Raw genomic sequence first — 243144 nt, forward strand, 5'->3', positions numbered from 1 at the left:
TAACAAAACATGAAAAGACAAAACACAAGAGACCACAATTTTTCCTGTGCTAACTAAATAAGCAAACAAGCAGACACAGGAATGTAAAAATTTAGAGTTGAGTTCATATTTTATTTCATATAAGTCTGCATAGGACATAGTTACCTCTGATCTACATTACTGAAAAATAACTGTACATACATCATGCTGTGATGAATGTTTGGAACCTTCTGAACAGCGGAAAGCAGCTTTATTGTTGTCATTTTTTTTTCATCATAGAGTTATTGCGCTGTGTTTCTGGGTCGTACACCAGAGAGCCAGTTAACCCTGCCTAAATGATGAAAAATCGTATTTGTGGAAAAGCGGGCTATAATGAATAGGAAGAGATGGAAAACACAGAAAAACAAACAAGTTTCACATTAAAAGAAAAAAAAAACAGTTGCCTAGAAACAACCTCTGCTAAACCTGACTCCCCTAACCACCGCCCCCACCCCCCACGACACACACACACACACGCACACACGCACACACACACACACAGAGCTATGCGCACCATGGGAGATAAGATCAGATGCTTCAAGAAAAGTTAGGGTTATTTCTCACTGTTCCTAAGCAACAAGTTTGCTGTTTTCTTGCCTTTGCCATATCTCTGTCGACTCCAGTGGAGATTAATAGCCAGAGACAGAAATTAAGTTGACCACAAAACTTTAGCAGTGTCTCAGAAGTTTCCTTCATATTTTAAAGCACAGTTAAAATTGACATCACCTGGGCTGGACGACTGGGAGTTAAAAAAGAATAGTGAGAATAGTTGTCAACACACATGCAGTAATGGCAAAAAAAGATGTGCTATTTGAGAAGCATGTATGTGCTTGCTATCATATTCCTGCACCTTGAGTGGCAGATGGATGCTCTTGTAATTACTATCCACGTATGCATATTGCATTCACATTAAAAATCAAATTAGGATCATGCTGAAAAGGACCACCAATCTGAACACCTACACCTACATGACGCCACATTCTTGCATATTTTAAAAGATGTAACAAAAGGAGTGTAATGAAAACAGATGGCAACCTATATTTGCATTGGCAGAAAATCTTTTACATTTAACCCTCACACTCCGAGGGGCTTGGTTGGCAAGGCAACAGATTCTGCAGTCTGTTTCCCATGACTGCATCTCAATAGTCCAGATCAGCCTCCTTATCCATCTTCCTTGAGAGAACACAAGCAAGACCAGGCAGGCATGCCACGTGTTGAAACCCTCAGTGCTATGCTGACAGGCAATTGGCAACCTGTTCACTCCATCCACCCACACTTCTCAAATCCATCGCCAGGATCAATTTATGGTCCTATACTCCTCAAATATTATATTTCCAAAGATGTTGTTTCCTAAACCCTTATTTGAAATAATCAGTGGAGTGAAAATAGATTTATTGAAAAGTTCTCTTGCACAAGAAATGTTTAAAAGTTTAATCACACATCATACGTGATTCTGAATTTTTCAAATAAACCAAAGGATTAAGTATTTCTTAATGGGTTGGGAAAATTCTGCTAGTTCTTCAGCAAAATAACAATTTAAAAAATCCATTGGACCACCTGAAAAATGTAATCCAAACTTGCCACAAAATTTAGAATATTGATTCAACCTATTTATTGTATGAGCTATAATATATGTATATAATTGGAAGAAATACCAAATGCCACACACAAACAGAGGGCAGTATAAATGACTGCTGCTCATTTCAATGATCTGCCAACAGGTGGTTCTTTTCCTCAATTCAGATCAACCCTGACTGCCTTACTTACAGTAGGTGGTGGACATAACACATAACCATCTACCTTTTAAAAATTATACACACTGAAATCACCAGCAGGATAGAAAAGTACAAAACTGCTAGGACTTTTCCCAGGGTATTTATTGAACCAAACAGGTCAGAAAGGTCAACACGCAAAAAAATATTCCGACAGATTCACTTGGTTGTGATTGCAAATCTTTGTGAGAGAACAAAAGTGGGTGCAGAACTTTGTAAATCTGTGCTACATGGCAAAAATTTGAAGACACTCAGCAACAGCATGCCTCGAGTTGGCACAAAGACAGTAAAAAACTCTTAAGCGGCAGACAAAAGATTTTGTGGTCTGATGAAACAAGAGCTAAACTCTCAGCTGTAATTGAAAGTGCTATGTCTGGAAGAAAGCAGGCACAGCTCATTAACCATTTAACATGATCCCCGCTGTGAGGCAATGAGGTGGCAGCATCGTGCTGGGTAGAAGCTGGTGTTGAGCAGCTGGGACTGGGACTCTTGAATAAGAGGTAAAAAAAAAAAAACTGGAATATGAGAAAAATCTTGACTGGGCCAAAAGACTTGACTGGTTTGGCATTTTGTTGCTCAACAGGATTCGAGTATGAGAGCAGCCAACTCTATGTTGCACCAGAGCATTTCAAAGTTTCACTGTTCCACTGTGTAATAGCACAGTTTTGGCACTGATTCTTATACCAAGATGCTAAATCAGTGGTGTAGTGATTTAAATGACCCAAATCAAAGGAGTAGTTCAACAAACGGATTGTTTTTATCAAAGGTCATGTTGTATGTGATGATGACAAAAATCTTGGTCTGTTTTAATTTCAGGAAGTGTCCATAACAAATAGAAAAGTCAAGATGCTGGAGTACTTCAGGAGGAACTCTACTTGTCACTGAGCGACAGGTATGGCATTTCCAGAAAGCCATCATGAAGCAGATACCATTTTGCAATGTCCGTAGCCACTTTTTAACAGTTATGTAATGACACAGACACAAGTGACAGTAATGTCAAATGTACACCTTTTTAAGATTTTACTAAAGTGTTTTCCTTTTCTTTACCAACATAAAAGCATTTTCAAAGAGGCGCCAATTACACAGCTTTGGAACAAACCAAATTAATGAGGTTTTATTCTGATCATTAGGGCAGAAACTTTTTTTTTAACCTTGATTCTCATTATATACATGCGGCAAAGGTGAAGAAAGGTTTGACACTTCTTTTGGATCTCACATGCTTGGCAGATTAATCTGCAGGCTCACATCCACAAAATGACACCAATGACGGCTGGAACAAGCTGCAGCAGAATAGTAGCTCTGCTACAGCTTGTTATAGAAAATTGACTTCAAGGAACAGAGGCTGCATCTATTTCCTAAAAGTCAATGAATAGATAAATATGGCTGCTCAACATAGGTTTTGTAGTCTGAAGAGAAACAGTATTAGTGGTTCAAAAAGAGAAAGGGGACATGAGTCATGTCAGATAAACAATGGAAAAAGTGCCTCAGTTGAAAATGTACTTGTTAAGATTCACGTCATTTTAGACCATTAAGACATGTGATGTGCTGCTGGCTATCGCAGCACCGCACCTCTGCTCTAGACGTGCTTTCAAAGGGGGGATGAGTGTATCAACAATATTACAAAGGGTAGAGTAATAGACCTGCTGCCTCACAGCAAGACTGACCTCTGCAGATGCTTTTAAAAGAGGCCTTTTCTCTGTCCATTTATTATTTTTGTCTTGCTTTCCTTATTATTGCCCCTTGTCTTTATTTATCTCTGTCTGCATCTGTTTTTTCCTCTCCCTTCCCGCTTTCTCTCCTTACAGTCCATACCATGCTGTTTCCTCCCTTTCCCTCAAGCAAATTAGTTGATTTTTCTCTGTAGTGATTCCTCCTCACCTGCGCGCAAATCGCATGCACAAGTGCAAAAACACATGAGCACAGAATAGCTTAATTAGCCTTTGTGCAGGGGGGTCCCTGATGTGTGTTTGAGTGTGTATGTTTCATCAGCTTATCTCAGGCTGTAAGACTGTGATATAACACTGTGATATCCTCTTCTATCTCCACCTCTTTAATGTACTTAAAAAAAAACAAAAAAACTTGACTGCCGAATGGAGATTTATGAGAAGGCATTTATCTCAGATGGTGCTTCCTGAGTTTTTTTGCTGCTTGTTTCCAGAAAGCCTGCATTATGCTGAAAAGATTTTACCACTGTCATAGGAAGACAGGAAAAAAAGCTATCAACTTGAAAGCAACAGCAGAGTATAATATCACCAATGTATTGTGATGACAATGAGATAATATTTCTGTTACTGCATATCGCTTCATACTTTTATATATCAAACAAGATGCATGTTTCTTGTCATCAGCTCAGGTTAGATTGAAACGAGGATTACTGTGGAAGCTGTTGGACCCATACCACCAGGAGACATGAGTAATTACACACTCCTGTGGTATGCAGCATAACCAAATGAGGAGGCGTATATTTGCCATGCTATAAATAAAATTTGATTGAGGGGATAATTATTTGGGAGAAAGTGAACAAACAGAAATACAAGTACATGCATTAAAACAGGCCTTCCACTGTATTTTCAAACTTTGAAATATTTGGAGAAGAATGTCAATCAAGTAAATTTTAATTTTACATCCTTCTTCTCTTTGTGTAACTGTCCACAGCTGGCATTATATAAAAGACTCATGTGCACAGATGGAGCTCTTTGACAGGTGGAGATGTCGGGTTTGAACAGACACAGGAGATATGGTTGAAGGAAATGCGATCCTCCTCTCTTTTTCCCTCAGTTTCAGTTCAGTAGGCTGTATATGGACATGACATTTCCATGTTGCTTTAGCAACAGAGAAAAGAAAGCATCTCCCACCCTTCTTCTCTGGGTTAAGTGTCCCTATGCTTCCCTTTTTGGTTGCACTCTATGTACATGAAAGCATGTGTGGAAAAACAGCATGTACTGGCGTATACTAACGTGTATCTGATTAAGTATCGTTTTTGTGGTTAGTACTGAAGCTATGTGGGTGGTTGTCACCAATTAAGTCTTTTTTCTTTTATTGGCTCACACTGATCATTTGCATAACAGCAAGAATGACACAATAGCAGGTCCTTTGAATCACACTCTTTAATTTTCAATCTTTCTTACATACCTTTAATCTGTAAAAGTCCATAATATATATATATATATATATATATATATATATATATATATATATATATATATATATATATATATATATATATATATTTCAAATTAAAGAATATGTAGAAAAGCACACTATGTGTATTTTTTTCAGGTGGTAAATTATTTTTAGCTGAACATTTCTTGAAATATTATCATCAGAATATTTTATATATTAAATAAATCACAACAATGGCTTTCTAATGACATCCATGTTTGCTGGCACCTGTATCCAGCTAACTGGAGGCTGATAAGTCTCCAACTGTAGTTTGTGGGAGTGCTAACAATATAAATAAACTGAGGCTCAGCGGTGTTAAGTGTGGCCTGTTATTGTCTCACCACCTTAGGTCCTCCCCCATTTCAAACACCCTCACCACTAGGTTGTCATTGTGAGCAACTTTGGGTGGGCCATGAAATATAATTGGCAGAGACAACAGGGATTCTGAACTTTTATTTGAAAGACTATTAACGGGATAGCAGGGGCCATGCTGGTCATATTTACCAAGTGTGTAGGCTTGTTTTAAGTAACAAATAACGGTTCTGTGATGGTGATTCATATACAACTAAGAACAAATTTACTGTGAATGAGTCAGTGCATATACCCAGAGTGAGAGCCAGAAATACAATCTAACAACCAAAGCCAGACAGTTGGTTAAGATTTGTCAAACACGTGTAGGTTTTTCTTGACACCATTGTTTTCCAAAGCCTTTAACCTCTGTTTACTCTTTGTGCTTCTCTTATAATAAGACAGGAGTCACATTTCTCACAGTTACATCATAAACCCTGCAACAAAACAACCACATGTGTTTTGACATGGCCTGTCAGATGTGAGAAGGTTCAAAAGGTTTTAACACTCAGCCTTTTCCACATTTAAAAAAAAAAAGACAGTAACTTTCTGTGCAATGTTTATGTGTGTCCCAATTTCAATACTTGGAAAGTACACCAGCAAGTTTGCAAGTCTTAAACCAACTTTATTGGCATCCACAGCAGGTTTGACTTGATAAGTGCACTACCTTCATTCACTAACCCCTAGCCTGCTTACTTGCTGTCAAACTTTCCCTCCTTCTTCTACACATAACTAGTTGTGCAGTTTACAGTGATGATGGTTAAGGATTTATCTCTCCAAATTCATACTAATTTTTGAAACAATGGGTGATTTCAGGCAGAGGTAGACAAAAGTGACTTCTCTTTTCTAGATGGTAATTATCTATTTAATAGCTGAAGCTAGCTTGCTGGTTGAGCAGTAGCTCCATGAATTGGTTGAAAAGCCTGTTCCCAGCTTACTTTCTTTGAAATGAGTATCCTGTAGAAGGAGTCTTAAATATGCACTCGATGGCTATGTAGTATATGCTTTCATGTTAATACACAGAAGTTAGCATCCTCACCCCGCCAGCTGATAATCTGTGCAGAGGACATGGAAACATAGATGGGTTTCCCATTTACAAACAATTGAAGATGCTCACAGCGCTGGGGTAGAAAGCACATTTCCACTAGGTCGTAGCTTATCATTTTCACTATTTACAAATAAAGCAGCTTGCTGGAGACCCATGAAATTACAATTTGGAGGTGAATTTGAATATGACACACATCCTTGCATTGCACACCTTTTTTTTAAACCGCACACCACCTTTGATAGACAACTCTGTCTGCCGACACGTTGCATTTTCCAGTGAAAACAGCAGCTATAGCAGTGATTATGCTAAGCAGGGCTATTCGCTCTACAGGTAGAGATACATGACTTGTGTGTGTCCAAAAACACCAACTGACAGCAGGGCTTAAACTTAAAAGCACAACGTTAGCATAAAAATATTGACGTCATGCTGTTTGCCTGCTGCACAAGTTGAGAGCACTGGTGCGTTCACTGTGGTCATTATATTTCTAACATTTTGAAAATCCGGCTCTTTCCTTGAAATATACCAGACACTGGATATATTCGAAAGCTGCGTTAAATTAAAATAAAATCTCATATTGAGGATGACTGCAGTATAAACAGGCAGTGTCCTGACAAACAAAACAAGATTTAATCAGTGTTATTTATCAGCCACACAGAATCATATAAACAGACTCACCTGTTTGTGGAAAATTATAAGCATGACAGTATGGCACAATTTACATCCAAAGCTGTCATTCTGTTTCTTTATCAGTTGTCACCAATTGCCAAATTGAAACTCTGAACACAGAGTTAAACACAGAGCCTTGGCAATATTTATCAATCAGCCTTAAATGCACAGTAACAGTGTGAGTTGTCTGACCTTAAAACTGACAGTTATCCCTGCAGTTTCAATTAAAACTGGCGTTTATTCATTCAATTTCAGTTAAAATTGACGTTTATTCATGTAGCTTCAATGTAAAACCATCCTCAGACTTCATAAAACCCAAAGCTCTGACCTGGAACTCGTATTGCAACAAAAAGGATAAAAAGAATGAATCCTTGAATTTTAAGTAATAAATAGTATTACAAAAAGTAATAAAGAGAGATAAGATCACACTGTGAATTGATTCACAACCCTGTTTGGCTGCTTAGTTTACACAATGGACAAGTAAGGCTCAGTTTCAATTTCTGCTTTGATGTTTGTCTTTTTAAACTGTGTTTCACTACTAATGATACAAGAGAAAAAAAAGCCTTTAAGATTAGGACTAATCAATGTGTTTGGCAAGCTTAATGCTTTCTCTGATAAGGGTGTCTGGGGTTACTGGAGTGTAGAGTTACCTAAATCCAAGAGAGATCAATGCAAAGGTCTGATAGCTCTGATAACCAGATAACCAACTTCGACAGTGAGAAAATTATACACAGTTGATGTGCAAGTCATGAACAGTCTTTTTTTTTTTTTTTTTTTTTTTTTTTTACTGTTAACAGTTGGTTAATGATGTGCTTCTTGGTAAGTAACACTTACTGTAGGTCATAAAGTAGTTAGCCAGACGTGCTAATGATTGCTGCTGATGTTAGATCATAAAAAAACAGTTTAATCCAATTGTTACACTTTTGCTCCTGTGTTCGGGGTCATAAGGCTGAATGAAGAGAAGTGGTGAAAAGTACATTTACGCCATTTACTCAATAAATACATGTGAGGTATTTGTATTTTACTTGAGTATCTCCATTTTCTGCTTCTTTATGCTTCAATACACTACATATAAGAGGGAAATGTACTTTTTACTCCACTGCTTTTATTTTACAGTTGTAGATATTCATTATTGTGGAGACCAAGATTTCACATAAAGAAACATTGGATAAGCTGCTGCATTGTATAATATTGAACAAGTGGCTCTCAGCTTGTTTGGCTTGTGAGCCCTTACAAAAAAAAAAAAAGAAAAGAAAAAAAGCAGGTGGGCCCCTTGTCACGTAAGGCTGTGCCTAGTTACGGTTGCCAAGCTATGACTGAACAATCACTGTTCAGGGAAGGGGTTTAATGAACGATCAGCTGGGAAATACCCCAGCTCGTACAAAATGAATCTACTTTTTCTTTCTTTCTTTCTTTTTTCTTTTTTACAATATTTTATGAACTAAATAAATGAAGTTCCTGACAGCAGTTTTGAATCTGATCAGCTATGAACTTGAAATTCCTAACACAAAGAGCAGCACAGTACAAATGATCTGGTATTTCAGAAAAAAAAAAGTCTCTTCTTCACCTCATCAAACTATCCTTTCAAATAATTTTGGTCATTGTTCTGTTTCTTTTTGTTGTAAAGCCATATTGTGCTGATTTTCATTGAATCCATTATGAATTATTCGGTTGGGTAGCCTAATTACTACATGTGTACAAATGAAAAAAATAACAGATTGAACAGATTGAAAATATGAATTGCCCGAAATTAAAATCCAGAATATGAATAATAGCATCTCATTACAATGTCATCTTAACCAAACAGCAACCATGGCCATGACTATTTTCTCCCACCACCAGTTATGGAGTTTAAGTGTTCTGGAGAGCAACACTGTATGTCTCCAGCCCTGCTGTTACCTTTTGCCTTTCCCTCCTTCTGTTCTGTACAATAAATACCAGCAATCATTCGCATTTACATGATGAAGCAGGGCAATGAGTCATACACATGTTGGCCTTATGAAAGATCAGTGAAAGCAGTGTTCAGGCCATAGTGAGTCCAGAGAGACTATATAAGGGAGCCTAAAGGGTCCATTTAATTCTTCCTATTAGCCGAGTACTTCACTCCCGCCATTTCCTTCTTCTCCCCTTGGGCATTGTGTTGACACTGAGCAACCAATTCAGAGACAGCAGGATGTTGTTTTTTTCTGCTGAGGAGAAAGAATTAAAAATAGATACATATACGCAAAAAAATATTTTCCAGTGAAAAACAACAGCAGAGAAACTGTGCATAGCCACAGACGACCTGCTGTTCAAAGCCAATGTGTTACCAGAGGTGTCAAAATCAAGTTACAATCCTACAGTACCGCCATTTTTCCTTGTCCTTGCCAGAATCTTTAATGTCCCTGACTAAACTCTGTGTTGTGACACATGTTTTTACTTAAATGCAATCTTCTTATTCAACATAAAGAGAAGTCAGCGTTGTTGGTTTCTTACTTACAGGAGATGATATGACTCCTGGAGGAAAGAACAGAGTGGACATCGCTGAACAGTTTTCAACAAGTACTGACATCTGTTGATTGTGGAACCAATCAAGCTTCTCTTGTCGCTGAGCCAATCAGCATCTCTCATGATTCATTCATCGATTTATTTGTATTGGTGATGAACCCAGGCTGTTGTGTTTATCTTCCTGTCAAAAATATACAGCGTACCATTTGGTCGTCCCTTCTTTTTTCTCTGTCTGTTTGAGAGACACTGTTCGTTGCCAGCATATTGTGTAAGGATTCATCATGCTGCCGTTGTTGACAGATTTGACTGTCACACACTTGTCAAAATGCCAAGCAGTCACAAGGGATGGAGAGAACACAGTCGCAAACACACACACTCACACACAAGTATAAATGCAGGGGGAGGAGATCCAAAGTAGCCAAGTAACTGAAGGATTTCATCTTGTCTGTCAAATAGAAGATCTTGATGGAAAGCAGCAAAAATCAAATAAAAATAATTTCTGACATTTAAAAAACACATTGTAAGATCATTGAGTCACATTGGAAGAAAATCTGTACGATTTTAGTAAGTCTTTTAAAAGATAAAGTACATTGTTTTCTGTGATATATGATATATACTGTGATTAATTATTTACAAAAAAGCTTCTCTTGTTATTTTTGTGTTATTTGTGTTGCTGTTACTCATAAGGTGACAGACTAATCTACATTTATTTTACCCTGTGTTATACATCTAGGTTTGTTGATGCTTACAGTTTTACTTTAATACCTGCACTGATAAGTCTAATTCAACCTAAGCTACAAAGATAAGAGCTATAATTCAGATTTGAACTGCAAAGTGCATCTCCTTCCTCTGGTTTCTCTCTCTCTCTCTCTCTCTCTCTCTCTCTCTCTCTCTCTCTTTCTCCCTCTCTCTTTCTCCCTCTCTCTCTCCCTTTCTCTCTCTCTCTTTGGGGTGGATGGGTATTTTCAGGACCCATTTAGTTCATACAATGATCTTTTTTGACGGCACTTAATAACCAAGGAAATTGCTGTTTATTTTAATGAAGAGAAATTACAGCCTGAACCTCAAAATGAATACACAACATGTTTGGAGGGTGCTCTGTGAGATTGTTGTATAGTAAGCTGAATGCTACATCGATATCAGTCGAATGCATAGAAGACTAAAGATCTTCCTCTGTCAGTTACAATATGCATCGATGAGGTCTTTAATAATTAACTTTATAGTTTTTTTAGGCAGCCAGCCCCCTTATGTGGAAATTTCTCGATAATTTTTAACCTCTTTACTATTTTTTACTTTTGTTAGGGGATGTTTGTCAGCTGTGTGCATTTTGGCATTTACTTCCTTCAATAAATTCATCTATATTTCTGCTCTGCTGTGCTGACCGAAAGTCTGCAGCTAAAAAAAACTACACATTTAAACACAGGAACCAGAAAACATCCATATCCATGATGTGTTAGTCAAATAAAATAACAGGTAATGTTAGAAAGTCCATTCATCAACTTACAGTGGCTCTTTGGTTAGGAGGGAAAAGGGCTTTGCAGGCCAAAAGGGTGGTGTTACATAACTCCTTGGGTGTGGTCAGCAGGGTGAAAGGCTGTGCAGTGCAGAGTTAGGCGTGGTGATTTTAGGTAAGGCTGGGTATTTAGAATTGTACAGCATCTCTGCCAGGTAAAAGTAATGAAAATTTTAGAAGTTTTGCTTTCTGTTTGCTTTCGTGTATATCCTTACATAACCTCTAAATGGTCAAAGAATTAACACTTGTGGCAGTTTTTCTCTCTCTTTTTTTATGAGCAATTTCATTAGAATTAGGAGAATAAGCTGTTGCTGGAAGCTGTGCCTTCAGATGATTTTAATGATTTTAAAAAGGGATGCTTTTGTGTTCATTGCTGCATAGAGAACTATGAACATCTGCTTTATGTGTTAACTGTGCTTGAGTGCCACATTAAATGAAATGACTTACTCCTTTGTGTTTTCTGTTGTTCTCGTTCCCTTCTCCTGCCGGCTATTTCTCCCGACGGTTTTACAGATGGTACAGGTCCACTCTTCACTTTGTACATACTTCATCTTGTACTGTCTTCACCCCCTCTCCATCTGTCTTGTCTTTTTTTTTTCTGTTTATCGTGTTTACTTGTTCTATGTACACTCATGGCTTCTGGTCTGTTGGCCTGTATATGTGATAATCCTCAAACAAATTTATCATCATAACTCCAAAGATCAATGCTGAGCGACACAGAGACCACTCTCTCTTTAGCTGTGTGTGCTTGGTGTTTGTTTACCTTGGTGCCCAGTGGCCCCTAACCAGATGGGTTGGTTGTCGCAGAGCCACTAAGAGGATATCAGTACAGCAGCAGGAATGAGCCCCCGTGCCAACCAACACACAGTTATCCGACAGTGTGTATTCTCTGCTCACTGAGACACTTACAAATAGGTCCACAAGCAAGATCCTCCACATGTGCAGCACAAAGTAATTTCCCATTAACTGAGGCAGAAATAAAGAAAAGCACAACACATATTAATGTCCATTTGAGAATGTAACATCAGTATATGTTATTTACTAGGTCCATTACACCAACACTGTTACACTGCTGTAAAACAAAAACATTCATGGTAATGTGGTTGTAGTTTTACATACACTGGGGCAGACACATCTATAATCAACAGTGCACAGGCATGTACTTAAAACAGCTCATAGTTTAGGCATAATTCATTACTTCTGTGAAGTGCAGTCTGGACAGATTTATTGTAAATTAACATCCATCAGGATATTCTTCATTTCTACAAACATGTTATGAATATTGTGCTGCAGCAATGGGAAGCGATTGGATTCTTTCCAAACTCAGTCTGATCCTCCTGTATCAACATGACTCAACTCACTACCATCCTCTCATCTCAGCCTTAGTGGGGGCCATGACTCACACTGAAAGCTTTTGACTTTATTATGGGCCATTATCTTATCTGCTCTTATTATATATAATATATTCTATATTATAGACCATGATTACTCTAGTCTGGCAATGTGACATTCCTAGCTTTCATCCAATCGAGGAGGAAAATGTGGTTTTCCTCTGTTTTACTTTGTAGAAACTTTTAAACCACAGATACAGGCTACAAATCAACTGAAATACATTCAATCATAATTGCATAAAATGATCATTTTTTAAAAAATGTTAAAAGGATTAATACAAACTTAGCGACCATAAAGCATTAGATAAATTGATTTATTGAAGATAAACAGAAAATGTGAAAAAATCACCACAGATATTGAAACAATTGCCAGTTATAGCTAAGAACAACAATTCACTCTCATGTTAAAAGAGTACCTCAGTGATTTAGCATTGCACTCTAATAACATTGTTGGATGCACAAAGGACAACTAAAAAAAAAGCCCCAAAATTGATGTAGCAGAGGCAGAGATATTGTGTTTTTTATTACATGCATTCTTCTTTCTTGTCAAAACCTGGCACCCACAATGCTTCGCGACAGCCAATAGCTCAGTAGGAGATTCAGGTGTGTAATGCTAGTACAGACTAATGTAGCCTCGAGCCTCTAGCCTCAAGCAGAGATGATGAGCAGGCTACAGATTTCTGGCGAGCTCACTTCTTTCGAGCTCCACGCCCTTCGGATCTTTTTCACTTGTTGTCTTCAGATCCAAACAACACTGACTCGAGTGACAACACTTGAGGACATTTATGGGATTTTTACAGACTTAGACTTTAATGTATAAAATCGTGTTCCCTTTTAAAGCTGAGATCCACCTGTGATCAAGGATGAGGAAAAAGAAAAACTCAACTCAAAAAGTCAGAATCAGTGAAACTGGTGATTTTTTTTTTTTTTTTTTTTGTTGTGTCAATCAGTTGTTCTGGGACAAGCGAAATATGGTATATGTATATGTAATTGGCTCATAAGAATCTGAAATGTAAATGTTCTAAAATAACTGACAGGAGAACAGTAGTGCCTTGGCAATAATCCCTGTGACATTTACTTTAAGTTTTCAGGTCTGTTTCTCAGAGAAAAATTCAACCACCAACGTTGGCTATGTAAGTAATGAGTTCTGAAATCAATAGGATCTTTCGCTCCCATTTTACTGTGATGTGGGATCAATTTTTGCCTATGAGGCCTATAATAATGAGAGCCAAAGAACATCCAGTGGTGAATATGCTCTAATGAAGGCAATTCTGCCGAAGTGTGTAGGTGGACTTTAACATTTCTGTCTGTTGTGTCCTGTGTCCTGTTTTTAGGCTACCTTTGTTCTAATATGACGTAACTGAGAAAATAACTGCTGTTTGACTTCAGAGATCACATGGTGAGTTCCTGGATTTATCTTTTCTTGGTTTTCATATTTCCGCCAGTAAAGTCAGAAGACGACGGGCATAGAGGTGATTCTAGGCGAGCATAATGAAATTTAAAAATGCCTAACAGCAGTGTCACTTTAAGATAATGCAGCCACAGTGCTGTTTATTGAGGCAATGTGTATTTTTAGATCTAGAACGGATCAGAGATCATAGCAACACTGTTCAACTGAGCATGTAAGTCAGATGTACTACCACAAACATGGAGACAGAGGTTTTTATTTGACTCTGTGTAGAGGAAATGTTTTGAGACATGACAAACACGATAACTGCATTAAATCAACCCAGCTGAGGAGTTAATGACCCCACCATGTGACAGTCGATATTGATATTCATAATATCAATATTAAGGACCAGAGTACACCCTTAGCCTTCAGAGCAACTTTAATTCCTCTCAGATTGTTGCCGCAAAGGTGCTGAATGTTAATTGTAGGATACTGAACCATTTCTTCAAGAAGGAACATGGTAATTTTCCTGAGGTATGAAGTGGGAGGGAAAATTCACTTCAGCCTGCTCATACAGTATCATGGCCAGCACTTTGACATCTTTGGATCAGTCTGCTCAATTAGAAACCTTTCAAGTCAAAGGGGTAAGAGGCTTCAAGAGCAGCAGCGGCAGCAAGGCAACCATGAACAAAGTGTTATAGAAACCGTCGACTATAGATTTAAATTGGCCTTTATGTCTCCAGCCATGCTAGCAGCTCTGTGAGTCTGTACTTTGCTCTAAACAAAAAGTAAAGCTGAGGATACAGAGAATGTCGCTAGTTTTGCAGGACAAAATGAAAATTTAAAGTAATTTTTTGAGACATTTTATTTAAAACATGTTCAACCTCATGCTGGTGCTAGAGGAAAAGTCATGACATCACCAAAGTCATTAATACTCATCCTCTGTGCACCAAATCTCATGGCAGTCTATCCAATAGTTGTTGAAATAATCCAATCTGGAGAAAAGTTATGGTTGGTGGCTAAAAATAATCTCTCATCTAGATCAGTGACACCTTCTAGATCAAAACGTTTAAAACCAGGGATGAAACAGCCAGCAACAGGTTGCAACAAGTAGAGGACATTTTTCCAGTAGCAGCAGAGGAGAATGACACATTTGCAGCAGAAATAGCCCACACTTCACCCTCTGTCAAACATGATTGGTGATTATTTGAATCAGCTGATGGTCAGCTGAAGTGACGTGCATGGTTATGTGTGTCGATATAGATAGTTACTGTAGGTCCTGAAGATACAGCCTACAGCAGAGACTTAATTGGAGCAAGAAATGGTGTGTTGGATCCTGTAGGTTGGGTTGGAGAGGTTGTGGGAAGACTCAGATAAGTGTGGAAGGCCTCATTATAAAGAGAAGCACACCAGCCTTGGCCCAATTAAAATTGACAGTCACTTTACCTTGCTTGCATGTCTGCATACACACATGTTCATATAGTACATGTGTACATGTGGTGGTTTGTGTACATGATGCTGCTCGTGTTAGAAATGTTTTAGAGAATATTACAAGAGGAAATAATGACATAGAAATGCATTATCATTATGTGATCAAAATTTCAGTTCTGTTAGGATTAGTTAAATTGTCTAGGCCTGGACCCAAAAGCAGGTGAAGAGAGACTTAGCAGTGGAAAAAACAGTTTATTCTCAAAGTTCAAACTAAATCAAAGAGGAGACAGAGGACAGGAGGAATTCCAGGGCGGCGTGGCGGAGACGGACGAAGCAGTGAGGTTGAGACGCTGGATGGGGAAACCGGTGGAGTCTGCAGGAGATGAGAGGACGGTGGTTAGTAGGTTCAGGTAATAATAATCCACTAGAAAATCAGGTTAAGGCTACACAAGAGCAAATCACTAGGAGCACAGAGTACTAGTCACCACGTGAGATGACGGAACGATCTGGCGAGGGTTGACAGAAAAGCTGAGCCTCTTATACTCGAGTTGGGGAAGTAGATTGCCGCCAGACTGCACACAGGTGAGAGGAATCATCCTGATGAGGATGAGGGAGGAGGGAGGAGCCGCCCTGGAATCTGCACACCCACACAGAACACACACCAACATGCCCACAGGAAGACAGAAAAGACAAAACAGCAAGCAAACCCCAGAGGCAGCGGAGCTGCCTCATGACAAGTTCATTAAATTGCAATCATCATTTTCACACATTTACACTATCACAGAATAAGGTGAGATTCATGCAGTGCAGCACTAAATAGTCAGGTATAGACTGACCATGTGGCACTGTTCAGGTCAGAGTTTAACTGAAACACATTAGCTACAGAATCTGCTTTGATATTTTCTTTATAATTTTACTGGTTTTACAGAGTTTTAATATTTTATGGTTTAAGTGAGTCTGAAAAAATCTAGAACTGAACACAACATACCTAACATCACCTGAACATATTGTGAGCAAGTGCTGATTGTTGTTTTCTAAATTAATTCTTGGCAAGTTTTCCTTCTCTGACAAGTTTTGTTTTCTTCGACACCTCTGATTTTCCAGGTTTATTACGAAAAATAATAACATTGATGGCAACCAATCATGAATACAGGTGAGGCTGACAGAAATATACCTTAGGCTGAGCAAAGCTGCATCTCTGAGGAGTTGACTCTGACAAGCTGAGTCTGAAATGTGGATACACTATTTCAATTTAGCCATAACCATAGTCTTTTCCTCTCCTCATAGACTTTTAGTGTTGTTTTTAGCGTAGTGTAATTTTATCCAGCTGGTCTGGGGGCAAAAGAGGTGAAGCATTTCTCTGTAGCAACAGTACATAGTAGACTGGTAGAATGTCTAAATGGGTAGCTCGACCAGCGGATGAATCATACCCCTAATGTACTAATCTAATGGTTCATCACTAATCTATAATTGACTACAATCTATTTTCAGAAAAATAGCATGAATGGATTCCATTTGCATAAGTAGTTTGAACCTTTAATTAGTTCTTTGTAGCACTTACAGCTGAGAGTCTTGAGTGTTCGTTTTCTAGGCTCACACACCTGCGTATGAGCCGCTCAAGCTCAATTGACTGTTGTGCATCAGTGAATTGGTATTTTCAGGTTTCTCCAGACTAGGTAAATGCTTTAGGTAAATGTTAGGAATTTAGACAGTTTTGTGGAACTAAGAACCTAATGACTAGCTGCTAATCTTTCAGCCAATATTTTCTTCCATCCTTAACCCCCCCAGCTGCTCTTTGACTAGCAGATCAGGCTGCACAGCTACCAATGATGCACTAAAGCAGTGCTTACTGTGAAACTGCCCCGGTAAAACAAGGTTAAAGAAATATACCTTGATCAAATGCCTTTCTACTGTACTGAAAATGGGAGAAAAACCTTTAAACACAAAGGGAAAGAAAATTGAAATAAAAGGGGACAATGATGTAAGATACATAGATTTATTTTTCAAGCCCAAACTGAATGGCATTAGATCACTGCTGTAATAAGCAGAAGGACAGAACATATTCATAGTTCATTTGTGCACACCAAGCCAAGCAGGTCAGACTCTAAGTGCAAGGAGAAATGAGCATGAAAATACCGGAATTTAGAGCCAGACAAAAAGTAGCCATCCCATGGGTCTTCATAACAACTGTGTCTGAAAATAAACAACAGTATTTTAATGATCCTGTCATATACAACAAAAAGCAGAAATAAACAAGTAGTGTGTTTGTGCTTTTTCTTACCAGACTTTTAGTAGGCAAATATGTGTAGAGTTTAGTGAATATGTAGATGTTGGTGGGAAAAAAAAATGAAAACATCAAATACAAATATTAGTAATGTTCAGCAAGGTGTGGGGGACTGTAAACTTGGAATGTTTTTACCATGGAGGGATCATGTTTCCAACTGGTCCAGTAAAATGGCCTCGCATTTGTTGGCCGTTTTAAAAAACCCTGCAGAACATTGACTGGTCCAAATGACTCCTACGAAATGGCTGCTCATACCATGACAGATCCACCTCCATGTTTAACACCTGGCAAAAGACACTGTGGGTTGAATGCATTTTTTATTTGGCTTGCTCCAAACAGAAACTGGTCCAGATAGAAAACAAAGACAATCCATTAGTCCATGTTACTCTTACTTTGCTCAGGGTTGTTGTTGTTGTTGTTGTTTTTGTTGTTGTTGTTATTGTTGTCTTTACGCTACATTATGCATCTTTTTAAGCAGGCCTTGAACAGAAATAAATGGAAAGAACATTTTAAGAAAATACTGTGGATATGTTCCGCTTTTCAGTGTGTCATCACCAATTTTTTTAGACTTCCCCCATTACCACATTATGTAATTTAGCAGTTTTTGTGATCAGATCTCGGTCCAGCCATGGCATATTTGAGCTGCCTTATGTTGTTTTGAAAAATGAAATAAATAGTGACTGTTGGGCCTTGTTTTACACAAGAGATGCAGCTCAAACTGATTAAAAACACAACAAACGATTTAAAATAATTGCTGTCACTTTACTGTAAGTCCCACAATTTGGCATTCATAAGTATTAGATGAACATTTACAACAACTATTACAACATCTCTAGTAAAGACACAGTTTTATATGATTACAACTGTGTTTTACAATATTGCGATTCATTATCTGTTTATACACCAGCCTCCACTAATGGGTGCCCACAGGAGGAGTTATAATTGTTCACAAATAAATTAATAAGCACTTCCATTTCCTTACAATTACACTGTGGTGAGTTTAAAATAATGAAAGGGAGAATGCAGAGATTCAAAATAACTACAGAAATGTTAAATTACATAAGCCTATGCAGTCAAAAAGGGAAAGAAGAGGGGCATTTAAAGGAACGGCAGAGGAGTATAGTAGAACTCCTAACATGATTTTCATTATCGATTAATCTGTATGAAAAAATATTCAGCACAAATTGTCTGCCTAGGTGATGTCTTCAGCTTGTTTATTTTGTCTGAGCAACAGTCCAAAACCCAAAGGTTTGCTGTCATGTAAGACAAAGAAAAACAAAAAATAATAATAATAATAATAATAAAACCCTCTCAGTTAGAGGCTGGAACAAGGAAATGTTGGAATTTTCATCTGAGAAATTGCACAAATGGTTAATCCATTATCAAAACGGTTCACTATTCATATTCTATAGATCAACTCACCCTTTAAGCAACAAGTTGTTTTGGCTTGAAATAACACATTAGAGATATAAGGACATCTTAAATCAGTGGGGTCTTTAACACCTCATTTGATTTTTTCCTCAGATAAGCAGGGAGATTGTTCCAGAGCTTGAGTCCAAAACTACAGACGGGCAGCTTCACCACAGGTCTTTGTCACAGTCTTTGGTGCAGTGAGCAGCAGAGAGTGTGTGGATCTGGGGGCTCTGTGAGGGACACATCACATCCTGGCAGTATATCAAAGCCAGTGGCATGTCCACAAGAGGATTTATGGACAAACACTGGGATTTTAAGAAACTATCCAACAACAACTCCAAGCAAGTGTAGGGATTTCAGAGCAGGCATTATGTGAGCTGTTTTGTTTGTTCCAGTTACTGCAGGCTGTAATGATTTATAGGCTTATGTGGGAGAGCTGACAACAATGCCCTGCAGTAAAGAAATATTTAATAACACAGGCATAATACTAGTTCAACTTAAAATCAGGCACTTGATTTTAAGATTGTGATCAAAGTTCTTCCCAGTTTCTTTGTCGTGGTGCGTTTATTTCATTTTGTCCTCTCTCTGTGTGGTATAAAGGAAAAGGTTTCTTTTTCATTATTACTGGTAAATGAGCTCAGATAGTGGAAGTGAGCACAGCATATTGTCCCCTTCACATCATCATCAGTTTGCCACCAGGAAGTCCAATTAAGGTGTCTGCGTGTTCGCGCCATGTATTTATTATATGTAGAGATGCACTATCTGGCAACGACACATGAGAGAATAGGTCTCACGTGAGCGCCAAATGAAATCACAGTGACGTTCTCTTTAAAAATCAATGAGGCGTGAGATGAGAAACCCACATAATTTGAGACACTTTGATGAAACAACAGCTTTTAAATGAGATTTCTTTCCCTCCCTTCCTCGTGCCTGATCGGGAAATAGTTTTATGGTAAATATCATGGGAAGGTTTCACAATCCTCTCATTGGCTCAGAAGTCAGAGACCCCATCATATAAAGCGAGAGTCCCCGATCCAGCAGCCTTTTTCCCGTTGGCAAGCGTTTTGGATCACACTTGGACTTCATCTAAGGGGAAAACACCTTTTACGCACAGAGTGAGCTTGGAGAGGTTGCAAACGACGAGCGCACGGAGGCGATCAGTTTCTCGAAGGAAAAGAGTTGTAGGCTACAGCCAACAGGTAGGTATATTTCATGTTAGATGCGCATCGCGACGGTAGTTGATGTGGCTTTGTTTAGATGGAGAAAAAAAGTTATTTGGACTCGTTTTGCGCGTTTAATTTTGAAATTTCACTGGATTATTAAAATTAAAAAGAGTTAAAGTGATTTTAATTTGAAACAATCGTAGAAGTTAGATATTTTTTTATGCTGAATTTTAATGACGTTCGTTTAAACCGTTTAGATGTTTATTAGATTTTGCGCGATCATTTTTCACGGAAATGAAGTGCTCTTTGGAGGCGCTTAGACACCATTAATGTTTGAACTGTGGAAGAAATGTATCCTATGATTCTTAACTGCAAATTAAATGTCAACTCCTTTACTTCAATGAACTGGTTCAAGGGGATGTTCTGCTATTGAGGTGTAAAAAGCAAAGGCTTATTTAGAAAAAGGTTCATGTCTTGGTATATCATTGGATGTGATGTCTCTCTTCATGCTTTTCATCCTCTTTTCTGTTCACAGAAAAACTGTGAGCTGAGGCATCTGAGTGGGCATGTGGCTACTGGAGAAGCTCCGTAGCTCTGTGGAGAGTAGTGGGACACAGTCCCAGCCCCCGCAGACAACAGAGGCCATTCCTGTCTCTGTTTATGCCAACGTTCTCACTCCAGACAAAATCCCTGATTTCTTCATTCCCCCTAAACTCATCTGTTGTCCACCAGATGAGTCTCTTCCCTCAGAGCCTCAGCTCTGCTCCACCCTGCGACCTTCCTCCTCTGATCATGCCATCTGCAGCCAGAGCCCCAGGGCTCGGAGCAGCAAGAACCCCTGCAGCCCCCGCCTCTTTTCCCGCTTGGGGGGAGACACGCGCAATCTGCAGAAGTCAGCCAACCGTCACATCATCCAAATAGAGAGCGCTGATGAGCCAGGTGCCGGATCTGTGGACAGGGTCAGCATTGAAGTCAACACTAATGCAGACCCCCAGTCACAGACTGCAATGTCTCTTCCATATGTTCCCAAAGCTCAGACCTCCTATGGCTTTTCCACCCTGGTGGAGTCTCCTCACACCCGGCGCAAGGAGAGCCTGTTCCACAGCGACCCCAGCAGTCCGCTCACCTCCCCAAACTCACAGAGGCGCTCCCAAGGGGGAACTTTACTGGCTCCAGCTGACCCCAACCCCTACCGCTACTTCAGTGGTGGAGAGAGTGACACCTGCTCCTCAGCAGAGTCATCCCCTTTTAACTCCCCTCTCCTGTCCCGCTCTGCCTCTCTCCTACGGTCCATTACCCAGGAGACACAAGCCAAGGTGAGGATTTCTGTTACTATATGTCTGAGTACAGGGATTATTTGTTAGAAAATCAAGGAAGAATGTGTTACAGAAGTGTTTCCTTGTTTGATTTACCACAAGGCTTCTTTCTGTGTGTTTACTAGCTGCTTTTTTTCTCTCCCTCTAGGTGTCTCGTGCCAAGCGCTCCCTGGCACGCCACAGTTCTCTCTCCACTGATGAATGCAGCTCAGCAGACAACAGCCCCAACATGCAGCGCCGTCGCATGCGCTGCCCTCCCTCTCCTGCCTTCCGTGGATGTAAAAGCAGTGGCATGAGGGGCACTGCAACGCACCTCCTGCAGCGCGAACATACCATCAACCTCCACAAGGGGGGGACACTGAGGCTGAGCACTCATTATGATCCAGAAGCAGCCCGGCTGAGGGTGCGTGTGCTCGCAGCTGAGGCCCTTTACGACAGGCAGACAGATCTTAAAAGCATTAACTGCTGTGTAGCACTCTACCTGAACCCCGGCAAGCAGCAGAAACAGAGGAGCACCATCATCAAGAACAGCAGGAATCCGGTATTCAACGAGGACTTTTTTTTTGACGCACTGCCCCAGGCACAAGTAAAGAGTCTGGCCATGAAGATAAAGGTAGTGAACAAAGGAACCAGTCTGAAGAGAGACGTGCTTCTAGGAGAAAGGGAGGTGCTGCTCAGTGAGCTGCTCGAAGGCCTCTAGGGAGCTCCTGTCAAGACTTAGGTGAAAAAAAAAAAAAAAACGGCAGCTCCACATCTTGAGGGGGCCCTTTCTTCTCTGGCTACCTTTTTATCCCTCTTCACACAACTGATAAATACTGGACAGGTGAAAGCATGCTGATGACAAGGGAGTTATATCTCACACACTGTGTTATGTACACCAATGGACACAAAACCAAGGTCTCGGTAGAATTTAAAGTCCCTTTTTATCAAGCTGCCATCACTAGCTTTTTTCAGAAGTCAGTCCATGTCAAACAAACCACCGTTGTTTACATACTTACCAGTAAATTAGCAGTGTGAGCAGTGGATCTGTGGTCCATGTTTGTGTATTTCTCTTTTAGTATTGAGTAACAAAAGGTGTTGCCTTCTCCGATGAACATTGTGATGTGGCACAAAATCATATCAGCTGTGATGCAATGATGTTCCTGTTTAAACTGGAGCTGTATTTTTGTAATAATGCGGTAATATTACATGTGAGTTTTTGCACGTTCCTGTGGAAATGAATAATGCCTGTGTGTACTTGAAAGACTTTATATTTGGGAATTTGATTTTAATTGCGTGGATGTAATGTTAATTTGACTCCTGTTATGTGATACGCTTTTGAACTTGACAATAAAAACACCAAACTCACACTAGTGTTTTTTGTTTTTACCCTGCAGCTTTGTCTCAGTGATTTTGTCTTCTAATAATTCCTTAGGATCAAGAGCAAGCCCTAGAAAATGATTATAAGCCCTCCTTTGCTCCCCCCAAGCTCTCCAATTTTGCATACGAGTCTAGAGGCAGGGTCCTCTGAGACAGGCACAGGCTGGGTGTCATATATGAGGCTTTTAATCCTGGTTCTCTGCACGCAATATTGTCTCTGTGTGCATTCAAACTCCCTGTTTAATTTTAAAAACACGTTTCCTATTTAGACTGTCCTCCAGCGAGTTTCAAATAGTTATTAGGGATGGCAGGAGGTAGGATAATGACTAAGTTGCTCTCCTGAAACAAATGTTGGCACACACTCTCCTACTCTAGACACAATTTATCTGTACAGTGAGGTTATATCTTGATTTATGTGTTCAATATTTTAGTTGATAAATGGATATTTGCAGTGAGGGAGTAGTAGGGAGATGTACAAGAAATAGAAAACATATCCCATAGTCGATATTAATACATTTATCAGGCACACAGGCATGGTCCTACTGACTAATACAGAAAAATTTCCAAGTGTGGATCTTATGCCTCCTCTACTGGTGAAACATCAGAATGACACTTCACTCATTTTAATTGACTGGTGACCTGCGACGGGTGTCTCCAGTCTTAGTTCTGCCCATGTACACAAGGACAGGTGCTCCTATGACCCCAAAAAGCAAATTAAAATACATTTCATTAAAAAAATGTAAACACACTGAGAACACATTTGGGCTTACAAGCCCTAGGCTGATCTGCAGCCAGCTCCATTTGCTCAGAAAGTACTGAAATAAGTCACAACAAGCACCCACATGGGACACACTCATCTGTGAGCTTAAAGAAGATTAATTTCCCACAGACTTGAGAGCATGAGATAAAAACTGGTGAAGGAAAATTAAGTAATTATTTTTGCCTCTGAAGACTTGGTGAGGCAAATTATTGAAAAGTGAAAGTCTAATAATCTTTGGATTAAGCAAACCATTAAGGAAAACATCCGCCTATAGTCATAATCAACAGACTCAAATGCAAATAAAATTGAAAGTGATTTTTTAATATGGCCTCATAGATACTTAAGGCCCCTTATAATTTCTCTGTCAGCATCTTACTCTTAGCGATGGGGCCACACATGAAAACAAAATGTTCTGCCGAAGTAGGAAAAGTTTTGGTTATTCCTCAGTAGAGATTTCTCTCTCTGTGCTGTTTTATCTGTGCTCTTCTCAGTGATTTGAAGTAGGCACACTTAGTGGGGGGGGGGGGGGGGGGGAATGCTGATATCACATATTTTTATGAACCAATCAGGATCTAGGACATTTTAGAATCAAAATCTGGTGACAGTTGGCAAGTTGTTTGCTTATGTTACCAGCACTGTCAATCAAATCTGATAAAACCACACCCTCATGGGGAACCATAGAGCAGAGTTTTTGAGCAGAGAATGTTTTCTTTTTCCAAACTTGAGCTTTGATTGTTGCATATTCAGGCATGAATGTTTGATATAATAGAAATACTACTGCTCTTGAGATCAGGCATCCTACAGATTATAGCCGTAGATGCCACCCAGATACCACCAAATTCAGTAATCCTTCACTCTCAATAATAATTACACTTATCTACATACAAAAAATATATGCTCTCAGATAAGATGTAAAGATATAAATATCACACCATCAGACTGTCAGCAAGGTAATAATTCTGACACAGTAGTTTGATATGTCCTCAATTTCCTTTGTACATGCCACCTTTTACACATTTTAATCAGTACTGTTTTTTAATAATTAATATATATCCATATATAAATAAACATTTCACAAAATGTTAATTCATTCCAGCTTCATTTTTATAGAGAGGAATGACAAATTTCTTGCTTTAGGGTGACTGCCATCACTATCTTTGCAATTCTGTCGGCAAGCAGACGTGTCATGTCATTACACCAGTATTCAAATCCCCAGAAGTGAACATATTCTATGAATGTATAAGATATTTTAGTCCTTCACTGCTCCACTCTCATCAACAGATTCAGTACACTGCACACCACACTGAATTTATGCATATAAAATCAGGTGGATGACTTTTCACACAGTGGAGGGTTCAAACGGTAAAGCCACAATCTATGTCTCCCGGTGAATGTATGGTCCTGGTGTTCCGGTACAGCATCATGCATGCCAATATTCAAGTCAGTATTCTGGCCACTGTCTTTGTGTAGAAGAATAGAGCCATGTGATCTCCTCAAGACTCTTTGATACATTCAGATCAGTCCTGTGTGCTTTCAGCTTAATTCCTAGGTACAAAAATATTCAGTAACAAACAGAGGACTGCCTAAAAATGCTGTTTTTCTATACATTATACCTATCCTGATATAAGTTTACAGTTAATCTGCCAAAGAAAATGTTACCAAGCAATATTAACAGTACTGCTGTAATGGTGTATGGTGTATGATTTTTTGTTCACTGCCTTATTGTGACACACCGCAGAAGCCTCAACCACCTACTGATGCTGGTGGCAGTGGATGATAGATGATGTTTGCTCACAATGCAGGAGGCCTCACTGCGTGCAAGATTCAGGTTACTGACATTTGACTGTTATTTTAGCTTTCCTCTGACTGTATAATTTAGACAGACTGAAACTGACGATCTGAAATAAGAGCTGGTAGGGTGTGTCAGTAGTTTTAAAAATCTGACTTTAAATATATTACAACACACACACCTCTTTGGTAATCTCTAAATAAACACAGTACTAAGCCAAATCTCTACCTTTATCATTAATATCACTAGAAATAAACACATTTGAGGAGACTTCAGCACCTCATCTCTGTGTGCAGCTCTTTCTGACAGTTTCTCAGTGTGTTTGGCAAAAGAATAAATTATGCGTTCACCATGAATGGGATAACACATCTCTATATAGAGTCAATAAAAATATTTTAAATAAATACATGTGTAATAAAACAGTTGTGTGTTGATTTCTAAGTAGCCACACGTTATTATAGGATTACATGAACATCACTTGCTTCTATCTAATGCACAGTTTTTACGTATTTACACAGTGATGGGACTCAACTTACCATTCAAACTGAGCAAAGGTATATTAGGTTTGAGAGCCGGGCACCAACTCTCTCTCTCCGCCTCCACTATCTGTGTCGGTGCCCCTTGTTGGTCCGAACAACCATAACAAACGAACCCATCAGCTGTTGTGCCGTTCAACTCACAGGCACCATGGGAAATGTAGTTTTTCATTGCAGTAAAAAGTAGCCAGCTCTTGGAACCAGGGATTCTATCAAAACTACGTCACCCACAATGCCTCGCTGAAATCGTAAACATAGACCTGTCAAACAACACACGCCATCTTGACAGCACCCTCAAAATGGCAGAAAGATGTGAGCTAGAAACCGAGTCCGGACCAAGATTCCTGCTCTCTGTTGTTTAAAACCAAACTCGCCAGTTTCTCCTGAAACGAGTGGTTATGGGGTTGGTGTCCAGCGCGGCATCACAGAGCCTGTAAAATGGACATAACGACAGCGGTTTTCAACGCGGCCAGAGATGGTAAGCTAAAACTTATCCAGAAGTTGCTGAGCAACAAAACTGCTGAGGAGCTGGAGGCTTTAGCCGAGGAGAAAACACAGGGTGGCACCCCTCTGTTGATAGCTTCTCGATACGGACATTTAGAGGTTGTAGATTACCTCCTCGAACATTGTAAAGCTAATGTCGAACTCGGGGGTTCGGTTAACTTTGACGGCGAGACCATCGAGGGGGCTCCGCCGCTGTGGGCGGCTTCGGCAGCCGGTCACCTCCCAGTGGTTAAGACGCTACTGAAACACGGTGCCTCAGTGAACAACGCAACACTAACTAACTCAACGCCGCTCCGAGCTGCCTGCTTTGACGGTCACCTGGAGATCGTCCGCTACCTGGTGGAGCACAGAGCCGACATGGAGGTCGCCAACCGCCACGGCCACACCTGCCTCATGATCTCCTGCTACAAGGGCCACAAGGAGATAGCCAAGTTCCTGCTGGACCGCGGTGCTGATGTCAACCGCAAGAGCGTGAAAGGCAACACCGCCCTCCACGACTGTGCAGAGTCAGGTAGTCTGGACATCATGAAGATGCTGCTAAAGTGCAATGCCCGCATGGAGAGAGATGGCTATGGCATGACCCCACTCCTCGCTGCAAGTGTAACAGGCCACACCAACATTGTGGAATATCTCGCCCACCAGCCCCGCACCTCTAGAGAGGAACGGGTTGATGCACTTGAACTCCTTGGGGCTACTTTTGTGGACAAAAAGCGGGATCTCTTAGGTGCGATGAGGTACTGGAGAAGGGCTATGGAGCTGAGGCAGCCAGGGGACAAAGCTGGATGCCTGGCCAAACCTCCACCTGGTCCCCCAGTCCCTGCCTATGGCTGCGCACAGGAGGTGAGCACAGCAGAGGAACTGGAAGCTTTGATCACAGACCCAGATGAAATGAGGATGCAGGCTTTGTTAGTCCGAGAGCGCATTCTGGGGCCATCCCACCCAGACACCTCTTATTACATCCGCTACAGGGGGGCGGTGTATGCTGACTCAGGCAACTTTGAGCGCTGCATCAGCCTGTGGAAATATGCTTTAGATATGCAGCAGAGCAACCTGGACCCTCTCAGTCCCATGACAGCCTCCAGTTTCCTGTCCTTTGCAGAGCTCTTCTCTTTTGTTCTTCAGGACCGGGCCAAAGGCACCTTGTCAACGCGCATCACCTTCCACGATCTGATGACTGTGCTGGGGAAAAGCGTGAGGGAGGTAGAGAGAGCTGTGGCACAGAAGGACAACCCTCCAGAGGCTCCTCAATTCACCAAGGCGCTTTCCATCATCCTCCACCTGATCTTTCTGCTGGAGAAGCTGGAGTGCAGCCCGGAGCAGGAGCACCAGAAGAAGCACACCGTGTACCGTCTGCTAAAGCTGAACCCTCGAGGCCGGAACAGCTTCACTCCTCTCCACATGGCTGTAGACAAGGAAACCACGTCTGTGGGCCGCTACCCGGTTGGCCGCTTCCCCTCCCAGGCGGTGGCAGCGCTGCTCCTAGAGTGTGGTGCAGACGTTGATTCGCGGGACTGTGAGAACAACACACCGCTGCACATCGCTGCAAGCAACGGTTGCCCTGAGATTATGGCGCTACTTATGAAGGCTGGGGCTCACTTTGATGCTACAAATGCACAGAGGAAGACAGCTTACGAGCTGTTGGATGAGCAGAGCAGCGGGCACCCGGCCCTCTACCCACTGAACTACGTCACCCTTCAGTGCCTGGCGGCGCGTGCAATTGAAAAGCACAGACTGCCCTACAGGGGACTCATCTCCGAGGAGATGGAGGCTTTCATCGAGCTGCACTGACTTCCACTGCTCCCCACGGATGAGGAACCCCTGCACTACTCTTCCTGTTGTCCCCCATGTTTTACTATGACCTGCCACATCATTCTCTTCATGTTTGTCTCTTTTTGACTCATGCTTTGCTCCTGGCCCTGCCAACCTTGTGTCAGACCAAACCATAGCAATAAGAATCCAGCCTCTGTCCTTAAATCTCTGGCTGAGATCTGGTCAGTTTTCACTTTGTTTTAACGTCAAGTCACATGGACTTTTAAATTGATTGGTGGTTTTTGTTGCTTTTTAAAGCTGGGTGTAACAACTTGATACAGGCTTGAATGCATTTTCTCCCACTAAAAAAGGAGCATGTCTGGTCCTTATGTGTGTTTGATGGTGTATGGACTGAATGAGAGATGGGTTTTAACGTTACTGACAGGAAGCATCTGATCAAACTAGCCAGATAACATGCATGAAAATGAAGAGTGAATACGATTAGCTCACTTGCAGTTTTGCATATTCATTCAGAAAGGATGTGTTTGAACTAACTCACAGCTCAAACTCGCTTGCCGGTAATTTTTGCCTGGTTCTACATATTCACCATCTGCTATGCTTCTTTGATATGAGGAAGGTGTTGAATTTACTGTGCCAAACATCAGCCATGGAGCTAAGTTCTGTTACAGACCGCAAACCGATGGCAAAATGAGAAGCTTATCTTCTAAGTTATAAGCCGAAGTAAAAACCTAAAGTGGGGACTTTCATGCAGCTCCTAGTTCCAGGAGATCAGCAACTCGAGTTCTTTGATATTTCAAACTGTGACATGATTTGACTTTTATGAGACTGAGGATGAGTGGGGAAAAAAAGCTGGTACCATAGTTTGGCTAACACTCCTCAGACTCCACACAGACATTTATATCCTATGCATTTTGTGATATTCCAATCAGAGGCAACTTTTTTCAAGCAAAAATTCACTGCATAAACAGATTTTTACATGGGATTCTACTTTACACTATTTTACATGTTTACCTTAACATGATATTGAGCCCTGTCCGGGGCTGCTTCACTGACAATGAATTTGTATCTTCTGAATTTTTGAACTATGAATGTTTTCTTAAAATTTCTGCCTATGTCCAAATGAACAGTGTCGAGCTAGAGCCTAAATTGTGCCTACATAACTGTATTTCTGGGTAATGTTAACATTAACAAAGATATTCAGTTTATTGTCAAAGAAGCAGCTTCAGAAATTGGACTTCTGTGGTGACAACAACAGAGCTTACACCCTCCTGTTTGCAGTCACCCATTTTGGACACATCTGTCCAAAATCATGTTTTAATTCTGTTTTGGAATGAATTTTCCCTTTAACCTCAGATGCAGTTCACAGAAATGGAACAGATGGCTCTCTGGCCATTCCTGCATCTTAGTCTTATTTTTAATAGTCTCTCTTTTGTTTATCTTGTGTTATCATGAATGTTTTATTTGTCTGTCTGTGCTAAGCACCACCAAGTTGAATGCACACTGAGAGGCTCTATAAATCCTAAATAGACAACTTACATTCAGGCTATGAACTGTTGCTGCCTTTGTCTTTCTCAACTGATTCTTTTAACTGATGATAACTCAAGAACAAAAGTGTGTTGGAGATACTTGAATAAAATTCAGTATCACAACAGGATCTGTGCGTGTGTGTGGGTGATCTCGGTTTTGTTGCCGCTTTTCTACTCGTACAGACTCTTACTCGGAATCGATTTTGATTTCAGAAAATAAGCTTTAAGTGTCTGAAAATTGAAAATGAATCTCTTTCTGCGCTCCGATTTGTCACTAGTTCTTTAGCTTAAGTGCTGTTGCTTACAATTGGCAGCATTTGCATTAAGAGCATCATTACACATATTTATATGGCTTGGAAGGGTTGCACTAGCAGGACATAAAGACCCAGCTACCCCCGTCACGGCAGCCAGGTCTATAAAATGATTTTATTTATAGAGTGGAATACACATTATTTCTCAGTGCACACTAAGTGTTACATTAGCACAATATTAAAAATAATCAGTGCCCACTTAATTCAGCTCTTTATACCAAACATGGGCTTTCCACTGCTGTGCTCACATAAACTCGAGGACACCGAAATAAATCATAACAGAAACTTGATCTTTCTCAGTCCTGCACTCTTAAAGTATAAATAGAGTGCAATTAACGTCACTGCTGCAGGGCAGTGGTAGAGACAGGGCACTTACCCTGCTAATTTTAGGGGTCTTTTGCCCTAGCTTCAACTCTGAAAATGGGAATACTGTAATGCTATACAGTCAGGCAGGTCACAGGGTGACTGGCAGAGACAAGACACAGACAACACAGAGTGCATTATTCAGACAGGATACAGAAACAATATGAGCTAATTACGTTTAAAGATGACAACTGCTGGATCTTCAGCCAATCCTAAAATAATAATAATTAAATGCTTTTGTTTCTATTTATTGTTTCTGTGAACGTGGCAGGAGTCGTGTTGGTAGAGTACGCTGCAAAACTGTCACAAGTGATTATGTATCCACCCTGCTAAAGAGCCTTTAAACAAAACAGTGACTACACTCAGGAGGTCTTCTGTGGTCTCTGACACCTCTGGAGGGGGAGCCTAGTGGTTGTAGTAATCATGATATTTAAACGTAAATGATTAACACTGGAATCAGGCCCTGTTATGTTAAGATATCAAAGAGAACATGTCTCATGTACTCCGTACAGGCAAGAGGTGCATCCCTTCGCTTGTAAGAATATTCTTTGTATTTTAATTCTCATAAAGTTAAAATAATTAATTGAGCGTTTCTTCTGCCAACAAAAGAGACAACAGCAGATGGAACGTGATCCTGGACTCGTGAACCTTTTGTGTTAATGTTTCCCACCTCAAGTAATTGCAACATCACATAATCGTAACTTCCCACTAGATGTCACTAGCAACAAAGAAAATCAATCAGAAAGAGGCCTTTGTCCCTTTAGGACCATGCGATAGACTCAAAAACTGTAGCTTCCAATTACCGTCAGAAGTGATGGCACTTGGTTAATTTCCCTGTCTCTTTCTCACACCCTGTCAAGCAGTCTTTGTGTCAGAGAGAGAGAGAGAGAAAGAGGGAATGAGCTGTTGAGAATTACTTTTACCAAGCCATTAGGCAGGGCTGAATATGCATTTGTAATGTATCTGGGTGAATAAAAAAAAAAAAAAACATCTTGGTAGGCAAAGTTGCTGATGCTGACTCTGTTTGCAGGGTAGCGTGAGAATCAGCAGAGAGTTCAAGTTCTGGATCATCATGCCAACCTTAAACACCACACTCCCAACACCTCAGACGTTGCCCTTGTAGCAGTTGTATTTGTCATGTTGTGTGACCCAAATATGACTGAATCTTAAAAAACAAAGTCTTTGTTAGTCCACGTAGCATCTTTTAGGATCCATGTGATGCTCTCTTGCTAACTCCAAAACATTTTGAATAGATATGCAGCCTTTATCAGTGATTTTGACCTGGTATGAGGGATTAAAATTAAAGGACAAACACAGATTTTTTTTTTTATCTGATTTTTTGAAGAAGAACCAGTTTGATACAAAAGTGCATTTGGGGCTACACATTCAGTTTGACTCATTCATGTGAATGACTGATATAGTTTAGCCTCACTCTTAGCAACAGGGTGGACGAGATATTATAAAAACTCCCATTAGATTGCACAGTACAATTCAACAGTACTAAATGCAGACAAAAATGGAACACAAAGTTGTGTTAGCACCTCTTTAAAAGCAGTTTTAATAAAAACTGAACATTGTAACCTTCATTAAAGGAGGTTTTATTGCAGGGCTGTTGTATTTGACTGTATTAGCTTAAATAGGTGAGCATAATAAACTGGCAACTGAGTGTAGGTATTATTTTGTATTATTTAACCAGTGTGGTGTTATTAATAAATTCCCATAATATCCCACAGTGAGCTGTGTTTACCCTGCAATATTTTAGAGAGTCCAGCTGCAATTTAGTGAGGGAGTTCTTCTCTGTAGGAGCTGATATGGGGGCTCTGACTCTGTATTACTGCCAACAGCTATGATTAGACACCATATTATGGGAATCTACGGGGTTTCAAGGTGCTTATCTTCATTTTAGCCCCTGGGGAGCACAGTGGAAAAATCAGTCACCAATACACAGGACCAACCTGCCTCAGCAGCCACCTCTTTTGCACCAGTCAGCGATCCAGCCAGAGCTGGAGGAGGTGGGGGAGGACGTGGGGTGGTAATGGGGGTAATAGGGGTGATGGGGGATACGGTTGCTATTGGAGATCTAGTCTGCATCACGTCATGTGTGGGGAGGTGGGGGAGGGAGAGAGCACCGGTGGGTGTTTGAGAGAGAGAGAGAGAAAGAGAGAGAAGGGGGAGGGGGAGGAGAGGACAGGAGAGGAGAGAAGAGGGAGGGAAGGAGGAGGGCATTGAGGAAGAAGGCAGGGAGTATCAATGACATCAACCAGCAGTATCTGAGGCCGACCGACCAGCAATGCTCTCCCGACAAAAGGGCTGAGGAGCAGCCGTGACCCGCTGCGCTCCTGAGAGGTCGTTCGACAGCCGGGGACGGTGGAGGAACGCCGGCGATGTGTGCATGCATCCTCCACAAAGACAGACCTTTCTCTGAGTGGAGCTCTGCTGCCACTGGATTACATTTATCCGTGCTGTCTCCGAGGAAGCTTCCAGCTGCAAATCCACCCACATGAATCTACGAGACAGAAAAGAAGACGGAGCACTTCCTACCAAGGTAACTAGCATCCTACACCCTTCTACAGTTAATGCTTGCAGCCGTGCACCCCACCCAGACTGGTTATTTTCACTTGTCGAGTAGCCTTTTGGAAACTAATGAGGTAAGAGTAGACCCCAGCCGGGGTGAAATTTCACCGTTTAGCCTTACTCAAGGGCCGGGAGTGTTCTTTGCGTTTTTTTCTTTCTTTCATCTCAGCATCACTTGAGAGTTTGTTTGAGACGTTTGGGTGAAAAGCAGACCGCGGGGTTGTGCAGATCAGGCTGGTTGGCAACAGCGCTGAGAGTGCGCGTCCCCCTTCACCCCCCTCCTTATTGTTGGCTGGGCAGCATGAGGGACCCGGGCAGACTGGCAAAGCCTTTGTTCCTCATCCACTCTCATTTAAAGTGGCTTTTTTTTTTTTTTTCCTCTGATGGCCATTTAAAGCACTCTCAAGGTAAAATGAGCCTTATGTCAAGTCAGATTTTTTTAAGTCCCAAAAAAACAGAGATAGAGCAAAAAGTATGGACAATAACATTGTTAAATAAAATGCCAATCCTCTTAAAAAAAAAAAGCACATGCATCACATAGATTTGTCAAGGATATTCAAAAAAAAAAGTCTAAGGAAGCTCTAAGTGATATTTCAGTGATGCCACAGCAAAGTACAAATCCCATTATGATAATGTGGACAATTTTGAGGAAGCAATCACAGACATATTATAAGTCCTTATGGGCTATTATAGTAATATTAGAGTCATTTCTTTTTGGTATGGACGGCACCAGGTGGCAAGACGGATGGACTTATTTAGCAAGACTGTCTTCTAGACAATAGAGTGGCGGCTGCATCTGCTACTCTCAAGCATTACTTAAAACAAGCCCATCTGCACATATAGGCAGTGTTTTGTAGTCCATAGACCTCTCATATGTCTATAATTATACGCAGTAGGATTCGCTGTTAACGCAACCACTCACGCGTATAGGCAGAGTGTAATTTAATGATACATCGATTCATCCTGACACATTTTCCGAGGGCTATTGCTTGTTTGGGATTTAATCATGTACACTCCAAATGCCTGTTTAGGTTTTCTGTATTTCAACGATGTGGCCTGTGTAAACTGGAAAATCACCCTGTCGTGGTGAATCTGAGGGAGGTCTTCCTCCTCATACACAGATGGGAAATTTTCCCTGGGGCACCGGGCATTTGCTGGTTATTGTTCCAGACCATTTCCACATCCCTAATTATTTTTAATCAGTCATTTTTACACATGGTTTCCTCTCTTTAGTAGATAGCCAGATTTTTTTTCCCCCTCTGTCTTTTCAGCTCTACTCCGTGCCAAATTGAAGAATACACAAGGCACTCCACCTTCATGAAAGGGACAGGGATCTAGATATTTACATTATTTTGACAGAGAAAAGTCATTATGTGGAAGCAGAGAAATTCAACTGGCAAATTTCCTCTGTCTGTCTCTGGGAAACAGATCAAATATTCTCCTCCATGAGCCAGGAGATGCTCGGCCCCACAGGTATTCATCTGAGCACTGTTCAGAGCAGCAGCTTATGAAATCAGTGATGGCATGTACTCCCTTAAATAGCATTTCACAGGGTTCAACCATAGGCCTCAATTGTTTCCTGCTCCATTCCAAGCAGATACCACCGTAAGATCCATCCAGACTTGAATATGCCAGATGACGTGTGCTCCCAGTGGTGCAGCTTTGGTTTCACGTCAAAGGCCTCATTGAAGTCTTATTCCCAGATTCTCACAGCAGCATTACCCTAACTGCTCCACTCTCTGCTTTCCCTCTTTGTGTAACATGTTATGCCCATCCATGGATTTTTGTCAGAATTTCTGTGAACACTCTGCATTAGCTTTGCTGCACCAGTCAGCTGGAAGAACATCAAGGCGTGCAACTTTGATGCTGGGAGCGTATCCACCTGTATTACAAGCAGACAGAAACTTTGTTGTTGTCTCGGCATTGATATTAATTGACCTTTTCAAAGCCTTCCAAACAGTGAGCTTTTGTCTGCTCCTCTTCTTTTGTTGTTTATTCAGGGACGGCTGAAAACAGTGCATACAGCATGCAGAATGAAGCCATTAGGGCATGTTTGAAATTATTGTAACTATGGTAGGAACAGTACTTTTTCTGATGTTGTTATGTATCTTTCTTGAGAACTATTTAAATATTCAAACTGATGTCAAGTAAGGAAATATTATGTATAGAGACCAAAATCACAATTTTTTTTTGTCAGCGTATGAGACCCTCTATCCTTAGACCCTAAAAGGGATAAGGAAAAAGCTCCTAAAGAAACCACAGGAAGAGCAACAGAGAAAGGATTCCTCTTCCTGGACTTTCAGGATTGCATAATAAAGTGATATGTTTTTATTTATTAATTTAACCATTGTTTAACCAGAGTGTCTCTTGAGATAATTATCTTCAGTAGGCCTGGGCAATAAATCAGCATTACTGTTTATGGGCTTTTGGCAGAAGCACATTATGATAAATGATCATACTGTTTTATTGTTTTACAAAATTCTGGGGGCCAGTGCATAATTATGAGAAAATTTTTATTTCTAAAACATAAAAAATGAGGAACTTAAGTTTTACACATGAAAAGTTTTGTCTGATGTAATACAGAGCAGAGTTCATTGCACTTTTTCAGTGCTTTTTTCTTTTCCACCTCACAGTTTTCTTTCCATTGAATTGCAATTTGTTTGGAATTGACAATGTAAAACAACAGCATTTTATTAAAAAAACAAAAACAAACACACTATATGGTCATATCTAATGATTAGAAAATAATCATCCAATTAAATATAATACAACTTTTATTGTCCTTATACTTATGAACAACAAAAGTTGTTCTTTCAAGATCTGTTTTGTTTTTTTTAAAGTATGCCATAAATAATTGTAAAAGTCATGCAAAATTATTTAAGAAATTTCTTATTAAATTATCACTCAAATCAACACCTACAGTTACGGCTCGCCCACCTTTTAGCTCTATTTCTAGTATTTTGTATGGTATTGCAGTGTCTGGTCACTATTGTTTTCCTTAGCTGGAGGCAAACTATATTAGTTACATAGATAATTTGCAAACAGGTAATTTATATGTACATAAACATGCACTGGAAACTACCTGTACCCGATAGAAACTGCCAGTGCTAAGGCCCACCTCAGTCTGTTGTTGAGGATCTTTATAGCAAGCCAGCCCCATAATTATCCTTCTTTTCAGCCAGGAGGTCATTTGCAATTATGTGTGTGTGTGTGTTCATCATGTGTCTGTGTTTCCGTGTGTGCATATGAGTGAAGGCTAAGAGATAGGTTGTGACTTGACTGATGCCCTTCTCCAGATGAATCAGAGATTCTGATGTGTCAGCAGGGATGAATAATGCACACTCCTCCACTACCTCTCTTCTCTTCCTCTCTTCTCCACCTCTTGTCTTCAGTCGTTCGCCTCTCTTTTCATCACAGCTGCCACATCTGAAGACATCTTCACCTTCCTTCTCCCCCCTCCCCCCCCCTCTCCCTCTCCTCCCTTATGCAGAAGAGGGCATCGTTTCCCCGTCGCTGTCCTCTGGTAAACCCTCTGCTTTAACAGCTAACTCATCCTCCTCCCCCTGAATGACATTTCGCCAAAGTTTTTCAGAGTCTCTCCTCAGCACGAGCTTCTGCACGTTGCATGACGAGAAACATGTTTCCTGCAGTTTTCCTCCCGCTGACACTTGCACTGAGTATGGCTAAATGTGTTGATGTACACAGCTCATTATCCAATCATGGGAGGAGGAAGTGTAGCTATTGACTGGGTTTGACAGTTACATCCCTGACTGACAGGAGTCATTAGGAGGGTAGGGCTGCCTGACAAGATGGCTGACAAAGCAGTAGACAAACTACCTAATCAGAACTTGGAGTGAAGAGTGGGCACCATCCACTTTGAAGTGTACAGTTAGCTGCCAATAAATGTTCAAACACCAGAATCTTCAATCCACCTTGCTTCTAGCGCTTGACAAGTCCTCAAGAGTATTTTCAATTCTTGGAGCGAAAGCTCCTCCTCGGTGCCTACATAGAGGGTTGGATGAATTCATTTGGGCTGGATGGGTGCCAGAATAGTATTGAGACCTTGCAAAACATGAAATAAGAATATTTTTGTTTGGCAATGCTTTATTTGTGAGATGAAGCCATATTGATACAAACACAGAAAGGAATCCTTTTATCTATGTGCCTGTTGTGTATCTTTTCTTAGTAACTTATATTATCGGTACGGAGCCATCATGCTGCTGTCAGACATTGTGTAGCAAAGGACTTAACTTACGTTTCGTAGCCTTGTGTGTGAATGTGTCTTACTTTTTAACCATGCTAGCAGCGTGGCTGTAGTGATGGTTCATACTGAAATGTTTCAACAGCTCTTGACCTGCCAAATCCTAATGACTTTGGTGATTCTCTGACTTTTCATAAAGTGCCATCGTCACATAAAATTTTCATTTTGTCCAATTCCCTGAAATATGGCTAAATAGCTACAAAACAAATTACATTTCCATCAACATAAACTGTACTTGTGTTTAATGCCAATTAGTAAATGTTAGCTTGCTAACATGCTAAAGTAAGGTGGTAAACTAAGATGGTAACCATTAATTTTGAACATGTTAGCATACTGATATTAGCGTATAGCTCAATTAAACACTTGTGCCTAAGTACAGGCTCTCCTAGATTCTCGCATTCCTCTAGACTTAGTCTTGTATTTTTTCAAGTAACTTATTGTAACGTTACAATAACTAACTGTAATTAACTTTCTTAAATTTCTAAACAAGTAGACCAGGTGTCTGTGCTACCTATCTAGAACAGCTGTGCCCTGTTGTAGTGAGCTCCACAAATCCAAGAAAAGAAAATGTTTTGGCATGCCTCCATATGGCAGTTAGTGAAAGAGCATCTTTATTGCATCAGTGAAACAGCTCTGCTCTACCAAAAGACCTTTACCATGCAGGATGGAAAAAGGATGACATCCAGGAAACTTACAGCTCAGTTTCATCATCACAACTCACAGATAGAAAACTTAAAAGCTAGAAGATTGGAGTCCCTCCGGGGTCAGCGGGAACATTCTGCAGTCAGTGATATATTTGTGTCTGTGAGTGTGTAGATGCAGGTATTGGGAGCGGTTGACACGGCTCTCGAGTACAGCCCTACATTTGTTTGTGGCATTTCATGATTACTCTGTGTCCAAAGTGCACAGGATGCCAGGTTAGATGAAGTATTTGTTTGACTGAGGTGAGAGTAATGGCTAGTCATTGGTAGAAAGCATCTGTGCGCACGCCTGTTACCCTTGAAAAGCATTTCATCTCTTCACTTACAGAGACACACGCGCCACCTGATTCTCGCAATGAGACGGAGGACAAATGCGGTTTTTCTACCCCATTACTCCTGTTTTCAATTCTATTCACAACTTTATCGTCCCTCAAGGAGAAATTCATTTGCCGTCACAAATCTCATCTCCATCAGGAAGTCATGCAATGGCTGGTTAGTGACAGAACTGCGAGGACTGGTCGACTGTGTAGCACGTAAACAGGATTTGTTCACTGGCATACAGAGCCGCAGAAATCAGTCCTGCTGTTGAATGGTGAATTCTCTAAGTCAATGGCCATGTAAGTTGTCAGTAAACATCATCCTTGGCCATATTTTTGTGCTATATACCTTAACTAAATGCCAAACAGTAACAGTGTTTAAGAGTGTGAAATGTGTGTTAATTTTCTATAGATGATCTCACTGTTGTTGCAGAACAGTGTTGCAGTTGTGAGATAATGAGCTCTCAGTGGAAGACATATCATGTGACCAAGCGAGACAGGTGATACCATGGTAGCAGAAATACACAGGAGAGAGCTGAATCCTGGGCAAACACAACAGTGTGTCTCCAGAAAATTCACAAGCACCTCCCAAAGGGACCGGAGATATTTTACATAAGCAAAGAATGAATAAAGCGTTGCTTCAAGATTACAACACACACACATTTGTAACAGTGAACGAGCAGAGCAGATCAGTGCTCGTAAAACTGTGCAGATTTGTGCCAGGCGTGTGTTAGTGTTTGTAATGTATGTTGTGTGCTCGCAGAGAACGATATTGGTTCTTTAAATCAATAAAAAGATGAATCCATTTGAAGGCCATCTATGGGGCTTACATTAATGACATCCCCACTGGATAATTGCATATGAATGATCAATCAATATGAGGTTATTAAAACAGAGCACCGTGTTTCTCCAGGCTACTGTTATCACTCTCAAGATAAGCTTATCAACAAGCCCTCCAATCTGCTTTACAGAACCTGACTTTGTCTACTGACTGATGCGTAGGTTTTTCTGAACAGCTGAAACAGGGAGAGGGAAATGGCTGGCATGTCTCATTAATGAAGCACAATTGAAATATGATGATGGCCGGGATGATGACAATGACGTCCAGGAAGATGAAGGTGTTCTCTGTTGTCAGGGAGCCTTAGTCCTGCTCCAGGAGAAGCTCACTAATTGGCTGCGGTGTGCCTTGGCTGGCAGTGTCTGTCTTGCATATGTGTGTCTAAAGATAGATAAATAGATAGATAGATAGATATGTAGATAGACAGACACAGACAGGTAAATAGATAGAGCTTTTCGCATCTTTCTCATGCTCTTATTATTTCCACATACAGTGCTATCAGCATTGCACACATTAAGAAAACTAAACCAGTGATAATTTATTCAGAATACATTTATTAACAGTCTTTTGCATTTATGTAAAGCATTAGCAATGTGGCTTAGATTTTGATCAGGGACTGGCCCTGTAATCTGATGATTTACTCAATGCTTCTTCCCTCATATGTCAGTGCTGTTTAACAATTAGGGATGTACATGCAAGTGCATAACTATATGGACAACAGTATGTATATAGAGTTCTCTCTCCCGCTAGGATAAGAGCCTGTGCCAGCCTTAGATATGCTAATTGGACAGTGAGTTGACAAGGACTCAACCATCAGCCTGCGTAATGAGCCGCTGCACACAAGATCGGCTCCCTCTGAAGAGGAAGCAACAGAGAGAGAGAGAGGTCGCTGGAAGAAATTACGAAATTTGTTTGGGTGTTTGTGAGCTCTGTGTTTTGTCGTTTCAGTTGAGTGAATGTTGTGTAGGTGTCGGAATGTGGACACGCACGCGTCTTGTTCCTCTGCTGTTGTTTTTGAGGTGAAAACCTTCACCTACCAATTGAAGCCCTATCTGCAAAATGTCCATTTTTTAATGCAAAAAAATGAAAAAAAAAAAGACAAATAATTTTTAAAAAAATACAGAAACAGACTTGTTTTAGCTGGATGACAAAGCATTTTTGGCATTACCCTGAGGGCTTTGAAAGAGGTTTATGAGCCTAAGGGGTTGAAAAATTGACTCAGCTCATGGAGGAGCAAGTAATCCTTCAACTTATTTGAAAGCATGAAAATTGTCGAAATTGAAGCTGCAAGGTTTTCACCCAACAGTGTTATACATAGATCCCATTTTAAGCCAAATTTGGGTCATATAGATCACGGGCACATTCACAGTCGCTCTGATGCCTTGACTTTCTTACCTATGTTGACAATATTTTAAAATGTACATTCAGCTGTTGTTGCAGGTGAGAAACAGGTCTCTTTGGCCCTGTGATTTCATAGTAATATTATGAAATATTTCAGAGCATGTATAGCTAACATAATATATTCCTTGAATCACTTTTTTACATTGGGAGCCTGATCTAACTGTATGAAAATAAACTTCATTTTGATAAAGTGAGCGTAAGCAGTTGGTGGGTGAAAGCAGCACCTCAGAAAACAGGTGGGTCTCCATTAGGGACTCATTAAAGGTCCATTAGTCGCAGAAATAAAGGTTAAAGAATAATGTTGTGTTATTTAATGTGATGTGAACTAATATTGAACAACATGGTTATATTTAACAGATGTGTGATGTTGTGATAGACTCTTTATCTCATTTAAAGGATTAGATTTACCAAAGCTGACTCTTCATCCCCAGCAGCACTAACTCTTAACGTCCTGTGACCAGACCAGCTCCACTTAGCCTATAAACACTTTTACTGTGTTTCCCCTGTTTTGACCCCCTCTGATAATCTGCCCTATATGTACTTTTATACCATTTGGTAATACACTTCCTGCTTAGCGGGATCCAGTCCATCTGTTGCTGGGGCTCTTCTGAGGCCGATGCGTCCATTACTGGATGCCTCATTCTAGCTGCGTTGGTTTGTCTGACCTTGGAGCCCCTTTAAGATGCGTGGGTGGACATTTGCCGCACCATTGTTGAGCTGCAGCAGCTTTGCTATGTCCTAGACATGCAGAGATTGAGGTCGAAGAGAAACTTTTTTTTTTTTTTTTTTTTTTTTAGCACATTAGGATTGGAGCGGGAGAAGGTTCCAGTCACGCTTCTCTCTCCATCCCTCCCTTTGTTCCTCATCATGAATCCATGTGTTGTCTTGGCTATGAAATTGAGTTGTGATGGAAAAAAAACTGAAGCACATCCAGAATTTTAAAATGGGGAACAGTGATCCAACAGCTGAAATAGTCATACATAATAGCCATGTCGTTGTGTAATTTTGTTGAAGTTGTAGAGTGTGAATGGCTCAAAGCTTCTTCGCTTCCTGCTTGGATTAGACAGTTAAGAAAACTGTACACTCTTACATAAGCAGAAGTTTGTTGTTCTACTATCTTTAATGTTTGGTGCACATGTCTTCTACCCTGTTAGCTGCAGGTGATCAGTTAATTAAATTGTGACCTCAAGCAAAACTCATGCTCCCTGCCAGAGAAAGCCAGTGAGAGGATGTGGGTGGATACAGTTTTTAAAGTCTGTTTCTTCATGATCCCAAGAAAGTTATTATTATCATTCAGGTATCATTTTTTCATGATAATAAGAAGATCATGCTGGTTTTCTGAAGATCACATGATAAATGGGTATAAAAGGAAACTTACCACTGGGGACACATAAGAGATTTGAAAGCCCTCACACAGAGAACGCACTCTCCACAGATGAATACCTGCTGTACAAACACTCTCATCAAAAAGACAGACAGGAAATATGCAAACATAGATCTTTTATAGTATGGAAATTAAAAATCAATTCAATTTCGGCAGATTGTCAACACAAATACAGACTTGGTGTCATCTACTGCTTACTGTAGCCCATAACACAGAACCTGGAAGACAGGATAAATATTAAAAAATGAAGGTATTGTTGTAGTTTCGCTTTACTATTCCTAACATGAAAATGAAAACAACGGTTTTTCAAATAAGCAGAAAAAATTACTGTTGTGTGAAAAAAGTCCTTCTGAGGCTAGAAACCTCTTTTTGCATGAGAGACCTGGCTAAGATGGCAGCATAAAATAGTGCAAAATACTAAAAACAGACACCGTTAAGAATGGAGTGATTTATGATATCACGAAAAACACAGTTAAAATAATTTCATTATCAATTAAGCTTTTTTTTGGGCTTAATTTATAATTTAGTGCGTAATTAGAAATTTCACCCATAATTTAGTTTAGTACTTAATAATTTAATAATGAAAAATGCGAGTCACAATTAACCAGACATCAGAATGATGTCTTAAGGTTACCTTTCTTGTCTAACCAAACACTAACACCCCCAAAAAATTAAATTTAAAGTGACATTAACAGAAAAAAAATTAAATAGTCAGGATAAACAACTGAATGGATGAAATAATATAACAGAATTCATGTCAGTGACTACATTTTGGGATGAATTATTCGATGGATGAGTACTCATTTCAGCAGCACACTGCTTGAAAAAAAAAAAAAACACATAATACATAATTACATGTATGGGTTTTCCTTCTGTGCCTACAGGTTCGGTGTGATTTTGTTTCCATGAGTCACATTTGCTCTCAGCAGTGTGATTTGAAACTCCAGTGCAAACCTTGTTTATGGCTTCATTCCAGTGATGAAAATTGTAGCTGCAGGTTGGGAACGTTATTGCTGTTTATCAGTATTTCCCATTACGTCCCACTGTTTGGACGTAGTATGGGGCATCCACGTTCTAATTTCAGCATCCTGCAGCATTAAGAGAGTCCCGCAGAGATTTAGCGGAGGCACCCAAAGTCTCCAGATTCATTTATATTCGGGGCAAAGAATCGCAGTATTTGAGTGACAGGTGTGTTTTCTTGTTAGAGAGGAGCCTCAGATATTTTATTTCCACTGCTAAAAATGTAACCAGGGCGGTGCAGCTCATGCCTGCAGTAAGCCGTGCTTCATCCTGTGCCTCTGATCCTCAGCGTGTGTGTGTATGTGTGTTCATGCATGTGTGTGTGTATCTGTATATTTGTGTGTCTGTGGGCTGTGTGTTTAAGAGAGAGAGAAAGGAAGTGTGAGAGAGTGAGTGCCAATCTCCCCCATGATGCTTTGCCATCTGTCATTTTTATGTGTGTTTGTATGTGTGTGTCTCTGTGCTTTTTTGTGCGTATGGCCCTGTGGGTGTGCATGCATTTGTGAGTGTCGTTTGCCTACAGGTTTCAGGGTCATAGGAAACATGAGGTAATATCAGCCCCATCCCCTCCTTGTATCTGACTAATACACAATTCCTACTCCAAACTTTTCCAGTCCAAGCTGGCACACAAAGCCATGTATAACTCAAGAGAAGGTTATTTTTGTGCTGAAAAAAAAATCCAAGTGTACACTATAAGTTCAGAATCACAGGTAAAAATGTGAATGTGATCCCATCATTCAACCATAAAAAGTTTTGTGGTGCATTGCACAGCCGTTGAGGTTTTTTTTCCCTCCCATCATGTTCCCCTAAAATATAATAATAATAAAAAAGAAATATTTCTCATCTTTTTTTTCTGTTGAACCGGATACCCCAATCCCAATACATGCATGCGATGCTTGCTCACAGCACTGGGTCGAAATTAAAGCTAAAGTAAATAAAAAGAGCACGAGCTTCCTATCAGGTGTGCTATCTCTCAACTAGCATGGCGCCGCAGGAAACAGATCTGGTCTTTCTATGAGCACTCCTAGCTCGTTGTCATGGAGACAGGCCTTGTGAGACCAACTCAACCCACTTGTGGCAAAAGGCATCATGGGTAAAAAAATTGGGAGTGGGGGGTGGTGGTGGACAAGGTGAGAAAAACAAAACATGTCATCTTCCGAGGGCCCCAGCGGAGCAGGGGCAGGTTGGATGCCACCTAAACAATGTTATTTCATCAGCCTGAAGGAGCACAATAACCGGTGTACATTTCACCACCTGAGCTATGGTGTCATTATCTGCTTCCCCTCAATAAATAGCACATGTATCCCCATCAATCTATCTGTCTGGCTGACCATCTGTGTTGTCACGCTGAAGAGGTAATAAGACCAACCCCTGCTGTCTTTTCTCTGGATGCTGAGCCAGATGATTAGGGAGAGCAGGTTGTGGTATCTGTGAGGGGGCTGTAGAGACTGTAGGTAGGCCTGAGTCATGAGAATATTCATGCTCACACTGCTTTCGCTTTTTTAATTCTGCTTCTCTCTGACTAGCAAACTGGATGGCTGGTCTACAGTCAACATGTCAGGAGGGGATGAGCGTTAAATGGCATTATAGCACAAGCACAGGCATGCCCAGACTGGCCTGGTGTACTGCTGTGTCTGTGTATCTGTTTTGGCTCGCTCCCTCCACATTCACAGCTGTAGGATGCTCTGAGGCCTTTTGTTTGAACTGTGTCAATGGACCAGCAGCAGCTGGAGCAGCCGGTGCAGGGCAGCTGAGGAGAGGAAGAGGATTTGGATACAAGCAGGGTTTAGAGTGTGTATAGAAAGAGGAGGAGATGATTGATAGGGTGCCACGGAGGAGATGGCATCAAGAGAGGAGAGGTTAACAAGGGAGGCGAGGAGGAAGGTGGAGAGAACAGGGGAGGAAGGAGATGAAAGGAGATGGAAGAAGAGGAGATTTCAGGAATACAAAGACTAATACAGGAGTGAGATGAGGGTAAGATTAGGGATTAGGTAGAGGGTGAGGGACTGTAGTGGAGGTAGAGCAGAGAGAGCTTTGTCAGCAGGTGGAAAACAACGGGGAGGGCTGGATAAACCGAGAATGATAGATCAGGTTAGACTGAGGTCACAGAGAGATATAAAGGCCTCGGCAAATTCAGCTCACAGGACAGAGGAAGCAGACACTGCAACATGTGAGGAGTACCTAATGTTTCATTGGCCGTGTGGCTCCACGCAGAGCAGTATCCCTAGTTAGATTAACGGTGGCAAATTGAGTTTCCGTAAGAGGAGAATTTACTTAACATGCTGCCAATGGTGCCTGAATGAGCTCTGATCTGATTTTTCTTATCACATTGTTCAATTTAAAAGGGGACGCTGAAAGCTTTTCTATTCAACGTCTATTACGCAGCGTTAGATAAGACGAGGGCAGAGCGGCGAGGAAAAGAGCCTGGATCAGATAGACAGCCATGTTTTCAGATGAGCTATTTTTAGTGTAGGAACGGGCAGACAGTAATGTGTTTGAGCAGGTCATTAGCTCAATAAGTGGTTGGAGGAGTCTTTGAATATGTAACTCACCAGAAATGCCTCTTTCATTTAGTAAAGGCGGGTAAGGGTCGGCCTAATCTCTGCTACTCCATTTCTGCCAGTGGATCGGGGATGTCAGGGTGAAAGTGTGCTTATAGGTGTTTGCGCATATTTATGTGCCGATCACAATGCGGCCTGTCACCTGTGAATACATATTGTGTCTCCCGGAGAGCATATATGTTATCCTGTAGTGGCGCCTGAAGGGAGACGTATATGTGTGTGATATATGACAGGTTAACAAAGGCTCCTCTCTCATTTGGCCTCCCCACCTGCGTTCTGACACATCGTGCGGAGGGGTGGGGGTCGGGAGAGCTCGATAGGACTGAGGAGTTATTGACTCCCAGACAGGGAGCTTCTGCACAGCTTGTCTAAATCTCTGTAAGCAGACAGAGCTGAATTATGTTCAGACTTCCAGATGTGTGTGACTGCATGTGTTTATGTGAGGAAAGAGAGCAAAATACTGATAGAGATCCCCCCAAGGCAAGGGATTAACTAGAGGGGGGGTATCTATTAAAGTAGCAGTTTCTGATACATTTGCTGTTATTGAATTTTGCTGAATTCCTACTGACCCCTCAATACATTTTGTTTTAGTGTTTTTCATTACTGGGGAACACTCTGGATGTATTATTGCATTAAAGCTTTTATGTGCCACCAGAGCAGTAAAATACTGAACGCTAAGAAGGAATTAGGCCAGAGCTAAAATGAAATTATTAGGACGTCTGAGGAATAAAAAACTCTTAAAAATGTATCATCACAGCTCATTTCACGGCTCACTAGAAAAGGAGACTTTTTAATACAGAAGCAGTACGCAGAAAACTATTTCGGTCTGTTTCTTGTCTTAGTTGTTGAGCACTGACTCTATTGTTCTGGTATTATTTCAGTCAGCGCTGGCCTGCTTGCGCTGCTAATCCCAAGTCAGAAGTGCTCTGGCTAAATCAAAAGTCCTAATCCTGCATTAGCATGAATTTGTCTTTAATTTTCTTCATGAGGATGTTTTCCCTACATCTGTATGAATTATTGTATGTTTTCCGTCTCCCCTGGTGGTGCATTGACATTTCAACAGCAGCTCTAAAAGCAGAACGATGAATCAGAGGTGGAGGAAATATGCCTTTTTCATATCAGCTGACCTTTTTTCTTTCTCTTTTTTTTTTTTTTTTTGTTATGTGCCTGCAGAGTGCCTATCCCTGTTGAGTGAAGCCCTACCCGTATCTCCGTCGTCTCCAGCAAGCCCACGGTGATGCCTGCCATGCCTCTGCCCGGGACAGGTGGAGTTCTAGCCCAGTCCAGGAGGACTATCCTGGGGCTCAGCCTGAGCCCCTCTCCCCTTTGTATGCTGCTGCCATTGATTATCCTGCTAACCAGCCCTTTGAGCAGCGTGTGTGGACCAGGTATGATCTATTTATCTATCTATCTATCTATCTATCTAGCTATCTAGCTATCTAGCTATCTAGCTATCTATATTTGTACCACATATGGCACATTATCTGTCTACCCAGCTAACTACTTGTTTGTCTTTCTTTCTGTCTCTTTCTCGGTTGAATGATTTATTATCAGCAGTAAATGTGATGTACAAAGGTGTGGATATATATATATATGTATGTGTGTGTGTGTGTGTGTGTGTGTGTGTGTGTGTGTGTGTGTGTGTGTCAGAGGAGTGGACCCAGGCCTGCCACCACATCAGCTCTGGACTGTGGCATTGTTAATGTGTTTTGATAAGCTGGCAGGTCCCCATCAGCATGTTCCTCATCATCTCCTTGATTGCAACATTTCCACAGATTTCCTGCCTCAGCCGTCCACACACAGGCACCCACACACACATGCTCAGACACACTCAGCTGTCGCATCTCTGGAAATATTTTTGAAAGCCGATACAGGCTGAGGTGGAGATAGCACGTCTCACTGTTAGGAATGAGAATTGTCTAATGTATTTTTCATTTCCCATTTATGTAACCAGTTTGAGGCCATGATCCTTTGAGAAGACTAACGTCATATTTGAAATATTTTTGTATTCAGTGAGGAGGTAGAATTACACAACTTTCAGTTGAAATGTAGGATTGAAGAGCTCTGCCTCTGGACCACCTACAGTGTATCTCTGCAGAGCAGATAGTGCTTCCTCTCCTATGTCTCTGTAGCTTCCTCAGTAAATAAAAACAGACAAAAAAAAACTAAGAAAAACATCAAACAGAGTTGCCTTTTCTTCTTTTAACAATATTTGTTGCAGAACTTATAAATTAGAGTGAGAAAGTGTAGACAAATGGTTTCAGATCTAATACAAAAACTAACTGGCAACAAGGTTCTTTATGCTTTAATCAAGAATCCACTTAAATGTCCAAATTCTTCTTCACTCAAGGTGAATACGTCCTTGTAATTTCTGCCCAAATAGAAGTTGAGCCATTTTGAATTTTTTGCAAACCATCACCGCGTTCTTCTACTGTGTCTCCTGCAAAGCTGAGAGAGCTTAATGATTTTTGCACACAGCAAACAGGAATACCCTGGGTTGCAGGTGTGTGTGGATGACACTGCTTGGCTGCTGGATAGAAATGAAGATGACTGCAAAGTCACACAGCGACAGAATTCCTAATTACCCAAAGGTATCGCAACTTATTTGTGAATAATTATCTGCACATCAGAGGGATACCATCAGGCCTAACAAGGGATATCAGTTATTCTTAAAAACAACTACATAGTTGACTTGGTTGCCACTAAATTTTTAATACCTGAGCTCTGTAGTTGTTTTTAAATCACTTTATTAGAAAGACAAAATAGATGAATAAATTTGTTAAATTGGGGATGTTATAATTAAGACTACAAATACTCATTAAAGGTGAGCTTTATACTCAGCTTTCAAACACAAACGATGGCTAAACCATGCAGGTGAAGTTTGGGATAATTTATTTCAGTTTGGTTGCATATCCCGTATCCCGATTTTATTTCTTGTTTGAGATGCCCAAAAATTATCTTCCATTTTTCTTTCTGCACTTACACAGCATAACCCAACTCTCTCCATTATCTTTGTATCACAGATTTTTTTTTTTTACTGCTCACATTTGGCTATGAGATGTAAACAGATTTGACAGCAAAGACACACAAACAGGAAAAGATGCATTATTAAAAGTGGCTTAAAGGCTTGTCAGACCACAGCTGGTTGCACTTAATACCTTTGCCATAAATAACGTCTTTTAAGTCGAAACGTGATTCAACTTTTCACCTGTAGTTACACTAATTTCACCAAAGCAGCTTTTCTAAAATGACAAATGAAGCTTGTAGTTCTTTAGTCTGACCTGACGCACACTCAGAGTTCCAAGTACTTTTCTGTCACATGGCATGCTAACTACACTGCATTACACTCTACCTGCTGGTCTGAGGCACATCTGAGCGTAGCAGTAGTCAGTCAGTCAGTCAGTCAGATGATTATAAGTTACAAAGGTGTTTCATTAAAAGCAGACCGGTGGTAGATCAGTGGTAGACCTGCCTGGTCCAGTGCAACAGAGTGTAAGCTACTGTTAAAGAGACAGAGCTCTTCACTGGTCCCTCATTTTTCAGAAAGCTTTCTAGAACTTTCCGATCGCAATAAGTTTCCGTTCAGCACAAATCCACCCTCAGTCGATGCCCTGTGGGGCTTTTCCCTGGCTTTCAGAAGAGGCTTAAGTGGTAACATTGCCAGTGGGGTCAGTTTTGCACAAGCAGTGGTGTTATGGGGCATTTGAGTGAACACAAAACATTTTGGACTCAACATGAAGCCACTAAACACCATGTTCAAGCCCTAAGAAGCACATGAAATTCATTCATAATCCCATATCCAGGACACAGAAAATGGTTTACGGCCATGATGTTTATATATATATATATATATATATATATATATATATATATATATATATATATATATATATATATATATATATATATATATATATATATATATATATTTCACATTCTCATATTGGGGGGGGGGGGGGGCAGTTTGCTCAACATGCTGTGCCTTTCTGTGAGTGTACCTGGTAGGAATAATGATCTTGAGCCGTAAAATGGTGGACACAAATTCATTCTGATTGACTATACTGTACCAGCTTTTTGCCTCTTCCTGTTGAGGATTATGACAAGCATAAAATGAAACCACTTTATTTCTGACATTCAGAGTGGGTCTTTAAGAGGCACGCCACAGTGCAGCAGGCACAGGAGCATTCTTCTGACATGGTGTTATTCCAGTTAATGTCAAGGCATAGGCACATGTTTTTTGTGGCTGTTTTCCAGTGAAGTGACCAGGAATTGAAAGATTTGTAAACAGGCTTTAGAATCTCCTAGTGATTATCTGATAGGTAGCCTTCTTTGGTTTCTGTTCTGTGTTCAGAGAAGAAGTGAATGAACACAGCAGGACCTCACCCACCCAGACATAGGGGAAGTGGGAGGGGGGATCCAGGTTGCTATGGTAAGGGTCATCCTGACTTCACCCTGATGGATAGCAGTGATTCTGTGGCTGAGGAGGAGTTAAGCTGGGCACCATGGCAACAGGCCACAGACAGATAGCAATGGGTGGGTGCATGAAGTTGTTTGATTGATCTGACTCAGCCACTGTGAAACATATAGGTCCTTTACTGTTGGCTCAATATCGGATTGGAAATTGCTATTTTCTTACAGAGGGCAGCTGCTGCACTTACATCCAGCATCATGAAAGTCGAAATTGTTCTCCTTAAATTCTCCCCCTGAGGCAAAGATGGAAATTAACACAACAAATGTTGGTATATTCGTTGTATTCAATGTTCAGATCATCATAATCTGCAAGCACAAATCCCCTATAGGTGTTAGAGAGTGCAGGCAGCAAATGACACCTCTGGTATTAATACATTTAAACCAATTATATGCTGTGAATTTGCAGCCAACACTTTTCCTACCTGTGAAACACTCATGTGTCATGACAGTCTGTGCTGCATGCAGTACGAGGGTAGCCTGCCCTGGAGGAAGCAAAGGGAGGAAGAGAGAGAGAGAGAGACGGACAGAGAGAGAGAGAAAGAGGGAGAGAGATGTTCCTCTGAAGCCCAACCCCATCTTTTATTTATGACCCACAGGAAGTCCTTCAGCATGTCCTCTAGATGATACCCAGGAAGTAAGCACAACACACAGCCATCAGAGCACAAGTCAGCCTGACCAGTCACTGACAGTAAAACGGGGCGTGGTCAGCAGGGGGTTGTTGTTACTGGTTGTGGAATCGGTTTGATGTCCTCTGGGTGTAAGGGTATCAATTTTCATGCTTGTTTTGATTTTTTTTTCTCCTTTTTTTGTCCCCCTCCCTCCCTCCTTCCCTCTCTCTGTCTCTCAGCTCCCCCAAAGTTCACCAAGATTCCCACCGACCAGATCGGAGTATCAGGGGGCGTGGCATCATTTGTGTGCCAGGCCAGTGGAAATCCCAAGCCTACTGTCTACTGGAACAAGAAGGGCAAGAAGGTCAACTCCCAGCGTATCGAGGTGGTTGTCACAGTGCACAATGGTCAACTCCTACTGTAGCAGCATGACAAATACATACATATATTTATATCCAGTAAAAAAGATATATTAAGATATGAATGTATACAGTAGTCATTTTTATGTCTAGGCTATAAATTCTGTATTCTAGATATGCTACAACCTTGTTTTTTAAAGGACTAATTTAACCTCTCTGTATGCTAAATATCAAGCTAGAGCCATGAACTTAGCTTAGCATAAAGACTAGCGGCAGGGAGAGACAACTGGCCTGGCTCTGTCCAAAGGTAAACAAAACCTCTAAAGAGCACTAATTAACGCAACATTAGATAATCAAGGTATAACTTACTAATCTTTTTTTTTTTTTTTTTTAAACTTTGGACGGAGTTCGTTCCACAGTTAATTTGGAGACATGAAAGGGATCTTTTCAGCTCTCAGCGACAAAGTGAATGAATTGAGTATATTTCCCACTAATGTTGAACAATTTCTTTAGAATATTGATTTGACAACAGCACACATTTTGAACATAAGCTGCAAGGTTCACTTAAAATTGATAAATGTATAAAATGTAGTTACTTAAGATAACAGAATTCCACAGCAACTTCCAAAATGGACATAAAAAATATGATTGCATTACGCTTTACTTTATATGGAATGTATATATCACTGTCCTAAAGCCAAATGCTATCAAGCAGGCTATTCCAGAGAGCTGTTAATTCCCACAGCTCAGTTGAAGCCTGACTGAATACTGATGCAGTAATGTGACCTAATGCTTAGAGATACTGCATTTCAACCAGAGGACCCAGATCCAACCCCCCAGTGTTGGTAAGTTTCTGCCTTGCGGAAGTGTCTTTGTGAAAGACACAGACTCCCTGTCAGCTCCAGCATCGTGTGTGCAGGTACATGTTCTGTATCTGTGCCTGACCTCTAACATTTCTGTAGAGGAGAGCAAGTGAAACAGGCATTTCCTAAGATAAGAGATCAATAAAGTATTGCTCTATAATTACTGTCATATAATTACAGTAAAAGTGACATGTGGCATGTATAGTTTGCCGTTGAAGTGGTGATCTGTGTGTTTACTCTGCTGTGACTGATGCTTATTTTCCTGTGACTGTTCAGACCATAGAGTTTGATGAGGGTGCAGGTGCTGTGCTGAGGATCCAACCGCTCAGAGCACCCCGAGATGAGAACATCTACGAGTGTGTGGCACGCAACAGTGAAGGAGAGGTGTCTGTCACTGCAAAGTTGGCTATTATCAGAGGTGAGGCACAAAATCACACACACACACACACCCTATCTCCCATCCTTTTCCACTCGATTAGTGCTTTCTCTTCACGTGTTCACTCACCTGGCTTCAGACGTCGTCCCCGGTTCCCTGGGCTGTCAGTTGTAGATGTGACATTAGAGCCGTGCCACACCCTGCCTCCACAGCAGGCTGCAGCGAACTGTTCTTTTTATAGTCCTTCTGAGTGCAACAGAGCGTGATCTGGCCACAGAGAGGGCTAGCTAGCGTGCTAGCACACGGGTATTCTACTTCCCAGCTTGCAGTAATCACTGTGCTTCCTGGCCAGAGTGAGGGTGTTAATCTAATGTACACTGTCTCCTTGGAGGGAAACGTATCTAATGTGGTGCTCCACCATGCTATGAACTAAAGTTGCAGCCTGTGGCTGCGAGCCTGGGATCTGAGCACTGGCCATTCGCCCAGCACAGCAGGAAAGGATGAAGAAATAGAGGGATGGCTGTTTGGGCTGTTACTACATGAAGAAAAATCAGGGGATTAGGTCTGGGTTTGGCAAACAACCCATTTCTGCCAGGGGAATTTGAGGAAGAAAAGAAGAGAGGGGGAAGAGGTCAAGGAGAGGTCAGAAGGGGTACAGTGGAGGGTGAGGAGGTGAGGGTAAGTTGAGTAACATAACAGGATGGTGTGAAACAACAGAGATGAAATAGGATGTCGCAGGAGTGGTGGACGGGGTGTAGAGGTGCAGGAGATGGATGAGAATTTGGCAGGGCTGTGTGGTAAGCAGAAAGCTGGTAGCCCAGGGAATAGACTCCTGTCCATCTGTTACCCAGCCCATCATCTCTGCACACACAGCCTCAATCCAAAGCACATTACCACATAAACTGCACCTCGAGGGCGAGCCTCTCATTGTGTGTGGCCGTGTGTGTCTGTTCCTGTTTGTGTAAAACTCTACTCCTACTGAGATCTGTGCACCGTGACGTTCCCTGTCCCCTCTGTGACAATAGAATGAGCCGTCTTTGAATCTTCCTAATCATCTGTGCAGTAAACACATTATTGGACTGCAATGAATGACAGCAATATTTGACCCAAAGCACCAACTACTTTCAGAGGATTACTAGCCATAATAGTTTATTTCATCTAGACGCTGGACAAGAATGCACAGAATGGCTCTGGAATTATTTTCCCCTCTGATGTATACTGGTTGGATTATATAAACTTGGCATCCATCAGATTTTTGCCATATGGTGTTTGCTGTCTCTTTAATATCTCTGGGCGTATCAGGCCTCTGTGGATAAGACTACGAAAATAAAGGAGCAAGACTGGTTTTTTTTGGATTTCATATGATCAATGTAATAAAATATCTTTCATTTTTACATATTTAATCCACTGGATTTGCCAGAAAACAGATTTTGCTATCTGGTTATGTTATCTGTGACAATATTCTCAATTGCTTTTCCAGAAAATTGACATGGATCGTGACATGACTTTTTCTTGCAATATGTATTTGATATCATGTATTTGATATATATGGGTGCTTCATCTGCTGCAGCTCTATTCCTGAAAATATATAATGCTTCCACTTGACAGTATTCTCTCAGAGATATACACCCCTGCAATCTACTATAGGCTCAGGGATATACGGTATGATGGATCATGTCATCCAAGAATGCTGTTAAGTGCAAAAAAAAAAGTCTGCAAAAATTGTGTGTGGGTCAGTCTTTTCAAAAAAGTGGTTCATCGGAGAAAAGGCCCACCAACCACTGAAGCAGAAAGGAGGCTTTCCATTACGGACCAAACCCTTCTACTGGAAGGTCTTTTCATCCCCTGATGTGTTTCATCTCATCATTTTGTATAATGGTTGACCAGCGCTAATAGCAGTGTTGTACAGTGTGAGGGGCTTGTGGTTGGCCACAGGATTCAAGCATTTGCTCCACGGGCGGCCTAATGGATGGAGTTGTGGTAGGTTATGGTCAAGGAGAGCTTTCGTTTTTTTTCCTGTGCCTTCAGACATCACCCTTACCACCCCATTACCTACTCGTCTTCCTCCTTCCTCTTTTCCTCACTATATCTTTCTGTCTGTGACTCTGGCAGCCTCCTCTTTGGCCCACAGCGATGTCCGTTTCTAATTTCTTCTCTCTTGTTTTATTCATTCTTTCATTTTCTCAGCCATCTATTTTGCCTGACCCTCACTGTCTATCCAGACTCTCTCTCTCTCTTCTCCTCCCTTTGCATTTTTACAGGCTCTACTGCTGCTCCACCCCACCTCCAAACCCATCCCATCCCCTTTCCACCCAAACTGCTCTTTTCTATGGACACTGCAGTTGTGTTGTTCCGCCTTCAGGAGATGTGAATATCTGCAGTTCTGCATGTTTGAAAAACCTCTGGTGGGCGAAAGATACTCATCACTGCAGCAGTGTGTATGTGTGTGCGTGCACAACCTTCATGTTGTGAGCGTGTGTGAATGCATGCACGTGGATTTCTTCATTTATGGGCGTGTGTGTGTGTTTGTGCATATCTGTGTATGTGTGTGTGTATGTGGCTGATTTGTGCAGAGTAATCCTGATTATACTCACCTCCCAGTGTCCCATTTTAGGAGAAAGGGAGGTGAGGTATGGGGGAGGAAGAGGGTGAGAGAGAGATGGGGGAGGAGAGATGTTCTGCCACCATGGCAAACACCCTTCATATGAACAACAGAGTCAGATCAGTGATTCCCCCAGGCGTCTGCTGCATTGGCAGGCCGGCGGCTCAAGCAGCATTTTGGTCTGGAAACTACTGAGAGTATCAACTCAGCCTGCAAGAGGATTACACTCCTTGAGTGAAGAACAGGCTCTTTCATCACATATACCCCCTCATTCTCTCTCTCTGTTTTTATTCCCTCTTTCCTTTTTTTCTGTTCCTTACAGTCTGTTCCTCATGCATGTTTGCATGTAATAGAGCGTTGTATGTGGGATTATCATGTTTTGTGTTTGTAGTCCCCAGCTGCTCAGTCTGTAAGGAGAGGCAAACCAGGGCTCAGGATTGTCGGGACTCGTGGGTTTTTAGCGGGATTGATCAACGATGCAAAGTCTGATTCTGCATTGTATTGTGATCTATTATCATAAAGGCCCATTAGCATTTAAAGTGCTCCCCTTCAGCCCTCCTGCAGTCTATAGGAGTCAGAGCATTACAGCCTCTGAAGACTACTGAGCACTGGCAGATTAATCCTGAATCAGGCTCCCTGAGATCGCCTTTCATTCAGGCTTCTTTCATGCACATGGCCATTCCCCACTGAAATGAACTGAGAGATGAATAGGCAACCTGTTTCTTAACCAGGACAAATGATGGTTTTCTGTGTGGACGGGAGTGTTTGAGCGTGTGTGAGTGCATCTGTGTTTGAGTAACTGTGCATGTGTGAGAGGGAAATACAAAGAGAGACAGGAAAAGAAAACCTGGATTCATGTTTGTTTGTTTGCATCATATGCATTATGTGTTTGACTCTGTGTGTGTGCCTTTCTGTGCTAATGTGTGTGTGTGTGTGTGTGTGTGTGTGTGTGTGTGTGTGTGTGTGTGTGTGTGTGTGTGTGTGTGTGTGTGTGTGTGTGCGCGCGCGCGCGCGCACATGCGGACGCATGAATTGCATATTTGCCCAGATCTGGTTGGCTCCACCGACTGGTTTCGGGCACCAGGCCTGATTGCCCTTCTGCAAACATAACCAGGCCAAAATGTACGCTCTCAACCTCTTGATACACACAAACACAAAGCTCCAGGGAACAATGCTGGTTGGTCCTTGCCAATGTTCCCCCAAACGCTGTTGACACACACAGTGTTTATACACACATGGTGCATTTTTCCATAGGCTGTCTTATCAATTTAACCAGGAGATGAAAAATAAGCGGTACTTTTGCGCAGCAGTGTTTGTTTTTGATAAATGATTCATTTGGTGAAAAGTGTGATCAAGGCCATGCCTGCAGTATCTATTTCAAGCAGCGGCTGACTCATCCACGAGCCTGGCTGAATACCTGTAGCCCCCTGTTTTCCTCGTCAGTGAACTGTACTTCACTGTCCAGTACTACTGTCTGTCTGCCGGTTTATCTGCATCTGCAGGACAGAGTGTGAGTCTGTTGCTATATGTTTATGTACGTTATCTATCTATCTATCTATCTATCTATCTATTTATCTATTTATCTGTCTATCTGTCTATCTGTCTGTCTGTCTGTCTGTCTGTCTGTCTGTCTGTCTATCTATCTATCTATCTATCTATAAGTGAGGGTCACCAGCTGCTACAGAGTGGCTGGTATTCTCCTTGTGTGTGTGTGTGTGTGTGTGTGTGTGTGTGTGTGTGTGTGTGTGTGTGTGTGTGTGTGTGTGTGTGTGTGTGTGTGTGTGTGTGTGTGTGTGTGTGTGCGCGTGTGTCAAGTCAAAATGTGGTCCTGGAGAGGTGGTTCTGAGTATTTGGACAGGTTTTGTCACCACAGTAACATCACAACTGTGCAAGATGCTTTCATGAAATTTTACAGGAGTGTAGCTGAGATCAAAATGACGGCCTAGTTCGAAGATAGGTGCGGTCCAAGCAAGGGCACTGGAAGTAGAGAAGGTTTTTAAATAGGCAAGGGGCCATTTAACCTCCCATTTTACACCCCTGGCCCACATTTGTAGCTAATCACTGTATTCCAGTTTCAGTCATTCCAGTCCACTCTGGGACATTAGATAAAACTAGCGCACGGTTAGGCAATATTGACTAAATCTTGCACAGTTCATCTGTTTTGCCAAAATAACTTCTGTCATGTTGTGCATTCCATTACACCATACACACCGATTTGGCATTGCGGCTGGTGTGATCCCATTGCAAGATGGTCTGTGCTGTAGAGACTTTTACTAATTTTACAAGGGCAGTTGTGTCATGTGTGTCCTCACACATTGTGTTGTTCTGCAGTACAAATAGATGAGCTTGCCAGGCTAGTGAAAGGCCACAGAAAACTAGCCTGTTGACACCTTCAGCTGTTTCCGATGGTCACATGACCTTGATATGGCTGGTTGCAGATCTGTATATGATTCTTTACGTAAATACGGAACAGGACATTGTACAGCATATTCCATTATTATATTATATTATATTATATTATATTATATTATATTATATTATATTATATTATATTATATTATATTATATTATATTCTTTCATTCTTTAAAGTAAAATAGTGCTGTGATAATTAGTTGTAAATTGAGTGTCTTAACGTTTTAAATAGGCATAACTCTAGGGATTCTATCTATGTATCTGTGTGTCTGTGTCTATGCATGTATGTATGTCTCTATCTACCTATCCATCCCCATCTCTCCTTGTTTTTCCTGCCTCCCCCTAGTGATTCAGTCCAAGGTCCACCTATACTCTATTCGCAGCTTTGATAAAGACCTGACTGGAATACAGAGCGAGACCCCCTACAAACACACATACATACACACACACACACACACACACTCTCACACAGGCACATGCTTGCACACGCCCCGAGTCCGCTGCTGTGGCGTGCTGTAATTAACAGCCAGGGAGTCTGTGTAGTGGTAGCCAGCGGGGTGATAAAAAGACCATCTGAACCCTCTCAGGAGAGGGGTGGGGTTGGGGGAGGGCAGAGAGGAGCAGATGTAGGCCTAGCGTATTCCTCTCCCCAGGGGAGCTCGCCTTCTGACCTCCCTATCGATCTCCCCCCTCTCCTTCCTTTCTCTTCTTCCCTGTTTCGTCAATGGCCGTACCACTGGCCTCCACTCAAGTGGATCATTAGCATTGATCAGTCAGGGATGGTGTGAAGGAGGAGGGAGGAGGGGAGGGGTCAAGGTGGTCCCCTCCCTCAGTTTGGGTCTCTGTCATCTGATGTCAGTAGGATGGTATGAGGTCTGATCGCTACCTGAGCTCTAACTACAGCTCTGAGACTAAACATTGCCCCCAGACTCTCCTGTGAGCTTTGATTACTCTTTTTCCCTTCGTGGCATCTCCGTCCTCCTCTTAGCCCACGTCGTCACGAGCAGCTTGACTTTCCTATCGGACGGGGTCTCTCCAAAGCTGATGACTGTGGAAAGAGAGCGATAGATCCTATCTCCACTCAGCCTCTCATCCCCATAGCAGAGTGTGTGGAAACAGATGGTACACGTCTGTCATGTGGTTAGGTAGCAGGGGGCTCAGAGGAGGAGAGGAGCTGAGGAAAAATACATAGACAGTTGACGTGGCCACGGTCTGCATCTCGGACTGTGTTTGGCTCCAGATTTGTCAGTGATGCCGGGCTCGAGCTTGCAAACTTTTAGCGGGTTCTGTTGTGCCTGACAATCATGAAGCTCCTGTGGGTTTGATTTATTAGCCAAGCAAATTGCCATCTTGGTAATTGCTTCATTGCTGTAGGAAAGTGGGATATATAATTATAGTTCCAGGTATGGGGGAGGTGTCTGTATGTATGTAGAGAGAGAGAGTGGTTAAAAGGGTAAGAAGAGCAGGAAGCAGAAGGGCTGATGGATGCTTGATTACGTGTCTGGCCATCTGGACTGTTGTCACCAAGATGCTTAATCCCATTCACCAGAGAAAGTGCATGTGAATGTGTTTGTGTGTGTGTGAAACAGAAAGCAACTGCTTTTCAGCATGCACACACCTTCTTTTTTTTTTCCTGAAAATGTGTGGACGTGTCTCCGTACATTATTCCACACATCGCACAAAATCTGTGAAGATGCTAATAAGAACATAGCTATACAGAAACAAATATGTACATGCACAGGCAACACACACACATACTCACACACACTCCTCCGCTGCCCCACAACGTAATCAGACATACCCAGACACATGCAGACACATCCCAGATCGGCCTCTCTAATCGTTGGTACATTTTAACAATTACTGCTAACAAGTCCTTATTACCCCCAGTGCCCTGCCCCTCCTCTTGATCCCAGCTTCTAATTGCTGCTGCTGTTTCTGAGTAGCTCTCTGCATAGTTATTAGACAGGAATCATTACCAGCACATAACACAGAGCCACAGCGTGGAAGAAAACCAAACACCTGTGTTTCTAGGTTAGGAATCTACTGTGTGTGCGTTTGTAGCTATGTTTATACATGTGAGTGTATGTGTCAGTGCTAACTCCTGCTGATTGGGTGGTATGTTAATGCTTCTGTAGAAAGGGCCTGTCTCACACACACACTAAAACCTAACTGTTTCTGCCCGCCTACTAGATCACCTAATGACTAGCTAGCTGTAGGAAGGACATGCTGCTTTGATGCGGAAGGATGTGGTGGCTCCAGTGTCCTCATAAGTATCTCCACTTTCAAGGGCCTCCAGATGTTAAAGGGGGTGGGAGGGTGGGTAAAGCGGCTCTTGCATCACAGTGTATGTGTGTGAGCAAGTCTTATGTGTCACTACAAAAGAAGGAAATGAAGGATTCAGTGCACGGCAGGGTTGAGCCTGGCTCGGTGCACAAAGATAAACTAGTCATTTGTATTTAGACAAGCTGTCCCCAAAAATAAGGAGCAAACACATTTGTTCATTATTGTCCTTGTGGATTTGCTCCAAAATAAAGCATGAGCAATGCCTTTCATTATCTATCTATTGTCTTCATCTTTCCAGAGGACCTGCTGCCATTCGGCTTCCCCAGTATAGACATGGGTCCCCAGCTGAAGGTGGTGGAGCGGACGAGGACGGCCACCATGCTGTGCGCTGCCAGCGGCATCCCCGACCCAGAGATCTCGTGGTTCAAAGACTTCCTGCCTGTCGACCCCAGCACCAGCCAAGGTCGCATCAAACAGCTCCGATCAGGTGAGACAGATGAGGAGTTTCAGTCTGATTATTTCATTTGCCACTAAGTAAACAAACAGTGCATCTAAAGCTTACCATCGCTATCAGGTGAAATCTCTTTTGCTCTAAATTTGGTGATTATCATGTTTTAATTATGATTGAGGGATTACATGCCCCTCTCTGAGTTTATCTACATCCTTTGGGGGTGTAAAACCTTTTTAAAGCCAATTTCATTAAAGGATAATTGTACCGTCCTTAAGCCAAGAGAGAAAAAAAATTCTGTTTTTATTAACATTGGGGAGAAAAGATTATTAAAAGATGACACTTTAAAGCCACAAATCTCTTTCCAGTGTTGATCCTGCAACTGAAAAAAAAAACCATACCAAGTCTCATTCATGCTCATTAAACGTGATTCAAAAAAGTTCGAACACAATTATAAAGTAAAACAACTTTGATATAAATACTTAATATAATAATCAATCTGCCTCAAAAGAACCATAATGCTCTTTTTCTCAGATCTCAAAATCAATAGAAACAGAGATTTTTCAGATTAGGCATTTAACTGATGCTCCTCTTATCTTTTGACCTGCCCAGACTCTTATTGTGTGACATGAGCTCAGTGTCTTAAAATGTGAACGTCAGATCACTTTGCCAGAGATGGCGAGAGGTGAAAAGGAAGGGATGCTTTTTTTTTTGTTGCTAGAGAGAGGGGGAAAAGTGTGTCTGTGCATACAGACAGATCGAGGGATGAATACAGAAGAATCACATCATGCGCTTAAGACAGTTTGTTCAGCTTTGTTTATGCTCCTCTGTATAGATGATACAGTGTCTGCTGGAGTAGGCAGACACGAATTTTCTCAGCCATTCTCACTCAGCCGTCCTCAGGGGGAATGAAAGTGATGGTGAGGCGAAACCATTTTGTTGTTGCTTCATCCATATTCTCTGTGCTCCTCCGTCCTGCCAGCTCTGATATCTCCCTGCTGTCAGCCAATATCCTTCACTGATCACCAGTGCGCTCTGTCAACCTTGTGTCTGTGTCTCCATCTGTAGAGTTTGCCATTATTCTGTTTAAACAAATTTATGATTTGCACGCTTTCAAATCGGAATATCTTCGAGAACTGACAGTTCATTAATTCCCACCCCTTAGTTACAGTTGTTATGCCTGTCAATCTTTCCATTCACGTGCCGCACATATGATTTATCACATGAAGTCCTTGGTCATTTCTGAGAGAACGGGTCTCTGAATTCACACGTTGGTAGAGAAAAGCAACTTCTCCTCTCCTCTCTAGCCATCGATTTTGCCAGCTGAAACGACAACTGTAAAAAACAGATTTCAACAACTTGCTAATTAATGCAAACACTGTCTTCAGCTGATTCAAAACCAGAAACAACTGAAAGGGTCCTAAATATGCAACTGGTGGCTACATACCATATAATATGCAAAGCTATGCATCCCAGGCAAAAAGTAAAACACAGAAGACATGGAAATAAAGGTGCTGCATTGTTTTGCATTGCAAGGTGGAGCAATTAGCCTTTGTGTTAGAATGCAGTATGAAAGAGAAGGAAAGAAACTGTTATGTAGTTCTACCAAACTCCTGTTTGAGTGTTGCTTTGAATGTTGTAATGTTGCTTTATCGTAGGTAATTTCACATTTACAAGAGGAAATTATTTTAGGATGAGGACTAGCTGATGAGTGTGGCAAACACAATGGTGTTTCAAGTGACATGTTTTACTAAAGTCACTGTAGTGTAAACTTTCCCAAATCCAACGGCTGGAGCTTTTTTTTTTTTAAACATGGTCATTAACCCTGACAAAATAATGTAACATTAGCTAATGATATGCTTTGTAAATAACACCACATTAGCGTCGCTGTAGGTAGTACGCTAGTTAGTCAGACACGCTAATATTTGCAGCTTAGACTTAAGAGCAGATGAATACACTCTTTAATTATTCCTTATGTTTTTGCCTTTGTGTTTTTGGTTTTAGGAAGGGGATAAGGATAAAACTGTTCAGGCTCTTCAGATCTTGGGTCACTCTTACTGCAGCCACATGCACACCACTTCCACAAGTGGAAAATTTCAGTGCTTGACAGGCCTGCCATTTGCAGGGAGCTGTAGCCCTCTTTCTCTGCAGAGACCAGTGTTAGATCCCACACCCCACACTCCTAGTATAATTTTCAATAACCTACTGGTGTGTAAAAATGGATATTTACCACTGTGAAATACAGACACCTAATGCGTAATTGCCTCTGTGTAAAATACTCTGCAGTGGCCGTGGGTGGAATTTGGTGTAGGACCAGCTTTGCTGCTGCATAGGTGCAGGTGAAACAATAGATACACACACATAAAAGAGGAGAAAGCAACCTGTGCGTTCTAAAGTTTTAAAGCTCTAATATGTCCGTTGCAAAACATTAGAGACATGACAGGGGGAGCAGTGTAGTGATCGCAAATCCATAATTACTATAAACACTATGCAAATGTTTTCCTATTCTCCAGTGATAATTTATGAAAATGTGTTGGTTGCCTTGGTGCTGCAGAGTAACACAGAGCTTCTGTCAAACCTCTGCATAGTTGTTGAAACAACATTTTCTGTTACTGTTTTCCCTCTTAGTAAGTCTGTTTTCATTGATGCACAGCACAGTGAATACTTATTTGTTGTGGCCCAAAAATTGTAAATTATTTACTAATCTATCATAGCACGTTTTACTTGGTCTGCTCTTTATGGCGTCACACATACATGACACTGATTCACTGGTACAGTATGTTTGTCCACATATCACATCAATGACACAGTAGCAAGACAAATGGCTTAGTGAGATTCACTGCAGGCTTTAATAGGATTTCGAATCACCAAAAGCTTCACAAAGCTGAACAACAAAATGCACTGTATAATGAACCAAACACTGCAGTGAAATGACTTGGAGGAAATCAATTACAAGTGAGCTAGGCACAAAATAGCACTGAGATGTGTTATGGATGAAACACTCCTTTAAGATCTGTTTAATGGGGGCACCTTCCAAGCAATGCCTCTGATTTAGTGGACGTCTGCCAGCTCTTGTTGGACCGCAGCCAAGGATGTGTTTTGGGCCACAAACACTGTTTTCTCTTTGTCTCTTCTTTTCTTTCTCTGTTGAGTCTTGGAAATATTTTTATGGCCCATATGGGTCGGAATGAAAAATGATATTGAGAATGATTGTGCTCAAATCCCACAAAAGATGACTCCTAGCCATTTCACAGCCCATAAGTATCCATCATCTGTGGTGTCTTCCCTCTGCAGGTGACTATCCAAACGATGGCTGTCGACAGTCATGAACTCCACGTGTATACACCTACATAGGGTGGGGTACAAACATATGGTGCAGTATCGAATTGAACTTTTCCTGACATCTTTATATCTCCACCACGGCATCCATCTATTTTTCCATGCCATCTGCTGCACCAGTTTAGATGTACGTGAGAAGAACCATGACAAGCTATACTGGGGACATGTGGGACTCAGATCTGGAGAGTTTACCCAAGCACTTAAAAACCTTCATAGACCTGTACTGTAACAGATGGCATGCAATATGGACACCGAGGTTGACTACTGGGTAATGGATGAACCTGTCTTGGCTAAGAACAGTGATGTGATCAAAGGTTGTGGTTATGGTAACGCTCACAGCTTAGGTCATTTTTATCTAAAGCAAAACAGGGAAATGATTAAAACATAAAGACTCCAGCGATTTTTTTGACTAATCAAACAAATACAGATGAATTCTGTTAAAATTTAAATGAGAATATTTTTTGACTTTATAGGCATCCCTCAGAATTAGTTATGACTGTGTTTTTTTTTCTCTTCGTTTTGTTTTTTTAATCAAAGGCAGGTTCCCTCATCAGGACTGACTCAAAGTGGACTTGTGGACTCAAGTGCATCATTAAATACCTTCTGGCCCCTATTGTTTGTTTGTTTGTTAGACAGCAGGATATCTCAAAAACAGGTTTCAGCCAAATTTGGTTGGAACATTAGGACACTGACCAAAAAAACAAATGATTAGTTTTTGGTGAAGATCCAGGTTTTTTTTTTTTGTTTTTTTTTTTTTAAAGGATTTATTAAAATGGTGAAACAGACAAATCCTTTTACACATCATGTTTTTAGACTGACAGAAAATGTGGAACTTGTCTGTGGCAAGGACAAATCTACAGAGAATCAATATAGGGTGGCAATTAACAATTATGTTCATTATTAATTAATATGCCTATTATTTTCTAAATTCATTGATTCATGGTTTGGTTTCCCTGTGTTGATATACCTCATAATTTCCAACAATTTATGTGGCGTTGTTAAACTGCTCATTTTGTCAAACCAATAGTCCAAAACTGAAATACATTCAAATTGCTCTTAGAAGAAAAGCAGCAAATACATACATTTAAGAGGTGAGAAATAATTACTTAAATGATAATAAATTTTCTTACAAGTGAATAATAGACTAGTAGCTTCAGGTCAACATCAATATACAACATCACACTTTATACTCAAAACCTAACTTCCTTTAAAAATCTTGTCATGTCTTTAATGTTTTTTATTTTAGAAATAAAAGGTTGGATTATTTCCAATGTGCAAATGAAGAAGTTTCAAACTTAGAGTTCGTTTGGTCCCAACAGTCTACTTCTAAACTTGTTAAGTTAATGTGTTGTGATAAAAATAGCTACCATCTGTCTCGATTGTTGGTAGTGTCCGGTCCCGGTTACAAGTTAATGTCTCACCTTGTGGGAGACTGGAGTCCAGGTGATCTGTTTGACCTAGAAGTTCTGGCAGAGCTATCGGGTTAGCAGTATCTGTTGTCATCTGATAGGCTGAGTCCCAGCCCAGCAGACATAATACACCATCCGCGATTTCACAGCGGTTCAATTTACTGAAGTCACATCTCATTCTGGGTCTGTCAGCAGCTTCCAGACTCACTAACAAACTGTTCTGCCTCTCCCTCTTCTCTTCTGTTATCTTTCACTTTCCCAGCTTTACTGCCTTTTGTCCTGCTTTTCCACATGGACTTTAATTATGTTTGTTCATTGCCAGTTATCTGTCTACCTTCGTGTGGTTGTGTTTGTGTGTGGTGGCCTTTTTATCTGCATATATGCAGAACACCTGTCTTTACATACAAACTCCTGTCTTTCTCCATGTATGGTAACGGCATGTTTTGCATAAAAGAAGATTTCAATTGCCAATTTCAAATTTGTGCTGATGGTTATCCACATGAGCTGTTTCCAGCTGTCAGATGAGTTCTTGTTTGCAGAACTCCACCTGTCCAGCTCCATCTCTCCTCAACTCCGTCTTTCTTCCGCTTCTCCTTCTGCCTCCACATCTTACTGGAGGAGAGGAGAGGCTTGTAGAACACATAATTTATTCCTGTTTATCTCCCAACTCTGCCCTGTACTGCGGGGAAATGAGAGATGGAAAAACAGAGAGAAAGAGGAGGGCACGAGATGTTTTCCTTTCATGTAACCACAGAAGACAGAAGCAAATGGATGACAGCCTGAGCTAGCAGGGCCTCGGCTCACTAAACACATTCAAACACAAAACATATACTTGTGCCCCGGCTCGCTGTAAATAGTCAAACTTTCCCTCCACTGAGCCTCCAAAAAACATGATGTTCAAACTTCTGCATTTACTGATCAGCTATTGTGTAATTTGGAGAATCGCACACACACACAGACCCACAAACTGTCTGTCTCTCTGGAGCCTTTTTACTGCTTAAATGACTGCGTTTTTAAGATTTAATAAGCAGAAACTTTCTCTCTATGCAGTGGTGGAAAGTAATTTGTGAGTACATTAACTCAAGTATTAGATTTAATTTGAGGTACTTCTGCTTTGCTCGAATTGAGGGCTGACACTTATTTTCATTTCTGATTAATCTGCCTGTTCAGTTTCAGATTAATCAATTTAATGTTTTGCTCTTCAAAATGTCAGAAAACAGATTGCCTGAGTTCAGGGTGACATTTTCACATGTCTCATTTTGCTTAGTCCATAGTTCAAAACCCAAAGATATTCAGTTTACAATGACTTAAACTTAATGCTTAAAATGACTAAAAAGATTAATCAGTTATCAAGGTAACAAGCTGATTATACCTAAATATCATATGAGCATTTTATTTTTAAAAATAATGCATAGGTCTACTTAACAAACAACAAATTATTTATTTATTTTGCTTTCTTCTTTCCTCTTTCTTTTTGCAAATACCTATAATAAGAATAAGTTGGCATGTGGACCAACAGTGAACAGTTTTTTTTTGTTGTTGTTGTTTTGTTTGTTTGTTTGTTTGTTTGTTTGTTTGTTTGTTTGTTTGTTTGTTTGTTTGTTTGTTTGTTTGTTTGTTTGTTTGTTTGTTTGGGGTTTTTTTGTCACCCTAGTATATTGAATAGTTCACCCAAATTACATAAACCAACACCTTATTTTCTTACTTATTTCTGGTGCTATCTTGTTATAATGGTCATCTAAAACTTTTGACTGGTGTACATCACTGGTGTACTTTTACTTGCAACAGACTATTTTTACATTTACTTGAGTAAAGTCTCTGGACACGTTTACCACTACTGTGTGTATGTGAGAAGAAATCTGTGTAAGTGCAGAGTTTACTATATCTTCTGTTTCTCTATATATCTACATACATTTCTTACAAGCCAGATGCCTTTTATCGCTCTCACAGAAGATCTGATACAAAACATGGTGCTTTGTGTCAGACTTAAACTAGCTGTGTGTGTGTGTGTGTGTGCGTGCGTGCGTGAGCATGCCTGGTTATCTTCACTCTTGTGTGTGTGTCCGTGTCCTCCTCAAAATGTGTGTCTTGTGTGTGTTTTGAGTTGTGTCTTCTTCCTCTCTGTGCAATAACAGCTGAGTGTAATCCATGGCTTTGTGCTGCCTCCTCAGGCTCCATGTCAAAGTCAGTTTCAGATGAGATGAATGTGACAGAGCAGGCTGAGAGAGCAAAAAAAAAAAAAAAAAAAAAAGACGCAGAAAAAGCACACTGCTGGTAATTCAAAAGGCTGTTGGCAAAAAAAAGCAGTAAGAATAGCACCTTGTGAAACAACAGAAGCGAAAGAATACCTGACGAGCACTGTGTGTAATTATAGCACGTTCAGGGAGACACTGTTTATCACGGTGGGATCAGGGTAGGAAGAAGAAGTAAAAGAAACAAGTTGAGGCGTTAAAGAGCATCGTCGGGTCGTTGCCGTGGGGTAAAGCCGTGTAGATGCTGCCAGTTAGCTGCCAAGATAGAAACAGGCTTTCTTCATGGCAGCAGTGAGGCTGCTGTAGGAGAGGAATCACAAGCTTGTAAAAGAGGTATACAACAAAAGGCCCTTTAAATGTCATCTAAGTTTATAAAAAGTCATTTTAAGACTTGTTTTTGACTACCAAACTTTTTTGGAAGGGATTTCTGAATTTTGACTGTGTTGCCGTTTCTGTTCACTTTTTAGGAGACTGGGGGTAGAGGGAGGGGAGTTGGGAAAACACATCTCTTTGTAAAAAAAAAAAAAAAAAAAAAAAACAACTGCCAGTGTATGAAAGCAGGGCCATTCAGAGGGTGCCTCACAGAAATAACAACAAAACTGACTTTTCTGGATGTTGCAGTAATAGAGGAGGATACCGCAGGGTCAGAATGCAACAGAAAGAGGAAAAGACCAACAGACAAATATCTCAGAATGAAAAGCGGAGGATACAGAGGAACATTTTCTACAAACTCGACTGAGCATCTTTCTCCGTCTCTCCTTCTTTTTACAGGAGCATTACAGATCGAGAACAGCGAGGAAACAGACCAAGGGAAGTACGAGTGTGTGGCCACCAACTCTCAAGGCGTGCGCTACTCCTCCCCCGCAAACCTTTATGTGCGAGGTAGGACCTGCACACAGAACACACGTGCACATGCACTCACATGCACAGAGACAACACGCAGAAATCACTACCGTTAAGGTGCTCTTGGTATTAATAAAGTTATTTCCGTAACTGTGCTCTTAAACAAGTATTACTAACCCATCCATTGTCTACAACATATGTTGACCCTGTTGTTTGGTATTTCTCACAACCACCTTTAACAAGTCCACCTTAAACCTTGGTGCGAGCTCCTACAGTAGAAGAAAACTGAACATAAACTTGGGAACACACCTCGGTTTAACTGCATGAAAACTCACTGATCTGTTTTCTAAAATGGTTTCTGTACTAGAGGCAGATTAAGAGGAAAATTTTTGCACTAAAGCTGCACAGCCCTCATTGACAATTTGAATGAAATTAGTTTAACAATCAGAATCAGGATATTATTCATTCTTAAATATGTTTACTTTAGTGGCATCTGTGCGCCCACATGATTCCTGTTTAACTGATTCTAGCCTCTGGGCTGTGGGTGATGGTGTGTCTCTGGCTTATTTGCTGAAAGACCACGACCAATGTTCAGATTTACAAGTTCTAGTTTCTATGTTGAGTGGGATATCGGAGAAGTGTGTATGCGATGTGTGAGGGTGGGTGCGGGTGTTGTGTGTGAGTTTATGTGAGTTTGTGTGTGTGCGTGCGTGCGTGCGTGCGTGTGTGGAGTGAGTGGCTTTGCGCTGGCCGTTTTTATTCTCTCTGTGTTTCCCCGTTCTCTCTCTCCCCCCTCACGTCATTGTGTTCTGCATCAACCCCCTTCCATCCCTCAGAGCTTCGAGAAGGTTGGTGTGCTCTTTCTTTTCTTTTGTTACTCCTTTGTTTCAGAAAGCTTCACTTATTGAAACAGAGAGAAACAAAAAAAAAAAAAAATTTAAAGGACACCAGAGTAGATGATTTTGTCTCCAAAATGAAGAGAGTTGATTTCTCTAAAGCTGCTACGATGATGAAGTGGTCTGCCTACGCAGCAGAGTGCATTGACTGCATTGTGAGGCCTTGTGTGCAGAACCCTTGGTATTGCCTTCACTCCCCGATCAATGTTTTCTGCATGGTATGATCTTGTTGTCATGGAGACCCAAGAATTGGAAGATTAAAAAGAGGCGATGTTTGCATGGAAGGAGTGAGAGAGAAAGAGAAAGGAGCACCGCTTGCATGTCTGTTGACTGACGGACTGACACAAGAGCATGGCACAGTGTGTGTTCACGCCTATTGATATGCTCGGATTGTGATATTATTGAACTTGCTGTCTTGTCATGTCTTGCTACTTTTTCCTTTTTATTTTTTTCTTTTATATCATCATGTGTAACATTGTGTCCCAGTTCCTATGTCATCACATCTGCTCCAATTCTGCACTTGTTGCGCTGAGTGGAAATCTTGCACTGGCAGACACGCTTGTACATGCCCTTCTGTTCTGAAGTTATATGTGCTGTGCAGGTCTGGAGGAGAAGCATCAGCTATTTAGCTGAATTCATGACATAAATTAACTCAAGATGACAAGGGAACTATAACATCACCCGCAATGTAAAGTAACTAAGTTAATTTACTCAGTTCTGAACTTAAGGGCAAATTTGACCTATTTGTGTTTTACTTGAATATTTACAGTTCATATATTTGTTCTTCTACTACACAGCCGATGGAAATTTTGTATTTTTACTCCACTGCATTTATCTGACAGCTGTAGTTACAAATGTAGATCTTTACATACAACGCATCAAAAGATCTCACAAAATATGACACGTTGTTATAGGTTAGGCTACACAACAGCGCATAACATACATAAACATGAAATAGTTAATATCACCTGAACCAACGACAAGAGTAAAATAACATGTACACATCAATGATTACCCAGTAATACCAGTAACAGCATAACACTCACAGGGCCCAGTTTTGCTGCATTGAATGCTTTTACCTTTGATACTTAAAAGCTCCCTCGCTCATTTGGATACTCTGAGAGATTTGAAATTACTGCTGCAGCCTTTCTTGTTCTGGTATGACTGACCAATAGTGATAGCTAATGTTGGCTAGAGTTGACTTTTGACTCTTGTTCTAATTATATGCTTTGTTTTAGCATTTAGCAATAGCCTGTGACTGCCACTTCAAGTTTAGTGTCACTTTAATTACATTTTTGCTAATATGCTAAGAAGGACTAGTATCAATACTTGTAATATTATCAGTGTAGGACTTCTGCTTGTAATGGCTTATTTTTTACTTTAACATATTGGCAAGAATAGAATCTGAATACTTCTTCCACCACTGCACATTCCCATATTCATACTAACACTATACCATCAGTATTTTTGCAGGTATAGCAATATGCTAACTCTGTCATATAGCCTGTGCTGTGCCTTACTTTTCCTGGCTGTCGCTACCTTCACCAAACACTCCCATACGCCTCTATTGACTGACATTTGAAATTAATCACGTCCCTTCACATTTTTAGATATCAAATAGATATTAATGATTCCCTCTTATTACAGTGGTTTATGAAAGCCGTGTCCTTGAGACAGACAGGACGGCGCTGCCTAAATGTCATCTCAGTGACGGGCCTGATCGGGTATAGCAGTGCTGAGATACAGCCGTAATCCTTATGGCTGTGCCAAGGTTTCCCCAGTCTGTAGCCTCCAGACTCCCTGCAAAGGATGGGACTAATGATAGCTCCACTAATAAAGATTGAAGCTCGTGGCTCTCACAAACTGTATAGAAAATGGAGGGGAATCATGCGGCCCGGCTCTATTAACTTTAAGCTAGGGGCTCTGTCGGCATGTGAAGGATTATCCCTTGTTATTAGCTCACTTTATTGTAAAGTACTCGGCTATGGCTCAATGGTGAATTCTTCAGTCTTTTGTCTCTGGTCCTATTATTTTTTAGAAATACTCATACTGCTCATGTTTCACATCCCTTAACTTTCATCTTGAGGCTTTACCTTCATCCTGTTGTTGCTCATATTGCCAAACTAATCCATATGCTTAATTAACTGTCTTTTTTAGTTTGTTTTGTTGCATTGATAGGTCTAAAATAACTAATAACTGACTGAATTAAACCAATACTGTTTGTCATGCTGCATTGCATCTGCTGTCTCTGTCTTATGCATGTAAGCTGTCATGGATGCGGTCTGTCTGTCTCTCTGTCTCCAGCATGCTCAGATGAGGAGATGCCTGCATAATCATGTCTGTTTCTAACAGATCTACCTGTTTTTGTCTCTTTGTCTCTTTCTTGTCTTCAACTTCTGTATCCAATTCTGGGTATCTTCCAGCTTTTATTTTGTTTTGTTTTTTTCTACAAGTATTCCAAATGCTTTTCACTTAATCTGTTATTCATGAAATGATAGTGACGTCACGGCAACTATTTCATTTTTTTTAATTTGTTGAAATCATGCAAAAATGTTAACTTCTATCCAACTGTCTCTAGATTCTTTGAGTAGGGGGATGTGGCCCATGAAGATTCCAAGTAATGATGTTACACATTAAGGAGTGGAGGTTATGCAGCAAAACAATATTTATTTTATTTTACTTTTTATTTCATATATTACATGTTAGAAGTACTGCTGAATTTGCAAACAATCTAAATGAGCCTTGCACTTTCATTGTTTTGCTAATGTAGGGTTTTACAGTAAGTTTTTTATTCTTTACTTTAAGAACATTTGTTATGTTACACATACAAGCTTCCTAGTGTTGAGTTTAGACAATGTTTCTGCTTTCTGTCTGCCTTCCCTTTCATTCTCTCCTTTCATCCAGAGATGTTTGTCCGTTACTCTCTCTGTTTCTTTCTGTTTCCTGTGTTGTGACCCTGGGGTATCCTCTTCTTCACTGTTCCTTCAACATACAATCTCTACTAGTCTTTTTTTTACTAGTTTTTTTTCTTTCTATTTTTTCTTTTGTTCTTTTTTATTTTTCTTGCTTTTAAGCACCTACTTTCTGAATGGGCCTGATTCTGGTATTTAGCCGTGTTTTTAAATAGATCCATGTGTTTTCTTCTTCCTCGCTCCTCTTTTCTTCCCCCTTTTCCCTCCTTCCCCAAAACCCTCTTCTAATCCTCTCTTTATCTCCATTTCCCTGTCTTTTCCCCTCCTGTCCCTTCCCCTTTTTTCTCTTCTTCTTCTGCATTCTGTCTGCACCCTGATGTGTAGGAGCGACAGACACATGTACATAAGTTTATTAACTTATAAACATGCACATACTACCTCACATATCTCTCTTTTTGCTCGCACTCGTTCTTTCCCGTTCTGCCTCTTTCATGCTTGGTGTTCTTTACTTAATGTGTGCAATGATCACTCTGTAATTGCCACAACACCTTATTAGAACCCTCGATCCACTCCTGTCCACATTTCCAATTCATTTGACTACACACTGTATCAGTTATGAATCTTATGTATTGTACAGTATCTTGTTGTACAATGTGGCTGTCCTTTGCTACATTGCCTGTCATTGTCTGGAAGAGAAGCAGAGCTGCCTCTCTCTCTCTCTCTCTCTCTCTCTCTCTCTCTCTCTCTGTCTTTCTCTCTGTAACACTTCCTCTATCCCTCTATCTGTCTCTCCAATGTCTCCGCTCTTGTCTTGCTTCTCTCTGTCTCCCTCTCAGCCTTCAGTTCTTCGTTCTCTTCTTTGTGTTTTCTCCACCATTTTATCCCTCTTGAGTCGCCCAGGCATGCAAGTGACCTATGAGTTCAGTCTCTCGATGCATCTCTTCCTAACATATAGTCAACCAAGCTCCGACAGATGCAATTGGAAATAACTTGCCACTTTACTTGTTCTTCTCATGGGGACACAAATAGCAGGATGGGCCTATTGATCGGCCCCATGATGCATACACTCTCTCTGTCTCTACGAAAGAAAAAAAAAAGCTCATCTGCTGCAAAAGTACCTCAAGGCACAGAAATCTCAATGATCTAAAGTTTGTCATTGACATTTCTGGTAAAGTTTAGCATGTTTAGTCATTGCTTAGGGGTGGGGGTATGATAATGATAAAATTATAATCAAAACCCTGAATCACAAAGTCTTATTTTTCTGCTTAAATGGAAGATAACCAATAAGACAAATGTTTATTTAAGAAGAGAAACTGACTATAGGTGTCATGTCCTGGTTGAAAAGATACTCAAGAGTTTGTCACTCTTATTATTTTAGGCAGCTCACTGATTGGTTGAGCTCAACACAAGATTTGTGTCTTTCTGTTGGAATCATCAGTACCATAAAGTAATTGGGACTAAACTTGAAATATCCCTTTGTAATTTTCTGTAAAAACCCTGAAGTTCATTCTCCCCCTTCCTGTTACCTCTCCTCTCTCTCTTCTCTCTCTCTTCTTCTCTTTTTGTCTTTCTTGCCCTCACTTTCTCTCTCACTCTCTACCTTGCTTTCTGCTTTGCTCTCTCTCTCTCTCTGATTCTCTCCCCCTTACTCCCTTCCCCTCCTCCTTCTCTCTCCGCCTTTCTTCTCCTCACTCCCTTCCCCACTTTTTTCCTCCCCCACCTTACCCCTCGACCCCTACCCCCCCTCCTTTTCTACCCCAACTCTCCTCCTTTCCCAGTGCGCCGTGTGCCCCCTCGGTTCTCCATCCTCCCCTCCAACCATGAGATCATGCCAGGAGGGAGCGTCAACATCACCTGTGTGGCAGTGGGTTCGCCCATGCCCTACGTCAAGTGGATGCTGGGCAGTGAGGACCTGACCCCTGAGGATGAGATGCCGATTGGCCGGAACGTGCTGGAACTCAACGGTGTCCGGGAGTCTGCGAACTACACCTGTGTGGCCATGAGTAGCCTGGGTATCATCGAGGCCACCGCTCAGGTCTTAGTCAAGAGTAAGTGATGCTTTAATAACATGATTGATCATTTTACCTCTAAGAGTAAGAAAAGGATGTGGAAAAGTGCCTCAGTTCATTCTTTATTAATGAATAGATCCAGATTTATTGGCATTCTTCTGTTGTAGGGTCAAATTGTAAATATTTATCCTCAAAATTTTAATTAAATTAGAACAGATTCAACTTTAATGTAATTGCACACATTGAGTACAAGTACAAGAATATGCAGTTTTATATTCAACTGAATGATGCAAACAATTGGGCACTGTATATAGATATTTAGATAAATAAATATACAGTGGATTTGAACAGTGGGATCATCATAGTATGAAAGGATTTTGCTGTGATAATTACAATGCAAACAAAGCAATATACAAAATTTACAGTACGACTGAATGTAGCTACTGTATATGTCATTAATCTAACTATAATACGCACAGCATGGACAGAAAGTATAATTCTCTTTATCTCCCATCTCTCTAATCCAAAGCTTTGCCAAAGCCTCCCGGCACACCCATCGTCACGGAGACCACCGCCACCAGTGTGACCATTACCTGGGACTCCGGCAACCCTGACCCTGTCTCCTACTACATCATCCAGTACCGAGCCAAAGGGCCGGACAGCAAGTACGAGACGGTGGACAGCATCACCACCACCCGATACAGCATCGGGGGACTGTATCCCAACACTGAGTATGAAATCAGAGTGTCAGCCTTCAACAGCATCGGCCAGGGCCCCCCCTCTACGCGTGTGGAGGCTCGGACAGGAGAGCAGGCCCCGGCCAGCCCTCCCCGAAACGTCCAGGCTCACATCATCTCTCAGAACACTGTGATGGTCCGTTGGGAGGAGCCAGAGGAACCCAATGGACAGGTGGGATGGGGACAGAAAAAGTTCATAATGAGTTTTCACTAGTTGAAGTAGTAAATATATATTTTCTTTAATCCGTTGGTATTCTTCTCTTCCTGCCAAACATAAAAACACTCCAAATAGGGATCTAAATATCTGCAGTAAAATCACTTGCTCTCAATGGAAAATGGAAATTTCATTTGCCCTCACTTACGACAGACTGAAAACATTTCAAAATTGCTCAAAGACCCACATGAGGTTAAAACGATAAAGGCTTTATAAAATTCACCATTGGGAGCTTTATTCCAGTATGCAGATTCATGTCCTTTGCAGGGATTCTGTCTTGCCGGAGATTTCCGTCCCGTAACTCCCTTGCTGCTTTCCCCACTCGCTAAAGAAAGAAATGGTAATTGGACTGCCCGCTCTAAGTTAAGAGCACTCCCTCTTGAGGCCTATTTCTTTTTTTTTCTAGCCTACCTAACTGTACAGTAGGTTCATAAAAGTGCAAGACTGAATTGAGAGCATATGGGGATTATAGATATTAAAGAGTAATAACAGGAGAGGTGGTAGAGGTGGAGGGTAAGGGCAATGGCATGGCAGAGGGATTACATACGCTCTGAACTTCCCATAAACAAATCCCACAGGGGAGGGTGTAATGATTATATCTTACGCATTAAAATCTGAGGACACTCAGCTTGTATTAGAACTGGTTTTGTCGACCTTTAAGTAAGGTTTGTTTATTGGGGTCAAATACTGTACATAACAGCCTCAGAGATGTGAGGACATGAATTTGTGACAGTGACCTCTGAAAAACACTGAACCAACAAATCCACAGGACCTATTAGGACTAATATAAAGCAGTAATTCATAGATGGCGACCTTGGGTGTCATAAAATCTAGTTGTGTTGAAAGAAGGTATTATGATCTGCCATGCATGCAGGACAGTCACTGATGACCTTAACATTCAGTCCCAGTCCAGAAAACTCTCTATGTCCCTCTATCTAACGGCCTTTCTTTCACTCTATGCTTCTCGGCAGGTCAAAGGCTATCGTGTGTACTACACCATGGACCCGTCCCGGCCTATGAATGAGTGGCAGATACATAACGTCCAGGACAGCGTGATCACCACCATTCAGAACCTCGTAACCTCCGAAACATACACCATCCAAGTCCTAGCCTTCACCTCTGTAGGGGACGGACCCTTCTCAGATCCCGTCCATGTTAAAGTCATGCCTGGAGGTCAGTGTGTGTGGACTGTAAATGTGTGTATATAAACATAATCATTGGTAGATGTAAATTTATCTCGCATGCCAGTGAAAAGATAACAGCTAAGTAGAGGTCCTCATTCTTTTTGATGTGTAGCAGAGTAATGGTTGTTTTTCGTGAGTCATTATTTGTGTGTATGCATGCATAAAAACTGTTCAGTATCTTATTCGAGTGGCTTATGTAAAGTTTGAAATGTAGTGCACTGTGGAATGCTTTGCAAATAAGCGTGACCTGTCACAAAATATGTCTTATTCAGAATGAATAAATTCTACCTGCTGGGACAGAAATGTGGAGACTTAAGAAAAGGAAACAGCGATTAAAAGCCAGAAATGTCCCTCGTAGCTCAGTGCTGCTCTTGTCACTGTGACAGCTGCTGTGAAGTTGCAGGTTTTATGTCATGGGAGGTACAAAGAGATGATTACTCAAAAATCTGTGATGGTATTAGTGCTTTAAATTTCTGTGTAGGTTGAGCTACTGTTACACCATGAGATGTCTCTAAAAAAAAAGTCTGCCATCTTCAAGCAGACTGAGGTCACAGTATATGTTAAGAAAAAAGAGAAGATACAAAAAAAAGAAGATGCAACGATTTGGGGGATTTAAGGGTCAACAGGTTTACATTGTGAGGCTGAGAAATGACAAGAATTAGGTGGGAAAAGTCATTTTTGATTCCAATATTTCTTTAAAGAACCTGAAAATTATGATTGGCATTAATTATTTCTTACTTGTTACAGAACACTAAGAGCCAAAGGAGGGAAAAAACACTTTTAGCAAATTAATTCTACTTGAAAACTTAGAAACAGAACTTTTTTAGGATTGTGTGGGTGTGGTTTTATCAGATTTGATAAATAGTGGCATTTCACTGGCAACATTATTTTCATTCTTCTGTTTATCATATTAATAATAAGGCACTCAATTTATATAGTGCTTTTCTAAACACAGCTTAAAAATGCTTTACAAGAAAAGTCAACAAAGCAAAACAGAAAAAGACAACAAAATTCTCTAAAGTAATGAGTCAACTAGACAGAAGAAGATTGATACTAGAAATATATTTAAAAAATTAAATGGAACGAATTGAAAATTAAAATTAAAATCACGGTGTGTGTTAAAATGGACATAGGTAAAATTACACAAAGGCATTCTGGTGAAAGTGAGCTTGAAGCAGTATCATTGCTAACTTCTCATGGGTGCATGCAAATGATTTTCATATGTAAAATAACTATCAACAATCTAACTTTAGCAAATACTGTAATAATGTGTTCATGCACTACAGGATCCTATCACGTATATAAGAAGCTGTTTAAGAGAATAGGTTTTTGGGGCCTTGGACTACTAAAAAAAAGGGACTGAGGAAAAATATTGTAGATGTCCTAACTAACTGTGTGTTGTCCTGTCCCTTTCAGTCCCAGGCCAGCCGGGGAAGTTTAAAGTCGGTAAGGTGACAGACACCAGCATAGAGCTGACCTGGGAACCTGCTTACACCAAGGAGGGAATTGTCAACTATGAGCTGCTCTACAAACCTGTCAAGTTTGGCAGTTTGGTAAGACCTCTCATACTCTTTTTATAAACCTGTCCTCTGAGTGGATTTCATAACAAGACAGGGGGATAAGAGGACAGATAAAAGAAGAAGTTTAAAAGATTAACCTCAACGTCCTGCACCACTGTCTCTGGTGGTGACAGTCTCCTCTCTCTCTCTCTCTCTCCAACTCTCCTTTAATGTTTTCTTTTTTTTTCACTCCCCTCATCCCGCCTTTCGTCCTGTCCTCTGCTCCTCTCTCTCGTAGGAGAAGCTGACCTTCGGGCCGAGGAATTCTTACACTGTGGAGGGTCTGAAAGCGAACACCGAGTACTCCTTCTCCCTGGCAGCCATCTCAAACAAAGGCATCGGTGCTTTCACTAATGAACTGGTGCAGAGGACGTCACAAGCCAGTACGTCTCAATTTGACTGGGTTGACATAGTGTACCTGCAGGCACACACACACTTTTCCCACAAATTTTAATTGCATTGTGTTTCAGTCTTGTACACAAATATGATGCAAATGTTTACATGTTACACACGCACACAGAGCTCAAAGTACAAAGTACATTGTCCTCAGCTCCTGACCTGGTAAAACCTGGGAACCATCTCCGCGTCTCTCATCTATCTTGTTTATCAACCCATCTGTCCAACCCCCCCTCCCACCCATCCATCTATGCTTGACTGTGCCTTTCTTCCTCCGCTCAGCCTCTTGCTTTCTTACACAGCCAAAACATCATGACAGATGGAGATGGAGCACCGATTAATGTTTCACTCTTCCTTTTCTTCACCCTCCTTTCACTTTTTCCACTCTATCAGTGTCTAATGTCTTTGAAAGGGTTAAACTATCTGCCACTTATTGGCTAGCAGCCAGTGGTGAGGAGCATTAAAGGATGGTGGCTGGCTTGCTATGTTGACAGGTAAGTGCCGGCCAGTCTGTATTTTATCCACGCTGAACTTGGATTCTCTCCCTTGTCTCGTTTTCTCTCTTTTTTTCTTGCACAATCGCTGATAGCCGATAAGTTCCACTGTTTGCTCTACTCTGACATATCAAGTCATTTTATATCTGTTTTCAAGAAGAAAAAACTGAAAATGCAGCGATAACAGAGAAAATGATGCAAGGAAAAGAATTAATGAAGTAGTCGTGGTCGAGAAAAAAAAAAGCCTCAAGTCCCGCAGTTCGTGGAGCTGTATCACCTCAGCGGTAAGTTTTTGTGAAATATTTATACTCACTCAACAGACACAAAGATTCATTCAGTGTATTCACAATCAGATCGTTTTTAGGACTGAGCACAAAATGCACACAGAAGCCTCGTAGCTAGTTTCACGCCTTTACTTCCAAAAAGAAAGAGGGACCAAGGTGGTACATCGGAGGAGGTGGCAAGGGGAGGGAGGAGGGGCTCAGGAAAGGGAAGGTGCCAGATAAGCAGACTATTTCATGCAGCAGAATTCATTTCCCAGGGAGGTTATGTGCGCTTTGTTATCGCCAAGCTTTGGTGCACATCTAGATTGTCCCCCGAGGCCAACAGAACAGTGGCTGTACGGCTGAGTGGATAGATACTTGAACCTGTCAGCTATGACTATTACACTCCCACACATACACACATTGCAATACACTCCTGAACTCACACACAAGCCCAGGTCCCTCAGCCGTGCTCGTCCTTGTGTGTGTTTGCTCTTTAAGGAACATTATATAGGGTGAGTGATACCTTCAGAAATCTGTGGTGGTGAAGGTGTGTGATTGTGGGTCTGTGTCTGTTTCTGTACTCATGTTTGTTACAGTAAACGTCCCAGCCTACTTCTGATTCCATTCTTGTCTACAATTCATCATTCTAGCCCACCTTTCAGTATCCGTCTGAGTGCCTTTCTCGCCCAGGCTGTTCTTTAACCTGCTTCCTAAATCCTTTTGGCACTGTGTGAGATCTGTTTTAGTTTGTCTTTCTTCCCTCTGTGAAGCCCAAGACCTTCTCCTAGTCAGCAGTGGAAAGTCTCAGACCGCTCTATTATCCTGAGGACTCAAGGATTATGCCACCATGGGGGCTGGTGTTGTGAAATGTGTATATTTGTTTGTGCTCCTGTGTAGTGAGCTGTGCATCCCTGCTTTAGAAAGAAAAGACTTTATCTCTTTTTCATTCATAAATCTGGATCCTTTCATGCCACCAGCTACAGCCAAAGGATAAAATATAATCATTGGGTATCGGATGCACATTCTCCTTGGGTATAATTAAGTTGTCCACTCAGGGTCAATACTCTTGTCTCTGGTTTATTTCATTAGGCTCTAAGCCTAACATTATGCTTTTACATTATGTGGTTGTTCCCCTTTTTGTGCCTGAGTCATGTTTGTCCTGGTGTTATCTCTTTCGGTTCAGTTTACCTTAGTCTCTTATTGTTTCCTTTTTTTATCCTTATCTCTTATCCTTTTACTTGTATTTTTCCCTTCTCTTGCTTTTTCAACCCTATTCTCTTGGGTCTCTTCCTAAACTCTTTGCCAATTGCCCTCCTTGCCCCTTGTCCAATCAGAGCCCTCAGCTGCACCCGAGGGTGTATCCTGCGAGAGTGCCAGCTCCACCTCGCTGAGAGTAAGTTGGAGGCCGCCTCCAATGGAGGGCCAGAATGGCGATTTGGCAGGTTATGAGCTCAGATACCAGAGAGTTTCTGGGGCAGGAGGCGGAGGTCAGGGCCAGGAGTTGAAGGGGCTTCCTATCCCAGCCCAGCAGGGGCAAACAGTGGTAGAGGGGCTGGAGAAATGGACTTGGTACAACATCATCATGGCAGCCTCCACTGCAGAGGGGACTGGACCCAGCAGCCCAGCTGTGCTTTGCAGAACTGATGAGGATGGTAAGAGTGAGAGCTGTAGATCAGACCTAAACGGTATTGATTGTTTAGTTGATTATTTACTGGCTAGACTGCTGGTCACTTAATTAATTCTGCATTTGTGTGTGTGTGTGTGTGTGTGTGTGTGTGTGTGTGTGTGTGTGTGTGTGTGTGTGTGTGTGTGTGTGTGTGTGTGTGTGTGTGTGTGTGTGTGTGTGTGTGTGTGTGTGCACTCAGTTCCCGGTGCAGCCCCTCGTCAGGTGGATGTCCAGCCACTCAACTCCTCAGCACTCCGAGTCACCTGGCGGCCAGTGTTGCCACGGTTACGGCAAGGTCAGATCCGAGGCTACCAGGTGCATTTCAGCCGTGCGGAGAGCGGTGAATCACGCAACCTTCCCCGCATCAAAGACCTGTTGTTGGACGAGTCTCAGGTGACATCCTCACTGAAAATTTAAATCAAATGTTCCTTTATTTTTTCCCTCTCTCCTTTGGTCCTTTGACTCAATCCTTCTCTCATCTGTCTCGGCTTCCTGCGGGGTGTGTCACGTCTGTGGGACAAGATGGAGGAGGATGACTCGACTCAATATGTGAGCGCAGACTACCCATCCTCTTCTCATTATAAATGAAGCTATTACTATTAATACATATGGCACAATGTAGTCAATATGTTACACGGAGACAGTCACAAAATCCTCATTAAGCCTGACCACCAGAAATTTGATTAGCTGCTCTTATGAAAATTTGTGGTAATTTCTCACTGATGCATGATGGTAAAGAAAGAGAGTGAAGAGATCTGTGTATTGTCTAAAATTGAGGAATGAGTTAGCAGTATTTGGTGGCGCTTTGTGTTTCCCCCCACAGGAACTGATTTTGGGAGGTCTGAAAGCAGAGACTTTGTACTCTGTCTCAGTGGCAGCGTACACCACCAAAGGGGACGGAGCGCACAGCAAAGCCAAGCTGGTGCAGACCCTGGGGATTGGTAAGCATATGCCAACTATACAATTCAGTGCGTTGTATTTAGTAACATGCTCAAGCATTGATCTTACAGTAAGCTTCACCAGGAGCCAGCAGTAAATAAACCGGCAAATCAATTCTAATTCTTCTACAAGATTTACATGAAATATGTTTTTTATATATATATTACAATTGATTTTCTGCCGCCTACTCTGTCGTTTGCAGTGCCCGGCCCTCCCTCCCTTTGGGTGCGTCCAGGATTGGGTCCATCAGTGATGGTGCGGTGGGCTCCTCCGCTGGAGTGCTCTGAGTCAGGCTCTGATAGCCGGGGGGCCCCGGTGGAAATCCAGGGCTACCGCCTACAGCTTGGCCTGAAGAATACCACTTTAGACACCACAGTGGATTTCACGAATCGGGAGAAAAACTTCACTGTCAGAAACCTCTCCCCAGGCTCCTCCTACGTCTTTGTCCTCTCCGCGAAGAGCAGAGCTGGCTATGGTGATGTAGCGCAGCAGGAAATAACAGTTCCCATGTTTCCACCCTTGGGATACCCCAAAATATTTGACTTTGTTAATGCCACTTGCTGCTCCCTCCAGTTGTCCTGGCTGCCCCTCGCCCCAGAGGAGACCAATGGTGTCATTACAGAGTACACCATAGCTTACAGAGAGGCTGCAGGCCCCAAGCCCTCTGCTGACCCTGACCCCTCTGCCTCACCAACCTTCCCTGTTCCCCCATGGCTGATCACGCTATCGGCAAGTGATACCAGCCACACCATCCTGGGCCTCAATCACAGCACAGCCTACGAGTTGCAGCTGAGAGCCCACAACAAGGCAGGGCCAGGCCCTTTCAGCCCACCTCTGGTGTACCAAACCCTGGCCTTTGAAACAGGTAGGGCTGGCCTCAGGCCTCGGGAACACCCTTCACCTTCAAAGCACTGGTTCAGCTTCACATCTCCGCTCCCCTTGCTGTGGATTTCACTCGAGAACACTAAATTAAATGAGGTCTGGGCCAGTTCTTACAGGTCAGCCTTTCACCCTTGCACTTCAGAGAAGCTGAGAACTGCAAAGTCCAGGGGACCATGACTACTCCCCCCAATCTCCTCCACTCACTCACTTATACCTTCATCACCTACCCTTCACCACAAGTGGAAGCAGGCTGAATGTTAATGGATGTTTGCTTCAAGAGCACTGCTTATCACAAACCCTCAGGTAAAAGTCAATAAAGGGCTTGGATATACAGTATCTAATACAGAAGGTAAGTGTTCAGTCTGAATTCAGGTGAAATCCAGTATCTGGTGCTGTATCTGCAGGTAAGCTTTTTTATCTGATAGACCTCCACTGCCACCTTTTTCAAAGCCTTTGCTGACATGCTGAATTCTGAGTCTAACAAACACAACCTTACACTCTGAGAATGTGGCATGTCACATTCCTGCAGCTGGTCTGTCTGTTATTTGTACTTATTACTCTTGCCATCCACTCTCCTCATCACCTGCCCATCCTCCTAACCATCATGTATTCTTCCCCCCGTAACAGATCTGACTGACGTGTCCTCCATTTTTACAGGTTTGCGGTTGGAAAGCAGAAGAGCCTGTGATGTGAATGAAATTCTTCATCATGAGTGACTGTTTTTTTTTTTTTTTTTTGCTTCTTTGTTTCCCAGATGTGCCGAGGAATTTTTCAGTCAATCTGGCCACTAAGACCAGTGTTCTTCTGACCTGGGAGTTTCCAGAGAGCAGCAATCCCTATCGCTTCACTGTATGTCCATCAACTGGTGCATGTACATGCGCTGTGGCATATCAATAATTGAGATAATGTATAACATAATGCAACATATTTAGTAGGTATTTTTAATTGCAATGCTTTGCTATTTTCTTAACTTCAGCAAAACTGTCCCATCCTGCAGGTGGAGTATAACCGGCAGAAGATGGAGGTGGATGCTCGTCTGAGAAAGGCAGTCATCCCAAACCTTCAGCCCGACACCAGCTACGACTTCAAGATTACTGCTCCTGAGGGCAACATGGGAGGCCTTCGCCACCGCATCACTGCCAAGACCTCCCCTCCAATCACCATCCGCCGCCCTGAGATTGACCACACTCGTGACACTGAGACCACCGTCACCATAATCCTGCCCTCGCTGGAGACTCGCACTCCCGTCAAGTAAGACTGAAACATGTTTTTGAAATAGTTGTCATGGTTTTCATAGACAGTTGGACCTGCTGCTCTCAGGTCAGATAATTGCAGTCTTGCTAAAGGTGTGGGGCATAATGATAACAATGCCTGACTGACAAGATGTCTAAGATACAGTCTCTAGGGTAACAAGTTGGCAAGAAATCATGAAAATAGTTTGAGACATGTTTGCTATTGTATGAGTGCAGCTGGTGTTATGTTGTTTGTCCTCCTCTGCTCCCACAGGAATGTTTATGTTGTTGTGGTTCCGCTGAGGAGAGCCCGCGGCGTCATCAGACACCTCAAGAGCCCAGATGAAATGGACCTAGAGGAGGTGAGAACCACAACAATGACAGCACCCACTGATGTCTGTGCCTGGAAGGAGGAAGGGACCTATAAACACACACACACACACACAAACACACAATCCCATCACTGAGAACTCCTGGCAGCACTTACCCTTTTTAATTCAATATCAGTGTTTAAAGATTAGTCATAGATACTGGAATGTCTCATTTTTCTTGTCTGTGTGTCTTCCCTCACTCTCTTTCTCTATTTTTCTTCTCTCAGCTGTTAAAAGACATCAGTCAAAAGCAGAGGGATTCTCGGCAGCAGAAGCAGGTGGACTTGCGCCGGGCTTACATCACAGCCCGATTCACACCTGCCACCCTACCGGCCTTCTTCACCCTGGGGGACCAGCTGGACTACGGAGGCTTTGAGAACCGAGCTCTAGAGCCAGGGCAGGAGTACGTCTTCTTCATCCTGGCTGAGCTCAACTCCACTACTGGGGTATGAAAGCCACCGTGTCACATCTCTTTCCTTTCTGCGTTTATAACTACTCCCTCTGCCTGTGTTTCTCTCCTGCAGGCTGTCACTATACATTGTAATCAATATGGCCTCTCTGCTAAAACAATAAAATTCACGTCAGTCAAAGTGTTGTAAGCAAAAGGCAATAACCTTCACCCTACTTCCATCAACACTGCTAATAAAGAGTGAGTGTACCCACTGTGGCAGTAGAAGAGATATTGCCTCGTGCACTACTGGTATATATATGTGCATAAGAATTGGAATAGACATAAATATACAGCTTGAATTAGGATAGATTTTATTTTCTATTAGATGTTTTCTTTTTATATTTATTAGGAGCATTTTTGGCCCTGGGGACGCTCTTCAAAAGTCCCTCAGAACTAATAAAAAGGCAGTTCACTTGAGTTTATTTTAATTATAAATACACCACAGACATCAATAAGGTTAGGTGCTCGCTAGATGTTGCCTGAAATGCAAAGTGAGATCAAAAATCTCATGCACATATGCACATAAAACCAGTCATGTGCAGCTTGTGCACAGTTACAGAGATGTCTGTTCAGTCTAATGAAATCCAGTGCAACAGCTCTGCTCCCTTTGCACTTGGACAGTTACATTGTGTGGACAGTGGATTTCTGTCATCATTTCTGGGGTCACGGTTTGTAGACATATTGTACTAGTGCCTAGTTCATACTAGTGCCATATGTACATGTTATTTTGTCCGTAGAGACAAAAAATACTGAAATAAATGTAAAATATTAAATCATTTTATGATCAGCCTTCACACAGTTTTCCTGACTTTGTGTTTGTGTATTTGTTTTCAGAAAATGTATGTAGCCAGCCCTTACACGGATCCAGTAATTGCCCCAGATTCAGACCCTCAGCCCCTGGACGCAGGTGATGGTCTGATTTGGGTGGTGGGACCTGTCCTGGCTGTGGTCTTCATCATCTGCATCGTCATCGCTATCCTCCTTTACAAAAAGTGAGTGGGATGAACTCCATGAAAACAAAATGTCAAATTTCTAACCATGAGACAAACACAGACTGTTGGTCAGACCAGGCAAATGCCAAAGCAGCTTTGATTATTGCTCTCAAAGGATAAGGCTGGCTTTACTCTATATTTTTCTTAATGTCAACAAATTCCATCAAAAGGGCCAGTGCGTCAGTCTGTCGTACGTTTCAACAAGTGTGTTTGGGGCTCAGAGCCACACATTCATTCTTACTGAATATGTAAATCTTTAAAAATGCCTCACAAAGGAATAGTTTCTTTTAAAAAAAAAAGGCTCAGTTATTTCTTAAAACAGCTGAGCAGTTTAGTAGTAAGGAGGAGGAGTAAAGGAGTAAATTGTGGATTTGTTGGTGACCATTTTTAGCCGTGGATTAATATATATTTGATGCTCTAGTGAGAGAGAGACTGAGTCAAAGTAAACTACAGTGCCCATGTCAGCCAGTGCAACAGTGTAGCTCAGTCATCTGTTTTTAATAGTTTTTATTAACAATGGAGCTCTATGATACATATCAGGGGTTGGCTACACAGACAATACTTGTTAGTAAAACCAGTTTACTGTTGGTTTTAAATTTTTTTAATTTGTATTTTTTTTTAGATTTGTTGACATTAAGAAAAGCTTTCTATTACCAGCCTTATTCTTTAAGGATACATTAAGTTTGTGTTTGTCATGCTTCGTGCTTACACTCTGCTCACAGCTCCAGGTGATATTTCTTGTACCAGAACTGTTTAACGTCAATCGGCAATCCTCCCACAAATGCTCAACTTTCAGTCTGATATTCATCAAATTTGTTCCAGTTTAGAAGTTTGTTCCCCCCTCAGGCAGCTATCAAACAGCCTGACCCTGCTATAGGCCTGTGATATCTGCTGCAAGCCATCAAGCTTTTGAATACTAATGCAAAATATTGATTTTGCTCTCTAACAATCTGTCTATTTCCTTCCTTTTCTTCCTCTAATTATTCCTTCCCTTGCTCTTGTTTCGCTGGAAGCAGCAAACCTGACAGGTAAGATTAAGCCAATGTCAAGCTCTTTGTTCGTTTTAACCCACAGCAATTACATGATACTGGAGAACTTGTACAAATCAGTAAAACACCATATCTGTTAATGCACTATTTACTGGAATCAAGTAGCCATGCTAATGATGTGTCATTACTGAGTCTGGTTTTCTCTCCCTGGTTGTTTGCTTGTGCTAATTGCTCTTTTGACTCATTGGTGTCTGAGCAGCAAACGCAAGGACTCTGAACCTGGAACCAAGAGCCTTTTGAGTAACGCAGAGATGATGGCCCATCACCCAACAGACCCTGTGGAGATGAGACGCATCAACTTCCAGACTCCCGGTATGAAGCGTGTACCCACACAGGCACCCAAACACACACTTTGTATCTGCATAATAAAGTATACTTCCGATTGCTCATAATTTGATAATGAAATATTCATGCGGCTAATTTTAACCTCGGTAAGATTATGCAGACAAGATTGTGAAAATACTCCTCCGCACCACAACCAACATGTACCTGGCAGCTTCCAGTCATTTCTGAGATCAAAATGGCCGCCGCCCAAGTAGTACAGTCAGTGCTTAGTCACAGATGAGTCATGACGGTGTGACAAAATCTGATCATCTCCGCTCGCCCACATTCCACATGCCACGCTGCAGATAGCACATCAGAACAAACAGATTTACAGAAATCAGCCTTATAACTCCTGAACGTTTCTCAGTCAAGTTTAATGGTCATAATGATCTATCAGAAGGTGTGCTGTCGCCATTTGTAAAGGAATTGACTCTGTTCTCGGCAGCATAACCAAGTAAAACCCCACTGTGAGGTAACTACATGGATTTTGCCGCTCCCCACCCCCCGCCGAGTAAGATCTAACAACACAGCTGCTTTGGTTGTGGCATCAGGCCAACGATGCTTCGCTTTCACTTCTCCCATTCAATTAACGGCATCCAAAAAACACATGACCTGAAGGAATTTAATCACTGTTCTCACTATATTTCTGTAGTTGCAGTTTATAGAAGCCTCCTTGTTGAAAAGGTGGCAGGATGTGTCACCTTTTCACCACTGTGGCAAGATGTGCCACAGCTAAAAGGTTTAGACTTTACTTGCCAGGATATATAAATTCAAATTATGTTTAGTTTTTTTTTTTTTATCCATGTTCCTGGGAAGCATAGTAAAACCCACAGAATAAAAGCGCTTCATCTCTTCTTTTCTATCACAAGAATTTTTTTTTACTCTCTTGTGGCAGCAACATTGAGGCTCCCTCCTCACCCACTTCTCCTGCACCCCCCTGAGATTTGTGCCTTTGAGATGCTCGGCAAAGATGAAATTTGTTTCCAACGAAACCGGCTGATCCTATCTGAGGTCACTTTGGTCGTGACAGGAGCATTTTGTCGTGATTACCTTTGGGTGCTGCAGGGCCAGGCTATAGAAGAAAATAGCTGTTGATATGAGCCCGTTTTTTGATGGCTGTAGCAGCAGAATGACTTTAATGCTTTTCATAGTTCCTCCAAGAGACATCAAGAATGCATTCTGACATTGGTGTTAAATGGATTGTGTTTATTGTATGTATAGCAATGTTACTTTGATTTATTGTTGTAGCTATTTGCCTTTTGAATGGAGAATGGATCACTATAGCTTCCACTTTCTCGCTCCAGCTGTGAAAACAAACGACTGCGGGAGGCATAGGTTGCTTCCTTTGTGTGTGTGCTAGTGGGTGTGTGTGTGTGTGTGCGTGTGTGTGTGTGTGCATGAGTGCAACCCTCCTAATTAGTGTTCTGTCTGTGTTTGTTTTCTCTGAGTGGTTGCTCCTCTGATCACATAGAAAGCAATTTATCAAAGAAAAAACAATTTACAAACAAACAAGACTCGCCTCACTTTGTCCTCACACATGGATCAAAATTGATTTTCTGCCTCAGCGTGTTCCTTAATGATATGTGATGTTCTCTGATTGTATAATTATCTTCACATCTTTGCATATGAGTGATGTCAGCCTGCAGTAATTTCAGTTATTCAGCTGAAGTCTGCTTCACCTCTGACCCCTGTTGTCACACAGGAATGATGAGCCATCCTCCCATCCCCATCAGCGAGCTGGCTGAGCACATAGACCTGCTGAAAGCTAACGACAACCTGAGACTCTCCCAGGAGTACGAGGTGAGAAATAACTTCTTATTCCATATAAATAAATAGACAACATTCTTATTGTTTAGCGATGTTAAGCCTGTTAAGGCTCTGCTTCATAAAGCAAATCGTATTTAACGTTTGTGTCTCAGTGTGCAGACTATATGTTCATGATTTATTCAGTAGTGCAGATTATTGCCATAACTTATCAACATTACAGTGCACTCTCTTTCCATTATCCTCAAATGCACTACTGAACAAGCGACGCCATATACTGCTAATGTGTATGTATTTGCTGCTTCTTCCCAGTCCATTGACCCTAGCCAGCAGTTCACCTGGGAACATTCGAACCTGGAGGTCAACAAGCCCAAGAACCGCTATGCTAACGTCATAGCATACGACCACACCAGAGTCATCCTGGCCCCCATAGAAGGTAATAGAATAGCAAGTTAAAGAAGATGTTTAGAGATTCTAACAAGAGAGGCTGAGTGTATTTGTGTTCAGGGGGGGTGAACACAAGGGGGGAGGCGGGGGATAAAGGGAGAGAGAGGGCGAGCTGCATGATGGATGAAATCTGAAATTGCAAACAGTGCTCAAGACTGCTGTGTGCAGTGGCATGAGACTGACAAACAGCGCGAGTGCATTCAAGTGCAGCCAGCACTCCTCCAGAACAAGAAGGGGGAGAATGGGTTTGATCTGGAGCTCATGAATTTACACCGACAGACTCTTGTTTGTTTGTTGTCGTCCACTAGTCATCGAGCAGCCGTCTGTTGGAAGCCGAGCTGCCAGAAACAAACAGTTCGTTAGGCTGTTTGATGTCATACATGGGGGTTAATTTATTATGTCACTTATGTAGATTGCAGTTTAGCAAGAGCCTCACAAGTGTCTCGTTTTCAGGTATCCTGGGGAGCGACTACATCAACGCCAACTACATTGATGGCTACAGGAAGCAGAATGCCTACATTGCTACCCAGGGGCCACTGGCAGAGACGTTTGGGGATTTCTGGAGGATGGTGTGGGAGCAGCGGGCCGCCTCTGTCGTCATGATGACACGCCTGGAGGAGAAGTCACGGGTAAGGAACTAGGCCTTTACCTACTGACCCATATCCACAACATTTATTATCTAGCGACCTGTTACATACCGATAAATGTTTAGCTGCAATTTGTAGTCGTTTACAACAAATTTCAGTCCAGTCTGTAAACAATATGTCTTCTGTATCTGTGTAGATAAAGTGTGATCAGTACTGGCCGAGCCGTGGCACAGAGACATACGGGATGATCCAGTTGACCCTGCTGGACACAATGGAGTTGGCCACTTTCTGCGTTCGCACCTTTTCTCTGCACAAGGTAAATTATTTCGCTCTTTTCCTCCTCACCTTTGACTCACAGCTCTGCCCTCTCCTCTATTAAATTCACAGTCACATCCACTGAAAACTGCTTTTATCTCTTGAGTTTACCAGTACAGTTCGGAACGAGGAGTAATCATGAATTTCTGCCATCTCTGAATGAGTGGTGCATGCAGACTCTCAGAGGATAATAGATTAGTCTGGGCTTCATGGAGTGTTCAAACCAGGCCAGCCTCCCTGTGTCAGGCAACAAGATTTGATCACTGTTGGAAGCAGAGCACTTTCTTATAGCACGGGGCTAATCTAGGACCGTCAGACTGGCGTGTCTCTGTGGCCTACTTAGAAACACAGAAACTAGGCCAACTGTAGCTTCCAAGTGTTGCACCACTCCTCTAAATTTTTGTTGATGTGTTGTGAAATGTTAGGAGATACGTCTTACAGTAGAGAGTAATGCACATGAAATATTCAGCAAGCTAGTATTAATCCTGTCTTTTTAGCTTATGTACAGTGTAGGAATAGTGTGTACAGTTTTTTTTCATGAATCCATTTGAACATACCATAAGAGGAAGCTAGAGATATTTATGATGAATAATCATATTAATGCAATAAGGATGAAGCTTACACATGTATATGTACATACAATGATGATTTCAGCGACAATTTTTTTTCTGCGTGTTTCTTATGTCAGAGCGGCAGCAGCGAGCGGAGAGAGGTGCGTCAGTTCCAGTTTACAGCCTGGCCAGACCACGGTGTGCCAGAGTATCCCACCCCCTTCCTCAACTTCCTGCGCAGGGTCAAAGCCTGCAACCCCCCAGACGCCGGACCCATCATTGCTCACTGCAGGTACACACACACATATGCACTCTTACACACACACACACACACACACACACACACACACACACACACACACACACACACACACACACACATTTATCTTAAGGAAATAGTTTGACGTTTGGGGAAATCTACTCATGCCCCAAGAGTTAGATGAGATGTTTAACTGTATGATGCTTAAAAAAAGACTTAGAGGATTAATCAACAATCAGAATTGCCAATGATTTTTCTATTGACTGAGGGTCAGTAGGGGCCCAACAACTGACAACAACAAATTTTGTCCCCTGGGCCCCCCAGGAGGTTCATCCTGCAATTTTTGAGGGCACCCTATAATAGCTAAAGGTATACACTCAGATTTCAGACACTCAAATTATAGTGGGTAACTAAAGTGCACTATGTCCATCCCTGGTCTCAATCTTCCCATCTAAGTGTCAACAACAAATATTCCTTTAAAGAAAACGCCAAAAAACAAAATCTTCCCTATTTGTCAACTTACAACCATCTTATTCGCCCCCCTCCCATCAGTGCTGGAGTCGGTCGCACTGGCTGTTTCATCGTCATCGATGCCATGCTGGAGCGTATTCGACATGAGCGCACCGTGGACATCTACGGTCACGTGACCCTGATGCGCTCACAGAGGAACTACATGGTGCAGACGGAGGACCAGTACAGCTTCATCCATGAGGCTCTGCTAGAGGCCGTGGCCTGCGGGAACACTGAGGTGGCCGCCAGGAGTCTTTACTCCTACATGCAGAAGCTGTCCAAGGTGGAGAGTGGAGAGCATGTCACCGGCATGGAGCTGGAGTTTAAGGTAAAGGAGAAGACTTTTTAGGGGAAAGTGTTAGAAGGCCTGGCAAATTTGATTTCTGGTGTACAAAACTACATTTTCGATTTGTGGCTCCATAAAATTTTAGTCATGGCTTTCAGTCCCTCATTACAGGCTGCACGTGTCTGTCAGTTGTGAGCAGTTGAACATGAGATTGATTTTAATTCCAAAATGTGTTTCACCTGAATAATTTTAGAGGCCTGAAGAAGTAAACCTGCTAAGAACCTGGCAAGAAGAAAGTAAAGATTAAAGAAAGTCTTTAACACTATTTAGTGTAACCGAAAAATGCTTTTTCTACTTTCCTTTCTCCCATCGTAGTATCTTTCTACATTAGCTAAACAGGCAAATATTCCTGTTCTAGGTAATCTGTAACCTTTGTAGTCACACATGCATCTTTACTCTCTCTCTCTCTCTCCAGCGACTAGCTAACACCAAAGCCCACACGTCCCGGTTTGTCACAGCCAACCTGCCTTGCAACAAATTCAAGAACCGACTGGTCAACATCATGCCCTATGAAACCACCCGCGTCTGCCTCCAGCCAATCAGAGGCCTGGAGGGCTCCGACTACATCAACGCCAGTTACATAGACGGATACAGGTGTGTTTTCCTCCACCAAACACTAATATGACCTGACCCCCTCGTCCTCATATGATGGCTTGATGAGTGAATGGATCGGATAGGTTTTCACCACAGCGCTCTCACCTGTCACGTCCTGTCAGATCTGTCATTACTGTATACATGTTCCCCCTATTTGTCCTCCCAGTGAAGGGGGACGGACGCTGAAGAGCCTCTGATGAGTCAGATATTCAGAGTGGTTGTACACACATGTTTTGACTGTTCCTCTTCTTGCCTGAAGCCTGACCCCTTTCCAGTCTGATGCTTGACAGAGGAAGAAAAAAGGAGAATGAAGGGAGGAAGGAGGTGGCTTCATAATGTGTGTGTGTGTGTGTGTGTGTGTATGTAGGCAGCAGAGAGGCTACATCGCCACCCAGGGTCCACTGGCTGAGACTACGGAGGACTTCTGGAGGATGCTGTGGGAACACAACTCCACCATAGTGGTCATGCTCACCAAACTGAGAGAAATGGGCAGGGTATGGACAAAATTTATATACATACATGTTACAGCAAATTTCAGCCATGTACACCACATCATCCATACTGCTTTTCGTGTTCTGTTCCCTCAGGAGAAGTGTCACCAGTACTGGCCTGCCGAGCGCTCAGCCAGGTACCAATACTTCGTGGTGGATCCCATGGCAGAGTACAACATGCCTCAGTACATCCTCCGGGAGTTCAAAGTTACGGATGCCAGGGTGGGTGCATGTCTGTGTTGTTTAACACAGACTGTGTTGTGTTCACCTGCTGTATGTTGTACTCAGAATGGCAGCGTAACATCACACTCCTGGACTTTTCTTCTCTATTCCCAATCCATCAGTGCTGTTAGAAGGCAGTGGCACAAAGCATGTCCTATCGACCTGTAGTGTGTGTTGGTTAGTGTGTGTTTGGTATGTGAATGTGTGTGACACAGCACTATCGACAAGCTGCCCTGGATTACTCATTCAACCATGCTGTCTCCAGATTATCTTGACAGCATGTGTGTGTGTGTGAGACCGTATGTGTGTGTGAGACTGTGTGAGTGTGTGTGCACATCTGCTCGTGCACACATGTGCCAGTCATAGATAACTCCTGTTAAGCCTGTCCTACACTGACGCCACATCGACAGATGCTCTATTGATCTCCATTAAAGGGGAGTCAGAAAGGCTGAGCAGAAGAGAAAAGATGTAATTGTGTACTGAGTGGCTGACAATAGCAGACACACTGACATTACAGCTTGAAGTTAACCACAGCCACTGATCCAGGGTCAGATAACAGTAATCATTAGAAGGAAAAAAGAATATAGCCTGGCAGAGTCTCAGTCCTCAAAATAAACATCTTGATTGTGTTGAAAAGACAACAGATACGCTTTCACATCCACTCAGCCTGGAGTTTTTCAGTAAATATTTATGTGCCATTTTCGCTCTTCCAGGATGGCCAATCACGGACAGTGCGTCAGTTCCAGTTCACTGATTGGCCAGAACAAGGTGTGCCCAAATCTGGGGAGGGTTTCATTGATTTCATTGGCCAAGTGCACAAAACCAAGGAGCAATTTGGCCAGGATGGACCAATCACCGTTCACTGCAGGTAAGCAGTGGGGTTCATCTTAGCAGATTATGGTGAAAATATTCATCATAATGTAAAAGCACATTGTAATTGCATAATTAGAGCGCCAGGCCTGTCAGGGTGTAGCACGTTGATGTCAGTGCTCTTCAGTTTAAACTATAGGAAAATGTTTTCCTTTATGCCTGTAGTGCTGGCGTGGGACGGACAGGTGTCTTCATCACTCTGAGTATTGTCCTGGAGAGGATGCGTTACGAAGGGGCAGTGGACATCTTCCAGACTGTCAAAATGCTGCGGACACAGAGACCAGCCATGGTGCAGACTGAGGTAAACACTGATTCGTTAAGCATGACAGATACAAGCAAGACCATCTCTATAGGGCTGAACCATTTTTCCAGTTACATGTACACATAATTGAACACACCAAAAATACTACATGTTCTCAGTTTAATATGCATTCTTAGATAGATAGATATTACTATTTGATCTAAATCTGCCCACATTTTCCCAAATGTTGGGTAATCAAGACATTTTTTTAAATGTGATTCAAGTCTACAAATCCAAAGTGTCCCTTACAGGTTTGTTTTCAGATGTGTAACAATGCAGTTTTTAGATAATCCAGTGCTATCTTATGAGGTTTATTTAGCTTAGCTTCTTGTTTTCATATGTATGTATTTTGTAGTTTTATTTAGCTGTGTAGGGTTTTATCAACCCACAAAGCAACATCTTATCTTTAAAGGTTATCTGAAAAATTCAGCATCATACAAATTTGAAAAGAAAGGCCTTTCTTTAAATGTGACAGCATATTAACAGTCATATATTTTAGTTATTTTTTAGACAGCATTCCCATCATGCAGTAGAGTCATGATTTCCTGTTGCATTACCATTGTCATGACACTAGCTATAAAATGAAACTGGATAGGTGAGCAGATGGCTAAATGTAGCTCATTCATGCCTGTTCATAACACTTATACATTTTTGTATCTTCTGTCTCACTCAGGACGAGTACCAGTTCTGCTACCAGGCTGCTCTGGAGTACCTGGGTAGCTTTGACCACTATGCAACGTAAGTGAAGAGACAACTATCCATCCATCTTTCTGCTTCGAGGTCCACAAACAAACCAACAAGTGAAACAAGAGAAAGACAGCCCGAAATAACGTGAACATCGAACCTTTTCCTGGAGAGAGATTCAAAGATGAATTCTACACCAACAAGGACAAAAAGCAACAACAAAAACAGCAACAAGAAATCTGTGTCTAACAGCACCCACACTCATCAGGACCTCCCCCCGAGGAGCTGGTGTGTGTGGAGACTATCCATGTGTAATCCATATACTTACCTCAGTGTTCCAGTGTGAAGGACGTATAATACATGTGTGTTGTGGTCAGCTATCTCCAATATGAACCAGTGAAATACAAATGGCTTCTGAACAGGAATTATGATACTATATGTGTATAAAATACAAAAAGATTTAAAAAAAAAAAAAAAACAAAACACAAAGAGCCTGGATATTTGCTGCACCCTAAATGGGATTTTTATCCTCAACTTTGTATCTATTGGTTTGGTGTACTAAGGGGTTACAAAGTGCAAAGGTGAACATTTCTATGTGTCTGTGAGTCATAATAGTTTAAAGCAGATGACTAGGTTATGCCTCAGCAGAACCCAGCAGAAGCCTACAGTACGGACTCACCACCCTGAGGACTGTTGGAGAAGCATGTGGATGCTCATTTACCCAACGCACAGTGCCAAGAGAAACCATGCAGCGTGAACATGAAACTGTGGCCTACAAGGAGAGATGGATCCGTCTTTCATCCAGCATAACATGAAGTCAGACTAGAGGCTGCTCTTAAACGCTGGCCAAGGATCAGTTCACACTCCCCCGGTCATGTCCTCACAGCATAACAGCTGGCCTCAGAACAGTGATTAGAGTCCATCATATCCTCAACTGGGCTGAGATTTGTAGTCCAGCGCATTCTTCATTCAACAAAGCTTGCTTGCTATTTGCTGTAGTCCTTGTTCATCCTCCAGCTCAGACCCTCTTGATGTCAGTCCCATTGTGTCAGTTCTACAGTGGCTTATTGAAAGAGATGCTAATGAAAGAATTGAGCTTCAATCCCTTTCTTTCTTGAATTGAAAACCGTTCTCAGCCCATTTCTGCAGACTTTTGTGTGTTTTTACTGTATGTCTTTGCCTTATGCTGGCTGATTTCTTGCGTTTCAACATGCTGCCTAATGCTCATGCGTCATGTGCTGAACTTTTATTGTCATACAGTATCTTAACTCGAGGATGAAAGTTGTTTCCTGACCATCTTCCTCCTCTGAAGCTTACCTACTTGAATTGCACCACTTTGGGATTAAATCACTCTGACATTTTACTATTTCAGGCAATGAAAGATAATGAGAGAAACCCAAAAAACATTCAGCACAAGTGGTTAATTGCTCACTTTCAACAGTCCTCTCTCCTTTCCCACCTCCATATAAACTCCATTAAAACTCTCTTTGTCCCCAAATTACACTGTACAGAACATCCCAACTTAACCAGTTGATGTTTTCCCCTCTAACTCCAGTACAACTTCACAAGTCCTTGATATTGATATATGTTTTCTTGATTTGACATATAATCATAATTGGTCCCCACGTGGTGATTGAAGAGCACAGCGATGTTCCAGTGTATCAGAAATCTTGGGCAATTTCACAGTTTTGTACATACAGTCTATCCACGGTACAGTCCTATACAGTACAGTTACATGTCTGAGCACAAGATATAACATGGGATTGGATGTGATGTAATTCTTATTGTCGCAAAAAAAAGCCTTATTGTTATTGTTCACTTTGTCATATTTATTTCATATGATTTTTTAAAAATATTTATTATTCTATTTTGTTACTTTTTACGTTTGTTTTTAATTTATTTATTTGGGATATTTAGCAACTATAACCAATAAGATGTTGTTTACTTGTTTCTTTGGCGAGCTAATGTTAAAGTATGATATTGTCACTGTTTTTTAATTTTCAATGGTCAGTTTTGGTGCTTTTTTATTTGCTTTATTAATATAAAGTATGCCCTCTGTGTAGGGTGCTATTTGATACTGATTACTGATGTCCGACTAGTTAACTAGAGATGTACATTAGAGGCAGACATAGTTTAAGTTTACAGTGATGCCCTTTTTATGCCCTCCCCTTCACGACCTCTATAGCAACAGCAGCGGTGTGATCCTAGCAACAGAGGTATCATCCAACCCACCGTGGTAGGTTTAAGGGCATCAGAGAAATTAGATTTATAGAGCAGACTTGTTGGTGAAAACCTGTGGCAAGCTGTTGGTATTTAGTTTGCTGGAGAGCACATGGTAGCAAGTGTATTTTTGACAGAGAATGGGTAAGAATCACCCAGCTACACACACCCTCAAAGTTATTGTTAAAAATGAAATTATTCTGATATGAACTTTATCTGTGGTCCAGAAGTCTTGATGATGTGTGACATATATGAAATATGTTATTCCTTCAATTTCTAATGATTATTGTGTCAAGAGAAATGTAAAAGGCACACACACAAACACACACACAAAACATAATATGAAATGTGTTGAGGGCCAGCTCTGATGACGCCACCCCCCTCACTTATGTACCTGTTCTTTCCTTTCAAACCATGGATGTAGATATTGTATCTTGACTTTGTATTAAAAGCAGGATGATTGGATATACAGCACAAAGAGCTGCTTGGTTCCTGTCGTTTTGTCCTTTTGTGTTATTCACTCATTGTCCACTAGATGGGACCAAAGTAAAATCCACTCCTGTCACTGCACCCAGCTTTAACTATACTCTGCACACTAAATTACATCCCCAAGATATTTGGCAATTCGATTCAAGTTGTGTCTTCTTTTCTGCAACCACTTGAAATGTTATGTTACTAAGCTGCTGTGGAGACACAAAATTATGTGGCATGAAATTCTGTTGTAACTAAAGCTGCTGCATTACAGTAATACAAGATTAAATACAGTGGCTTGGCAGTATAACACTATGTCCATCAAATTTGGGTTTGATAACATTAAACAGTGATATTTGGATGGTGCAAGGTGTACATATCAATTTGATATTCAGACACATTCATATTATTAGGAGCCAAGTTGGATGTATTTTAGAAAAATCCATGTTAATTATGACATGGATGTTGACATGAATTCTATTTATAAATCAGGTTGTGAACACAACATCTCCAAATTGGAACCAAGCCAACATTAAAACACAATTTAAAATTGCACATAAAGGATATAACTTGGGGAAAACACTGGTTTGTTTGACATTTGAGGCACTAGTTTGACCAAATAATAATAATAATAAAGAAATATTTTCATAGTTTATATGAGAAGATCAACACCACTCTCATATCTCAATGAGTTATAAACAGCAGCTAGCAGCTCCCAGTTGATGAAGTTGAAAATGAAGAAAAGAGGATAACTGCACATAGAGTGTGTAGTAAGAGAAAAAAGTTTCTAAAATAAATAAGTGAAGTGAAAACAATAGTATAATGAAAATCAAGTAAAAAATATTGCAATACCCCCCTTACAGTATACATATACACCAATATCAAACAGAACAATATAATACAAATAATAGAAAAATAGAAAAAAAAATAAGACATCTTAATATTTGCAGATATGTACATGAGGTTTGTGGTTGATGGTTTAAAAATGAAGTATACACCAAAAACCACAGCATGTCCTTTAAACATACTGGTTTTTGTAAAGAATGAATAAATAAGATGTTACTTGTTTATTAGTGAGTTTTAGAGGTGCTGGTAGGCAGATTTTGTTACCTTTGGAGACAGCCAGGCTAGCTGGTTCTCCCTGTTTCCAGTCTTTGTGCTAGGCTAAGCTAACAAGCCGCTGACAGTAGCTTCACATTAAGTGAATAATGGTATCAATCTCATCCAACTCTTGGCAAGAAACCTAATTAGCTTTGAAACTATTGTGGTCTTTCTGAACTGATGAATTTGCTCAGCTTTCTTGCATTAACATTTATTTTGTGAAATTTTGCAATCTGTTTTAAGACTGCCCTCACCGAGGGGGCAGTTGTAGGTTTCAGCAGTGAGGATCACTTCCGCGTTCAAAAAGCTGCAGTTCCTCGGAGTCAGTGTTGCAGTTTTTTCGGTAAGTAAATTTCTCACTATTTTACCTGGATGTTTGCACTAATTAGCATGCATTAGCATATTTTGCCGCTGGCTTATGACTTAATTGCCGATTTATGGTCGCTGCTGATACAGATAGAGGACCGGAGCAGCTAATGTTAGGAACGCTGCTGCGATGTGTTCCCTGCTCTCAGAGTTATTGCGGGAATACTAGGCTACAATTTTATTTCGTCTCATTTTTCTGTTTAAAAAGTCCGACATTGCAGGGACAGAGCAGCTCCGTCAGTAAGCCGCTGCTGTTGTTTGTGTGCTGTTGTAACTGTAAGGGCATAGTGGCTGGAGGCAGCGGTGAAAACCGGTAAATATTAAGTATTGCTCCGAGCTTAGTGGGCGGGTTCTCAGCCGGCTGACCCCGGCTAACCGCCTTTCCCGCAAATATGGAAAGTACACTCCCACTAAAATCCAAGATGGCGCAGCTCAAATACCCATGGTTTGGTCACAAAACGTGCAGCCACACGGTTTGTGGAACAGTTTGGACACCTCTGTCTTATACAGTCTATGGCCCTCACGCAGGCTGCACAGGAACCAGGAAAGGAAACACTACTCTCCTTTATTGAGTGAAAGATGTCAAGTCCGTCCAAACAGCTTACATTTTCCCTTTCTCTTTAACAGTAACTCAACAGTAACCCAGTAACATTCTTAACAAAACTACACTTATGATTAAGAGATGGGGAGGAATGTTGATAGTGTGTGTTTTCAGCATAGCAGGGCACACACCCATGCACAAGGAGATGCAATCACCTGCAATTCACTAATTGTGGAAGTCACACCGGATACATCTAATCTCATGCAAGATACAGAGGAGTCCTTTGCGTGTGTAAGGTTCACATGCAGCAACATCATTGTCATTGTTTCTGACTGCGATCTGTCTGCAGATACGAAGAGGTGTCGCTCTTCAAGAAATACTTACTGTGTGTTCCTTATCGCCTCAAAATCTGTCCAAGACAATTCATGAGTGGTTATTTGAATGCTTTCATGGCTCCTACCAATAATATTTCCCTCTTGAGATGTGTTGACACAATCCTGGTAACTTTATACCTTGACTTATTGTTAGACAGATATTAATTTCACCTGTATGAGGAAGCTATAGTTTTTGTGCAGGTAGCTGTTTTTGCTCTCAGTCTCACATGGTGACACTTCATTCCACACACACAAGTCACGAGCATGTTAATGTGACCTTGCTCCAAACAGACGCCTCCTGAGCACAACAGATAATGTTTATCTGAAAATGCTGCATCACTGTGTTTTGTGGTTATGCTGCACAGTATGTGCATTGTGTTAAATTAAACTCACCTATCCATCTACTTCAATAAAAAAAAAGAAAGAAAAGTAAATTCTTCTTGGGCAATTTAATTGTTTCATTGTGCAAGGTTACATCTTACATTTTGTATTTATCACCTGCAGTTCCTTACAAACTAGTTTTGTGAAGCTGAACACGAGAGCATTTCAAAAGGGCGAATAAAAATTTCCTGCACCGACCTCCGCTAGTCTCTTTTTATGTACAAGGCCCAAACACTCTTGCTCATGGACACAAAACATGCACCGAGTGTATGTGAATTATATGCTTTTCAAATGGCTGAGCTGCCTTTAAATGTTCAGAAACACACACACAAAAAAGAAAGTTATGGAAAAAAGAAGAAGATTGTAAACCTTATTGTAAAAATGTTTGAGTCACACAGTCTTATGAGTAGTTTCACAGTGTTGCATTTCTATGTTACACATTAGCAGTAGAGCTTTAAAAGATAGCACGTTTCTCTTTTCCATGGAGACATGCAAATGTGATTCAGTTTTAAACATGCTCTTACATGTTGTTACATGTGGATCCTTTAATTTTAAATCATAATACAAGGACAAAGGTGAGCATAGCACTCTGAACCGTAAACAGAGGCAGAAGTGGAGACCAGGCTGTAGGCCTTCAGCCATTTGCTGATGTCTATCTGTGCAGGCTGAGCAGGTTGCTCAGGTGTGTGTCTACATGTGTGTGTGTGTCAAAAGGTCAGGATAGGTAGTGCCAATCATAGCCACTGTTGTCATGAGAAGAAGCAGCTGTGCAGTGGTGTGGCTTTTACACCTGCCATCACTGATTGGTTTGGTCTGAGTGAAACCTCCCACCTCCCACAGCTGATTGGTTGACGTAACAATGAGAAGCCAATCCTAAAAGTAGGCTGTTACTGCCTTTGTTTCTCACGTGGCACTTGTTACTTCAGAGCTACTGCCAGGAAAAGAAACCAAAGAGTCACACACAAGCTGTTTCAAATGACTGTAAACTTAGAACTGAAGAGATCAGGACATAGACTTGTGATGTATGTGTGAAAGTGTGTGCACGTGAACGAGTTCGAAGTGTTCATTTTCCATCATGAGTCTCAAAGGCAGGAGATTCTCACTGGACAGCGCTGTGTGAGTATGAATAATTTAACAGTTTGTTTCACTTCTGTGTCTTTCTCTGTCCCTTTCACATCCTTTACAAAAAATTTTGCTGAAATTGGACACCTATACTCGTCTGACCAGCAATCCAAATAAGCATCACTTTATGCACCAGGTGTGCAGTACACTCTTGTTATGTCGCCAGTGTGTATGGCTGCTGGCTTACAAAAGTCAAACCGTTCTCCAGAGATCCCTGCTGTTGCCCAGAGACTGCAGACTAACCACAGGTCTAATGGGCTGACAGTTAGCTCAAGCAAAGGGAGAAAGCCGACACAGCTGGTGTTCTAAGAGGTTTTTCAAGGACTTTGGAGCTAGTCTAACTTTCGCTTTTACATAAAGGAACTATTCAGACTGACAGTCATTAGATTGGATTCACAAACAAAGAATAACAGCATATTTACTTCTTCTACCTATTTACTCTTCAGTCAACAACATTGTTGACACACTGCTGATGTTGCACATGAGAGGGCCTCTTTGTTGATTCTTTATGTGGGAAATTCTTTGTGTCTGTGAATGATCTGCATTCATCTGTGTGGGAAATCAGCCTTCACCTAATGCAAACAATGAAAGCAAAGATAATGAAATGTTTACCATGAGCACGTAGGAGTTTTGAGAACTCTGAAATCCAACTCATTTACTGACAGTTCCCATCAGAACTCCATTTATGTTTGTATTTTTGTATGGTGTCTTCATATCATTCTATATCTCGCCTGTGTGCGTCATATAAAAGCTAGATCATCAGCATTGACATTTATCTCCTGCTCTCTCGGGACAGCTATCTGGACGGAGCTGGAGTCCTTTCTCATCGAAGAGGAAGCGTCAAGTTCATCAGTAAGAAATCTAAACAGAGCCAGAGTCTGGACGAAGCCCGAGTGGAGATCCAGGAGTTTAATCACAGCCTCAACTCCAACGTGTCTGTCAGGTAGACTACAACACTGCACACAGTGCGGGGAGTAGGCGATGGCTTAAAATGTTAAACTCGCACCTAGACAAAGATAACATCCTTATCTCATTTTTTGTAGCAGTGTGTTTGACCTCTTTGTGTCCTCAGGGAGCAAACCATAGCAGAGGAGAGCCCTGAGCGATCACATGAACTTACCAACAATCATGTGAGTCTGCTTCAGCTCGTCCTGCTCCTCTCTGCCTGCACATTTTATCACATTTTCTTTGCAGCACAGGGAGAATTACATTCACTGTATTAAATATTTTGATAATAACAATGAATCAAATGACAGTGTGAAAGCTGTAGGGACAAACCTACAGACAGTTCTCACCTGCATCCGCAGCTCCACTTGGCTTTATAGAGCAAATTTCAGCTCATTGTTGATCTGTCCAGCTTTCTGCTTTACTGTTTTGGTTCCCTCTCACCGCTCTCATTGCGTTTTTATTCATTAACACTTCACTATTCCCCCCACAGAGCTTCCTGAAGCACAATAAAAGCTTCCACAAGCTGTTCCCAGAGATTCCTGAGGGGGAGAACCTGACACACAGTGAGTTGAGCTGAGGTCCAGAGTCAGTTACTTATTTGTTGATATTGATTATGGAAATGACATCACACTGTGTCCTTTTCTCACTTTGTCCCTGATGTCTTTGCCGTCTGATTAAGTGTTGCCTAATATTTTGTTTGCCAAGTTGTCTGCAATGAATCAGAAATGCTTCAGTAAATGATTCAGGAGGCACGGCTCTGTTGTCTAGGTGACCCTGCAGGGTTTTCCATTAGAGAAACACCAACTAATACCTTCATGTTGTATGTCTTATATTTGTGTACCTCTTTGTTGTAGCGTTCACATGCGCCTTGCAGAAGGAGGTGCTGTATCATGGAAAACTCTTTGTTTCTGAGAGCCATGTGTGTTTCCACTCATCGGTGCTGCTCAAAGACACCAAGGTAACGCATTAAGGTGAAGCCCAAATGCACACTGGTGAAATTAATTAGCGCCAAGATGTCATAACAGCCGTGGGACTACTTGGCTTTTCTCAGATTCAAAATCACATTTCAGGCCAATTAAGCTAATATGTTTTTAATTTTCTAGTAACAGTTTGGTTCAGCAGAGCAGTCTTTTGAGCTCACATGTCCCAGGAGCTGTAAAAAGGAACCGTCAATATTGACATTAACTATCCTGGGAATTCAGTTTCAACTCCAGCATTCAGGCTGTTTGCCCTAGTGTCACGGACTGACTCTGTAAAGGGGAAATTAACCTTAAGCAACCTTGATGTAGGAAGATGTACTGTGACTGTTTATGTTCTACCAAGTGTAAAGGGATTTTTTTTCTCAACACTTTGTAGGTGGTGATTCCTACATCCAGTGTCAGTGAGGTGAAGAAACATAACTCAGCTTTGTCCATGTTGTCTATTCAAACTGCTGATGGAGAGAAGGTCAGACTACGCTCTTTTTTTTTATTAAAATATAAATTTCAGTATCTTTTTTCGATTATTTTTGCATCACTTTCAGTGCAGACCACTATGTTGTCCAGACTGTAAAGCCCTAAGAGAAACACTGATCATTTTGAACTATATACACTGTTTTCATTCCATCGTTGCATTACAGATGTACAGTATAATTGCTGCTCAGTGACATTGTGAAAGCTCTTGGGGTTTCTGGCTTGGTAACACAGTGTTCATTTGTCGGGAACAAACATCCTTCTCTGATGTTGAACTCTTTATCCACAGAACTCAAAACACATCATTAATGGGATCTTTTAAAGCTCAAGATGACAGTTTTAAAGAATGGTCAGATGTTGCTGTATTTTATACATTTGTACGATGGCTCATTTAGTGCAAACCAGCTTGAACTATAAACCCTGTGGTACAGTATGTACCCTGTGGCCATCGCTTTAAGTGTTCCTATTAAATTAATTGTTAATCCGGTTTATAAACTAATTAATAGTAACAATAAAAGTTAATTCAGCTTTCAGTGTTTCCTGCCAGTCAATAAAATGAAAGGTGGGAACTGGACTGAGAAGAGGGGAAAATGTTATTCAAATTCCTGCAGTGAAACTGACAGCTTGTCAAGCTAAGACGTCAAATCAACTTCCTTTACGCTTGAGTGTACACATAGTTTGCTATGTTCCAGGTTTAACCCTTTCTCCTGCCTCTTTTTTCTCTCTTAGCACTCATTTGTGTCTTTGAGAAACCGTGAGACGTGCTACAAACTCCTCCAAAACATCTGCTCACATGTACAGGTACCAGAAATGCGCCCCCAAGATCTGAATGCACTTAAAAGCAATCCTTTCTCAGGTTTTTTTTTTTCAATCTTGTTTCTGTGTTTGTCTAAAAGCAGGGGGAAAGTCCAAGTAGCAGCCCTCACCTGTCCTCTGCAGAGAACGAAGCTGAACACGATGTGGTAGGTTTTGCTACTTATATACCTCCAAAAACTTTCAGGGATCTTGTTATAGTTGAATGAATATGAGTGCATTATGCGTAGTAACAAATGATTTAACTGTTAGCGTCCTTGTCCTTGTCTACAGCCTTCCAGTTATTCCAGTTTAGAGGACAGCATAGATCATGATGTGAGCAGACAAGACAGCAGATGTCCGTCCAGCGAAGGTGAGAGGAAGATGGAAGTAATCACTGCCTAAGCTGAAATATCGTAGCAATACCACTGAATGCAACAAGGCTGTATACATTTGTATTTTTTTTCAGGTGCCACAAGATGCAGTTCCACACGTCAAAGCAGCTTAACAGATGAAGACGACAGAGGTGTGTGTAAGCCCTCACAAACAGACACACAAGTACTGTAATAAATACTCAACTTACCCAGAAGTCATAGAGTAAAGTGTCATTGTAGATGATTTTTGTCTGTAGAGGCTGCATCATGGATTTGGAGAGTCTTTGAGAAGTTCACACCGTTCTTCTTCCTCAGTGAAATAAGGAATCTCAGCATTCTTTTCTACATCTACATGATGCTGTGAGTATTATTGTTTCTCACAGGTAGTGCTCCATCTCCAGTTGTTTTTATATAACAAAAGCTCATAGATGCGAGTACTGTACCTCACTATTTTTACTTTATTTTTTCATATTCCTGCTTCACTATAAATCGTAGATAAATACACCTATTTTTGCTGCACTACATGTATTGGACAGCTTTAGTTAATGGTGACTTTGTAGTTTAAGAGTATACATACATATAAAGCAAATGCTGACATTATAATGTGTTGTTTTAGATTATAAGTAGCTGAAGTTAACACTTGAAGGGAATAATTTTCTGCATAACAAGTTGTTTTACTTTAGATACTTGAAGACTGTAAATGCCAGACTTTTACTTCTTCCACCACTGTCCAACTACTACTTTGTTAAACCTGCTATGGGGAAATTGGTGAAAGAAGACCCAGTAGGAATGTTTAACGAGGATGTTGAAATAAAAGTGAGGGACTTCCTTGAGCTGGGACTTTCAGGCAACCATCCCCTCTGCATATGTTGCCAGGACTGACGTTCTGTATGACCTTAAGTATTCCATTAGCACAGACTGGAAGGCTCCGCAGGGGGAAGCACAACAGACCCAACATACACTTTTTTGAAATGTTTATGAAACACAAACCTAGACAGACAGTATGGTATGGTATGCTGACAGCTCTCAAGGAAAGGAAATTATCTAATCCTCAAGATGTGGTTCATCTCAATTATAGAAATGTTATCACGCAATGTTCACTCAGGCCCCACACAGATTCAGTTTCCTGATATCTCATTGTTAAGACTGAACAGTATGTACCCACTGTGACTGTGCACTCAGCTTTTGTTTGTGCTGCACAACGTACTTTCACTTTGTGAGTGAAAACTGCATTCACAACTTTGTCATGTGTGTTTGTAGAATCGTGTTGCTGCTGCTGACGTCTGGGTACATCGGGCTGAGGATCACAGCACTGGAGGAGCAGCTGAATTCTTTGGGAGCCCTGACTGAGACGTCTTTACACCACAAAGAGTGAGTAGACACACAAACATAAAAAGAACAGATGCCTGTCAACAGAAAGATGCAGAAGGAAGTCTTTTGGAGACTTATTGAGGGGGAAAAAAAGTGAGCTGTGATGACTTAAAACCGGTTTTGGTGAGTTTGAAAACAATTACTAGCAGATCAGATTAGACTGGAACAGAGTAGTTCTGCAGGTTCGCAACAGCAATGTAGACAAAAGGTAAGTGATTACATTCCGGCAGTCACACCTAGTCACACTAGTATGTTTAAAATTACACAGACAGGCGACAAATTAAAAGACAAACCAACGTAGAGTCTTAGTGAGGTGCTGGGCCGCCACATGCTGCCAGAACAGCTTCAGTGCACCTTGGCATTGATTCTGCAGAATCTCAGAATCTCTCTTGGAAGAACACCATTCTTCCAAAAGAAGCTCTTGCCCCTGCCCTGACAATGAACCCTCTGTGAAAGTCACTTAGATCTTTTCCTCTTCCCATCTTATAAATGCCACAGAGAACTGAATTTGAAACTGTATTTGTCAGCATATGCCTTTTAGAGCCTTAACTTAAATGATTTAAACTTTAATGTTACACAGATATTTTTTTTTTATCAATGACAATGAATTTAGAGTGCTTCTTTCAATCACGTAAAGGATCTGAGTAGTTCCTCCGCCTTTGTCCTCTCCTCACGCCCCTCCTCACTCTTCTTCTTTTTCAGATAACTCATATAAAGTACCACTCTATTAAGACCTACATTGAGGCCTGTCTACACAAACTCCCAAACCTATCTTAACTCTGGGTATCTGTTAATTTGACTTGTGCAAAGCAATGTGCAATAATTTGAACAGACTAGTTCCCCCACAGTAGATATTAAACTCCTGTGTTACCCCATGTCATGCATATGATGCAAGTCAGCAGCGAGATGCTTTTGGGATGTCTGAACCAGGCCACACATGGTGAACTACATGGATGACTGGCTGTGTTGGCAGAGAGGCACCAGGACAATATTTTCTGTGAGGCCTGCACTGATTCTCTGCTGAGAGATCAAAAACTGAAGTGAGGCTCTCCTGCGCTGAGCCATATGGAGGCATCCTGCTGAAGCCATGTTTATCCCTGGCAGGTGAACAGCTGAGCTCAGCTTACAGAGATTGCTGGAGTCTTGACTTGTCATTTTCTTGGATCAACACAACCTACAACAGTGAGAACACATCAGAGTCGACCTTAACAAGCAGGCAAAAGAAGCACTTTGTTGTCTGTTGATTAATTACATATATTGAATTTGAGGGTTTAATGTTGTGTAGTTTAATGCTGGAGTCCAATGTTTGAGAGAAAGATTGTTAATGACAGCAGTCAGCCAGCAGAGGGCAGTCAGCTCCATTAAACTTGATCGAAACATGAGAAAGTAAGACAGGCTTTCACTTGCACTTCAAAAGATTGAGGCACTGAAATTTCTTCACAATATAAATGTTAGAGAACATTTGCTTCTCATCTTTTGGTTTATCAATCGTTTTAATAAATGCTGGAGAACTGGTTTCATACACATTTTGACCAATTGATATCAATGCCTTTAAATCCATTTTAATGAGCAAATATTCTGTGTATACTTGAAAAGGAAGTACCTGTGAGAATATGTGATTGAATGTGAGTTCTGAGATTGCATGCAATTTAAAAAAAATACACAGGATGTGTTTAAAACTGAGTCCTCAAACTGCATTAAACTATATGTGAAAGTATTCTCCAAAACTTTGCCAGGCCTGGAAAACCCAATTTTCAAATTCCATGATTTATCCAGGATTTTTACAGCTGTATGACCCTGTACAGTATCTGCCTTGATTCCAGCCAATGGGAAGAGACTTTACATATGATTTTACGTATTAGCATTCAAAACCCTGAGTCACTGGTGTAAACATCATGTCATCCAAAGACTAAATTTTCCAGTTATGTAAATAAGAATATTGCATTTCTTTGTAGCACAGACTAAATGACCTTGTACACAGTCTTATTAACTTATGTGTTGTACAGTTATACAATGACTGTTTAAAAACAATCTTATCATTTTTTGTACATAAGTGTCTTTTTATTATTTTGTTGTCCATAAAAAGGTCAAGATTCAGTTCCATGAATTAATTTCATTACATCATATTCTCAGTTCAAAAAAGCAACATAAAATTACAAATCATAATACAAAGAATAAAATAGGTAAGTACAGTAACCATATAAACAGCCCACTAATATGGTCTAGCCCCCCCCCCCAAAACCACCCACCCGCCCTCCACTGCCCCACTCAAACTCTAGCACAAAACTCATAACAATACATCAGTTAGTATCAGCAATAAAAAAATTCAAATAGACGTCCCGTTTTTTTTGTATTTTTTTTTAAAGCGCTTCAATGTTCCAATGCCATGAGTTCAGCTTTATCCTCACACAGAATACATAATAGAGATAACGTCCCGCCCCATCAATTGCTCGGCAAAACACAATAGACATGCATACAGTTTTCACTGTTTCTCCCCCCCCCCCCACCCCCCATCAATAAACATTCAGGGCCAGATGATACAATGTACTTCAAATATAGTGGTGCATCAATAAAACCGCAAACTTCCACCCCGTTTCTTCAACCAAACCCCAATGAGTTGAAAAGTGGATCCAGTGGTTTCCCTGATAATAACGACCTGTCCAGGAAAAACTGAGGCCTACTTCTATTTCCAGAGAAAAGCAATAACTCTAATTCTTCTGACAGCTCAGATCCCTGGTTCAAGATGGTAACAGATTTCCATTATTTACATATCGGAGACACAAAGCACAGGATGAGGATGGAGAAATTCCCTGTTTGAAACGATGATAGCAAACAAGTGGTGTTTTATAACCTTTCCACTGTTTGCTAAGACCCACTTGTACTCCCAAAATGGAGTAATCAGGTCAGTGCTAGTTCAGTACATGTTCCCTTAACAAAACGCAGCTACTATCACTGAAACTGATGGGTCTCCTGTGCGGCAGACACCTTGTGTAGATCTGAAATCTGGTGCTAGCCTGTGACTATAAAACCTAATTCTTGTACTTTTTCAGGTCTACACACAGGGCCTGTTAGTACTTATTCAAACAGGATGCTAGTATCCTTAATGCTGGCCTGTAGAAGACAGTCAATAATAATGAAGAAGACACACAAAACTTACATTTTATACCCTTATTACACTTTGGATGCTTTGTACAATAGTGCTGAACTTAAGACCTGCTTTTGTCATGCTTGATCTGATATATATAAATGTGTAAATATACTGTATACTACAGTACGTGTATTATGTGTGTGTGTATGTTGTGTTTGTATGTGTGTGTGTGTGTGTGAGATGATGATGTGCAAAGGTGTGTGTGGTGGAACCTGCACCACACCAACAGTGAGAGGCTCAAATATGGCTTGTGTCAGACATGAAGCGTGCTGCCACCCATAAGAGAGCTCCTACATTTAGGGCCACAGAGGTTAAAACAGAGCTATAGTAGACATGAAGTCCCCCATCCCGGCACCGGATCTGAATCACATTGTTAGTCATAACATCAACACACATGGTCCTGAAACAAACGGTCCATGGCCCTACACTACGACAAACACGTTTGGATTAATCACATCAAGACAAAAACATTAGAAGAAAATGCGCTGAGGGTGAATGTGAACAGGAGGCCGTTCAACTCTGGTGATGAGTGCTACTGGAACGAGACTTGGAAAACAAACTGTGCTGTAAGACTACAAGTTAAGTTCATCTGTATGATTCTGATGAAGCGTGATTCGTCAAGTTTGGTGAACTGAGCAGCTCTCTGTCTTGTAATACCTTTAAAACCTCCAAATCCAGCCAGAACGTCAAACTCCAAAAGGGTCTGTTCACCAAATTATTCTACAAATTATTCACAGACATATTCAACAACCAGGCTTCAACCTTAAAAGAATAGTTTGACATTTGGGGAATATGCTTGATTAGATGAGAAGATTCATAAAACTCTCATGTCTGTATGGTGACTATGAAGCCACAGCCAGCAGCCAGTTAGCTTAGCTTAGCATTAAGACTGGAAACAGGGAGGGAGGGGGCAGCTAACCTGGCTGTGTCCAAAGGTAACAGAACACCAGTTTACCATGCCTATCAGCACCTCTGTGGTTTTATGGCAGGTTATGTGCGGTTGTTACTTCCTGGATGAGAGCGGTATAAATCTTCTCATCTAACTCTTAACAAAAAAGATAAAAACATATTCCTTTAATTCTTCCTGCTGTTCCTAAGTCAGCACAGTCTGCCCAGCCTTTAAACATCATACATCAGTAAACAGTGGCTAAATCCTTCTGTTCAGAGCACACTGATCTAAAGTGACATAAAAATTACTGAATAAACCTTCACTTTTAGTGCTGTTTCACTATTGCCTAAGAAATATCCATATAGCCACAGATGTCCTCAGTGTGGTTCTCACAGACCTGCTTTCATTTCAACCACACCATCATTCTTATTCAGAATATGTAGGACTGGGTGGGAAAAAGCAAAACAGGGAAATCAAAATCATTCCCCCGTAAGTTGCTGCTGCAATTCTGTGGACAGTAAAAGGCTAAAGCTACAGCACAGCCAGGAAATTAAATGGAAGCTGGCCATTCTGTGATCTTCTCAAAGACTCAGAGTTGAGGGAGAGGAAAGTATGAGACACCCGACAGCCATACAAGCTATGACAGTATTCCAGACTAGTCCCCATGTGTATCTGCCGTAACTGACACCAAAGGATAGAAGATGGACCCCCAAACCACACAGAAAGAGTAGGTTAGTGTTAGCTGGACAACAACTTGGGAAATGCCCTGGCAGTCAGATGGATGTCCATTAACAGGTAAACAGGGAGTGTAGGAGGATGAGGGGGGGGGGGGGGGGGGGGTAGGGCACATGCTTGACCAGTGTTTGTCCACCAGAGAGAGAACTGGTCAAGCTGTGGAGGTATTCTTCATACATACACTGGCAAAAAGAAAAAAACACTAATATTGATAAGTCTCCATAAGCCTCCTCCACTTGCAGCTGTCCAAGTCAGAATCAGGATGTCCATTTCTTTCAGCGCTGCCTCGTTCTCTCTTTCTCACGCACACAGTCACACACATGCACGCATTATTCAGCTGTCACAGGTCCATGGAGATATGAATATATGCTAAACATACACATCCACAATTCATACATTCACCAACATGTCACACTTAAAAATTAAATCTGTGTGCCTTTTTGAACAAAGCACGATCTTCTTCCTTCTTAAGCAATGTGAGTAAACACATTTTAAAGCTGCAATCCATAATTTTTCCCCACGTTTAAAACTGCCTTTGTTTCATGTCAGTTCTTGTTCTTAGCATTTTCACCACACTCCACCATACAGATGGATAGAGCTAATGACATGATTAATTAAAAAAAAAAAAAAAAAAAAAACAATATCACCTTTTAAACAGAGGAACAGAGGATAGGTTGTGTTAAAAATTAACCTTAAGGTGTGCTGTTTCGAAGACACACAGATGTGGCAAAAATCGCACACCCTTTTTAGGTATTTCTCACCCATACTTTGCAAACATGCTGACTTCCTCTTTCTCACTCAGTCTCATTCTCACACACGCGCGCACACACACACAAAGTCTCATTCATTCAAACTCAGAGAGGCTGTTTGTTTCTCAGGCATGCTGTGCAGCCAGGTCCTGGTTAATGAAGCGCCGTAGCCTCTCCAGGTACTGACTGTAAAGCTCAATGTCGTTGTGACCGGCTCCCTCCACCCAAAGGGGCTCCACAGCCTTGGGACAGCGCTCAAACAGGGCAAGACCGTGAGAGAAGTCGATCACCTCGTCCTCTGTACCGTGGATGATGAGCACCGGAGACGGGATCTTTGACACCTTCTCGATGCTGGTGGAAAAGTCAAAATAATGGAGACAATTAATTGATTCAGGCAACAGATTCAACTTTCCATCAATATTGAAGAACAATAACAAATAATGACAACATGCCTTTCAGTCAACAAGTCTGAGATGCGTTAAAGTGACACTACACGTAAAATAGTAGTATCAAATGTTTGCTCTGTTGACATGAGCTTCTTTGTTAAGTTACAATAGATGCCAATAATGATTTCATTGCTGTCCCTCCAAATGCTAATTATGTCACGAGAAATCACAGTTAAATCAAACTAAGGCTAAATACACAACACTGCATAACAATAATAGGTGGCGATAAAGTAAAATTTATGTCATCACACAAGTAAATAAATAAACGTCTTTATTTACCCCAAACCAAATTTGGGGTAAATAAATTAAATGACAGGAAAAGATCTCAGACAATAGACAAATTTCTATTGTGTCAGTCATGCTGCCCAGCTTCATTCATTTACCTGACACTTTTGTCCAAAGTGACTTACAACAAGTGTACTCAGCCTCAACTGGAATAAGAGATAGATGTGTCAAACTGCTACCATGTTGCACTATAATTCTCATGGTTATCCAAACAGAAGCTTTATATTAACAAATATCATATTCCAACCTTGGAGTATACTGTGCAACAGCAGAGGAGCTAATCATACCACAGAAATGGTTAGAGAAGTTTTAATGGATATTTTTGTACTTCTTTTTCAACAGTGATGAACTGTCACCATTTGTGTTTCCTGTTAATGACTAGAGAATAATTGATACTAAAAAAGATAAAGCTTGAGTGAAATGTCGCTTTAATCTTTTTTTAATATCATATTTAAAACATTGACAACACAGAAGATTGAAAAAAAAATGGCTACAGAATTTAATAACTCATAAAATGGTGATTAAGATGTTTTAATACTTTTTAAGGGCCTTGAGTTTTGCTAAATTGACTTATTACCTTTTAATACTTTTAAAGACCCCGTGGACACACTGATAAAACTAAAATGTAATCCCAGTTGAGAAACTTACTTGGGGAAGGCATCAAAGCAGTATGTTTTCTTGGTGTCAGGGAAAGCCACTCTCATTCCAGAGGTGAGAGGAGAGTGAAGGACCACAGCAGCACACTCAAACCGTGACGCCAAGTCTACTGTGGGCACTGTGCCGATGCTCTGTCCATATAGGATGATATTCTCGGGGCTGATGCCATACCTGAGGTCACACACATTTCCGTATATAATGTCAGAACAAGAGTTCCTTTTATTCTGTAAATACCTGTATGTCAAGTGCAAAAGGATGATATGACTGATATGTGCAAGTGTGTAAATTTCCTTGTGCAGATTAACATGGATTGGTAAGCCTGTCACGTTTCATGTTAATAATAAAACACAAAGTCTGAAAGAAAACATCATAAGAAAAGAGTGGGAAGTCTCACTTGCCAATTATAGCAAAGCAATAAACAAAGCCCCATTTCTGACAAAAATACAGCGCATTACCTCACCTGTTTCTATACTGTTTTAAGTACAGAATCAGTGACTGTGTGAATAAATTCAGATATTTTTTTTATAATATAAATTACGGCTGAACGATTTATCGTTTTCTGATCGAAACTGCGATTTCAGACAACGCGATCATGTGCTCGCCAAAGCTGCGGTTTTTTGCAGTGCTCCTGACTGACCCAGGATCTGCTGTGTCAACTATTCTACACACACACACGTGGTCTCCCTACCTGCCGAGCTCACCAATCAGAAGCGGCATGCTGCTCGTGCACAGGTCAGGCTAACGCAATCAGTATAACCTGCTCCACCTGCTGCTTCATTAGTGAGATGGCTTCAGCTGGACCAGGAGCGGAGTAACGGCATTTAATCCACAAGAAAAACAGCACGTCGCTCATTTGGGAGCATTTCGGGTTTGAGGCCGCAGAAACAGGTACTGTGCAAAACCAGTCGCGCTAAAGTTGCAACATCCAGCGGAAACACAACCAATTGATACCGACACCTGAAAAATCACCATCAGGTGTTTGCATGACGAAAAAGTTCCGGTGAAAAGGCTGAAAATGATGCTCAGGCCCGAAGAAGCGAACAGACAATTCCAGCATGTTTTACCAGCGTAACTCCGTATGATAAGAGCAACCGGGAGATAACGACTGCCGTAACACCGCACTGCCAAGGACAAGACGGATTTAAAAACCTCCTCCACACGCTGGACAGAATATATGTGATTCCCTCCAGCACCTACTCCAGCCAGGTTGCCATCCCACAGCTGTACGTGTGAGTATAAAGAAAAAGTGCTAACAGAGCTGAAAAATGCCGAGTATTATGCCACAACTACTGACATGTGGTCACGCAGAACGACCGAGCTGTATCTTAGTTTGACTGTGCATTTTGTAAATCACAACTTTGAGTTGAAAAGTCGCTGCCTGCAGACAGCATACTTTCCCACTGACCACAACAGAGAGAATAATGTGCTGGGATATTAAACGTTTTTAACTTAACACAGTTCAGGATTTTTTGCACTACTTTAAGTTAAGACAGTCAAAGATACTCTTTTAGTTCTTCACTTGTAATCACTGCCTTTGGTCAAGGACTTTATAGAATGTACCTGCATGTTTCTTGTTAACAAATACATTTGAAATCAATTCTTAACTTTAGTTTTCATTCTTGCATTAGAGTAATGGCATTTAATGTTTTAAAGGTATGATGTTGTTTTCTGTCATGTTTGTAAATGTTACTGTACATTGTGAATATTGCACTGAAACGTGATTTTGAAAAGAATAGTGAATCAAATCGTAATCACAATATCTGCCAGAAAAATCGCAATTAGATCTTTTCCTAAAATCGCTCAGCCCTAATATAAATAGTTGTTGTCCTAATTTTTCAGTGGCCTCAAATTTATTCTGTCGCTGTGTGTTAACTTTCTGACATAAGGTGCATTAACCATTACTGGCAACTGATAAACAAGAAGAGTTTTTAGTTTTCAGAATTTTAGATGATGCTGCTTCACGTAGAGCTCAGCATGCAACACCCAATCATCAGTCTCTCTGATATACAGCCATTGTTTAGCTTTGATTTGACTGGCTGATGGTCAGAGAGGGTACCATGGTCAACAGGGAATAAATTTGTATAAAACCGAGTCAACCAAATGTTATTTTCACAAAAAGTTACTGGCCAGTGATGTGAGTGACCCTCACTGATTTATCTACTAAAGACATTTTAACTGGCATTTGGTGCTTGTTGGCTGTTAATTTCGGATCCTGTGTGGACAGGAATGGAGAGTTTCTGGCAGCTTACCGGGAGCGCAGAGCGTGCCAGGCGGCATCAATGTCAGCATAAAGGTTCTTCTCAGAGGGCTTGCCAGTGCTAACACCGTAGCCTGAGTAATCATAGGAGAAGATGTTGCAGTTGATCCGTGTGCCTAAGCCAATGTAGAAGCTGCTCATTTGGCCCAGGTCTACAGCATTACCATGGGAAAACAACACTGTAAACCTGAGAGACAAAGCAGGAAGAGGGAAGAAAGAACAAGGAAGTCAGGCAGTGGGCAGAGGTCAAGCAGGAACACCGGTGAACTGGAAAGCCCAGAGTTGATGGAAAACTGTAGGATATAACTGTATGACTGAGAATAGTGTGTGTGTGTGTGTATATATATATATGTAGAGAGGCAAGCAGCCCTATTTAAAGCACAAGCAAAACACAGTCATGCAGTGCCGGGATGGGTGTGTGGCGGCATATTCAGTCTGAGCGTGTTCAGGCGTGGTGTGTGTCTCACCTGGCGTTGGGGGCACAGCGAATGTACATGCATCCAACCCTGTTCCCTCGGCTGGATCTAGTCAGGAATACATCTGTCACATCCAGTTCCCTCTGTGAATACTGGAACTCTGCTCTCTCAGTGAGATGCAGCTTCCACCTGCCTTCACTCCCACCTCCACCACCTCCTCCTCCACCGCCACCGCCGCCGCCACCACCACCTCCTCCTCCTCCTGCTCCTCCACCACCCCCACCTCCTCTGTCACCTCCGCTACCAGTGCCCAGCCGGGAACGCAGCCCTGGGGCTCCAAGAGATGGCAGAGCAGCTGCGGAGCTGGACCCAGATGCAGTTCCAGCTCCAGAACCTGGATCTGGGTCAGGGAGAAGGGCATAGGTGGGCTCTGGAGGGAGGAAAGCCAGTTTGGCTGCAATGCGACTGGGGCAAGGGGGGCAGCAGAACAGGCAGCATAGCTCTCGTATGGACAGACCGTTCATCTTCTGATAGAAAAATAAACATGGGAGACAAATTAATTAGACAAAACAGCAATAACAAAGATAAAAAGCGCTTACCACCTCTCCTAACCAGTTTTCTGGTTGGAAACCCTGCACAGAAACTCTTCTGTGAACTTACCTGGATTCAGAAATCCCTGGGTCTTGAAATGAACTGGCACACAATGGTGCCAAGGTCTTCTGGTCTAGTCACTGAGCCAGCTGGATCTTCATGTAAAAGAAAATACATTTAGGTGGATTTAATGTATTTGACAACAAACTGTATATTACAACATATATTTACAATGGCATGACTGCTTAGTTGGCCTGCTCTTTTAACATTGCATTTTCTAGAAGCTTTTGTGTGCTCATATGAAGTGACAGATAGTAAACATTAAAAAGTGCCTGATATCTTTCTTGTATTGTAAAAATGTAGAATTTGGAACAAAAAAATATCCACAATGAGCAAAAGGTAAACAGTAGCTTGGCATTACATTTATGACACGGATTCAAAGATTACACACAACACAGACTCATTGAAAGGGTCAGCTGTTTGTGTCATCATTGTACAGCTCCTGTAACCAAACAGTATTTATTATGGTAAAAATCATATACATTGTCTATGTACTGAGGCCGCTACAATTTCACGGTAAGATTAAAGCGATTCAGATGCCCTGATGAGATAATGGACACTATGGTGACTAATTACAACACCCCCTCAACACAGAGAGCGACTGCTGTGCTAATGTAGCTACATGGTTACTAACGATATTAACCTCTAATGTTAGCCAGGGATGTTGAGCATATAACGGGAGCGGTATTTTGACACAGCATACCGACAACAGGCACTGCAGAAAATCTATAAATTGCAGTGGTTAACAGACATCCACTGTGCAGATTAATGGCAGCTAACGGTCAAAATATCATCACTTATCATTAGCAATGCAACCAGCTAGCGGCGGTGGCTAGCTCGCTAACAGGATAGCCTCAAAGCTAGCTACTTACCGATTCACAGTAGGTCGGCAGGCAGGCTGGAGTGCCCCTATATGTACACAGAAGCAGCAGGAGACTTCGAAAATCCTCCTTGTGTCTTGACATGGATGTTTTTACTCTAGTGTGCTGACAGTTGTCTGTGGCTAGCTAGCTGAAATTCATGGCAACCAGATTTTTTTTTTCTACTACTGGTCCGACTAAAGCCGGAAGTGACGTCAGGGCGCATTCTCTTTTCAAAACTTTAAAAAATGTGCCAGAGACTCACATTTATATCTCACACATATACGTGGATGTCAAAATAATGGGGGAAAAAAACTATACAGTGTCATGAGGGAATTTAATTAAGCCACATTTAGGCTTCATAATATTTCACAGTTGTTATTTATTTCTCTGACTCTAGCGAAGATGGTAATAATTGTAAATTCACTTGACCTTATTTTGTCATAAACATCATACAAATAACATAGCACACTTCTTAAAATATGAGCAAAACCTAAAAGAAAAAAAGGAAAATAAAGCAACAAAAAGCAGATACTCAATACAACATATACAACATGGGAAAGTGGATTAAAATAAAATGAACTATACAGCATGTAACACAAAAAAAGGTGTTTGCGATGTATATGTTCATTACAGTCTGAATGTTTAAAAGCCTGTCGAGAGTCAGAGGTCGAACAAGGTCCTTTGCTTAAGTAAAAAATAAATAAAGGAGAAAAAAAAATACTATTACCCAATCTCAAAAATATACGTAAGCATATACTTGAGCGATGCATGTTAGTTAGCCAGTCCAGAATTATATGTAATAGTCATATAATAAATGACAGATACATTCGTATGTATGTGATTTGCAAATAGTTTGTCGTCCAATATTATTCATACACCAGTGACACAAAATTTTTCATAAAGGTAAAAACCTCTTTCTGTTTAGCATTTGATAATTTTCCTAAATGGGTGTATTTTTTGTATCTTTAAATTTAAATTGTTTTTGTATTCCGTTGTAAGAGAATAACGTAGATTAAGTCAGCTCTACTACAGACTTCTGTATTATTTTTAAAAATGTGTTACTCTCCAATGAAGCTTTGTGTTTGAGACATTAAGTGTTTGATGATGTTCAGCTTTCCTGAACAAACACAATACGTATTTCAATAGTGGCTTAATACAAAGTGTGTGTGAGTGTGAGTGTGAGTGAGTGTGTGAGAGAGAGAGAGAGAGAGAGAGAGAGAGAGGTCCACCATTCATCATTGATCCACTGCAGGACTGTGTTTCAGGGGGTGTGAATTATGGGCCCCTGCTGTCGCTGTGCCTGCTCTGCATTGGACATTTCACCTCGCCACTGTAAATTTGAAAAGGGGATTACATTTTGCTGACTACTGATTTCAAAGCCGTAGCTTGACCAAGTGCAGACAACTGGCCGGCCCCGCTGACAGAAGACTTAATACAGTCCGCAACTGCAGGATCTGGGATTTTGCAATGGTCTGAACAAGGCTGTCGGGAAGAGAAAACGTAACCTGGACCACAGAGAAACCTACCAGGTCCCTGGTCACACATTTAGACTGAGGACTGTTTCTCTCCAGGGAAAAAAAGACGTTTTGTAGTTGACTGGGCGTTTTGGACGCGCTCGGTAAACGGTGATGCTACGGCGACGCGCAGGAACCGTAGAGGGAAGACACAGGTGAGGTGCGGCTGAGGAGCTGCTGTTATTTCAGAGAGGCTTTGGATACCGAGAGCCGTGGTATCCATCACCGTTTTCTCCACAGAGAAGAAGATAAGCGACCGGAGAGGGCGAGTTGGCGACTGGCACCTGCTTCAGCCTCCCTACCTGGCCATCTGGTGCGGTGAGTGTGCCAAATGGTGGGATTGAGAGATGGTTAGGCTATGTGTGAGGGAAACAAGGAGGGGGGGTGGGTGGATGGGATGGGGTGAACAGGTATATACAGCATGTGCGCAATTTTATTACTGCCACCAAACGCGATGCTGCATTACTCCTCCGGGTTAGCCAAGAGATGTCTGTTTGGCATCGTCTGGACCTTTGTGGGCATGAACTGCTCTTTGTGTCTGCTGCAAGTTTGATGTTTTATTTGCATATCTTGTGCACATCTTTGTTACATATCACTGAATATCATTGTTCTTTCACGTGTTGCACATAATCCTACAGTGTTTATTCTGTCACGTAGGTTTGAAGTGATGTTTCAGCAAAAAAAAAGAAAAGGAGCTCACAATACTTAAAACACTGACTGCATTGCAAGGACGAGTACAAAGCCTGATTGAAATTCTTATTTAGATCACGACCCGGATCACAGGTCTCGATCTAAATGAGGCTTATTGCTTTCAAATGCTACGTTTAATTGTTCCCCTGTGTAAATTAATAACGTGTTATCAAATGTTTGGCTAAGGTTTTTTGTTAACAAGAGTAAAGGTCAGATGTGATGATTCCAAAGCCATAAAGTCAATTGATTATGTCATTACTCAGTAGAGTAAAAGGAGTGGCATGATAAATACACAGAACAGGCTATTATTGTCATGTAAAGAAAAGTCCAAATAAAGACAAAGAAATAGGTACTGGTAATTTTTTAGAAGACTTTAGAAAACTGGAGACTACTCTAATGATTTTTCTGAAATATATCCCTTGTCCAACATGTGTCCTGTACACTTACAATGACTTGCCACCTAAAGTGCCCATAACCACACTGTACACTCAACCCCTGTGGCCCAAGTTAAATGCTCACTCACTGTCGTCCAAGTTCTTACTGAGGTGATTTAGCAGTTATATGCAATTTATTGTTTACAACTTCATCCTTCACACTAAAAGCCATTGAGTTCCACAGAAGGACTATAACAGCTTCCAGCTGCTGCTGTTTATGTGTGTGTGAGTTGAAAGGCAAAAAAAGAGATGGCTGGAGACACACACACACATACACACAAACAGGAAAATAAAAAAGGAGGCTGGGGAAAGACAGACAGACAGATTGGGGGATACAAAGGATAAAGTATGGCAGATAGCAATCTGGCATGTAGGCTACAGGGGGACAGGCGGAGGATGTAAATGACAGAAAAAGAAATGATGGAGCAGAAAGCACAGAGTGAACGAGGGAGAGGGGCTGCAGACAGCAGTCTGAGCGGGTGTGAATGGTCTCCCTGTTATCCCCGCTGCCCACACAGACAGCCACACAGCAGCCGTGTGAGCAGGTGCTAACCCCACCACACAGCAACCGCAGGGAACAACAGGTGCAGCCAGTGTTTCCTTCAGCCTCCCTTTGGAAGGCAGTCTAACACCCGCCCATCCCAAACATACAGCTATACTAAAGCCTTCAAACACCAAAAACACTCACAGCTCATTCTGAAGGGAACCAAATATATACTTAAATGTACATTTAGGAAAACTGCATGCAAAGCCCCAGCTTGGTTAATTCAATTATAAAATTAATTATGCTGCAAACAAAGTTGGAACCACTTGAAGCAATACGGCAGGCTGCAGGTAAAAGCAATCTGAGAGAGATCCTGAGGGCGAGACAACTGCCCACAGGGACATTTAATGAGCTCTATTGATCACATAGGACCTTATTCAATCACACATACTAAGCCGCAAACAAAGCATCTCAAGCACGAAAAAAAAAATTAGACTGGATTGCAGCATAATACAGCCTACCCACAAAGAGAGTAAATCAACAGCAGATTAGTGTGTTGGGGTTGCTAAGGAGAATGTTTCTAGAAATGTGTAAAATGACAGTCTGAGATCTTGTGTGTGTTAAACAGAGTGAGATGAAACAGACAGAAGATATTGGAAGGAGAGAGATGTTACCTAACAGCTTCTCTGTTCCTATCGCCAAGAGAATACGTCAAGCAATCGGCGACAAATTGCCTCTCTTTACCTCTGTTACACAGAGAGGAACATTGACTGACTCAAACACTCCTGGTCCTAACTCTGCTGGGCTCTAAGCTGTCACTAAACCTGCAGTTTTCTACATCTACTTTGTATCAGACAATAGGAAAGACTTTTCTTCTCAACAAACCTGAGCTGATTTTGAACCCAGTTCACTGTTTCAATGCTACCAAGAGATTTTTATTTTTAGACATTAGCAATGTCTCTTATAATTTTTAACCTAAACTCACTTTATATTTCACTTAGTCTGGAGAACCCCCCAAACACTTCCCTGCTTATACATGAGGGAGTGTCAGTTTACTCTCTGATAGTGTTTAGATTAACTTTAATTAACTTCCAAAACTTGCTGCATCAACTCCCATTTGTCCTAACAGTAACCACCCCTATCTGCACCAGAACTCAGAGAGGATTATTCACTAATCTGATCATAAAATAAGGCAAAGCTATGACTAGTGTCAAGAGATTTGAAGAAATGCTTATTTTGCTCTAAAGCAGCCAGATACAGTATCTTATGAGGTTCGTGTTTCACACAGAGTGCAGTTTCTCTGGTGGTCGGGTTTGGTGGAATTCTTTATAAAAACAAATCAGCATTTGAAAGGGGTGTTGAAATCCACAGACACCAGGGCAATAAGATCAGAAGGACCTAGCTGGGCAGGCATCTGCTGTGTGACCTATTCCAGTGGGGTCCTCAGAGCGTGGGCCTTAGGGAGTCATTCTGCAGGATTAAGGGGGCCAGAGGGTCAGGAGTCACGCAGGCATACTTTCTCTACTTGTCAGAATCTAGCTCTTATCCCAAGACAGGTATTTAAAATAAACTTCCTCGTGCAAGGCATTCTCTGTGTTGATGTGAGAGGCTTTCAGGAGCCTAACTCGCCCTTTCAGACAACTCCTTCCAGATGTTGAAATGAAAGAAAGGATCAACATGAGAAGCACCACGCAAGCTAAGGAGGTTTACCTATAGCTGTAAGCTCTGCTGTAAATTCTCCATGGTGATATAAACTGTACACCACAAGACAAATGATGTGCAGGAGGCTGCACCATATGAATTTGGTTGCTGTATCGGCAACATCTACCGTGTAATAATGCCTTGCAGTTGTTTTCAATGTAAAAATCCCTCATATACTTCACAGCAGTCATGCCTCTTCAGGTTTATGACTCTCTGTCTTCACCAATTCCTCCCCTGAGGTGCAGACTCTTTTTCATGCATGTCTGTGCACACTGTGTGGTCTGACATGTACATGCTATGAAATGCTGACGTGTCTGTTCATTATCTAGCTTAGAGGTAGATAATCTCGTACACATGATCTGTGACGGCATGAATGTTTAGGGTACACATATTCATATTTTATTTGTGTGTATTGTTTGTTTGTGCGTGTGTGTTGCAGTGTACTGTATGTGAGGATTTTAGGAGGTATGAGATAGTTTGTCTCGCAAATGAACCCACCTCTTTGCATGCAGCTGGTCTTCCCATTTAACTGCGTGGCATTTCAGCTATGAGTGATACCACAGCAGTTTCAACTTAGACAGGTCGAGGTAGTCTAATCTCTTACCTTCTGTGAACTCATTTACATCACAAAATTGCAAAGTGAGAAAATGACCATCCACTTCATGCTTTCACTGGGGCACTCACGCACATCTACGCACGCACAAACAAAATAAGAAAATAACCATGTAACCTTTTCTCAAATGCCACCGCTGAGGCACTTGACTTTTTACATCTTTGCCCAAAATGAATGGAGGTATATATATTTTTCAGGAGCCTGGTTTATCTTCGCATATTTTGCCGCTTTTGTTGTCCAACAAATTCAGCAAGCACCTTACCCAAAGGCAGGCTTTAGTTATGGCAGCTTAGCCAGAGGGATTTGGAAGACTTTTTTTTATTGTGAGATAAAGACGCATCGGAGTCCTTTGTCTCCCAGCTACTCGAGATGGTTTTGTAGCGTGATGAAGCTTTGTTGTGGCTAATCTCTCTCTCTCCTTCATCCTGTCCTCTCCCACACCCATCCCCTCTTTGCAACAAACACAACTTTTCTCTTTTAATTACGGCTTTTCATCTGGGGCCCAGTCACAACTGAGAGGAGAGGAGCAAAGCATAGCAGAAACACAATTATACCTGCAAGGTGGGGAGAAGGCTCTCAGGGGAGGTGTCGTCTCTGCGCATGGGTGTGTATGGCGTAGGTGTGTGCGTCTGTGCATGCATGCATCATGTGCGTGCGTGTGCACGTGTCAATCCACAAGCAAGTTCTTTGGCATTTTGATATCTGTTGTGTGTAGACCACCTATTGTGAGCTGTGATCCTCTTAGCAGGCTTCTGCCAAAAGAGCTATATTTACCCTTACTGGTGATCACAGCACACTGAACAACATGACAACAATATGAGCTACCTTTCAGCCCGTACCTCCTTCAACACCGGCAGAAGAGAAGGCGCTAACAGGGTATGAGATATATGGTAATGGCTGCCACATTGAGGCATTAGTAGAGCCTATTTAGCATAGTCTCTGTTGAAGTGTAAAAATGAAAGACAGGGAAATGTTCGGCTGTGGTCAGTGATACATAGAAAGCCAACAAACCAACAAAAAAAATGATATGGCTGGTTTCAGTTCATTTTCATGAAAAGAATGCCAATTTTCAAGCAATAAGATGATTCCTCTTTGCACTACATGTTAGAAAATCACAAAGGTTACCTTAAGATATGGCTAAAAAGATGCTAATGGACTACCTGGTAGAGTACAAAGTGCACCATTAAGACTGTGACGAAACAGAAAAATAGTGGCATTAAAACTGGTCAAATTCAAAGAAACCTTTGCTGCTATTGTGTAATTAGACTGCATCTTCGTCGCCGTCATACGTACTGGTTTGTGCGTGTGTTTGACTGTGTGCTCATAGTGTGTGTCTGAGTGTGTGCACTGCATACTCATGTGCTTGCTCAGAGCTGTGCAGTGAATGTATATGTGCTTACTGCAGTCAAACTCTGGTTAGTAACGTTTGCCCTTGCTGCAGCTTTGTACAGCACCATAAATTGAGTGTGTGTGTGTGTATGTGTGTGTACGTATTGTTTTCATGTGCGTTTCTGTGCATTTCTGTCTCAGTGCCATGCCAGAAATACATGTATTACCTGTTTAATTTGGCTGTTTGTGAGGAAAGCGTTTGATTGCTTTGTACCTGCATTTCTGAGATGTGTGTTTACCCCACCGTATGTACATGTCCATTATCCGTAAGCTGATAACTCACTGCATCCATAGACTACTGTGTGTCTGACACTAGCAGCAATTTGGCTTAGGGCAGAAGGCCTGATTGGGGAAGAAGTCTGAGGGGAGATGGAGCTCTCTCTGGCTAGACTCCAGCTCTGTCCATCCTATTTTAATTACCTATGGCACTTACCCAAGGGAATATCTCTCTCTTCCTCGTCTCTGTGTCTTCTCTCCTCTCTTTTCCTTCATCTCCCTTCTCTACCATCTCCTCTTTTCATCTTCTGCTTTTGTTACTCATTCATTCTTTCTCTTCGTTTTACTTTTTCCACACATAACCTAACAGCACATGGCTGCGTCAAAGGCCTATGCAGAGGTAACCTTTGCATTAGCATATAAATGACCCTTTAGATTGAATAGCATTTTAGGATATTTAACAGCAAAAGACAGATTCCCTTAGCTCTGATTAGACCTGCGCGGAGGAGACAGGCAGCCTCTTGAGGGAATATCGCCTCCACCTCGATAAGATAAAGACTTGACACAGTGATTCCACCGTTGAAGAGAGCAGGATTGGGCCTGTCTGCATGCACATTTGCTTGTCCCTGTGCTTCTATATGACTACATGTGAACAGGTCTGTGACTCTGAATTAATATCCACATATTCATTTCTCTTCACTCCAGCCTGTTTTCTTTGACAACATGTGGTTCTACTGGTATCGCCACCTGTTATGGGACATGTATAATACAACAAATAATTATTCCCACTGCAGCCATTTGTGCCAAATGTGGAATTAACCAGCATTTACCAACGGAGCAGGTAATCTTTTTAAAAAAATAATGAATAACACGAAAATGTGAAATTAAGGAATAGGTAGACAGTTTGGGAAATATGTTCACTTGCTTTCGTTCTGAGCGTTACATGAGAAGATTGATATCACTCTCATACCTGTATGTTAGCTAGGTAGCGTGAAGCTGCAGCCAGCAGCCTGTTAGCTTAGCACAAAGACTGAAAACAAGGGAAACACCTAGCCCAGCTTTGTCAAAAGATTAAAAAATGTTCAGAGAAATACAGAGAACCTGTATTTCTTAGGCTCATTAATTAACAAATTATATTGTGGTTCAATCCGTAGAAAAACAAAGTGTGAAAATGTCAATTTACAGCTTTACATGTGGTTAGCCTTGGCCACACTATTTCTTGGCAGCGACCATTTCTCAAGCAGAGGCTCAACGAAGTCACTGCTCCCAGCCAAGAAACAGTACGGCACATAACCCCAGCACATTTTTAATAACTTGTTTTAGTCTCACTTTCTAATTTTGTTTTCTCAGCTGTCTCAATTTTGAATTAAAAACATACCGTTTCTTTAAAAAGTAATAAGGCCTTAAAAAGAAGTTAAGCAGCAAGCAGCAATCCCAAATGAAAGCTTTAAAACATCCCTGAGATACCTCTGGGTGGAGTTAGAGATGCACCTTCCATGAGAGTACTTCTAAGTAATGTATGATGCACATCTTTGTTGTTGCTATGAGAGATTTATTTTTATCCAAAGTTTGTCCAAACTTTTACTGCTATATTAATGTTATCTGGAATCAGCACTGCACCACAGTAAGAAAAACATTCTCAAGTCTCTCATGGTTACATTTTGTTCACGCCCTCTCCATTTTCAGTGAAAATCAGTTTTAAGTCTATTAATGAAGCTATAGTGCTTGCAGGGTGGAGTACTGAAGTGTGAAGGTGACCCACTTCTCCCAGTTTAGTCCGTGTCTGTGTCTCTACCCTCAGGCCATCTTGCTTTATTCCGAGCTTTAACCTGCATACTGTCCTCAAGGAGCAAGTGTGTTACAAATGAGAAGAGGGTGTAAAAGATCCTATTTCCGCCCAATCTTCATGTTGATATATATCTTTTTTACCGATTATACTTTTGAATCCACCCTTGACTTTCCCGATCCCTGATTTCCTGAACTTTACTCTGTGTGTGTGTGTGTGTGTATATATATACACACACATACTCTTCACATGCCCTTTTTTTTGTTCAAAATCAAGTTTGTAACATCACATCTAACCTTATGTCCCATAAAGTTATCTTTAATGAGTCTGAATGGTTTTATATAAACACAGAACAACAATCACCCAGCTAACTCAGTCAGACTTATAGAATCGGCTGAAACATTACATTGTTGAGGTGGGAATCCCAGGAAAAAAGGCTCAGCAGTAAGCATCTTTTCTAAGTCAATATGTAATGAATGTGTTGTTGTGTTTTTAAAGAATATTTTTACACTGTTGACCTATTGATTTCAAATAGGCTATACTGTCTTTCCAGGGTGTGGATAATGTGGAGACAAACTGCTTGCAGCTACCCCATCCCCCTCCTTGCTGAGGGAGAGGGGACCCCCACCTCCTTATATCTGTGCCCATGTATGTGTTCATGAACAATCATATGAATGTACATGGATCTGGGTTAATGCTTATGTGTATGCATCAGTGTGTGAACGCACGGGTGAGTGTGTGCACATGCATGTATGTACACACGTATGTGTGTGTGTGTTAGAGGGCGAACCCACCCTCCTCGCTTTTACATCCACTGCAATAGAACATCTCTGCCTGGCTTTGCTATTGGTTGCTACGGTAACAAAGGCACAGAGTGGAGTGGCTGCAGCAGCTAAACAGAGAGCGAGAGACAGAGGGAAAGACAGAGAAAGAGAGAGAGAGAGAGAGAAAGATTTCGCCTGTAGACCTAATCACAACGACAAATTCAACACATCAGAAAACACAGTTACAGATACAATAACGAGTGAAATGCCAACACCTCTGAAAGATGGGCTTATGATTTTACTCATCCAGTTTCTGTCACACACATGCATACACACCTATATCTAAGGATTAATTAATTGGGAGCAGCACAGGTTCTGGCTGAAGCGTCTCGACAACACTAGCTTGTGTTGTGCGGCAGTGGCATTGGGTTGGTTAGCTGTGTGTCCGTGCCTTCAGACAGACTGCTGAGGTCATTTGTAATTATGTCTCAGTGTTTTCTCTTGGTCAGTAAATGCTCCTTGGTGTGAATAGGGATGGTGCTCTTTATTGTGTCTCTGTTTAGCAGAATGAGAGTGTATTGATCTTGCTGAGCAGCTCTAATAGTTGAGATGCCTTGAGTGCAAATATGAGCATGTCCAATATATACACTAAAGGCCACTGAAGCATTTTAGGATGGGATCATGGGTAAATATTAAACAGATAATCATTCATTAGATATCTGCCACATAGCTTGTTGACACACAGGGGGTTGTATAGATATTCCCAGCATGCTGTTCACTTCCTGTCATTCCTGTCAGATCAGCTTTGTCAGGTGAGCAACAGCATACTGGAGAAAAAGACCATATGAAATGGAGCTCTGTCTCAGCCGATGAGGACAAAACATATGGACAAAGTGATAAGAGGTGAGAGCAGGTGATTATGCTTCTTCAGATGACCTGCTGATTGGTTAATGATCTGAGTGTTAGCAGGTGATTTGCTAATGGTTCGCCTGATGAGGCTAGATTACACTGTGCGGCTGTCGTCGTCATTACATGCATCCCATGATAACCGTGTCAGTGTCACACCATTTAATCCTATCTCACCAACATGATCTGACACAAATAGCATAACAGCCTTTCTTCTATCCACTCGCTCGTCTCTCTTCCCTTGATTTCCTGATACTCATTCTGTCACCAGCGCTCTGTTTTTTTTATAGCTTGATGAGCTGGAAGTCTGTAGCAGGCAATATCTCACTTCTCTTTTTTTGTCTTTTACTTAAACCATCACTGTCTTTTATCTTGTATCCTCTCTCTTCTGTCTTTTGGCTCAGCAGGGAGAACTTAAAACGCTTGATAGCCAAATGTCAAAACGCTGGCCCAAACCTCTTTTTATAGCTCGGGGCGTTAAAAATACTGCCTTTGTCATGGCACTGGCTAGCAGCAGAGCTCTAATATGCTGGCCTTGGCCCAGATCTGATGGTTTATCTTATGGATCAATAACCTTAATCAATATGCACTCTAATTAGGGGGCTTCATCAATGATTGGCTGCAGGGTTTTAGCATGTTGCATGTGCAGTTTGCTTGTGTGCTTGTGTGCGGAAGGAAGCTTTGAACAGTAGACTTTTTCTGTCTTTATTTACAGGCTTTTGGCAGATCCTCTACATGTAACAGCCATATATTGTTATTTTCAGTTTATATATAGATACATAATTTAGGGCAGTTTTTATGCAGCAAAACATTTTTATGCGATATAAAATTCATCCTATTTTGTAACATTTTCATCTGTATGTATACATATTGTCAACACAGTGCAAATATCTGTATATGAATAGACAGAATAGAAGTATCATTGTTTTAGGAATATAAGAACCATAGTGTTTGAACTTTATGAGTCAAAAATTATTAAGAAAAGTTAATATTAAGGGATTTTGACACTCCAGTTATTATTGTTTTGTTTTATTTAAGTAAGTAGCAGTTCTTTTTTTGCAAAGCAATGCAATTCATTTTGACACATTCTTTGGCACTGAAGAAAACTTTTCTTGATTCTCAGGCAATTTCTGAAGTTACATGCTGTGTCTTTGATTTCTAAGTGGATTTATAGCTGTTTTATTTGCAGTGGACATCATAGATTGAAAATGTATCCCCCACTGAATGTAAGAAAATATGTGTACCATGTCCATGTGTACAGATTTAACTGAGTTACAATTTCCAAGAAGAAGGAGTAGGATTTTTTTTGTAAGCAAACTGCGTCACTTTCATTGTGACAAAGCTTGTCCTTAACCAAATGATGGCTAATCTCACTTGAAACACGCTTTATTTAATTCCATCCATCCTTTCAGTTCCAGACAAGAAACTGAATTTCATTTTAGATTTAAGCATCAAATTTGGATCCCTCTCATGAAATGGCCATAATGAAATGAGGCTGACCCTAAACCTGACTCAATCAGTTCAACTCTAGGGAATCCCAACAGAGTCAGATGAAACAAGCCCCCCCACCCCACCCCACCCCTCAGGGCTCCTCCGATGCATCTGATGAGGAGAAGGCTTAGAGATGTCAAACCTGCAATCTCAGGGCTAGAATTTCATTTGAAGTGGCCCCCAGTGTATAGTCTGCAGCCCAAATTGCCTCTCTGATGTCTTCAAACAGCTTGTCACTCAAACTCACACACAGTCAGAAGTGTTGGCAACATAGGTGGATGTGCTTATGTATATGAGTATGTGTGTGTTACATGCGGGTGCATCTGTGTGCTTCAGTGTTCGATGTCATCACCTTAGCAACTAACACATCTACCTTTCAGCCTGGTGTTCTATCTCCAAAAACAGTCGCAGGGTTTTTTTTTTTATCCTGGAACAGACAAGCTGAGAGATAGACAGAAAGAGAAATGAAGGGAGGAGGTGGGTGATGGAGGTAGGGAGATGGAGGATGAAAGGAAATAAGCGGGGGCTGGGGGAAACGTGGAGCTTGGGTTTCAGGTTGATTTGATGGGACCAGCATTCATATAGCTCACATCTTTTTCTTCAATTTCTAACCTTTCTTTTCATTTGTGTTCCACAAAACCCGAGTACTCCATCCTTTTTGCTTTCCTCATTTGTCTTGTCTTTTCTTTCCTTCTCTTTATATCTCCTCTTCCCTTTCAAAGTATTCTCACATCAAAGAGTTCGTCCTGCCACACAGGCCGTGTAGCTGAGCCACAGGCATTCTGAGTGAATGCACAGAAAATCTTCAACATTTAAACACGTCTGATGGTGTGGCTGCAACAATTTATGTCTGGCAGTAACTTATGTGCAGCAGTGTTATTCCACCACTTTGGTTTTATAGGTGCAAGAGATGCAATAAAGCATAAGGGCTTTTTTTGACTGTTTGACCCCTATTTTTCAACCATGCTTGTAGCATGGCTGAAAAATGGCAGTGTCTGGTTTTATTTTTAAACTTTGTTTTTTGACCAAATACCTTCATAACTAATGACATTCCCATCAGCCATAGCTGTAGCTTGTGTTAAGTGCTAATTAGCAAATGTTAAAATTCGAACATACTAAATGATAAGATAAAATATGTGATGTAAATGATAAGATAAATATGGTTAACATGATACACTCCAGCCCTGTCATTGTAAGCATGTTAGCATACAGGTGTTAGCATTTAGTGCTGTCTAGCTTCACAGATCTGCTAGCTTGACTGTAGACTCTTAGTCTTGTTTTGTTCATGTGTTCGTGTACCCACATATCTCGCACAGTATGACCTTTCTGTGGCCTTTTAACCAAAATCTGCTGCCGCCCCTTTTACTTGCTCATGATTTAGGGCATTCTTGACTTCTGACCTTTAGACAGACATTGTCCAGCTTACCCAAGTCACTCCCTTCATCTCTCTTTTCTCCTCTCAGTCTCTGATCTATAAAGACCCGCTCCTTCGTCTTTTGTGGCTAATTACCAGCAATATAGCCTCCATATGTCCACATAGAAACACAATTACTGAAAGGAACATTACCACCCAAACTGGCTTTGTAATCCTGTGATGCTTTTGTCTCTCATTGTGTTATATAGCTGTGAGAATCACCACCAATTCAAACTGTTTAACAATGGAGTGACATTTGTGACAATAGATCCCAATTACACCAGTAAAGCAGGCAACAAAAAAACATAAGCACCCTGCTGAAGCCAGGTTGGTGGCAGCAGTCACTATGACCCTGTCCTCACACACGCACACACACACACACACACACACACACACTCACACGTATATATACATACACACACAAACACACACACGGAAACCTGTTGGAATTCCTCTGTGCTGAGAAATCAAAATGTCTACACACTCACATGCACCCCAGCTCATGTACACACATACACACACACACAAACAGTGCACAGCAATGAAAATTTTCTCTCCCATCTCTCTTTGTTAACAGTGCATGTGTGCTGCTGCCATGGCAACCGTGGCTCCTCCCCTCACATTTCTTCTCCTGCTGCTTCAACTGGCTGATGGCTCATTCCCAGAGGAACCCAGTCCACTGAGCTACGTCCCTGTAGAGGGTATGTGCCCTTCCCACACTGTGTGTGTGTGTGTGAGTGAGTGAGTGAGTGCGCACGTGTGCGTGCATGAGTATATGTGCAGCATTGATGAATGGCTCCGTGGGAGATGTGGAAATCAAGGGGTCAAGGGTCAGATCCGTGGTGTGGAGCTGCTTTTGTGGGTTTTGGGTTTTAGCCGTGCTAGCAGCATGGCTCTCTACCTAAAGAGAGACCACTCTGTCTCTCTATGGCAGTACAGTAGATTAATAAATATGAGAGATAAAGAAAGAAACAAAAAATAAACAGAGAATGAAAGGACGGGAGTTTTTTTTATAGATGGTGAGATGCACAGGAAGATGAAAAAATAGGGGACAGTTTAGATGGGGCATACAGAAGGCAAACGGGAAGGCTGAGGGGTGGAAGAGAGAAGGGGAGGAGACAGGTGGAGATGGATCGCTACGTCCTCTCTCCCTCCCCTGCAGTCAAGGACAATGAGACGTTTTCCCAATCTGTCTCCTGATGATGAGAGCTCCCTGTGGAGACTGTTGTCCTCCTCTTCAAAACTTTCTCATAGTCTGATACTGCCACTCTCTCTCCCCACCTCATCTGTACTCTCTCATTTATCTGACATGTAGGGAGGTGAGGGAAGAAATTACTTTTTTTTTTTGCAATGAAATAATAACAACAGTAATTACACACAGTTTTTCTCATTATGGAGCTGCATGCATGAATAGCATCAACACACTAAGAGGGCAAAAAGTGTTTCAGTCTGCTGTAACTGCTACGCCATTTGTCTCTGCCCATTATCTTTGTTTTCCTAAACAAAAACATCAAGAATGAGTAAAGACACTATTAAAGTGAAGGTTACAGGAACTGTTTTATGTCTTGCCTGAGTTCTTTGGGTAAATACGGATGGAAAAGGTGCTCTCTCTGTCTTCAGTGGTCAAAGTATCTTTGAGCAATACATTTAATTTCTTGATGTTTTAGTGAGCATTTTGTGCTCTGTGTCTGTGTGTTCATGTCAGTGGTGAGGAGGTATCCAGTGTTCCTGGGCAGAGCTCATCGTTCAGCTCAGAGACAGGAGCTGCACATCCAGACGGTCCTCCAAGTCAACCGCACGCTCTACATAGGAGCCAGGTAACCAACGGCAACCGCCTCCAACTGTGTGTTACTGACGTGTTCGCATTAATATCCTTTTGCTTTCATTTGATGCCACAGCATCCATCTGCTGTCACTCTGCAGAGGACATTATCAGTTTGCTCTGCTGAAGTTGTTTTCAGTCTTATTTGTTAAATGTCAAGTGAGAGCTGTTTGTTCACATTACTCTTGTTGCCATCAAAACTTTTACATTAAATTTCCTTCAGACAATGATGTAAATACAACGCTCATCCAGATTCCAATAAATGTGACCTTTTAACATCTAATAACACTGCCCCCACATGAGGAGAGAGGCATGCAAACATAGACTGCAGTGCCTCGCACTGAAATGAAAACTAATCAACTTACCAAATGAATAACACAAATAAATAATATAATCCAAGGCAACAACAGCAGTACTTTCATTCAGCTATAAATGAAGCAGGCCACTGTTTACTGCAACACAGATGATATATTCACACATACAGGTAATTTTTTGCCAATTGAGAATTGAAATAAACCTCCACTCTGCTTCTCTACTTAGTTCTTTCTTTCTAATGGGAGAAATGACATCTGGTGAGAGAAAGAGTTGATAAATCAGTAAATCCGTTTTATTCTGAATTAAAAGAAAGAAACAAAGGAAATATATTAAAAACACGCAGGTCTAATCTTTGACACCTTACACACTGTTTATATTGTTGTTTATGTTATATATTACATATCTTAGCCTATTAACATGTTTGTACTACATTAGATCTGATTTACTTTGTGTTTTTCATGTTTTATAGAGATGACTTGTACAGAGTGGAGCTGGATAACATGGCAGGTGATGAAATGTTCTACAGCAAGGTAAGACTCATTTTCTTGCACACACATACACACACAAAATGAAAACATGCACTAATAACTGATAATGTCCATGTGCACACACAGCAAACATAGTCTGACTGGGGTTCATTTCTTTGGCAGAAAAGGACATGGGAATCCAATAAGAATGATATTCGAGTGTGCCGGATGAAGGGCAAACATGAGGTATAGTGCTCGCACACAGCACTCTGACTTTGAGATCCACTCGTACATGCATCAACACCATCCAGACTATCACATGCTTGGACAGACACAACAGCTGCTACAGAAACCTTATTTCCTTTGGGTGCACCAGCATACGGTATTTACACAAATTTGATCTTGTTGATACAGAATCAGCACATCACTGAATCATGCTAGCTCAGTGAAACGTTACCCAGACCAAAAACTGTCCATGAGGCTTGAAAGCCATTTTCTTGCTCACCTGCTATGTACCAATTTTCCTCACATATCTAATTCATAGCCTGTGGGCAAGATAGCAATTATGTTTGTGTATAAAGCTGACAATGTTCTGAGATGTGAAGGGAATGTGATCAAATATACAAAAGAGAAAGATTTGATTTGGGACGGTAGCCAGGTTAACAGGGAGTAACCTAAAATATAAGCTTTATTGTATAAATGTAGCAGTGCCAATGGCAAAATCCAATTTGGGCAGAAAAAGGGTAGAAAAAGAAAAAGAGGCAACAGGAAACATTATAGAGCAAACTGAGCAGAGAGAGTGACACAGCCTGAGGGAGGAAACCGTAATTGAAATCAGTTGAGGAAGGGAGGTTAAGGTAGGGATGGGATGTGCGTAGGCGGGAGGAAAACTGGGGAAGAGACACATAAAGAGGATAAGACACCTACCAGATAGTAAGAAAGAACCACAGAGCCACAACAAAAGGAAAAGATCTGTTGAACAGGAAAAAGAAATAATTAAAGCTGTGAATTAAACAAAAAAAGATCAAAGACAACAGGAGAAAAACTGGCTTAAGGTGAAACCGATGGCATGAGAGAGTGAGAGAAACAGAGAGAGGACAGCAGACAGAAAGGTGAACAAAATGAGCTTAAATTCTCCAACTCAGATGAAGAGATCAAATCGGAAAGCTTGTGGTAAATGACAGTTGATGTGAATCCTTCGACTTATTGTGCTGCAGTTATTACACCGGTCCTGTTCTGACAATCCAAGAATAGACCTTTTCACAGCACAGCAGACATTTAAAAAATATATAATCCACATTGAACGGCAAAGCTGTTTGCCTATTCAGTCTCATTTAAACTAAAATTTTGGCCAGAAATAATGGCAGTACTAATTAGCCTCTTAAGTTCAAGCACACACTGGGATACTATTAGCAGTATAGTTGATTAGCATACACAGTTCAATGCCAAGTGAGAGCTTTGTTTGTTGGCATTTTGGCAACCAATAAAATGGACAAATAGAATTTTGCTACTCTACTGTCTACAGAAATTGCTAAAATACTCTTCAACAAAACATAACTTTGTCACATTTACTGTAGGAAATAGCTACAAGTAGCTCCTGATAAATAAATCTGGAGCAGGAGTTAAAAAAGAAAAAGAAAAAAAGAAAAAGACTCATTATTCATATTGCTCATGTACCTACAGAGGCACATTTTATTGTTTTTATCTGCGTCTGACAGTGTTGTAAAACACTATCACAAAGGGACTAAAGGGATACCAGTGTCATCAAGTTTCAGATTCACTGGTAGCTGCTTTAAACTGAAGTTCAATCAGCAGCCTTCACTTTGAGGACTGATATAAAGTCCCCGTCCTATTGTTCCTCCAGATGGAGTGTGGTTGAGGGTGTTCTTGCCTTTAAGGATTGTTTTAAGCTGCATTCTTCATACTTCACACTGGCTGTCGTCTTGCTCAGACTGGTTATTTTGAGCTTAGCCTTTGTTCACATTCGTCTTTTTAACTTTGCCCTGTGCCTGGTGATTTTCTCCTCTTCTTTAATAGTTTCCCTTTGTGTGTTTTCTACAGGGAGAGTGCCGTAATTTCATCAAGGTTCTGCTCAGCCAGCATGGTGGCCTGTTTGTGTGCGGAACAAACGCCTTCAACCCACTGTGTGCCAACTACACTGTTAGTAGCCATCTATCTGTAAGCTGGCCATTCTCTGTGTTTCTGCCAGCTTGTTTATCTGCATAATTTTTTTTTTTTCCTGATGCAGAGAGACACTCTAGAAATGGTGGGAGAGACTGTCAGCGGGATGGCACGGTGCCCATATGATCCACGGCATGCCAATGTGGCTTTATTTGCAGGTAGCGTCTTGAGTTTGCACGCTAAAGCTGAAGAATTCAGGCTCTCTATCAGACATCAGACTGGAGATTCCAGCTCCAGACATTGAAACGTCTGTGCCCTTGTGTTTGCCTTTACAAGTGATTTATAGTCAGACCTCTCGCTGCATTGCTTGTTTGGTTTTAATCTTCCTGACCTTGTGCTATCGCTTCATCTGTATCTTCCCCCTCTTCTTCTTCTTAATCTCCTCCTTTCCTCTCTCTGCGCATCTCTCTTGCCCCTCAGATGGAAGTCTCTTTACCGGTACCGTGACAGACTTCCTGGCCATTGATGCAGTGATCTATCGAAGCCTCGGCGACAGCCCCGCCCTCCGCACAGTCAAGCACGATTCCAAATGGTTCAGAGGTACTTTTTTGAAATGGGGCACATTAAAAATGACCTTCCAGTGCCAGACACCTTCAATACACAATCAGGAAGTAAATAGCAGAAACCATCCCCATTAGCCTCAGTAGTTAACTAAAAGAAAATTGAACCGCTGTGGTCTTTTCACAAGTGGCTCAAAGGTGAATAAGATGATTTTGGGGGGCAGGCTAAATAATGAGCTACATTCTGTGATACCAGATATGATTAGGCGTACATTTCATAGACTCATTATAAGTGGAGCAGCCTCAGACAGAGTGATGTATTGAGGTTAGTTGGACTCTTCAGATTCAGGGTTTGAACAAGCCTTCAGCTGAACAGTGGAGCCTGTTTTCCACAGAGGAAAAAACAAGCTGGGGCAGGTCAAAGTTGGAACAGTGCTGGATGAATAAATGATAAATAATGTGTATCCTCTTGTCCGTGATGATAAATTAAACAGGACATGAATAGTTAATGAGTGAGGGTGGTGGACAGCAGTGGTCCATGTTGATGTGACTGTTATTACAGCGCCATGTCAGGCACTGTAGAGTGTTACGTTTGGCCTCAGGCATTGCGTTGCTGTTTTTCTGTCGTATGAGAGTGTGTGTTTTTCTAACAGTGTTTTTCTAATATTGTTTTTCAGAGCCGTACTTTGTGAGCGCCATGGAGTGGGGTCCTCATATTTATTTCTTCTTCAGAGAGATGGCCATGGAGTTTCATCATCTGGAGAAGGTGCTCTCTACCTCTCTCTCTTTCTCTCCCCTTCTTCTTCTTTTATTTTATTATCCCTCCATTTTGTTAAACTTGTTTTATTCTAGGTGATGGTGTCCCGTGTGGCTCGTGTTTGTAAGGCTGACCTGGGTGGCTCTCAGCGCGTCCTTGAGAAACAGTGGACCACATTTCTTAAGGCACGGCTCAACTGCTCCATCCCCGGAGACTCACACTTCTACTTCAACCTTTTACACGCCACAAGCGAAATTATCCATATGCAGGGACGAGATGTCATCCTCGGCCTCTTCTCCACCCCACCAAACAGGTAAAGAGACTCAGCACAACGTCCACACAAACAAGCAATAACTCTATTGTTTGCTCCTCACTGTCTCCTTTCCCTTGTCTCTGGTAGCATCCCTGGTTCTGCGGTGTGTGTGTTTGACATGCAGCAGCTCGCTCACGTCTTTGAAGGCCGGTTTAAAGAGCAGAAATCCCCGGAGTCTATTTGGACTCCTGTACCGGACGAGGCGGTGCCTAAACCAAGGTATTGTAATGCGAAGTGCAGAACCTCAGCAGAATGCTGCAGTGCTGCTGTCCTGAGCATCTGTCTCACATACAGTCTACTCACTCCCCTGCTATAAGCTCCAACTGTCAGTCACAATGCAACTTCACTACTATTCAGCAAAAATTCTAACACAGCCTCCAGCCGCCGAATAAAAAAAAAAAAAACTCCTCTGGCTCTTTTCTTCTTGCTCTCTCTGGACTTCGATCTCTCTCTTTCCCATCTGTATATTCTTCATCTCTCACTTTCTTCTTATTTTTTGTCTTTCTCTGTCTGCAGACCAGGGGGATGTGCAGTGCAGGGATCCAGATTTAGCTCCTCTACCACGCTGCCAGATGAGGTGCTGAACTTTGTTAAGACCCACCCGCTTATGGACGAGACCGTTCCCCTACTGGGGCACAGACCCTGGGTGGTCAAGACTATGGGACGGTATGCAGAATGACTCAGTAGCAGGACTTTTTTTAGTGGCATGAATCATAAATCATAAGCTACAGGTAGGATGGGAAGGTGCTTCATTGACCTACTCTGTTGATCTGTATATCTAGGTACCAGCTGACAGCCATGGTGGTAGACACAGAAGCCGGACCTCATAGGAACCGTACAGTCTTGTTCCTCGGCTCAACCAGGGGAACTATCCTCAAGTTCCTAATGGTTCCCAATGGAGACTCTGTCTCTCACAGCAGTGTATTTCTGGAGGAGGTGGATGGATTTAACCCAGAGAAGTGAGTAGGAGTCAAGAGATCTTTGTCCTTGATCTCCAAATTATGAATTATACATTTTGGCAGGTTGCCTCAGGTAGATCGGGTCTCCAGTTATCAACCTGACTCGAGTTGATAACTGAAGAACAGCAGTGTTTTTCACCCCAGAAGTCTCCTCAGTTTTACTGTTATGATTTTAAATAATTGATTTTCACATTTTGAAGTGCAGCTTACAGTCGAAGCCTGTTCTGTTACTTTTTAGCCACAACAGATACATTCACGTATGTAATTTAAGAAATTGATTTTAAGGTTGAATCTAAAGATTAATTTCATTATCACTTGATCTGTTGATTATCTTTTGAAGCACCAGAAAATCTTTGCAGCTTATATTTCATTATTGTCCCGTGTTACTCTGTGTATTACAGTAAAAGACCTGACAGTCAGAAAATGGTGCATCCACTGGCAGCTAACTCAGAAGGGTGTTTCTGTCTTTCCACCACACAGCTCTGACTCTGTGCAGACATCAGCAGACTGGATAAAACTCCAGTCTGCTGCTCCAGTTAGGGTTAGGGCACTGGGGTGTCTGTCTCGAAGTACCAACAGATGAGGCCTTTGACCCTGTCACAGATTTATTTGAGGCCAAGAAGAGTACATTGTACCTCCCGCTGCTGTCTCTGTACCTTCTGCCTCCTGTCCTCACACCACCATGTCTCACCGTCTCCAGGTGTAGTGACGACTCTCCTCAGGCCCGTCAGCTCTTGTCTCTGTCGTTGGACCGGACCAGCCACACTCTGCTGCTGGCCTTTCCCTCCTGTCTGGTCCGAGTTCCCACGTCTCGCTGCCACCTGCACTCCCGCTGCATGAAGTGAGTGACACTTTCTGTGTTTGAGAGTATTTTCCATTCCCTCAGTGTGTCCAAGTCTGATAATTAATTCAGTTCAAATCTAGAAGTGGCCATTAGCCAGGGTAGTACTTACTGGTAAACTTTTGTTTTGTGTCTGTTGTCACTTCAGTCGTCTCAGCAAAATTTGCAGTTCTGTTTTTGTTTCAGTCAGTAGGAGATGGATGGCATGTCTGTTTGTCAAACCACATCTCGCTTGTTTTGTGTCATATTTATTTTGTAAAAAAAAAAAAGCAGCTTCAAGATTGTGATTCGTCAAGAATAACAAAAAGGCATGGGGAAGATGTTCTGAAGTAGAGCATCACACTGTGAACCTGATTATCACACATGGATACAGGAAACTGTGAACAAGTAGCAACTCTATAGAATATGTGTGACTGCTGTGTGTGACTGCTGTGTATGACAATGAATACCGGATGAGGCTTTTATCAGTTCACAGAATCTCTATTACAGAATATACTATACAGAACATATGACTGATTTCCTGTAGACTCATGAGCATCAACAGGAAAATAGCCAACTTTCCCGCTCAATTAATAGTTGTAGCTCTTGTTCCCTTGTTTGAAAGGCAACTTTTTCTGACAGAGTTTTCTGCTAAAATGGTCAAAATGGCCACTGTGAGAATAAGGGCAGTGCTCAGCATTTCTTAACTTTTTGTTTTAATTGGTGTGTGTCTGTGTGTGTCCGTGTGTGTGCAGGAGCTGTCTAGCCTCCAGGGATCCTTACTGTGGCTGGACCAGAGGCAGCACCTGCTCCTTCCTGAGACCGGGCACACGGTGACGACAACACACATACGCACACCTGTGAAAAGTTTTCTACCTCTTCAGATCTACTGTCTGCAAAGTCACCACCAAGTTCTGTGGAAGGAGTTTTGTTGGCAAAGTTGCAGCATTCCTCTATGTTGTACATGGAAATGTCTGGCAACTAAGCTAAACATGGAATTGGTATTTCACTCAGTCACACAGAATAAAGAAAGCAAAAGCTTTAAAGCAGTGGCAGAGTGCTCTTGTAGTTCAAGTTCCTTTTCCTTATTCCACAATGACATCTCAAGGATGTACGTGGATATAGTTACACATGTAAGAGAGCTAAAGAATAAAGCAGGTGGACCACAACACTTGTTAGTAATTGAAGTCAAACTTAAGCAAACATATATTCTGTTGCTACTAAAAAGGAATCATTATTATTTTGACAAATTCAGCAAGACTGGTTAAGTCTAATATTATAGCTTATTATACTTCTTAGTATTAATATTCACCCTGGATCTGTATGAGCAGTGGATTCGGCAGCACACTGAATCCACTATTATAAACAATGTAAATATAATATAATATATAATTAATTTCCAGTCTATCTGCACAGTTCATGTTTGTGCCAGAGAACACCAAGCCATGAAGAAACCACTGAACCCACAGCATCTTCCTGTGTTTTGTTTTTCACGAGAAATCAAATGGAAGCATTAACGCTGTTTAGTATTGCGTTTCCTACTTCCAGCTCCCGTCACCGCCTGTATAGCTGACCCTGACCTCTGACCAGCGATCAAGCAAAAAGAGAAAATCGATCATGGGATCAATAGTGTATCCCATTACACTGGATGACACATCAATATGTGCCATATCAATTTAATCGATTACTACCAACAAATGTCCCCGTTCATGTATATATGCAAAAGTGAGCATGTTCTTATAAAGAAATCCATTTTTACGCCGATTATTTTCAATCAGGCCTAACTTCATTTTTTCATAGTGTATATAGTGAATTAAGAGCACTATAACGATATGTTTCCTATTGTTTGTACATGAAGAGAAATATTGAGGTCTCTGATGTGTTAACCTGTGATCTCTTTGTGTCTGCAGGCTGCCTTTTCAACAAGATGTGGAATATGGAAACACCACCTCCCATCTAGGAGACTGTGATGGTAGGTTGCAGCACTGTGACATGGATGCTTCTGGTTACGTACAGTGGACTGAGGGGAGGCTCCGCCTAGTGGCTCAGTCTTTTACTACACCTGTCTCCTTGTCACTGAACATTTTGTTCTGAAAAATTATCTCATACTACCAACTGGGAGAATATTGGTTTTATTGGAATTTTAATTATCTGAGGTTTTGGTTTCTTTGTCAGAGCCAAATCAGGTAGGAGTAGCTCTGGGATCCTGGATTCAGCCTCACTTCCTATAGGTCAAAATGTTCCCAGTGTGAGACGGTTTAATTAGGGAGGATATGAAGCAGGTGTAGCTGCTGGTAGACAATATGAAACTGCAGGATGGGATATGCAACATCTTCCCGGGTGCAAGCCTTTGTTCTTTCAAAGCAGAACATCTCAGAGGGGAATGACTGAGGGTAGCCGGCAAGCAAGCTGGAAATAGCGTCGCAGAAAATACTGATGTCACTTCTGTTGAGAGGCTCAGATGTCACTGCAGTGCCACAGAGGACCTCTTTGAACCTGACTCTGAAATTCACAAAGTCAGTGGAAACCAACAAAAGTCATTTCCTTTCCAGCAGATTCTTTCTGCACTGTTCCGCCTGTTTGAGCCCAGTTTCAAAGTCATAAAATCCATTTAGCTGGGTCTGAATTTCAAGAGAAAAAAACTTAAAAAAAAAATGTGTAGCACGTTCCAAGCCCTCACCACACTCATTTGTTTTAAAGTGATATATGGGCTTCTAGTTTTTATCCCACTCTTAGAAACTGATAACAGTAGAAGTCGGTGATGCCAGGCTGCAGACCTGACAGACTCTAATCTGAGCTGTGAAAGCGCAAGAGAAGCCGAGCCAGAGACAGGCATGTGCTGCTGTGTCTGCAGATGGGAGTGATTAGAGCTGAGTGGAAACACTGAGGTAATGGTATGCTGCGAGGAGAGACTCTCTGACCAGGCTGCAGGATGGAAAGAGTGAGGAGAGGAGAGTCAGCTGCTGTGGTCTGAACTTGTACTGATGACAAGTGCAGGCCTCTCTGAACCTGGAGCCTGTGGAGCCTCAAGGCCAAACTGGAGAGAAGTTCCTTTTAAACAGAATCGCTACACAAAATAATCGTGTAAGGCTGAACATGATGATCACCAGTTATGAGTGTTATTGTAGCTATTGATTTATTACGATACATTATATCTTGAGAGGGGAAAAGCACCAAGTGGCAATAGCAGAATGGCACTATATGTAATAATAATAGCAATTTTAAACTGCACCCTGTGGACAGGCATTGTGAGGGGATGTCCATTGTACTGTTCCACTAAATGTCATCTTCATAATTGTGTCTCTTTATCTTCAGGAATTCTGCAGCAGAGTTTGCTGATTGAACCGGAGAGCCTTGTTTCCCTCAACCTGCTTGTGGCATCTGCGGTCTCTGCGTTCACCATCGGGGCGGCGCTCTCCGGCCTCGCCGTGTGCTGGATCATGGCCCACAAGCCTGCCAACCGCCGCCACGGCAACACCTCCCAGTCCTCCATCCAGAGACGTGAAAGAGGCCTGCTGGGTAACGGCGGAGGGATGGGAGGCTCTGTGCTGAGCGTAACACGGCAGGGAGGTGGGGAGCGCCCCTGCTCTCAGGGCGGGGAAACCCTCTTTGTCATGCCCAATGGCTGGGTGAAGTCAGGGGAGCTCGACCCCGGTTTCCTCCCCACCCCAGAGCACACGCCCCAGCAGAAACGCAGAGGCCTGCGACTGTCTGACTCCAACTCTGGAGGGTGGGACACCAGCCAGACGTACCTGGGGGGAGGCTCCGTGGGTCTGGGTTCACCCTGCCGCATGCCCCCTTCAGTCTACCTGACCACCAGACTGTTCCAGCAAGGGGGGGGTGGGAGACACAGTGGTGAGAGCCGAGGGAATGACACGCCACGCCAGCACTATGTCTGTCTGAGCAAGCAAGAAAAAGGAGGGAAAGGGACGCCCAAAGCTCCACTCAGGAAGTCTGCCGGAGAATATGTATACCCCATGACCCCCCAGGACTCGCCTGAGCGTCGGAGGGTGGTCTCAGCCCCCAGCGCCCCCGTGGAGTATGGCGAGCCGCTGCCTTTGCGCTGGCCACCCCAGGAAGGATACATCCTCAGCAGCCACGGCATGGTCCCCGTCCCCCTGCCTCCCCCCTCCATGCCCACTCCCAGTGGCCAGGCGTATGTGTCCCAGCAACATACCCCCGGGCTAAGCCGGGCTCTGCTGAGAGGGGCCCTGGAGCGAGGGGAGCTGGGGCAGCTGGTGGATCTCAGTCAGCTGATGAGTAAGAAGAACTGCAGCGATAGGACTCAGACTGGCCATTGACTGCTGAGGAATTGAAGGGGACGGGAGTCTTTCCATGTCCGGAGCTGTCTGTTTTATTTACATAGATCTCTCTTTCCTCCTTATTTTGTCTGTCACTCTCTCCCTCTCCCTTCCCTACATCTGTTTTTCATTGACCCCCCCTCCCCTCCCCATTTCACCCTCTGATGAGTCTCTCTTTATGACTGGCTGCTGGGCCTGCCACTCATATCCTGGCTCACACTAATTGGTCAGATGAACTGAGGTTGTTGCTGTGTCTGCATTGCAGAGTTGCCTCTCTCTCCTGCTACTCAGCCGCAGCAGGAAGAGGAGAGAGGATGGAGAGGAAAGACAGAAAGCAGAATGGGGGGCAGAGAGGATGTGGACAAAGATGGACATGGCACTTAGAAGCTGCCTTCCCTGTGCAGATTAACTGAGGTTGCAGAGCCAATCAAGCACTGCTGCAGGAGAGGAATGCATTTTCCCTCTTGGATCACATTAACAAGACTGCCACCCATCTGTTCCCCACTATAGTACCTGTTGGCCTGATTGCCAACTAGGTGCTTGAAGTGAAATTGCAAATACTGAACATCGTAAATGGATACCTTCCTGAATATCTGAGGCTCTATGTGACTCATCAGACAAAAACTAAAGTCATTCTGACTGTAAACACAAATCTAATGGACAATGAGGGGACACCAGTCCCTTCTCTCTGCTTCTTTTTTCTCTCTCTCTTTCTCCTTGCTGCACACTTACAGCAGATGCATACATGTGTTTGTACAGGTGGGTATTTAGTATTCCATGTACAGCAGAGGGAAGGCGCGTGTGCCAAATGCCTCTAACCTGTCTCATAGGGATATGGGACTATAACTCACGTCTTTGGAGAGCAGAGTGCAGGACTGAAATGTCAGCACTATTTCTGCCAGCCGCATGCTCTCTGTAATGACGGCATCTCAGCCGTCCGTCGCTGTATTTGTTTGCCTCCCTCCACCCCACGTACTGTTTAATGACTAATAATCCCACGAGGAAGTCGGGAGAGGTTTCACCACAATACTGGACTGAAAGAAAGCTCAGAGCAGGACAGAAACATGGAAAGGAAGAAAGAGAGAAGTGTTTTAGAGATTTTTTAGTAAATGCACTGCAGTATATGAACACTTTGTCCTTCACTGTCACCTTAAGGTTTTTCCACACACATACACACATTCATTAATGCTGCATTATAGACAACAACCCGGTTTTATTGGCCAAAATTTCCCCTCCAGCCCAGAATGGGTCAAGGTCCCACAGACATGATACAGAATAAAGTGACAGTTACAGCAGCCGATGATTGAAACCTCTGGCTTAACTCGGAGCCAATAGGAGTAATGGAAATGTTCCCAGCAGGCAAATGGGACTATATATTCAGCCCATCAAAGTGTTCCATGAAATGGTCGGCGTTCAGATCAACACTACATGGTCTGAGTGTGTTAGCGAGGAGCTGGAAGTCATAAAAACAGGAGACAAGATAAAGAAAACAAAAGGCAACTTGATGAAACGAGGCGCAACGACAACAACCACAGAAAATACTGAGAACATGGTTTATTAAAGCTGACCAGATGACTTGATTTTCACTCTCAGTTCCAGCCAATAGACTGTACGCTGGTTTGTGGTGACTTTCATATGATATATGGAGACCTTGTTATTATATATGGTTTATCTGTACATAGTAAACTTTAATTTAGATAAAATGATAATGTAAGACAAACTGTAACTCCAAAAAAAAAATATCAGGCATTAATTAGCTTGCAAACAGAAATAAACATTTATCATGTCATTATAACTATTAATGTATGAAAATCTGTTTTCATGGAGGTTTCATATCAACCTTGCTCCAAGATTGAAATCACAGAGACACTAATTATCATCAGTGTCTTTTTACATCTGTATGCCAAATCCAACTTATGAATGAATTACTGATGCCTGATTACTGAAGCAAAAAAAAAAAAAAAAAAAAAAAGAAAGAAATGATAGAAACTTGTTTTAAAGTGCCATGAAGAGGACCATTTCAGTCAGGCGTGCACCAATTTCATGTGCTACGGACACGTATGCCTTCGAGTTTACATGCTGAATGTTTTGTTTCTGCATTTAGATGTTGGCTTGTACTGTTTGGACTCATTTCAGCTCCCTCTGTCAGGTGCTGCTGACGCTGAATGCCACCAACAGTATTTGAGGGTCTGTTTATAAACTACTGTGACACATCACGCCAAACTTATAAAGTGTAAATATGTAAGAATAAACACAGACACTTTGTCATGCCCTTTATGATTGTACTGTAATGTGTTCACTTAAACAATGCCATGAACTGTGTTGATTCCAGAATAGCTGATATGTAATAATAGTGATTCATAAGTAGTTCATAAGCAAACCTTCAAATGGACTGAAATGCTGTAAGGGAACACTGTGTATCTCATTTTTTGTCTTTTTTCTGTAGTCTAGTGACTTTCTGTCTGTCATTGCCAACCAACTGCCATGCTGGAGGATCTTGAAAATATGTGTCAGCATCCTGTGTGAATGAATGTACTCATTGTTTTTTATGTTTATTGTCATTCTACTGTGCAGAAATAAGGAAAAGCACATTTTTTGCATTCTGAAAAGGAGCTGTCCTGTATCATTTGTGAATAGTGTAAATAATCATGCTGATGGTATAGTGTATCAGTTTGGTTTTGGGAGGGGGGGACCATTCAAGCTCTTCTGAAACAGGACTATGTTTAAGGTGTGAGTTGTTTGTTTGTTTTTTTTTCTTTCTTCTTTTTTTTTTTGCTTTTTTGTTTTCGGTGACGATGCTGTGAATAAGATGTATGTACAGTATTTACGTGACTTTGGCTGACTGCTGAGTTCAGCTGTTTCCTTCCTTGTTATTAGAGTAGAGTCGCAGGCCTGATCTCAGCCAGAACTGAGCCGTCTCATTTGACTGATGCCTGCTGAGTTTTTGCAGTTGCTAAGATACTGCTGTTATAATAACCATCAATCTTTGGAGTACTGCTATTAAATGGCATTATACAATTGACTGCTAATGTTGTTGCGTTTGGTTCTGAATGCACTCATTGAAATAAATGCATATCATTATACGTGTGCCCACGCATATACACACACAGTTACAAATGCAACTCTTCTGCTTCGCAGCAGTCTGGTGTAATGTGTATATCATTACTGCAGTTTATTTTCCTAAATGAGGATTTGTTTTTTCTTTTTTCTTTTTTTTTACCAGATTGGCAGATTGAAGCTTCTCAACAGGCAACTCCAGAGCAGAGAGGCAGGGGAAAATCTTTCAAGCATTTACTTTTCTCACCACAAGAGGGAGCTGGACACTGGCCGTCATTCATCTGGCCTCTGTGAGGGAGTGGGAAAGCACAAACTCCCATGGGTGCCTGTGCATTGACTGGACATAGTCTGTCTGTGTCGCTAAGCTGCAAGCAGACTGTTGTTTTGTTGAGATGTCTGGAGCAGAGATGAGAATACCCCTTGTTCTCTGCTTTGATATAAAGCTTTGAACATCATACAGAGAGCAATAAGGTCAACAAAAGGTTGGGTGAGATGGATAACAGGTATTTATATCTCAAACACAGACACACACACACATATACTCAAGCATATCCCTTGAACAGCTGAAGAGTTCATACAGCAACTTGATGATTTAGGTCAAGCTAGATGTATTTTCAGAGTCTGTAAATACTGACATGATTAACAAAACCTTTCTCTTTATAAAAAGTTAACTGTACAGTACAATCAACTGGAAACACGGAACCAGCTGAAAATTTCATTTTTACATTAGCAGTATACATAATCTACATTTTCTAAGAATAAATCAAAAAAAGGATTAGACAAAAATGTAACAAGTAAGAAAAAAGTAATAATCATTGCAATCAGTTAGCCAGATACTTATATCTATGGCTAATTTAAAGGTGTATGCCAGCATTTTTGAGTTGCACCTGCTCAAAAAATTGGGGATCTCACAAAAGAAAGAACAATTAAAAAAAAAAAATTCAAAAGGTAAAAAAATCAAAGCACCAGATGTAGATATATTCAGAATTTTAGTCCCAAGAATGTATCAGGCACACAAAAAAACACTGAGTGCAGCTCCCATAATTCTGTCTAAATGCCTGCATCTTTTGAACCACACATCTTCAGTTTGTATCGCTGATTCATTTCCTGGATGATGTCATCAGGTTTCATTTTTGAGCTTCATTTGCAAAACTGGTGGAGTACTCCTTCAACAATATCATTTATTTTTATTTCTGTGCAGCCTTAGAAAATAAAATAAAGATAGAGACCAGGAAATTTGTTGTACTCCCACTGACTTATGAGTAAAACCCTTTCAATAAGAAGTAATAGCTGATGGAATCAAAACAGCAGTTTGTGGCAGCAATCCATTCAGACACAAGTAGATATTTATGTACAGGTATATATAGATTTTGCCAGTTTGGAGGTGCAGTGTACAAGAAGTTGACAAAAAAGCCAATATGAATTGGTGTATAGCAGACAATGAACACAATCATGTTTGCCATTACTATACTAATTATGCTTTTCTTTTTCTCTGATTTTTCATCCACCTTTAACAGAATATAGATGATCTGACTGGAACAAAACACAACAATCACCAGTGGAATGAGGAAGCCTGGTAAGATCAGAGACAAAATCACTTTTAGCTTAAGTGGTTTATCTTTACATCTTTCATAACACGTCCAGAGATTTTCAGGATAGTTTTCTTTTTGGAACACAACACAGAACGTCACCAGAAGCCCCCAAAGAAACACACACACAGCAAAAGCTGCCTCTTTCTTCCTCGTCCACGATCTGGCGTGTATAGGGAACCTTATAGCCAGGTAGCGCTGGAAACTGATGGCAGTCGTGGTCAGGATGCTGGCATACATGTTGATGAAATGTATGTTCATGAGGAAAGTACACATGGTAGTCTTAGGCAAGCAGAAGAAGGCATCGTACATCCTAAAGGGAAGGAAGAGGATGAGGGCAGAATCAGCTAAAACCAGGTTGAACATGTAGATGTGGGTGTCTGTCCAGGAATCCCGTTTTGCAATGAAGGCACGCAAAGCTGCAGCGTTGACAAGGAAACCCAGGAGAAACAAAGGACTGTAAGCCAGACCCTGAAAGAGGTCCACTTCGCAGTGATCTCTGGTGGAGTTGCACATACTATCTGTAAGAAGTGGCCATGCCAGTGACAAATCATCAGTATGTTAGTATAGAGAAAGGTATATTTATTAAGCTACAACTCCAAAGAGCTGAGCATAGAACACACACACAAATATATTAACTGTTTATCAGTACAGCTTGGAGGATCTTACTAAGCATAGGTGCACATTTTTTTCAAGCCTGCCTTAAAACAGTACTCACATGACCATGAAACTCAGCAAGAAATAATTTTCTAAGGAGGAAACACAACAAGGGCATTTGGTACAAAAAAAAGCCTTCAGAAGTATCTTCAGAAGTTACAGTAACTTCAGAAGGTCCCCATCTCTTACACTGAAGTTGTGGTTAGGAAGAGATCTCTTCATGACCAGCATGAATATGATCAATGATTACAAAACTCCTGTAAATATGCACGAGAGTGTTGTTTGAAGACAAATTTGAAAAATGTGAACCTCTTTTACACTTTTTCATTTTGTATGATATCTTCACAAAGTTCACCATAGGTATACCATTTAAATACAACATGCAAAACTGTATTACAGTGTCATAGCAGAATGTGGTGTAGCAGAAATTTAGCAGAAGGCAGAAAAGCATTTATGTTGCTGGTCAGAATTAACCAATAAAAAAGAATCAAAACTTACCAAGAGAGCTGGACTCCTGTGCATAAACTGATTTTAAAACTAGTTGTACCAGTGTCTATAGAGTATGTCTTCAATATGTGCACTGCACATATTTCTGTCGGATAGGCATCATTTCCTCTTTCTTCTGCAGTTTATTTCTCTTTCAGAGGCCACAAGGCAAATAGGGCCAGTCACACAGAGACACGCCATCACAGAAAACTGAATGACAGACAATGTACATTTGTGATTAACATGAAACTGATGCAAACTGTTGTGAGCAGAAGTCTTTGCTGTACTTGGTGGACATGATGACTTAGTACAAGTAGCACTTGTATTTTGTATAGTTTCCTATTCGCCAGTTTTAGCCAGGACTGTTGTTATAAAGCGTGTGAATGAAAAAAAGTTACATACAGTGGAAAGTGTGAAACCGGAAGGGAAAAAGGTCATTCTCTGATCAGGGTGAAATACTTTGCACTGAGAGTGTAGGACGAGAAAAGGAACTTACAAATAAATCTTGTCGTTGTGCAAGAGGCACGATAGTGAACACAACTTCTCCACTCTTCGAAAGCTAGTAAAGAGAAATGGGTCAGTATTTTGTTCAGTTGGCTGAAAAGAGGAGGCAACAAATTCTAGCAAAAACCAACATGAAATGGGCTTTTGCTTGGAAAATGTACGTCAGTGTGTCAGCACTGATTGGGGGAATGTTTGTCACACACATTATTTTCCATTGTCATATATCAATTGATGAACAAAATTCCTCCTAAACTTGTTAACCACTGACAGTCACAGTAGACTAGCCATAGGCTCCTGGATTAAACCACCGTTTCTGAATGAAACTTCTCAAATACATTTCTGGATTCAGTGAGACACAGATAATTGAAACAGATTGAGAAGTCATCAAGACATCTGCAGGTCTGTCTCTACCTTCAGCTGCAGCTTTGGCCAACCTGCTCCACATTTGTGAGTTATTTTGTCAACATGTCCTCATCAAAGCATTTCTATCCAATTGGACAGATTGGGCGGGTGGGGGTGGGGGGGGGCGTTTGGACACAGGCCGGTCTGGCTGCCACACACACAAGCCAGACGCTGCACAATGATTGCTTGCTTAATGGGCATTTAATTAGAAATGGAGCCACACGGTGACTTAGTGAAGCACTGTTTGTGCGCTTGCGACTAATATTTCTTTGTGTGCGCGCATTTCTCCTGTTGTTATGTTTTGCTTTGTTTTTGTTCACAGTAACTATGTCTTACAGTAACTATGTGCTTGTTTGTCTTCTGGGGTCTGATTCACTTGTTTATGGCAGAGGGTGTGTGTTCACTGGGGTGACTAAGCTTCTGAGTATTTCATGACACAAATCCCGCATATTGATCGAACATAATGCCGATGTCAGAATCTGTCCATTGTAATATTTGTTTTGTGTCACATTTGGTTGATGGGTTTTTGCTATTGACAGCATTTTGAATGAGTAGGGAGCAGAGGACATTACAAAATCATGAACCTTGGCCAGATTTGAACAAGACTGCAGAGATTAATGATTGTCTGCATCACACTGTACAGCATGGGTACTACACAGTACTCAAGTGCTGACAATAATAAGCAAAGGAGTGCCAGTTTGTAGAACGCAGGCCTTCAACTTACAGAGATGAGGTCATGGTTGCAAAACAAAAAAGATAAGAAAAGAAAAGAGAAAAATTGAGTTGTTGAGAAAATGAAAAAGTATTACTGATTCTGGCTCCTGGCAACATTGCATACAATGGTTGTCTCTGTGTCAGTAGCATTAAATGTTTTAGACGGAAGGACAGCTTTGTTTGAGAAGAATAAATAGATTTTAAGAATAAAAGGAGGACTGTTCTGGTGAGGGAGAACAAAGATTCACATTATAGATTTAGAGCTTATCCTTTCTGTGTATGATTCATCAATGATCATGGTTAAAGCTGGAATTAAAGTGTCAAACAACAAAGCATCAAGTGTTGTGCAAAAACCAAAACCAGCTCTGGATATTGCCCTTTGTTAATGTTACAAAGGTGCAGTGTTTAAGTTACGTTCAATCAAGAGGTCACTGAGGAGAGCAAAGTGCAAAGATGAGAAAAAATATCAGCCTCAGTCTCCACTGAAGATGAAGACTTCAGCATCAAAATGCAGGGCTGAAAGTTCATCCAGCAAGCGAGGGAAAGGATTGACGAAACCATGAGTGAACGTCTGAGGGCCTTTAAAGAAAAAAGAGAGAGAGAGAGAGAATGGAAATCTGAAAACCTGATCTGGAAAAAAGTTTTGGACGGGCTGAATGGAACAGTTGAGAATACAAGACACAAAAACAGATGACAAAGCAGAAAGGTTTGGAGTATGAAGCTGCCCTTTTACTTGCTGTTTTATGCAGTTACATCTATTTTTAGTTGATACAGTTTGGTTTTAGGAAAGTTTTGGAGTTTCCTTTCAAGACGAAAGAGTCAGCTTGCTCCATTAGTCAGTGGCCTCTGAACTGTGATGTGGACTATTTGAAGCCAGAGAGGGAAACAATCATCCTATTAGAGACTAACCCCAACCCCTAAAGACTGAAGGTTAGTTGTAGTTGCCTGGTTCTGGACATGCATTGGCTCATAAATAACTTGTAATGAATGTATTAATGTATGTTTACATGTTGATCCTAACACATCTTACACTACAATGACCCTCACAATTAAGACTTCTACAACGAGAACCCTGAAAAGATCCGGAAGTGTGGGATTAGATCATGTTTGTTAGTAATTATAGCTTGTATATTTGCAGTTATTGCATTTTTTAGAGATGTTCTACTTTTATTAAAAGCTGCTTTATGCTTCAAAGATATTATTCCCTGAAAATAAAGGCATAAATCTAATATTGCACAGGATATGAAGGGGTTCAGTGTTTCGGATGCAGTCTGTTGTTATCATTAATTTGTTTTAAATCCCTTTAGGCTTATCCTGTTTTCACAGAGATATTTCCCAGATCTACTCAGATCTGGTATATCATTGTGGATATATTTGTCTGCTAGTCTCAGTCCATCTTCTTTTTCTTGACTCACGCCTGCCTGTCTGTTGGTCTGCCACCCCTGCCTGTCTCTCTAACTGCTTGGCTATCTCTCTTTCCTGCCTCCCTGCATTCATTCCTGTCTGTCTGGTACTGTTTGAAAGTGCCCTTTACACGTCAGTAGTGAGGCGGGGTGGTGGGTGGATGAGGGTGGTGGTGGTGGGGGGGTTTCCATTGCTCTAACTAGGTCAGTGAAGACACACCCCTCTCTCCCCTCGCTGTGCCCCTGCTCTCCCCCTCCTGTCTCCTTTCTCTCCCTTTCTCCTCTGCTCCCTGCTGTGACGCAATGCAGAATTTCTGCACAGGCCTCCTGTTTCTCCTTTATTACCTCCTGATTCAGAAAAACAAAGCACAGTCTTCCACTTCGTTGATGACAGTTATACATCCTCCAAATCAGCATTAAGCCAACACGCGCCAGCTGAACAAAGACAACTTGCACTTTTACAAATACCAGCCAAACTGGATGAATCAGCTGCACCATATGGATCCGCTAATCAGCCAGAGTTTCAGTGATTTGGTCCAGCTTTTTGTTGTGATGATGGATTACATAATGCTCCGGCATTGCATAATGTTTGTGGGGGTTGTCAATCTGTGATCAGGCACTTTCACATTTGGAGGGGCAGTCAAGTGCAGCCATCAGAAAGTGTGTCACTGTTACCGTGCAATTGCTTTGGCACCACACTTTCACAGTTCCTCCAGTGTGCTGATGTGAGCGTATATGTGTGTGTGTGTGTGTCAGAGATGATAAAGAACAATCACTGCATTCATCTGCAGTTTTTAAACCCCATCAAATACTCAACTTGTGACTTATCATGTGTCTGTGCAGTCTTTTGACAACATGTACTGAAGATCATGAAATATGCATGATAAAGAGCAAACTCCAAGTATTACATAAGCCCAGCATGTTATACCACAATCCCAACACTAGATGTCTCTGTTTCTGTTGGCTGTGCTGCGATGACTCATCTAGGCGGTTATATATGAACTGAATTTTGAATTATCAAATCTCATCCATGCTTGATCCAGAGTGTTTATCTCGGTAAACAACAATCTGAAGCGACATACATGGATGTAGCGTGTTTTGTTGAACAGATAGCCTAAAAGCAAGAGGCCAAAAATCTGGGAGGTGAATGTGACGGACATGTTCAGAGACTTGACTAGAGCAGCACAACAAAAGACAAATGTGCATGTGATTTTAAGCTGACGTATCATGTATGGATATGAAGTGATTATCACAAAAGGATCATTTTTGCGAATACATTCTTCCCTTATTAGATCATTTGAGGCAGTTAGGGGATTAAACAAAACAAAAAATATGCTCTGGTATTGGCACGGAAATGAAAGAGAATAGTGGATCTGAGGGGATATATGAAGATAAAAGAAAATGGGAGGATGAAAGAAGGGTGAGGTAAGGAGTGTATGGGTGTCCAGCAGCGCCTTGTGGATGGCACACAATAAATGTAGGTCATCGGGCCAAAAATGGAGGAAGCAAGACATGCGAGGTGGAGGCGAGAATAGTCACAGTTGAGGAAAATGTGCAGGATACTGGAATAACTTCTTCCACCTCGTTGTGTTCGCTGTCCTTATTTACTGTGGATAGAAATATCACAGCATTACCAGCGCCCATGTGTGAGCCCATGTGTATGTGGCACATGTATCCCAGCGTGTATGTGTGTGTGCCTTTGCACTCCCTTGGGTGTAACTGGGTCAGCTTCACATGGCAAAGCACGTTGATTCACGCCGGAGATAAACACAGCCCGGGTTCCCGTGGCAACCTCCCCTTTACTCTCACCACATCTTTGCATGGCACATATTTGTATTTGCATCAGATTTCTACGTGAATATTGACACAGACAAAACCTGCACACTGAGGCAAACATATTTTAAAGAGCAGTGCTGTCGTTCGTGATTATGAGAAGGGTTCACACTTCACTCAGTCGTGACTGTCTTTTGTTTTGATAATGTATTACCTCAATTAAAGGTTCGTTACTGTGAATGCGTCAGCGCCATAGAGTCCTCCTTCTATTCAAGCATTTGTGGGTGTGGATGCTGAACCTGCTTTGTGAGGAACAAAGGAAGAGAGATGTACAGTAGAAGGGTGGGTGAAAGAGAAAAGGAGACGGCGAGTGACGGAGAGAAAGAGAGATTCACTGCTGATTGTGTTTGTCAAGACAAGTCTGGACATACGGTCGAAATTTAAACATAGGTCTAACTCTGTGCATGCGTGCATACGTGTGTGTGTCAGCATGGTTCCTACATACTCAAACAGCCATGAAGAACATTTCCATAAAGACCTGCAGCCTGAATTTAGCAACATGTCAGAAGGATACATCCTGTTTAGAGGACACGCGTACATGTGGTGAATGTTTAGAGAAGTGAGGCTCTGATTCGAGGGTTACTGGTTTGATTCATGTGACTATTTGTACAGGGGAAACAGAGAAGAACCAATCTTCCACTGTTCAGCACTTACTGTAGAGTGCCCTTGGACAGGCACTGTGCAAATCTGTGGAATGGATGTCAGTAATTGTGTTTGCAGAAAGCAGGCACAAATATTAGACACATTGCAATTAAACTGACAGTCTGTAAACATTTTTCCTCAGTTGGACTCCGTGCAATTAGTGTGGCTTTGTTTATTTGGAGTCAAACTTGAACTTAAAGCCCAAGACACTGAATTTAAAACTCTAAACTCAGCTAATCTCAGCTAAAGGTAAAAACTCAGCTAAACACAGCAACTGTCAAGAAAAAAACAAGTACAGAAATCTCTCTTGTAAAATACCCTAAATTGTTCTTAATTTGGCAGAAAACAATTTATATAGGGACTGCATCACTCATTGAAAAAATATGTTTTCAGGGTCTTAAATGCTTAATAATAATATTAATCTAATATGATATGGAACTTATTTGTATTTTTGGTCTGTGGTCAGGTCTTGACTCAAATACTTCCTCCATAGATGACATTCAGGTTTTGCTTGACATGTTGCACATTCAGCACAAGCTGTGCGGAGGGTCTAAAACACCTGTTGAATGTTCAGATGTTGTGTGAGATAAATTCTAAAGAGATAAATTGTGAAACAAGAGTTTCACAATTGCTCATTTTTAGCTGCGTAATTGTGTGTGACAAGGGCACTTCAAGTATATATGCTTGTACGCTTCCTGTAAGGTATGTAAGTTGAGGGAGTGCACACGCTCACTGAGATAAATCTGTACCAAATGACCTGTGATTGAACTCTATGAACTCTCTGCTGAATTATCAAACTCAAGAGCAACTCATGAGCAGTGTAAAAAAAAAAAAATTAACTCATAAGGATAAACTGAGAGCGAAGAAGAAACAGATGCGCTGGAGTGTAGAGAGACAACAAGAGCTGAAAATATAAAGAAGGGGGAAAGAAGGGGGAGTGAAATATAGAAAATATGGAGATAGGACATGGATGTAAGGTGGAGTTGAGTGGAGGAGAATGAGTAGACTGTGACAGGAGGGACCATATTTGTACTCTATCTGACACACTGACCTAGTGACGCAGCAAAGCTCACAGCTCCAGATTACAGAGCCATGGCTGTAGGGAGGGGGAGAGAGGGATTAGTGGTGCCTCCAGAGAGGAGAAAACAGGGAGATTAACTGAATGAGGGAAGAGGGAGTGAGGGATTACAGCTCTGTGGATGGCAAGAGCCTTAAATAATCTCAACAAACTGACTGGCATAGTCCAGTACATGTGTATGTGTACTTGTACGTGCATGTGTGCGTTTCTACCCTTCTGTGGATGTGATGTAAAAATTAGTACAATTTAAGAGATGAAAGGACATGAAGTGGTGAACATTAGCTGTGACAGATGTATCTTAAATTACCCCTGTACACATTTGAAAGCATGCGAACGTTTTACAATATGCCGTGTGAGAAGCTAGACTGGAATGTAAAGAGTTGATGCTGCTAAGGCAGAGAGATTGGCCATGGGGCCCCACTGAAACCATGTGCGGCCAATCAGTTACAGTTGGTCCCTCATCCCTACAAAGACTCTTTGATGTGAGCGAGGCCTTTAAATTCAACCCTGGGGAGTCACAAGGCTACACTGGGCTTTGATCTGAGTCAGGAGAAACCTTATGCCACTCCTAACAACAAGACATTCTGCACAACAACAAAATGACTGCTTGCATGACATTCAAAGAGTCAGTGACAAGCATGGATTCGGTGTTGGTTGGGGAAAATCTGAAAAGCAGCTTTGCACTGTACTAAAAACCAACCTGCTGTATGTGACTGGTTCTCTATTACACTGATGTGTCTGTACGATGTAACGTTGGTCACCTAACACCCTCATCCTATAGCTCCCATCCCATATTTTCTCACGCACAGTAATCAGAAAGATTTGACTAGGTTTAATTTTATCCTTTGGGGCTTTTCTATTTAAAAAAAAAAGATATCTTTTGCAGTGTATTAAATCTCAGAGAGACTAAAATAATCCTAGCAGCTATAAGCTGGAAAGACATCATAATGCTTCTCTGCAGATCATTTCTGTCCATCACTGGCTCCACAGACCTGTCACTTTAAATGTCTGCGTTGCTTTGGCAACCTTTTTCTATACTTGAGAGGACTCAAGGCAAAGTGGACATGGGCTATTTCACCTCCTTGTTTGTGCTGCAGCTCTGCTTGTTGTCACACAGTCTATGATGTAAATATCCGTCCATTTATGTATCATTTCTTCAGGCCTCCCCCATCTTCTCCCTCATCCTGTTATGCTGCGGCTGGCTGTCTTCCAAAATCCTCCAGCTTCTCTAAGCTCTCCTCCTTCCTTGCCTCTTCTTTCACCTCTTACTTTATCATCGGGCAACAAAATGTCTGCCATATACGAAGCCATGCTGAAGACCTCCTCCTCCTCCTCCTCCCACTCCCCTTCTCTCTCTCTATCCTTCCTCTGCTGCCTAACCGAGCCGCACAGTGGTTATGTAAGAGCTAAGGTCAAAGTGTCACTGCCGTTGTCAAGGGAGACATAGAACAGAGGGGCTTTAGAGGAGATGTGCAAGGGGCGAGAGAGAGGGAAAAACAGCAAACGCAAACGGCAGAGAACAAAAAAAAAAAAAAAGTACAGGAAAGACCAGAAAAAAATAAAGATTTGAACATGTGTGCATGAATAAAAACATTGAACTGTGAGGAATATGGTACATTCTGGACAGACATAAAGGAAGCAAGGAAGTGTACAAAGAAGATAAGTGATTACATATTTTAAAAAAAACAAGCAAGAGGCAGAGGAAAAGGGCTTGGAGAGGAAAAAAAAAAACCCAAAAGAATGTGAGCGCCTGTTTCTGTGTGGGTGAATTGTGTGTGTGTGTGTGTGTGTGTGAGAAACAGAAAAAGAATCTCTGACTGTAGGTGCTCTGTGCTCGGCTGCTCCACTAACCTAGTTTGAGTAATCTCTGCCTTCATGCTGTTTCATAACATCGCTGCCAGGACATTGCATCATAAGGCCACCCGCTACAGCCCCCCCCCCCCACCCCGAAGCACCCACCCGGCTCTTCATCAGCACCAACCAAACAGTCACACACTGTCCCAAGTACACATTTACATCAGAATCTGAATCCTTTTCATTCATTGATTAAACCAGGAAAGATGAGCTGTAAATTTGCCTTTTAAAAAAATCCAAAGTATCCAAAGAAAGAGACGATTCATATGAGCAAAGAAAAAAAAAAAAAGACATTTGGCACATTTGCAGGAAAATAAAATGCCAAACAGTGTGGCTAACATGCTAACACACAGAAACAAATAAGTTAAATAAATGAGATGCAAATATTACAGCAGTATTCCTGTGATGTGTTCCTGCATGTTCAGCACAGAAATGTGAACATGAAACAGGAACCAGACTGCTGTGAATCAAACCTTGTGAGGTCACTGGGTGTAAACTCTGGAGCAACTCTAAGTCCACGGAGGATAAATTGAAAGATGGTGAGCAATCATTGGGAAAGCAGCCAGGAATATTTTCTAGCCTATTCTTCCTTGTACAGAAGTGCACACTAAGGAACAACGCTCATGCAAGCGCACAAGCTCAAATAAAATATTTTATGGGTCCACAAAGTCACTGCAGCAACATCATATTGTATATTTATTGCCAATAAAATTAACTCCACTCTTTTTCTTCTCTCATTTCTTTGGAAAACAGGTGTTTCACTTGGTTAACAGCACAAGGACTATTAAAGGTGTCATAAATATTCGTTCTAAATTTAGTGACAAACAGTCTGGCTGAAGAAACAACATCCTCTTTCATTCATATTTTGGATGTTGGGGAAGGCGTATGGCGACATTCTGCTAGGGAGGCAAGTAATGATTATTTTCCTTATTGATTAATCTGCACTTTCTAAGTAAATACACTGTTCTGTAACATGTCCCAAAATAGAGAAAAATGCTGATCACCGTTTCTCAAAACTGAGGTTGACATATTTAAATGTCTTGTTTACCCTGGCAAACACATTAGTTTATGGTCATTAAACACAATGTAAATCAGTATCTGAGAGTCTGCAACGAGTGAATATTTGGCTTTTTTTCATTCTGCTAATGTTTTTTGAAAGATATCTGTGGGACAGTCACTTTAAAGCTACAATGAGGCCATGAGAAAACAAAGTACCTCTTAGATAGCTTTTTAATGCTTATTCTTTCCTTAAAAAAAAAAAAAAGAAATTTTAGCAACACCTAATCAGACAAGTGTGAACTTCTGTATTCTGCTTTTGCATTAACCGTACTCCAGTTAGGGAAGTGGAGGAGAGCAATATATATTAATATCTGTTTTAAAGAAGAACTGATTGTGGGTTTTCATTACCTTCCTATCACATCCTGGAAGTGACAATCTTTATTTCTCTCTATTGGGCATCACGGTGAGTGAGAAGTGAGCACTTAGTCAATCATTTGCTCAGCCACCTTAAACTCGCTCCCGACCGGCGCGCTCCCGCGAGTGCTGCGAGAGGAGCTGTCGGCAGTGAGATCATGTGAGAGTCCACGCTTGGAGAAAGTAGGTTAGCAGGGTAGACTGAGAGGAAAGCAGGCGGAGAGTCACAACGCGGAGGCGGGGTGCTGAACACTGCTCGTCCACCGTGGGACTATTCTGTCAAAAAAGTTGAGCCAAATCGATTCGCCAGTGCGCCGAGACGGTTACGATGCGATCCAAAGCGGCTTTCTTCACTCTTTTATTTTGCTCGGACTTGACCGAGCGATAGAGGAGAAGAGTTTCCGGTAGTTCTTTCCTTGCTTTGTTTTTTCCTTTTTCTTTTGGTCGTGCTTTACGAGAGCTGTCTGCAGCCGGGACGAAGTGACAGAGCCAGTGTACTCTGGCTCCAGCGCTTTATTCTCCTCTATCCTGTCACCTACAGTAACCACATGTAGTCGAGTTTTCAACGTCCTGCCTATAAAGAGAAAACATCAAAATGAGAGGTAAGTTGATTTTTATGTCACAGTAAATCCGTGCATGTTTACCTGAACTTGGGGAAATAGCACCGTGTGGTTTCTCCGTCTTTCTTTTTTTTTCTTTTTATTTTTTTTAATGGGCTGGAACGGCCACATGTGTGCGCACAGGGAACTTTAGTGCGCCTGTTTTCCTCCCAGTGCGCATTAATCCCTCATGACTGGATTATCACTGCACAGTGCCCGAGGCTGCGTGCTCCACACTGAACTTCAGCATGCAGCGTTAAAGGAGCTGGAGGCATGTTGTTCAGGATAATTAACTTGACCAAATAAATTCTGTTTTTTTTTTTTTTTTTTTTTCTTTCCTTTTTTAAAAAAAAAAAAATCACCTTCCAGGTCTGTTTATGGTGAAACCAGAACATTTCAGTTGTGCACATGCGTAGTTGTGCTTTATAATTCCTCGCAGAGCCAAAATCTGTCTCTTTTTTGATGAAATATGAGTCACATAGCACCTGGGAGTCCTTCTGTAAATTTTACCAGGGGATCCATGTTTGAGTTATGCAATAAGGAGAGGGAGGGGCATGAGAGGAGGTTGTTGTTAACCAAAACTAGAATTATGTAATCGAGATGTTATTTGAGCTCAATCAGGTTTCTGATCAGGTGAATTAAAAACTAAAATAGCGAACGTTTCTACAGCACTCGCTCAAAAGAAAAAATAATCTACCTATATATATGATTTTGGCACGTAATCAAATAATTTTGTTATATTTTATATATTGTTTTGATAAATAAAACACCTCTGAAGATGCTTGCCAACTTGTGTAACTGCACCAGTGATGTTACTGGATGAATCGGAGCAGTGTTGGTGTGGTTGTGATATTGTTATGATGTGATGACTGTGCCAGCATGGCCGACTGTGTGAGTGTACAGAGGGAGAGGGGACCTGGCTGTTCCACTGACCTAGTTATGTCACCCAACATTATACAGCATTCGCAGCGGAGGGAGGGGGAGCGGCTCTGGGAAGCGCCGTGCCGCCCGACGTGCAGCGCCATGTGCGGTTACAGGCGCTCAGTGACGGTCGTCCGACAGCGTGTCGCTCCCCGACACAGGCTGAGCTTGAACTTGGGCAGTGGGGCAGCAGATGACTGTTCCTGACAAGGCAGGCTGTTTGTGTACAGCCTGAAGAAAAACAGTAAAGACGAATAATATCAAAATCCAAATAATTATTAAAAATAGGCCTTAAATGCAATGTAGGCCACGTGCAAATCTGGTTAATTTAAAATATATATCATTTAAAATATGAATATATCCTGGAAAGATATTTTGCTTGTGCATGTATCACATTGACAACATAGTTAATGTAACCTCTCAAAATATTAGCTGAAATTAATCTACCCTCAGCAATTTCACATGCTTCACATGTACAGAAACATTAGTAAACAAACTGTTTGCCAATGTTTGGTTCTGTTCTCCTTTTGTATTACGCAGGACAGGAGATTAGGTACAAGTTGTTGTTTTTTTTAAGGGGAGGAAAGAGAGAGAGAGAGAAATGAATTTTTTTTGCACTAGAAAGAGTCGAGGGGGCCTCTGGTGGAGGGAGGTTCCCTTTCTGGCAGGATATCCAAATGTAAACAAACCGCAGCCCTTTCTTAGCCCATCGCATTGAAAATGTAGGTTAGTCACTCAACTTGTGGTGTACTCTCTAGACAAGCATGTCAGCATTTTTATCCCAGTTTGAACACACTCATGCGCATCTGCAGTGACAATAGCTTTAGTCTAGTTGAGTCATTCCAGTAGTTTTGGCATGTTGACAGACTTTAAGAAACCCTGTTGTGATGTCTTGACCTCTGACACTTCCTCTGGTTTACTGTACAGGATGGCAGAGTGCACTTTATTTATTGCATGTAAACACAGCGAAAGATCATGAGACTCGTGTCATACACTGACACTCGGTAGAAGAGGCCTATGAAATTCTTAGCTCTGTTCTAATCCCCCCTCTGTGGGCCTCAGGTTGGCCTCCGCTGGTATTTGCATCTTTTAAAATAGAGCCTACTGATTTGAATGCACCAGCAGCCTTACAGCCAGATTCTGTGTATGCATTTAGTGTATGCTGAGTCTCAACACCATTGTTTTGTTTTAAGTAGGACCATCCTTTGTGAGTAAAATCAAAATATTTTGTGACAGCTGCATGTTAGAGAGTGGACTAGCATGCTACAAGGTATGAAGTGTGATCAGTAACACAGTTTCCCTCCTGGATTCGGCCATAAAGTCTGAAAACAAACAATGTTTTGTTACGTATCTGAGAACGTAATAGAGTTAATCAAATAACATGGAATTTCAAATAATTCAGATAATGTGGAAAAACACTCCTGTACTTCATCTTGTTTTATAAAGAAGACAGAGGCAACAAGGACAGCTATAGTGGGTTGTTGTGGTACAGCTCTGCTCTGCTCTGCACTGTAAGCCTACACCCAACTGTGAGGCATGACACAACAAGTGCTTCAGCATTGCTAATATGAACAGAGCTCAAGCACAAGCCCCCCTCCCTTCCTCCCACTGGGTCTCTTCTCAAGCTGTCAGTCATTCTCATGAGCAGGTAATGAAAAAAAATTAAAAGACACCACTGAGCCCTGACTCAATCTGTTGCTCGAGGGCAGTTTGCAGTCTGCACGGAATTGCGACTTGCGTAATAAGCAAACACGAACAACCTGTACTTGTATTAAAACTGTCTGTAATCTACTAAAATGGAGAAGTGGTGCATATGGGTGGTTTTTACACATATGTGAGCGTGCACACGTGGAGGGTCAAAATTCATGTCTTTGTCATGCTACTGACACACTGACACACTGACTGCTTGACAGGAGGCTCCTGTTGGAGAGTTATTGGCTGTTTGTTCCACATTAGATACAGAGAATTGAACTGTTGGAAGCACAAAGTCAGTGATTTTTTTCCTCTGCCTCTCTCTGCCCCACCCCTACTGAATTAGGCTTTTGTAGAGATAACATGGTTACACATTTAGCTGACTGATAAACACACTGGGGCCAACGTGTTTCTAGCTGAGCTGTTAAAGTGTCTGTTCCCAGTTTATTTAGTGAAAAAGCTTGGGTGTGCCACACAGAGTAGCTGTTCTACTCCTCAGACACCTTTCTTTCTTTGCCAGTTGTGCAGTTTCACCTCATTCACTGCATTTCCCGCCAGCATTTTGTAAGTTAACGTGTCAGTGGGTGATCAATGTAAAGCTCTGCATGTAATCTTCATGCATCATGTTAGCAATAAGCAGAACTGGTATCGATCTTCTGGGAATGCCGGCTCTCTCTGGAGAGCTAAAGGTCAGATGCCTAACACTGGTGTTTTAGCACAGGTCAACAATGATATTCAGGGTGAAAGGTAAATGTTGCTTTAGGATTAGTCTGGCTAGTATTACTACCAGCATAGTTAGCTGAATTTGTCTTAGTTGTTTAGTAAGCTTATTTGTACTGGGTATTTACCTCATAAAAATGGTGCTTGTTTTTTTTTTTTTTTTTGCCTTATATTCAATTAATTGATTTATCGATTTATCAATATTAATTGGCAACTTTATATCTGGATATCTGTGGACAGACAGAGAAGAGGAGCAAGAAAACATGTATGTGTGGTTGTAGCAACAGGGGTGGGTGGCTGGGCATCTGTGTAATTCTGGCTCTCAGCATAGGACAAGAATAGAATGGGTTGAGGCAGAAGCTCAATATCAAAGACTGGGGAGAGGGGTGGGGGGCTGAATAGCTGACATTCAAGTTCAGAGTTTGTCTGCTTTGAGTGGACTGTAGCCAGGTACAGTCAGGGCTGTTACCATTAAATCAAATGTGATTTCTCTCTAATAACACAGCACACAGGGTGTTTGATCATTGCTTAGAAATCACTCCATACAGAAACAGACTTATGGGAAATCAGTGAAGATGTGTGTTGCGTATTAACTGAACTGCTAAGCGCAGTTTGTCAAGGCTTATTATCGTCGTGTCTCTTGGTTAATTTTGTTGTTATGTAACACAGCCAATTTTCTAATGCATGTTATGAGCCATCAGGGGAGTGTTATATGGGGAAGTCTGAGCATTGTTGAGTTCCACCTTAAAACTGGTCTGCCGAGAGCCGGGATCGCGCTTGCCGTCCTCCTCCCTCTCCCCCTGCAGTGGGAAAGTGTGTCAGTAGGACAGAATGTCCACATGGGCTGACAGGCTACAGCGCCCGAGTGACAGATGACTCAGCCAATACCAAGGAGGCTGGAACGCAGCTCAGCCAGTGGGAAAGGGAGAGTCTGAGGAGGGCGGGGTCTGGGTGTTGCTAGAGTGAGCCCGCTGAATGAGTGTTGTGAGGAATGTTCACAGACAAGAGTTATATAATCGAGAGAGGAGGGAGGGGTGGAGGGAAACCTGAGAGAAAGAGAGGAAGGGAGGGAGGGAAGGGGGGAGAGGGAGATATTTTTCCATTGCATGCCTGCAGCTGCCCTGATCAGTTGGAGTATTTTAGTAACAGTTTTAGAGAAGAGACAGCCGACAGTGTCATTAAAGAGGGGGGAAAGGCTGGAAAGTTGTGTTTTCCAGTACCTAAGAGTGCAACAATTCCTCCACCGTCACTAAGTGAATTTCCATACATCGTCCCAACACAAGTGGGACAAATACTGATTTTGTAAATCAGTCTAAAGATTATTCAGACAGCAAGGCCAAGCAGCAGCTATCTTATGATATAGTTGTTGTTGTCAAGAAAGAAGGAGCCTTTGTGTATGTGTCATATGTTCGAGTGTCATGTGATTCCCTGTTTGTGTACTCTGTTCCCTCATGGGGGCCACATGCAGGGTGCAGACAAACACAGTTCATGGCAAGTTATCTTCTCTTGTACTGTGTGTACTTACTGTGGGACAGTTTGTAAAAAAAAATGAAAAAAAAATATGTGGCTAAACTGATGTTACATTTTTATTTCCTGTACATTTTCATGTACATCTAAAATGGGTTAATAATTTTCTAATAATAATAATAAAACAACATGATTTTCAGTTAATCACGTGTTTTGCCGAACAATACAGCAAAGTTCAGAGGCCATAAAGCATCATAAAAGAGATAGGAAGGATAAAACACACCAAAAGATAGTTAAAGATCAGAGAAAAAGGGTGACATCAAAGGCCTTCAGATGAAAGTAAGCACTGCCTTATCCTTGCATGGGATTTACAGAAAGGGAGTTTGAAAGACATGATCTTCCCCCAGTAATGTGGCATAAGTTAACCAGGAGGACTGAGCTCAGGATCACAGACTGCATTCAGACTCAAAGTGGACTGAAATGTACTGTAACCTTGTGTCTAAACCCCATAACATTATCAGAAAAAATGTTAAATTCAAATCTGAAACTCAAGGACTCCCAGAGAAAGGAGGTGAGGATAGGTGTAATGTGACAACTCACTGAAATAGATTTTGGTCAAAAGCCTTGCAGCTGCATTTCGTATCAGCTGGAGCAGAGAGATGGCCTTCTTATTGAGCCCAGACTACACGGAGATACAGCAGTCTGACTGTGGCAAGATAAAAGCATGGGCAACCTTTTCAAGGACTACAGAAGATACAAAGGACCAAATTATGACCAAGGTTTATAGCTGGAGAAAACATAACAGTGCAGCGTAAATAGCCTGCAAACCAGAGAGCCAAAAATCATGTCTGAAATATGGTTGGTTTGGGTTACAGTGATGGAGAAGCTGCCAAGCAAGATAAGAAGATCTCAGATCAGCAAGACGAAATTCTGTTACATCTCACACTTAAAAGAAATTATATTTAACACAATTTGGAATTTGGACATTTTAGCAGATAAATGGTACTTGTTATGCCGTGGATCATTAGCATACTATTGGAAATAGATAATATGTTTATTGACAATATGTCCATAGGGATACAAAGGGATAAGGGATACAAAAATGTCTACAGGCCAACTCCAGGAGAGACAGCAGCTAAAGAGGAAGAGGCCCTTCCACACACAACAGAAAAAAAGAGTCCCCATTTCAAACCTTTTATAGAAAATAGATAGAAAACAATCATTTGTTTAAAACGCAGGGATCAGATCAAGGAGGATTTTAATCTCCACAATTAGCAGTGATCAGTATATTATTTGCACGTCGAGAACAGTTTTTGTGCTGTATGGAGAAGTTCAGACGAGTCCCGCTCGCTCCCTTTGCAGTGACCACCAGATATATGCCAAATAGGGCCTTCTGTGAAAGTGTGTGTTATGTCTGAATGAATGTATCATGTTACTCATTGTGTTAGTGTTTAGTTATTATTATTATTAACTATTTTTGGCAACCGTTTACAGTGTGACTCAATGCTGTAAAACAAGCTAAAAATGTAACTGCCGCACTTTACTAAGCAGATGTTGACTGTTGACTGAGCTAATCTGGAGTGCAGCTCTTGTTTTCTTTCTGACCTCTCTCATCGCTGTTTTGTTTTCGGTCCTGCAGCTCAGATCGAGGTCATCCCCTGTAAGATCTGTGGGGACAAGTCCTCAGGAATCCACTATGGAGTCATCACCTGCGAAGGCTGCAAGGTGAGGAGGAAACACCAAACTTAACTTCAAACTTAACCTGTTTCATTTAAAATGCGCCCCCATTTACAGTATTTCTGTGTTTGTGTGTGTCAAGGGTTTCTTTCGTCGCAGCCAGCAGAACAACGCCATGTACTCCTGTTCCCGCCAGAGGAACTGCCTGATCGACCGAACTAACCGTAACCGCTGCCAGCACTGCCGCCTACAGAAATGTCTGGCTTTGGGCATGAGCAGAGATGGTAAACACACAAAGAACGCTCTGTACTGTCTTTACTCACTTCCTTAAACCATGACATTCAATGGTAAACTTCAAAAATTTACCACAGCTGACTTTGGTTAAACAGACTTTCACTCACTTTGGGCTGGTGTAGTAGAAATGTGTTTCTCCAGTGCAGCCCCAGTGTGTGTGTGTGTGTGTGTGCCTTTAATTTAAAGCTGATACCAGGAGAATTTGAAGCCCTCAGTAGCAATGTTTCACATCAGCTGTTGTGACAAGGTTCACCACATGTCACCCTCTTCTGTTGACTACGGGGAGAAAACAAATACAGTATGTAGACTGAAGAGGTGATGAACTGTCATCATGCAAACTGGAAATAGGGACTGGAACATACAGTACTTGTGGATAAGGTGGCAGATGGAATCTATGTGAGCCAGGAATATCTTAATTAGACCTAATTAGACTTAACTAACAGCTATAGATGCATTTTTTTAGTTTGGCAACAGAAAATTTTGCAATATCTCTGCACAAATGCAAAAAATTTTAATATTTAATTTGTGATTATTAAGGCAAATATTCCAAACATGCAGGAAGTAGTTACTTGTAACATGAGTCTGTTTGTCTGCTATAATGAAAATGTATTTTCTCTTTGCAGCAGTGAAGTTCGGTCGCATGTCAAAGAAGCAGCGCGACAGCCTGTATGCTGAAGTTCAGAAGCACCAGAAGTCCCAGGAGTGTGTGGGCTCCGGAGGCGGGGGCTCTACAGCTCTGTCCTTACCCAGGGAGGATGGAGTCTGTGGCGGTAGCGGAGAGGATGGTGAAGAGGGTCTGAGCCGGTCCTACAGCAGTGGGGGCTCCAGCTCCACCCTCAGTGACCTGGATGACATCGCAGCGCTGCCTGACCTGTTTGATCTGCCGCTGACCCCCGAGGAGGCCAGCGAGTATTGCAGCCTGGAGCTGCTTGGCGGAGGTGGGGGAGCCAGCACCGGGAACACCTCCAGCTCATCGTCCTCTTCTTCTTCTTCCTCATCCTTGTCCAATCAGAATTCCCCGCAGCAGACTATACTGGACGGGGCAGACGGCAACGGGATACAGCTCCTGCATACACACTCTCACACACATCCGCTGCTGGAACACACACATGCACTGCTGGACCATCTGCCTGATGACTGCTCAATAACAGACCTTGGTGAGTACTAACAATGTATTTTCTTCACTCACACTTAAACAGTGTGTCACAGAGAGTATCAGAATACCCTAAATTCCTACATAGTGTTCTGGGCCCTTTAGCAACTGAAGAGAACCAGGCCATTACTTGATACAGGATATTCTGAGAGTTGTTCCCATTTTTCATTCCCTGCTGCATGTCCTTAATGCAGACTTAACATTTCTTTAAAATGGTTCACGTTAAAACAGCAGCAGTTCAGGGACCATAAACCCTTTTATTGTGAAACATTTACTGGAAGTATTAAGTTTTTATAAAAGAAGTTTACATAAAGAAAGCCAAGCAAACCAGAATGGATCATAATGAATAAACCAATGAGTAATAATAGTGGTACTGAGTAATTGTTGGGAATGAGAGTGTGGTATGGGTACTGCTATACAAATGTAATACATGTAGTGTTTTTTTTCTACCTGACCGCTGTCTGACCTTGCTTTTATTTTGAGAATTTACAGTATATTATTAGTAATTCCTCCCTGGGAAAGGTCAAAAAAAGGTCAAATAATTAAGTAAATAGAATTTCAAAAAGCAAAATTAAATAAATACAAAGATAAAGCACAAGGACGTATCTCATAAGCAGGTTGGCAAAGAAAAAGAATCAGAATAATACGTGGCAAATAGAATAGCAAAACAGGACAAGGACAAGATTAAATAGGCAAAACAAGCAGGAAACAAGAAACAGGCAGAAGATGTACTCTAGTAGCAGCTCATCGAAACAGATAAAGGGACAATGGTGTAGTGGTATTTATAGAGGTAAAGAAGCTAAGGCATTTTTTAAAGATGGTGTCTCTAGAGATCTTGAGGAAGAATGCATTTGTATTTTATTTTATATCTTTATGGTTGCTGGCAGCAACAAACTGCAAGGAGGCTTTGAAAAGGGCTCTTGGGACTTATAAAAGGAGCAGTGAGTAAATATCAGGCCTGCTGGATATTAATAAGCGCAGGAGGTGGAGAAGATCCAAACTTCTGCGGAAATAAGATGAGCCAGTAGCACTCAGACTTGGTGGGGACAGACGTAACAGCAGAATGTTGCAAAGCATCTAGTTTCTAATTCAAGGTCACACTGTCATGGTCTGTGGCTATGTAAACAACACTACTGTTACACTCTGCTGCTCTCTCGCTGTCTCTCCGAAACACAAACCTGCTACCGCCACAAATAATCAAAGTGAAACGGGCACTGATTGTATGGGTGTATATGCTTACTCTGTTTCGCAGAGCGCATCACTCAGAGTATCGTTAAGTCTCACTTGGAGACGTGTCAGTACAGCGCTGAAGACATGAAGAGATTCACCTGGGTACAATACACACCTGAGGAAACACGGGCTTTTCAGAACAAGGTATAAAATAAATCCCATCGGTGTTAAGTCTTCTGTTGTCACAGTCATTTATAGCATTGTCTTTACAAATTTATCAATACTGTATATTTAACATACACTTACATATATGTTATTACTTGTTTGGTCGGTGCAGGTACTGAATCTGATCTGAGCAAGTAATTGGTGCTGAAGTGATGTTAATGGCCTTGTAATACTCATGTGTCTTTTTATGTGTCACTCTTTCAGTCAGCTGAGTGGATGTGGCAGCAGTGCGCACACCACATCACCAATGCCATCCAGTATGTGGTGGAGTTTGCCAAACGCATTGCTGGCTTCATGGACCTGTGCCAGAATGATCAGATTATATTGCTGAAAGCAGGTCAGTGCACAGTCTAAAAATTCTCAAATCTCAAAGCAGAAATAATTCTTCCAAAGTAAACTGAGTTTGAAACTTGCTAACTTTGATTCCTTCCTGTTTTTTTGTCTCCAACCTTCTACCTTTGCCTTTTTTTTTTTTTACCATTTGTTTATTTGCTTTTAATAAATTACACACACTTGGTTCAAACGATTCTGGAAACAAAACTTGCCATTATTTTCTGTATCTGCTCAACACATATCTTATCTGTGACATAAAATGCATATATCTGACAATTTGTTTACTCTCTGTAAATGTTTTGAACTTTTAAAAAAAAAAAAAATCTTGGGTGATATCCATGTTATCCTGTTGATTTTTCAAAAATGGTTCAAAAATGTCTTATATATGCTGTGCTCCAATCGGGTCAAAATTATTTACATTTTGTTGTGTGTTTTGTGCATGTTGGAGTATCTTGGACCTTCTCTGTCCCTCCCTCCTCCTTCCTCTTCTTTCTCCATCTGTCCATCTCTCCATGTCTTTGCCTCTGTCTGTGGCTGCCCTTTCAGGCTGCCTGGAGGTCCTGCTGATACGCATGTGCCGAGCTTTCAACGTCAACAACAGCACCATTTTCTTCAATGGGAAGTTCGCTTCGGCTCAGTTCTTCAAAGCGCTTGGTAAGGATGAAATGGGAGTAAGGTTGTGTAAGCGCTAAAACATTCAGATAATTGACACGGTCACACATTTAAACATCTTACGTTTCTCACGCCTTATGTAAGCTGGAAAATGTCATGTCTTTTCCACACGCACTGTGCAATAATTACCATCACTGTGAAGAAAAATGCCAGGGCTCCCACTGTCCTCAATCCATTATTGACAGCTTACAGAGATGCCTCTGCTCTGGCAGTTCATTAGTTTAAGTAACATAACTGTAGTAATTCTTCTTTAAATGATTCTGTAAGACAGTCGTTTCAGTTCCAACCTTGTCAACTGCAAAGCTAGAACCGACTTTTGAGCAGAAATAATTGAGAGAGACATTTCTGAAGCACTGTGTTGCCTCTTCAGCTCCACCGACCGTGTAACAATACACCATAATGGAGGAAGTGAAAACAAACACCATTAAACACAACAGCAAGCAGTGTGACAAACTCATTTAAGGACTAGCCAAGTTGTCTAATTTTAAATGATGGATTATATCGCATTATATCAGCCAGTACAGCAGTAGTTCTCTGTCCACCGCCTTTAATTGATTTCTCAAAACACTAGGATCCTGTCATTTCTTGGAGGTCAGACAGACATTAACAGCATTAACGAAAACTGGTACAATTTAATCGTAGGTCAGGCTCTTCATGCTGTCATCGCTTTTGACTCTCTCCTGCATCAGTTGACTAATTAAGCAAAACTATTCAAGTCTTCAAGCTGTTGTTTTTGACAATTAATTAGACAATATCTTGTGTTCTGCGCAGGTTGTGATGACCTGGTGAGTGCAGTGTTTGACCTTGGAAAAGGACTTTGCCGTCTGCAGCTGTCTGATGAAGAGATGGCTCTGTTTAGTGCCGCCGTCCTTCTATCCCCTGGTGATTCTTCTTCTTCTCTTCCTCGCTCACACACATATTCATAAACACAAACATGTTCAAGAGAAAGTGCTTATTATACTGCAGAATACAAAATAATACTGTTTTTTTCAGTGCTGTTCTGTCCTTGTAAAAGAGAGCCACATTCAAGAGTGACTGTAGGATGTCTGTTTTAGACATAAACATTCAACACAATACATTTTTTGTAGATGACTGACAATTGTCAGTTTTCAGTTTATTGTTGCGGTTTATTTAGAAGACTTTTTAAAAAATGATATTGCATTTTGGAACAGGTCATTTCTCCCCGTGAGTCATATCGGCAGTACAGATCAGCCTTTTGTTTCACATTTCTGAATTGCAACTCTTACATTTTTCATACTCACAGAATGTAATTTAGAGGCGATCGCAAAGTTTCCAAAAATGCCAAATATGTCAGGAAATATGCTGAAATGATGCACGAGACATCTAACTTATTTCCATTTGATTGAATGATGCCACCATAAAAGAAAGAATATACATGTTAAGGGGTTAATATTTTTTTCCCTGTAGATCGACCGTGGCTAACAGAAGGCCAAAAGGTTCAGAAACTTCAGGAGAAAGTCTACCTGGCTCTGCAGCACAGTCTACAGAAGAGCGGTGCTTCTGACGAGAAACTGGACAAGGTAAAGACACGCGGTCACGGCTCTTCTTTAACACATACACTTGTGTACACGAACACGGAAATTTATCCTTGTATCTCCTCTCTCCTCCCCCCCTCACAGATGGTGTCCAAGCTGCCCATAATGAAGTCTATCTGTAACCTCCACATTGATAAACTGGAGTTTTTCCGTTTGGTCCACCCAGAGACCGCCTACAGTTTCCCACCACTGTACCGGGAAGTGTTTGGCAGCGAGATGTCTCTGCCGGACTCCACCAACAGCTAGACAGACAGATAAACAAACAGGAGAGATGGAGAGAGTGTATTAAGAGGTAGGGAAGCAAAAGGAGGGACAAAGAAGGATAGAGATGTTGCAGCTCAACAACCAGCGGTTAAGAGACAATCCAGGACTTTTAATACTCTGTCTACCATGATCCCAAAGTAGTCCTCCACTTTCCCAGCAGGCAAAGCACCTTACACTACAGACCACACATGCTCATGGTCCTCTGCATATTGTAGCATTAACAACAAGCGGATGGGCACGTTAATAATAACACAGCAGCCCACCTAGCATGTAATAGCTCCAAGCTCTAACACTCGTTTGAGATCAGATCCACTGTGGATCACCAAACCAGTTATGAATGTACCTCATCAGTAAGCACCAGTGCACAAGCCAGAACCCAACAACAGTGAATGTACAACCCTGCCACTCTGAGACAGAGTTTTACACATTAGTATTAGAATGAAGTCGCATTGATCAACAGTTCTCACTGTCAATACAAGTCTCAGTCAATATTTCTCTCTATATTAACACATCTCAGTATGGTACACTTTTGTATTCATACAGACAATTTCCTTGTACTGACCATCACTTAGGGACCAAGACCATGAGTCATTTTTCTCAAATATAAAAAGAAACACACAGATATGACATGACTCATGGCTTAGGCTGAGAACCAGTTTCACACATACATTTAGACGGTGTTCGGTGCTGCCTTTTTGTAGGCTCTTGTAATGCAATGAGAAACCTCAGTCCCACACACCCCTTTCCTTGTAAATGCCACTTAGAGACAGGACAAGATGAAATTATCTTTAATTTATATACACATTTATAAACAAATATTTTAAATAAGAATGTAAATAGATGACTATATAAGTATATGGAGAGAGTTAGAATGTGTGTTCAGTTTAGAGAGAAAGGGAGAGAAAAGTGGATAGAAAGACGTAGAGGTGGAAAAAAAAACAGATGGATGCGTGAGGATAGCTGATATTTGGACTCAGATCTTTTTCTGGACTATTTTTCCTCTCTTGACAGTACTCTCAGGTTTCTGTGGCAACAACCCCCTCTTGCTGCAACGGCAAACCCCGCTGGGTTAGGTGCGGTCATCATGCAAGCGATGGGGTGGACACTTGTTGCAGATACGACACAGCAGGAAAGGCAGTGTGCCCAAACAAAGGCGAAAAAACATTGCCGCTGTCTTGCATTTAAACTGAGAGCTTTCGGTCTGCACTGTTGCTGTCCCCCTGCCTAAAGAGACAAGAGGACAAACAGGACACTAAGGAAAAGAGGCAAAAGGCAAAAGATGACTTCATGAACTTTAAAAATAAAAGGGGACACACAAGGTCCCCCTCCCACCCCACCCTCCGTTTCTAACCAGCAGTCAGAAGAGTAGGTGTAGTATAACTGTCTTTCACTCATAATGTTTCAGTTGGTTAAAGGTCGGCATGACGAAGGTCCATAATATGTAACATAAACCCTCCCTGCTGGTTGGAGCAACTGTATTATTTTGTACATTTGCTGTTCCCCTCTCCTTTAGTCCCAAACCCAACACTTGTCCGAATACCAAGCACTTATACTTTCCTCTTTCTCACTGGACACTAGTCTAAGGCCAGACAGAGCTACCAGCTTCCCCCCTGAGTTGGGCCTCAATGCCAGTAAGACTCAACAGTTTTCAGTCAATCTGTTTTATTATTTTTGTTTTTTTATTCCACATTTGTCACACAAGGTCACCCATAACTGTTTACATTTTTCATGTACATAAATAACATTCTTTCTGAAGGTTGTAATAGCATTGAGATGATGATAATGTCTTACTTTGGGGTGCTGTGAAGTTCTTGAGCAGAGTCCGAGGACCTGCTGTTTGCCGCTCAGGGAGCTAGCTGTGATCTCTTGTCCCTTTTAATTGCCAGTGTCGTCTTTTAGCCTTGTACTCCTCACACCTTTGCACCTAAGACGAGACCCATAACCATAATCACTGTGGACGTAAGTTCTATTTTTGTGAATGTTAATCACAAAGTGTCAAAGCCCTTCCCGTTTGTCCTAATATTGTAACATTAAATTTAAGAGACATAGGAATTAAAAAAATAAATAAATAAATCAGTTAGAGTTAAAAATGGATTTCATTATTGGGGTTTAATGTTTCTTTTGCTGTGATTTTCATTTACTTGTCAGTCTTTTATCCACCTTTTTCTTTACATGTCTCCACTTTTGTCTTGTAAAGTCAGTGATCTATTTTTTTAATTGAAGGAGGATTAGGACAAGTACAAACAAAAAAAGAATAGTTTGTCTCCCTTCTCTTTCCCTGTATGACAAAATGTACAAGAGGTATATTACTAGTCCAAGAGTAACTGAGTCACACAGCTCGATATATATTGTTGTCCAATGGGATACCTTATATGTGGTTTTAAGAATGTAATAAATTGTTTCTTTTTCTTTTGAAATGTTTCACTGAGTTTTATTTAAACTTGAATTTTGCTTGCATGTCGATGAATATGCATTATGTGTCTTTGCATGCTGTTGATTTCTCAGATCTCTAAAATCATCTGATCTCATACCCTGCATACTGTATTCTTTTCATGCCACTAACTTAACTGTAACAATTAGTCTGTTGATTAACTGGTTGACCTAAAAGTAATCAGCAACAATTAAGAAGCAAGTCATTTAAGTTATTTATCAAAAACTCCAGCCATTTTCTGCTCGCAGCTTCTCCAATACCAGGATTTGCTCCTGCATTGCTTTGCTTTGCTAACGTCATAGATTCAAGTCTTTATCAACATTTAAAGTTGAGCATGAAAGCTAGAGCAAGTGTTTGACCAAAAAAAAAACAAAAAAACAAACAAAAAAAACTTCTCAAAGTCTTCAAACTGGGGACCTCGGGTTAAACTTTTCTTGTTCAAAGTAATTTAAAGACTTCACCTACTTCACCTACCTAACCCCACTGGCTCTAGGAAATTGTGATGCCGATTTTTCTAACCAATTTTTCTACATTTTATATACCCAGTAATTAGTAGATATAATTAATAAAACCTTAATTTGCAGATGTAGATTATTTTAAATAATCTGTTTTTTGAGAAATTGTACAAATGGAAAAGTATTTTCATGTATAATTTTGCTTCTCGTTTACCATCGCCCGAAAGTAGACAGCAGCAATGTACTTTAAAGTCAAAATCAGCAAGTTTGTCAGTCTGCAGGGAAAAGAGGATGTTTGGATGCGTGATTTGTGTGTGCTTGTGTTTGACCCACTTTATGGATGGAGCCTCCCACTAGAAGCTGAGGCCAGGAACTTGTGGTTGCCTAGCAAGTTTCACATCCACGGTGCAAAGTTTGAAGACGTGTGGCTCGGCTGCTGTTTGTGTTGTAAACTACAAACCCACAACAACTATTTTCTAACACACATTTCCCCGTCGAGGTCCAGGTGGCAACACAGACGGTGCAAGATGTCCGTCGCAGGATTTAAGAAGCAGTTTTACAAAGCTAGCCAGGTAAACGAGCCACTTTTTCAACGTTAGCCGGTAGCTTAGCTAGCTAGCTAACATTATCGTTACTTTTATTGCGCTAACTTCAAACTAGCTGGAGACCGTCACGAATAACGATAAAAAATGTTTCCTTGGTTAAACACCACGACATGCTTTAACTTGTGAAAAAGTATACGACTAACTACGTTGACTAGTATGCGACTAGCTATAACTACTGTCAAATGTGTTGTCGTTCGCAGGTAACTTTATTAACGTAAATTAGCTAACGCTAATCTAGAGAGATAGCAAGTTAACGTCAGCAACGTTATGGTCAACATGAGCTATGTTAGATTACTAGTGATTTTACTATTAGTTAAACTTGGCTGTTGGTCGCTTGCTTCCAGCCTAGGACATTATCTTAAAGTTATGTATTGAAGCGCTTTCTTTCCCACAGGTTGAGTGTCGGTAAGCTGGTTTTCGTTAGTCTGCAGCCGGGCTCGTGTTCAGCAACGCAGTTTGTTTATCTGGCTTTTCACCGAAATAACATTATTGTACAAAATGAATGCCAACCTACTAAAGTTTCTGTTGCTGCAGAAGTCCGGCATTGAAAGGCGGAGTTTCTGGATCAGTGGAGATACAGTATGTGATGATAGGGGTTCGGGCTCGTCGTGTTTTGCTGTTATGTTAAACAGCAGATAGATACATTGTTCAAGTGTTAGCGTTAATACTCTGGTCCTGAAGTGGTGTTCGTGTTTGTTATCTGTAGGATTACACAACGTTTTCAAAACACTTGTCTGGAGGCCAATTGGCCAATGTGTTGTGGTGAAACCATAGTTTAAATCACACACAACACGTTTGTCATGAAAATGCAATCATCTCCAAAAGTATCTTCTGTGTCAGACCTCATCTGAGATCATCTCCATTTAGCTGGATGATATTGTGACACACAAGTTCAAGATCTTTGGGTGTAAATGATTTTATTTCATCATCTATGTATTTTAATTTACTAAAGATGAGTAACTATTTTAAGTCAGTTATTTATCTTGAACGTAGAAAGGATCTATGATTTCATTCAGAAAGGAATACCGCCATCATATCAACTGCAAACAAGTGCACTCTTATTTTTAATTTTGGTATTAATTTTTTCAGTCCTGAACATCTCATTTTGGAATATAACTTCAATTTTCTCCATAGACTTCCAGTGTAATAGAGCATGCATGTTTAACACTGACACCACATGGATTTACAAAACCAAGCAAGTCAAATATTTAAACAAATGGAAGTGATTTAATGCCATGTCAGTCAAATGTCTCACTGCCAGACTGTATACAGACATACACAGTAGTCTGTGCATCGTTTACACAGCCCTGCAATTGTTGCTTTTTAAAATCTTGGACTTACTGAGCCTGGTTTGTTGGGTGCTTCCAAATTCAAAATATCACTCATCACTGTTAGGAAAGAAATGAAACTGTTGGCTCTGGAGGAAGTTAAAAGTTAGACCTGCCACCACAAATATGGAACTCAGCAAGGCAAGGCCTGCTAAACCGGTGGCCTATGCTTTGATGACACCTGACTTGCAGCAGGTCCTTGCTTTGACATAACAATAGTGATATGCAAGTGACAGCTTCTTGTGGGTGTGTACTTGATTATTGGTAATGGAATTCTACTTATCTCAGTACTCTGCCCAAACCAAATTCCACTTCACAAGTAAACCAGAGGACAGATTGTGTCAGTACGTTGACAGTACAGCAAGAATAACAAATCTTGGGTGAATGAACAGAAGTTTTTCATACAAGCTTTTGGAAAACTTGAGTGGGCCAGGTGGATTGTTACACCATGGTACAGTGGTATTGCCCAGTTAACACTGTGAAAGCCTCAACTATTGGGACATATGGTAGAGGTATAAACATGTAGGACCTATACTGAACATCTTGCCCTCCTTTAGCACAGGCCTGACTAACAAGCGTTGCACCTTGTCATTCAGACTGTGAAAAGAAAGAAAACGGGTTGGAGGACAATCGGTTGTGCAAGTTAGTTGCTTAACAGGTTTCATGCCATACAACCATAAAATATACTTGATTTAATCAATGATTAAACAGAATAATTGTGGTAAACTAAGTTGCTATAAATGCACATAAAGCTTGCATTATTCACACAGCGTTTATCATTGCATACCTTTATTTTAGTCCAAATCATGTTATATATCTTTATATATATAATTATGTATTTGCTTACTAAGGTAAGGACCTTCAAAACAACCTTTTAACAAGTTTGAATCCTGTAATCAAATCTGCTTATGAATCTGTGTCTTTTTAAGCCCTTATGTACTAATAATTTAAACCTACTCTGACTGAGATGGGCCCGTTTATTAGTTGTGCTAGATAAACACTTTTTTTCTTGGCAATTGTGAAGCCAGATGGGGCACTGAAAATATGTTTGTGTTTGGATTTTACACAGCTACATGTCACAACTTCACATCTGGTTCTAAGAGATGAATTAATTGCAGTTAAAACGTATATTTGACATCATTTGGGAACATGTGGGGCTGAATTATATCCCGTGAACCAGTTAGCAGTGGGTGGTTAGGGCATTTTCAAAGCCACTTGGTGTTTCACACAAATGAACTTTACCAGGCGTGTGTAATATATAAACAAGAGAGACTGATCCATCCATAGAGTTTTATGTGCAGTGTGGTGCTGACAGCTGCACCGAGTTTAACCAAATGAGAAAGCATGTGCACACGCACACACACACACAATGAGTCTCTGTATGGCTTGCCAGCCAACTGCACAGGATTTTAGAGTTTGTTTCTCCAATGACAAATGGAGAGTGTATGTGCCATGTGTGAGCGAGGATATGAATTGGTGAGCGAGAGCGAGATGAAGTTAGCATGTGTGTTTATTAAAGGTATCTATGGATGTGGTTGGAGTGTCGGAAACTGCAGTGTGTGCTGACTTGATGGAAAAAAAGGAAAACCCTTCAGTATGATTCCTCATGAACCGACGCTCTCTCTACAGAGGAAAGCCTAGTTTGCAGAACTCATTCCCTCATGCAGAGTTGAGTAGGTTCGTCCTCTGATGGAAAACATGGACATGTCTTGGACTTGAGAATTGAGTTAGTCATGCCTGGAAAAAAGAAAATTGTGGAAAATTTTAAATACCCATTAAAGTCTGGAGACAGACAGCAGGCAGGTTTTAAAGGTTTAGTTCAAGCTCACTTGACAAAAAGGTTGTGCCCTGTGGAAGTGTCCATGAGCAAGCCTCTGATCCCCTATCAGCTCCAGAAATTCAGCTCTGCAGTAGACCTTGCTCCGGAGGTGGATAAGTGGAAAAGACATGGCAAAATATTCATAATTATTTCAACACAAATTGACCAGGTCAAGTCAATGTCAAGTTTGTTTTGATGGAGCGCAAATGTGTGTGATCTTAAAAGTAATTCTCCATGAGAACCTGTAAACATGCTGAGGTCAGTCATCCTCATTGCTCTGTTTGCTCTGTGATCACAGCTGATGAGTGAGAAGGTTGGAGGTGCAGAGGGAACCAAACTGGATGAAGACTTTAAGGAACTCGAGAAGGTACTTCATACATTTTAGGATTACACCCATAATGCATTTGTTGAGTAACAATATCCTCATGTTGTATTGTGCTGTGAAATTATGTCCCCCAAGATTTTTACACTTATATAGATGGTGTCAAAGGCATACAGCTCGGTATATGCATATCAGATTAATGTCTCCCCCTAACTTCTATCACCAGAGAGCCGATATTACCAGCAAAGCAGTGGTGGAAGTCATCAATAAGACATCAGAGTACCTCCAGCCCAACCCTGCAACGAGAGCCAAACTTTCTATGCTCAACACTGTGTCAAAAATCCGCGGACAGGTGAATAGTCCAGGCTACCCCCAGCCTGAGGGCCTCCTGGGAGAGTGCATGACTAAGTATGGACGGGATATGGGCGAAGACACCAACTTTGGTAAGAAAGCTTCTTTATAGAGACAATAATTATTACTAACATGCTTCACAATGTCCAATACTTCTTAATGCTGGTGTTTTGCTTGTGTGTACTGCAGGTGGGGCTCTAATAGACATAGGGGAGTCAATGAAGAGGCTGGCGGAGGTCAAGGACTCTCTGGATATTGATGTGAAGCAGAACTTTATTGACCCACTGCAGGCAGTCGCTGAGAAGGATATCAAAGACATTCAGGTAGAATCAAAGAGGCAGCATCCTTCTGCATGTGCAGGCAAGGCATTGACCGATGAGCTCCACTGTCTGAGTGTCAGCTGCTATAGTATGAATGAAGTATTAACCATCCAGCTGCATAACAGCTGAACTGCATGCAGATGATGTAGTCACACTAAGTGCATAAGAAATTCATCTAAACTATCATAAACAAGTTGAAATACTTATATATTCTGTGAAAACTCATCCTCCGATTCCCAACTCTTCCACCAACCCCTCAGCACCACCTGAAGAAGCTGGAGGGCCGCCGGCTGGACTATGATTATAAAAAGAAACGCCAAGGTAAAATTCAAGATGAAGAGATCAGGCAGGCCCTGGAGAAGTTCCATGAGTCCAAAGAGTTGGCTGAGAGCTCCATGCACAACCTACTGGAAACAGATGTGAGTAGCCTGTAGACTAAACTTAACTCACTTTGCATTGCAGATGGCCCACTGAAACCTGTGTGACGTAGGAGGAGTCAGTTTTAGAAAACCTAGCACATTAATTTTCCAACATCGTCCCCTCCTGATCCCTTCTCTGTAGAAGTCTGTGTCTTGGACCTCAAGAAAGTGGTCCACAGCAGCAATGATGTCACCATCACTGTCAAAATGACGACCACTGAGCTTATTCTTCATCTTGGGGAAGAGGTAGTAGTCTGAGGGTGTCACATCAGGTCAAATCAGGCCAAGGACCTCCTTGGGTGATAAGCCCTTGAGACAGAGGTAGTGGTTGACTGTATGAAGGCTGGTGTCTATTTTCTCAGACAGTGCTGACTTGGAATTTTCAATTACCTGAAACAGAAAAACCACAAAAGTTAACTTCATACTTTATACATAATCACTCAAAGAGTTGAACTGCACATCATGATGCATCTCCTTCTACCTTTGACCAGAAAAACCTATCAATTACCCCTCGTAAAATGTTTTAGTGCTTCAGTCTTATAAGGTTTTGTGGGAGCTGTGAAACTTGCATGGTTACGAAGACATCTCCTGTGTGCCAAGGCTGTGTGATGCAAGTCTAGTTGTATAATGTTTTCAGTTTACTGATGCAATTACTAAGATTTAATCAGTAGCATAGGTGGCTGAAGAAGATGGCTGAATTGGCATATTCTACACGGTTTAATTAATACAGCAAATTTGTTTTATGCCCTCTAGACCCAGTCAGATAAATTCAAAATAGAGACACAAATAAAAAACCTAGATAAACAGTGTTGGTGCTGTATAAAATGTGGTTGGCTAACTAACTCTCAAATGTTGAATTCTTGTTAATGTGACTATATTGTGAGTATTTGATAATATTTATTCTGAATAGTACGTCTGTCACTACATCTTTTTGAAATGCATGTTCCTTGCTGTTCACTGCTTCTCAGTTGACATGCCACGTTACGTCTTTAAGGACAGTGTGTGTCAACTGACATGCCTTGTTTTTTTCCACAGAGACTTGCAGCCGTGTGAGCCAGTCAAACCCGTTTCGTTTGGTATTTACTGTTTTCATGTCATAATGAGGTGTTTCAGAGCCATTAGCGATGAACAATACTGACATAAGAATGATGAAAGAAACGGGAATGATGGGAAATGGGAATGCAGGCGGTTAACCAGAAAAGAATGCACTGAAGGACCAGAGCTGTTTCTGTGTTTGGCCTCGTGTTGAATTTTTATTTATTTATTTATTTATTTTTTGTGCGTGCGTGCGTGTAGGTGGAGCAGGTGAGTCAGCTGTCCTCTTTTGTGGAGTCTATGCTGCAGTACCACAGACAGGCCACTCAGATCCTGGAGGAGCTTTCTGACAATTTGAGGGAAAGGTCAGTGACACGACTATTTGTGGGAGATGGCATGCCTTTTGTATGTTTAGGCTGTGTCCTCTGGCTTGTGATGAGGGATGATTCAGACGTACCATCTTTTCCTTTTCCTTTACCCTTCTGATTACAAGTAATGAATGTCAAACAGCAGCTGATGCTGAGCTCAGATCACTTATTTTCACTTAACAATATAAATTAAACAATAATTAAAATAAAATATTGTTAATTAAACAATAACAATATATATTAAGGTTACCTTTTATTATCTTTATCTTTCTAGGCACAGATTATTTTGTTATACTTTGTTCTTTCTCCATCACAGAAAGAAATTTCATCTTGGAATAACGTGATATAAAGTAGATTTGTTTTTGAATTTGCTTGTAGTTGTAGTAATAAGTCCTCACATCCAGAGGAAACTGGATCGATATCTCTTTATTTAACCTGCCAGTATCTGTGTTGATGCATTTCTTACTCTTGAGCTCAAAGAGGTGATAATTTTTGTATGCAGGGTGAATGACGCTCAGAACCGTCCTAGGCGTGAATACACACCCAAACCCAGACCAGCATTTGACTTTGGGGAGGCAGAACAGTCCAATGGAGGATACTCACCTGCGGCAACAAGCCCTTCAGCTTACTCTCACGGTAAACCATTTTTTATATATTTCGTGAGAGCTGGATGAGTGTGCTTGAACGTCTAGTGCGAGGCCTACACCCAAGAAGACACACATGCAAGTCCAACACATTCTTGAGATTGATGTGTCTTTCCTTCTGTGACATTAACCAGCCCCAGCACAATATCAAGGTCCATCCGTCCAAAGAAACTCCATCAAGAGCAGGCGGCGTGAGTGCACAGATGAAGATAATGTCACTTACACAGAACTAAAAAGTGTCTCTACTTTCACTCACTCTGTTGCACATCTGTGTGGCAGAGAGGTGGATGCATGTCTGTGTGATGGTCATTCACTAACATAGTTGAGTGGTGCGTGTTGGGTCCACTGTTCCCCGTCTTGTCAGGTTCCCAGAACAAGGTGAGGCTTATCAGAGTGTGATTATTACGGTGTCTGACCAAGGCTGCAGAGACATACAAACATTAGCAAGCAATTTTCTGTTTTTATTTTAAATAATCAATGACTGTGGTGTTTTAATAAATCAGAAATTTTCATAAAAAAAAAAAAAAACGTCTGCAGTCATGGTTCTGTTGAATTGTATGTGTTCGACAGCCTGTTTCCTGACTAATACTTCTGAACCTCAAGAAAAATCAGTGTGCCGCATTGTTTATTTTCCAGATGTAGTCAGGGAGTGAATCTAATATCATTCACCTCTCTGGTCCAGCACGAGAAAGTAGATTTGAAAAGTCTTAGGCCTAAACTTGTGTGTATGTGTATTAATACACTGATTTTGATCTTGAGCTCCAGAAGGATTCTCCCTTACCACACTTGTGACTAACTTATCCTGTTTTAATGACTTTATGGTCTATTTGTACTGGTGACACACTGCCTCTAATGAAAGTCCTTTTGAAAGGAGAATATACTAATCCTGTTAAAAGGAAACTGACACGTTTTATTTTCACAAAATGACTATTTATTCTTTTCTCCCCCTTTCATCTCTCTACATTGAATCTCTTTCTATAGCCGAGCCATGCTGTAAAGCCCTGTATGACTTTGAGCCAGAGAACGACGGAGAGCTGGGCTTCCACGAGGGCGACGTCATCACCTTGGTCAGTCAGATTGATGAGAACTGGTTCGAGGGAAGCCTTCGCGGAAAATCAGGATATTTCCCCAACAACTATGTTGAAGTGATAGTGCCTCTATCCCGCTGAAGGCAGCAGAGGGAGACAGCAGGGGATGGTGGGGGGGATATAGAGGATTGTCGACTCACAACAACCAAAAGAAATCTTTCGTTCATTGTAATTAAAGAGTACACATCTCAAGACAGGGATCTAATTATTTGTATCGAGGAGTTATTTGAGCAAAGCTTTTATTCATTCTATCAAGATTGAATGGATTTTTAAAAACAGTAAAGATGGAGGGATTTTCAGTCAGAAAAATGATGACCTAATGTCTCGGTGCAGTTACCATATCTTCAGTCTTTATATTCATTCTGTATGCACCTGTGCACTTTGTACACTACACCTCCATCACCAGGACTGATGACAAAACAATCAAGGGAGAATGACATTTTTAATAACATGTCCAGCAGTATCCACGAACACTAAGAAGTGCAACTACTTTATTCTTATATTCTTATCCTGATTTATATTCACAGTATGACATGTATTGTTCATATTGGTACTACATAGATGTATGTATACACATGCATTTTTCTAAGCACTGTTTTCTACACTCCCATTTCTCACCTCTGTGCCTTTAGGCTTTTGTACTGTTGTCATCATGGACTCATAGGAGTCAACATGGAGGACTGGCTGCCTTTTGTCGATATTTAAAACTATCCACCACTGCCACCTTGTGGTGCTATAGAGGACTCTTTGCTAATGTTTTGAGTGGCACTGTAATATGGCCTCTGTTATCTCTTACCAATCCATGTTGGGTGGCCTGTCTTAGGTTTTAGGCATATCTATATATTCAGAAATAGCTAGAGCTACTCCGTAGATATAGTTAAATAATGTTAGGAACCAGACTGCAGTTTGTAATGGTAATTGCAGTTTTACAAACACTAAGTTTATTCGCGACCAAAAAGTTATTTAAGGATTTATATCTAAAGGGCTGCAGGGATCCATAAATACACTTGTTTTTTTATTACAAACATAACACTAATTTTTGCTAAGTTAGCTTATCTACAGCTCTACCATTGTTTTTCAATGCACACCACGTTCTTGTCCCTCGTAATTGATGCCAAAGAAAGGTTGCACAGGGTCTCAAATTGCCTGTTTGTCTTAATGTTTGTCACTAAAAAAACATGTATTCCATACAGCCTTATGTGCACAATGCTGCAAAATTTATAATATTTCATATTTGAGATCTTTATTTGTAAACATGTTCCCCTTTTTGTACTTCACAGAAGCAGATTTGTTTCCATTACAGTGCAGCTCACAGTAATGCAACATGCTATTCCCCCACCCAAAATAATTTGCAGCCTTACACCAAAGCCATAAGGATACATCCTGTAGTTCCTCTATTTTCTCAGGCTCTAGAGATACTGCTGGCGGTGTCACTCACAATGTTTTGTGGGCTTTTATCCAACTGTTTGTCAATGAATTTTCAGTCTGTCATTTGTTTTCGCCCTCGGCGCTGGGATAAGCTTGGCTTTTGTATTCTAACCTATAATTTGGAGCATGGAAATTAATCTGATGTGTATTGGATGTTTTTGAACCTGCCTCAGTTTTCAGGCTGAAACTGTGCACCAGACCTGACAGAAAATGCTAGCTCCCAACTATTGTGTTGAAAATTCACTAATAATGTGGAAGGTCTTTACACAATGGCTGGTTTCAGTTTCATTTAAGCCTGTTACAAGCAGACTATGAACTGTGAGGGTTTGTGCTGTTCACTAAAATGCCAACTTTCTCCTCTTGTCATGATCCCCTTGTTAGACCGCCCCTGCCCCACTCATCTATCCCATCTCTATTTAAACTGGGAGTGGAACAGACAGGTCTTTTCTGCAGGGAAGGGCACACAGCAGTGGATTATGCCCTCCCTCCCCCACTAGTCTTTATTCACCACCTGCCCCTGTACCCCTACCCCCTTTCTCATTATCTGCTCCATCCCAATCCCATGGTGCCTCTGGAGCTTGGTCTCCTGGTCCACCCCTGGAATAATCTCATTGTTATCATAGTATGTGCCTCTTAATGTTATGTTTGCATGTCTACTATGTTATTCATTTTATGTATAGAGCCAAGGGGTTTGGCTGTGCTGAGTAATAACTTTGAGGTTCAGGTGTGGGTTTACATGCCTCATTACACCAAATCAAAAGCCCGGAGTTTGAGAGGGGAAAGGAGGGTCAGGGGCTCAGGTTGAGCTATTATGCAGCATGTATAATATTGATGATGATTAATGTCATGGAACAAAGGGCTGAGATCAATTTTTGTGCGCTGCTGCCGCCGTCGCAGCTGAAATAGTTGTCCGACTCTGCAGCGGCTGACATTTATTGCAGCGCCACATTCTGTGGTGGTTTGTTTTGCATCCATATCCAAACGTGACCCAACTTTGTAATATTAATGAATGAAGTATTATCAGCCTTAAAAGCTTTACTTTTATTATGCACAATGTTAATGGAATTTTCTGTGTTAAAATGTAACCGCTCTGCATGTGTCTTCATTACAGCTTCTCTGTCTTACGCAATGCCTTATTTCTGTAACTGTGACACTGGGGGACACTAAAAGTGGGATTATCCTGGATTATCTTTAGGATACTTACCTCTATACTAAGTATAATCTTATGTGTATTGTATATTTTTGTTATTATGTAAAGGGGACTGGATGCTGTTTATTTGCTTCTTCAAATAAATGTTAAGTAATTTGGATCCCAGTGTGTGTGCAGAAAATTACAGCCCTTGCCACTGAATTGGTCTTTTGAAATTCCAAGAATTTAATGATAAGGTATGTTCACTGATGCAGAAAATATAAACTGTGGGATTATCTCTTTGTACATGTAACATACCTGATTATTATTTCAACTCATCTATTTACATATGCACAGTTGCTCATTTTCTTTGCTCGGTAAACATCTCTGTATTTTAGACATTTATCCTCCAACCATCCAGTTTTTAATCTGCACCACCACCCGTCTGCATGACCCCCAGACACAGCAGGCTACACCAGCCAGCTGTTGGATTATTGCCACAGCACTATCTCATCGGGGAAGGCGTGTCACTCCCCGAATTACTCAGATCCCCTTTGTCCTCGGTGCCCAGCCAGCGACACTCATGGCGGCTGCACCCGTCAGACAGCGCTCCGGGCCAGGGGGACCCCGGGCGCAGCTCCCGCTCTGCTACTACGAAGGATACCTGGAAAAGCGAGGACCGAAAGAAAAGGTAGGTTCGCCCGGTGCAGACCGAGTGCCATGTTGTTTCAGAGCATGCTGTAGATAGCCGTGGTCAGTGAGTGTGTGTGTGTGTCTGTGTGTATATGCACCGCACACCGGCTGATCCCCCCATTCCCAGAGAACTGTCAACTTCCTTATTGTGATAGCATGGGCGAGGCGAGACTCTGCACTGGAGCTGCTGTGGATGTTTCACATGGCGGATCACGGGTTTTTGTTGTGCTTTTTAAGTCTGGTTTTGCAAGACTCTTGACAGGGTGGGCTTGCAACAAATTTATGAGCGAATCTCGACGTGGGAATCGAGGAAACCCGATGGCTGTCAAAGCGCTGCATGTCATTTCAATTCACATCACATCACATCAACGACTGGTGGATGTATCCCTTATCTTAGTAACAAGTCATCTGCTGCATGTCACAATCAGTATGTCTGCCAAGCATTTCCATCACCCAGAATTCAATGCTGACTCATAATCTGCTTTTGACATATTGTTCTGACAAGCCGGTCCCTGAAGTGCATTTCCAAAATCTCAAACACAAAGTTACACACAGGCAAATTACTGACAATATTATTCACAATGTTCTTTTGCATGTTGCTTTTCCTAATGTGTAAGGTGATAACTAAAGAATGCCCCCCCCCCCAACACACACACACACCCTTCCCACCCCACCCCAACCCAACCCCCACACCCTCCTCTCTCATTAGGCTCATTTCAATGCAATAAAGACATGTAATGTGAGCCAGGCTCAGGTGGAGGATATTTCAGTGATCCATGGATCACAGACTGACAGCAGCTGAGGCTCGCTCTCTCGACATCTCTTGGGACAGGAAATGTGAGAGTGATAAAAACGGAAGTGTCCATTACACAGATGTGAAAAACAGCACAATTATTGTTACAGCTTTGTCCTCCCCGCTAACATCTTTTTATTTCCATGTGTGACAGGCATCCAGACGACTCTGGACCTGTCTGTGCGGGAATTCTTTGTATTTCTTCAACAATCCCAAGGACACACATGTAAGTTTCAAGCTGTATACATTTTGTTTGTTGCACATCATAGTGTGTTGACGCTGAATCATACTTGTGTGTTTTTGTGTGTGTGTGTGTGACTTACAGTATGTGGAGAAGCTGGACCTCAGCGGGTTTGTGTCCCTGAAGGACGACTGCAGCCGGGACAGAAACCTGGAGGCAGCCAGACTCATTCTGCGCATGAAGGATGGGGAAACCAAACTGACAGTAATGCCACTCGACACACACACTCACACACACATATTAAAATTAACTCTTTTTGCAAAGCGTAAAAGTGTTGTTGTCTTTTCCAGGCACCTAACTTAGAAGCAAGGGAGCTGTGGAAAGGTTTCCTCTACTCAGTTATTGATGTAAATATTCACCTTTTTCACACCTTCATCTTGCTACCAGTGTCTCCTTTTTCTGTATAATAAGAAATACTGGCTTCTGTCCAATCACAGCTCAATGTACCGTCCTGTCTCACGTTGCTGCCGGGCCAGCTGCAGATGCTGAAAGAGGTGGTGGACAAAGAAAGGTCCAGACGAAGAACTCGTACTCCCACACGTGCTCCTCCTTCGCCACTCTCTGTGCCTTTAGTAGGAGAGATTCCACCGTGAGTTCTCCTTCTGTGTTGAGAGGACGGACTGTGGCTGTTTTAGTGCATGTAAACATATGTGTTATCATTTCTACTGTGTGTGTGTGGCATGCAGGTGCTTTCGACCAGTGTCCCGAACAGAGGCTGAAGTCCTTCTAGAGAGACACCCAGACTGTGGCAACATGTTGCTACGTCCAGGCAGAGATGGATGCTCACTAGCTGTTACTACTCGACAAGACCTGAATGGGTAAAACACTGGCTGAACACATGGACACCACAGCTGCAAATATCGTAGACAGACACCATCTTCACTGCAAAATGTATATGCTCTTTGTTTTTTCCGGCTCCAGGTCAGTGTTCAGACATTACCGTGTGACTCAGAGGGACCAAGGCGGTTATGTCATCGATGTAGAAAATCCTGTATGTGATACTTGCAGATACAATTCACATATTACAACATTTCATAATGTGGATAAAATTAATTTAAACGACTTACTTACTTATTCACAGTTTATAATGTTATGTCGTAATTGTGTTTGATGATGCATCAATCCGACTTTTTCTCTCCCGACACCAGTTACAATATTTTAATTCAGGTTTCTGTTGTAATCAGTGCTCTCTTTATCCAAATTTAAAATCTGTACACCACACTGTATGCAACTCATCAGAATACATGAGTTATAGTACAGGCCCCAACACAATCTGGCATATTGGATCAGTGTAACTCCTACTAATGGGTTAAATATTTGAAAAGACAGAAAACACACACTGTAACAGGTTTGTTAAGTGGGAAGTAAAATATTTGAAGCTGCAAATCTCTCATCTCGCTGTCTTGTTTGCTGTCAGATTAAAAACACCATTTGAGAAGTGGCAACTTATCAGAGTTAAATGTAGCTGTATCTTCATATATATTCATATTTTTCTTTATGCTTTTTGAATTTTTTTAAGAGTTTCCAACGTGAGGACATGGCAACAGTTCAGCACATCTTGCATAAGAATTTTGAGTTATGCTTTGAGATTACAACAGTCGATAATGTCTGTATGTAAACACCATTAACAAACCAGCAGCTATAATACAACAGCTTTCCTCTCACAGATTCCCTGTGCTACACTTCATGAGGTCATTGATGCCCTGGTAGAGAAGACAGCAGGAACTCTACAGCCTTTCCTGCTGGAGGAGCCGTATGAGGAGAATATCAGTGAGGCTGACTTTTTTTGTCTACCTATGCGTTTTTTACTACGTCTTACAATTTATTTATTTATTTATCTAGTTGAATTTTTTTTTATTTTGTCTCATCAGCATATGTTTCTGCCAATGATGAAAATGGGGAGAGGATCCTCCACACTGCCCCCTTGAGCCCCCTGCCAAAGGCTCCTGCCCTGCCTCCAAAACAAGGTTTGTCTCTTTAACATGAAGCACCTACAAACAGTCACAGACAGATAGCAGTAACAATCACTGCTTTCATTCTGGTGCAGATCGTTGGTCCAGTAGTCCCCTATCCAGGTCCCCCGCCCCAGATCGCCGCATCTTAACCTCACCAGTGCCGGCCTCCCCCACCAACCCGATGAGACGACTCATCCTCTCCCCTTCGCCTCTTGCACAGAGTGAGTAGATAATGGGCCAACCTCACCTGCAGCAGAGGATTGATCCTCGGTTCAGCTTTCACTTTGAACTTTCAGCTCAAAGTGTGTCTTCTGTCCTTCCACAGCGCTCAATGAGGAACTCAAAGTGAAGCTGGAGAAGAGGCGAGCCAGTCAGGAGTGACTTAACTTAATAAGGAACAGCTTTCTGTCACAGCGTGCTCAATCTTCAGTGCCAAACCCCTTCTCACCGCAGCTATGTACTCATCCTGTGCCTTCCAGGTGGATGACAAGGGACTACGAATACCGTCACTTTCTCTCAGTGCTTTGTCCACATGCGTAAAACGGTTTACAAACTGCCTCCAAGCAAAAAAAAAAAAAAAAATTCCATTTGACCCTTTCCAATGGACATAAAAAGTCAGTGTGACTGGCAGCTAAACCCTATCAGAGAAGTGCTGACACATACCGGACCACCAACTGAGCCTGATGTTTACCTGTCTGAGCCCATGTGTGAGTCCTGAGCTGCTGGTGTTACTGCTGCACCGGGGACACTTTATCTACCCTGATAATAAAACAAACCAGGCATGTTCAGGTTTCTGCTCAGTAATTCTCCTCGTTCACCTCATTCCATCTAACGTGACTGAAAAAAAATCATCTGAATACAGTTGAACTGGCCACAAACTGAAACCCGCACAATCTCTGCCTGCTGCTTTGAGTGCTTTCTGTGATTGATAAGGAACTGTTAAGATGTTGCCGAGTCAGTGGCACTGCTGTGGTTAATTTTAAAACCCAACTTTAACTGTATCGTTGGTGCTTGATTTTAAATTGTTTCCTTATTCTGCGCTCCTGTGTATGTGCTACTGTTTGGTGCTATGACTCACCAGTGCTCAGACCTGCCTGGAGAGCCCAGGTGATTTCTGTTCCTCTTCAAAAAAAAAATCAATCTACTGTATGTGAGGGTGCCCTCTAGTGGCATGGCTGTCGACTAAAGAGACAGAGCCCTTTTTATCAGCACAGTGTTTGGGTATTAGCACAAGTACCAGGCACTTGCTGTTGACCAACCCTTTTATGTTGCAGACTGAACCTGGCAAAGACTTTTGGCTTTGTCACAGTATTACACCGTGCCCTACCTCTTCACCTTTAATGTCAAAATTATAATTTATTACAGATCTGAGGGTGTTTCAACAACAACAACTTGTATTTCTACATGAGAAATTCTACATTTCTGTAAATTGTCCAGTCCTTACAGATTTGAAGTGTCTGAGTACTAGTGGCAAACTGTGACTCATAAGTGTCTTCTTACAATGAACAGTTTCTTGTATGTTCGTACAATACGTGATGTGTCTACTTGATCACTATCGAAGAATAGTGTTTGTTAGATATCAAGGGCATTAAATTCTTTTGCATGGATCTTAGTCGTTCCTCGTCGTGAACTGATAGCTTTTCCTTCCTCAAAAATGGACCATTTCCTTTTTTTTTTCTACAAGCTCTTTGGAGCAAGTCCTCAGTTGAAAGTACGACCTTCTTGTGATAACAGAAGAATTAGGAAATTAGATAATGTTGGGATGGATCAATACCACGAGTGGATGAGAAAGAGAATGCTGGACAATCGGTCCCGTTTGTTTAAGATAGTCCATGATCATGACGTGTTCATTTTTTTTTACCACAGGTAAACAGAAGAAAAAAAAATTCAGCAAAAGTTTTTTTTTTTTTTTTGTTTACTCTGGAGGGAAGTGTATTTTTAGTATTATATATTCCCTCAGTTTAGATTACCTTCCATGATCTCACATACACACATACATTTATACTCGAAGTCAACTTAATTCATTTATTTACTTGTTATTTAAATATTATTTCCATCAAGGAAAAGTGAGTTTGGTGTCCTTTCCTCCTTTTCCTTCCCTTAGTGGAAACCTGAATCCAATTTGAAACAATATAAATTTGCTAATCTGCAAAATTCCCTGCTAATTTTTTTCCAACCCACCCGCTTTTCCTTCTTTTTTTGTCTATAAGTTTTTACTTTAACTTAAATGTAAAAATTGAAAATAATACAACAGATGAACACCTGTGTAATTCATTTTAATCCAGTTCTTATGTGGAACAGTGGGTTTTAACTGATATTGTGAAATAGAGACTTTTAATTTTTTATTTTATTTGTAGATTATTTTTAATGAAGCTGTTTTGTTTTTTGTTTTATTTGGCTGTATTTTTCAGTAGAGACAACTTTGGACTTTTTGCATAAGGTTATGTTGAATCAACCACATACAACATCTGAAAGGTCTTTTATGACTCCACTCTATGTAAATATGTATTATGCATACAATGTTTCTGTGCAGGTGCAATGTTATTATAAGGGATGTGATGACAATATCAGAACAACTTATTCAAAACATCCTATCCATTCATCTAGATCCAGTGCAGGACAGAAAAGTCAATTCAGCAACTCAATGACAGCGCACAACGTGGTAATGTTACTCCATCACGCATGTTTGAACATGTTTCCTGTAGTTGAAAAAAAAAACAAAAACAAACTGTACGCCAGCTGCTCGTCATTTACCTCGCCCATCTCGAATCAGCTGTTCCCTCTGCCGACACATAAAAGTATGTGAGGACAATGAAAACTCAATCAGACCAGAGATCAACGGCAGCTTGAAGGAGCTTCAAAAAAAAAAAAAAACTGCGGTTGTAAACGGAGCAGCAGCCATTCAGATCCCGTTTCGCTGCGGGGGGGTGGGTGAGCGCTGTGGGTCTCTGTACAATAACGGATAACCGCTGTGTCTTTGAGAGGACCGGCAGAGACGGACGGACTTGTGAGCCGTTGGAGATGCGCTTTTTTTTTCTGCTCGGAGAAATGAAACTCTAAAGTTTCTAAACGCGCACGCACACATAAACCTAAGGGGAAGTGGCAAGCTAGCTCAAGTCACCAGTTTCTCAGGTACGTTACGCTAGGCGTTAGCGACGCCTGTTTTGGTTTTTATTGCGCTGCTTAAGGGGTTATAAATACTACGACTTGGATTTACCACCAACCTGCTAGTTAATGAAGAGGTAATGGTTTAGAAACTGCGCTTAAACAGGTGTTGGGACTGTTTTTAATGGAGATCGTTGCGGTTTTGGGCGTGTCGGCGCGCAGGTAACTGTTTAATCTTGATAAGAGTGTTTGTTGACGGTTAACCTGCTGGAGTTCGGGCTTTTTGCTGGTGGGTTTGTAGCGGCAGTGCTTTTTTTTCTGGAAATTTAAGGTTACAGCTTAATTACATGGAGCACAAATAAAATATCACATTCTGCTCTAATTAAACCGAAAACAATACCTCACTGCTCTTCTAATCTTAAATGTTTTAATGCCGCATTGTTAACTCAACTGATTTCAGACAAACGTTAACGCTTGAAGCCAAACTTGCTTGTTAGTGCTTGGGGAGACGAAGTGCGAAAGTCGAAGTGCGGTTTGTGTTGTGTATGAGTACGTGTGTGTGTGTGTGTGTGTGTGTAAATGGGTGTTGAGTGAAGCTTGACTGTGGCCCCAGGGCCAAATATGTGAAACATGTTATTGGGTGTGCATTCTCTGACATGTTCCAGCTCATCGGTTAAAAAAAAAAAAAAAAAGAAGCACACCTATCTTGAGAAAGAAGCACCTACAGAGAAGATGGTAGTAACACCTCTGGACAAATAAAAGGAAACAATCACAGAAAAAGAAAACAGGAAGTGTCTGTACTTCAAAGGAAAGCGAGGCCAGGTGTATTTATGTCAGTCGAGTGGTATTAATAACTCAAACCAACGTGCTTATGATCAGTTTGTGAGAAGCAGACAGCGCTTGCAGCTAGGCGCTGCTTCTTCATCTGATTTACACTTTGGCTTCCTCTCTGAATCTCTCTCTGTGTGCTTGTGTTTGGTGCTGCAGGAGAGCTGAGGTTGACATCCCAGCCACCCTGCTGAATGCCTTTCATGGTCCTGCATTAACATCACTATAGCACTGACAGAATTACTGCCGTGCTGACTTTAGCTCTCTCTTCCCTTTTTGGCCTTTCCTCTTCTTTTTTTTTTGTTGTTGTTTTTGTTGTTGCTTTGTTTCTTCCACTTTGTTTTTAAAACATCTTAAATGTCTCTCCTCACTTTTCATTTCCCCCCTTGTGCAATGCATATCCTAATGTTTCTGTCTGTATGGCCTCATGTTTAGTGAATTGATTGTGATATCCATCCAACCTTGTCTCTTTCAGCCCTCCTTGGCTTTGTTTCTTTGGTCTGTGCCATCTATCTCACCATGGGCAGCCTGCTGAGCGGGGCCAGTAAAGGGGCCAGGGCTCTTCAGTCACCACAGACCTCATCACGTCATAGATGCCACTCGCTGTCTTTTACCCCTGTATGACTGACTGTTAGGGAAACAATAAAGCTTAAATTCTTTTTAGCTTGAACAAAGGAGCCATGCATCCGCTGCTGTCCCTCAGTTTCTTTTGGCTGCTTCCCCTGGCCTTGATGCTGGAAGAAGACTCACCACTGGACTGTGCTCCCCGCAAGTCTGTGCCCTATCATAGTGAGTGTTGCTCACCGTTTTGTGTAACGTTTGCTAACAGTGTGTCAGCTCATGTTGGCTCACACGGTTTCTGCACGCACAGGCATTATTGTGAAACTGGATGCAATCACTGGTGGTTGCTAAATGGCAAATTAATCAGTCATATTGTGTTTCTAGGGAACAATGCTCACCTTTTTTATGAGGAGGGTGTATTCAACTACTCCACCATGCTGTTGAGAGAGGACCTGAATCTGCTAATGCTGGGTGCCAGGGAGGCAGTGTATGCTCTTGACCTCAGCAACATCTCCAAGAAACGTGCCTCAGTAAGAATGACTTTGTTACAATGCAACAGTGCAGTTAAGGTCAATCCCGTGATTTGCTAGCGTTAGTCAGCTATAGAAATTCCTTATCAAAGTTTTCTTGGCTGAGGGCTACAAAGTTTATGAGAGCAAACTTGAGTATTGTGCCAGGCTGTCTGACTTGTATTGAGCCTCTCAGGCAGGAGTTGCTCTCAGGTTTTAATACTGATCCAAACACATCCTGGAAAAAGTGAGACGCCAAGTTCAGGGCAACAAAGACCCTTAGCACCCAATAATACATATATGGCCATTCAGTAATCAGGACAGCTGTTGTTTGTAATTTTAATCAACCTGAGCCGTTGGAAATGGAAATGAAATGTCTTCTAAATGTCACACAGGTGCAGCTGCAGACTCACAACCACAGAAATTGTAGTACATTAGATCGTTCGGGGCATGCAATGAAATGCTTTTTGTCTCACAATATGCCAGTAGAGAACTTTGCTGGTATTGTTCCCTTATGTTGAGCAGTAGCTAATTTGTCTTTAGTGTTAGTGTCACTAAACACAGCAGAACAACCAGCTACATTGAAAGTTACCTCTGTGATTTCAACTGCCACGCTTCCGCTCTATTTACACTTACAAGGACATTTTTACCTGCGTTCTTAGTTGCTAGAGTTATTTTCACCATCCTCTGGTGAAGTGATAGAAAAATTGTGGCGAATTGTGTAACTGAAATTGTCATCACTCTTTTAGGTGAAGTGGGAAGTGACACAAAAGCAAAAAGATGAGTGTAAAAACAAAGGAAAAGATCCTGAGGTGGGTCCCTTTTTAGCTTTTGCTAATTGGAACCAATTGTGTGCCGAGCAGATGTATTCAGTGCGTTTTAAAATGCATTTACAGACGGAGTGCAAGAACTACATAAGGATACTGCATAAGATGAAGGATGACAGGATGTATGTGTGTGGAACCAATGCTTTTGATCCGGAGTGTGATTACATGGTGAGATAAATTCAGAGCCATATTTCATTGCTAGACAAAGTTGTTGAATACATTTCTGTATAGATTTTGCATCAAATCATTCTAGGATTAACTGGTGTGTCTGTCTGTGCAGTCGTACGCAGATGGAACGCTGACCCTTGAGAAAAAAGAAGAGGATGGCAAAGGGAAGTGTCCATTTGACCCTTTCCAGAGATATGCCTCCATCATGGTTGGTGAGTAGCTGCCAAACAACAGATAAGAAATGTGCAAAGATGGTTTAGTATAGCAAAATGTTTTCATGTTTCTGTCCGTGTTCGTTGTCTTGTTTCGTCAGATAACAGCCTATACTCAGCCACTTCAATGAACTTCCTGGGATCTGAACCTGTCCTGTTGCGAAGCTCTGCTGTCTCCATACGCACTGAGTTCAAGAGTTCCTGGCTTAATGGTAAGATGTGATACTATGTAATGTCTTTTTTTGTTGTTGTTTTTGGCAAAATTCATGCCAAGACATTTTGGAACTGGACTCTTTCATCTTGATGGTTTCCTTGCTAGCTGAGTCAAAGTTAATGTCATTCGTCTTTCTATGCCAGAGCCCAGCTTTGTATCAATGGCTGAGATGCCAGAGAGTGAGAAGAGTCAGGAGGGAGATGATGACAAGGTTTACCTGTTCTTCAGTGAGACTGCTGTGGAGTGCGACTGCTACAACAAACTGGTGGTCTCCCGTGTGGCTCGCGTCTGCAAGGTGATAAAGAGTTTACCATGCATGCACTTATTTTTCGCATCTCCATTTCCCAACACAACAATAGCATACAAACAGTGCTTCCTCAGCTTCCCTCGTTCTGCCCTTTCCGTTGTTTGATTGGGCATCCCGTTTGTCTGGCATTATGGTGTCTGTCTGTGCACACAGGGGGATCTTGGAGGTCAGAGGACTTTGCAGAAGAAGTGGACATCCTTCCTGAAGGCCAGAATGGATTGCCCAGTGCTGGATTCCCAGTTGCCGTACATTATCCAGGACACTTACCTCTGGTGTGACCCCCAACAGGACTGGAAGCACTGTTTGTTCTACGCCATCTTCACACCACAGTCGTACGTTTGAACTAACAAACGTGTTTGTGTGTTTGTCTTAGAGGGAGGAGGGTTGCTGTTTCTTTAATGGCCCCTTTGGCACACCATTTGGCTCACATTGTCTGTGTGTTTGTGTGTGTGTTTCAGAGATACATCAGACCTGTCTGCAGTGTGTGCGTACCAGGTGTCTGACATTAGCAGAGTGTTTGCGGAGGGGAAGTACAAGACTCCTGTCCCCGTAGAAACCTCTTTTGTTAAGTGGGTGATGTATAGCGGAGATGTCCCCACCCCTCGGCCTGGAGCTGTGAGTCTGCCCAATATTCAGTGTGTATGTGTGTGTGTTAGAAACAAAGCAAAATCTCAAAAGGCAGTCCTTTTTTTTTTTTTTTTTTTTTAACTAGTGACCCAGCAGGAAGCTTATTCCTTTTGTACTTTGACTCTGTTGTTCTCCCTTTTTCTCTTTCCATTCCCCTCTTGCCAGTGTATAAACAATGAGGCTCGTAAAGCGGGTATAACTCAGACTCTGGACCTCCCAGACCGGACCCTTCAGTTTATCAAAGATAGGCCCCTCATGGACCAGGTTATCCAGCCAATAGGAGAGAAGCCTTTGCTGGTGCGAAGGGGAGCCACATTTACCCGCATCATAGTCAACCGAGTGCAGGCTGCGGATGGCGAGAAGTACCATGTGATGTTTATAGGCACAGGTCGGTGTTCAGGGTTGCACCAGTGCGGCTCTCTGCCACTTCCTGTATGTGTGTAACTTTGCTGCTTTTGATAACTTGACAACACGAGTTCTATGCATAAAGCCACTTGTCATCATATAAATGTGGCATGCTTCTGTGTCTTTATATAAAAAGAAAAAGGCACCATGCTGAAAGCTTTGAACTACCAAGGGGAGATGTTCATCATAGAGGAAACACAACTTTTCCAGCCCCCAGAGCCAGTCAAGATTCTGAAATTTTCTCATGTCACGGTAATTTAAAACCATACCACAGTCAAATTAATGACTTAAATTATGTTTATTGTATGTTACTGTAAAGCACAAACAACCGTGTCATTGTTCTGTGTGTGTATGTGTGTGTGTGTGTGTGTGTGTGATGGATCCAATGTGCACAGGGTCAGCTCTATGCAGGCTCAGACTACGGAGCAGTACAGATACCACTGGCCAGCTGTGAAAGGTCCTTATCCTGTATGGACTGCATACTAGCCAGAGACCCATACTGTGGCTGGGACAAAGATGTTGGGAAATGTGTTGCCCTTTCTGATTCCCAAAGGTAGGCAGCTGTCTCAACATGTAGAGCAAGCAGTGTTGATGTGAGTTCTATCCAAACTAAATGTATGTTATTGTGTATTCTGCTTCAGAGAGCTAATCCAAAGTGTGAAAGCAGGAAATGCCTCTCTTTGCCCAAATGCTGGTGAGTTCCAGCACACTTTAAGCAATGCAGTATGGATTGCATATTGTTGTTCTGAGTAAAAAGTGAATGTAGGAGTTTTTTACTCCTTAAACTTAAAAATAATAATGGAGGGCTGAAAATGCTTACCTGAGGGATCTGTGTTTTGTTTTCAGATCCTGTTAAACCCATGAATCAGTCCATCTGGCCAGGTGGCAACCTGAAGCTCAGTTGCCCTTTGCCTTCCAACTTGGCAAAAACCAGCTGGCAGCGCGACAGCAGCCCTCTGACCCCTTCAGCTCGGTTCCAGCTACTACAAGACGGGCTGCTTATCTTCAACGCTTCAGACAGCGATAGTGGTCTGTACAGCTGCCTGTCTGTGGAGAGCTCCAAAACTGCCGAGTACACAACCACTGTGGCTGAGTACCACGTCACTGTAGCCTCAGCGGGCGGTCAGATATTTCCACGGGCTCAGACAGAAGGTCCCTCTGTGGTTGGACTGAAAGCTGTAGTCGGACTCCTAGTAGTTTGTCTTCTTGTCCTTTTGGCCTGGAACTTTTACAAAGGCCACCTACCTCTTCCCTGGAATTGTGGAAAGACGAATAGCAAGCAAACCCAGGAGTACCGTGAGGAGGGGGCTCTGAACTCCGGCGTGCATTACCAAGAGGCACAGAGGCCTGCAGTGGCAGAGGACAAACCCCTGGTGTCTGGAAGAAACAACGGCAGCAGTAATAACAACCACACCGGAGGGGAGGCAGCACACAGTGATGCAAGGGAGGAGAATGATGCCCCGAGAGTTAGCTTACCATCTCTGCAGTACATTGATGATGAGTCAGAAATATGAAAATGACGAGCACGTCTTTCAGTTTACCCTAGAGCATGGTTCAAGTTTAAAAGAAGAATGGAAAAGCCACAAAGCATTTGTTCCTAAGCACAACAACTGGATTCATTAGTTCATTTTAGAGATAAAATGACAGCTTTTACATCATTAAAAGCAAGTTGGAGTACAAGAGTATTCCAAGAGACTATAAACTGTTAAGACTGTACACACCAGAAGTTTCGGTGAGTTTTTTGTACAAGTATGAGAGATGCTTGAATTTCTGCTTCACTTTTTTTTGGTTTTAATACAATTGTATATGTACATTTGAAAGTATATTTTTAGATTCATACTAATTGTTGATAATCTTGTTCAAAGATTGAAATGTCTTGTAAAGGCCGGTATGATTTTCACAGGGAATGTACAGTAACTGAAATTGAGCCATTTAATTTCTAACCACTAGCTGCAGAGATTTAGTTTTATTGTATTAAACCTTTTCTACCTGGTCCACAGGTTGTCTCAGTCTATCAGCATATAGCCAACAAGCTTTACTAGTTTGGACTTGCCAAGAATGTAAAGAGCAGACGTGGAAGTTGCTCGCAGTTATGAATCATCTTTGTACCTTTTGTGTGCGACAGTTTTGAAGATACAATCTCCTGAGGATGGACCAAGTTTCAGATGTGAAGTGTTTTAACACTGAACTAACATGTTTTAAACTGGAGTTCACAATAGAAAACCAGAGAGAGTAAAGAGTAAAAGACGGAAAAAAATCTTTAATGTGTAATTTTCAAACTACATTACAATTTGCTTTTTCAGACAACAGCACAGAGTGATTTGTAGCGTTTAACAAAATGTTTTTTCTTTGATATCAGCTGAAAGGTTACAGCAATGCACATTGGCTGTACATCCTAAATAATACACTGTGCATGGTCAAAACCCAGTGGCGGGGCTCTTGGTCCATCCTGCTATGTGGCCCCTATCTCCTGTAGCGGTACCTCTTGAAGTGGAACCACAGCTGGAAGATCCCATTGGCAAACTGACAGCGGAAGCCGTGTCTGTGCGAGTACTCCCACTCCCTATTCACAATCTTGAAGGCAATGTCCTCATATGGTGGGCCCGCGTGGAACCTTAAAATCCCAAAGTCCTTGTTGTCAGGACTGGGCTCGAGGAAGTACTGCGGGGTGGACCGCTTGTCGATCAGGTCTGGATAGAAGATGTTGAACTTGTATCCCTGGACGATCTTGGGCGGAGGGTTGTCGAAGTCGTAATGTGTCTGGTTGTATTTGTTCCACTCGAAGCCTGTGTGGACCCGGTTGAAGAAGCGGGGTTTCCTGGGGCGGTATTTGTCCGCCCACAGGTACATCTTCCCTGTGACTGGGACCTCCACGCTGAACTGGGCCTCATCGTTGCCCATGCCCTCTTTGGCACGGCGCACGAAGGCATCCTCGGCGCTCTCGTTGGCATCACCTGATAATAGCCAGAGTGAAACGATAGATCTGCGTCACGTATTTAGGAATCAACACGTTTTGTACATCAAAAATTGCTTTCTTCAGAAGTTCTACTGCTTGACATTGACCTCAATCCTTGGTTTAAAACTCTATTTTTAATGATGTTCTCCTCCTGGCTATATGATTTATTTTCTGCATACACGTCTATTTTTCTTTTGTGTGTGTGTGTGTGTGCTCTCATACCGGTAACCTGTAGCTGTCTGCGTGCCAGCTGCAGCCTGTGTATGTCCTCCTCCGGGGTGATCGTGTGTGTGTCCAGCGGCAGCTCAGAGGGCGTGAGCAGCGTAGGACTGTAGCGCCCCGAGTCGTACTCCGCCTGGCTCTGCTGGATCAGGTCCTCCTCCGTCAACACGGCCTCCACCACCTCGCCCTTCTCCTCTTCATCCTTCCCGTCACCCTTTTCTCCTTCATCCTCGTCTTGGTTTCCCTTTGTGGATCTGGATGGGCCTGCCTCTTCTCCCTCGTCTTCTCTTTCTCTGTTCTTACTTTTTGTGAAGGAGGAAGACGACGACTGTCCGGGTTCTTCTGTTGCAGCCTCCCTGGTTTGCTCTCCTGCTCTTGCCCTGAAACAGAAATGAGAATTGACATAGCGTGAAGTGAAGTTTGAGCCCCAGGTCACGGTAACTTACAGAGCCTGGATGTGTGTAGTGTGTAGTTTCAGGGTAACTTACCCATTTTCCTCACTCTGCGGCTCCTCTTTGATGATTGGGAACAAAGGTTCACTTTCCACTCCCTGTTCCTGTTTCAGCTTGAACAGCTTCTGACGCAGCACATCCTGGTGTCGCTCTCTCAACCTGGGACATAAAATTGTAATTATATGTAACTGGGCAGTTCACAATCTGTATAACGTCTAAAATGCTAAAGTGGCATTTAAATGATTTCCAGAGCAGAGGAGCAGTGGGCGTTTCGGCATGTGTACCTGGCTCTGGCCATGTAAACTCTGACTTGCTGCAGCAGACTCTCCCAGTAACCGATATCAAGATTGGATCCTCCAGCTCGAATCTTTGACTCAATGTTCAGGTGGAGTGCCTGCAGCTGGCTGTAAGTCTTTCCTTTGAACACCGTCTGGACGTCAGTGCTCACAGCTGTGTTGATGCCCTCACGACGATCACCTGAGGTTTGAAAAAAAAAAAAAAGATTGCACAAAAAGAAAAGAAAAATAAGTGGCTGAGCACTTCTTCCTTTTGCACTCACCAAAGTACTGCAAACAGGAAAGGAGCTGTCATATGACCGCAGATGAAGCAACTTTGCATGCAACAACACAGCAGAAGACAAAGAGTGCCTGAGTAAAACTGATGGATTTTACATACCTGGTCCTTTCCCAGAAGCCTCCAGTTTTCTCAGTTTGCTGATCTCGTCCTCTGTGATGGTTGTCATGTCTCTCCAAAAGTCCACGTTCTTGCCTTGCTCCAACTCCATATACACCTGCAGGCACAACAACACTCTTCCAGTGAACCATGTGCAAACAGTTCATTTTAACAACGGCTGTAAAGCAACTACTAACACATGGCCTGCGACATGTTAAGAGTCAAATCATCTCTAATCAGTTTACACATAGGGCTGGGGGATCATTCAAGGTTAATGCTGTGTCTGAATATGACTGCATTATGACACATTATAAATATCCAAATAATTCCTTTTTTTATAATCATTTCGGGGATTTTCATTTTGGAAGACACTGTAATCACATGAAAAGTGGAAATACAATTGCTCAATTTATCTTAATATTCTTTGAAATCACAACTAGACCTGACTCACTGTGACTATGAGGTGATTACCAAATTCATGCAATTTCAGAAGAAAGTCTGATCACTAAGGAAATAGTGCAATACTAACCACAACTGAGTTTAGTCATTATTTATTTTTGTGGTGCATTTACTCACAGTATTGTAGTTATTACACTATCACATCGCCTTTATAAAAGCGATCCTGTGTGATTAAAGCTGTTCTAAATTGCAGCTATGCCACTTTCACTTTCAAATGTAACATAACAGACCTTAATGTCCTCCAGCAGGTCGTCCATGTCAGTGACTGTGAGCCCGTTCAGGAAGGTATAAGGTTCATGCATCTCCACGGCAAGATCGTCATCCTCTGCGCTGATGTACTTCGCCAAAAGATCAATGGGCTTGGCACGACCATCACGAATTCGAATCTTAGACCTAAACACAGAAGGATGTTGAGACAATGCACAGGTGTATTCAAGACCTGTTATAGGAGCCTAGAATTTAACTGAAATAATGCAAACAAACCGATCATATACACGTGGTAAACCATACCACAACAGAAATCCTTTGACATGAAAAGAGGAAGATGCCAATGTGGATGCACAGTAATATTTGCTGTAAACTAACCGTAGTTTGGCCTGCTGCAAATGGAAGTTGTCTTCCTGTTCGGCCCAGGTCTTGAAATGCTCTGCCTCTTTCTCCCTCTGCAGCATCTCCAGCTCCGTCTCTCTCATGGCTTTCTCGCGCTCCCGCTCCAGACGAAGCTGTTTTACCTACATAAACATAGTAAGATTAATGAAAGGGCTGTTCCTCACAACTCTGTAACATTATAATGCCAAAAAACCAAAAAATAATTAAAAAAAAAAAACCTTCTGCAGCTCTCTGCGGTTCTCCTCCTGAATACATTTGTTCCTTTCTTTAAGCTCTTTTTCTCCGAGATGGCCGATACCTTTCTTATCCAACGCCTGAAAACACACACACGCACACACAGAAAACAGACAAATCAAAAATCCTGAATGAGATTCAATAATCCAGCCAAGTTATAAAACTTCTGTAACTGAGCTTTTTAATAGGTGTTGGAAGTTGCCTCCCTACTCACCTTCTGCCATTTGAATGTGCCTAATAAGTTGTTGTCACCAAAGGGATTGTCTGCATTGGTGTACCCCATGTACTCCTCACTCCAGCCCATCTTTTCTCTCCTCTTCTTCTCCTTTGCTTCCTTCTTTGCCAGTCTTCTGGCCCTCTTCTCCTCTGGTGTCTCCAAAGCTTTCATCATATCCTTCTGTTTTTTCCTATCCTCCTTTTCTTTAATTGCAGAGCTCACACGATCAGACCCCGAGCTGTCAGACGACTCAGGTGAACTGGAGCGACGCCTCCCTCTGTCTCTATCGGCCCTCTCTCTGCTTCTTTCCCTCTTCCCTCGCTCCCTGTCTTCACTCCTCTTTCTTCGCTCTCGGCTTTTGTCTCTCTCTCGCTTTCTTTCCCTGTCCCTGCTGCTGCTCTTCCACCTCTCTCTGTCTCTGTCCTGTTCCCTCCCCTGTTTGTCTCTGTCTGGACTTCTCCGTCTGCGTCCTTCTCTATCACTGCTTCCATCAGAATTGGATGGGGACCTTCCCCTTCTCTTCTCCCGTGATGTCCTTTGGGTTTCCATTTCCTTTCTCCTCCTCCTCATTTTGGGATCATCTGAATCAGAGCTGAGGCAGAAAAAACGAGTAGTATATTAGTACATTATAACCCATGTATTGGAAACTAAAGGAATATATCTGTTCTATCTATTCAGCAGAAGAACGTCAACAGGCAATAAAAGAGAACATGTAAAAAACTGCTTGTGCATTAGCATTAATAAGTGATCCCTAAACCCTTGAAAAGGCAAATCCATGCTCTGCAGGCTTTCTCAAAAACTGATGCAGCAGAAACTTTGTGACTTGATTAATGTTTCCAAGAAAACTGAACTGTTGGATTGCATGATGGTATGCTATAGTATGAATGATGTGAGTGTAGAATCTCACAATTCTCAATATAAGAAATGTGCAGGAGAAAACATGGGGTCTTGGGCTTTACTTTAATAGCCACGTGAGTCGCAGCAAAACGATAATATTACCCACCTGGCACGAGCTCTGTTTATTTTTCTATGTTAAAACCGTGATTTCGCTTTTTTCCGTTACCATTACAACCTGTAGCATCAACCGGAAACCGTTTCAATCATTACACACTCACACTATCCAGCAAGCACCACACACCGAAGACCGAAGTTACCTGGAGGATCGACCCGTCGACTTGCTCCTGCGGCGGTGTGATCCTTGTCTCCTGTCGCTCTCAGAGCCGCTTGTGGAACCTGGACGGTCTCTGTGTTGAGGCCGACGTCTTGCAGGAGAGCCATCGCTGGAGTCCCTGCTGGCGGAACGGCCACGGGCGGTTCTTTTCGTGTCCGCGGAGCGACTGCGGCCTCTTCTTTCCTCCGGAGATCGAGACCTGCTCACTCTGGACCTGTTTCGCCGATCTCGGCTCCGGCTTCTGGACCTGGTGCGGGACCGACGTCGCGATTTCGAACCCATCACGAACTTTCTGTGAGTGCGGGGCCCGGATGGCACTTTGTCGCGTAAATAAGATGTAACAAAGAAATCGGTTTGCTGCCCCCACTCTCTAAATAAAACACAATGTAAATACAAATATAATGTATTATATAAACATTTAATTAAACAAGTAAACATCCACGTCGACCTCTGATACATTTAACAAAACAATACAATAAGTTATCTGGTTTCAAAATGAACTACTATTAACTACTCAGGCAGTAGAAAGCCATCTAAAAGGGGCTTTCTACAGTGCGGCGCATATTCAAGACGTCAAACGCATAGATCGTGAGAATAAAAAAAAACAAAAAAACAAATAAATACCCTGTAAGTTTAACTACATTTTTTCAGCACATTAAAGATGCGAAATCAATTTACCATCACTGAGATGGGATTCTGTGTTAAAATAATCTGAAATTGAAAATAGGTCAGAGGAGCTTTTCAGAAACACAAACAACATTCGCGTTTTCGTGACGACGGGTAATTGGCAAATGTAGTTCTCCGAATTCATTTTAAATAAAATATTAATAAAATTTTGGTCACAACTCAACAAATTTTCCTATGCTGAATTTGATCTTATATAGCTAGGTGATTTAGTACGATATTGTGTGGCTTATTGGTTGTTTTCAAGGGAAGAAGTAATGTTTACAGATTAAATTGAACTACAAATACCAGACGACACAGGTCGTCATTGCCTGTTTTGAGGAAAGAGAGGACTCCTTTCAACAACATTAATCTCTACCCAGTCCTGTGCTGGGACATTATCAGCCACATTTCTGACCAGACCAGACCAACAGTTGTATTTTCCTTTGTCCTCCGCCTCTCGTAGACAGTTATAAACATCGGCGCCACGGTAAGATCGACTTCAGCACCTCGGCGAGGTAGAGCTTGTCAGCTAGCTTACATTAGCCAGCCGCTACCAGTAGATTTACGGCTTATATCCGTGGCTGCCCTGCCAGGTAGATCAACTAAAGCTGGGGGCCACAATGGTTTGGTCAGTTCACCAGTTTCTGAGTACTGACATTGGTAAATAATTCGTCTGGTTTGAGGAACAATTCAGCGCTATCTTTTGTTCGGCTTGCGCGCAGCCTGGTTAGCTTGGCCTGTTTCATTGTCTCCGAACATCGAAAACACACAAGTTGTTTTTTTCAGTGTCGGTAGGCTGTTTGGCTAGTTAGGCTAACTTGGCCGTGTTCGTGTAAACAAAACCCGTCAGCTGTCGACTCCAGATAATCTTGAAAGCTACCCAGTCCAGTATGGCGCAACACGACCCCTCTCATGTAGCCAGTTCACAGAAAGCTCTCATGTTGGAAATGAAGAGCCTTCAGGAGGAGCCGGTCGAGGGATTCAAAATAACACTGGTGGACGAGGCTGATTTGTACAACTGGGAAGTGGCCATTTTCGGACCCCCAAACACTCATTATGAAGGGGGATATTTTAAGGTAAGAACAGAAGACATCACCACTTACTTGAAATTTATCATTGGTACGTCTGGCAGTTCATTAAAACATGCAGAATACGATAACAGCACTGACAGTATGATGTCTCCAAGTGGCAAAGCACCATACACACACTTTAGAAAACAGCATAGGCACGGAAAGAAAAATATTAGTTTCTAAGATTCGTGGAAGCCAGTTGCCTGTGGGCAGGTGTGAAAGCTCCCCCAGAATACACAGAAACTTCCTCCTCACCCTCTGTTCCCAAAAAGCCCACAATTGGATCTGTTGCCATCTGATTAGTTTGTTGGCAACAGGGACAACCCTTACCAGCTTGAACCTCTACTCACTCTCCAGGTTGCCCTACTCTACCATGCAGTTGTAAGGCAGATTTGTGCACTAAGAGCAAAATTTTAGGGCTTGCACCAGAGCTGTTCAGTGGTTTGTGCAGAGATAGAATACCTATATTTCTTAAAAACACAATCAGCATTCATAGAGAAACCCAGTTTGCTCTTAATGGTGCCTCTTGTATGACAATACCATCAATAATAACAATACCATGTGAGTAAAAAATGTCTGATATTATAGCACTGAACAGCTACATGCAATTGTCTGTTTTGTATCCAAGGCTCGGATCAAGTTTCCTATAGACTACCCGTACTCCCCACCTGCCTTCCGGTTCCTCACCAAGATGTGGCACCCCAACATCTATGAGGTGTGGTATCATTGCCTGTCTCAGTTTTATATTAAATGTAGCACCTTTGTCATGCTTGTGTGTGCTCTTATTAATGTCTAAGATTGAAATAGCTGTCCTGCGCCGTTCACCTCATGCATCAGATAGTGAAAGGAGCTGATTTCCTCTGTTTTAGAATGGAGATGTGTGTATTTCTATATTGCACCCTCCAGTGGACGACCCGCAGAGTGGAGAGCTGCCTTCAGAGAGATGGAATCCCACCCAGAATGTCCGGTTAGCACCCTCCCACATTATCTCTACTCATATGTCTGTACTTTCTGGGCACCCCTCCCTCCTTTGTCCTTTCTCAACCGCTTCAATAATTTACCTGACTCATACCCTTATCACATGACATTTGTCCTCAGTGAATTCTCTTCAGAACTCTCTAGGAACTAACATTGAATTCATATCTGGGTATTCAGCACCACATGTGTAATGTGATCTGTTCTTGGCCAGAGCTCTCCTTTTGTTTGCTTGTTGTCCATTATTTGTAGGACTGAACAATGTGTAGAGATTACAGCTCAGTATAAACCATAAAATACTACAATTCCTTCACTGATACAGTCACCACATCGGTCACCACATCAAGAAATTCTTGATTACTGATGATAAAAACCATAAATAAACCCACTTTCACACAATACTCAGTCACTAACAAAGGTCATCTGTAATGATAAAAAGAGTAAATGCACAGTTTATACTGCCTAGTATCAAAACAAGACACAAGTGAAGATGTTTTATTAACAGTTCTTCCAGCTTAGCTTGAGAAAGTCACTTCATTGATGTTATTAATTACACCTGTGCTTTTTCAGGTCAAAATGTCTACGGTGGAAAAATGTCTTTGCCATTGCAGTTACACTATACATTGACACTATGCACCAGTTCTTAATGTTGCCTGAGATATTAGTAAATTCTACATTTAATTAAATAACTATAGTACTGTTGTACTAGATTACATTAGATAGTATGGGTTTACCTAATAAAGTGGCCAAGGAAGTATGTTCTGCTTTGGCTTCAGTATTTACATTACAGCTGAAACGGTTCGTCAGTTAATTGTGCTTTACACAAATCACCCCCCCCATCACCCCCGTCAACCCTCTCAATGTGTCAGCTTGAGTTAGGGAAGTTGTGATGGACATTTTTCACAATTTTGTTAATTCATGTATTAAAGTAACTGGCAGATAAATCTATAGTGAAAATAATGTGTAGTTGCAGCCCTAATTCACATAGCTCTATTGAATAATAAGTAGGTTAAAAATTCCCCGCTTGTTATTTAAATGAATAATTGATGTGTTTATATCTGGTTTAAAATGGCCATATGCCTCATTTCTAGGGGGTGTTTTTGTGAGAGTGTTGTGCGATGTTTAACACTGTGACTTGCCACTCACCTTTGTGTTTTCCTCCAGGACCATTTTACTGAGTGTGATCTCGCTGCTGAATGAACCCAACACCTTCTCTCCTGCTAATGTGGACGCTTCCGTCATGTACCGCAAATGGCGGGACAGCAAGGGCAAGGACCGGGAATATGTAGAAATCATCAGGTAAAATGTGAAACAATATTTTTCACAGTAAACCAAATCTGAAGAAACTCTTTCTAAAGGGTCAGTGTTGTGTCATGACTGTGCATGTTCTTTGTATCCCCCTCAGGAAACAGGTTTTGGCCACTAAGGCAGAGGCTGAGCGCGACGGTGTGAAAGTTCCCACTACGCTTGCCGAGTACTGCGTCCGCACGCGCGTCCCGGCCCCCGACGAAGGCTCTGACCTCTTCTATGACTATTACTATGACGACGATGATGTGGAGGGCGGGGATGGCGACTGCTGCTATGATGAGGACGACTCGGGCAATGAGGAGTCGTGACATGCTTTTTGACAGCATCTCCAATCTAGCTGACACATGCTACCCCCTTTTTTTCTGCCCGGGTTGCCAGATATTCTAGGTCTACAACCGAGAAAGATTTGAAGCTTCCCACTTTTAAACCAATGAAAAGAGCTGTTTTTCCTAAATCTCTGAGTTGTTCTCAGAGGCTTAAATCGATGCATCGTTGTGGAAGGGTCAGACCTGGTAAGATTTGCACCAGCACAAAAGTCACCAGTTTCTCCAATTTTACAAACAGTTTTCATCACCACCTAAAACCTTACCTCGAGAGAATAATTTAAACTATTCCTTAATTAGTTGTTCAGTCCCCTGTACAGTATAAGGTATTGTCGGATTAATGCCATTGTCAACAACAGCAACATTTGCACTGGTGCAAACACTTCCAAACTTTTCTCAGCCTGTCTCTTGCATATCTTTATTTCCCTAATTGTAATTGGGTGTTGCTCACCAGTAGTTGGTCTAAGTGACTGGCAAAGGAAAGGGACTTCAAGCAGCCCTGTTTGTGCTGAGCAGTGTGCTGCAAACACATTGTGAATCTGACAAGTTTCAAGTCTGACAGGTTTCACGGCCTGACTCGCTTCAAACGGACAGGACATGACTTGACACGGGATGGTGTTTTCAAAGTTCCTGTGCATGCCAGAACATCTTTGGAAGCTTTGCGTCTCTTACTGGTGAACAGTTTACCTACATCGTGATCTGTTTTCAGCCCGATGATAACAAGGACTTGTGACAATGGAGGACTCTCTGCCTAGAGGACCGTCTGGCGAGCTGAGTCAGTTGGTCAAAATCCTCATGTGAACATTTTTTTGCTAACATGAAATTGATCTTTGCTGTGTTTCTTCTGGTTACTGTTGGATGTGTTTCTCTGTCATTTTGAGTGTGGGGATATGTTATTTGAAGTAGCTCAGATGTAAGAGTCGTGTAGGATGACCAAGTTTTGCAGGATGGGGGTTGGGGGGGGTTGGGGGTGGTGGGCAGATCACATTACTGATCAGAACTGTATTTCTCCTCAGGTTTGCTCTCTGAGCGGCCTGAAGGAGCCAAAGACCGAAACCAGTGTAAAAGAAAGCCCAACATATTTTATTGACTGTTTGTTGTATTCTTGTCTTTGTTTGCTTTCTTGCCAGCTTTGTTATTTTAGTCTCTTTCTTTGGGTAGACATTATGCCTGCAGTCTCTGCTTGAGAATGATTTTTGTGATGAGATTATTAGGTTTAATTGGCAAAAAAGCTTCTGTAGGAAAAGTGTCTGTCAAAAGGTGTTGTTGCAGTATCAGTCAGGATTATCAAACTTGATCAGCCCTGGAAGTGAAGAAGAAGAAGAAGGCCACCATGTTTAATTTTCATTTCAATTCTCTGTTAGTTAAGAGTGGACGGGTTTTGATATGATTTTTAGAGTGTATGGGTATTCTCTGTATTTTTGCATCAGCAATATTGATTGTTTCGTTTGCTTAAATTGGGATTTCATACTGAATTTCTCAGGATAATGAATTACACATGACAAAACAATTAAAACAAGCAAATATTTTCCTCTTTAGGTGGTCTGCAGCATTGGTTTACAGCTTCAACTATAACTGATATGCACATGTAGCTGTATGGATGATCACCATGTTGTTTTATTCACCTGTGTTTATTTTTTATTTTCCGCTATTTAAAACTGATAAATAAAGATTTATTGAAAAAAGATATGCATTCTCTTAAAGTGTTTTGATGAACTGCTGTGATCAATTTACTCTGTTTATTAGTGGTGATGTGTTATTGCAGGTTAATATTAATATTTATGGTTACAATTAGGAGATACAGCCTAAAAACAAATAGTAAAACACTCTGGTATGTGGGTGTAATCTTTTAAAATTTCCTGGACAGGGGAATGCCTTGAAAGCTAAAATTATACATTTTTGCTTTTCTCTTTTGCTGTGTTTTGACCAACCTTTATCACAAAGCAGTGGTTGTACTGTTTAAACTGCAGCTAAATCGCCATTGGTCACTGTGGAATATTTTTTTAAGGGGACAAAGGTATCCTACAAATTTATGAAAACCTTGACGTTTCAAACATTTTTTTTTTTTACAAACAATACGAAGAGTCCTACTGGACCAGTGAGTTGCCATTTTCCAAATACTGCGAATGCAGCATACGTTGTCGCCCGTTGATGACGTTGGCCAAACGGCGAGTCAACACAGCCCGCTTCACAGAAAATAAAGGAACAGCTTTCAAAACAAAAACAGTGAAGACACGATACCTACAACAGTAATGTCTGTTAATTATGCTGCCGGGCTCTCGCCGTACGCAGACAAAGGTGTCTGCGGACTTCCCGAGGTAAAAAAAAAAAAGTAGTTGCAGGAGTCTCGCTACTTAGCTCTCTAAACAGCCAGACCTAGCTAGCAGGTTAGCCGAAGATATCTAGTTCTCGCTCGGTATTTAGAATGTGGATGTGGGAGAAGATTTAAATCCTTTTGAAAGATGTATGGATACTCCTTTAAAGGGTCTCGATTCCAGATTTTGCGTAGGAACAAGTACGGCTATATTAGCTACCAGCAGAGAGTGTTCAAGCATGAAAGGTGCTCTTCATGTTGTAATGGATATATCTAACAAACAAATAGCTCTGTGTGCTCAGGTGAGATCTGGCATTTTACCAACTGGTTTTGAAACTGGACGGTTTGTCAGGCCAGAAGAAAAATGGGGATTTGTTCTACGTGCTACCTCAAAGATATAGAAAATTAGTTGTATTTTGTTTCCTGTTGTCCTTTTTATTGGGAGAAGTGCAATACAGATATTCACTTTGCGGGTGATGGACAAAGACTCAATTGACTGCTCAGATATGAGACTTAAATGAGCCAGTTACTTGGAAGAAAAAGCCTCAGGGAAATGAAAAAGCTCAGTATCAGGCTAAACTGTAGACATGCAGTAGTTGTATAACTGTATAAAATGTACAGATGTCTGTTCTCGCTTTGGCAATATTGCATTACTGCTCTCTTTCAGAAACCATATAACTCATCCCTAATGTAGATTAAACATTGTAGGAAAGCATATAGTTTAGTTCTTAGTTATTTCAAACACCTGCTGTGTTTTGTTCTGTGGCAGGTGTTTGATAGTCCTGAGGAGTTGAAGGTGAAGGTGGAGACTCTGGCCCAGCTGATTAAAGAATCTCAGTACTTGGTTGTTCACACTGGAGCAGGAATCAGCACCTCAGCAGGAATCCCAGATTTCAGGTGAGGCGCACACACACACACACACATATATATATATACTTCTTTTGACATTAAATCCTATATAAGAAAATATATATACAAGATTTCAGGTACAACAATAGCAGACGAACAGTATTTGTGAACATGAACAGCTGCCATCCTTCAGTTGTTTGTAACCGTGTTTCAGCACATCGCAGAGCCACTGCTGCCACTTGACACAGCTTGATAAAAGAACTAATGAGCCTCTGAATTTGCCATTATTGGATGTTATCCCTTTCTTGGCAGGCTGATAATCACATCACCTGGCGTGATTGTCAGACCACATTGAAGGCTCTACAGGGTGCACAGAAAACTGACATAGCATATCCTCTTCTTACAGTGACCGAGGTTTAGACATTAAGAGCTGTGTGAAGGTGAACAGACGTTCCAGTTGGACTTGTACACCTGTCAGAGGTTTTTGTGAATGACAAATTAGAAAACCTCACTCTTCTGTATCTGTATTTCATTTTATGAGGCCTCAAACAAATTGGCATCCTTTTGTTGAAGTCTTCAATCCTTAACATTTTCTGTATTAAAAAGGTTGTTAATAAATTGAACAGAGGAGTGACCCTTGCAGCATATGTTAATGTCCCAAAAAATGCAATTTAAATTCTTAGTTTTGTATAAATCTAAAATCTCAGATGTGTTTGTCTTGGTTTTAGTGAATCAGCAGGGCAATATGATTAAATGGGCAATTTTGTTTCTGACGGGTCAGATGCAGGAAAATTGAGATCATTGCAGCCGTAAACTACATTGTGCCATTTCAGAATTTTTGGCATCCTTGGAAATGTGGATTATGATCATGTAAATAACATAGTGGACATCTTTATTTTTCTCTGTTTTGAATTTCTAAAAGTTACTGTCTGCCTGTCCTGAGCACGAATCAGCTTTTCTAGCTCTTCTTTGCGCCTCAGTGGTCATATCTGTCATTAGAGTGATTTTGCTCATACTCTTACTATTGGATAATGAAAGAAAAAAAATGTATATAAAAATAATGTTAGGAGGCTCATAATAACTTTGGTGATGGCCTCTTATTCTTTGAACTATATCACTTTGGAATTTGTTATTATTTTACATATTTCACATTGCACCTCAATTAATTGGTAACTTTGTGACAATTACCACTTCAGATATCACGAGGACAGCTTGGTTTAGACTCCTGGTTTGTCTTGTAGTTCCACTGTTTGAGCAGGTGAGGGTACTGCTTGCCTATTTTTTTTTTGTCAGATCCAGCTCTTTGTAAAACAGTAACACTCATTGAAATACATTACAACTCCTTGAATTTATTCCCTTACAGTGCACAAATTTCCTTTGTTTCCGTACAAATACAAATTTGCCCCTAACAGCTGAGCTGTGATACATAAAATAGCGAGCTTAAGATATTTTCCTCAGCATGTCATTAATTCATTCATTTTTTTCATGCTTCATCTGGTTTGAATGACAGATGTTTGCCTGTGTGAATTCAGATACACACGCGTAGAGATATTAGCTGTGGAGATTTCACTAATTAATATTTGATTGATCTGCCTGTCAGTCAGGTACAGTGGACCTTGGATGGCAATATCATTAAAGCCAAGGTCTCTATGTACAGATCAGGCCTACTAGTGCAAATTATATTCCCACTGCTGCCACAAACACACACACACACGAACACATGCTCCTGCTGAGTGTAAGAAATCCAGCCCCCTAGGCTAATATTATTGACGACACCAAAATGTGAATTTACCAGCCTTACAGCTCCTCCATGAGTTTCATGTCCTACAGCATCTTTCTCATGGTGATAAGCGTCTAATAAATGATGTACATGCCTCTCCGTTAATGCTGGCTCGTCTGTGAGCTGGTCTTGGCTGAGCAGGCAGTGAATCACACTGGCAACGAGAGATGAGGCCGCTCCAACTCACACAGAAAGCGAGAGACGAGATTGTTGTGCTTGCGTTTGAGGATTTACAGGATGTGTTACCTTGTTTGATGCATAAAGATAAGTTGCGTGTCCTCAGAGTTACTCGGGCAGCTGTCAGGGTGTTCGACGGCACCAGCACTGACAGCAGCGCTGCGTTCATCCTTCATGCGGACACCCAAAACTGACTGGTTAATTAAAGAAGCAAGAAGATTGAACAATAGATTTAATATATTTCAGTCTGAAAATGTTAGCTCTATTGTGTTGGAAATAGTTCTGTCATATTTGATTGTTGGTGTTTTGTGTGAAATTTTTGTGAGGATAATTTTGTTTAATATAATTTCTCATATTTTCTTGGTAGATTTTAGCCGTGGGAGAATCTCTGTGGAGGGTTTTTTTTTTTCAGTGGGCATGGACTTGCAGCATCAAGCACCAGAAATCCTCCCATTAAATTGTGAATACTCAACCATGAATACAAACCCACACACCAGTTGTAGACGCACAGTGCCTCCAGTCCACCCACTGCAATATAACCTGTCCAATCCTGATCCAATCCTTATAACTCCTCTCAGGCTGTTCATCGCTATATTCTGTTTCAGGGGTCCAAAGGGGGTGTGGACGTTAGAAAAAAAGGGTGAGTCACCTCACTTTAACACCACATTTGAAGATGCCCGGCCCAGCTTGACTCACATGGCCCTCCTGGGACTGCAGAGGGCCGGATACCTCAAGTATCTCATCAGCCAGAATGTGGACGGCCTTCATGTCCGATCAGGCTTCCCCAGGTAACTCTTCCCTGTCTCCTGTCCACTAGCATTATATACACACGTCAAGTATTTTACACAATCAGTAGCTTACTCAAATCTGAATTTTTAGTAGACAAGGAACAATATATTATCTCTCAGATAAGACACAGATCATTTAATAGCTCTTAATGTAGTTTTTTTCCAACATGGGTAGAAGAACAAGCTGTGAAAACAATTCTGTAACAATTATTTACATAATTGATTAATCTGGGGATAGTTTTTTCAATTAATTGATCGATTATTTGGTCTAGAAAACTGTGAAATCATCACGTCATTACGTTTTCATCCAGCAGTTATGAAGCAACATTATCATTCAGTTGGAGTCGTGTTTGTGGCCACCTGATGAAAACGAGTCCAATATTCACTTTCTGTGAAATGAGAGTGAATGCAGCAAATTCCTTATTGGCGAGAAACAATTTTGTTTGAGAGTTTGTCTTATTTTTTGTCATTTCTAATATTTTACATAACCACGTTGTTTCACGCCGGTTTGTCACATGTAGGGTTGTGACTCATTGTTTCGAATGTAAAGCTGCTGCTTCATGATAAGAGCCGTAATAGCGGCAGAAAAGAGTTGCTCTTTAAACACTGTTCAAACAACATCAAATAATGCTCAGTGTAATGGAAAATGTTTGGTCTGACTCTGGATTTTCGAATCATTTTGGACTAACCCAAGGCAAAGAATCCAATTTAGAGCTTACATCCAGCTTTTACGCGCCGTGGAAGACTGACTTTCCCTGGAAGCCATTTCTTAGCTCTGCCTTTACCCTCCATCCGTCATCCGTGTTTTTTAACTGGTCCAGACGGTAAAGTGATAGCTCTCGGAGGAAATATTGAGACAGCAGACATACTGGTAAAGTAAACTGGCTCGCACTTGTATATGCAGCTGCCAGCTGGAACTCAGAAGTGAATATGAGTGCTCAGAATATTTATCAGAGCACAGGGTAACAAAGAGGGGCTGAGAAAAAGTTGTGTTGAAGAATCCTGACATTAACTTTAACTTTGGAGACAATGATCTGAGTGAATATAATCTTTGTGATCTTTTTGCCTTTGTGGACTTTTCTCCCTCTTGCTCTATTAGGGATATGTTATCAGAGCTTCATGGAAACATGTTTGTGGAGGAGTGTGAGAAGTGTGGCAGGTATGTGTGCACAGACACACACACACACACACACGAATCAAACACCTACATTTTGATGTCGAAACTCTTTGATAATTCCTATCTTATCAAGCTGCTGTCTTTCACTGAATTTCTCTTTGGAGCCATTTTATTAGGTACATCTGTTTGGTAATAGAAACACCAAGAGGTTCAGTTACTGTTCACCTAACATTAGCATGACCAGTATCTCAGCTTTCTTGCATCTGGTGTTGGTTGTTGGTGCCAGATTTGGTGATTCTAGCATCTCAGAGACCAGCACTCTCCTGGGATTTTCACATGTTGCAGGTATCTACGGAGAGTGACATCTTAAGAGAGAGAGGAAAAAAATTGCTCACTCAGTGGCACCTCTGTGATTGAAAAAATTTTGAGATCACAAGAGAAAGGCCAGACTTGTTAAAGATCACAGGAAAGCCACAAGTATACAGGTAACAGCTTAGATGTGCAGAAGAGTGTTTCTGAACACAGAGTTGTTGAACTCAGAGTCTCTGTTCTTGATTTCTTTCACAACAGTCTGGGTCAAAATTTGGGCTAAACAACAATATGCATTCATGATCCATCCTGCCTTGTGTCAAAGGTAAAAGCTGGTGGTATAATTGTATGCCAAGTGTTTTCTCTGCACACGTGAAGCACCCTAATACTATTTATCGTCAAGCAGCTGCACCACTCTCTGCTCTTTTTCAAATGGAAACTTCCAGCAGGATAATTCACCTTTTCACAGGGCGCTTATTACCTCAAAATGATTCCCGGAACATGACAGTGACTTCATTTTATTCCAGTGACCTGCACAGTCTTCAGATCTCAACACAGTAGATTACCTTTGGGAGAAAGTAGAACAGGAGGGTTACAAGAAGAAATGTATGTGCAAACAACTGCAGCAGCTGCACAATGCTGCCGAATCCCTTAGATCCCTAAAGAGCATTTCCAGAACCTGCTTGAGTCCATGTTTTTAAAAAATCAGCTTGTGTCTGGAGGTAAAGTTTTATGGTTTATCTAATAAAACGGCCACTGTGTCCATATTTTCACATTTTTGTGTATAAATTGGTCTTGGCTGCTTGTGAGCAGGTTTGTTTTCTTGTCTATAATAAAGTAAAACTTCTCTGGTTAAACTGGGGGATTTGTGGTTTTTACAGGCAGTATGTGAGAGAAAAGGTGATCGGTGTGATGGGGCTGAAACCGACAGGACGCTACTGTGAAGTGGTTCGCTCCAGAGGACTCAGAGCCTGCAGGTAACGCGTATGGACCCGTGCGTTTTGAAATTCCACTTTACCATCAGCGATTTCTTAGTGTATTTGTGCATTCATTTCTACAACAGAGGGAAGCTTATCAGCACCATACTGGACTGGGAGGATTCTCTTCCTGACAGAGACCTGAACAAAGCAGATGATGCCAGCAGGTGAGACAGATGGAATTGCAGCAGTCTGTGCTGAACTGTTTCCTTTTTGCATGAAATTATAGGCCATTTTGTTTTCAATTTACTCCCAACTTCCTTTGACATCCCTGTTTCATTTCACTCTAAATAGCTTAAGTTGTTGTTTAAACGTGTCCGGTGAACTAAAAATATGAAGGGAATTGTTATGTAAATATGAAGTAATGTGTTGTAATAATATATTTCCTTTGGAGCTCTGTGTAGCTTTGCTGTAATTACTTTGACATGCAAATAAGCCCTTATTTGAAAACCTTTTAGGTTTTATGTATGCAGGGCGGTCTGCTTTACTGTTTCCATTTGCCTCTGGTGTGTCCGTGCGTCAGTATATCCATTCAATCATTTAGTCACAAAAAGCTTTCATTGTTTGTTTGATGTGTTTCATCTTGATGTTTGGAGCCATGGCCACTGAACCACTGCTGAAACACCAGAACTAAAACATTGTATTGTCAGTTATGTTGTTTTACATTGATGTTTCTTTCAAGAATAATGTGTTACTAGTTTGTTTGTTTTTTTTCTACAGAAAGAGCAGGACTGTAGTAGAAAACACAAGCAGTCAAACCTCTGTAACCACTGTAACCCTGACATGTAGTAACATGTCACATGCTAACCCCTTGTCGCATTACAATAAATTAATCGGAATAATGGGCAAATAAGAAAATTGTAACAAGCAGTCGCACTTGTCTTTCTCTACTGTCGGCACCCAGACGAGCAGACCTGGCACTGACTCTCGGCACGTCCATGCAGATCAAACCCAGTGGCGACCTCCCACTCCTCACCAAGCGCAAAGGAGGCAAAGTGGCCATTGTCAACCTGCAACCTACCAAGCATGTGAGTCTCATTCGTGCACCACCACCACCGCATGCATATTTAAGCAAGCATGGAACGGCAGATGAAATTTCATTTCACGCTTGTAATTTTCTGTCTTGTAGGACAAGCACTCGTACCTGCGTATCCATGGTTATGTGGACGAGGTAATGAAACAGCTGATGGAGCTGCTGGGATTGGACATCCCGAAGTGGGAGGGGCCGACTATCTGCGAGAGCTCCACAGTCACGTCTGAGTCCACCACCGATGTCAAACCACCACATGCAGTTACTGAAAAGGAGAAGGTAAAAAAAGACCCCATTAAGGAGGAGAGGAAAAGAGAAGCGAAGCAGCTAACGAACGATGGGAGCATTAAGGAGGAGGCAGTTTCAGTAAAGAGAGAGAGAGCAGACTCTCCAGGGGCGATAAATGAAGAGAAATAGCCTCAGGTTTTGTTTTTCTTTCTTTTTTTCTCGCAATAACCTAACAACACAAACCCGTCCAGAATCAAACTTTATAACTGAGGGTACTCAGTTTGATCAGTTTCACAGAAGATGGAGTTTCTTCTCATCTAACTCTCTCTGGAGCAAAGACTTCTGTAGTACTGTAGTGTTTTTTTTTTTTTTTTTTTTGGTCGATCCCAGGTTTCTTACACTTATTCTTACAGCCATAATGAACAGCAACATGAAAGTGACTACGCATCTGAAGCCTCACAAATGGACCGATTCACATTAGGAGGATTGGATTTTGGATTTGGATTTGATTGGGAATATTTTTGTAATTCTGGTTTTTAAAAACTTGTCTAAAAGTACATTTACCAATACACAGCCTGAGAAGTAAATGTTCTTCCTGCTATAGTAAGAACAAGCATTATCCAACCTCACTTCAGGACAATGCGATGAGATCTGGAACACATGGTTATAAATAAAGTTTTTAACAAGGTCTGTAGGGCTTCTGCATCTTATTAAAAGCTTTATTTATAACAATGTGCTCCAGATCTCATCCCTACAGTTTCTGCCTTTAAAGACACATTGGTTCAATACTTCATCCGAGGAGATCATGTGAGCATCTCCCGAGCCTGCCTGACAAATGTGGCTGAACACAGCTGGGGAAATTTTAGGTTAAAACTGATTTTTATTTTTAAAGTGTGTTACCTAAACAAACAGTTCTCTTGGGCGTCATTATGTTAAAACATTTCAGTTCACAGATTTTTTTTTTTTTTTTATTCCCAACCATTATAATTGCAAATTTTCCTCCAAAATCATCAAACTGCTTCTGTCATTGAACAAAAAAATTCTCTTCCTCTGGTGAGATGTTTAATTCCACCACCTGCTGCTGATTTGGCTGTAAATGGACCATAATCATGCTGTATATTCATAGGAAAATGTTTTTACCTCAGGAAAAAAAGCATTGTACTTTGACAGAGAAAGCCATTTTACTGTTTTTTTTTATATAGACATATGTTGTGGCATTAAAAATAAGTTCCTGGTAGAACCTCCTGAGTAGATTTGCTGTATTTATCTTGTATACTATCAGTCAGTAGTGACCCAGCTGCAAATGTGATGGAAATGGAGAAAGCGCATTCTTTGTTTATCTGAGATAATGGATTCTGTGCCACAACGCTTCATTAATATCTCTGAGGTCAAAATCTGTACACTCTGACAGCGTGTACAGAAAAAATTCATTATGCATCACTGGATAGTGAATGAAGTTGGTAATCAAACATGCCTTCTCTTAATAAGGTCAATGGGAAGAGAAGAGCTCCTTCTGTTGTTCCCTTCAACTCAAATGCTAGAAAAAAAAACACAAAATCCTCCACCTTCATTGCAGCTTAGTTTTTGTTGTTTTTATTTTTAAACTTAAACATTCATTTCAGATGGTACGGCTATACATTGGGCCACAGGTGTTTGTATAAGGCGATCATTACTGCAGCGAAGACGTTGCTGCATGTCTGATGTTGAATGAGCTTCAGCCTATTAAGGCACTTAGCCCTTCCAGACATTTAAGCAACAGATGTAACAGCCAGAAAACGCAACAGCTGCAACTCAAACACATAGAAATAGTCACATTGCCTGCTCCATGAATGGGTCATTATATAGTCCTCATTACTGTTCTTACAGTCTCTATCTGTATATCAACTTTGTCCCAGTTGTCTCTACACTATAGTGCTAATGACCTAAGTGTTCCCACTTTGCCCTTAGAAAGTACTCAGCTTCTTTTTTTCAGTATTTATTAGGGCTGTAGCAAGTGATGGGTGATATAATGGTATATGTAACGTGTATAACTTATCTTTAAAATATTCAATAAGTTTGGCCAGTGATTCTTGACCTTGGCTTGTGACGGCCTACAATGAATCAAAGTGTACTAGTTTGGAGTTTTATAAGCCTGAAGTAGAATTTGCTCAGAGGAAATGGAAACAGCACTAACAACAGAAATCCTTCACTGAATCAGGAAGCACTGGGGAGTCCTTCAATCTCATTAAAGTGACGTGAATATGGCTGTTTACAGTCTGTTTACAGATGCTCCCCATTCAACAGGAGAGAGCCTGAGCAAGTCTCTGAGGAGGAAAGCTGAAGTTGTAATCACTGTGAGAGGCTTGGTGCTGCAAATTTGATGAAGGTGGAGAGCGGATAGGGGAAGATGCTGAAGAAAGAACATGAATACAATGTGATGGGAGAGATACTTCAAGTGGAATCCACGTCTCACTTTAAAAATATTTTTTAAACCTAAAAACAGTGTTATTTTGTATAGCATGTACAGACTTGGACCCATAATTTTCCTTAAAATTGTGCCATGTCCTTTTCGGTGAGTCCAGTAAACCTGAAAACCATCGCTCGAAGTCCAAACTCACAAGAAATTAGATGAGTCTCCTTCAGATGGAGGCAGCAGCAGATTCATAGAGTTATATTTGGCCCTTACGTCAAACTGAATGAACTTCTGTGAAATTGGAAAGACTATAGCCAAAAGCTCAGAAAGTTAGAATTTTTTGCGAGCCTGAGCTCTTATGTTCATAACGCAAATTCTGGAAACTTTGTATTCCAAAAGCAAAAAGATGAAAAATGACCTGCAATTTACTTGTAAATGTCATGTCAGTAAAATGTTCAAAAAGACCCTAAATTGAACTGTTACTGCTAAGTGGAGCACATTTTGTCCTAAGCTTCCTCTTTATTATGGTTGATAATATATTACAATTGGCAGCAGTCACTAATGGCGGGATGAACCTTTTCATCCTCATGTGGGAACAAGTCTAATGATAATCACTTTAAAAATAAACCCCCAAAATTTTAGATGTTCTTTGACCTTCTTGATCAAAGAAGCATGACATTGTCTATGTCCTTTAAGACACTTGGATTTTAATTGTAATCTCACTGAGTGTGTGAGTCCTGTATGTCACAAGCTCTGAAAACGGCACTAACAACTGCATTCAGATTCATCACCACAGTTCTTGACGCAAAGTATTCTCCAGAGAGAGAGATGTGATTTTGTTCTTCCAGCTTGTGCTGCAGCACGGAGTGCACTTTAGCGCAGCACAAATGCTTGAAACATTTACATTATATTGCTGCCAATATCATAGGTCAGTTCGTTTAATTTACCCATTTTTATTACTCAGAGATCAGAACTCTGATTACTCTTATCTCGTCTAAACAAATGATTAAAGACTAAAAATAAGGAGAAAGAAGGGTTTCGATTGTCAAGTTATGGGTGATAACATAACGTTAGAGAAGTGGACGGGGACCAGCAGGGTAAATTTGTGTGAGGAAAAAAAGAGAGATGCTCACCACGTGATTTCCACAGCTGGGGTGCTCTTGAGCAGTTGAGCTCAGTTAGATCAGATTGGTTGTACTGGGCAGCTTCTGGGTGTGAATATTTGTTACTGTATGAGCAGGGCTGTAGCTACCAGTGAGGACACCAAGGTCATGTCCTTGGGTTTCTTCCTCAGAATTTAGTGGTGATGAAGAAGACCAACAGAGGTGTGAAAGCACGTCATGATGGGGAATATCCGAATGAGATTGGTGCAGTTTATGATGAAGACCATGAGCTTTCAACCAGAGTTTAAGCTGTGATACACAGGCGTCATGATGATGGCTCTGAAATGAGGTTCAAAGTTCCAGAAAAAGCTAGTAAGTTGATCTTTAGTTAAGAGGGACCATTAGATGCTCTTGAACTTTCAGCCTCTTGAGATGTGCTTAAAAGCTCTTTAAGTCAAAGACCATAAGAAGCAGTTGAGCTTTCAACAAGAGCGCTCATCAGTTCGACTGCAATTCGTGGCCTTTGTGAAGAAAACTGTGAGATGCAGCTGAAAGCTCTTCATATTGAAGACTGTACAAAGTGGCTGAAATTTCCACATGAAGAAAATCATTAAAAAGCACTCAGTGTTCAAAGCTTTCAGCCACAGCTCCTGTTCTTCATACTGAGGACTGTGAGAAGAGAATGAACTTTTAACTTCAACTGCAACTCATGGTCCTCATGATGAAAATTGTGAAATGTGGCTGAAAGCACCAGAAAAAGCCAATAAGCCGAGTTAAAATTGACCATCAGTGGAGCTTTCAATCGCATATCATGGCCTTTAAGTCAAGAGTATTTTGTCAAACAAATTATGTTACTGATCACATCTTTTAGAACACTGTAATGGAGTTTTTATTGTCCACAGATCCTCTAAAATCAAATCTTTGTACATATAAATAGCTGCTGTCTTGTACTTAAAATTCGACTTTTCTTTAGGGGTAGCATCCATGCTGTTTTTTTTTTAACACGTTTTACTTGCTGAGATGTAAAGATGTGTCATGACTATACTGCATGTTTGGCATATCACCTGCAAGTGTGATCAACTGACCCATTTCTGTGCCTTTTTATGTATCATTCATACGTGTTATCTTTGACTGTCTCCTCTTGGGAGACAAACATTTTGAGCCTTTGACTTCTTTAAAGCAGTGATCCATACATGAGGCGATGGCACCCACCTATGCATTTCCTCAAGTGGTTTTCTGTGAGCTTGCTCCCTGTACTTGAAGATGAGTAGCTGGGCTTGCATAAGCCTGCAACGTTTGTACCTGTCAGACGTTTCTTGTTTTTTGTGAAATGGAAAATGCCATCCGGATGTGAGCGGATGTTCTGTTGCTGCTCTGCCCGTTGTTTTGAGCTGGATGAGGACAGTCAAGTCATGAAGTGAGTTCATCTAAAGGAACATATTAAATCATAAGATAGAAGACTTTATTTGATAACAAATAAAGTCTTTGTGTGGGAGTATTTTACTGTATTTGTGGGAACCCACTGTACTTGCAGGGTCTGACAGCTTTGCGGGGACCAAAATGATGGACCCCACAAGTTTAAATGGCTGTTTGTGGGTTAAGACTTGGTTTTAGGGTTAGAATTAGGTTTAGGTTCGGGTAAGGGTAAGGTTAGGCATTTAGTTGTGACAGTTAAAGTTAGGGGTAAGGGACCAAGGACTGCATTGTGTCAATGACAGGTCCCCACGAATGGAGTAAAACAAGAATGCGTGTGTTATGTGCACATCAGCCCTTATCTGTGGGCAGCTGAAGATGGTTAACCATGTACAGACTTTAAAGGTTGCAAAAGGGCAAAACCATGGAGCAGCTTTTGTGCAGCTGACTCATTTTCCTCGCCTTCGCGCTTTTGCGGCTTTTGTGACGGCTGGAGAGATTAACTTCCCTGAGATGTCACTAAACTCTTTTGTCCTCCTGTTTTTATTTAATGTCACAGAACATGCGTGCATTCACAAAACAATTCACATTGGTACAGCAAGGCAGACACAGGGAGACATGAAAATGGCCGACAGTTCCATGCTAACGTCAAACACTGCCTACACTGAAAGACAATTACCCTTGAGTTACGTTTTACTGCATATGATGAGTACAGTGTGTCAGATTTTGATGTCCTGACTAAGTTAGCAATAATAACACAAACAAATACTAAACACTTCAATCCTAATGGAAACGTTACAATCTTACAGTCCTCATGTTTGCATGTGTAGGTGTTTGAGATGCAAAGTACAAAAACAATTTTACAGGTCAAAGTATTTAGACATCACAATGTGTCTTGTTTGCTTGTGTGGAAAAAGAAAAATGGACTCACCATGTAACTCGAAGCCCACTGACTGGAGGCTTTTGATCATTTTCAAGAATGTACCTGTAAATTGCCAGGAAGATTACTTCCAAAGTGGCATGTTTTGGCGAGTTTTCCATGAAGGTCCATGATGAAAGCTAAAACACAGTTGTTCAGGTGTGTCTGCAACAGCTGTGTGTACTGAAGTGTGTATATGTGAGGATATACACATAAGGATGACAGTGTCAGGCAGAAATGTGGTTAAAAAATGGCACCAAAGAAAATATGGCACACACAGTTGATTCGTAAAGGAGCATTCCCTTTTGTATTGAGGAAAAGTTTGACATCTTGGGAAATATGCTCACTAGTTTTCTGGCTGAGTGTGAAATGATGCAATTGATACAATTCTCATTTCTATATGTTAAACATGAAACTACAGCCAGCGGTCTGTTAGCTTAGCTTTGCACAAAGACTGGAAACGGGGGAAAATCTAACACCACCTCTGAAGCTCCGTAATTAACACTTGTTTGTTTAATCTGTACAAAAATCAATGACACCAGGAAGTAACACGTCACAAGCCAGAAACAGTCTGACACATAACCCTCTGCAAAACAGTAAGAGGCTGTTTTTACACTTTGGTTTTTGTACAGATTAAACACACCAGATACAGCATTGTTAACCCTCTATGGAACTTATTACAGATATTAATTGAAAAAAAAAACTTTATTTTTAAGTGTATTTAGGCCTAGAATATATTTCCTGTGCTCACTCTTCCAAAATGACCTTTTTATTGGAGGAGTTGCAGGTATTTATGAGTGACCCATCCCATTAGGGTATACATTTTTCTTCAGGATTTCCCAGTGAAAAAAATATTAATTAATGAACATAGAAGAAATCAGATTTACTACATTTCACTTGTTTGACCAGTGTAGTTGTCATTTTTCACCAGCCTTGTTTTTCAATGTGGTAAGGCCACTGGTGCTGTCCTCCTGATGCTCTTCATACTTCCCCTCTTACAGCTACCTCTTATATGTGTAAATTGTCCAATCTTCTATATCACAACAATAGAAGAATAGATGGAGTCATTATGGAAATTTCTGTCCCTTAATAGGACTTTGTCAACATGATGTGGCGTTTTTGATGTTTTTTTTGTTTGTTTTTTTTTGTAGAAATCTTTAAATGCAATGACTGAATGTGTTTAAAAAACTGTCTGGGCTAAGTACTAATATTATATTTTTTGTAAAGGATTTTCATGGATTTTATTTCTTAAATTGAACTTACCGTGGTGCTGCTCATGTACGTGACTGAACGTGCTCTTGTCTCTTTCACTTCCTTGAAGAAACATTAAATACCCTTTGATTTTCTTGGTTTGAGGGGAAGTCATGCAACACATTTTTGGGATAATGCCATTGGTTAAAAGTTTGTGTAATTTTTTTTTTTTTATCAGTTCCCCTTTGCATCTTCCATAAACTACAAATTCCTATTGATGGTTACTTAGTGGGTTTTAGAGGTTTTATGAAGTATGGACAGAGCCAGGCTCACTGTTTTCCAGTCTAAGCTAAGCTATCTGGCTGCTGGTTGTAGCATCATACTTAGCATACAGACGTGAGAGTGGTATCAATCCTCTCATCTGAATCTCAGCAGATAAAAGGTAGATGAAGAACATTTCCCAAAATGTCAAACTTTTCCTCTAGCAGAGTAAATCACACATTGATGTCTTTGTGTATCATAACCAGACTGGATGGTGCTACCTCCACTCGCCTCCCTCTCAGAGCCAGTGTAAGGACATTTTGGACTGAGTGAGACACTCTCAGCAGAAGCTCCTTCAGTCCAGCTCTGTACTCCTGTCGGATCAGGCAGTAGAGCACTGGGTTGAGGCAGCTGTTTGCGTGAGCCAGACACACAGTCAGGGGGAAAGCATAGGCCTGGGCGTTGTAGAAGGCTTTACTAAATGGCACCATGTCAAATTTGATCAACACCCCCCACAGGGTGAGAGCCTGGTTGGGCAGCCAGCAGATGAAAAAGGACAGAACTACGATGGTGACGGAGCGAGTGACTTTGGACCGGCGGCGGTGGCGTCCCCTCTCACACTCTGTGACACCCCCACTGACTGCGCTGCCTACGACGCGCCGGCTCAGGATGAACCTCAGGAGGAGGAGGTAGCACACGCTGATGATGACCAAGGGAACGACAAATCCCAAGAGAACTTTCTGTGTTTGATAGAGTCCAAGCAGGACTTGGGGATCCCAGTGGCCTGAGTCGGAGTCAGAGAACCGCACCAAGCATAGCTCATCATCAGCAGATACCTGTGAACAAAACAGATGTATCTGATGCTGCTCACCCACAACAGAACGTGTACTGTGAGCAAATCAAATCAGGCATCAGTTCAACTAACCTGGACTGTGGTGGAGTAGAACGCATGAGGTAGCGTAGCCACCAATGACACCACCCAAATGGCTAAACTGGCCCACTTGGCTCGAGCAGTGCCGATCCTAGGGCTGTCCATCTTCAGGGAGGTAACCAGGGAGCGGTAGCGGGTCACGCTCATGGCGGTGAGGAAGAAGACGCTGGCGTACATGTTGAGGGTGGTGACCGAACTCACGATCTTACACATGACCTGGCCAAAGGGCCAGCGGAAGTCCAGCACCGTGTCCACGGCCCAGAAGGGCAAGGTCAGGACGAACTGGAGGTCTGTCAGCGCCAGGCTCATCACAAAGCAGTCAATGGAAGAGTGGGTGTGGCCCCGGCGGCGGGAGTGGAGCAGGAAGAGTGCCAGGAAGTTACCCACAAGACCCAGGACACACACCACCAAGTAGACCAGGGCAATGAGAACTCGCACCTGTCAGACACATTCAACAACATATTCATTTAGTGTTTCTTGGTAAACAAGATCCATCTTGGATCTGCTAAATGGTCACAAAAGTGCACACAAGGAAATTAAAGTCAAAATACAACAATGCATCTCAATACATCTCAAAGCACTTTCTCCCTGTGCGTGTTGAGGAGTTTCATGCAAATATGACTTTATTTACAGACACATTTCTTCACTTTAACAATGCTTAAAGGTGAAAATCTTTAAATAAACCTACTGCCAGGTTGGCGCTGTCTCCGTGCAGGTCCAGCGAGGACTCCTTGGAGAGGATGTGGAGCCAGCAGTTCAGTGAAAGGTTAAAAGCTGCCATGTTGGAGGCTGCTGCTGTGTGGCTGACCAGTTTGGAGATTTCGCGCTCATCCTCTTCTCCCCCGCACACGCTCAGGGCGGTCAGGGGTCCGGAGGCGCTGCTGTTGCTCTGCATGATGCCGCAGAGAAACAACAACAACAACAAAATGTGAGTTACTTCTTAAAGCAAGTTCCTCAGGTTCCCCTCTTCTTTCAGGTTAACTTCCAGAGTGTTGCTGCGCGGGCGTGGATGCAAAAATCCCCATCGTCCTCGTCCTGCATTTAGAGCTCAAAGTCTCAGCAGGAGATCAGAGTTGGATCATTTATCCGAGTGATTTCTAAAAGTGTATCTGCTCGCATTTTATTTTTTAATTTTTTCCAAGCTGGGTACAGGGGGGATGAAAGTATTACATATAAGAGCTGATTTGTGCCGGTCTACTTTGGAGCCTGATAACTGACTTGATGCAGCTGCCGTTTCTCTCTGTGATGCTGACAGCATCCAGAGAGGCTTTTATACTCACCGAGTATATACTCCTCCACCGCTCGGTGGCGCACATGTCCAGCTTCCATATGCAACACTACTACGCTTTTATGATTATTGCAGCAGATGCGGGGAAGGAATGAAGCCCCACAAACTACAGTACAGCTTTAAAAGTCAAATGAAGCAGCCATTTATCTTTTCAGTTTCCATTAAAAGATAAAATCAGATGTATTTTTATGTTCTTTGTGCGCTGCACCTGATCATTCATGAGTAAACAAACAGGGAAAGGCCTATGCTTTGTTGAATGGTGGGCTAAAAACAATTCTGCAGAATATTCAGTCTTTTCTTTGAAGTTTGTTTTGAAGTTTTGAGTTTTTTTGGGGGGGCGGGGGGTTCTCTTATATTGATGGTTCATAGGCCTCTTTTAATCACTGATCACAGATTGTGTTTCAGCTGTCTTTAAATTAAAACTGTTAGTCCATCTTTTCCCATCTTACTTCCACAGTATTTGTATATTATAACCTTGCATTTAATTTTTTCATTGTTTGTAATTTTTTTCTTCTCTTTTTGATGGAGCCAGCTAATTACAGTCTCAGATGTTAAGTCCAAACCTCACCTTTAAAAAATCTTGCACATGATGTGAAGGTAAATTATACAGGATGGTATTTCCAGAAGGGTTTCTTTAGCCTGTGAGGGTTTGTTAATGTGCATCTGAAATGCACATCAGAAGAATGATAAATTAGATTTCAAACAGCTTTCAGTCTTTGTGAGGGAGCCAGAGAAGGGAGAGCAAGAGATATGTGTGTGTGTTTGATTTCCATTTCTTATAGGTCACTGTTGGTATTCACATAATGCATCACTGTGGCCAGCTGTGTATGCATTAGAGAGAAGAGAACAGGGAGATGCGTGTTAGCAAAGGTGAAATTCTGTCATTTTCTAAAGCTTCGACCGGCCTAGACTGGACTTGCTTGGACAGCCTGTAACTTATAAACCAGTTTGCTCAAATCTTTTACCTGCATTTGGGGATTTACTACAGAATTTGTCGAGCAGCAGAGCGCCTGACATCTCTCTGAGCAAAATGCAGCAGCTCACCGGTTTGCTCCACAGGACATTAAATAAGGGATCATCCCTTCTAAAATGCTGTATCAGGACTTGATTTGAAGTCCAGTCAAGACAGTTGGAAGCAATTTAATCTCATCCCCACCCCCTGTCCCCTTTCTAATTTCATAAATTGTCAAGAACAACTTCAAACTAAAACAACGCCAATTTGTTCACAGTTCCCCTTTTTTTCCTTTTACCAAATATTGAAATGGATGGAAATGCAAACACGGTTGGAGTCTGACCTTGAAACTCTCTGCACAGCTAATCATTTGCATTCTGCTGAAGTTTTCCAAGATGTTTAAAGATGTCTAATTTCAATTTCATCAGTTTGTTTGTCACATGAAAAACAAAGGGGTAGTGAGGCACTGACACAGAGTGCCTCTTTTTTTCACCTGCTTTTGTAAATAGTCCAGAAAAAGCATGGGTGCGTGAAAACAAAGCTGAAGCTAATCTTTGTTTCATGGTAGAAAGTGAATATTTTAACAGGTCAAGGTGAAAATACAGTACTCAGATTTTGTTTTTATGATTTTAAAGAAAATTATGTTAGAGATTATTATTAATGAGAGAGGCCTTGAATGAACTGCACCTCTTCTGATAATAGCTTCTGTGTTTTATTACAGTCACTCCTAATCAGAATCTCTTGACCGTGAGCTTTGAAAGCCTCATAGACAGATTCTTGGCTGACCGAAGACGTTCAGTGATCTCCCTCTTTGTCATTCTTTGGTGGAGAGAGAGCATCTCAGAGACAAAGTAATTTGAATTCACACTCTGAATAGCTCCCTCCACACTGATGCAATGCATAAAATATAGCAGCAGTGGCAGGCGGCAATCCAATCGGTATCTCTAACTTTGCCCTTGCCTCAGAGAGGTGACAACGTGGGGTCATACAAATTAGTTTTTAATAAAGCTCCTCACACAAGCAATGATCTTCTTAGAAATCAATGTATGGGCAAAAACATATTAAAAATGTATCCGCATAAAGGCAGCCAAATGTAGAAATGCCACGGCACATGACTGTAGAATTTAAAATATTTAAGTTTCTCTGTTCAAATGTTCATGAAATGGACATGAATGGATGAAGTAAGCTTCTAAGAATATCCAAATCAATGATCTTTTCCACCTGAGGCCTCTTTTCACACTCAGTTAGCAGTATCTCTGCTCTTACATGATATGATATTCTGATTGAATTTCTACCTACAACTAAAATTCTTTATCACTCCACCACAACCCTGCTTAAAGCAATCTGATCAATAATTAATTTCTCGCTCCCACTGTGGATAGTGTGTGTTTTTTGTTTGTTTGTTTTGTTTTGTTTTTGTTTTTTTGTTTTTTTTTTATTCAGGTTTTTTTTTCTGAAATCATTCAGTTTTTAAATTGTCTACCTCCTCACTTCTTGTAACAGCTCAGACAAACAGCACTCAGCGAGCAGTTTGAAATTTAAAGACACCTGTTCTGCAGACAGGGCTGCAAAGCTTTTAAAAATATTGGGGCTTTAAGTCCAAATCTCCTAGCAGCCTGGCTAGTGTGGCTAGGGGATACAGTGTAGGTTGTTAATTCAGTCCACCACTTTCATCCAGACTGAATTAGCTCAACAACACTTGTATGGATTGTCACATGGTTGCCAGAGGATGAATCCACATGACACTGATGATGTGGTTCAGGAGGCAGAGCAGTCATGTAGTAATGGGAAGGTTCCTTATCTTCTCCTTGAGCAAGAAACCCAAACCCCAAACTGCTTCTGATGCTGTAATGTGTGAATTGGTGAATGAGACATACATTGTGAAGCAATGTAAGTGCTTTTCTGATCTATCAGCCGCTATAATACCCAGAAAAGCACCCTGTCAATGCAGTCCATTTACTGTTTACCATTGAATGTCCTTGGTCAGTCAAGAGTACCTGAATAACAGACAGTGAGGCTCACAGAGCTCACAGCTAAGTGATTCTGAGTAGAGTGTGTGATTAGCATCAACTCCAAACACATTAAAGGTATGATCAGAAGCGGTGGAGTTCATTCCAGGACACTTTCAATCATGATCATACTAAATGCAATTATTTTTATCTTCACATAAATCAACTCTGATGTAATCTGTGTATTTTATTTTCAACTTGAAATGTTGTGACAGCCAATGAATGGATTGCCAGATTTGGTACAAACATACAGTATATGTCAACCTCACAATGAACTGTCACTTTTTATCTAGCAGGTCAAAAATTTTAATTTATGTAATGCTTTGATTTATGACTAAAATTGGTGACATTCCCATCCCGGCCGTGTCTGCAAACTGTGTCCTGCATTTCAGTGAAATGTCAGCACATAAACTATGTAAAGATAATCTTGTGGGACTAGCCTGAACTGAGTTCTGCTTATTACTCTGAGCAGAGGCTGCTTGAACATCAGGAGTTTAAAAATAAATGCGACCTCGATGTTGCCCTCATTCTTTGGCCGGGAAGGCATCAAGCTAGTAAAATATAGTACGCTGCATGTACAGTATGTGCGCTGGTGAATATGGACAGAGAGCGAGTGCTGTTGCCTCTTCGCTTTGTGTTTTGAGATACAAATTTTGTTAGAGGTTTACTGCTGAGCCTCTGTGAAGAAGATCCTGTAAAATAGATAAGCTGTCTGAATTGTGATGTATTATGGACAGGAGCCGAGACGAGAATGAAAACAGTGAATGTTATTCTTCTGAAGAGAATACGGGAAAGAGAACAATATGTGAGGTGCTGCACCAGCAAACCAGAGAAAGAATAACCAGTGTTAAGTGTTATTGCTTAATGAATGGATGACAGCTTCAGTCATTATCCGCCAAATGCATTAAATAACAACTGTTTTTGCAACATTTTTCTTTGACCCCACTCGAAAAAGGGCAACTTACATAACTCTGTGGCCATTAAATAAATGTACTATCCTCAAATGTGGTAACAACAAAAACTCTTGCTAAAAAAACAAAACAAAACTGAAGCTCAGTTTCCCATATTGACAGCTGGCATGAAAGTTAAGCATGTTTATTGAAGTGAGAGATCATCTGGCAACTTTTGCTTATAAAGGAATTTATTTTTGGGGACCGAATCATTTCTGTTTTTCAAATATTGCCTCATTATTTTTTGGGATGCAAATCTCTTCCAAACTGGACACATGGTGTTACTGAAACAAACCCCTTCAGGTGCTTCCAAAAATCGCTGAGTCAACATTTTAATCCTCTTGTGCTTTGTCAGCCTTGAACTGAACAGTTACATAATGCAACTCAAATTGTTCTATTATTCTATTATTATAAAGGTTTTTTTCAGCATATACGTTAAAGCAAATAATAAAATACAACAGTGAACATACATTTGTGCTGTTTTACAGATCACACTGCACGTGCCCACGTCATGCAGCAGTACGTCAGCAATAAAATACATGATCCGTCAGGTCCACGAGGCTCCGTTCTTCCAAAGAAAGAAAGAAAAATTTAATCTGTGTAGATGACCTCCTCACCGACCTCCATCTGAGTGAGTGAATTTCATTTAGGAAAATCTTTTAACAAGCTGTTTGTGTGTCAGAGTGGATGGCAAACACACAGTGACACCTCACTCAGTCTCTGTAATGAGAAACAGACACTGAAAAGCAATAAAACTGCTCATTTGGATGCTGCTCCTGCAAGCGAGCCGTCACTCCTTTGCTACTGTCTTTCCTCCTGGGGGCTCCCGAGGAGATCAGTGATCGTCCCGGTGCCTGTGATTCCGGTGGTGAGAGGATTGGAAGTCTGCTGTGGGGAAATCTGTCCCAGGCCAGAGCTTCCCCGTCAGGCTGCGCAAGGCCTCAAAGCTCCCAGAGACAGAAAGGAGAGGAGGGGGAGGGACATCTCTCACTTCATCCATCGACTTCAGGGAGCGGGATGGCACTGGTGGGCAGAGGCATGGTGGAGAGGTGTGAGTATGTGTGTGTGTGTGAGAAAAAGAAATTTATCTGTGAGTGTGTATGCATGCCTACAGACCTTTGGTCTCTGTGTACTCTCCTTGGCTGAGTTGACTGTAAGGGTCTGGCTGAAGATTGGAGGAAATGAGCAGAGAGAAGGAGAGGAGCAAAACCTGGACATAAATACAGACAGTGGGACAAAAACAGGCCAAGCGAAGAGGACAGAGGGAAATGACAAAAAGCACAGGGAAGAGAAGAAAAGGAGTTATTAGGCGTAACCTACATACAGTTGTGCACAAAAGATGAGCGCAGGTGCTAACATTTGACTCAATTAATATCTTAAAGGTAAACACAACAGTTAATCAACAGTGGAACACAGGCAGTGGTTTGTAATGATGTACTTACACATTAAAAATCACTGCCTGGTTTTCAGCTATATAATAGACAGAGATGAGCCTCCTCACCTTTGTCCATTATATATCTATACCTCTACCTGTATAATTTAGTTGCTGCTGATTATGCTGTCTGAGCAAATTCTCAGTGGTGCAAATGAATAGTGTGATATATCTCACCAGGATGCAGGTCCCTTTGTGTGTAGTTTTGCTGGAGCTGTTAGGAAGAAGAGCCTGTAGCCGGTTTAGCTGCTCCAACAGAGCACTGCAATACAAACACAGACAGGAAGATGAAAGGGATTGTGTAGAAGTTTCATGAGGGGCCACAGCTTCCTTGATATACAGGCATCATTTCTGATGATGGCTGGCAACTAAAACAACGAAAAGAAGGGCAGCACGAGGCGGGAAAGTGTGCGTTTACGGCCTCTTCCCACGGTTTATTTCAGTGCACCGCAACACTCTGCCAGCAAGCGTCAGGAAGAAAGCAGCCTAATGAGATGGCAGGATGAGGAGGAAGCAAAGCCAGATAACACCATGTCAGGCTTTAAATTTGGAGGGGCTTTGTATTTTGGTAATTCTATGCGGAGCCTCCTCAGCTTTGATTTTGAACAAGTTACAAAGGCCTCTTAGCCAGGCTGTCAGCATCTTGAAGTGGTGGGAGGCCTGGGGACAAAATCAATATAGATCAATGAAACAGTGACAGACATAACAAAAGTACAGAAGAGAGAGTGAGACGTGACTCATACAAACGGTGTAGCTCCGTAAAAACAAATCCAACAGTGAGATGAAACAGCAAGCAAAAAGATAAACAGAGACATTAAAATACTTCAGGCAGCACTTTAGAGGTTATTTTGTTATTGATTTTCTGAGGATGCTAACTTTTTAGCCACTCAGACATGATAATTTGCTGCTTCTCTCCATTTTAAATTAGTGTAAATTGAACATCTTTGAGGATTGGCTTGTTGCTCAGACACAACAAGCCATTTGAAGATGCCACTTTGGGTTTATGTAAATCGAGATGGGCATTTTTCACTACTTGCTCTCATTTCATAAACAAAACAACTGAAAGCAACACACAGGTAAATCAGTAATGAAAATAATCATTAGTTGCAGCCCCTTGTTGGGCTCATTTGAGGACTCACTTGTTGGTCTCCTCCAACTGCTGGATCTTTCTCTGCAGCTCGAGGTTGTGAGCACTACACGCAGACATCCTACAGAAAGAGGACAGAAGACAAGCAAGAGACAGAGAAAGGAAAAGCAGATAAGATGAGGAAAGGTTTTTCAAATAATACAGTGTTATGATGCTTCATTGTCTCCCCTTCATTTCTCTCTTTGCCAATATCTGTGTGCTGCGTGTTATCTCGCATCCCATTCTGTCATCCACTGACTCCACCCTTCACCAACCACCTCCCACCGCCCCCCCCCCCCCCCCCCCCCCCCCCCTCTCCATGTTTCTTTTTGTCACTATGTGTCACCCTCCGTTATGACTGAGCCGAACCGTAACTGATAATGATATCCTGTTGATATGCTCTGCTTGCAGCTGGCTTAATTATCAACAAATGCTGACTCCGCTCAATGGGAGTGACATTCTCACCCCCATCACAAAACTTTTGTTATCCAGAGGCAGCAGGACTCAGGCTTGAATGAGCTGCCAATAGCTTATTATATATTTAAAAACTCCTGTAAGATCATTTGAAACAGTGTGGGTGTTTTCACAATGGTTTGTTTTGAGACCCCATTGTAAGCCCACAGTCAATTTTACATAAATTTTTTAACAGAAGGTAGAAACACAAACTGTTCTCAGACTTAAGATTTATGTTTATTGATTCACATGGAAAACACCATGGTTTCTTGGTTTATAGATTACCACACACTGGTCACAGCTTGTCCATCTTTTTTCCTCCTCTCTACCTCTATGATTTTCAGATTCAACTTTGATCCACGGCACCTTCACACAGTTTCTGATGATTCCTCTATGAATCAGTGATAGCAAATTTTAGAGTCCAGTGGTGCAAGGAGTACCATCTGAAGCGCAGCGTCAGTAGCACCTAGCAATCGTGCAAATAACCCAGCAGTGCTCGTAAACAATAAATTGTAGGGGTCTGACAAAACAGAATTGTGTGGGGGCTTTGCTGACTGTCCTTTTTTGAGGAGTCTTTTGTCGTATGAATCAAACTACAAGCTCCAACACGCAGCATCATTTGCGGAGGTGTCATAGGCGGAAGAGCAAACGTGGGGGTGGCAGGCAGGATTAACAAATCTGGTGACAAAGGCTGGCTGGCTGTGTGGTAGGGCTCATTCTGCACAGCCTGGAGGTAGAGGAGAAGAGGGGGAGGAGGAGGAGGAGGACAAAACTTATCTCCATCTTGGCAAAACCTCCTGTCCCTCTATTGTGAGATGCTGCATCATCTACACACCATCTTCAGCTTCTGCTTGATCCCACCCCCACCTCCCCTTCTCCAAGCTGCACACAGTGCTGCTGGCTTTCACACTATAGTATGTTTTCTGTCCAGCTGACTCCAGGTCAGACACAGCAAAGAGCTGAATTAGAGCAGCTGCACTGTTTATGTAAAATATTCTGACTGTGCTTGAAATCACATTCTGAGACTGTTCATTCATTATATGGTAATGCTTACCATATATACCATATCTTTTTCTCATATTATGCAAATGTGTATGTTGCTCTCCATGACTGAGTTGCCTTCTTCCATTTGTATGTGTAAGGTCACACAAGGATAATTGCAATGATTTGTGTGCTTAGAGCACCTCCCTCTGTCCCTCTGAGTTTTTGGTCATGTGGACATTTGTCTTTATGTCCTGATCTGTTTTTTTGTTACATACACAATACTTCTGTAAGCGAATTGTAGCACTATTTAGCCAAGCTAATAACACATTCCTTTCGATGGCAATGTCCGTTTGTCGGTCAGTCCACCTCTTTGGTCCAGACTGAAACATCTCGACAACCATCACATGGATCGAGATGAAATGTTGTACAGACAGTCATGGTTCCCAGACAATGAATCGTACTGGCTAGATCTTCTTACTTTTCTTCTAGTACCACCATGAGCTTGACATGCACAGTTTTGTGTGAAATGTCTCCACAACTGAATGAATGAATGAACTGCCATAAAAATTTGGTATAGATATTCATTTAGCGATTTTATAATGCACATTTTTCACAGTTCTCATGTGGAGCTGTCCGCTAAAAATATCAATCCTCAGTGTGCCTGGATCATAATCAACAATACTTGTGGATAAATAAAGCAGTAATCTTCATGTATTCTCAGTTTGACAACAACATTGGTAATTGTCTATTATTGCTGTGAGGTTTTGGCGATGGATCCCCCTGGTTCAGTTAACTTTGTGTCCAGCTCTTTGAAGCCATTTTCTCTTGAAAAAGTTTGAGTTCCTTTAAGTATCCAGTCTTTCTCTATTTGGTCAGCCATATTACTATTTAATTTGCTCTTTGTCTTTTTATTCCAGACACACCACTGCTGCTACTGTAAATTTCCTGTAAGGAGGAGACCAGATAAACACCAGGTATCCCCAAATGAAAAAGCTTTCATGATTTCTAGTGTGTCAACAGTGATAAATAGTCAGACTGGTTATTTTCATCCCATCCATTCAACAGTATGTTATAGTTAATTAAGTGTATAATAAAGCAGGCTCATTATAAAGTGCCTCAGAGTACAACAAATGGCTACAGATAAATGTTTAATTTTCTAGACCAAGTTATGCAGAGATAATGTGTTGAGTGAGGATGGTGAGTGCAGCTGGCTCCTACCTTCCCTCCAGACTATCAACATATTCCCTCTTCTTCTTCCGACTTTCTTGAGCCGAGCGCTTGTTGCGGATTTTCCTCCGGATCTTCTTCAAAACCCTCTCTTCAAACTTGTCAGGGAGATGAAACACATGGGAGGATAGGGACAAGAACAAATAAGGAAAAAAAGGGTGAATGAAAGGAAACTATGTTGAAGGATGGGGGTGGGGGGCTGGAACAGGTTGTGTAACTGGGGATACAGATTTAGATTTAGATCCATGAATGAGTGTGTGAGTGGATGTGTATGGTGTGTGCGTGGAAATATCTGCCCTACATACATGTGAGTGTCTTGCTCATGTACCTTGGACAGGGGCAGTTTGCTTGGCAAGTTCACCCCTTCTTTAGCCAGAAGTGTCTTCTCATCCTCATCAAGTACAAGGTCTTGCAGGGAATGCTGGGGGATTCGTTGCGTCTGTGAACCAGATGGGCAGAATATTTCAGTTAAAGTGACTCTCTGAGCAGCTCGCCCAAAAGAAGGCACAGGAGTGGACCAATAGCTCATAAAATTCTGTTTATCTGGTGCAAAGGGTGCTCCCTTGCTCTCAGAGTGGGAGAGCAGTAGACCACACAGTTAGCTCAAAGTGCACTTATTCAGAACACTGAACTAAAGTATTTTATTCAATACCCACATTGGTTAGAAATCTGACAAAATTTCATTCTTTCACTGAAATATTGAACTCTTCTGTCCTCACTTTCTGTCCCAGGTTTGACAACAGCAGGTCCTTCACTGTGAGCATCTGACTGGACGACAGCGGGGGGCTCGGCTTCGTAGTAAGGTAGTATGCGATTCCAAGCTGCTCCTGGAGGTCATCGGGCTCCCAGCCTGAACGTTTGAACCAGTAAAACCAGTAAAACAGCAGGTGATGATTTTGCAAAATTGCCACCATGTGCCACCATTCAAAGAAAACACAAAATGTTCAGGTTGCTGCCTGTCTTAAACTAGACCTCTGTGACTGCTGCACCCTGCTGTTCTTTTACAGTCCACTCTGCAAAATATATGTCACGCTTTTCTCTATGTTTGATATCTTTGTGTTGTTGCAGATCTGGTTTACTCATTCAATTTCAAAGTATTTTTTTTTTTAGAACTGAGGGGTCATCAGCAGTGTGAAAAGGGACAATTACTCAAAAGACTTGCCCTCAAAAGACAACTGACAAAGACAATGACAATTGCACAACCCCTTAAAAATGAAATGGGAAAACCAAATTATTTGCTCTTTGAAAGGACCTTTAGCCTTTAGAGGCTCAGTCAATAGCTCTCATTTTTCTGGATAAATCTCACATTAAGGTCTTACTTTTACACCTGGCTGTTCAGTGCCCTGGTTCACTTGTTCCTGTAGTTTTTGTGCATCTTAACCTGACATTATTGATTTATTGACACATTATTGAAACAGTGTACTGTTTCATGGCTCCCTTTGTGGCCCACAAGTCTTACAGATGCTTCTTGTCAGTACAAAATGCCAATATGTAAATGCCACTGTAAATATAGTCTTACTTAGATCAATGGAAACATCGGCTGTTTTTTCATTTGGTGGCAGCTGATTCTCCAGAGGTGGAAGCTGAGGGATAGATGGCAAATCAAAGGCCGGAAAAGCTGTGCAGGAGGATGGATGAGGGCTCTCTGTGGGATCTGTCGGGGGGTCCTCGTTGATGCCACTATCTGTGGTGCAGGGTGACCACAGGGGGGACGCTGGAGCAGAGGAGGAGTCATTCCCACCCAGCAGGGCATCTAGAAAGTCATCAGCAGTACTTCCCTCAGGACTCAGGGTCTGAAGAGGAGGAGGAGGAGGGTATGTATACGTAATCACACAACACTATCGCCGCTCGCTTAATCAAATAATCATATTCCCACACACGAGCACAAACAAGAACATTCAATTCATTTAGCTCATTTGCCTGTGAATTTTTGCCTCATAGCTGTCAGTCAGGGTTGTGGCCACACAGGAGAACACAATGAAACTGTAAATGAGCTCATATACATCATAAGATTCAGCTCAATGACACATGACTCTTGTTGAGGAAACAGATCACATGCAGCAGTCAGACTTTCATGATGAGATTCAATGAATTTTGAGTGACTCTGTTCAGGAGCGAACTGTGCAGAATGACCGCCGTACTCACATCATGAATTGTGATAGTCCACGGTTGGTTGCTGTGGCAACAGGTGGTTTCATCTGTGTTCCTGAGCAGGAGGTCAATGAAGTCCAACCCACCGTGCACCTGAAAAAAACAGCTGCTCTGAGTTAAAGTGTTTCTCAGGTTTCTTAGCCTAAAGTTGTTTTGTTGGGGTTTTTTTAGCTGCCTTTGTCCTCTTACTGCTTGACTTTAAAGAATGTGACTAATATCTTCAGTTGTGTTTCAAATTGTTGTTGCTCAATCTTATACTTGCCTTTGACAAAGACTCCCCAAATCAATACACACCTACTTTTACTGTCTTTAAAAACTTTTTTTTAAGCATGCTGAGTCTGAATCATTCTCTAACAGACAAACCTATAGTTGCACCCAGTATTCTGATCACAAATGTGTCTTACCTTGTCTGTAGCCAGCGTCATAATTCCAATATGAAAGTTGGAATAAAAACACAACACACAACCAGATCAAGATGATCCTGTGTGGCTTTGTGTCCAGGAGGAATGCTTGAGTCTGTTTCAAGGGACAAAGTTGAAATGCCATATGATACAACTACATTCCCCCAGCCCAGGTGATCACTGTCCAATCCAGTGTTTAGCAGACAGCTGAGAGAGCCAATCGGCATAACAAGAAGACTCGCTGATAGATTAATTAGTCAAAGTTGCTCCCAGGTTGCCCAGAGTGACCTTTGATGTCATAATGACAAGTCAGGATTTATTAGCTGTGTGGTTTCACATTCATTTTTTGTTTAACAGGATTGATTTAGTGCTCATTTTTTTATTGCTTTCAGAGACAGAGGGTGGACAGGGTCACGCTTTAACTTCATCTGTCAATGTCAGTGGAAAGCTCAGGTTTGTTTGAATTGATTTTTGTTTGAACCAAACAAAAACTCACTCCTCCTTTCTCCACTCATCAGCTCACTTGTGCTTGAAATCAAACATATAATACATTATTATTATTATTATGAATAGTGATATTAGACATCAATCTCTTCTTAACACTTCACATAGTCTTCTATTGCAGAGGTAGGGCACTACCTGCCTAGTGAGTCTGACTCAGTCACTCACTTTGAATTAAATTCATATTTTCTCAAAATTGGCCCAAGTGGCTTTTTTTTTAATAGAAAACTTTCCCCCAGTTTCTTTGTCTATTGATGAGGCACTCATTAATGTTCATTTTCCATATATTCCAAGAAAGCTGAACAAAGATAACCTTTTTTTGCTTCTCTATAGTAACTACCAAGCCGCGCCTCTCCATTTATCTTTATTGCCGTAATTAGGAGCATCTGTTTCGTGCTATTTCTAAGCAAACACACCATAAAGCAAAGGAATTACATAATATGTACTTGCAGCAGTGACACAAGAGGAACATTTGCAAAGACATATCTAACTATTATCACAGTGGGTAAGAGATTCTTTCAGTGGCAGAGGTATAGTACTTGTCGTCAGTTTAAAAAAAAAGTGGAATCCATAGTCTGTCTTCTAGTTTCCAGAATGAATCTTGCCGCAATCCCTCCATCACTGCTTTGACTTCAAAGAGTTGTTACACCTCTGAGAAAAGACACTCATATGATCATCTGGCAGCTCAAATAATTGAGAGCCATTTTCGCTTCTCTTCACATAATTTCTTTGACATTTTTGCCTTCATCAGACAGTTCAAAGTAGCCTGAGATATATTTTCTTTTGATTTTCTTGTAAGTTTCTTTTCTCTCTGACATTGCTGCCTTTGCTAAACCATTCAGAAGTGACAGGAGTGACTGGACTATGCAGGACAGATTCATTGTTATTTCATTACAAAAAAAAACAACAATCAGGCAGTGGGTCCCCTGTATGAACCCTCTGTGATCCTTATCCTTTAGTCTTTCGAGTACTTTCCTCTTAAGTATATTTGTTGCATTAAAATCCATTTATTTATGATATGAGAGCCCAGATTATCAGCGCTGTAATACGCCTGCTTGCATAGCAGCGGAGCTCTGCTATCTTTATTGTTGTTCTATCTTCAGATTAGAGAGTTTCAAAGTACATGCAGATGTTATCTAACCAGGACATTTTTAAGCACATCTCTGTATACCAAGAATCATTTGCAGCTCAGTACAGATAATTGCTGTGTTATTGCTTATGATATCATACTGTGAATCCACATTATCGTGTCCATTTGGATGTAGGTTACAGAGGGTCAAGAAGAGTTAAATCCAATCATGGGAATGTTTCGGATTAAAGGAAAGGATATACGTTCCTGAAAGCGATTCACCGTATAACATGATATGTGCCATGAAATCACAGTCAAGCAGCTGAATTCAGCTTCAGTTACTTTATTACAAATGCACATATACGTATGAGTGCAAGTCAGGTCCAACCAAAAAGATCCAACAGCTCACACATTTCCTTGGCAAGGAGGGATAAAATTGAAAAGGCACGTGTTGAAAATACTAGGATGAGCTGTTCTCAGAAAAATGAAAAGAGACCAGGTGGGGGAAAAGAAAAGACACAGCTACCAACCTAGATCAACCTAGATAGAGCATTTTTTTTTCCATACACAGGACAGATGAGAAGCAGAGAGCATGCTCTAAGCACACAGCTTTATCACTCCACCAGCCGTGAAATGCATGTTGGATGGCTCTTATCTGGAGCTCAGTGATAACTCTGATGTGCTCAGAATGATTCAATACCTGCAGCCTGTGGGAAATTCCCAGTGTGTCGCACAAATAAGAGAAATGAAAACAATCCTGGCCTGTGTGGAGTGAAGTTGGCTGCTCATTTTTGGTGCACTTGTCAACTGGTAAAACCCTGAATTTAGCTTCAGGAGAGGAAGATTAAACTCACATGCAGTTGCCAGCACAAAATGGTAGCAACACCTGTTTTTATTTCCTATCAGTCTTTACCATCATAAACATAAAATAATGGCCTCCCTCTCTAAATGTTTCTCCATCACTTCTTAGCTACAAGTGTCACGTTTCTGATTTCTTGACACTGAGACTGGTGTGGAATGGAAAGATGCTACAGGGAGACACTTAAGTTTTCGGTCAGCTCTCAGGTTTCTTTAAAGAGGCTGACCTGTAGTGACCCCGTTACTCATTTTAATTCCAAATTTAGGTCAGGGAAGGGGTGCACAATACAGCCGCGGTGTTGCTCACAATTGTTGTAAATCTGATAACATGATTCAGTTGTACTGATAAATTTTTTCCCTCTTATATCAAATCGGATTTTCTCTTCTTCTTCTGTTACACTTAGGAGCCAATGCTATGCTTTTCCAAAGCCTTTTGTGGTGGCTGAAAGGAGCAGATTTCTCCCCCTTTTCATGTTTATAAAAGCTTGTTTTCATTTGAAGCAGTGAAGCGACAGTCAGCATCCTACAGGGGGGAAGCTACAGGGAGACAGCAGCTGTTCAAAAAATATAAGAAAGGGCCATGTTATGCCACGAACCCGACACTATTTCGGATGCTCATCGAATTGAATGACTGCACACTGCTTGTTCTGCTCCAACCATCACCGTAGTGGGTCAGCTCCACTGGTGGAAGCGCTACACAATGCACGGTGTTATTGCAATGAAATGAAAAATATCAGCATCAGTTGAAATGGCCACAGAAATGATTGTATTTTGGCTTTCACCGCAAACTTTAATATCTTTTCTGTCTTCACAAAGGTTTTTTCCTCTAAATTTTAATTTAGTTTGCTTGCTCTGGTCCAGCTTTGGAGACAAAAAGAAGCTGTACCACTTTCTAATAAGGCATAGTTTATACATGGTTTGTAAGTTCTAATAATGGATAATGGATTTTTCACAGTTAGAAATTTGTTAATGCTTCACAGATCAGTTATAAGTGCACATTAATTGTAAACTAGGGATTTCTATGTAATAAAAACCCATTTGGCTACATTGGCAACATTGTTTGCTTTGTCTTTCCTCTTAAATTCATCAGTTCTATTTAACCACTTGCCAGAAGATCTGGACAAGAATCCATTTATTAAAACCATATTTTTCCACAGTAGATCTGAAAATAAGTGAAAATAATAAACTGAAAATAAATCATTCACAATTTTTGTGACATACCTTTCCTTGAATTTCACACTTAGGCTTATTAGAGGTTTATTAAACTCTTGTCTATTGCTGTAAAAAAAAAAAAAAAAATTCAACTACAATAAACTGTCATGTCAGGTACACATATGTTCTCATGAGGGCCCATTATACGCCTGCAGTTGTGCATCCGTGAAGAATGTATTTTTCAGTACAGGGCTGTAGTTCTCCACTGAGCATGTAGAATTGAGTCCACTGGGGTAAAAGGTAGCAATCATTTACCCTTCACACACACACACGTGCGCGTGTTCATATGAACTCAATCACAATACCACAGGTACAATATTTGTTTTACTCTGCTTTCCCTCATTCCGCTCTGACTTCAATGTCCAATTTCAGATTCTCTCATCCTCCCTGAGATGCTTTGTCCTGTTCTGCCCTCAGCTGGCAGAGGACTGCTGCAACATCCTATAACAGCTGCAACTTCTGATTTGTCCACAGAGGGTTGATACTTTGACAAAAGGAAAGGAGAGCTGCTTACCCTCTTCATTAAGGACAAACCTTGGTGTGGTAAGACTACTTTCACCTGATCAAATGTCATGAACACATAGACATATGTATTTATGTAGACAATATCTTATTCAAAAGCATCACATTGTTAAAAAAGCATATAAAAATAATAAATACAACCAAACAACATTAATACTATCAGCATTTTAACTGTTAATTCTCCTACAAAGGAATTTTAAAGTGCAGAAACCTTTTTTTTCCATATTTGTATATAATTTATAAGTGTAGCTGAATATCTATTTGAAACTAGAGTATTATTGGACTTGCAGCATATTTCAAAAAAGGGTAATTTTTGCATTAAACTCAAATTAAGCCCAGCCTTTACAGCTGAGCCAAGCTGATCTGCTGAGCTGAGCCAGAGAAGCTGAATCTGATATGGTCAATGGACTGCACTTATACAGTGCTTTTCTAGTCTAATTGACCCCTCAATGTGGTCAAACCATTCACTCATACATTCATACACACTCACTCACGCACGCACGCACTCACTCATGCACTCACGCACTCACTCACTCACTCACTCACAGTTCCACTATCACTGTATTAGGAACTGTGCAGTGGATAAACCCCTTATATTTAGGTATAAATATGCTTTTTCATCTAGTTTCAAAACTGAAGTATAAAAAAAGAACCAGTTTGTCTGGGCTCCTTTCATGTGTTTGAACATTTACCAGCTGCTTGGCCAAGATATCCTACAGTTTGCTTTCTGA

The 243144-nt window shown here is 41.5% G+C and overlaps 16 protein-coding genes across 23 annotated transcripts; 11 read left to right on the forward strand and 5 right to left on the reverse strand.

Moving 5' to 3' along the window:
* Positions 1–20652: 20652 nt before the first annotated feature.
* Positions 20653–22102, forward strand: LOC121193364 (C2 calcium-dependent domain-containing protein 4C-like). The gene is made up of 2 exons (XM_041055610.1): positions 20653–21402; positions 21551–22102. Exons 1-2 carry the CDS (start codon positions 20653–20655, stop codon positions 22100–22102), a joined length of 1302 nt encoding a protein of 433 aa, XP_040911544.1.
* Positions 22103–26115: 4013 nt separating this feature from the next.
* On the forward strand, positions 26116–29774 carry fem1a (fem-1 homolog a). The gene has a single exon (XM_041055474.1). It carries the CDS (start codon positions 26285–26287, stop codon positions 28136–28138), a length of 1854 nt encoding a protein of 617 aa, XP_040911408.1. The 5' UTR covers positions 26116–26284; the 3' UTR covers positions 28139–29774.
* A 16849-nt stretch (positions 29775–46623) lies between these two features.
* On the forward strand, positions 46624–96857 carry LOC121193245 (receptor-type tyrosine-protein phosphatase S-like). The gene is made up of 31 exons (XM_041055463.1): positions 46624–46765; positions 50695–50843; positions 51954–52095; positions 59653–59841; positions 67574–67684; positions 68482–68493; positions 71838–71852; positions 73232–73501; positions 73992–74371; positions 75385–75586; positions 77014–77150; positions 77395–77539; positions 82554–82648; positions 82797–83050; positions 83306–83393; positions 83630–83848; positions 84688–84845; positions 85859–85873; positions 86094–86206; positions 87921–88018; positions 88295–88418; positions 88883–89058; positions 89213–89332; positions 90020–90174; positions 90694–90979; positions 91413–91591; positions 91959–92085; positions 92179–92304; positions 93018–93172; positions 93340–93475; positions 94149–96857. The coding sequence occupies exons 1-31, from the start codon at positions 46624–46626 to the stop codon at positions 94215–94217; spliced, it is 4587 nt and encodes a 1528-aa protein (XP_040911397.1). The 3' UTR covers positions 94218–96857.
* Positions 96858–100524: 3667 nt separating this feature from the next.
* On the forward strand, positions 100525–111431 carry LOC121193247 (GRAM domain-containing protein 2B-like). 3 transcript variants are annotated; one of them, XM_041055467.1, is made up of 13 exons: positions 100525–100729; positions 101532–101678; positions 101808–101865; positions 102174–102246; positions 102538–102641; positions 103040–103129; positions 103864–103935; positions 104031–104096; positions 104221–104299; positions 104396–104452; positions 104558–104660; positions 105561–105671; positions 111322–111431. In XM_041055467.1, the coding sequence occupies exons 1-13, from the start codon at positions 100689–100691 to the stop codon at positions 111347–111349; spliced, it is 1029 nt and encodes a 342-aa protein (XP_040911401.1). In that variant the 5' UTR covers positions 100525–100688; the 3' UTR covers positions 111350–111431. The 3 variants fall into 3 exon arrangements, with proteins under 3 accessions (XP_040911401.1, XP_040911402.1, XP_040911403.1); XM_041055469.1 differs by lacking the exon at positions 111322–111431 and adding an exon at positions 106374–107768 and having other exon boundaries at positions 100526–100729; XM_041055468.1 differs by lacking the exon at positions 111322–111431 and having other exon boundaries at positions 105561–106366.
* On the reverse strand, positions 107923–116944 carry abhd17aa (abhydrolase domain containing 17A, depalmitoylase a). 2 transcript variants are annotated; one of them, XM_041055466.1, is made up of 7 exons: positions 116777–116944; positions 115914–115999; positions 115537–115780; positions 115305–115458; positions 114830–115024; positions 112572–112751; positions 107923–111543 (listed from the first exon to the last, which is right to left on the reverse strand). In XM_041055466.1, the coding sequence occupies exons 3-7, from the start codon at positions 115775–115777 to the stop codon at positions 111318–111320; spliced, it is 996 nt and encodes a 331-aa protein (XP_040911400.1). In that variant the 5' UTR covers positions 115778–115780; positions 115914–115999; positions 116777–116944; the 3' UTR covers positions 107923–111317. The 2 variants fall into 2 exon arrangements, with proteins under 2 accessions (XP_040911400.1, XP_040911399.1); XM_041055465.1 differs by having other exon boundaries at positions 108094–111543; positions 115305–115780.
* Positions 116945–130749: 13805 nt separating this feature from the next.
* Positions 130750–142603, forward strand: LOC121193062 (semaphorin-6B-like). The gene is made up of 16 exons (XM_041055181.1): positions 130750–130870; positions 131875–131986; positions 132775–132835; positions 132956–133018; positions 134834–134932; positions 135021–135111; positions 135374–135493; positions 136131–136219; positions 136306–136523; positions 136611–136742; positions 137040–137189; positions 137306–137482; positions 138183–138323; positions 139058–139135; positions 140213–140274; positions 141618–142603. The coding sequence occupies exons 1-16, from the start codon at positions 130750–130752 to the stop codon at positions 142601–142603; spliced, it is 2700 nt and encodes an 899-aa protein (XP_040911115.1).
* A 4029-nt stretch (positions 142604–146632) lies between these two features.
* gpr35b (G-protein coupled receptor 35 b) lies at positions 146633–148496 on the reverse strand. Its single transcript, XM_041055650.1, has 2 exons — positions 148405–148496; positions 146633–147770 (listed from the first exon to the last, which is right to left on the reverse strand). The coding sequence occupies exon 2, from the start codon at positions 147763–147765 to the stop codon at positions 146917–146919; it is 849 nt and encodes a 282-aa protein (XP_040911584.1). The 5' UTR covers positions 147766–147770; positions 148405–148496; the 3' UTR covers positions 146633–146916.
* Positions 148497–158399: 9903 nt separating this feature from the next.
* Positions 158400–173390, forward strand: LOC121193670 (nuclear receptor ROR-beta-like). Its single transcript, XM_041056096.1, has 10 exons — positions 158400–158837; positions 165274–165359; positions 165454–165595; positions 166229–166762; positions 168011–168132; positions 168358–168490; positions 169033–169140; positions 169930–170040; positions 170587–170699; positions 170799–173390. Exons 1-10 carry the CDS (start codon positions 158831–158833, stop codon positions 170958–170960), a joined length of 1518 nt encoding a protein of 505 aa, XP_040912030.1. The 5' UTR covers positions 158400–158830; the 3' UTR covers positions 170961–173390.
* An 852-nt stretch (positions 173391–174242) lies between these two features.
* On the forward strand, positions 174243–184901 carry LOC121193671 (endophilin-A2-like). Of its 2 annotated transcripts, XM_041056097.1 has the most exons (9): positions 174243–174436; positions 177915–177983; positions 178165–178381; positions 178479–178612; positions 178870–179028; positions 180325–180428; positions 180934–181067; positions 181210–181266; positions 182057–184901. In XM_041056097.1, the coding sequence occupies exons 1-9, from the start codon at positions 174392–174394 to the stop codon at positions 182242–182244; spliced, it is 1107 nt and encodes a 368-aa protein (XP_040912031.1). In that variant the 5' UTR covers positions 174243–174391; the 3' UTR covers positions 182245–184901. The 2 variants fall into 2 exon arrangements, with proteins under 2 accessions (XP_040912031.1, XP_040912032.1); XM_041056098.1 differs by lacking the exon at positions 181210–181266.
* A 402-nt stretch (positions 184902–185303) lies between these two features.
* Positions 185304–188941, forward strand: stap2a (signal transducing adaptor family member 2a). The gene is made up of 11 exons (XM_041054741.1): positions 185304–185411; positions 186361–186432; positions 186532–186651; positions 186738–186794; positions 186885–187036; positions 187134–187265; positions 187369–187438; positions 188115–188217; positions 188319–188414; positions 188495–188623; positions 188728–188941. Exons 1-11 carry the CDS (start codon positions 185304–185306, stop codon positions 188781–188783), a joined length of 1095 nt encoding a protein of 364 aa, XP_040910675.1. The 3' UTR covers positions 188784–188941.
* Positions 188942–191160: 2219 nt separating this feature from the next.
* Positions 191161–198158, forward strand: sema4e (semaphorin 4e). 2 transcript variants are annotated; one of them, XM_041054739.1, is made up of 15 exons: positions 191161–191534; positions 192811–193124; positions 193281–193426; positions 194155–194217; positions 194302–194400; positions 194513–194612; positions 194714–194824; positions 194970–195121; positions 195287–195465; positions 195592–195748; positions 195926–196148; positions 196302–196417; positions 196561–196718; positions 196807–196859; positions 197012–198158. In XM_041054739.1, the coding sequence occupies exons 2-15, from the start codon at positions 193016–193018 to the stop codon at positions 197677–197679; spliced, it is 2334 nt and encodes a 777-aa protein (XP_040910673.1). In that variant the 5' UTR covers positions 191161–191534; positions 192811–193015; the 3' UTR covers positions 197680–198158. The 2 variants fall into 2 exon arrangements, with proteins under 2 accessions (XP_040910673.1, XP_040910674.1); XM_041054740.1 differs by lacking the exon at positions 191161–191534 and adding an exon at positions 191551–191729.
* A 252-nt stretch (positions 198159–198410) lies between these two features.
* Positions 198411–203494, reverse strand: cactin. The gene is made up of 10 exons (XM_041054738.1): positions 203141–203494; positions 201984–202578; positions 201754–201849; positions 201512–201657; positions 201157–201319; positions 200471–200585; positions 200080–200272; positions 199832–199954; positions 199344–199723; positions 198411–199119 (listed from the first exon to the last, which is right to left on the reverse strand). The coding sequence occupies exons 1-10, from the start codon at positions 203437–203439 to the stop codon at positions 198629–198631; spliced, it is 2601 nt and encodes an 866-aa protein (XP_040910672.1). The 5' UTR covers positions 203440–203494; the 3' UTR covers positions 198411–198628.
* A 649-nt stretch (positions 203495–204143) lies between these two features.
* cdc34b (cell division cycle 34 homolog (S. cerevisiae) b) lies at positions 204144–209186 on the forward strand. Its single transcript, XM_041055586.1, has 5 exons — positions 204144–204899; positions 205522–205608; positions 205763–205860; positions 207033–207167; positions 207274–209186. The coding sequence occupies exons 1-5, from the start codon at positions 204714–204716 to the stop codon at positions 207482–207484; spliced, it is 717 nt and encodes a 238-aa protein (XP_040911520.1). The 5' UTR covers positions 204144–204713; the 3' UTR covers positions 207485–209186.
* Positions 209187–209661: 475 nt separating this feature from the next.
* Positions 209662–226066, forward strand: sirt6 (sirtuin 6). 3 transcript variants are annotated; one of them, XR_005895219.1, is made up of 9 exons: positions 209662–209817; positions 210583–210710; positions 213225–213407; positions 214507–214566; positions 215715–215810; positions 215897–215977; positions 216715–216838; positions 216940–222957; positions 222993–224253. XR_005895219.1 is itself a non-coding variant. In XM_041054348.1 (9 exons), exons 1-9 carry the CDS (start codon positions 209752–209754, stop codon positions 226039–226041), a joined length of 966 nt encoding a protein of 321 aa, XP_040910282.1. In that variant the 5' UTR covers positions 209662–209751; the 3' UTR covers positions 226042–226066. The 3 variants fall into 3 exon arrangements, 2 of the variants coding, with proteins under 2 accessions (XP_040910282.1, XP_040910281.1); XM_041054348.1 differs by lacking the exon at positions 222993–224253 and adding an exon at positions 225994–226066 and having other exon boundaries at positions 216940–217119; XM_041054347.1 differs by having other exon boundaries at positions 216940–224253.
* LOC121192605 (relaxin-3 receptor 1-like) lies at positions 224581–226173 on the reverse strand. The gene is made up of 3 exons (XM_041054346.1): positions 225967–226173; positions 225273–225716; positions 224581–225183 (listed from the first exon to the last, which is right to left on the reverse strand). The coding sequence occupies exons 1-3, from the start codon at positions 226171–226173 to the stop codon at positions 224581–224583; spliced, it is 1254 nt and encodes a 417-aa protein (XP_040910280.1).
* A 4811-nt stretch (positions 226174–230984) lies between these two features.
* LOC121193063 (cyclic AMP-responsive element-binding protein 3-like protein 3-B) lies at positions 230985–238275 on the reverse strand. Its single transcript, XM_041055182.1, has 10 exons — positions 238214–238275; positions 237845–238046; positions 237219–237492; positions 236419–236549; positions 236028–236138; positions 235691–235797; positions 233049–233117; positions 232087–232171; positions 231594–231687; positions 230985–231500 (listed from the first exon to the last, which is right to left on the reverse strand). The coding sequence occupies exons 1-10, from the start codon at positions 238273–238275 to the stop codon at positions 231313–231315; spliced, it is 1323 nt and encodes a 440-aa protein (XP_040911116.1). The 3' UTR covers positions 230985–231312.
* Between the last annotated feature and the right edge of the window lie 4869 nt (positions 238276–243144).

The sequence above is a fragment of the Toxotes jaculatrix genome, chromosome 14 (genome assembly GCF_017976425.1).
Source record: "Toxotes jaculatrix isolate fToxJac2 chromosome 14, fToxJac2.pri, whole genome shotgun sequence".
Taxonomy (NCBI): Eukaryota; Metazoa; Chordata; class Actinopteri; family Toxotidae; genus Toxotes; species Toxotes jaculatrix.

Coding starts and splice junctions, on each gene's coding strand:
- sema4e (XM_041054739.1), top strand. CDS start 193,016: ATGCATCCGCTGCTGTCCCTCAGTTTCTTTTGGCTGCTTCCCCTGGCC. Junction 193,125..193,280: donor CAAGTCTGTGCCCTATCATA/GTGAGTGTTGCT, acceptor TTGTGTTTCTAG/GGAACAATGCTCACCTTTTT. Junction 195,749..195,925: donor CCACCCCTCGGCCTGGAGCT/GTGAGTCTGCCC, acceptor CCCTCTTGCCAG/TGTATAAACAATGAGGCTCG.
- LOC121193671 (XM_041056097.1), top strand. CDS start 174,392: ATGTCCGTCGCAGGATTTAAGAAGCAGTTTTACAAAGCTAGCCAG. Junction 178,382..178,478: donor GGGCGAAGACACCAACTTTG/GTAAGAAAGCTT, acceptor TGTGTACTGCAG/GTGGGGCTCTAATAGACATA. Junction 178,613..178,869: donor AGGATATCAAAGACATTCAG/GTAGAATCAAAG, acceptor CCAACCCCTCAG/CACCACCTGAAGAAGCTGGA.
- LOC121192605 (XM_041054346.1), bottom strand. CDS start 226,173: ATGCAGAGCAACAGCAGCGCCTCCGGACCCCTGACCGCCCTGAGCGTG. Junction 225,717..225,966: donor GAGACAGCGCCAACCTGGCA/GTAGGTTTATTT, acceptor TGTGTCTGACAG/GTGCGAGTTCTCATTGCCCT. Junction 225,184..225,272: donor TCTACTCCACCACAGTCCAG/GTTAGTTGAACT, acceptor TTTTGTTCACAG/GTATCTGCTGATGATGAGCT.
- fem1a (XM_041055474.1), top strand. CDS start 26,285: ATGGACATAACGACAGCGGTTTTCAACGCGGCCAGAGATGGTAAGCTA.
- LOC121193364 (XM_041055610.1), top strand. CDS start 20,653: ATGTGGCTACTGGAGAAGCTCCGTAGCTCTGTGGAGAGTAGTGGGACA. Junction 21,403..21,550: donor CCCAGGAGACACAAGCCAAG/GTGAGGATTTCT, acceptor CTCTCCCTCTAG/GTGTCTCGTGCCAAGCGCTC.
- cdc34b (XM_041055586.1), top strand. CDS start 204,714: ATGGCGCAACACGACCCCTCTCATGTAGCCAGTTCACAGAAAGCTCTC. Junction 204,900..205,521: donor ATGAAGGGGGATATTTTAAG/GTAAGAACAGAA, acceptor TTTGTATCCAAG/GCTCGGATCAAGTTTCCTAT. Junction 205,861..207,032: donor AATCCCACCCAGAATGTCCG/GTTAGCACCCTC, acceptor GTTTTCCTCCAG/GACCATTTTACTGAGTGTGA.
- LOC121193670 (XM_041056096.1), top strand. Junction 165,360..165,453: donor TCACCTGCGAAGGCTGCAAG/GTGAGGAGGAAA, acceptor GTGTGTGTCAAG/GGTTTCTTTCGTCGCAGCCA. Junction 169,141..169,929: donor TCAGTTCTTCAAAGCGCTTG/GTAAGGATGAAA, acceptor TGTTCTGCGCAG/GTTGTGATGACCTGGTGAGT.
- abhd17aa (XM_041055465.1), bottom strand. CDS start 115,777: ATGAACGGTCTGTCCATACGAGAGCTATGCTGCCTGTTCTGCTGCCCC. Junction 112,752..114,829: donor TGGCACGCTCTGCGCTCCCG/GTAAGCTGCCAG, acceptor GTGTGACCTCAG/GTATGGCATCAGCCCCGAGA. Junction 111,544..112,571: donor TGCTTTGATGCCTTCCCCAA/GTAAGTTTCTCA, acceptor CTTTTCCACCAG/CATCGAGAAGGTGTCAAAGA.
- gpr35b (XM_041055650.1), bottom strand. CDS start 147,765: ATGTGCAACTCCACCAGAGATCACTGCGAAGTGGACCTCTTTCAGGGT.
- cactin (XM_041054738.1), bottom strand. CDS start 203,439: ATGGGTTCGAAATCGCGACGTCGGTCCCGCACCAGGTCCAGAAGCCGG. Junction 201,320..201,511: donor TTGCAGCAGGCCAAACTACG/GTTAGTTTACAG, acceptor TTCTGTGTTTAG/GTCTAAGATTCGAATTCGTG. Junction 199,120..199,343: donor CAGACAGCTACAGGTTACCG/GTATGAGAGCAC, acceptor GGCTATTATCAG/GTGATGCCAACGAGAGCGCC.
- LOC121193245 (XM_041055463.1), top strand. CDS start 46,624: ATGCCTCTGCCCGGGACAGGTGGAGTTCTAGCCCAGTCCAGGAGGACT. Junction 86,207..87,920: donor CATCAACTTCCAGACTCCCG/GTATGAAGCGTG, acceptor GTTGTCACACAG/GAATGATGAGCCATCCTCCC. Junction 90,175..90,693: donor CCCATCATTGCTCACTGCAG/GTACACACACAC, acceptor CCCTCCCATCAG/TGCTGGAGTCGGTCGCACTG.
- sirt6 (XM_041054347.1), top strand. CDS start 209,752: ATGTCTGTTAATTATGCTGCCGGGCTCTCGCCGTACGCAGACAAAGGT. Junction 214,567..215,714: donor GAGTGTGAGAAGTGTGGCAG/GTATGTGTGCAC, acceptor TGGTTTTTACAG/GCAGTATGTGAGAGAAAAGG. Junction 215,978..216,714: donor AAAGCAGATGATGCCAGCAG/GTGAGACAGATG, acceptor GTCGGCACCCAG/ACGAGCAGACCTGGCACTGA.
- LOC121193063 (XM_041055182.1), bottom strand. CDS start 238,275: ATGACGCTGGCTACAGACAAGGTAAGACACATTTGTGATCAGAATACT. Junction 233,118..235,690: donor GTTGATAGTCTGGAGGGAAG/GTAGGAGCCAGC, acceptor CTCTTTCTGTAG/GATGTCTGCGTGTAGTGCTC. Junction 232,172..233,048: donor CAGTTGGAGGAGACCAACAA/GTGAGTCCTCAA, acceptor TTTGTATTGCAG/TGCTCTGTTGGAGCAGCTAA.
- LOC121193247 (XM_041055467.1), top strand. CDS start 100,689: ATGAGTCTCAAAGGCAGGAGATTCTCACTGGACAGCGCTGT. Junction 103,936..104,030: donor ACATCTGCTCACATGTACAG/GTACCAGAAATG, acceptor TTTGTCTAAAAG/CAGGGGGAAAGTCCAAGTAG. Junction 105,672..111,321: donor ACGTCTTTACACCACAAAGA/GTGAGTAGACAC, acceptor TTTGTTTCTCAG/GCATGCTGTGCAGCCAGGTC.
- LOC121193062 (XM_041055181.1), top strand. CDS start 130,750: ATGTGTGCTGCTGCCATGGCAACCGTGGCTCCTCCCCTCACATTTCTT. Junction 132,836..132,955: donor ATGAAATGTTCTACAGCAAG/GTAAGACTCATT, acceptor TTTCTTTGGCAG/AAAAGGACATGGGAATCCAA. Junction 134,933..135,020: donor CACTGTGTGCCAACTACACT/GTTAGTAGCCAT, acceptor TTCCTGATGCAG/AGAGACACTCTAGAAATGGT.
- stap2a (XM_041054741.1), top strand. CDS start 185,304: ATGGCGGCTGCACCCGTCAGACAGCGCTCCGGGCCAGGGGGACCCCGG. Junction 186,652..186,737: donor ATGGGGAAACCAAACTGACA/GTAATGCCACTC, acceptor TGTCTTTTCCAG/GCACCTAACTTAGAAGCAAG. Junction 188,218..188,318: donor GCCGTATGAGGAGAATATCA/GTGAGGCTGACT, acceptor TTGTCTCATCAG/CATATGTTTCTGCCAATGAT.